The sequence below is a fragment of the Anser anser genome, assembly GCF_964211835.1.
Source record: "Anser anser genome assembly, chromosome: 2".
In the NCBI taxonomy this organism is placed as follows: domain Eukaryota; kingdom Metazoa; phylum Chordata; class Aves; order Anseriformes; family Anatidae; genus Anser; species Anser anser.
This window is the reverse complement of record NC_139721.1, coordinates 8639832-8874472: the sequence shown is the minus strand read 5'-3', so window position 1 is coordinate 8874472 and position 234641 is coordinate 8639832. Positions and strand designations below refer to the sequence as shown.

Below are 234641 nucleotides of genomic sequence, written 5' to 3'. Positions count from 1 at the left end.
TTGATGTTTCACTTTGCTGTTTCACCAGGATGCATAAGGGTTTACTGTCTAGATACATCTCCAACTATTTCAAGCCTTTGCTCTTCATTTAGCTAACGGGTCAGGTCAATAATTTTTCCCACCAAAATGATGTTTGCTAAATGATACAAACAGAAAAGACAGACCTTCTCGTATAAAAGCAGAAGCTTCTCAGATTGATTTTGCTGAGACCTTATTGCCTGCAGTTTCTTCATAGGGCTATTTCTTTCTTAAGTCAATAGTCTTTTTTTTTTTTCTTTCACATTTGAAGATGCTATAGTATATTTTCCGCACTTTTAATTTTTTCTATAATGTCCTGAATTAGGATGAAATATAGTACTCGTTCTTGCCTGTCCCACATATTTTCCTTGTTCTTATTTTCTGTACACTTTTAGGAGAGAATTTGTTACTTTAAATAAATTTAAACTTAACATTATTATTATTATTATATTAACAGATGAAAACTCAAGGGTATTTATTGGCTCAAATATCTAAAGACTGAATAATAAAAGATTTTAAAATAATGACATAGCTTATCTCTCAGAATAACTGGCATTATTAACTCTGTCCATTTTTTCTGTGAAAGGTTCTGGGAAAGAGCTGTTATTACTTTGTTATTGTGTTGTATTTTCCTGCAATAAATATAGGTGTAAGAGAAGGAAGAGGAAGACAAGTAATGGATTTTTTTAGATAATCCTTAACTTGAAGTTTAGCAAAGGGCTAGAAATTTTTATTTTTATTATTTTTAAGACTATATAAATGGATCTTCTCAGGAATCTCGAGTTCAGTTCAACTTGTGGAGTGATCAAGATGTCCCCAGACATTGTCAGTATACCTCCAGCACTACATTTGTCAAGTTTAGTGGCAGAATAGGAAGATGTTTTTCCTTTTATGTTATTGTTTTCCTGAAAACCTTAGCCCCAATGAAAAGCTTTTAGATGAACAGCGAACAACCAGAAACATCCCTCATTGCAACAGGATGGAGAGGAAGAGACTGCTTTCCACAGACCAGAAAAAAACCTCCTGATAAAGGCTGGTATTACAGTACCGAAACAAGTCTATTGAATGCTTGACAGTCACAAGGAATTCAGACTCAAGCAAAATAATGATGTGCCTAGCAAAAGAAATAGCATTTACTGCTATATATATGTGCACACATTAAGCCATGCTTGCTAAAGAAAAGCTGCCACTTATTTTGGGGTTTAAAAGCTGTATTTCCTCTACAATCACAAACATCCTTGCCCCAAGTCGTGGCCTGTCAAGTTTATCTAAAGCCAGGTTTTGAAACACTGCCTATCTCCACAGCTCAAACTCAGTGTCTGTTAATGTGTAGCCATTGATCATCTAGGCCTTTCAGCAAAGTTTTGGAAAGCATGAAGATTCCATGGACTTGAAAAGAGACAGAGAAGAGGATTGATAAAGGCACATTACAGAGCCGCTGGATGATGTCATTCTTCCAGCATCCTCCATTTGCATGTAATTCTTCTCAGCAAACTTAATTTGCACACACCAAATTAACTCATAAGTCTCTGACACTCCCCTTGAGAAAAATTCCTACCACAGGGTCAGCTGCTTAGTAAACTTTTAGTTTTTCTAATCCTTTTGTTACTAAGAATGGTATTTCTGATTGTCAGTGAGTCAAGATCAATGAATCAATGTTTGCTAACAAGGTTGCTTAATTTTGTTTAAATTTTGGGGTAGGGACAATGAGAAAATGCCTTCTGCATTAATCATGCTCTTTTCTTCTTTTTCTACCATGTCTTTTGGGGCTCATGTTCCCACCTTGTTCCTTGTATAGTCAGTGAAAGATTGCAGTACAGAAATAAATCTTTTAAATCACAGAGCACCCTGGGGAGGTCAGCTTCTCTCACCTTTCTCTACAACCTGCTAAATGACTTGGCACATGTCCTGAAAAGCCTTGTGTGATACATCAGCCCTTGGGCTTTCCAGTTGTATGCGTTAACCACAGAGTTTCTTTCATCATTCAGATGCATGTAAAAATAGCTTCTGGACTGTGTCTGTGATGTTGATACTCTGACAATGCTTTTCAGAAGTGTTATACAAACAAAGCCTATCCAAAAAAAAATATATATATATATATATCAGTGCACCTCCAGTTGTTCTTGCAGTCATGCTTAATTAAAATGTCAAAATATAGGGCATGGATGCATTCATTATAATACTTGGGGAGCAGAAACATTGATTGTACTAGGAAAAATAAGGGTGCAGCAAACCCAACCTATTTGATTTATTCAAGGTAAATCACAGTAGCTCCTCACAAAAATACTAATTCATGCACAGGTATTTGTTTCAGTCTGAACATAGAGATATGCAGAATGGATCCCACATAAGTATAAATCAACAATCATTTCCAAACCCCCATATGTTTAGGACAACATTTCAAAGCTTTGTGCTTAGACTGTGCATAGATGGAGGAAAAAAATCTAACAACTGTGGCATAGCTTTTTGAGGCTTTAAGCAAGAATGTCTTTCAAATACTATGACAGAAAAATTTCTGGGTGCCTAGATATTTTTGAGTGCACTAGATATTATCAACATATGCAGTCACATTTACATCTGAAGACTAAATATCCCTTCTTTAATTATGTTAGAAGACTAAATATCCCTTTTCCTTCCCCACCCCCCCACCGCCCCCCCACCCCGTAAAAAATGGTGCTTGTAATTTTCCCTATCTTTGCTGTGGAAAAACCCTGAAATTGTTACTGATTTCTATACATACATTAGGAGTCTTAAGACTTGATTTCAATAATATAATTTCTCCATGCATTTCGTGTTAGACCAGTTTCTTTACTGTCTTGTAATGCATGTGACCCCTTAAAAGAGAGGCAATGAGTGAAAGTGAGGTAGGTCATTGTAGAATTTTGTGTGTGCAAAGGTGCTGGGCTTTCTTTTCACTTCAGGAATAACCCTACAGAACAACCAGAAATGGTGTTAGACCTTCTAAGAACCCTTTTCTTCACCTGTATGCTGCTACTTACAATGACATTCCCGCACAAATGCAGGGATTGCAGAAATTTGAAATGTTTTCCCATCCCTGTCACTGGATCACTTAGAAGCTCATTCACTACATGACAGCAAAATCTGAAGAGTTATATGAAGGAAAAAAAAAATGTTCAAAGTAAAATTTCAAGGAGGAGTTTTAGCTGAGCATGAGTAATATTTCAGAACCCACTTAATGACGTGGAGAATTTAGATAACACGCATGTATTTAATGAGTAGAATCTATATATATGTAATTTTTCACTTTTCCTTTTTTTTTTTTTTTTTCCATTCTGAAGTACTTAGATCATGACCAAATGCTAGCAGAAGGAAAGTTGCAATTTTTTTTTTTTAAATATTTTAACCCTACTAATGTTTCTTTCTTTATGACAAGTCCTGAGAAAAAACCATTTTACAACTACTCCATAATTACACTTATTTCAGTGCATTTGGATGTTGAACAACAAAGTTTGAAGGGGTAGAAGGTGTGCTTCTAGAGTTCTGTTTCCATGTGCACATACTTAAAACAGTACTTAGGAATAAATGCTAAATAATCATAAAAAATGAACGGTGACTTACCACTGTGCAACACCATTGACATAGACACCAGAAGAATTGCAATCATTTTTGGTTTAATCCAAAGATAAGAAAAAAATCACACAGAAGACTGATGCGCCTGATGAGTTAAGTAAAATATTAGGCAGAATGTTATTTCTTGAATCTGAGAGTAAGAAGACATTAACTTAGAAAATTATTCTTTTGTAACCTGGCCATATTTCTGCTTGATACAATAGTTTTTACCCTTATCATAGTAAGTGCACATATTGCAGCAAAGACTAGTCTTACATATGCTCCACATTTTACCAACACTCTTTATAAACCTGAATAACAGTATCTATTTGGATATTGATTTAAGTTAGTCAGCAGGCTCCTCAAAAGTTCCATGGACAGAGCAAGTCCAAAGAGCAAAAAAATGGTGTGCTTGAAGCATCTTTTGTTTTGCAAACAGTTTTCATACCTTACTTGATCTAGCAGAATGTTCAAACAGTTCTTACAAATGAACAAAACTTCTGGAATTGATTCTGTTGAACCCAGTTAATCTGAACTCCTGCGTATTAGTTTGCTTCACATCATGGAAATCTCTCCCACTTTGTAGTCACACATTTGCTCTGATCTGTGTTGAGACTGATCGAATGCATCATATATTTTCCTAATCACAAATTCTATATTGCTTGGAGATCTTCAAAATCTGGGAATGCTTATCCTTTTAGAAATGTGAATAAGGAATTCTTCTGAAGCTTTGCACCAGTACTCATTAAACGACAGAAAATTGAACTACACTTACAGTTCACCCCAAAATTAGAATAATTTTCTAAGTCAGGCATGGAGGTTTTTTATAACCAAATAAATGAACATTTATTTATCAGTTTTCAAATATGTACCTACTGTTGATTTCTGCTCCGTCAAGTATAAAGTCAAATATTGCATTCATTTTTATTTAAAAATCTTGTAATATTTAATCAGGATATGAGGTTATAAATCTAACAGCTCTAAATATTTTACTGTCTGAAATCTCTTACCTTCACTTCAGTCTTACCTGTACTCCAGAGCCCTGAATAATTTTTTTTTTCTCTACATTTTCTTCCTAATTCCTGTATTACAGAGTACATCTAGAAAAGCTTACCTTGAGGGATATTATTCGAAAGCAGTTGGATGAAAGACAAATGGATTTCAGCAAAGTCAGTACTAAGTGATTTATACCCGCTTGGATATATACCTCACCCATGTGATCACTTCCTTTATCAAACCCACTTCAACATTTATTAATTAATCCTTCCATGAAGTTCCTAAGAGTCATTATGCCCACAGAGTATTTTAGTAATATAGCTCCAGCCATGTAAAGGATCTATACTGAGAGGTCTTTTCTGCAGGTGCATTCACCGTATAGTAACTTGCTCTAATACTCTGTGGCTGTAATTAAATAACAATCATTTCACTGTTATTAATCACAAAATCTCTGGGGCATGTGAATGTGGCTTAGCAAGAGGTAGTGTTCAGTGACGAAAGATGAGTGAAAATTTATACAGCTTTAAACACTGGCATTCCTCGGGGTTGAGAAGTCTGCTCTTGTCTATCCACTGTGGCCCTGATCCAAAGCTGAGTGAAATCCAGGGGAAGGCCAAGTCAATGAGCTTTGGCTCATTGGCTTATTTGGCTTTTCCTCCTTGGGAAGGTGTGCTTTCTGCCAGGGTCAGACACAGCTACCTTTCAAAAATACCATAGCAAAGCTGAGGTTTTTTATTTGTTTGTTTGTTTGGTTGATTGGTTTGTTTGTTTTTCCCAGAGATGTGCTTTTGGTGAAAGCTTGTTCATCTGTCCTGAACTTCAGCAGGTGGCTGAAGTTGAAGCTGGTGAGAAAACTTAGGTCCCAGTCGACATGGATAGTGCTAGTTTGTCACTGCAGATGTCCCATCACACACCCTCTGTGAGATGCACACCTACAGTATTCACCCAAAGCCCTCCCCAAGGCTTGCTCAAAGCCCTGAAAAAGACGCAGTCTAGACAAAATTCTCCCAAGCTGCTGTAGAGGAAAGCAATGTCAACAAGGTCTCCCAGAAATGTCGATGTGCCATCCTGATCCTTCCAGGACATAACTTGGCCAAGAGGACACATGCTCAGCAAATTAGGATACCACAGCACTCTTAACTTCAGTTAAAGTACTCTAGGCCAACCGTCCACTGAGCATGGAGAAGTAAAAAGACTAACAAAAGGAGAACTATAAAAATATCTACATGAAGAAAAGGTTTGGCTCCTTCAAGATCCAGTGAACTACACTTGTCCATATTGGTTCAGTACTGACATCTTGCCAGGAAAAGGACAAGTATTTCTTGGTCCAGTCATACCAGCTCTGTGACCAGCTCTATCAAGGAACTTTAGAGAAGAAGCAAAATGGCAGAGATTATACCAGAATGATATGAAAATAGATCTCCTACAACCTCCATGAGTTTTGATGCTTCCAGCTGGAGTCCCCAGATAGCTCAGGGATTGTCCATAGTTCATTTTTACTGTCTCGATGAAAAATTTCAATCTGACAAATCAGAGTGGGTTCAAGTGGGCATAATAGTAAACACAAGTCCTTTGAAATTCTGATTTACCCATATGCCACCATCATTTATGGACTTCTGCCAAGGCATTGAGGCTTTGCAGGAATGAAAACCCTAGAATATGGAAACATGTTGTGTTTTTTTTTTTTTGTCGGTGGTTGTTTATTTATTTATTTATTTATTGTGAGGCTTACTTTTTTTTTTAATGGAGTCTTGTTTTTTATTCCTTTTCATATTTAGTAGTGGTTTTTTTTTCTTTTTTTTTTTTTTTTTTTCCCCCATTAATTTTCATTATTCTCCTGCGCAAGCCAAGCAGTGAGTCTTAAGCGAGTGTGACAAGAATTCTGTCATTCAGGACAAGTGCCTTTAGATCTTTTCACAAGACACCCATAACTACGTGGCACCCGGTAATTCTCTCCCCGTGAAACCACTCAGGTGGTAGTTCCCAGCCCTTTCCAGGACCTTAAATTGGAGACAGCTGTGACCTATATGCAGTGCCAGACATGGCTCAGGCATGCCCTGTGGTACCTAATACTTCACACAGGTTAGTTAGCACCCTGCCCTAGGACTCATATTATTCCTGCAGGAAAAATGCAGAAGGCAGTGATTTCTTACAAATACAAAAGCTTCCTGTAGCATGGAGACCAGTGCTACAATTCAAATACATTAAAATAATAATAATTTTTAAAAAAATCTTCTCAAAGGGAAGCTTTTGACACAAATATTTTTCTTTCAATTACTGAAAAACAGAAAGTCAAACAAAATCATTGCTTTCTTCCTCCCCCACCTTATGTTCATCCTTACATGTCCTTCTTCCTCAATTCTCAGGAAACTTAATGATGAGAATGACTGTAAGAAGCAATATAGATTTACTTTCTTAATCATGTCTTCAGACTTTACAATGTTTTTGTGGGATCTAAAAGCAGCTGTTGCACAAAGGTGTTTTTCACCCAGCCTTTCACAGCAGAACTGATCCTGCCTTGGGTGAGGAGAGGTGTTGCGGTGTGAGATCCCACCACAGCTTTGCAATATCATGGCCATATTTAATACTCCCTCCAATTTATACATCCACTATAACCTCATTCTTATTGCTTTCACTGGCCTACATTGCAATATCAACTGCAGCTGATGATACTCCAGTCTGTCATGCTCTTTGATACGACAGAAAGCTTAATGCTTCCTTTGTGACATTGGGCACAATAAATTAAACTTTTTTTGGGAAAGGACTATCTTTCTCTGGGGTCAGCATTCCCTGTGGTGCCACCTTTCTCTTTGGCATTATATTACTTTGAACACAAATTTCTTCAGTGAAACATCAATGCATATCAGCCGTACCGCAAATATTCTTCTTTTGTTAGATATTTTAATGGCTTGATTATGAACTTTGGGTTGACTGAGGAATCATATTGCTGCAGTGCAGCAAAATACAGGATTGTGCATTGTTTGGCTTTTTTTTTTTAATTGTTTTTTAGTTCACCAGAGGTGCAATTAAGGAAGGAAGGACATGAGTCTTGGTGAGCTCACACAAATGTGTCACAGAGTGAGAGCACCAGAGGTGTGAACATTTCCTTGGCTGAGCTCTTCATGAGATGAGTTGCTGAAGTAGTGGGAGACTCTTGATTTAGAATCATGGACAGTCTGCAAGGGCTTAACCCCCAGGAAAAAAATAAAATATAAAAATCTTGTCTTTAATATTACAGCTTGTTTTAAAATTATTTTTATATGTGTTCATTTTGATTATTTTATGTTAATTGTAAATTGTACTAGAGGAAAATAATTACATGCACTAACCAACCATATATGAATCCTTTATAAAATACAATTTTAAAAAGCCTTCCAATGTTCTTATTGCAGTTACAACACTTGTATAAAATGCATCTTTTTTTATACATCATTTTTACATTGTTTTGAGGAAGACAGATTCCTAAGTTAACATCCAATTAATAACTTGTCTTGTTACAAACATTTGTAAATAACATATCACAATCTGATTTTTCTTATGCTGAGTAATGAAAGAGACTACTAAAACTGCCACCGATCTTCTGAATTGCAGTAAAATTCTTCAGTGCTCTAAACTGATTTACAGATGTTTTTAAGGCATTTCTGTTTTAATGCTGGAAGAACAAAAGAAAATTGAAGTCAGAACAGATTTTACAAGGAGAATATTAAAACCATACATGGTTCAATAAATCTCTATTTTAATACCTTAAAAAATCTTCATCAGGAGAAATAGCGCTCTGAAGAAAGTCAGCAAATACTCTGTGGGTATCTAAAACTTCTTGTTATATATTCTTAATAAGGTGTGTAGAGGTTTAAATAGAAAACATACTTACTGTGGGAGTAAGCAACTCTTTTGACTTGTTCACAGACATAACTTGCATTTTTCAAGAACCAGGAATAGTATTCAACACAGTACCTAAAGAAGTAAAATTAGGAGAGTACTGTCCTGCTATCTTACATAAGCATAGCTGAATGCATGTTATGCTGCTAATATTGCACTTTGAACATAGAAACAAAGAGATTCTGACCTCACCTATGACATTAAATACTGGGAAAAATCCAGCTGAGCAACGTTCACCCAGACTGACAAATGGAGGCCAGATCAGTGCCCTGGGGGCCCATCTGGGACTCAGCCAGTAGCCACAGACTCAAAAATAAGCACTGGTGATTGAAAATTGTCATTTTTTTGAAATAGCATGATGGATTATTTTAAGAAGACAGAAGCAAGTGAAACTGCTGTCAGATTTTACCTCATGGCTTCCTTTCTGGAATATTTTCTTCGACCAACGCAGAGGCAGAGCTGGAAAAACCTGCACAGCTCCATCACACAAGGATTGATCTTCTGCACTATGACTGTGACAGGAGGTGAGGTCACACGGGACTCTTTGAGGATTGCTTGTGGACACCCTAGGAAAAATATAACTGTGTAATAATTCATAGACTTATCCCATAAAATTCCCTGTAATTACTTATCTTGGCTAAGGGAAATATGCAGATTAAAGAGCTCACGGAGGTATCTTAAAATCAAGTCTGAATGAGGGAGATAATTGAAAAGAAAGCCACACGTAGTCTGGCAGTTGTTAGACAGATAGCACAAATATTCTTTTCAATTTATTATTTATAATTTCTAGTTAGTTATTAAAATCCATGTTACTTTTATTTATCACAATTATAAGGAACAACTCTAAAGATGTAATTTATTTATTGTTACCTCTTTAGGTGGAGGTTCAGTTACCATTGAAGCATCAGTTTTCCACAGCACAAAACAGTGAGATGAACAGCAGCATACACTTATTATATTTGATATTTTCTATATAGATATGATACTTTAATGCAATAGCCATTTCTATTTTCACACTCTTTCCTACACACACCCTCTAAGTCTGAATCCTAGGCTAAATACGACAGAGCTAATAAGCAGTCAGCCTCTCACTGTTCTCTTCATCTCCTTTTTAGCCTCATTAACAAAAGAAACATGATTTATGCAGAGGTTATGGCTTTCTCTCTGCCTATTTCTGCATTTGCCTGCCATTTTCCCCTCTTGTTTCCAGCAAATTGAATCATCAGCTAATTTCAGATAACTTTTTAGAGACAGGTAAAAATCCTCTGGATAAATACTTTCCTACAGGTGTCTTGAAAACTACCAAGAAACTGAAGGAGAAAAGGTCAATTTTTGCCTGCATTGAGAGGAAGGTAGGAATCATTTCTCCATTTTACTCTTGGTCGGCTGCCAGTTGGTTAATCCGTGGGTTTTTGTTTGTTTGTTTGTTTTTCCTTCAGGTGACCACTATTATGTTAACTTAAGAAAAATGCAGGAAAATGGTGTAGTGAGGGCTGGACTCCCTCTCCCCTCTCTGAAATCAACTAAAAGGAAAATATCTAGTTTATTCTGTTCATTGAATCTTCTCCAGTCAGCAGTGAGAGAGAAACATTTGTACACCAAACGGTTCACCCCAGCAGAAAATGCACCTGTGCCAGGCTGCAGATAATGTAATATAACAGAATAGGTGATGGCAGGTTATAAGAATTGCTATGTGGGTGTTTTCTTTTTTTTCCCCCTTTTTTTTTTTTTTTCAGTGTGAAATACAATCTCCTTTCAGCGTCCCTTTCTGTTATAGAAAAGAGAAAACAAAGCAAGGTGAAAATGAGGGAAACTTAGAAAGGGTAATGCAAAACTGCAGCTGCTTTCATATTTTTTTTTCAGTGTTTTTCTTTACTATATTAAGAGAAAACCTAACATTAGCCATAATCTTGTCTTCTTGAAGCCTTACTCTGGCACGCGTCATCTTGAGTCTTTGCCTTTGCTGTTAGTTAAGTTAACTTAGTTAACGGTTGTGTTATGGTAGGTAAATATCAAACAGCTTGCTAGAAAAAACAAATGCAACATTTAAACTGTGCTGAAAGGCTAGGACGTGGCTGAAATAGGCATGTAACTGCCTCACCTTTGTGCATTAAATAATGTCACTCTGCAGAGGAGATGCTGTGGGGAGGCACAATTTGGGTCTTGCAGTGTGCAGCTCGTGCTGCCCCCTACGAGCAGCAAGCTTTCCAAAGGTGCTGACCCTGTGCCAGCACTCCAAAAAATGAGGGACATCCCTGCAAACACCACTCTGGAACTGGAAGAAGATAACCAGGGACCATGCCGGGAGAAGCCACATGACCTGAGTGTCCTTCTCCCTTCCACCCACTGAGTTGGAAGACCCCAAAACTGGGGAGCAAAGGCAGCAGCCGTGGGATTGCTGGCTGGCTTTTCCACCTGTGAAACCAGCAGCAGGCTTTGACCACATGCCTAGATAAACTGTCTTACCTGCAGAGCATAATCCCCTTAGACAGTGTAATTGTATTTCCAGGTTCACATGTCTCACATGCTTTATAGCTTTGGGCCATCTTATGTTATGTGATAGGAGAGGTTACGGAGGTTAAATTTGGACTAATGAAGTTCTGTTGAAATAAGACTGAGTTGTCTAGTGCTGACAAGAAGTTTAATATAAAATGGCATTCGTGGGCAGGAGGAAAATAGAGGCACTGCCAAGCTGAAAGAGATTGCCATGAAACAATTTGTCTTCTGCCAGAGCTTGCCCAAGGTAGCAAAAATCATGGAGGAGTCATGGGCAGCCCTTGCAGCTCCCATACTCATGGTCCCCTCTGAAAAAGGACCACTGGCTATGTGTCACAGACACTGCACTGTAATTAGTCAGTGATGAGCGAGAGGGAGCCCCATTTCCCTTAATCTCAGCAGTTTTGCATGATCGCTAGCACTTGACACGTCTTGATTTTTTCCACTTGCTGGCAATTAAAAATGACTGATGTCTTGTTTTAACAAACACTCTTCATGTTAATAACTGAACATCAGAGCAAGCAGTGATGAGTTTTTAGTATAAGTTATCCATTAAAAAGGGATGTTATATTTGCTGGGAATAATTAAAACTTCCTAAAACCCACCCTCCAATGAATCTCAACGTCTCCACCAAAGTAGGTACTCACTATTCCATCTAACAGGTGTTAGTGCTTTGCTCAAGCTGTGCATTTTGCCAGCAGAAATTCAGCTCTATCTAAATGTAAATTGAATGACTGCAATTTCAATGTGGATTCATTTATGTAGGAAAGAGAAGTCAAATAAAAAAGTTGAAAGTTAAACAAATTGCTCTGGTTTTCATTTCTAACAATAATTTCATTTTAAATTGATGTTGTATTTACATAATACTGTATTTGATGTTGAATTTTTTTTCAATTAATGTTAGATTTAATTTTATTTGGATTGGATAGTATACTTACATGACAGCATTGAAATCAATATTTTCAGTGCTTCATAGTCATTTTTTATCTCATTGTAATAAATTTCTACTGTTAGAGGTTTGGTTTTTTTTTTTTTTTGGGTTCCTACAAATTCAGATTGAAGCAAAAAGATTTATATGTAGGAATTTATTTTAAAACTTTCTAACATTTTTCTTTTCTAAGAAAATGAGTTAGTTAATACAGGGAAGAGAGCACAGGAAACTCACTTTCCCATGCAGAGCTTTGCTCTTGCCCTTTTGAAATTACTCTGCTACTGTTGCAGGCAGATAAGTGACCAGTTTGTGCTGCACTAAAGAGCCCTTTCCACTAGGAACTGAATATCACCTCTCTTTGACACTTAGATTAAATTTTGCCATCAGTGAAAAGCAATGTTTTGGCTACTGTGAATAATTCAGGCTTACAATATCCCTCTCTGTGTGCTATAATATGCACTCAAATATTTTATCAGTTGGCATGCAATAAATAAACAAATAAATAAATAGATCCACTTTTGTGATTTAAGAAATGACTTCATGGAATAATGTCTTGGTCTTAAGAGTACTGTGGCTGCTCTTCACTGCTGTGTGATCCCACTGTTCGATTTTATTTTATTTAATTTCTTCTCAAAATGCCATGATTGATATACGTAGCTATGCCACGGTTTCTGACAGAGAGGCATTTTGTGACTCTCCATTCACTGATTGCAACCCATGTTTCCCAGCCTTTTCAAAAAGGTCTTGTTCCCAGTTTTAGGTTTTGTACGGTTTATAGGGTTGTCCACCAGACAGCACATGGCAGATGAACAAGCCCTGGACAGCGCACACCACAAATCCACTCACAGACTCCAGCAATGTCCAGTTGGGTGGCCCTCATTTAATCCTCAAGTCAAACTCATCCAGAGCAACTAGGAAACACAGAGAACATTGTTGCTGTTGTTTTGTGTGTGTGTGTGCAGAATTATGTCTTGGTAGACAAGGATTGCCATAGCATATTCATCTGATCCCTATCAAGATAATAAGACATAGTTTGTCTTACATTCTTCCCTTCGCACCATCAAGAGTGTCAAGAAATCAAATTATATTCATGATATTATATTGGTTCATTTTCTTCATGCAATGTATGTCATGGGGGTTAAGATGAGGACTTTTTTTTTTTAAGTGAAATGAAAAAAATATCAAAAATTTAAAAAAAAATGTTGAAAGGATAACTAGCTCCTTAATATAATGGTTTGAAAGACCTCTTAACATCAAGAACTGTTTCTTGTCTCACCACCAGTGAGTCTTCTCCTTAGAAGCAGGTCTCAGTAGATAGTGTTTTACTGCAGTTTTCCCAAGCCTCCCAGGCAATAGATTACTCTCCAGCCTCTTTGCCACTGCCTTTCTTGCAGGTCTCCCCCCACTGTGTTTGTGTGATCACTTGATGCTGTTGTCAAAATCCTTTGTATTCATAATCAGTGTTTTTAATTAACTACAATAACATCAATAACATTATTTTCTCCAAGAACGGATGCCCCACTGAGTCCTATGCTCTCAAATGCTTTCTTTTCCTAATAGCATGATTGAAAAGAAAAGAAAAGAAAAAAAAAAAAGAGAAAAAGAAAGAGAAAAAAATACAAACAAACCAACTTCTGCTGGTAAATTCAGCCAACCAGAATTATGAAAAACCTGATCAGAATCAGTAAAAGCTACAAAAATTAACAGCAGAGGATGCTATTCTTGGATTGCTGCAATAGGCAATGACAATAAAACCAAGGTAAAAAGCAGACAACACTAAAGATATAAGATGTTACTTCTCTCCTATTATGTGATTATTCTCAGCAACAGCAAACTGAAGATCTACAAAAGGACTTTTCTTGTCTGACACAACTATGCTCATCCCCTCACAATAATCCTTTGCAAACAAACAAAGGTGTGTTAGAATACAGCAATGAGCAGACAGAAGTCAGTATTTAAAATATCATTACAAACTGTGAGATTAGCAGAGAATCCAAAGCAAATCTTTGGCTTTAAGCCTCAAAGCAATCCCAGACAAAGACCTGAGGGTTGCCTGCATGGAGCTGGGGAACTGGCTGCATCTCCGATGTTCTGGGTTGGTTCCAGTAGCACAGAAGGAGACCACAAGGATGCAGAGTTTCCCTTCACCTGCTGATGCTCAGTTTTTCACTTTGCCCGTTCTGTTTTGACAGGACAGCAGCAGCTTTCTTGGTCAGACTTATTAGGAATCCATATCAAAGACCCACATTTAACAATATCAGACGGTGCAACTTATTTTTCCGTCATCCCCATCAAATTATCACAAGCCATATAATCAGCATTTCTTTTTTCCCATCTTTGCCAACTGCCCTTCTGAATTTGCTGGCCCTACTTTGCTCAGATCATCTTTTTTTTTTTTTTTTTTTTTTCCTTCTATTTCCTATGTGTTCAAACACACCATCTGAAAAGTATTATTTGATCGTCATTTTTGTCCTTTGGATAAATACAAAATTCTTCTGTTTTTATCTATAACATCAAGACTAAATGATACTGAAGAGCCCCTCAAATTTAGTCTGATATATTACCATTGCACAGCCCAGCATCTATGCTTTTGGCATTGGACAGTCACTGCACAGAAACATGAGCAGGCAAGGAACAGATTTCCAAAATCCCCTCTGGCAGTCCTCACGACCAAGCAAGACTCGTGTTCCTGCTCATCCTCTCCAAGGAACAATCACATCTCTGGTAGCAGCACAGTCAACTTCACCGTGGGGACCAAAGACAGCCTCTTCCCAGAGCATCCCATCTGTTTGTAGCGCTGTCACAGCTCTGAGCAGCCAAATAGGTGGATTTGGGGTGAAAGAGGCTGAGAACGTAATCCTAATGCCAGAGAACCTTGGAAATGAGCCATATGTTTATTCTGGAAAAGATGGGGACCATTTCTTCCCTTTCTAGTCTTGTTTTCAGCCAGAGACACTGATCCTGAATTAATGTGCTACAGACTGAGCTCAGTGGTAGCTACCAAGTTTCTCTAAAAAGATTATGCTATGCTGAATAGCAGATAATCACAATCCCAGTCTGGAATAGAGTTATGTAGATTTTGTCTGGATCCAAGTGCAGGCAGGCTGGATTTTCCCTCCAAATAATATATATTAAATCGTATTTGTAGGGAAATATGAAATGTGAATATGAAATATGCAATATGAAATCATAAAATGTCGAAGTGCTCTTCCATGTGAATACCAAAACTGGACCATGTACCCCAGCATATCCCTCAAATTTACTTTAATTCTATTAATTTACTTCCTTAACTCCATTAATTTAATTCCTTAATTCCATTAGCATTCTATGATTCTATGACTAATTACCAGGTTAGCAGGGAGTGCAAAGCTTAATCAAGAGCTGAGATACATGCAACTTCAGTTCTACCTTGCCTGCTGCTCAGCTGGCCACGTGGTTTGGTTTACAGTGTGATCACCGGGAGGAAGGATTCCAGGCTGGGAGTGGAAAGGCTTGGTAGAGGTATTAAAGGTGTATGCAGACCTGGAGGTATTAGAGGTATCTGCAGGATGAGATGTATTTTACCTAGTTTTAGGTGTTCGTGATAGGTCTCATCTCAAATCAGCCACCCAGATCTGGGTAAAAAAATCCTGCCTTAAGCTCTGTTGGCATTAGTACACTGGAAGAGATATTATTTCTTCCCTGTGATAAGCCCATGAAACCAAATTCAGAATTTATATTCTACCATTCTACCACTCTTAGCATTGCTGGAGCAAGTAGAAATTTTTCTTCAGCTCTGTGACTTCTGATTTTGACTTTGATTGGGATTTGAAGCTGAGATTTATTCCCATTGTATTTATGAACTATGTTTCTACTTTGCAAATTTGGGAGTGGGCAGCCTGGACTCATTCATATGCCCAGAATCCAAAGCTGGGGCTGGATTCTCCCAGAGTGCAGATTCTCTTTCTGGCATTTTATTAGGTCCAGTTTTTGAAAGCATATATCCTCTTATTAAATACTTTCACAGAAATGTAATTTTTTTGCCTATGTGACTAGATGACATTTATAAGTGGAGTGGCACATCATCATGTATTTACTACACTGAACTCTTAAATTCCAATTATTTTGGAATATAAAAGGCAAATCTGTGTTCTCCTGGGAATCTAGCTGATAACTGTCCTTCTTTAGCCAAAGAGGAACTTTGTAGTATTGGAAATTCAGGGTAATTCTGAAGATTTCATGTGTCAGGGATAGACTTAATTTTATTTGTACCGATAGGAGGATTTAAAGCATGACAATTTCTTTTGGAACAAAAGAATTTTAAGATTTCCCAACAGCCAATCCATATTAAAATTGACATGTGGAGTACATGATTTCATTATATCATAATTTGTATTTTCAGTGTGAGGTTGTGTATGATTGAGAAATATGGAAACAATCCCTTTGACATTTTGTGTGTTTTACATTCATAAAATATACTATCAAGTACATGATACATGCACATTATTTCCGCATAGGAAAATTTGTATATGGGTATACTTTCAAACAGGCTACTATTTTTGCTGTATGCTCAGCTACTACTTACGGGTAATTGAGTGAAGTTTCAGTGTCACACCGGGCCGGTAGGGTGGAGTAGGCAGTACAGAAGAAAGGAAATCTGAAGGAGGAAGAAAAATATAAAATGCTTTGACATAACAGGAAAAAAAAAAAAAAAAAGGAAGTTTGAACAAGAGTAACAAAAACATACTGAAGTCTCAGGCCACTAATAGACACTTCTGTAGATATTGATGCATAAATACCTTCACAGTCTCCTATTTCTATACATATTATTTTTATTTTCATAAATGTGCTGACTGACGCACTTTGCTATTTTCCCAGATCAATCTCACCTGGCTCTGTTTGCATCAGTTTGCTGGCTTCTTGAGGAGGGATGGTCTGCATCCAAAATGCATATGTATCACCTGTGGGAACAGAAAGGCATATAACATCATTCAGAAAATTTGTTATTTGTATATTGAGAAGAACATCCTGCTATGTATGAGACTGCTCAACAGACAGGGATCCTTACCCAATACTTCCAGTGGCTTATAAAAATGGCGTGATGAAAAAGGAAGGGCAGAAGCTGTATTTATTAGAACTTGGAAAGTGCATGGGCTAAGGAAAGAGGATTTAAAGAAGATATTTTTAGTAGAGACCTAGAGAATCAGCTCTATTTTATTGTTGGTTTTAGTTTCGGTGTTCCCTACCCCACCCCCGCCCAGGTCTATTCACTGGGTTTGGAGCAAGATGTGAGCAAAGAATTGTGTGGCAGATCTGTCCACGAGAAGCAGGACCTGTGTTTTGCCCCAAACAGTAAGAACTACAGGATGGCTCCTCTACCCTATGTTAGCACCTCTACAGTAAAGAAATCTACTCACTAGAGACCAAGAGCAGGTCTTCCTGAAGGGCCTCCTAACATTCACCTCTGAAACATGGCTTGGGTTGGGTTTTTGGCCAAGCTCCAGAGCTAATGGGGTAAAGCAAGTTTTGGTCCTCTGCACAGAACTCACCAGGGCTGGTCTGCAAGGCTGATGACGGGGCCAAGCTCTCCCCAGCAGCCGGAGGGGCTCCAACCGTGCCTCTTGGTCTTGAAGCATCCACGTGCAGTGATGGAAACCCTGATCCCTTCACACCAACCGTCTTTGGCCATGGTGGGGACCTTGTGGTGGGGATGTCCTCCCCTTTCAGGGCAAGAGGGGTGCTGGTAGCTGGAGAAGCTGAAGACAGGGGGAAGGCACCATAAATGTCCTGTGAGTGCTGGTGCCCCATGGCAGCAGCAAGCGTAATATGCTGGGGGACAATACTACCTAAAATACACCCAGAAAATCCCATTTGCTCCTCAAGTGCTTCTGCTGGCAGCTGACATGCAATTTTTCACTTAATTTTATTAATTATGGTTTTTATTTTTTCTTTCCCGGAAAACATGGGAAGTACCACTAAAGCTAGAAACTTTAACTGAGGACATAGAATAATAGAATGGTTTGGATTGGAAGGGACCTTAAAAATCATCTAATTCCAGCCCCACATTTCAATGTCCAAGTGTTCATAAACAAAAAAAAAGAGAATGTGGTGTTCCTTCAGAGTGGTTTTTTTACATAAATTATTTTTTATTTCCTAGACTTTTTTTTACTACAGATGGAAAGATGAAAGCTCTTGTCTATGTGATGGGAAGCAGGCAGGTACTGGAGGGCAGATAGTGGAATTGGAGAACCGATGACATTTTTGTGGCAGGAATGACAACCAGTCACTCACTACTGAAGGTTATATAAAATCAAAGATGTTACTAATTTAAAATCAAAATCAATGTTTTTTATTTTTTTATTTTTATTTTTTTAATTTCAATTATTTTAATTAAATAAAATACAGAAAAAATGCCAATAAGGAGAAACAAAAAAACAACAAAACTTTTTCTTGGTTTAAAACAGTTATTTTTTTTCTTTACTTCTCTCTCTCCTAGAGAAATTTTGTAAATAAAACATAAAAAAAAAATCTGGTAAAAATGCTATTGAGTGCATTACTGGCCTGATCTGAGGACAAACTTTTACCTTACTCTGTAATTGTAGTTTAGCATCACTGATATGTGCAGCAAAGATAAGCGATCACTTGTTGAGATATTAATCAAGGAGAATATAAAGATCTGGAAATATTAACTCACTTTTAAATGTCCACTTGTGTTCTACTGATGGATGCATGGTTTTGTTTGAGTCTTCCTGTAATTTCATGAAGCTTGAAAAAATTGAATCTAGATCTTTGAGGTATGAGAAGATAATGTTAGTACACTTAGCATCCGTAGAATATCATATAATAGAAAGGAAATAAATCAGGTTCTGGTGCAAAAGGAACTGATGTCTTTTTAAAAGAAAGTTACTAGCAAAGTGTCTTTATTTTTTTTTTTATTATTATTACTTCTTTTTAAACAGGTGAGAAACTTCCTACAGCTTTCAGTGAAAGTGAACTTGTCAATGATTTCCATGTCTTCCTGTTTTAATCCACCATCCAAAATAAGAAGTAGCCACTGGCAGCAATAAGAGGTCAGCATCCGCAGCCAGCTCAACCTGGCAAAGAAGTTGTGCGTGGAGGAGCCATGCAGCACGCTGTCTGAGTATATTTGACTCCTTTCTGAAGGTTACTCACATAAATGCAGATTACTTGTGCTGAGAGCTAAGGGAGATAACCCTTTAGATCAAGAATATTACAGAGCCTTCCCAGCCCAGTGCTGAATCCCGTGAAAGCTCTGATCCCGGGAGCTTTTGTTTGTTCCTCCAATAGAAGACGTCATATTCAATAATTTAAATGTTTGTAAATTTTACTTATTTTTACAAGATGGAAAAGGAGCATTCATTACAAGTGCTACCTGGGCATGGTTTTTGTTGTTGTTGCTGTTTCTTTTTATTCCCCAGGATGTACTTACCCAGGTCAGATGATGCGTTACTGGAAAATGTGTAATTAATAACAGGGGACTTCTCCAATATTTCCCAAAAGTCAGATGGATTTCTCCCTGCAAATATAAATGATTAAAAATATGAAGACAGACTTGTTTCTAGTATAAGTCACCACTGAAAGTAAATAGGACAATATTTTGGACTAGAATGATTTTTTCATTTACCTGTTTGCCCTGTCATCACACAGATGTAGATACAATCTGAATCATTGCTCTGACGCACTAAAAGGCAAAAAAAAGTAAAACAGATCATTGTTACTAGTTTTCATTATATGATATTATCTTAAACAGCGAAACACAAACCCATAATAGTATGTGGCTACTACAATTAGTCAAATATTTTCATTCAGATTTGACTTTGACAAAATCTCAATCCAGCACCAAATCCAAATGCTAATATTTCTAGGAGAAATGTTTCTCCTAGTTTAAAATTTTTAATTTAATTAAAATTCTTAATACAAGCATTTTTACAAGGAAAATAAAAACTTCAAAAAATATAGCACATATCATTCCATAGGGTCATAATTTCCTAAAATACCAGCATTCAATAACAATTCAACAAACTTTCAAGTAAAACATATATGTTCATAGAAACAGACACATTTCTATATTATATATTTATAATATTAATATATTATTAATATAATAATAATATATTGTTAATATATTATCTATATATTATGTGTATATATATATATATGTACATACACATATTGTTCCTCTAAGGAGACTTTGTTTTACAACTGCAGTCATGCTTTACAGCATAAATGCTGCCAAATAAGAGCAATAAGCTTTTATATGCATTTTTATGCTTGTTTCCATGCCAGGACTAAATCACACAAATAAGACAATGATAAATGTTTAAGAGGAAATGCAAACCTGAGAGAATAGAAGTAGATTTGAAAATTTCTGTGAGATAACTGGTGGAGTTTCCAATTATATCAACAAGTAAAGCTGTAAAATCTAGACAACAAAATACATAAAATTTATATTTGAAAACATATTCAACTATCTACATTATCAGAAATCATTTTTCTAACTTATCATATTTTGAATATGTGCTTGTACATTAAAATTATTGAAATATCTAAAAGTTCAGAACTTTTCTGCTGTATAGCAGTAGACTTAGGAAGCAATTGGAATACTCTGTGGAAATACGTGTCAAAGATTGTATGCAAAATAGCACCGATGTGCGTAAATGAAAACTTAAATAGAATCTATCTGTTCAAGAGAGCTATTTAAAGTAACACTCTATAAAGGCTACTTAAATATGGAAGAAGAGCCCAAGCCTGTAGGCTCTGTGGCACTGATTACCTATCTGCCACATGGGACCATGTGGGGACATGTGATTGTCCATCTACTCTGAGGTCTGCTTCAGAAAAACAGATGCTGTTAGCTCAAAAAATGGTTAGTGGTGGAGTTATAATTTATTTTATTTTATATTATTTTTTATTTTTTAACTAACAGGTTCTAGCAGTAACAGGTCAATGTTCTCATTTAGGGAGTGACAGACACTAGCTCTTGCAGCCTGTGTTGGGCCCACAATTTCCACTGCCTGGGTGGGTGCTCTAACAATTACATTTTGGATTTGGGGCAGGAAGATTTAAGTTTCTGCACCATCCTCCAGTGCAGCCTGGGTCATTACACAACAAGGCTTGTGAGCTTGTGTGTGCCCAGAAGAAAAAAAAAACCACACACAAAAAAACCCACAAAAACACTGTGTCTCTCTTCAGGGGTCATCACATGCAGTGTACAGGGCATGGGTTCTGGTTCCCAGTTGCTGAGCCACTCCTGATACCTCACATTAAGCAGCCACAGGATTCAATCACTCCAATCCATCCTGGATTGTTAGATACTGTGAGATCAGGAGTGTGAATGAGGACCATAGGTGAATGATTTGCCCAAATAGCATTTGGCACTATTAAACAGCTCTATGCAGGCATTAATCCTTACTTTTCACTCCTGTTTTGCTTATTGAGGTTATTGGATTCTGTTGGTGTAGAGAAACCCTTGTTTTTCTTCTATGAGTCAACTCAGGAGAGCAAAAGTGGCTAAGATAATGTATTAAAAAATGCCATATTGTCTGTCCTGCACTGCTTTTTGTACTCAGAGAAGGAAAGCAAGGTCCTTCCACCAGGCAAGCCACGCTGCTCACTTGACCGATGGCTCCATCCCAGAGTGGCCGGTTGGGTGCAACCACCTGAGATTTTCATCAAGTTTCCCCAGAGGTTCATAGCAGCACTCATTGTGAGTAATGGCTGCTGACTTCAGTACGGTGATGCTATTTGTACAAAAATAAAAAGCCTGCAGAGCTCAGGCTGCAGCCTTCAGCTCCAAAGGAAATAATTTACCTTAAGCACATTCAATCGCCAACCTCTTTTGTGTTCCTACCTGTCAAGTCATTTGTCACGTTGTTTAAACAGTAGCAGTAATGCATAGGAAACTTGCCAGGGTCAACATTTTTCAGGCTAGAAACTGCGGAGAGAGGAGGAGAAAATGGGTATCTTGATGCACGTGCCACGTGAGAGGAACCGCTCCTGTGCGGAGCAGAGCGCTGAGGCACTCACTGTTATAAACGGTGACTGACACTTTGTGGAAGGCAAACGAGCTGTAAGACGTGACGCTCAGCAAAGAGAAGAGTTTTTTGGTACCTGCAGAAATACATGCCCATGCTATTAGCGGTTGGAACAAATTATGCGAACAGAATGTTTCGGCTCTGCTCATTTGGTTTCTAAAAGACTCCTGAGGTGCTGATGCTATACAGCTGCCTGAGACTCAATTCCTTTTCATTTCCACCGAGGGAAGGATCATTGGTATTACTTTTTTTTTTTTTTTTTTTAAATTCAAGCAAGCAAATCTGCACTGTGTTATACAGTGCTTTCTAAAGGCATTCCGTAAGTAATTATGCTACGCCTATATATAAACACTCTAATTTCTAAATTCTTTTGGGGTAGACAGCTATCTGCATTATAAATGTGCAAGCGTAACTTGCTCTGAGAGTTAATTCTGGAGGCAGAGAGCATGCATTTATGGCTTCTCCTGCTAACACCATCAGTCCTTTATCTCATTCACCGCGGGGCTGACAGCCTGCGTGACCTGCCCAGCCTCTGCAGCATTACCTCTGAGCGCCGTGCTCAGCATGCCGTTCACCAGCTCGGTCAGGTTAAGAGCAGCCAGATCCACAGACTTTGCAGGCAGCTCTGGAAAAGAAAGGGCCTCTGAGCATCTGGAAATGGCTGCTAATCCCCTGTTTGTGTACAGCAGAAAGCTTCCAGAACGGGAAAATGAAATAAGCGGTTTAGGTATTGAGGCACACTGAAAGAAACTGTGGTTAGAAAATGAATATTCCGGGAGTGCAGAGAGAAGTTGGGAAAATAACAAGATAGAGCAGGCAGTGCAATGGCAGGCCAAACTTCAGGCAGGGCTCTGTGTCCCCTGCTCCCTTGAGCATGCCCTGGAGCAGGCTGCCGGGAGCAGCACCCAGTCCTGGCGTTTTGGTGCCCCCTCGTGATGGGCAATGTGCATTTTCTTCTGAAAGAAAAGCAGGTCATTCTTCACAGATCACGAATGGAGGTAAAAGTACCTGGGAAAACCCCAGTGCAACATAGAACTGTGATGAAAACACAGATTTTTTTTTTTTTTTTTTTTTGGAGCTGCCTTGATGGCTACACTACTACCACAGATTAAATTGACTGCAGCTGAGACACACGTTTTATTTAAAAAGATATTTTCTTCCCTTTGATGTTGCTTGTCTGTTTTTTCCAAGCTGAACTTTCAAATATGTTATTTTGCCTCCCTCCCACGAAGTCATAAAAAAGTAGAGTGGTATGGTGCCTCTGCGTGTGCGAGGAGGAAGGTCTGTGTCTGCATGACAGAGAGAGAAAAAACAGAGCAGGATGGAAAAAGAAGCACAGAAAGCCAGGACGAGAACGAAATCAAATTTGTGGAGAAATATGATTTTCTAATGACATCAGTATCATTTTTAACCTGTTCCAAACTGAGTGTGTTAAGGCAAGTGATACTGGAGATGACAGCCCGTCTTACAGACCATGGGAAGGGCTCTGGGAGGACAGTAAGGAGAAGGAGAAAATGTCACCTCACATTGCTGGAAGGACAGAGGTTAAAACAGATTAAGCAGGGATTTTCACAGTCCCGAGGAGCTGCCTGTGTTGGGGTGAGGAGCCCTTGCAGCAGTGGTGGCTTTGGGCTCACAGACTCTGCAGGAGAAAGGCCCACCTGCCAACACCTCCACACCTGGCACAATTCCTCCCACCCCCTTAACACCCACACACAGGCTCGAGGGGATCCCCATGGGCTGCTTGTTACCTGCGGTAGCCAGCACTGCCGCTTGCTTCTCTCTCTTATTTTCTCTTCTTACGCATGAAGCTGTGAAGTGAAGAAAGAGACTTGAGGAACAGTTTTCCCTGTTGAGCTACCAAGTGGCCCTCATTTGAGCTCTCCACCAGTGTTACTTTGCTGCGATTATTCATTGTAACTCAGACACCCATGGACATAAGCACTGCAAAGCAGGACACCAAGTATCTGCAACAGCAGCTGATCAAGTGCCTAGAAATAAGCATGTCCCAAAAGATCTGTGATGTCCTTCAACTGCCAGCTAAAGGATGAAAACAGATTAAATATCAGAGCTTGCTCCTTTAACTCCAGAATCACAATAAAATATTGGTAACAAACTGCTTTTGCAGTCTGAAACTGGGCTTGCATGCAACACTGATTGCAAGGTATGTAGAATAAGGAGGCTAAACCAAAAGGGACCTACACGGGCTGTATGCGAGTTTGTAATTCAGAGCAAGTGTTCAACTGAGGGCCACTCTAGAAAACTGTGGTCTGGGAAACAGATTGGAGTGGGGCTCAGGAGTTTGGACTCACTTCAATGACCAACAAGCAATGATAAAAAGCAGTGATTTAGCCATCGCAGGACAGGTTGAAGAGCAGGACTTTGGTACTTAAGCTCCCTATCCCATCACTGGAGAGCTGAGAGCCTCCAAAGGGTAATCCATAAGGCTCCTCAAACGTGCCAGCACTTGCTAACACTAAACTCCAATGTCTCTCTGAAGCTTCAGTGTCTGAGTCCATCCAAGCTCCCCAGTGAGAAGTCCTCTCCTGGGAGCTGGTGCTGAGGGTGGCTTGCCTGGTGAAGCTGGTGATGGTCCTCTCTGCATTATAACCTAATGGGCAGAGCTATCACTAGAGTGTAGGAAACTTGGGGTCAGTTTCCTCTTCAGCAAGAGTAAAGCTGGAGGAGTGGAAACAGCAGAACAAAGAGGAGATGAGACTGCATAATCTGGTCGTTTTTATCCCAGGTGGGAAACCTGTATGCTTGTCCTTATTCTTACAAAATCTATGCCTTCTACAGAATGGAGTCTCAGGATACACTTCTTATCCTTCTCTCTTTATCTATGAATACATAAAAAGGAAAAATAACCTGTGAATAATCCATGGTACAAAGCCTGTAAATCATGGCTTCTGTTATGGTGCTAATCAGCATTAATAACAAACTCCCAGACAGTATGAGCTAAATTCAGACTGGCAATCTAGCTGGTAAGAGGTCTTCTAACTCTTCTTTGTCTTTCTGTATAAACCCTTCTGACTCCATATTCAAGGCTTGGAAGCCAAGAATAGACCTTTGCCATCATCTGCCTCGTCCTGCTGTATGGCACCAGTCCTGGAGTCCCAGCCCATCAGTCTTGCCTTTGGAGGAGAAAAGAACAGAGAACCAAATCTGCTATGGATGTGGGAACAGGGAAAGATTTCAGGCTGTGGGAGCAACTGGAAAAGATTTTTTTTTTTTTCTCCCCCAGGGTAGCACCAAACCATCGTCCTTACCTATGTTCCAAACCAGAAAAAGACACAGAAATCCCAGGATTATCTTCGCTGGCACATGCCAGCAGAACCACCGCATTATGAACTCTGACTCCCAGTGGTTTTGGCTGCTCTAGGAGAAAGAAATACTGTTTTGGCATTGTTACTGTTAGTGGTGTTGTGCAGTTTTGCCCAGACCTTGTCCCAGAATGATGTGACCATGAGAGTAATATTAGATTTCTTGGATGCGAAGAAAAGATTGGTGGTATAAATGACAAAGAATCAGAAATCACACAGTCAGTATTTTTTGTGTATGTATGAGTATAACATATAACTCTTGCTCTTTGAGCTTAAATAACTGTCTCTTTACTGGGACTTGGTGAGGCTCTCTACACAGTCTTCTCTGGCAGGACAAACTGTACCCAAAGCACACTGACACACTGGGTTCCCACTCTTTTTGTTGTTGCTGTTATTGTTGAAACAAGATGACATTTATTTAGGTTCAATCAGATATCAGTCGAGCTCCTTTTCTGAAGAACTGTTGCTTACCCAATCATACTTAATCTTGTATTTCTATAGTTAATTATTCTCACCCAGCTGTGTCCTGTGCTGCCTTAGAGATAGCTAGAAAAAAAAAAAAGAAAAGAAAAAAAAAAAAGGAAGGTCCTTGCTTCCCTCCATTATTATTATTATTATTTAGAATATTGAAAAATAAGAAATAAATATGTAGCCATCAGAAAAGTAGGGGTGTATCAAAATTAAAAAAAAAAAACACAACACCATTTTTTTTATATCAGCCATCTCCTCTCTTAGTAGCACACAGTGAACCATTATCTTGAAGACAGCACTGTTTGATTAACAAACTACTACCCTCATGTTTAAAATTTTCCTCATATTTAATTCAATGGAGAATTAACACATTCTGAAAATAGTTTTGTACTTAGCAGTGCTAAAGAAACCCTGCCTTGGGATGATGAAATGATACCAAGCTTTTCTGTGTTTGAAACATCTGTGTTTGTTTGCCTGATGAGTTTAAAATGTTTGAGCATTAGCTCTGCAAATTCAAACAAAGCTCTGAAAAGCTTTTTTGGTAGGCCTTATCTATTAGTCTATCTGGCTAATTCTTTCTCCTTGACCCCAAATGTATGTTCATCCACAGTTTCTGCATACCATGTACTGAAGAGTGGGGCTGAGGATAAGAGAAAGCCTTGGTCAAATCTCATTCCCCAGATTTCATACTCCGTCATCTTTATGTGGGCTTAAAAAATTATGCAAAGGCAGAGTCCAGTGTCCAGTGGACAGATTTAACATCAAGAATCCTAAGCTCGGTTCTCCACGTAACAACGTTCAGGATCTGAGCAACGGGTTGACTACAGACTACAACTGTAGTGCTGGTCTGACACCCAGGGCAGTCTAGCCCTGCTTCCACTATCCAGTACTATGAAGCTTAATGGGAATTTCAACAGATTTTTTTTGTATGGATCTATGGACTCTTTAATTAGGGAAGACTAGCAGGTTTGATCAAGTCTGCTAACATGCTGACATGATGGAAGCAGTGCGAATGTAGTCTGCACTGAATAGGTATAAAACTAATTTAGGCTTCTGGATTCTGCTCAGTTGTGTGTCTCCCATCCCTCCCCTTTTGATTTGACCATATGAAATGGAAAAGAGTTAGCAACAAATACTCAATAGTTGTGCCAAATGTGAAGAACTGGTGCTTTGCAAAGTGGCTGTTGGGGAGAGCAGGCTCCTTTTGGAGCAGGAGGCCTACAGTGGCTGGTGTACGTAGTCAATGGAAATGACCTGAGAGGTCTTGTCAAGGGGAAGCTGTTGGGCTGTGTGTGTGGCTGAGGTCAGCAGCAGTATGTTTTACCGGGTTTTTGTTTGTTTTTAAGATAAAGTCACAAATTTTTATTCCTGTGCTATGAGAAGTGACTGACACCTTAACTCTGCGAGATCTCCTTTAGGGTAAGTCAAGCTTCACAAAGACAGTTCAGTGTTTATGGGCCATACACCTCCCCCTGATCATGCTTCTAATGACCCATTCCCTGTACACAGGGTATGACCAGGCTGCGTTGCACGTGCTGGCTCTGTGCGTGGTGGCCCAAGGGACACGAAATACAACCAACAGCAGTGCTGCCACTGTACAGCCCCTGTGACATAAGGCTGGTCTTGGCTGGAGGGTCTTTGTTTCTCAGACTGGGAGAAAAACCCAAACTTCTGCCCTTCATGAGGATTTAGGCTGTGTGGCAAGAGAGAAACCCAAAGCTAGGAGGTGGGAGATAAGGACACCCGATGCTCCACTTCATCTCCCCCAGTAGTTACTGATCAATGTTTTCACTGAAGTGGGAAGACTTCATTTCTAGGACCTGCTTTGAGGAACGCGGGTTCTCCTGGGTCACCATGGAGCTAACCCCAAAGTCCTTGGTGTCCATAAGAGCATTTTGCAGAATGATGTGCAAGCACAGATGTTTTCTGTGAAGATTCACAAGTAAAAGGGGTGATAAACTATAGATAACTTCATATCAGGGATTTGCCTTCATTACTATTTTATTTAAGCTGTCCCAGAACTGTTCATGGTGGTAGGAGAGGAAAAATCATCTGACAGCGGACTCAGTGCAGCATGAGAGAGCAGGGGCTATATGAAGAACATGTTTCCAAGAGACAGGGCAGGGGCTAACAGACACATTGGAAGAGACTGAAGGAAGGAGAAAAAAAAATGCTGTATAAAAGAGAAACAAAATAGAGAATGAAGTACAAAGTTGTGCTTAGAAGTATCTTGTGGACATCGAGAGACAATTTGTTGCTCACCTGAACCTGCAGCTCGCTGTTGTCCTCCTGGCTGAGCTGCTCCTCAAGGCTCACCACCACAGCTGAGCTTCTCCACATACAACGCTGCTTTGCAGCAGGAATTCAGAGCAGGCATTAGTGTGGCCATTGCACCCACACTTAGCTGAGATTACATTCTACAAGCTACAGATTCAATCAAGTAAAATATCTGATGATTGGGACAAAATGCAAACATAACGTTGAAGGACGGATCATAAACCAAATCCTGTCTACTTCTAACATGAAAATATTAAAAAACTTTGCTATGGAATTAATGGAAATTTCTCCATTCATGTGAAGGCTTGGTTTGACTGGATGCCGGCTTTAGTGCTGTGGAATCTTCTGCCCATTACAAGCTTCTTAAAAAGAAATTGCAGAGAAACTTTAATACTAAGAACAGTGTTTTGGAAAGACTGCCACTAGTGCTCAACAGTTAGACAGTGGCTTAAATTTGAAGCATTAGGTTTTAGCTGCTTTCCCAGAGCTTTTCTGAGCATTACCTCTCTGAACATTTGTGCTGTCCAATTAAATTTTAAAGCTGTTTGTGATAAATATTCCTAGAATTTCTACCTGAAATATCTTATCTCTCGACAGTGTGCATATAAGTAATATTAACTCTTATGATACACGTCATGTTTGCGTTATTCTGGTTATCTGATTTCTAATTTTTAATCTACCAGGGACAAGTCTTTATTACTCTGTAACTGTATCTCTTTTGTTTGCCAACATAAGCGACGCTACTGTGATGACTAAAATACATGTCCAGATTGCAAATATGAAACCCTCCCTGGACTCCAACTCACAATCACTAACAATTTCTTTTTCAAAAGATAGCGAGATTTGCAGGCATTAAAGGAACAGGGGCCACACAACCATGAGCAGACAGATAAATTCCATAAACTGGCTTTCAGTGAATATTTTTGTTCCAAACATTTATCTGATACAGGATGTAGGTCAGGCCTTTAGTTACAAATTTCCCTTTGCCGCTACTGGATACATTAATACACCTTTTGTGTTGATTTTAAGCTGAACAATATTACTAGAATCCATTTTACTCAGAACCGTTGATCCAGAGTTCCCTGAACTGCTGAACTGGAGGGTTTAATCCAGTTCAGACTACCTTCATGGACTCATGAAGACCTCTTATTAAATGCCTCTGTGCTATTCTAGATTATGGGATTAATTAACATGGTTATTAGCTATGCTTCATTTTAAATCATTTTAATGCAGCAGATAACCATGAAGTTTGAATTGTTTTCCTTTTTTTTTTTCCCCCTGTATAAACAGCTGTCAAGTAATTTTCCCATATCTTCACTCTAAACAGAGTGGGACAGAATTTAATAGACCAATAATAATAATAATAATAATAATAAAAGTCCTCGAGTATTAATTTCCTTACCTTTTGTTCAGTCTCACCATCTAAAGGTCACCTCTCATTTTAAGCACACCATGATACACCCGGTCTAAAGAAATATTCCATGTTAATATGAAAATAAGCCTCTGTTACAATTACACACTTCATTAGATTGCTGTAACCACTTTTTAAGTTCACGTTTATTTGTACCAGGATTTAAGCAAACCTCTAACAAAATTACATTTTATTTTCTATATTCTCATTCAGCAATAATAGCACAGACAATATGATTCCCTCCAAGTACATTTGAAATGACCGAGATCTGGAATAATTAATATCAACTTACCCAAATTCTCTTGACAAAGATGATTATCTTCAAAGCCTATATAAAACTGGAGGCTATTGCCAGGTCTTAATAACCACTTAGTGAAAGACTTTGAGTAGATAGGCTTGATAATCTTGCTTTAAAATCCTGTGAAAATTGTCATCCTAATCCCAGAAATACTAACTAAAGGTAACAAAATCGTAAGCAAACAAAATACCCGCTGAATCCCTCATGGAATGACTCTGTGGCACAGCAGGTTAGGATTGGAAGCTCCTTTTGGCAGTAATGACTTGAACTGCAAAGTAGAAAGGATGTTTTTTTTCCCCCTTTTAAAGGGACAGCTCATTTTACTGCAATTAGGCCAATGCCACCTTTGACAGGGAGAGGTAGGCCAGGTGAAACCCCTTTGATAAAGTTTTATCCATGCTTCGGGTAGCAATTTAAACAAGGGGTGTTGAGAGACTATGGAAGAAACTGGTGTGTGTCTTAACTGCAGAAAATCAAAAGGAACAAAATGACAGATTAAATCAGAAAATTGTCTGGCACTGTGTTGAAGTGGCAGGGAAGGAAGAGCGAGCTGGTCACAACAATGATGTAGAGCAGTTTTGGTGGTGTTGAGTGATATTTAGCATAAGCCAAGAGATGATCGTCATTGGAAGCTGTGAGTAAAATTCTGCTTCCATTTGCTCCAATGGCAAGTGATCCCTCTGAAATCAGTGGATTTAAGCACAGCTTGGTTAAAAGCAGATACTTTACCATAAGCCACTGCAACATGTGAGGAATGCTGTCATTCAAAATCTTATGATAATTAAAGTAAAGAGAGGAAATTAAAAGGAATTTGCAACCAGTCAATGGACTAAAAGGTGCTTTAAGAACCAGTTTAAAACCTCAGCTGAGGAGTATTCTGACCCCTGCTAGAGGACAAAGAAGACCTGGCAGATGTCGTGTATACAAGCTGGCTGTAGGGAATGGTCCCTGGCTTCTCCTCACCTCCCATATTCATCCTGGGAAATGTTGAGGCTGCTGGCTGGCCTGGATCAGGAGTACTCCAAGACTTCCTATCAGTGTCATGGTCCTATTAATGACACAGGCATTTGGGTTGCAGGGCTGTTCCCCAGCACTACTTAATTCATTATTGCTGACATTGCCTGGTGACTGGTGTGTCATCAGACTTGTTTTGTTTGCACTTTATTTAACTCTCTTCCTTTAATTGCATTGTCTCACTTTTTCACTTCCACTAGTTATATCAAAAAGAGCTGTGCGGTTACCCAAAGACACTTACTGCAATGGCTAAAACACTGCAGCCTGCCAGTGTGTCAGATAAGAGAAAGTGATTTTGCTGGTTGCAGATTTCAGTCATATCCTTTCGGGGTCTTTATTTATGGGTCATGCTATGTGTGTGTTAGGGTGGTGTCTCCTTCTGTACTGCAAGCCCACCTTCACCAAGAATTTCCAAAGCTGGAAGACAAAGTATAACTCTTATAGTTGGTAGACATGAACCTTACACATGCGCGCACACACACATGCACACTCTTACCTTTATCTTCTTTCACCTTGCCTTTCATGAAAAAAAAATGTATTCAGTGTGATGTTATTGCATCTAGACTTATCTAATTCTATCTGGAAGTTACTGATATGATAAAAGGCAAATTTTTGTGAATCGTGACTAAACGCTGCAGCTTGAGGAACTTGGAAACATCTTTTCTTTGACAAGACTTACTTTGTTTTTACTGACTTAATTACCAGTTGCTCAATATCTCATCAACAAGACTGGGATGAAAGTTCTCTCTGTAGCAGCTCACAAAACCAGGTATAGCCAAGAAAATGTGTGTGCTGGGATCCGTTCCAATCGTTTGATGTTTGGCTATGAGGATAATTTGACTTTCAGCAGGTTTTCCCTCATGCTGTGTTTTGCCCTGGGACCCTGTAATTTTAACTTTGCTCAGCTGCAGAGTGATGCTCAGGTGACCGGGGAAGGGGCTATTGTTCAGCCCCAACTTTGACTCTTCAGGACAATGCGGCGTTCTCACTCAGAGCATCACTCTGAGCAAGCAGCTTTCTCAGGAGTATAGTCTTTACGTGTCTTCTTTTTCCAGCACCTCTTTGTGTGGCAGAGCTGTGACCATGACTGGCATCTGAAAATCCAGAACAAGTAAAGAAGTCATTTTTAGTGTGTTCTCAGCAACACAATATAGATGCATAATTCATATAAATTACCATGTAAAAGCATTCATTTGCTGAAAGCTACACAGGAGAAGTCCTCCGCTAATACAAGTTAAATAAACACACTTTCAAGCCACAAGCCTCTGATTTACCTGTAAGAAAAAAGACTGGGAAGGAGGGAGAAAGCGAAGTCCGAACATTGGTGCTTTATCTCTCTGGGCTGAGAACACAGTGTGGAGGTGATGCACTACTTTTTTCTTGTGACTTTTTGTAAAACGATTTAAAAACACCGTGCTACGTAATGTGTGTGAGTGATGGCAAGGGCTCCAGCAGCATGTTCTTGTGACCTGAGCTGGAGTCAGCACCAAGCATCCCCTCCCACTCCTACTTTTCAGAAAATCTTAGCACTATTTTTCTAATTATATTTTATTTCTTTTTGCACAAATTTCGTTAAGTACAATTCTCAAATGTAATCATGTTTCTTTGTTATTCTTCTTTTGGAAGAGTAAAATAAATTTAATCTCTTAAAAGGAAATTATGTATATATATCAATATCTATTTATTCCTGTCCTTAAAATGCCTTTCCCATTTGGGGAAATTTATTTAGAATTGCAAATGAATCCTATTCTTTATAATAGTATCTCTTTAATCTTTTTCATTAAGATTTTGCTAAGATTGGTACTAGCACCACAAAAGTCCCTGAAAAGAACAAGTACTAAACTCTACAGCCATTCAGTTTGAATGCTTCCAGTAAGAAAGTTTTATATATTTGTATGTCTCAAGTAGCTAACACATTTCTTTAAAATGTTGGATATTGTAAAACTTTTGTGAATTTAAGCATATTCTTAAGGAAGAGAGGAAAGGGAGAGAAACAGGAAGAAAAAGAAGGTGTGGAAACTGTGAAAATATATAGTGACAATAGCAAGAAGTTATTACAACTAATATGGAAAAGGTATAGGAGTTGTTTTTGCCATATTACAAGGCAGAAAAAAAACTCAGCTGGAAAATTAGAAAGATGTTGTGTCTTGAACACATTTTTTTCCATCTGTACTCTGATTCACTTGGTTAAACAGGCCAAGATTTAGCCACCCAGTATTTTGTCAGCTGAAGACTGCTATTGGTTGTCCCACAGAAGAAGAATTAAATGCATAAGAACTGAGTAGCTGGCAGTATCTGAGTAGCTGAGTAGTAGCTCCATTTCTCAGTGAAGTTATTGGCATATTGTGACAAGAAAAAAATATAGCAGAGTCAGCTGCCTCAGTGGGTAGAGCAAAACATATTTATTGAGTTATACTCATTGGACACTCATTAAAAGAACGAAGCTATTGCAAGCATCTTTCTGCAGAGCTCTGCCACCAAATGTTCATTCATAGCATAAATGTTTCTCCAGAAAAAGCAGAGAGCACAACGGCTGTTGCATTGACTGCATAGTTCTGTTTCCCAGTCTATAACGCAACATGGAAACTACAGGGAATGTACTGAATCTCAAAACAATGTTCATCTCTGGTGGATTTCTGATGGTTTTGTTTTTGTCTCTGCATGGTATAGAGATTCCACGAGATTTTTACAGACCCATGCAATGCCTTGCATTGCTCCTTTGGGTCTTCTAAAAACAACATTCAGAGATCGAACACCACATTTGTAGGTCTTCAAACTCATAGGGCTTTGATTATATAAATAGAAGTTTCAGCAGTTCAGAACTTAGAAAATATTTAATGATTTATCCAGTGTTGTTATTTCTGATATAATATGTGTCAGACACACAGCTGTTCCCTGCAAACTTACCAAAACATTCACAGCATGTCTTACATCATATTCTCTTTTCACAAGCCCTGGTCTGTGTTCTGCTGACCATCTGTGTCTGACACAAAGAAGAGGACAGGAACTGCAGTGCCATCCTGAGCCCACTGGGCTAACAGCCATCAGGGCCATATGCCTGAAAAACCTTCTTGGAGTACAACTTCTTTAATGGCAGTCTAGCTCTCCTGCTGGTCTGTGCCATGGGACTTGGCTGTCTTGACTCCTTCTCTTCTTTGTGGTCCAACAGGATGCTCAACGTTAAAGAGCCATTTTTCATTTTATTATTATTATGTTTTTTTTTCTGAGCTAGTTTTCAAGACTGTGGAAAGAGTGCTGAAAAGTCCCTGATAAGTACCCTGAGAAGAAAGGGAAGGATGCACTTGGAGAAGTGAATAAGCCACCAGCCCTGACAGCATTGCTTGGGCTATACTGAGGGCATCAATACTCACCCATTATAAAACATTCAGAAGTCTTGGCCTCACTCTGCTCAGGCAGAGGACAATTATATATGGTCTCAGCACTCCCATATAAACATAAGAAGAGTCTGAAGAGGTGGAAATCTCCCTGGCTACAACCTGGGCTCTTATCTGAATATAGTCATCATATTTTGTTCCCATTTTAGAATTCATTTCTTAGAAGATTTCTTTGAGCAACCTGGTCTAGTGGGAGGTGTCCCTGCCCATGGCAGAGGGTTGGAATTAGATGACTTTTAAGGTCCCTTCCAACCCAAACCACTCTATGACTATGACTCTTAGTGCCTTAAAAAAAACCAGCGCCTTAAAAAAAAAAAAACAGCGCCTTAGTGAAATGCAGTGATTTGGCATGCCTGCGTATTTGGGTGACTGCCAAAGGGAAAATTTAATGCAATATATTTCAGTTCAGGTGAACAAAAGCTGAGTGGTTCACCTATTGTGTCTGTGAAGTACTCATTTAAATGTCATTGCTGTGGCTGTGTGTTTTGCTTTGCAAAAGAATTCTGCTGCATAGGTAGCTGTTCAGTTAGCTGTTCATTGCTAAGTAATGTTAATGCATGGTAATACTGCGTATAAAATGGTGTGAATACATTTGAAATAGCTTTGTATTTGCCTGGAGAGAAATGCAGAGAATAAAGAAAATGCTTGAGTCATAGTTATTCTTTGAGGAAAACTGAAGCCAAGATATTCACAATTCCATGCTCTGGTTGATTATTATTATTATTATTATTTTAAATATTGTCAATCTTTGGAAAATCTGATAAAATTTGTCTGTAAGAATCTGGCGCTGATCCTATTTAAATTTAACCCTTTTAAAGACAGAGAAACAAAATAAAACATAAATCAGAAACAATTGGATGTTGTGTTACTTTAAGATTTTTTGAATTACTCCAAATTTACAGAGGTGTAGAACTTAGATCACAAACTGGACTAATTGCTGAATACATTTTTACCTACCACAAAAATTAAAGAAAAATTTTTAGTTAAATTTCAATTTTTAGGCAGAGGTTGGTGAAAATCATGATGCTGATGACACAGGGAATGCCTTAAAATTATCCCATTGGGTTCAGCCATATTTTGGGAAAAAGTTTATGTGCCATGTGCTCTCCTTCTGTCTTGTTCAGGACAGTTACCTTTCAGCCTTCTCTCTGAACTGACCCTTTGCACATCTCAGTCTTTCCACTTTAGGTTGTATATTAGGAGAAATTTCTTTACTGAAAGGGTTGTGCAGCATTGGAACAGGCTGCCAGGGGAAGTGGTTAAGTCACCATCCCTGAAGGTCTTCAAGAAATGTGCAGATGTAGACCTAAATAGCATGGTATAGCAGTGGACTTGTCAGTAGTAGGTTGAAGGTTGGACTAGGTGATCTTAGAGGTCTTTTCCAACCTGAATGATTCTGTGATTATATGATTCTATGAAAAGATATGATTCATCTCACCTAACTTAGCTATCTGAAATATATTTGTGTCTAAGTGGGCCATATTGAATTCTGTGGTTAAGAAAGATGCCAGTTAAAGACAGGCACTGCCTGAGAGAGGCACCACCTGAATCTGGTCCATTTGCAATATGACAGACTGAACCGTCCTCTGAAAAGCACTGTTTTCCATCTATTCATTGCAAAAGGGGTCTAACAAGAATAAAAACTTGTATCTTATTTGTGCATTGAACATGACTGTTGTCACCGAGAAAAGTCAGACCTGCTGCACCTGATATTTCTGATACTGATGTGTATGAGATTGCAGTTCCTTTTCCTTCCAATCGTAGTGTTTTCAGGAAATATTTCCAGCTCAATGTATTTTCCACTAGTTTTCATTTTCCCACACATTTATGACCAAATACTTATAATTTGCATGGCTACTAAATGAAAAGAAATCATAAATAATTCAATCTACTATGCATTGTATTATAACGGGACTAAGTGTGGAAGAAGGGTAAAGCTTACTCCTAGTAAGATTTACTTATAGATTTATATAAACTTTATATAGACTTTATACTTTACTCATCGATAGCTTACTCAGTCCTGCATGGATGATCTTTGCCAGTGTCTGCTGGAAGGACATTTGACATCATGTTCCCTGAACGTATGTGAATATATCATGCTTTAAATGAAAAGAAATTCCTCCACATCATAATTGAAATTTCTATTTATTAATAAGTGGTGCAGTTTTTAAAGACAGAACATAAAAAATCAGTTAAGAAGTATTGTTTGCATAATATATTGAAATAAACATATTAAAGTTGTTCAAATATTGGACAGTGCCAGAATATAAATTACACATACAGTTTAAAAATTACAATAAATAATATTATAAAGAGCACTAAAGGCCACTTGTAAAAAAGTTGTGTTCCCTTGTCAGCCAGAATCTGAAAAGCATCTTTGTAGCATGGAGAAAATTTCAGTGAGCAAGGCACAAATACTAGTAATAATAAGATGCCATAACTAGAAAACAAGATGCAGTTGGGCATGTAACCTTCAGTTTCAGCATATTCTGGAGGATGGAGATAGGATCCTGCTTTTTGCTTCAGTTTACTTCAGAGGGAAGCTGCCAAAAGCTGAACAGGGAAGGATCAAACCTTACAGCCTAAATAATCAGAAGTAATAGTGAGATCCAGTGTCTTCATTATCATGGTGCCCAGCTAAAGACACTTGAAAATGGCCCCTTCTTCCTCTGCACTTCTGGAAATGGTCTTTGAAAGGCAACACCTGTGTTCAGCTGGCCTTCTGAAAAAGTGATACCACTTCAAATTCATGAGGTTGTAGAAAATTTTGGTTTGCTCTTGGCACCTAAAGCTTAGTGGAGGGGTACAAGGATGTAAGATCTGTTTCTTTCTCACATGCTTTGCACTAAGTGGGACAAATCCAGTTCCTGCAAAAACTGGGCTCCCAGCAGGGATGAATTTGCTTCCTAATCTACATTTTCTGATTGCTTTAGGCTCTGATCCTGCAAATTGATCGGACCACGGTGCTCACCTGAAGGCCACGAGTCAGCCGTCCTGCTACACAAGGGTTCAGACAGGAATTAGTTTGCGGCATTTCTGGGCCACAATTTGAAACAGAAAAAATATATGACTATTTCCACTCTGAACCGTAACAATGCAGCAAAGTTAGAGATAAGAATCAAATAAATATACCCAAAGTCAGCTCAGGGACAGATACTATCAATGTCTCCATGTGCGTAGTTCCCATTTATTTTAACAGGAGCCAAACCAATTAATTTAGCACAGGGAAAAGCCAAGGTAAGGACAACAGCCATTACCTGACTAGATTTTTTCTTAAAGGAGCAATTTGCTAAATGGAGCATAAACCACATTTTCTACAACTGTGTACTTAGCCTAGACATTCGCTTCTGCATTAATGAAATATTCTTGGTTTGATTTTAAATTGAGGAAGCCTGACTGATGATAATGTTGCAAAGAGAGGTACACAATGTAAACACATATTCACTTTTCCAAAAACTTACAGATAAGCTTCATTTATAGTGACAGAAAAATCAGTGTATAAGTATCTGCAAAGCATTGAAATTCATAAATAAAGGCAGATTAGGACCTAATTCTGACCTAGCGCATTTATTTGAGGTTTCTTACTGACTTAAAGGAGAGCAGAGAAAACCCCACACTTGCTAATTATAAAAAACATTTCAAGGCCTGAAATGGATTCTTGGTCACTCATAGGAGTTAAGAGTCAGCAAAGAGCAGATTCCAACAATTAATTGTTTTCTTATGCTAACTATACATAAACAAAGATGCTGGAAAGATTTAACTTCAAGAAGACTAATAGCTGTTAAACTGAAATGCCACACGCTGATGGAAGATGGGTATGAAGAGTAATAATGGACCTAGATGACTCTCCCACCTGAAATTGTTAATCATTTTTTCTTTATTTGTGGAAAAGCTACTCTGAGAAATGGTCTTAACCTTTTAAATATTTCCAGGGTTAACAGCCACAGATACTTTATTTTGTTTGTTTTGCCCAGTATCTCTGGCAGACACACAAACTGCAGCTCCTCGGTTGACGCACTTCTTGGACTCAACCTCAAGTGGAGTTTTATTAAGTTTTGGTGCACATCTCAGATCTGGGAAGATTTCCAGGTCTCACCTTACTGGTGATATCTAGACACATTTACATTGCTAACACAAAGAACAGAATGAATGCACTCTGTGTTTTTCTTTTTTTTTTTTTTTTAATCCAGATTATCTAGGATGACAGTGCTGCTGAGCACATCACCCTTCTGAAGTGACCAGTGACTGGTTTCAATGGAAATAAGTGTGTTGGGTAAAATAAATAATAAAATAAGCTAGTAAGACCATACTTGACCCTCCCCTAGTGCATTTTCCAGAGGACCCAAAGATGCCCACTGTACACAGCCTTAGTGAACTTGCCACGAGCACATTTAGGATGAAGCAGGCCCTAACTGGTCACTTAGCATGTCTTTAAATATTTCATGATGTAACTACAGACACCTGGCCCTGTGTTTTTAACCTACTTATGGTAAATTGGTGCTTACAGCCCATTGCAAATGCAAACTTGGAGGCAGTTCAGCTGCTACAGTGCACAGATTTTAGGGTAGCCCAAATCCTGATTTCCCTAGGGCTGCATTTTTGTGTGCAGATAAGACTGATCCAAATCCCTGACTCTACTTGGATTTTCTCTTAAAATGAACGTACCTTTGTAATGAGTTGATTTGCAGGTTTTCAGCCAGGATTAATACTGAGAAAATATTCCTTTTATATGACCTGGCATAGGAGAGATTAGAAACCTGAACTGGAGGGGGAATTGAGCAGAGAACTGCATGGCATAGCTACTGTCAAAGGCCTTCACAAACAAATTTCTCAAATTGCACTTGGCTTTGGGCTGTTTTGATTTTTGAATTCTCATCTCTAGAAAGAATCTTAAGAAGGGCCAAACTCCACCGAAATCAGTAGGAATGTCAGGCACTTGGCATACTAGAAATATGAAAAAAGCTTGTCTTCCATATACTTAAACACAACTTCAGAAGAAGTCTAGCAATGTTAATATAAGTTTTCATTATTTTTCATTCATCACATGAGGGTTAAGTCTTATGAGTCACCATTGATATACATTATTACATTAAAAAGATTACAGCAAGTAAAGTATAGGTATTTCCAAGAATCATTGGTGGCCAAAAGTTTTTTCTCAGCATGTTAAATTACAGTGAATTACACTTTCATCAGCTAGTTTTATTCTCTTTGAGTTTAGCCATGAAACTGCAGCAAACATAGACTATTTGTCAATTAACTAATTACTAAAATTGTATCTTGTATTATCATAGTTACTGACCTCAGAATAGCCCCATGGCCCCCATGGACTCAGCTCAGTCTTCAAAGGCTCTAATTGGTGTGCTTTGTTTACTCAAGTAACTACAGCAATTTCTTCTCCCTAAAGATCTGGCCCAGAAGGGTGTATCATGATTTTAGCTAAAAAGCAGATCCAGTCTTAAGAGTACAAAGATCCTAATCCTTTAGATGTCTCTTAAATAGAGAATAAATAATGAAGATGAAGGCAATGCCTACATCTGGAAAAGAATAGAAGATGCCTGGATGGAATACCTGTCATGAGATGTCAAAAGTATGAAAGAATCAACAAACACAAAGTTTACTATAGTGGGAAAAACCCAGCAAAGTGTCTTTCACTGAAGCACACTCTATCCAGGCCTGTGCGTTACCCAGTTACAGATACACATGAGAATCCCAGTCGGGTGTGTCTCTTTCTTGTGCTCTAACTGCATGTACCAATGATGCTCAGTTGTATAGCTGCAGTATAACAAACAGTCACTACAGAAAAATCACTTTCTAATGTCTTTTTTGGTCAAATCCTTATGTCTTTGTTGATCGGTGCTCTAGCCATGGTAGTACTCATTAGACATTTGGAGTGGCAGGGATGATTCTTAACAGGAAGTGGACAGGAGCCATGGTCGAGAGGCTGCACCGTGGATCAAAGGGGTGGAGGTGAGAGCCTCATCCACTGACCATGGGTGTCTGTGACATGCCTACTTATAAGGAAATCACCTCAGCTCCCTTTGAAGTCAGTTGGCAATTGTAGATAATGGAGTTAACGGTCTGATTAATCCTATCCTACAGATGATGCATGCTTCGGTTCTTGTACCCTGCGCTCACTGACTGTATTGATTATTTTTCCACAGCTGTAAAGTGCATAGAAATAAAATTTGACATCAGATGGACACTATTTCATGGACTCCTGAACTGAGATCAGATGAATCCTGCATAGGATATTTGGACAGATTGTTTACACTAGCTGTGCAGATACTACATTCCCATTGTGGTGGTGAGATCTCAGATTCATTTTTGCCCAGTGCCCAGTGGGCTGGATGGTTTCCTTGCTCTCCCTCAACACATTTTCCAGTTCTCATGCAAAACGTTTGGCTGAGGCCTAATGAGTATACTTATACCTCTGTTGCTCAGGGACAGGACACAAGAATGGTATTTATTTATTTGTACACTGATGTTAAATATGATACACATACATGGATTTGGAGCAGTCCATTTTGAAGAGAAACTGTAAGCCAAACCCTGGCATCTTCCTGCACTGTGGAACCCCCAGGGAACAAAACAGCGAGACTCTGCACATCCGAGGAGCTCGAAACACTTGACAAATATTAGCGAATTGAGTCTCACAACTTGTATATATGTAAGTATAACTCTGAATTAACAGACGGGAAACCGAAGTACAGTTGCATTATGCAGCTTACTTAATATCATGTAAGTCAATAAAAGAGTGGAGAGTAGAAACCTGGAATTTGAAACCTACATTGAATACTTTTTTTTTTTTTTTTTTTTTGAACAGAAGGTAACCTTGTCCCCATAAGAAACCGATGGGCTTGGCAAAAGTTTTTTCTACAAAACAGTATTGTAGTCGCACTTCCAGCAATTTTATAACCACTAGTGGAGATTTTCAAAGTAGCTTGAGGAATTTATACAGTAAATAAATATCAATGACTAATCTACCCCTAGTTTCATTTGGCATTGTATTTCATGGGTAGTTGTATAATAGATCACATGAGAAACACTTAGTTTACAAAACTGTTTCAGTAATGTTATTTCCTTTGACTCAGCTTTTTCCCTTTGAAGATTAGATCCTTTTGCCTAGGTTGGATAGAATTGATTTACTTATATTGGAAAATGGATTCAGACTTCTAATTTCCACAAAAGGATATTGCTCCTGGAACTGTTTTGACTTTGCTGCTCAGTTTACAAAGCGTAGCAAGGACCGTCATATCTTGGCTGTTATCAATCCACCTTGTATTGAAGAGTATCAAATAGATATGTATCATAGAAGAAATCAGCTGTACCATTTATATAGGGTAAAGTCATGCAAACCGTGCTCAAAACTAAGCTCCTTAGTTTTGGTAGCATGAAAAAAACTGCATTAGTAAATTGTATGAAATGGTGCAGAATGACTACCACTAATTACACATGCATCTTATGCAGCCATTGGTGTTTTGAACTAGTAAGCTTTGGGTGTAGAGTAAGTGAGATATACAAAGTATGCTTACATTACACGGAGAAGTCAACCAGTGACTAACCCCCCCCACACTTTTAAACTGGCTTATTTGAAGGGGTCCATATTGAATCTGAAATCCCATCCCCTGTTGAAGACAAAGGCATGGAGCCACTTGGTGTAAAAGGATCGGTGTCTGTGTCTGTTTCTCCCTCTGCTAGGTAACGTTTCTCTCTCATCCATGCAGATCCCCCATTGGGGCCAAAAGGAAAGTCGTCTCTGTCTTGGGAGATACTGAAGCCACTTGGGGAGCGCTCAAGTTCCTCATGGTTGACAGAGAGAAGGGACAATGGCGTATCGCTGTCTCTTGTTAAGCTCCTTCTCTGCCTTGGAGACACTTTGTCTGAGTAAGGGCTTTGCAGGTCTCCTTGGGAGTGGTAGCTAACCTGCGAGTCCACCAACGTAAATATAGGCAAAACTGTTGGCCTTTCTGCATATGAAGTTGAGGAAGGTGTGGCTTGCAGTTTGCCAGAGTTTTGCCCACCCGTTGATAAAGGTTGTGAATGAGTCATATGACCATGTGCTGAGAAACCATAAGGACTGACTTTGTTGACTGGAACCTGCTGAAAGCTGTATGGAGTTTCATGAGCACACGGCTCAGTGTATTTGTATATTATTGTTTTTAATTCAGAATACTTGTTTTCTTCTCTCTTCTCCTTTGCAGGAGAAGCAGTTTCTTTCAATGGACTTATCTCAGCGACTTGTATTTGCAGCTGTTCCATATGATGCATATGCATATCAACAAGAAAATCCAGTTTCTTCCCCATGTCATTAACCTGAAAAATACCAGTTTTATCATATTGTCTCAAGTTGGTTATTTAATAAAATAATCAATGCTTCCACAGGTGTACTGCCCCCACAATGATGTGTTGCCATCTTTATTGGTCATGGACACAATTACAAGATAATCATGAGACAATTGCAAGATAATCATGACTTTTTCTTGGAAACTGGACTGCAGTGGATGACAGTTTATATGCTAATTGCCTCAGATTAATTGCCTATGAATAGTACCCGCATTTTTTCAGTGTTGCTGGATATTTGTCAATCCACTATCCAATGGCAGTCTACAACATGATGATCAAAGTCGTGATAGCATACTGTAAATAGCTATTACCAAAATGCAACAGATGGAATTACATTTGCACACAGACCTCCTCTCTAACTGTTAATAGTTCTACAACATAAGGGTTAAATATCAGCACTAATTTTCCTTTCTCTTTTGATAGTATATTGCACCTGAACATTTACATTCCATGACAAGATCTGTTGTGAATTATTGCAACTTGCCTCCATCTTAGTTACATATTTAAAAATGAGAGTGTTGTGTTTTTCTAAGCATAGGGTTAAAATGCATAAAGAAGACACAAAATATCCTGTGGAGGCAATACTTTTGAGTGCCAGACCCTGCAAGAGAACATTGTACTCACAGCAAAACACCAGCCATGATAAGTATGGCGTTTAAGCATGGAGTGAAAAAGTCCCACTTAAACATGTTGGTATGGGTCTTGCTGCCATACATAATTATATCCATTCAACAGGTCTCAAAATTTACTCTTCCCAGGTAATTACATTATTTCATGGAAAAGTAATCTGATAGTTTTGTGATCATTAGTACAAGATCTGTGTGATGCTTGATCACCAGCAGTACAAATCTGCTGGGGTCAGACAAAGAATGACATATAATTGATATCAGTTTATTGTTTCTGTACAAGCACCTCAGTTTCCTTTGTTGTCATGAAATTACATACCTGTCGTTCAACTTTAACAAATTTGCCCATCATACTTTGGTCTTCAGTATCTGCTGTAGATGCTTTGGCTACATATGGATCATTTCTATAAAGAATTAATATATCTATTAGTGTTCCATTTTTCTTTGCATCACAGTGAGTAGTTTATATCAGAAAACAGAAATGCCATCTTTGTGGTATATTAACATTAGCTCTTTGGAATTCCATTTAAGAAAGGATTGGATCTGGTTATTTACAATACAAATGGAATAAAAAGATTACTCTGTGCAATTTCACTGCATTTCTAAAGAATAGATTACTGATTTTGTGTTTAAAATTATTTTGTGTTCAAAATCAAGACTGAGATTAAGGCAACATAAAAGCAAACAAAAAAGCTCAAAATGGCAGTCAGTGAAATTGATCTCAGAGTTGGTGGAAAAATTTCAGATTTGTGAAAAATGTTGCAGTCTATTCTGATAGTAGGTCTACAGATGGACGTATGTTTTGAAATCTAATTCTTTCTAATTAGTTTGTGTGAAGACTTTGAATATGAGTTTCATGGTCGAGTGTTTTTTTTCTCCATTTCATTAAACCAAATAGAAAGTGGCAGAGACTGGAAAAGCTGAAAAGAGAGTCTCGCCTGGATATTTAAAGTAGATTACTGATTACATTTTCTTCTACGTAATTTCCTACTGCTCATCTGTCAGATGGAGTAAGCTCAAGAGGTAGGAAGATAATCTCTGCTTAACTAAAGAACCTTGATTTATAACATCATGGGATCTGAGATTGTCATTGTCAAGCTAAATCTTTATCTAAACAGTTCCAAATCAACTTCAAAGGAATTTATGTCTTTCTACAAACTATGTCAAAGTCTAGAAAACTAATTTCTAGGCACCTGTTCTTAAGATGACTTAGAAAAAAATATGTCCTAAAACTTTTGTTTTAACAGGTCCAGTTCTTGTCCTCTCTTTCTGACAAAATTCAAAAATCACAGCTGTGGATATATCTTAAAGCAGAAATTATAACTAAAACATGTCAGATTTTGCAGGTTGGGTTATCACTGATATGGCTCATGCAAATTTTGCAATCTGCTTTGTTTCCAAAATCATCATTGCCTCTTTCCATATATGTAGGGCTCTGTCTTCATATTTTCATGTTTTCAGATTTTTCACTGGGTGGGATAAACCAGATAGAGCCAAGTTAATTTATTTTGTGTAAGATTACTTTTGTCCTGAGAAACTGTAACAGCTTTGGGGACAGATTGTTGATGGCTTTGTGTGGTTCTTCATGGGTATTTATTGACAGATTGATAGTTGTAAATAACAGAAAAAAAAAAAAAGTAATTTATTATTGAATTTTTGCTACCAGGATTGCAACAATACAATAACATGTAACATTCATACCCAGAAACCTGTTCTTGCAGTTTATTTTCATCAGTTCCCTATAATCATTGATTTTAAAGCTGCATCATTGAAACTCTGTGTTTGTTATTGGTGGGGGCTATAATGAAACTTTTTTCACTTCAGGAAAGTTTAAGTTTACCTTAAAACTATTGGCAATTTTTATTGAGTTTTTAACTGTTTTCACTAGTTGAATGCTAGAAATTCAGCACTTCAGCAAGCATAAATACATATTCCATATAAAATCACATCTGCAAACCACAGAGAAACTGAGCTAGACAATTAAGAAGCCATTAAGTTTAGATTTCCATTATACATCATTCTTAGGGAAGCTAGTCTCATTCTGATTCAACATTTACACATGTGTATCTTATAGCATCATATCCGCTTAGTATTGTTACTATAACAGTGTTCTGTCTGGATGAATTAAGTGCATGCTTTTTGGTATGAGCAAACATTTTATTTCTGTTTTCGTCTGTGCAAAATACTAAGCAGAATAATTTCACCTGGGAGATTGTTGTGAAGGGTAAGAAAAAGCTCCTCCCTTTTGGGATTTCTTATGCTTGGGAGTAGATGGAGGTCCAGGTGTAAAAATCATATCTACTCTGAAAAAAAAGAAAAATGCAACTGCATAAGTCCACCTCTAAATGCTAGCACATGATAGAAATGACTATGGATCTCTGCAGCAAACAGTAACAAAGACTCAAAAGGGAGTTTTGGAAATAGAGCTTAAAAAAGAATAAGGCAAAACTTGCAAAGCTAACTAGATATTTCCTAGGCACCCAAGCATTGCTGGGACACATTGTAGACACAGATTTCTAACATCATGAGCTCTCTTCAAATTTCTGAGCTCAAAAAATATTTTTGTATATGTCAATTTACATCTGAGCAAAGGGGATGTGAAACCTTCCAGGCTAATTTGGTTTTTCACTCATATGAGATCTTTCACCAGGCACAGGTCAGCAGAGAATCAATCACAAAGGAAAGCTCTATGTAGTGTAATTACTGCTTTTATTGATTATCTGTGCAAAAGAGAAGGGGGAAAATTTCCCCATAATTAAATGAAGCAATGGTCAAGAAAATTCTCATGATTTTTCATTTCCTTGTTCTAACTATGAGGTAGTGCTCTCTTCTTCTGCAGCTACGCCAGCTAGCTGCTCACTCACCTTTACTCTTTGGGGAAGTGGCTTTCTTATGGAAAGTGCAAAGACGTAGCTTCTGGATGGCCTTGTACACAAATAGACCAACTATGCTTTTGCCAGCACTCTACATTTTCCCCACATCCCAAAGGATTCTTACCTTGCTTGAAGATACTTTATTCTGGAAAGCATATCAAGATGCCCTGCTGAGTATTGCTCTATCACATCCTTTACATCATAAGGCCTCAATGTCTCCTTGAATTTTTTTTTATAGAGACGAAACTGTAGTATTCTGTGTAATAAACAGAAAAAAATTACTAAGTTCTTATATAAATTCCATAATGATCATTTGCAGCTTTATTGAATAATTGGTAAATACTCTGGATGTTTGAAAAGTGAACTTGTTCACTAGACAAATACTAGACAATAAAATATAAGCAGAGAATCTCCAATATCATACTATGTTTTTAAACATATAATAGTTGGCTTTTCAAAGCTAATAGGCTAGATTTTCCTAAAAATAATTATATGCCCATGATGTATCTTTTTCAGTACTATCTTCATAACTAGAAATGGTTCAAAGCAACATATTCAGATATGGAACTTGATTTTGAACAGCACAGATCAGAGGAGATGTTGAAGCTGAAGGCATGGTTCAGCATATTATAAAGCTAATTTAGAGTGTATATGTAATATTGAATCATTTTCAACTTGTATTTCATTTAGCACCTAGGAAAGTTTTTGATGGGAAATGTTAATTTATTAGAAAGTTAGAAATGTGGAAGTTAAGTAGTCAGCAGTTCAAGTTGCGAAGAAAAAGAAAAAAATGTTAGAACTACCTGAAGTGCCCCTGAAAAAGTAGCAGTATAACACTATTACAGTAGTGGTAGTAGTGGTGGTGGTAGTAGTAGTAGTAGTAGCAGTAGTAACAATGATGATGATATAAACTATTATTAAATGTCCTCGTAAGTAATAACAGAATCATAGATATAATAAGGAAGCATGCTGGCAAGATCACTTGAAAACTGTTTTGCAACCTTTTTTTTTTTTTTTTTAAATTTTAATTCCTTTCTGTTTATACATTTGTTCACGTGTATCTTGGAAAATTAAACAAATAGACAAAATACATTTGTAAAGAAGGAAAGTATTTTATTTTTTGAATATGTCGTTGACTTGGAATACACGGATTTGCTTCCTCAGTGTAATCTTCATGTTCTTCTTGGTCTAAATTGTGCAATTGCTTTCATCTGTTAAGGTTCTGACCTGTTTTTTATTCAAGTTATATTATAAAAATGTATATATGAACTTTCATTTAGCAAAGATAATTCTAGGATGACTTTTAAAAGCTTTTTTGACTATTTAACTCTACTGCTAATAAGTCTTTCAATGTTCAAGATTTCAAAATTTTACCTACGCCTATTCCAGCCAAAATATGTATGATTACACCAAAACTATACTTAAAATAGGAATCACACTCTTAGTGATTTAAATTTAAAATCTTCTTGATCATGACACTGGAAACTCATTAAGAGGTTTTGTCTGAAATAATTACTTCCTATTAACATTCTGGGTCTGGAAAAACTGTACAGGGAAAAAAGAAAAGAAGAAAGAAATGAAAAAAAAAAAAGCTTGGCAGCTTGGATCATGATTGAGTTTAAGAGGAAATTACATGAATCAATTAGGTTTACACAGATTGTGGGAGAGGAAGTTTTGCAAAAGTAATAACGGAGTCTTATGGAGTCTTAGTCTTATGGAGGAGGGGTCTGTAAATAAAAGGCAGCTGTGTATTCTGTGAAAACAAGCAGATATCAGGGAAGGAAAAAGGGGAAAACTGTGGAGGAATCAAGGATGAAGTAACTTTCAGCAGGAGGGAAGCAGTTGGGTAACACAAGAAAAGCCTGTGGGACATGGCTTTTGGCATGCTTGAGAAAACTTGAAATTTTAATATCTAGTTATTCTGCACTCAGCTGGAAAACAACAAGGAGAAAACAGTGCTAATTTTAATTTTATTTGTAAATAAAGCTCAGATAATGCAGTCTTGGATTATTGGTAAAATAATAAAATGTAAACAAACAGACATCATACTTATACGGAATAAAATAAGTACTGGATTCAGACCACTCATTGGTTATGGAAGCTCAGATGAGGGCAAAATGGAGTTACAGATAATCACGTTGTGAAAGAAATACCATGTATACAGTGTTTTTCTTTCTCAGCCATTGCCCAGTTATTACAGAGGGAATATATACTGTGGAGGAAAAAAGGAAGACTCTGACATTGGTTTTCAGTTATAATCCAGTTATAATCCACTAACACAACTTGTTAGTATGAAATAGCATCCATAAATGGGGAAAAAAATAAAGCTTTTCAGAAGCCATTAATTCAGCTCCTGCAAACGTATATTCTCTGGTAATACAGGACTTACTCTGTGTTACCATCAAATGAAAATATGAAATAAGACCTTTCATCACTTAGTAATTGATTGGAACTTATTATAGACAGAAATAATCCACACTGAAAAGGGGAGGAAGGCAGGTTGGCCAAGAGCCCTTGCATGGATTGGGAAAACATACAGTCATAACCAGTGACAATGGGACATTCATCTCATACACCTGCAGCTGATTTATAAACATTTCTAAATGTAGAATACACAATCATGTTCCCTGAACCTTTTTGAAGAAGATAGAGTTTGGGACACTCTAGACTTGAAATTTTTCTACTGGAAGGTGGTAACTCACTGGTCTAAAACAACTGACAGAATAAAAAAAGTGACCGCAATGAAAACAGAACATTTTTCCTCTGGGGGCTTTTTTTTATGTGGAGAGTGAAAAATTCTGAGTGGAGAAGTAACAGAGCATCAGTGAACAAATTTCATGTTTTTGATGTTCTAAGCACATTACCAAGCCTTACTAGGAGTTTTTAACCCCAGGGATTATATCTTGTGATGCAAAACTAGAGGTGATGTTTGTGACAGGCTGAAGACTGATGAAATGGAGACTTCAGCATCTATTAAAGCATGACAGACAAAAAATATATTGCAGACTCATACAATTGTAAATAAAGAAGAATTGAGTCAGCTGAGGATTTTCTGCTAAGCTAGAATTCCAGCTGTACATAAATGCTACAGTCAGTAACTTCGGCAAAATACTATATTTACAGTATGTTTTATAGATAAGCTGTATATTATATTGTTTTATGACAAATACAACTGTAGTGTCTTGCAAAAAATGGCATGATCAGTATTACTAAAAATATTTTCCTTTCTGTATCTTTTGAAAGAGGACTTGTATAGGATTTGCCTGATGCTTTTCAATTATCTAAAATTATCCAGTCTATTGCATTTATAAAAGCAAGAATAACGACAATGAATCAACATGCAGCAACACGGTGGTGTGTTTTCCTGAAGCACAAACATTCAAAATCAAAGCCAGGCACTGAGGAGAAGTCAAAGACATTTACCTGACAGCTCGGATGGCTGTCTTGAATGTGGGGATCATCTCTTCCATGAGGAAGTCACTACTGTCGCCTCTCTCTTCTCCCATGGGTTCCCCTGTACCTGCATCTGCAAGGCAGGTCAAAAAAAAAAAGATGTGTGAACATCTGACTGCATGATATACAGAGAGATAAGTGTTTAGTAAAGGAACATTTCTTGCAGGTTCCTCTTTCTCTAGTCAACTCTTGAAAAAATTTTCATAATTCTGCTGGAATTGCTGTAAGACATTATTTGAGGCATCTCCTCTCAGATTCCAGCATTTTGAAAACATTGAGAACTTTTCTTCCTTTCAAATGGATTTAGAAGTTCCCACTTTTATGAACTTATACGGTGAAAAGCCTTTACCAATCTTATTTTATATAAGGCTAGAACATCTGTAGAAGCTACAGGCCAAGTTCTCCCACTTGCACTGCTCTGAGCTCATGTAACTTCATGGACGAGGATACTCAAGTCCCCAGTGTGGACACCCAAGCTACATCCATGGTAGTATGGATGGATGCACAGAAGCCAGCTGGCACAATAAAGGAGAAACTGTTATTTAGACACCATTTAGACACAGCAGACAATAACAGAAAAATGTGTTGAGGGAGAATGAGAGGAAAAAATATCCTATCTTGTTGTATGGACACCAATAAAAGTAAATCTGCCGAGGGGCAGCAGACTTAAGGAAAGTGGGAAGGGAACAGCAGTTCACTCTATAAAACATGGTTTTAAGGGATTTCAGTGAGGAGATATTTGAGATGCCTGGACACAGGCTAATGCAGGCTTGGATACAGTCTAGCAGGGAGCTGCCTTAGCATAGCATCCCTGATAATAAACAGAGCCATGATGGTATGTGCTTTTGGAGGGATATCAGTTCACTGCCCAATGTGCCCTGGTGTTCAAGTTCAAATGGACTGATTCCATCTCTGGCCAAATCCAGTACTGACTGCTGGTTTTTGGAGGGCCACTGCCTTATTTCAAGTACTGTGTTGTCTGTACACCAGCATTCATTTCCTGGAGCTTCCCCAAATGTGCCACGTGAAACCAGGAGGTGGTAATGCTTGGCCCAGAAAGTCACAAACCTTCAACAGAAGATGCAGAGGAAGAAAGTAAAATGAAGAGAAAAAGGGAGGGATAGAAAGAAATCAACACAGATGGACTACCTTCCGAGCTTTGCCAAAAAGCGTACGCTTTCATTCGGAATGCAGTGCGAAAACGCTCCTTATTATTCAAGACAACATTCTTAGGCTCTTTTGAAGGACTTTCTTCAATGGCATCTACATTCAGAGGGGTAAATAGCTTTCCTTTAGTATTGGTACCACGAACCCGATCCAAGAGACCCAGCTTTTGGCTACAAAATAAGCAAAAGTAATCATTTTCCTCCTTTGTACACTTTTAACTTGTTTTCATGATGCTTAAAATATATAAGAGGCTAAATAAATGTTTTGTACACAAGGACACTGCTGGGGCTACCGTAATACATCAATGTAAGCAACAGCTAAGCTCTGCATATAATTAACTGCTTTTTATGAGCATTTTTTTTTATCTATGTTGAAAATGTTACCAGAGGGTTTTGCTATCCTCTCTATGTAATGTATCACAGTGCTTCAGCTCCAGTACTATGTCTGAAGCATGAGATTTATTATTAAGAAGAGAAACATTACTACTCAGGCAGTTCTATTATCTAATGACAAGGATGCTTGGCTTTTCCATTTCCTACTGGGTCTGTGGCAGGCTATTAAACGTGCCTAACAGGAGCAGAAGGAAAGTCAGATGTGCTGTGAACCAAATAAATTATCAGCAAAACACTGGAAAGGCATTGCCAAGCAATTACTAGGTACATGGTAGGGCCAGCCACACAGTTCTCTCCATTATTCAATTTCAGTCTATTCTATTCTAGGAATTGAGGTGTTGTAGACAAATAGTGGTAAAGTGACATATTTTGTTCCTCTGATGATTCCTTACACTGTCCTCTTACGGATTAACGGACCAAAGACCTTTGCCCTTCAGTGACAACTGCACTGAATTGCAATTGCATCTGCCTGTCATTTTACCAGCATCATTAACCCTTCTCACAGCCCAATGACCGTAACAGTCTTAAAGGCAATCACTAATGCCACTGGAAACAGCAGTACGAAAGAATTTGCTAGTTAGTGCATCAGCTTAAATACACTCTGAAAATTTTTTAGGTGAGAGATGATATAAATGGTTTATTTGCTTGCTCATTTTACTACTAAAAATATCTGTTTATTGACCATTTGTTAAAAATATAAATGTGGGGCTAAGCTTTGGGAAGAAAGCCTACTTTTTAACCCAGTCCTGGGCACTGCAATGTGTGACAGCTCTGGGGAGAGATGACTTGTGCACACATGTTAAAGTGGCACTTCTGTGTGGGAGAGCAGGTCAGGAGGGTTGAGCAGGGGGGAGAGAAGAAGCCACAGCACCTGGCAGGTTTCTGAGAGCTACTGCTGGGAGCAGAGTTGAAGGAAGAGTTGCAATGGTGGCCAGAAGAAAGAGATTTCATAGGTATTCAGAGAGGTTTTTGTGTGGTTTGTTCAGCTGAAGCCACTAAACTTGGCTGGCATGAAAGAGCAAGGATGGGGAGGGTGCACCCTGCAAGGACCTAGTGGTCAAAGACAGAGACTTGTGTGCAGACAGTGCAAGTGAAGGGTCTCACTTACAGAACTTCTTATTCTTTTTTTTAAGGAGTTACCTTGATCAAATGGCTTACTTTTGTTTTCTACTGATGTCTTTGGAATCTGGGGGTCTCTGGTGCTACTGGTGCACCTCTTTGCCAGAAGGCGTTGTTTCTGCCTCAGAGAGGCAGTATCCTGAGGCGGTATCCCACCACAATGGAAGTTCTTGGAATATTCCTCTTAAAACGGCAAAGGTGGGATGCATTTAAAGACATATGATGTCTTTGCAACTTTCATAACAGTACTGACTCTAGTAGAAGTACTGCAATTTACAGCATAAAAAGTTCCTCCTTCATTTGAGCATTGCAGATCACAAATGTTGCAGGGTTTTGTGATTGTTGTTGTTTCTTGTTTGTTTCTCTGTTTTAATATGAATTAGTGGTACCATCATCTTTACTATCAGATTCCTATTAATAATCTTTGACCTGGAAGGTAAGAAAATATGAGCATCTCTGCCTCAAAAGACTGAAGCACTAAACATTTGTGCAGAATGTTTTTTTGAGCTTTCCTAATCTTGTTGCTGACAACATCACAACAGTTGCGAATGCAATTTCTGCAGCCTAGTGAATTCAGACACTTGCACTGTCATTGTGTGTATGAAGTGTGCAGGTGTGTGCAAGTATGGAAGTGGCAGTTAAGAAGGACTTGTGTGAGTATGGAGACACACAGTTAGTCCTGACATATCAGCAGTGCCAGGACTGAAGTCAATGACGTGAGAAAAGAATGGATTTGAGTGAAGAAATAGAGCAGTCTAAGTGAATGGTATTAATATTACCAAGACTTTGTCACAGTGTAGTTTCCTGAGAAATTAATGGCTATGGGGAAGATGCACAAAGTGCAGACAAATGCACACAGCAACAATCAGGGATTGCTTCCTTCTTTGTAGAAAAAAAATAAAGGTGCTACTTCTTGATATCTGTGGCAAATTAGTCACCACAGAATATGTAGAGTAGTTTAATGTTAAGCCCTAAGCACTTATTTAAAAAGTAGTTTCCATAGTGTTTCCTTTTGGCCTGGACTTTTGATCTGGCTGATCTGCTACAGTGCTCTAAAAGGCTTAACTAATGGTGAGTGCAAGATCCCAACAAGTGATTTGCTTTCCATTCAGACAGAGAATCCTGTGATGTCTTTTCTGCATTACTGTCATTTATCTATTCTCTCAGAGGCAGTGTTTGAGAACAGCACTGCTTTGCAAGACAGATGTCTTAACTCCATGGCACTGCTGTGAAATTTGGATTCTTCAAGTGCTCATATATCATACTTAGGAATGTATACTTAGGAATGTACAGGAAAATAATGCAGCTAACTTGAGCAAGTTTTGAAAGGGCATGAAAATAAAGTTGGGGACAATAAAGGCCAACTGAATGACTTGAGTGGGTTTTGGAGGGTAAGGTAGGAAAAACGCTAAAATAGATTTTACTGCAAAGGAAGGCACCAAAAATCTAGTTGAGTGATAACAAAGAGTCAGATGGGAAATATAAACTGATGGGCATGAGAATTACAAGGAGTGAGGTTGTGAGGTCATCAATGTGAAGAAAGATAGAGCCATTAAGTATGCTTGGCAAGGCGGTGATCTTTGTAGGCTGAAGGAGACTGTAATGTACACTACAAAAAGGAAGAAACTCAAGAATTTTTTAGGATGAGAAGGTCTATTCGGTGATAAGAAAATGAAGAATTTTCCTCTAGGTAGGAAACAATTATGTGTACAATAGGCTTGTTGTGGATATCAGCTTTTCCTGGTGGGAAGATTAACAGATTACCAATGAATGACACGTGAACCTCAAATGAAGGTGGGGACTATATTCCACTTACACTTAGGATTTCAAGGTTGAACACATTAATTCAAGAGCTTCTGCAAAGACATTCAAGAATGTGAAGGAAGTGTTCCTAGAAGGATGAAAGCTAAGATTGAAACTCAGATGATTTCAGATGATGAGATAATTTTGTCAAAAGTAAAAGTGGCCACGCACAACATATTGCCTTGGAGCAACCTACCAAACGTCACAAGATTTGATTTAGTAACACTACAGAAAAGTTCTAAATGGAAGAATATGTTTACAGTAGAGAACTTCAAAGCCAAAGAAGCAGAAAAATAGGTGAGACAGAGGGCTTCTATTTATAAAAAGCAGTTAAATGTTGTATGGAAAGAAGATAATTTTCATTACATATGGTCTTTGACTCTCTCCCCAGAAACTTGCTCAGTCCTTCAAAATACATGTCCAGATCTCTCAAAGTTTGTCCCTTAAAATTCCTTTATCAACTGTCTTCTTTACCAAAAGACAAGGAGGCACATAATGTTTTACAAGGTTTCACACAGATCAGATCAGCAGGAAAAGGGTCAGTGGACAACGCAAAGAATCCAACAGATTTATCTTGCAATTTTTCTTTTTTTTCCAATGTAGGGCTCAAAATCTCTGCCATGAACTGACCTCAGAATAGGAGTGGTTAAGATTTAATATCCTCCTCACAGATCAAAACATATCAAAATATTCCATTGCATTCAGCACAAAAGGCTACTTATTTGCCTTGGTGTTCTCTATTGCATATCTACTAATCTAGTAACAATTTATTTATTTATTTACTTATTTATTCATGGAGGTAGATAATTTGAACAGAAGGCGTTCCTAAATTATCTTTCTAAGGTAACTTTCCCCATTAATAAGTGTCAGTTCAAGAAGAAACCATTGTCCCAAGACTGTTTGTTGCTCAGGCATCTTACGTTTAGGAGTTAGAACTCCTAAAGTTTAAAAAGTTAAATTTCTTGTCTAAGATTGACCTTTAGACACCTTTTTATGCTCAGTGGGAAGTTATTAACCTACTGGGATCTGTTTCACTTTGGGGTGACTTTTCAACTGGGGGAACTTGTCTGTTAATACTGATTACAGATAGATCTAGAAGAGAATTCATTTTAAAATCAGATTTCTAGTCTCAGCTAAAGTTATGTGAGCTGAAGCCTTTATCAATAACTTAATGCTGATAATTAACCCTTAAAGTAACATTCAGACAGTATGTTTACACAATAATACAGACAATTGTGTTCATATCCAGGCAGCCAGAGCAGTAGAATACTCAGAAAATCATTAATCAGCTTCACATGAAAAAAATACAACAATATGTTGTATACAAAACAAAACCCAAGCTTCTTTCCAGATAAATGGATAGCTGTCATCAGGGAAACAATGGACTTTATTCTCATTTCCAGGGGATGAAATCTGGGTCTGCTGGGGTTTTTGTTTACATTGTGCTTTTTAAAAACACATAAGAAACATTTGTTCTCATGACACAATCTCCTTCAATAAATCAGCATGCGCATGGCTCAGTCTCAGAGTATGAAGCATGCGCAGATCACATCATCCTTCAATGAGAGTGGCTAGGACAGTGGTTCCCACCTACAGGTTCACGTACTGCTGCTTATCTTTCAGACTCCTCCTACTGATATGAGCTGCTCTTCCTCTCCTTGGGACAGTGGTCTCACTTCATTTGGCTTCCTCACATTCAGGAAAATATGATTGTGACTTCCAGTGCAATTCCAGAAGTTGTGGGGAATAACACATCCCAAAATATGCTGATATAAGTGCAGAGTAATTTTTCTGACTAGCTTGCGATCACTTGCCTTGCATGCCATTGCATCTGCTCCCTTGTGTTGGAATAAAAGTTTTCCCCAAAACTTTGCCTTTAAGGTAGAGTTCAAGGATGAGAACTCCTTAACTATGGAAGATACAGACCATCATAAAGGGGGGAAGACAGATGCATTGCAGACAGTTTGGCTTGAAATCTTCACAGCTGAAGAACAATTCAGCTCTCAGATTCTTGCTCTTCAAGAGCAGTGGGAATTATTTTGGAACATCTGAGAGAAGAATTTGGTTGCTGAATATACAAGAGATGGATGGCTTCTGTAGAAGATGTTTTACCCCTGCTCAGAATAAAGAGTGGGAACCACTGAACTAGAAATACTGTTTCAGAAAAAGTCATGCAAGGAAATAATGCAGTTACATCCCATCATGCAAGCCAGATACTCTCCTCTCTGTTCTTTGCCTAGTATTGGAGTTTCATGAGCAAATGATACATGTATGAGAAGAAAAATAATGAATTAATAACAAAAATGAATCAAACACAGCCCTCTTCCATGTATTAACCACTTTCACCTCACATGGAGTAATAATATTCTTTCCGTATTTTTGCAGTTTAGCTAATCTGTAGGTTTATTTATTCCTGGTCTCAAGCAACTGGAAGGAAAAGAAAGTCATGTTTACTCCAATATTTTTCTACATTATCCACTGTCCTTATTTGGGTGAACTTAGCTTTGGGAAATCAAACATTCTAAATGAGATTTTCAGAAATATTCTCCTTTGAACTTTTCCCAATGGAAAGTAGCACAAAACTAATATTATGAGGACAGCAATGAGTCCCACTGAAAATCTAACCCTCAGTGAATACATTAAACTGATCTCTGAGAGTCCATGTGTTTTCCCAATAAAGAACATTTTGCACTTCCAAAGTACTTGAAAACTTTAGCCAATCCGTTTTCCCTTTTAAGGAAATCAAATAACATTAATTTCTATAGAGAAGAACTCACAAAAATGTTCAACCTTAAAATAGTTGACTCTAACTTCCTGAAAACTAATGCCTTCTTTGAAAAAGCCACTTTGCACCCTGAATCCCAAGGTCTAAATTTACAAGTGTCTGATTTGTAATAGGAAAACATCCAATTTTAGGCAACGTTTCCTCATTCTCTTGTGTTTTATGTTCTTATTGGTATTTAAGTGTAGGCATAACTCTAAATCCAAACTCACCTACCATTCAAATTATTTGGTCAGAAACATGAGCACAAGTCCTTACTTAGGCTCATCTTTGATGCCCTTCAGGAAGAGAAAGAGCTGTTGTCCATACTAGAGGCTTTTGCTGAGTCCTTTTTCTCATATGCATTCACTAAAGTGAATGGAAATGGGCAAAAATAAGCAGTATCATGCCAATCCATGGAGAAAATAATCCAAATTCAATTTTTTGTGAAAACAGGATGGATATTTTTCACCAAAGGATGCAGCCAGAAATGTAAATAGAAACCATGTGGATGTTGACTCACTCTTTACTTTGCAGTGAACATTTCTTCATGTATCAACCACTAGAAGCAAACCAAACTGAAAAAATCAATGTCTCTCAAATGTTTTGCATGGGCCAATCATTCAATGAAAAATAGAGTGCTTCACTAGCAGCTCTCCAAAAGCTGAAGGGCTTAGGCTAGGAAAGCTGTGTTGTGTGCTGATGATTTCATGTTTGTGGAATGAAGCAGGAATGAGAAGAACAAGCTAAAGTTGAATGATAGGAAGATGTTTGTGCAGGATAAAATAGAATGTTTGACAATTTAGTTGAAATCTTAGTATTTCCAATGGTGTGTCCTTCAGATTTCTGAATTGCTACTAATTATTTCTATGTCCCATTGCAGGAAGATAAAGTTCTTGCCCCACATTTCAGGTCATGGTTCAGCAAGATGTTTAAGCATGTCATCATGTCATTAACTTTATTCATATGATAAAAATCCTCCACTTGTTTTCCATTTGCTGAACCAGAACCTGTAAATACACATGCAGGGATGTTGATCCATTAAAATCAAATGCAATGTTACTTCCATGTGTTTGTATTGACAGGGTTGGGACTGCAAATGTAATGGTTTTCATCTCTTACAGAATGTTTTTCACCCATAGATTTCTGAATGCTTCGCAGAGTAGGTTAGTATCATTTCCATACTATGAAAACAGTGAAAAGCAGTTGTTTCTAAGCAGATCATTGGCAGAGCTAGGACTAGACCCAATGTTTGCTGAACATCAGAACAATGAACTACCTGCAAGGTCATGCAAGTTTCTTTTTATGTTTAAATAATGTTTCAGTCTTATCTCCCGTTACTTCTCATGGTAGTTAGATGAGCTACTGTAGTCAAAACAAAGTGCAGGCAGAGAATGGCATGCAAAAAATATGAAGAGTGAGGCTTGATTGTTACTTGAATGTATATACCTAAGTTTTCTTGTGAGGCTTGATCCAAAGAATGACTCCCTACTAAACATGACATTACTGTAAAGTGAAGAAAAGTTATTAAGATGAGACGTTAATGATTACCCATGAAAAGCTCTATGAAAAAGAATGGGAACATCCTTTTGTTTGTAGTTAGTGTAGTGTACAGATCAGAGTGGCTTTTTTCCCCTTTCTGTTTCGGGAAGTTTTGTTAAGAAGAAATGCTGACAGTGAAATTTTCCAGCCTTGAAAAGTATGATTTTATTTGCATTATGTTGTTATTCCTGGCAATATAAAAATGCACCACATTATATGCATTATTTTATACTCACAGAGTATGTAGGACTAGTACAGGTTCTGCCACTTAAAGATCTCAAAACATCTTTCCAAAGACAGGGATATTATTTATCTTGTAGATATAAGGAAACAAGGATCAATGACTTTTCTGCAATCACGTAATAATGCATCTAGGAATGAACGTGTTCTCCTGATGTCTACTTCTATGGATGGGAAATGCTCTGTGTATAAATTAAAAACCTGATTAGGTGCAAGGCCCTAGGAGAAAGTTCAAAATCCTTCACTAAAGTGCCTGTACGTAAAAGCAATTCAAAATTCACACACTAATCAAAATCATTGCTAACAGCTGCTAACAGTGCTGAAAAATCAAGGCCACAATTCCAAACAGACATAAAAAGTTGGTTCACTATAAACAACGTGTGCATCCTGTAAAGGCCTGTCCTAAATGTTGGGAAATATGGGTCAGGCACCCAAATATTTGCTGAATGAGAGCACTCAAGCAGATATGAACATTCATGGATCTTTTTATAAATCTTCCTTCCTGGGAGGTAAACAAATACATACAGAAGTGCAACAGCACAGGAGTCTTCAGATAAGTGGGAACAGGAGGTCCTCCTTTCTCTCCAGGTACAATTACTATCTGAGATTCCATGTGCTCATAGTTTAAGACATTGATCAAGGAAGAAAAAGCTAGTGGCACCTGCAGCATGAAGTCAGCAGACTCCCCACCAGTAAGCAGTGAAGAGCACAGCCCCAGTTCCTCCTGGCTTGGGAGCCTGTATAGGGGCACTTAGTGAAAGCGCTGTTCTTAACAGAGCAGCATGATATGTACCACGACCCTTCACTGCTTACGTGATCCAGCCTACTGTCTGGGTCAATGTGCTCTTCATCATGTCTCACTTCTTCACAGTTTTAGTTTAAAGTAAGCTTCAGTAAAGCCATGGGCTGTTGCCAAACTTTAATTGGCTTTCTGCTACCACAAGTCCTTTCTTGAGGCCTTGCCTTGGGTTGCAACTTCTGAAATGGACTCTTCCACACTGTTGTCTCCCCTCTGTTTCTCCCACACGGCCTAAGAACATGGAGTTGTATCTCTGTGACAGTTTGTCATCCTGCTTAGAGGAGAAGTCCTCAAAGGATCTGTCACAGAGTTTGGCTCTATTGAGTTCCTAAAGAGCTTTTGAACTACAGAATAGAAAACTTGACACTCAAAGCATTATCCATCCTGAAATTTTCACACAGCCAGACCTCATTTTTAATAACTAGTTATGTTTTAACTCTTCTGGGAAAGATTTGGACCAATTCTTCTTTCTCCTTTATAAACCACTGTTCAGACAATGAACTTTATTACTACAGCTTGCCCATTGAGTACTCCACTGATGCAAGACCTTGGAGACAGAGTGCACTGATGGGCTGCTCTCTCCGGTAGGACCACATTTCCTTATTGACCTTTTATTTCAGTATAGCCTCCAACACAAACTGCAGTGGAATACAAGTAATACTTTTCACACTAAATCACTGCAGGAAGAAGACATTTTTTTTTTTTAATTACATGGTCTGTAAATAAGAAGTTTATGAGAGATGGGAGGTGGGACTGTCAAAACAACCAGATTTTAGGGCTCAGTCTTATGTCTACTGAAGTCAGTGGATGCTCCCACAAGCACCATCATTTGCCAGTTTACCTGGGGGGCTTTCAATCCCTTTTAGTGAATGCTTATTTCCATAAAAAAGTCTTGCTAGGGCTCCAGTGCAGGATTAACGACGATTTTGCTGAAGGTCATTACTTATATAACAACATAAAAGCAATGTATAAAGTGCTAGAATGAGGGGCTCTGGGATTACAGTTTTAAAGATTCTATGTTGAGAGTCATAATTTTCATGTTTTAATCCACTGCATCAATGTTAAATGTCTTCCACTAACCTGAAAGTTAGAGCAACTCAGAGGCTACTTCATGAACTGTTCTGTCACTGCAGGTGCAGTAACTTCTCTAGGAGGGCTGTGATAGACAGCAAATTTCAATAATCATTTAGTTACACAATTTTAATCTGCTCTTGCACCTTAGTCAGAACATGGGTTGGCTCAAAGTATGGAGTTACATACTTGAAAGGATTTCACCTCCTATGACCTCTCCTAGATATTAAAGGCCAACACTGGATATGCCTAAAATCTCCAGATTTATACATTAATGAAGCTGAGTTTGCTCAAGTCTGCTTAGCCTGGGCTCTCTCGTGGATATGTAATACTTTATTTTACTAATATAATTACTACAGCACTTCTTGAATTGTAAGGAAACATGGGTTTCTCTGCTCTGTTAAAGGAGATTTGAACACCCATCATTCATAGGAGAACACCAAATGTGAATCTGTTATTTTCAGCTTCCTTTGTTGAAGCTATACTGTGTTACATAAAATGTTTAAATATTTTTTAATATATATATCAGTCCCAGACCTGATAAAAACTTGTATATAAATATACATATACATATATATATATATAATATATACATACAACTTTTTATCAGGTCTGGAACTGAAACCCGAGCCTCTTCTCTGGCAGTTTACAAATTCTACTACAATTCTTGTTGTTTTTCTCTGTGTTTTAAATGGGGATGGAAATAGAAATAGTGTCATCATGACTCTTTGTGGAACTATATATCCCTTAATATCCATTGACTTTCATTGTGGGTGATCCATTGTTAGTAGTTTAGCATTTAAGTGCTTCAGGATCTCAGGATCTTGACCTAAAAGGTTAAAAATATTTTATGTTCTTTTGAATCTGTAACTTAGCTGGAGGGTTATGAGCAAATCATTTCCAAATATGTTTGAGACCTTGCAGATTCACTGATGGTGATTGCTCTGTTGTAGTGTTCAGTGACCGACCAGTATTAGGACTGGTGATTCATTCATTCTCTTTGCTCATAAATTCCCCAGAGTTACTGGGAACTTCCCCATCTATTTCAGCAGAGGTGGGACCAAGCCCTCAATCTCAATGTATCCTTTTTAGTACTGCCAGAGAGCTTGACTATCCTGCTGATCCATCTTAGCCTTCCATCTTATCATTTATCATCAAGAAATCTGTGAACGTGGAGAAACAACACAGAGCTGATCCCTTACACCACAACATTGCTCTGTACAGAAGCACACATGAAGCAGAACTTTAAATTCACACCAGAACAACCTGGATGCTAAACCCTGGCTCTATAGCATGGACCAGGAGAAATCTATATAGACCATGATTAATCATAATGAACAATAAAGCTGTTTACAGACAATCAGCAAGCAACATTTTGCATTTGTACAATCAGCATTTTAGCTGTGCTGTTAAATTGGAAAAAAAAAGCAAGCAATTAGGAAATGGATTGGTTAATCATTTTTAATGACTATCTGTGGTGTTAGTAGCATGTTTTAGTTAACAGCTCATAAATCCATGAAGAACCATTTAACATTCCCCAATAACTGTATTAAAACAAGGCTATAATAACAACAGCTACATACCTGGCAGTACCATCCAATTGCTCTTTCCTTTTATACAAGAGCAGAAGCATGATAAGAAAGCAAGGAGAGAAGTATTACATAATAAATTCAGCAGATTTTTTTAATGGAAATTGTTAATCTATTGCTAATTGTTTATACTTTTTCTGTTCTGTGACCACTACTGACAGCAGAAATAAAAGCCTTGACACTACATTTTCAACTACCCATAAAGCAAAGAAAGTGAAATAGCTTCTTGAAACTAATCTGTGCTACTTAGAATGGCAATTCAGTCTTTCATGAGAAGTCAGCTCCCTTGCCCTCTCTCCCAGGACCTTATGTGCAAAACACCTATTAAATTTCAGGTTGCATTTGAATCACAGAAGAACCTACATACAATGAACAAGCCTGAAATCACAGTAATGAGTCTAGACTCGAGGTGAACCTGAAAATTACTCTCTGAGCAAAACCTGAGGTCAAGAAACCCTCTAGAAATCAGTCTATAGTAAATAATGTGGGAATAGATACAGAGTGAGGAGGGATAACAAAAAGAAATGTACTGAGCCTTAATTAAACACTTGTTTTTTCTTAGAGATTTCCTTTGTGACCAATGTGAGATTAGTCTTAAAGAAACATGTTGTAGTTAAAACAAAGACAGGGGTAATATTTGTGATTTTTCCTTTGTGAAGGCAGAAGCCTGAAAAGTTTCTTCAAGTCAGTTTTGAGCAACAGCTGGTGCTGCAGTATTAGCCTAGTGAGTACAGCTCACCTGTGCTCAGACCTCTCACCTGAGCCATGGTTTAAGGGCACATTTTATTTAAGAATGAGACATAACAGCAAGCCCAGAATGAAAGTTTAAAACATATCCTTAGTTAATTAATGCCCATCATTAGCAGCTGATAAGTCTATAGCTAAAAGTTTTGGCTTTCATAGGGCCATTTTTAACTGTTAATACATCAAAGTGAGGAAGGGGCCTGTTTGACTGGCAAGAAAAGTGAGGATCAGACAGATACATCTATTAATATATGAGCATAGATTAAGTATGAATGTTTTATGCATGCAATGCTTTCACTGAACTCTGGAGTGGTGATTAAAATTAGGATTAAAAAAAAAAAAAAAAACAAAAAAAAACAACCTCTCAACTCTCCAGAGAAGTTTTTTTGTGTACTTTCAATGAACGGCTTCATTGGGTTTTAGAAATTCTTTGGCTGTCCTCCACCCATAATTATACCCATATTTACACCCATAATTATACCCATAAGTAATTGGTATTGCCAAAAGGCAATGATTTAATAAGCATTGATTGTTTTCTTGTGCCATGGCCACCTCCGTGGCAACACAATTCTCAGTCTGGTTGACTTGGAGAAGGGAAATAAAGAATTTTCACTATAGCCCATATCTCAAAATACAGAACTGCATCCTAGAGGGTGTGAGTACAGGTGCCTGTGAAACTCAGGAGTCAAACTTTCTCGGGATCAAAATTATGGAGGAAGAAATTGAGATTTCCAGGTCAATAAACTCCAAAGTCTTAGTAAAGAAAGCTGACTGTGAGGCAAACATCTCCTTTGTTTAGCCTCAACATGAGAGACACCAAGGGAGATATCCATGTGGTCCTGCTACATCCCACTAAGGTAATGGAGAAGAAATGGATACAGAAACCAAAAGCGTGTTTTTCGCTCTCAAATGGGAATACATTAACTGGCAACTCTCTGATATGTACAAAAGCCTCATTATATACAAAAATTCCATGTTTCCTGTCCTGACTAATACTTCACAGAAAATGGTGATGGAGAGGTGGACAATGCACTTACCTAAAAAATGGAAATGATACAATTGATTCATAAAACCTCCAGGTAGCAACTAGATCAATCCTGTTGGGGTTAGTAGCATAGTATCTCCAGGCAGCCTGGAGACAGCAAGGGAGAGACAATAATTAGTATTAGGTAAAGCAATTCCTTAGACTGAAAACAGCCATATTGTTTCAAAGAATGTAATGATTCACCTGAGTTACTATCTGGAAATTAATTACTAATCAGCCATACCAAATGAGTGTCACTATATGGCAAAATTATTAACACTGGTTTATGATCTGGGAAGGCTACTAAAGAAGAAAGGACATTAGGGAGAACCACCAACACAAACAACACAGCATACCTGACTAAATTGACTTCTCTCTTCTCTCGTAACCCTAAGCACTGTTATGTGTGTCCAGTACTTCCAGAAGTGCTTAAGCTAATCTACTATCTAATGCACTATTAAAGGAAATTTTGTTGAGCAACTTTCTAGTTCAGCATTTAGCTTCATCCAAAATTCTCTAAGCACAAAACTACAAATATTGTGACTAAATTAGCTACCTGCTAAGTGGATATACTTTAATTTAAAAGGTGAATTCCATTCACTACTCATTCTTGCAGTCCCTTCTGTTTTCTAAGCAACATTTTTAATGAAAACTGTAATATGCCATTTGACCTTTTTCTCCTGAGGACTGGTTTGACCCTAAGCAGTCCTGAGTGCCATCACTTCGCTCTGATATCACAAGAAGTTTCTCTGTCCTTCTATGAAAATGCTACCATTTGCTTCACTGCCCTCGGGGTGTGCTCCACACCTACACTGAGCAACTCTTGTCAAATTCATCAGCCCCCAGATGAATCATTTTATGCTTGAATTTCTGAACTCATAGCAAAGGCCAGAACAAAAGTCCAAGTGAGCTAAGAAGACTCTTCCTATTGATTCCTCTGTTCTTCCAATAATGTAATGGAAGATCCAACAGAATGTTTCAGCTTGTACAAATCACACATGCTATTTATGTAATTTGCCTTGATTGAACCAGTCACTATCTATTGTGTTACTTCCATTGATGTTTTCACATCAATAACAGCATAACTTTGTTTGCACATAAAACACTCTCTCAAAGGAACTGGCAAAACCTGGATTTTGCAAAGAATTTGTTTTTAACATCTTGTTTTCTGTGATTTTGTGGCACTGACACAGAAGTTGGTTGGTTTCCAGAAGCTAGCAGATGAGTGCCTTTCTTCTAAAGACACCTTTCTTCTAAAAGATATTCTGGCAGCTGAAAGATTCCTCAAAAACTGCAAGGACCACTGGATTGTCTAACTCAATGCAAAAAAAAAAAAAAAAAAAGACTCCTTTACAAATACTTCTTGACTTCAGCAATGGGAAATGAGAATTTGGGTGGGGGGAAGGGGTAGTCCTTGTTACATGATGCAGCAGTCTTCATAAGCAACATCTTTTCAATGAGAGAAGTGGCTGCAAACCTGAATGAGTTCAGCTGCTGGCTTTCTTCTTTTCTCAAAATGTTTTTGACGATGTTGCTCCTGGACCTTCAGTGCCAGCCCTGACCCCAGAATGCCCTGAAAGCATAGAGTGATGCAAGATTTTAGGCATTTCTTACTTAGGAAAAGTGTAGGGAGGAAGGAAGGGGAACATGTGAGATGAATTGTTCTGCAGAGATGCATGGGTTAAAGGATGATCACTGCTCTGGAATCTAGAGATCTACTCAGATGTAGATCTGTAGCTTGTAAATATTTAGAGCTACGTAATACGGTCCCAACACTAATTATTAAATCAATGGGCCTCAAATCCTTTAAAAATTTGTCTTGTGTGGCTATGTCAATACCAGTAAACTAACCTGGGCCAGGATACAGGCTCGTGAACTATCCTGTGGTCGCCCAGACTGTTCACTTGCTGGATTAATTTTGTCCTGTGCCAGCTGGCGCTGTCTCAGAGAATGCCCACACATTCAGGGAGTATCAGGGTGACATATTATTCCCAGTAGTCTGTATGCAAAGCTGGGAAGAAGGTAGTTTGATAGCAGTGTACTACTTGCCTCCAGGAAGCAGAGCATGAATCAAAGTTATTTACTAACATAGACCAGCTCAAGTGTCTGAATCCTCCTTTAAAAGGAATTTTTATTTCACTCGCCGTTTTGATCACTTCACCTTCTTTTTGCAAGCACACAGCTCTGGGCTGTGGCTAAGAGGGTAGGAGGAAGGTACTTACTGCAGGAAGAGCAAAGAAAGACACTCCAATGAGAGAGAACGTAGCTGCAATCAACCGGCCCTCCCATGTCTTGGGGGTCTTGTCACCATACCCAATCGTAGCAAGGGTGATCTGTGGGCAAAATGACCAGGCCTTCCCATAAGAAAAACAAAGCCAACAACTTGTCTTTAAACATCACCGTCAAACCTGTGTAACTCACTTAGCTCTATGGGTGCTCACGCACAACTTCTTAAAACGGGATCTTTATGATGGACCAGCCAATTTTTTTCATGGTATCCTAGTCCAGAGGCACTGCACCTGGGAGAATGGATTTAGTTTTAAATCAGCTGCCTCTCTAGGATACATTTGCTGAAAGGGAATTGATGTGGCACAAAGAGTGAGCCCACTGTCAATGCACAGTTAGGAATAGGACTTTTCTATTAACATTTTGCAGAGCTTTAACAACCAGTCAGAGCTACCTCTTCTTGAAGCCCCAGTCCCTACAAAGCAAAGATGATTTTGTGAGAACTTATTTCTTTCCTGCACATCAAATGAGCAGTGGTGCAAACCAATACTCCACTCTTCATGAGTAGCAACAAGAACAGATATATTAAGGGTCCCTCTTGCTCAGTATCCTACCACCCATGGAAATCCCTGACATATTCTTGAGAAATGCATATAAGACATAAACAGAGTGTTGATTATCCTTTAAAGAGACATCTTTCTACCTTTTCACACCTGAATCCAGAGAAACCCTCTGTGGAAGAGTCTTGCTGTCTCTTTATAGACCTAACTTTCATGAATATCTATCTACAGTGGCCAAACCTATGCCGTGGTTTGCTAGACCTACAAAATAATCCTTTGGCCAGCTCTGCTTTAGCCATTTGCTGAAGGATGTAGCTCTCACAAGAAGGATACTGCTGTTGTGAGAACTAGGTCTCCCATAGGGATAGGCTCCGCCTGTGCAGTTATACTTATAGAAACCCTCCTCCTCTGAGAGACTTCCCAGAAGCCAGGAACACAGGTTGATTTCTGAAGAGGCTTTAAGCATCTAAGAGCCTTTGTCTGACTGAATATCAACAGGGATATCAATTCTGACAATTGGCTTTAGGGGTATCCTTACTATTGGTAATGTTATACCAATAACATTCACCCAAATTCAGCAGCACTTATACTGTTGACCCTAACATCATCTCTTATTATATACAAAGTTTTTAAGAACATAGGGTATTTTTGGAGTCACTTACCAGCCCCCACCACAATGCATCTGCATAGGTTTCAAACTCTTCCTTCATCTCCACGCCATTAGCATCCTTTTCAGGCACATCTTTTTCAACCAGATAAACAAGAAACGAGGATAGGATGAGCGTCAGGAACCCGATGTACCAAGCAGTGATGAGTTCCTGCAAATGAAACAGATGGACAATGGAGGGGTTGAAAACAGACTCAGTACCCACACTGGCAGAGTAAACGTCAGAAGAGGAGAGAAGCACTGGAGATAGCAGCAGAGCTGTCACTGCTGGCTTGGTCACAGTCCATGATCAGCCTGGCTCAGCACTTGCTGGCAAAGTTGCAGTTCTGTGTAAAGCTGGGTTAAAAGTTCAGCTGCACTATGGCACAGGGTCCCGCAGGGTTCCGTCCCTGACCTTGAGTCTTCTTTGCTTTTAACAGTCATCCCCATTCCTACTGCCCCCAGGCTGGATTTGTCTTGTCTGGCCAATCAACAGTTCTGCCCAATTTCCACCTCCAGAGTGTCAAGGCTGCAGAATACAGTTCCCTCTCTTTAGGCATATTAAAGCAGATTTCAAGGTATGTTTTCAGCCTGGAATGATGCAATAAGAACACACCTTTAAAAATGCTGGTGTTAAAACAAAACCTGACCTTGTTTTGGAGGAACTGACTACAGTGGAGTGTGTGGCTAATCTCATCGAGGTGGGAGACTCGGTGAACCAAATTACAATCCCAGAAATGTCTGAAACAGAGCAGAAGGTTTTCACAAGCAGCTAAAAATCAATATTCCACTTTCTTTCATCTTCTGAGAATGGCTCTTACCAAAGAAACTGTTGTAGCTGAGAATTTCATAATTGAGTCTTGAGATAAGTCAACTTCTTTGCTGATTTCCGGTGTGCAACCACAGAATGTAATTTGTTAGCTATCCTTGTTATCAAAATTGTTTCTTTACTGTCTTCCAGTGAAGCAAATTTATCTCAACCTTTTCTTATCTCTCTCATTCAGCTGAGATCCAAAGGGTGGTGATGGCGAATAAATGAGGAACAATTGGAAAAAAATCCCACACTGTGAAGCCTTAAACATTTCTAGACAATGTCTTTGGCACGTATATTTCTTCTATGATCTCAGTTTCCTGAGAAACATTTTTGACATAAGTGTTTATGTGCCACCTGCCTTGTAGCAAGTTTGTACAGGGAAGAAACAGAAGTTGGTTTGAAACGGAGCAGGGTATCCCTATCAGCCACTACAAAGACGCAAAGCCTAATTATGCTGTGCCAGCTGGCATTTTAATTAAAAAAAAAAAAAAAACAAAAACTAAAATGTCAGGAATGTCATTCATGGATAAGAAAAAACATTATGTAGCACAGACTATATGCAGTTTTTCTACACCCAGTGCAGATGAGAAATCTCATCTACAGGCTTTTTATGCAGATAGTTTTTAACTTGTAATAGTGTTTGGTGAAAATGCAAGAGCACAATGTATCTGTCGGGTGTGAGACAGAATGTCTGACTATAGCATCAAGTTAGACTGAGGAAAGATGATTTTAGAAATCCTGTCTGTCTGGATTCACACTATGTGCATCTTTGTATTGTCTGACCCATGTTTCCAAAGAGAAATTATACCAGTAGCTCCTTCTGAAACCACATTTCTGCTAGCCAGCCTCTTTCCAACCTTCTGGAGTCCTGCTCCATCTGTTGATCAGGCAAGCCTGTGAAGCCACTGAAAATACGTTGCAACTACGGAGGCGTTTCTGCCAAAGATTTCAACATACTTTGCCATTAAAAGGATGTCCTTCCTCTTATTCTGTGTCATGACAAAATTCCTGTTGTAATGAGCATGGGAATGAACACTCAGTCTTGTCACTTCCCAACACCACTATTGAGTAGAGGACAACAGAAATGGTTCATAGAATGGAAGAGGGAATAAAGCTGAAAAGGTGAAACAAAAGCTTGTGCTAGAAATAATCCCAAGGCATTGCTGCACCTGTGCTTCCCCTCTCTTCCACTTCAACATCTCTCCCCCAAGATGCAGGTGAGTCCTTCAAACTCCTCACTTACTTTGCTATGTGCACAAATGGCCGATCCCAAGAGCTTCCATGTGCCACCCCGCCTGTCCATTCGGAGCATCCTTAGGATCTGAAGGAAGCGGAGGCTTCTGAGAGATGTGGCCAGAACATTGCCCTGGTTCCCAACAGCAACCACTGGCACTGAAGCAATCAGCACAAAGATATCTGCAAGGTGAAAAGAACAACAAAGCCTGCCAATAAAAGTGGCCCCATCACCCACTTCTTAATCCCATGTGGCTGTGCTGCAAATTTCGCTAGGCGAATCTTAAAGCTGCCTCAAAATGCCTCCTCATGCCAATTAAACAGATATCTGCACCTGCAGCACAGTCGGAGTCATGAACAGAACCCACCAGAGAGCCTTGTAATCTATTTACAGATCAATGAACTGGACTTGAGACACTGGCTGAGCTAGCTTAGGGATGCACAAAAACCGTATTATAATGTTGGCCAAAAAAAAAAAAAAAAAATCTTATGTCCTCCCTGGAAGGCCATAGTGAACACAGACTTATAGGTCAGCAGATAAGAAATTCAGTTTTTGATGGCGCGTCTAGTATTCTCTTGGCTGAGTTTTCCCATTAAAAATTTTGTAAGTACTCAGTGCCAATTCACTGATCAACTGAAGAGGTCTGAAATGCAAATCACGTTGTTTCTTTTTGGTGGTTGTTGTTGCTGTTGTTTTTTTTTTGTTGCTGTTGGTTTTTTTTTCCCCTCTTGTTTCCTCCCACTTTTTGATCTTATACATGTACAAGTAAAAAGTGGTATCAAAAGACTTCAAACGTTCTCTGGGCACTCATTCTTTAAATTGTCTTCATATTTTATTTCCAGCCAAAAAAGTGGCACCAGATGGATTTCAGATTTATTCACTTTCAATTACTCTCAAAACAAACTTGTGCCAATAACAAATGAAGAGATGACATTAATAAATCCAGTGGGGTCTTTTCTGTTCTTTACTCAGATCCCAACGCAGATTCATTCTCAGAGTGAGATGGCACTTTTGTTGAGAAGGCACGAGGTAATGTCAATCCCACTTGCTCACACCAGCCCTACTGCTCTCACAACGCTCTTAGAAATACAAGTATTTATACAAAGGTGCCATTTTTATGCACCATCCATTTCAAGCTATCACAGATGCACGAAGAAAATTTGTTCCAATTTTCTCTATCATCTAGACCTACAAGATGAACAAAAGGGAAAGGGTAAGAGGATGGTATGTATTTGTATAACTGCAGCACCACAGGTCATGAGAGTGCTATGTGATGCACAAATAATGACCAATAAGTTAGTTGGCCTGAATAGCATTAAAAAGATATATAAAAATAAGGGAGTCCTGGAAAAAATGAATGAATGTGGGTGTGCATGACAGGTGCTCAGGACAGGGTGAAATCCTGTATGTTGGCTAGTTGGTTTGTGGACACAATGGGGAGTTTTAGAAGATTAAGAGGTGAGTAATGAGTAGTTTTATGGATAGCTGTATGTGGTGCCCTCCAAGCTTGAAGGATAACATGGGAGAAATCACAAAGAAACCTTTTCGCAAATGTAGACCAATATTACGAAGGTAAAACACAAAAAGTGAGTATGAAAAGGGGCTGGGGAAGATGGCACAGGGTTGGGATCTGACAGGCTTTGAAACTGAAGGCAGATATTGTATATTTTGGGACTAAAGAAAAAAGCCGTTGGGCTCTGGACAAGGAACATAGAATCATAGAATCATAGAGTATCCCGAGTTGGAAGGGACCCATAAGGATCATCAAGTCCGACTCCTGGCACCGCACAGGTCTACCCAAAAGTTTAGACCATGTGACTAAGTGCACAGTCCAATATACATTTGAAGGGTAGACGTATCCATTTGCTCACATTGGCCTGCCACCCAAGAGCCTCTTGAATGAATTGTTATTGCCAGATACTTCAAACAAGCACTCCATGCCGGACACAGCTCTTAGCACAAAGGGCTGGGGTGATTTCAGTGTGTTTTTTTTTTTAATTGCCATTCACCAGTTCTTGTACACCCTCCCAACCTGGCTCAGAAGTAAAAGGACATAATGAGGAAAACAGTAGTAGAGGGTGTATGCCTACCCAGCATGCACAGAGGCTTTCTGGCAAATTTGAGTCTCCCCCTCCATCCTTTGTAGCGACAGCAACACCCAGCAGCCCAGATTCTTAAGGCAAACTCTGCTCCGAAGATGAAAATGGCAAAAGTTTCCTGTATTAAAGATACAAATGAGATCGTTATACTCGCAACAAATTTGCAGTGACCCTGCACACATGGAGATAGCTGAAGCAAGAAGAGGAGGTGCAAGTGTTGAGAGAGAGAGAGAGAGGAAGGAAGGAAGTAGGAAAGAGAATATAGATTGATGAGGGTCAAGACAAAGTGGAACATAGCTTTACAACCTGATAAATGATCTGTGTAAAGGATGTGCCTCTGCTGTTGGGTAAATACTGAAGTGCATACCCCACCCTGACAGAAGGGTCATTACTTCAAAACAAAAACCAACCAACCAAACAAACAGACAAACAAACAAACAAAAAACACAAACAAACAAAAAAACTTCCCATTCCGTATGAAATAAGAACACATGTGACTGGAAAGCTCCCTGTGCACTGCACACCTACACCCAGTTACCCACCAGCATGCAGCTATGGGTAGAGAGATAGGGACAGGAGCAAGTATATTCACATGGTCATATTTAAGGCAATAATAAAGGTATATATAAGACAAATTTAAGGCATATATTACCCCCTTAAGTTTATCATGCACAGAAAAATAGGATTTTCTTATGGGATGCTTAAGGGATGGGGATATTTTCAACTCTTTTAAGTGTCAAGAGAAACTGGGAATGAGAGAACTTCTCTGAGGTGCTCAGTGGAGATGGCCCAAGGGCATTGTGGGGCCTCTGAATAGCTTACAAGGAAGAAAGGGGGATTTGCCATAATACTTATACCCACAGTTGCTGGGTGCTTCGGAAAAATCACTGAAAGCCATGTGAAAGCAGGCAGAGGAGAAGAAAAATTGTTTCAGGCTTTCTCAAATGTGAATAGTTAGGTCAGAGCAGGGTAACAGGGACCAAGAGCGAGATTCACATACCCTAGGGGATGAAGGTGTTTTCATACGGGTACTTTTTGAGAAGGAACATGCAAGTGGAAATCACCTTTGAAGCCTCTTGGTGTTTAATTCTTATCCACACCTACATGTCTCTGGGGTACAAGGGGAGATGGAAACTGAGATCCCAGAACTACTGTTGCTGGGCAGTTCCCCTAGGGATGCTTTTCTACAAGACCAGACTAAGTGAGGCAGACTGCTCTCTATTTCATGATAGCCATGGGAGCAGGGGAAATTTGTTAGGGTAACTTTTATAAAACAATTAATATGTCATTTTTATACTTAGTGGGCTTTTCCTATTTTTTTCTCCTTTTGCCAAGTGGGAGGAATATAAAAATGATATTGACTGTGAATTCTAGCATTTATAAAATAAGCACACTGGAAACTCAAGAGACAGGAATAAATTTTCTTCAAATCCATTTTCTCTCTTTCATGGATAGTAAACAGAGACACTGCTGGCAACAATTTCAGTTATGCTACTATCAGGCATGAGTTTAAGTCCAATTCTGACAAACTCCTCTGAAAGAGATGCTGTGATTTACAGAATATTATAGAATAAATAAAAATTATTGAGAGATCCCCAAAAAATGTTTTTTCAAAAATACTCAGTTCTGGCCTGGTCAATGGGAAATTTATTGGTCCTTCAGTGAGAGAACTGTTGGGTACCTGCTGAAAATTCATTATTTAAAAGTTTCAGGCTTGTGTTTTTCCTCCTGCCTTTCTTCATTTTTACTCGTTCAGTGTAAACTGTACACATATATTCTCTGTACCCTTATATATTCTCCAGTATATAAGGGTACAGTCTCTGTGTCAGGACCGACGGAAGACATTTTACTGCATGCAGAGCGAATTTTCATCACTGCTGAAGGAACAGATTTGCACTGAAGGACATTAGCAGGGTGATGCACTGGCCACAGACTACTTACCAACAAGAGGAGCCAGTCTCCTGAAACAGTTTCATATTCCTTGAAAGTTGTCAGGACAGCTAAGATCAAACACCCCAAGACAATCAGAAACCTGGAGTGAAAAAAAGAAGAAAACAGGGCATTGCTATTGCTCTGTATTTGCATGGGAGATATTGCCTACAAAGTCCTAGATAAAGGCCTTCAGGAGGTGTCTCCTTCTCCTCGGGTGAGCAGTGGGATGAGCTCTCACGAAGATCAAGGGGAACTTGGAAGTCATGGCAAAATCATGAGAAGTTCCTAAATCAGAATAGCCCCCCAAAACACACACATTAATTAACTCTGTTGCATTCTTCACAAAGAAAATAGATAATATTGCATTTTCGGACAGGATTATATGATATGTAATACTCAGGAGGTCTATTCCAAGCTGATGTGCTGTGTGCTTCATAAAAAGGCACTGCAGTTACAGAGAAATAAATCTACTTGGCACATGCTGAGACCTGAGAAACAGTAAATGCTTCAATAAAATGCAGCACTGGGACAAACCTTCCCTTGAAAATAACACTGCTTTTCTTTTTCCTTCTCTTTTTGCACTCATTTTTATGTAGATGAAAAGATGAAAAGGCTTGAAAAAGAAACAATAGAGAGGGCAAAGTTCTGCTCTCCAGTAAACCCAGTACGTGATAAATCACTGCCCCTGCACTGTTGTCTGTGAGGCCCTAGAACACAGAGATCTGTCAGAAAATTTAACTCCCACAGCTGGTAAATCCAATCTAGTCCAATCTAAAGTCACGTTGATCTGCTTTATAAAACTATTCCCAGGTTCAAGCTATTTAAAATGTTTTATACATAAAGAAGTAAGAAAAATCAAGGGAGTCTCGTAAGTGATTGCTGTGAAGCAGAGTGGGGGAAGCTCATACTCTAGTACTTTATGTACCCAGATCATGGGCATTTGAACATGTTCCAAAACCTGATCCACAGGAACAGAGGGGCAGGTGGCCATGGAAATATTTCAGAGCTTAGTGAATAAATTGGAAGGATGTCTCTGTAAAAGCTCTGGATCCTTGACTAGGAATCATCAAAGAAATGGTAGGCATTAAGCATTGAAATCATCCAGGGGGTGGAAAAACCAAACCAAACCAACAACAACAACAACAACAACAAAACTTGTTAAGACTTGAACTAAATGTGTGTAATCCCTGTTCTGAATTTCAATCTGATACCTAAAGTGTCATTTCATTTCTTGCTGAATAAATCCCTGCTTTCTTTCGCTGGGTGAAATGTCCAGAGTCCATAGTCTGGGGCTTGGAGGCTGGGGGAATGATGGCCATATGGAAAGGAGGCTCAGCTCAGAGATGTATGTCCTCTAAACTGTCTTGGGGATTTGTTTCCTTTGTGTATGGGGAAACCTAGGGCTAAGAGAGCATACTCTGACAATTTACAGAGTTTCTGCAGATGGAACAGAAGGAGAGAGGCAAGCTCCAGGTATCTCTCCCTGCCTTTTGGGGAGGCATTTCCTCTAAACACCATTAATTAGTGCCTTCATGCAAGGAACGGGCAGCAGTGAAACACCTCACAGCAAACCCTGAAAGATTACATTGCTGCCACTTTCCTAGCCTTGAGCCTTGTTCAGACTGAAGTTTCCTATGCCAGGATAATCACCTGGAAAATTTCAGATCAGCCATTTTGAGCAAGGTTAGAACTGACCTAAATGGATTTGCTCAAGGTAACTGATTCTGGATTTCTTTGACAAGTTTTGCCTTCTCCCACTCACGAGCCATGCTCTAGAGCAAGGATTATGGTTTTGGTAGGAAACAGTCCAAAATACGTATTTTGCCATTAATCTGCAGTGACACACATGCCATAATCAAGGCTTTAAGCAGTTAACTTAGGACCTCTGCGATGTTCTTGTCACACTCGCTTTGTCACACCATAACTTGCTGTCCTCATCTTGAAATTGATCAAGACCCACAAGCCAAATACCCTACACCCCCCTGAGCAAAATGGTGAGAACTCAACCTAGAAAATGTGATTCCTTCAATCAGCTATAAATCAGCTATGATTTGCCAAATTACAGCCATTACAGTGGCACCATCACTGATTCTTCATTTGAAAGCTTGAGCTTGAGCTACATGATGGTTTCCATTACAGCCATTTCTTTACACCATGTGGAAATTCAGTCACCCATCAGCTCACAAGTATCACTTAAATGATTTAATGAAAGGCAAATAACACTGAAAACAGTCCAAGGAAATTACATCATCAGCTACTTAAGACATGAATTTACGGTATCATGAAATAGAACAGTACTGTCACATAAAGATGATGTGCAGATTTTTGTCCAAAAGCAATACAGAAGATAATTCAGTAGAGAACCTGATCTAGTGGGTGGCATCCCTGCCCATGGCAGGGCGGTTGGAACTAGATGATCTTTAAGGTCCCTTCCAACCCAAACCATTCTGTGATTCTATCATTCAATTAAATAATCTTCTGCCTAAAAATGCCCGCGGTTTTACCACTAGAGGGTATCGGTGCTCCATAGACCAGACAGATCCTGCTCGTTCCTGTTTTACGTCCCCATGACACAAACACATTGCAGGTGGCGTTCAGGTGATTGTACCCCTGTATTTGATGTGCAAGAAAATGAATCTCGCAGTGGTTAAAAAGCTTGTTCTTGCTCACTAAAAAACAACAACAACAAACCACAAATATTGGCGTGAATGGGCCAGGGGCACTTCTTGCTTAATCACTCTGTGCAGCACAGCCCACGCTGCAGGTTCTGCTGCTCCAAGTGAGAGCCCACCTTCAAAAACAACAGATCGTGGAGGATAAAAAAGGAAAACGAGGGTGGGAGGGTGAGACTGGAGATCACAAGTCACCATGAGTGATTTCAAGGGTGAATCCCAGCAGGGGACATGGTTTAACCCCCCGTCTGTAAAAATTTTCTGAATGCAGCCCAGCAGTGTGCCTGCTGAGATGCAACTTCTGGGCAGGAACCACAGCCTCCCCAAAACTCACAGCCCACAAAGCCAGGCTGCTGCTCCTTCCTGCAGTAATCTGGGGTGCAGTGATGAAAAGGCTGTGCTGGGACACGTAATTGTAATCCGTCTTGGAAGCATCAGATATCCTCCTACCTCACTGCTTCTGAAGGATAAACACCCACTGCAAGTTAATCGAATCACATCTCAGCAGTCCTCATTTAGCATCTGAAATGATGACCATGTTCAGAGCACATTGTGAATTTTAATCTCCATTGATGCTATGCAACCCATCGCTTCCCTGCAGCCTGTCCTGTTTCTTTCAGATCTTGGTGTTTACAAAGTCCAGAACTATTCCTAAGTCCTTTTTATAGAAGATGTTACATGTGTATTTATTTATTTATTTATTTATTTTCCATTCTCTGTTGCTCAGCAAAGATGGCAACAAGGTTCACCTTCACCAACTGCCACCTATACCTTTTTTTTTTTTTTTTTTTTTTTTTTTGCTCATATGGTGATGGCCTAGTGATCAGAAAAACTCAGACTTGCTTGACCATCACTGAGCCTATACAGTCCCATGGAAACAGGACAATAACTGAGTCTGTACTGTCTAATGTCATAGTTTAGAGGCAACACCGTGGTTGAGTCTGACTGTAAAATCATAAGGGGCAAATCACAGTAAAAGAAACAGTGCTGAAATCACAGAGGATGTGCAGAGAAGAGGCTAACAGTGACCTGGGAAATCAATGGGCAGAAAGGGAATCTGAAACTTACTCACAGTTATAATGATACCATCCAAGAGACATATAGCATTAAGGGTTAGAAGAAAGAAATGCAGTAAAAGTCAAGGTATAGCAATGAAAATTGAGTCCTATTAAGCCTAAACTTTCTAATAACAGCATTTCAACAGGTGGCAGTCTGTACCTCTAGATTGTAATTTAGATATGCTAAATGAGGGTCTTAATTCACTTCTTCAGTTTTCAAAATTAACCTTGCTATCATTTTACATATTTTTTCACAGACCATTAAATTATACCTATTTGCAGTATTACTCCTAAAATCTTGATTATTTTGTTGTATGAGTTATAGACCACCAAATGGCGGTGCTCTTTTGTCACTGTCACAACTAATATGCTATTCTTGGTAATAAATGTTCTTCTATTGGGAATCACATTTAACACTCATATTTTCAAATCACACTATTTTGAGTTATTAAAGAGTACTCCAAAAACAATACATATTTCTTCCAGGAAAGAACAAGTAATTTATGACCATGCTAGATCATTAAACTAATGCTTCTTGGATGAACATCACAGATTGTTTTGTTGATAAATTTTGATTTCTTTTAATGTTTCATATTCTTTGAATGTTTCTTCCATAACTGCTTTCATATGAAGTCCACATAATGCAGACCTAGTTGAGAACTTTTATATTCTCACCATATATAGGTTCTTGTCATGTATCCTGTTCAGCATATCTTCCTTCAAATTTTAGGAGCAGATCACATAGTAATTTGCTTATAATTTATTCCAAAACTTAGCAGTTCTTTTGAAGCTGTCATGAGGACTAGATACATCATAGGCAGGTCAAACAGTATTTGCATCTGCCATCATTTTAGCAATTTTTTGTCCTATGTGAAGACCCTTGCCATTACATCACAATCTGTCTGCAAGAATTTTCTTGAGTATATACTTACATGCAATATTAATTTGATTTTTTTATAGCTTTTTGCTATTATATATGTTCCTCAAGCTAACTGTTACATTGATGGAGTCTTGATCTTTGATAGTATCATCACCTATAGTGACATATATAATAGGACTCACTGTGGACATCAGCAATCAAATTCCTCAAGTAGACTTACAGTTAATAGAGAGAAACATATGCTTCTAATGTACAACTCATCTTGCTTTTAAGTAGACAGCTCAAGCTGGTCAGATGTACCTACAGAGACAATTTCTTCTGTAGATCTGTAAGGAAAACTTCTAGTGACTCATTCCGATGTGAGGGTGGTCAAACACTGGAAGAGGTGTCCTAGAGAGGTGGTTGATGCCCCATGCCTGTCCTCACTAATGTGCTTTAACTTCTGGTTAGTCCTGAAGAGGTCAGGCAATTGGACTAGATGGTCTCTGAAGGTCCTCTCCAACTGAACTATTCTATTCTATTCTATTCTATTCTATTCTATTCTATTCTATTCTATTCTATTCTATTCTATTCTATTCTACTCTGCGCTACGCTACGCTATGCTACGCTACGCTACGCTACTCTACGCTACTCTACTCTGTTCTATTCTACTCTACTCTACTCCATTCTATTCTACTCTACTCTACTCTACTCCATTCTATTTTAATTCTTCCAATACCTAACGGGGGCTTACAGAAAAGCTGGGGAGGGACTCTTTATCAGGGAGTGTAGTGATAGGACAAGGCGTAATGGCTTTAAACTAAAAGAGAGGAGATTTAGATTAAATATAAAGAAGAAATTATTTACACTGAGGGTGGTGAGGCCCTGGAACACGTTGCCCAGAGAAGCTGTGGATGCCCCATCCCTGGAGGTGTTCAACGCCAGGTAGAACAGGATTCTGGGCAACCTGATCTAGTGGGTAGCAGCCCTGCCCATGGCAGGTGATCTTTAAGGTCCCTACCAACCCAAACTATTCTATGATTCTATTCTATGGAAATGTTTACTGTGTAAATTAGCTGAATGCTACCCTTGATGTTCAGCACTGTTTTGGATTTAATTACAAATCCTATATTTTAATAATGTGTATATGCTTTTAGTACTGAAGGAATTAGCCTACTAGCTTTACCAATCCACTTCTTACATGATCATATCTCTGAAATCCCTTGCTGCAACTTTTGGTATTATATTTACATGTGGTCCAGAATCCCACTTTCAAGATAATAATCCAGGCTCTGTGCAGGACAGCTTCTTAAACAAATACTACTAAGATATCCCCTTCAGTGGAACAGTGCATAGACTTGTATTTGCTTTCACATCTTCAGTACCATTTCTTGCAAATCCATTGGAATTTCCTGTCTCCAAATGTTCAGTTGAATCTGAGTCGGTTCTGCTTTACTACATTTGGTCCTTTCTTGTTTTCCCTTAAAACTTGTGAACTAGTTTCATTATGTTCTGCCACCTGGTAAATGCTAATGGATTTCTCTGAGATTACATCATGAAATCCGGCAGAGTTTTGCATGATTTTTTTTGTTTGTTTGTTTATGGTTCCCAATACAATATGGTCCTAAAACCAGGGTTCCTACAAGCTTTCCTAAATTTCATATTGGAAGAATCTTTTTTCCTTCAATTATTGGCTTTGGCCCATAAGGATTAAAATTGGATCTTCTCTCACACTTCTTTCATTTTCTCCTTATTTCCACCCACTGCCTTTTTCTCTGCATCCAAATTTCAGCTTTCACAGAACATCTGCAGTATCCTGCACTGATTGTTTTATGGTTGTTAATGAGAGGCTTGAGTTGGGATGTTTAATGCTAAAGAAAAAAAAAAGTAATTATCAAATATTTGAGAAAAATTCTTTAGAGAGAAGGGAATGCACATCAGACTTTCACAGAGCTGCGAAAAGTCACTATTTAATTTTTCAGTTCTTGCATCTCTTCCATTTCTCTTTTACTGCATCTATCAATTCTGCTGAATACACATGCATGCCCACAGCTCTGTGTAGGAACCCCTGGTCCAATGCCATCAGAGAGCAAGAACAGGGTAAAAATGCCACATTCAACAGGCTAAATTGCACTCTTGCTATACTGTGATGGCAGAGACAAGGGAAGATTCTCTACATATATCACAAGGAAACCCTGGGAAGCAAGGAGAAATCCCCAAAGGGTTCCTAGTCTCAATGGCACACTAACAGATTCAGGAGGCAATAAGTGGTAGCCCAGAATGACATCAGTCTACTGGTAACAGAAGGGAAGACCATTATCAGTAGAAAACTGAGTCAGGAAACCTTTATTCACACCTAAGCAGCCTTTTGTGTCCTTGGGTTCTGCATTGGCAGGAATTCCTGTGGATGGGTTTCATTGCCGTTTTCCTAACTTTGGAAAGCTTTTACAAAGCAAGATCTGGGAAAGGAAAGCTGTGCTTCACATAAAGGCATTTAAGGTGCTAAAGAACAGCTTTTAAGTCAGATGGTTCCTTCTTTCCTCCAAGCCAAGAGCCTGGTTAAGGCCTCCTCTTTTTGTTGCCTTTTCTTCTTGTCCACTGCTAAAAAGATTTTTCTTTGATACCCTTTTAATTCACCATTGACAGTTTTCTTAAGGAGTCTGGCATGCTCATACAAAATATCTTGGGTCAGCAACATCAGATATCATGAACACCACCATCATGAATTTTCTGCTCTGGGAGATATTTCAGAACAATGGAGTGTCATATTTAGCATATAAAAGTACAAAATATAAAGCTGGAGAAACGTTTGCCTGATTGTTCTCAGCTTGGAAGACAAGTGTCATCCACCAAAACACCATTTCCATCTTGTCTTTGAGACAAGTCTTAAAGATTCTCTGAAGGTCCTAGCATACATAGGTTCCAAGGAGAGGCACAAATGTCTTATCACATGGGTGATTAGGGACAGATTGCAGAAGCAAAGGGTAGGCAATAGCAGTATTAGTTGTCAAGGAGTTAGATGTGTTGTGTCCTCCTGTAGCTTGAATAAGGTTGGAAAAGACTGATTGTTGCAACTAAATATTCTGAATTGCTCTGTTAGTGGCTTTAAATTCTATTTTTATATTAAGTGAATGACATTGGACTGAACTATTGTTTGTGGCTTTTATCTGCCATGACTAGTATGCCTGTCCATGGCCTTATCTCTCTCTAGCAGCATGCTGCTAATTGAGTTGAGACACACAGCCTACGAAACACGGTGGGCCACGCAACATGAAACAGCAGGAACAACATAGAGCCAAACTGCTTTACCCACCAGCCCCAGATGCAGTAACTGCAAATCAAATGGGATTCAGAAATGGTTCTAACAGGACATTCTCCAAAGGTCTTTAGCAAATTTGTGTGAAACCACTTGAAGGTAAACTTTAAGATTCATACATTGATTTCAGCTAAATTTTGTGGAATAAGAGTGTAGGACATTTGAAAGTCAGGCTATAATTCAGCAGTCAAATGCCTGCAAACCCTGTAAAGAAGTAAAGTGAATTTAGAGTATATAAAGAGTCTAGGGTGAGAGCATTAATCATCCATGTCTACAGTTCATCCATGTCTACATCCTGAGTAGGAACTTCCAGGGAGCTGTCTTTCTAAACATCACCAACACTGTTGTGTCCAGGTAGACGAAAAATCCAGAAGTCCACTTCCAAATGCATCAAAATCTACCCTTTCTTCCACCTGACCAAATTCCCTTTTTTGACAGACATGCACATAAAATATATTATGTTCTCCACCAGCAATATTGCTGGAAGTGAACTTCTATCATCAGGAATACAGCTCCATCCTGAATAGCCTCTGTGGTCCCTAATATAAGGTTTCTAGATAGGGGACTGATAACGTTAATTCGGCAGCTGGCCAGATTCTTAGAGTGGGATGAAAAGAGAATCTTTACTATTTACCATTTACTTCAAACCATTTTGGAGCTCTGATGACATATGATTTTTTTCTATTTTGGAAAATACATTGCAAAAGAACATGCTTTTTAAACAAAGCTAGTACTTCAAACCTAATCTCTTTCGGATAGGTGGGATCACCACGTGAAAAAGCAATTTCCAGTTTGGACTGTGCCATCTCAACATCCACCACACACTCAGCTCTATGTGTACACACCAGTACTTAATGCAACGATCTCAGTTTTTACACGGAGTAGACCATTCAGAAGAAATGTTGCGTGGTGGCATTCCCAATGGACTTTTTTGCATGGTCAAGGATTTGTAATTAGATATGAAAAAGGTGTATGGCCACATATGAACTGCATCCCATGAGAAATTTGTGAGTACACTCTAGGACCAGCTAACACTTCAGTGGGTTTTCTGTTGTAAGCAATGCTGTTGTTGTATTGTGGCGTTTTGTTTGTTTGTTCTTTTTTGCTTGTGTGTTTTAATTGAAGAGGATTTTTTGAACTTTTTTTTTTTTATGTGAAGAATGCAGTCATTACCACACCTTTCTCTGTGTGATAACACTGCACATCAGTTCTCCTTGACAAATTGGTCTGTAGCCTATGATCCATTCACAAATCAGTGGAACTGCAAAATAAGCCCATATCAACCAGTTGGGAAAACATTTATCAAAATACAAAGCAGATGAGCTATTCTTGTTTTAATCACAGGGAAGAAGAAAAAAAAAAAAGAGAGAGAGAGAAAGAGAAGACAGGATCTGTGCTAAATGACACAAGGGCTAAACTCAAGTTACATCAGCTGTGGATCCAATCAACAGTGGTTTTGTGGAGGAATGTTTGCTTGGGATGCACAAATTAATACAACAAAAATAGGAATCACAAACAAACTTCACTACAAATCAAGACCAATTTTGATTCCAATTTGACTTGACACTGTCCATATATGCTTTTTCTTACATCAGACTCCTCATTTTTTGTTCATGCTCTGTAGATAAGCAGGCTGTGCTTTGGCATTGATGATCAGGCAAGCTACAAGGCTTTACAGCTCTGGCCCATTGCCAGTACCCCATAAATGGCATTAGCTGGAGGCCAAGGGAAGGCCACAGAGTACTGAAAACAGAATATTCTTGAATATATTTTTTCTACGAAAGAATTGGGGATGTCTCAGAGGCTTTGTATTTTTCAGAAACCACACAAAAATGGCCATTTAAAAATATTTCTACGTCTTACTTCATTCAGAGTCCCACACAAGGGACATACTTTTATCAGCTAACCATGGGCATAACTGTGCTGCTCCACAGGCTGTCCAATAGGTTCTGTTCCATATTTGCCAATCCTGTATGCAAAGTGAAATCCTCTGTAATGTCTCATAGTTCACTAGGTACACATGATTCATAGATTCATAAAATCATAGAATGGCTTGGGTTGGAAGGGACCTTAAAGATCACCTAATTCCAACCCCCCTGCCATAGGCAGGGATGCTACCCACTAGATCAGATTGCCCAGAGTCTCATCCAACCTGACCCTGAACACCTCCAGGGATGGGGCATCCACAGCTTCTCTGGGCAACATGATCAGACATTTGTCCTTTCAGTATCTGACCATGTAAGAAGTCATTCTTTGTCTTTTTTATATGCCCCCTTTAAGTAAAGGTCCCTTCCAACCCAAACTATTTCATGATTTTATGACAACCACCTCCTTCCACCTGCTGGCCACCCCTCTGTTGATTCAGCCCAGGACGCAGTTGGCCTTCTGGGCTGGAAGAGCGCATGGCTGGCTCATGTTGAGCTCTTTGTCTACAAGAACTCCCAAGTCCTTCTCCACACGGCTGCTCTCTGCCAGTTCTTCTCCCAGTCCGTACTCATGTTTGAGATTGCTCTGGCCCAGGAGACTGAAGCCCTAGTGCTTTTCCTTTTTGGAGGAGCCAGTACTCCACTGAGAGTATCAGGTCAGTACTGAAGAACAGTATCCTGGCACTGAACAATGCTGTGTGGACAAAAAATGCATTTTGGATATCAACATGAGCAGTACGTACTCCTAACCACACCATCCCTGGCTGGCCAAATGCTCTCTGCCATGCCCTTTCTCACAGTGCAGAAATGAAACCACTCCCTGTAACTCAGATGCACACCAGTCAAACTCTGCCACAGGTTGTATACCTTTTAATACCTACCTGCATTTCAAAATACATTCTCTCCTTATTCTATATAAACATTGCAAGGATTTTTTTAACAGTTTATTCGGAGGACAGAGGAGGTACAAGAAGTGAATTTCAACCCTAAAGTGTCAGCTGTTGTTCTGATGGTTTAACACATGAGAAGATATGTGGTCTTGATGGAAACGTGAGGGGAAGGTTCAATTGCTTAGAGGCAAATCCCTTTATAATAGTGTTTTTTCAATGTTTCATCTTTAAACTAACAAAGGTATGTCAGTAAAGTATGTCAATAACTTTAAAGTGATTCAGTAAAGGGATCCACAGAGGCCTTGTCATGGGGAATTTCTATAGGATCTGCACCTCCATGGGAGAGAGCAAGAGTGTCTGCGGCTCCCAGTGGGTTAAAAACCTATGGTGTTAACACAGCCACTGAGGTCAACAGAAGAACAGCTGAAGCATATAGAATTGATAAGTTGTATGTGCTCCACTTTCACCTCTAGTTCCTGTTCATTAGTGAATTATGAGTTGCGTTAGCATGGCAAATGAATCACATCCTCCCTGAAGGTGAACTGCAGATAAGCACTTTAGAAGTCATTGTGCCACCAGAACTCTGTTTGCACAACCAAACAATAGCGCATGGTATTTGTACCTATGTAAATTTGATGCTGTTTTAAAGTATTTCTGCTGCTTTGCATTACCATAAGCAATTAATCAGCATTCAAAATTCAGAACGATCATCTGTAAGCATGTGGTATTTCATTTGAAGTCTGAAGTTGAAGTCTTTGGAGGAGGTTATCAGCCTTTTCCAGACCTGCCCAATTTTATTTCTGTAGTGTTTCACCAGCATCTTTAACAATGTTGTTAAATATAATGTATGATGGCCCTTTTGCTCAACTGACTTGTTAATATCTCAGATTATATTATCCCTGTTTAGCCTGACAGTTTCAAATAAAGACAATCCTATCAAACCTTCAGAAAAAAAAATGTGGCAATATGGAAGGGAATATTTTTATTTGTTTTTCTTTGAAGAAAGCGCTCTGTCTAGTCAAGTCATTTGAAACAGAACAAAATTCAGCATACGTATGTGCATTCAGAAAAATAAAACCCAATTTGCAGTAATGAGAAGTTCTGCATGCAGAATACAATCTAGCAAAGCAGTTAAGTCTGCACTAAGCAGCTCTATTGAGACTTGCATGTTTATATCCGCAAAGAAGATGAATCTTTAGTTCTCTCCTAAATGGAACAGCTAGTTTGACTGAAGGAGAGTTCTCTATAACAAAGAAATAATGGGCACAGTGGGACATAGCCTTGACATGACTTGCCTATTCTTAATCAACATCAACGGGAATAGGAATTCCTGTTCCTAATTTGAGCTTTTCCACCTCCTTCTGTTTTGGCATCAGCGCAGAGAGGGTTTGGAATCTCAATGTTATAATGAATGTGGAAGACTGGAGAGTTAAATCCATTTTCAGGTACAGCATAACAGATCTGACCACCAGCTAACCAATAAAGCTCATTCAGTGAGCTGAAGTGCCCTCTGAGCTTCATCGACTGTACCAACTATTTATCTTTACTGGGATTGCAGGTACTTAACTCACAGACAGGCACACAAAAATATTTGGATGCATGAGTTTAACTTCTTAATCACAAGTTGAATCTCCTCTAATTTAGGTGAACAAAAGCAGACAGCCTGAAGCAGAAAGCAACAACTCTGATTTTATGCTCACAGCTTGCAATGCCTCTGCCAGTCCCAAATACCGGGATGACAGAGAGGGTTTAGATCAGACATACAGAGCGTTTCCCTTTTGCTAAGCCTATACAAGTGTGGCAGGGGATGAATGTCAGGTTTGGACTTTTTTATTGGCATTCCAAATAACAGTGGTGGTTGACATAGACTTCTAAAGAGTGTAGAAAGACAGATTTTTTTCCCTCCACATCCCACCAGGACATCTCCAGGGATGGGGTGGCACACTTGCCATGTGACTAGATAAAACATTAGGCAGTAACTTTTCCTTGGGTGAACTGAACAAAACAGACAATATCTCCAGTATCTCAAAGCACTGATTATATATGGATATACTGCTTGCCAGCAGTAGTAGTCATACAAAGGCTCAGAAGTCTGGTCTATACTCCAAGCAGTCTATTTTTATTTTTTTTTAAAGCAGGAAATAAAGGTTTAGGGATACTTTTTTGTTTGTTTTTCTTTTTTTTCTTTATTTTTTCATTTTTTCAGTGTTAATTATTTCCTAGGGACTAGTTCAAATTGCCTTTAAATCAATATGAGCATTTTCATCGGCTTTAATGAGTATTGGAATGCAGTTTTACCTGTTCGCCCTTTAAGATTTCTGCCTGCATTTTGATTCGATAAAAATCAGGCCAGATGCACATGAAGCACAGTCCAGGATTTACCTCAACTTATTGCAGACATTACCAGTGCAATCTCAGTGTGCTTGGCTCCCTTTAAAGTAGTAGGGAAAACTGGGGACCTTAAAAGCATGATTCACCTTCTCTATTTTAGGTATTTACTTTCAGATGAGATTAACTATGTATTAGATGTGCCTACTTGCCCATCTAGAAAAAGCCCCAGGTGACTAGGTCAGATGAATCTCATTCACAATGTCAGATAACAAGCCATGGATCAAACCCCACATTCTATCACATGTAGGGAATGATAAAAAAGAGGTAAAAGGGAAGAAATCTTTCCATTGGGTCTCAAGGCACAAATGTCTAAATACAACCTTTAACAGAAGGAAGAAAAAAGGGTTGTATTTTCTTACTCTATCTTCCCAATGTAACCACATATAGCATGTTTGATACTTAAATATTCGCCAGACTGAAAATTGAAAACTCATGAGATGAAATCAAAATTAATTATGAGATATTCTTAAATATACTTTTCTCCCTCCTTTATTTTTGCCCCCTTGGGTGCATGCATTCTAGTGTTTTTCCATAGCTAAGACAACTATTAAAGCAATTCTTTCTAAAGAATAAAAGTTTGTTTTCTCCTATGAAGGTAATGTTAGAGAAAAGTTGAAGAACCAGGTATTGCAATCCCCACCTCACCCAGTAAAATTATGAGACCTGGTAACAATTAGATTGCAAATTATTTGAATTCAGAGAGTACTGTGGTAAGTCTGATGATAAAGTTAATTGCTCACAAGGACAACATTTGAAAGGTTTTGGTGGTATATACTTCACATTAAATTCTCGCATCATTTCAGTCATTGTGACATTTTAAAAATAAGCACAGTTACAGACAGCTTTCCTGTAAAGTTATTAGATGCATCTCAAGGTGCCCACTTTAAGTGTATTCTAAACAGATGTAATGCGTCTGTGGATATTGTTTATCTAACACAAATGATTCAACATGCCTGTAATAGAAAGCATATAAGTTCTGCATGCACCATTGTTGGAGTTATGGGGCAGCCTGAGAAATATTTCATGCTTTAGCCTCTTGAGGGAACTTGTGCTCCCTCCTTCCTCCTGCATGGATCACTGTGTTCCTTCCTTCACAGAAGGTCAAAAGGATACAAAAGCCTGTGAAATCTTTCAAACCTAAATATTTTTTGCCAGGAATTTCAAATCATTCTCCTTATACGAGGCACAGTTCCTGCTCTGTTTATGCCACACTGTGCATGAACTGCCTTCCTCTAGGATCTGGACAACTAAAGTCAATAATGCAGTAATCACCTTGTACATTCAGGTACATCTTTCTACTTTGCTCCAGTGCTTAAATTCACAATATCAGCTTTATGTTTTCTGTCACTTTTTAGTATGTGGAAATTTTTATGCTGGAGGATACTGTCCCATACACATTTTTTCTCTGTTCCTGAAAGTATCTGTTTGGCATTCTGGCATGGCTTTTATTCATTCATTAGTTTACAAAGCACATGTATGTTCATTTGTTCTTTATTACTGCATTAACCTTTCCATTATCCAAAAACATACCTCAAAAGCAGGGTCTATACTACAGGCATAAGGTCCTGCAATGACTTCATAAGCTGATTTGGTAGCAATTTCTATCAGTCAGTTATGTCTCATAGACCAAAACTTCATGAGATAGATAAAAGAAGAAACAAGAAGCAACAGCTAAAAACAGATTTGATTCAGGGGTTATTGGCTGCTCTGCATTTGCTTTCACCGTACAGCAGGCTAAATAGACTGGGCTCACACAAACAATTGCTTCAGCTAATTTTCCTAATTGATATCAGTGCATTGTGTCAGACATTTCTTGCATACGTGAGTTTCCTTTATTTTCTGCTTCCAGCTAGGAACAAATTAAGGATAGATATATTTCCTGGGATTTGCCCATTTAAAATCCATACTACATTTTATTTCACAAGTATATAGCTTAAGTATTTTTGGGAGTGACCAGTTCTTATATCTTAATGACCCTCTAGAGTCAGCATGCATCAATATGGTGTGTATGTTTTTGGTGTTTCTAATTTGATTTTAGTTCTCACTGTTCTAGTCTGTTATCAACAGACAATCTCCCTATGCTGAGTCTGTTTTGCCTGTGGTGGTAACTGGTGAGTGATGTCCCCTGTCCTTAGCTCAACCTATGAGTTTTTGTTTTCGTTATATCTTCTCCCCCATCCTTTTGAAGAGGTGGAGTGTGAGAGCTGTGTGGTTGTGCTGAGCTACCTACTGGTGTGAAATCACCACATCCAGCTACCAGCACTGAGGAGAACTAGCATTAAATGAAAGAGTATGACAAAGTTTTCCTGGGTTATCTGTCTGTCTGCTGTTTCTCCAGGTTAACAGTGCCGCTCCCAAGGAAATTCCAGCTGGAGAACAGTCAATGAAGCCTTTGGAAGAGTTTCTCCTTCCTTGGTGCCTAGTGGCGACTGAGAAAACTTGAAATATCATTCTGAACATCCAGGTTGGTGAATTAATCAGACAACAATCTGCTTCCAGTACCATCATATCTTGGCTGAAGCTAGTTCAGATATTTCTACATCCCACTGAAACCTGTCCCATAGTCACATTTTTTGTTTCTTAAATGCAGTACAAAGGCCACCAATTAATGACAGCTTGAACAGAAGTGTCACAAAATCCAGAAAGTCTTTGATGTGCAGGATGACATACTTCAAGTATTTTATCTTCCTATTCTAAGTTAAGCCAAGCAACAGATTTGCCATCAGGAAGGATTATCTCTTTCATATCACACTGGCAGTGAGAGTTGGCTTAGGCCTGGATGTTTTCTTTTCTTTCCCCTGGAACATAAGGCACTGCCCATTTCTTAGGCTTATCTGAGAATTATTTTGCTATAGCAGAAAATGATAAAGGTCTCATTCTTCCTCATGTACATTATAGTTGAGAGTGCTGGTCTTTAATATAGACTGAAGAAAACAGCTTCAGGCTCATCACAGAGGTGCTGTTGTCATTGTGCAATGCATAAGTCGATAGTTTCAGGTATCGCCTAGAGAAAACACCTAATTTTCTGTGATTGCTTATGTCTGAAGTTGTTTGTCCTTGTAGCCTTTTCCAATGAAATGGAGGACCCTATCTTCACAGCCAGGAACCTGACCCCAGTGGTTTTAACTCCAGCATATGCAGTGGCCATGCCATTGCAATGAACACAGAAAGAAGCACATCTGTCTCCTTGCTCCATCTTCTTGCACTTTCTCCACTTTCACTGCCCCAGCATCTTTCCTTGGTTCTCAGGACATTGGTAAGAAGCAGATGTGGGAGCACAAAGTGTCAAATGTAAAGTGCTAAATAAAGGAAGCAGACATTGGTAGCTTTATTCTCCTCTTCCTTCACCCCCTTCATAAGGATTAAAATATCTTTTGATGAATAGAGAGTATCTTTTTTACGAGAACTAAAAATATTACAGGAAATTAAATAGGGCTGTGAAGATGTTAAATCGAGAAAGTATATTCAATCATTGTAACATCTTTTATGTCAGATTTAGTTCTGATTTAAGCTGAAACCTCACAGCAAATGTAACTTCGGAGCCAGAGTGTATGTCGGTTGCTATATTTATAGATGGTGTTACAGAAGTGTTCTTCCCTCTTTACATGCAACTAGTCAGTAGACAGTATGCCAGTGGGTAGTACTCCGGAATACATCTGCTTGGTATACCAGCTCTAAAGCGTCAGGAAGGTTTAATTTAGCAGCTTTAACTGCATGAGTTGTTGACATGGTTAGATGTGAGCAACCAGAAGTGATTTAATTATTTTTAATATGAATACCCAATTACTACAGGCAGGTTTGTGCATATGTGTGCACATCTGAATTTATTTTGTGGTAACTAAACATCCTTTGGGAGAGCTGAAAAATCTGAACTAACTTGATCATCACCTCTACCCTAAATAGGATTTCCCAAAATGTTTGAAGAAATCAGACAAATCAAATTATTCACTGCTTTTCTGAACTCTTTCTACTCTTTAGCCAAAAAATAAAAATAAAAAGAGAGACAGAAGTGACATCTGTGCATTGGGGAATGAAGCCTAGACAGAAACATTTGGGAAACTTACGAAAGAGTATGAAAAAAAGTAAGAGCTTGATTTTATGCTTATGGAAATTGCTGGCAAAGTTCTCAGTGCCTGTAACTGAAAGATCAGAACTCAAAGCATGAGCCCAAGGGAGGAAGAAAAGAAACAGGGTCTATGATGAAAAACAGCGGGCACAGAGAAATGGTGATAGTCACACAGAAAAGCCCGTAGCCACTTTCATGTAAAAAGCTTCATGCTTCAACGACCTACACACATCTGATGTCCAGTGCATTCCCTCTTTGGGGTAGATGGCCACAAATATACTGTTGCTATGCATTGAACTCCAGGCATTCAAAGCTGCTGATCATTTTTCTTTGACATTTTTTTTTTTCCTCTCTCTTTTTTTTCCCCCCAGTCTATCTGGTGTCAGCTCTAGATTTTTTACCCTACCAATTCTGAATAGCCATTTCTCTGGTGAATGAGGGAAGTCTTAAAGAGCGATTTAAAAACAGATCTTACAATTGTAAGAAAACCTTCATATTGTAGCTTGGAATACAGATGGCAAATTGAGATGCCCTTTAGCTAACACTGTAGTTTCGTGTGCTTTCCAACAGGCAGATATGTACAGAATAGGAGAAACCTGCTGGAGCAATGAAAGGCTTGGAAGCAGACCGGATTTAGCTAAGGTTGTTTTAGGAAAAAGAATTAGTTTTGAGTTTTACTGTAGCAGCTGTGAAGGCCTGGGGCTTTAATCCTACAAATACTTCAAGCATTCGATCTGTACTGGATATTGCAACACTATACAATCATTCCTGTTCACGAGAGAATTCTTTTCTGATTGAGATTTATGAAAAGAAAAAAAAAAAAAAGCAAAAAAAAAAGCACATGATTCACCTCTCATTGATCAGCTGAACTACACTACGCTGCAGAGCTTGTTAGGGTGTAATCCTTTTGGGGGAGTTAAAAGACTGCTGGGGTTATTTCTGGTTTGTCACGTGTAAACTGACTGTAATCTCATTGGTACCCACTGAAAAGGCAGGAAGGATGATGGCTGTGCTACAGCTGGTGGTGAAAGGTTATTCTTAATTTTGATCTGGCAAATGAGTTATCAACCATCATGAATGACAAGATTCCTTCTCCCACTCAACCAGTGATGAGCAGACTTTCAAACATACTGTCTTAAGAAGGAAAAAATACCACACCATTTCAAAGACCAGCTTAAAAATCTCAGGTATTCATTGCCATTAGGAGGAGACTAAATTGCATCCACCTCTTTCAGCTCTGCCATCATAAACTATTTCTTAAAAAACAAAGAAACAACACAAAGAACAACAAAACCAACAAAACAACGAAACAGTGTAGTTGTTGTTTAGGAAGCAGCTGACAGTTAAAGAATAGGGAGAATGTTTAACCTTAAACTGGAGGAAGAAAAGTGATAGAAAAATGGGGAGCTTGTGAGTGTTTTTGGCTAAATCAAACTCTGGATCAAATTAATTGACTATGGAATGGAGGTCTTTGCCAAGGTGCAAGAATAAATGAGGCCACTGGCCACTGGAAAAAGCTTCTTGGGACTGAAAAAGGCTTCATTTTCATTTAGAATGCAGTGATTCAATAAATAAGAAAAGTGGAGATCATCTCATGGGTTTGTGGAATGGCACACCAGAGCAAACTAATGGAGTAAAGTTTTCCATCAATATCAGCACTGACTTGAAACAGTGCTGTTTGCAAAGTCGAATCATTCTGAGGGAAAAATAAATAGCAAATGATTTCTGCAGTAAATCCTTCCATTCACCCTCAAGGAAATGTCGAAGAGAAACATGTAAGAGGATTGCTTGATCTAATTATATAATGCGAACAAAACTCTGAATAACAGCTGCAGCATGAAGAGGGCATTAGTGTTAACTCTTCATGCCAGGCATCAATGCCTGATGATTATCACTCGCTAAAAACATTTTATTGTACATGCAAAACCCAGTTGCTAAGGGGACCTAAGAACTAGTTAGAGCTAGAACATGGCATGCATTTGTGTTATGACGTCTCTCTGCAAACCTACTAAATTTAATGCAAACATTTGTGGTGAGATGTATAATCTAAGTCAGGTAAGATTTCTACGGTCTTGCATGTAATGACAGAAGAAAGGAAGAACAATAAAAAAGAACAATATATGATCAGCAGACATGTCTACGTTCAGAACAAGACACCGTTTTCTACATCATGTTGCCAAACTGAAACAACTACATTTACTCTGCACATCCATGTTCAAAGCATTTTAAATCATACTGCTGATGAAGTCCTACAAAACCTCTCTATGGTGCATGCTCTTTTGCTTTCCACAGACTGCCAAATGTGAGACAAAAGGTTAACTTGCCCACCACTAAAAAGTTTGACCACTGATGACAAGGGAAAAATCTAAAGGAGGAACTGAAATTGTGGGGAAGTGTCATTCCACACAAATACATGCTAAAAGCCTTCCAGTTACACTTTTCTGCCTTATAAGACTGGCCACACAATTCAAGGTACAATAATTCAAGTAATCTGCTTGACTCTAATCATACTGCTTAAAAATGATGTTTTTATCTTTCTGGTATCAGTTTGATGTCTGTTTGTAAGTATTCTTAAAGCACTAGGTCTCAGTATAAATTTGCATATGTAGAGCTGAGATATATCCACATGAACAGCTTCTCAATGGTCTCACAGTGTGCCTGTGATTCCCATAACTCAGATGCTCCACAGAGGCAGGACCCAAAACTGCAGAGGGGAGTAATGTTTGTGCTTCCCTTACAGTGAACATTTCTATCAGGAGGTTTCTATTGGAAATGGATTAATAATAACGCAAGAAATTCAATCTGATATCTTCATAATTCTCTTAGGTGACGTCAGATGGTACCTAATGCTGCCTTCCCTGAGTTATACAAGTAACCCAGCATGCATGACAAATCTGGAGTTCAGCTAAAAGAGACAGACTCCAGGAAGAGCATATTTACACAGGGCCAGTATCTTCTGTAAAATTCAAGGAATGGGTAGGCTAACAAAACTTTAATTAAAGGAGGTGTAATAGCTTGTCAAGACAGTCCTGAAGCATGAGACATGAGGCTGGTACACAAAACTAATACCAAAATAAATACATAAATAGATAGATAAATACGTTTTCAGTGTTATTAACACACACTAGCTCAGTAATTTCCTTTGTATGACATTATTTAATCTGAAGCCAGGATGCAGTCTTGGAATATGAATTACCTTGTGGTAATCCTATCAATACCAAACACACACAAGTGCTTTTCAATAGTAACTGGTGTCTTTACACAGCCTAAACTGAAACCTTCCATTGCTTTTCAGTGCTTATCACCTCAATGTCTAATTTCAGGAAAAATCTCATAGCCAAGAGGAGGTATTGAGTAGGCGATGAAGGTTATCTGCCAATTAACAACTAGGCTGAATTTTCTAATGGTGCTGGTAATAAATCACTAATCACAAAGGAAACCTTGCAATAAAAGAGCCAGTGGAGCACAGTGTAAGGACGAGGTGCTCCGACGGTGAGAGCAATGCCTCCTGTCCCTGTTCCCTTCCCAAGCCCCATGGGACCCAAGCAGTGTCTGTCAGCATAGACTATTTTGATGGCCAGAGCTGCTGGTGGCACACCCGTCCCAGTTGGAGGAGTGGAATCTTCCTGTGGAATGGGGCAAAAACCACCTCTGGTATATGCAACATGGCACCTAAGACTACAACAACTCCATCTGGTGTACAGTGGCTGCTTTGACCTTGGTGAAGGAATATGAATACTTTCTATCTGCCTCAGAAGTGTCATTTGGTATCCCTCTTCTTCTCCCTGAGAGCCTAGCACCTGGTTGCTTTGGTCCCCAAGTCTTCACCAGTCTGTACTGATTTTGAAACAACAAGGCAGGATAGATTTTGCAAGATCTTAACCCACAATTTTAATCTCATCTCTCTGCACTGTTTCTCTCTTCCTTGGCAATTCCTCATTACTTGCTGTGTGTTTTCTCCAGCAGACTCGTAGCCTACATCTGTTGGTCAGTTCCTCTAAATCCCTTTAGCCATGGCTTTGTCCAGAAGCTGCAAAGCATAAAACATTACATCCCATCACAACCACAACACAGAACTGATGACAGCTCCAGAGAGCATCTCAGGCTGTAAACCTATATCTGGTATTTAGGATTCATTTTATGTTATCTTTACACTGCAGGCCCAGCAGTAATTTTAATACATGAGCAAACACAAAGATTCAACATACCAAAGGAGAACACATTCTCCTGGGATATACACAAAAGGCAATTTACTGTTTTTTGCCTCTAGGGCTTGCCAATGCCAAAAGATTTTGAAATTTATCCTGTAACTGCCCACTGGTTGGTTGTTTTGTTGATTTTTTTTTTCCATCTTGCCGCTTCCTCCTTTCCAGCCTGAGGACACATGGTACTTTACACTACAAAGAGATACAAAGTTTGTCCCAGAAAAACAAACAAACAAACAAAAAACAAACACATTTTTACTGAATTAAAAAAAAAAAAGAGTTGTTTTGTCTCTCAAAGCAACTCTTTTCTCACCTTAACCAAACAGTGCTACTACCTTCAAAGCAGCAAAATGAATTCTTCCTGAAATAATTTAAATATTTAACTTTCATTTTAAAATACATCCTTCTGGCTCTTAGATATTAACACTTAAAGGGGTGAAGTCTGCCCTCACCTTCCAGCTCTCTTGGTTAATCCCTGCTCTGATGCTACTAGGAAAGATATGCTATCTGCAGTCTTGGGTGGACTAAAATTCAGACCCTATGAAGTGCACCTTCTTTCTGTCTTCAGGTTACAGTATTTTATCGACTTTCAGCTACTAGATGTACGAGCTGTATGTCTGTATATCTCATTTCAAGTTAAACTCAAGAATATATAGTCAGTGAAGGTCTAACTGATTAATAAATAATGGCTGTGCAGGGGAAGGTAGGAATTCAACACCTTTTGCAAGTGCTTCCAAGGTTATCAGAAGTGCAATCAGGCAGCCCATGATGAGCAGCTCAGTCTGTCAGACAGGAGGACCAAGGGCACAGTATAGGCTTGAAGAAATGAGTAGTGTTCCCTTATGACAAAAAGTCATCCTTTGTTAATGAAATTTTAGGACTCAGGTGATTTAAATGCATTTTCAATGCCCCGTGTTTCTCTCTGGGAGGCACCAGCACTGTTTTAATGGCAAGACAGTAGGAGCCAAGTAAATGTCACAGTGAAATCCTCTGAAGTTGTCACTTGCCGTGATGGATAGGCTCCAAGAGGTGATACAGCTGAATCTGACTTGGCTCCTTCAGACAGAGCATGCTGATACATGATACTTGGCAAAGCCAGGAGCCCCCAAACCAGCCAACCCAAAATATATCTGTGAACGCGCTCAAAATCCGTTCCAAGCTATCCCCTAAAACTGCAGAGGCCGAGGGCTCTTAAATGCAGAAATGTGTTTCCCAGTCTCGCCTCTATTTTCTGTTTCAGCCATCTGTTGCTATCCTGCTTTCACCAGGGAGAGTTCAGCTCTCCCGGACTGCAGCAGCACACTTCTGGCTCTTGTGTAATGTGGTATGACAGAGACAACATGCTGCATCTTGCTGAGGGCCCCAGTAGACCTTCCTACAAGCTTGGCCCACTGCCATAATAATAAACAGACTTTCATAGTAGATGGTGGTCCCAGTCCTCACTTAGGAGCTATCTCTTATGGAAGCCAAACACAGATATTCATATAGAGCAGGCTAGAAGAAAGTCTAGAAGTACTGCAGGTAATTTCTGGGCACTTTCAATGCAGAAGGTGCCTCAGGGTAAACAGATTTCCAAAAGGGCAAAGCGGGCACAGGCCGAGGAGGAGGCCCAGGGCGAGGGAGAAGCAGCAGGGGGCCCAGGCCCCAGGAGGAGGAGGGCAGGAGGGGCTCCAGGCCCACAGGCAGCAGGGATTCCCCGGCAGCCCTGCAGAGCCCCCGCTGGAGCAGATCTCCACCCTGCAGCCCGGGGAGGGCCCACGCCGCAGCAGGGGGACATTTCCTGAGGGAGCTGCGGCCGTGGGGAGCCCCTGCGGGAGCAGGGTGTTCCTGAAGGGCTGCAGCCCAGGGCAGGGCCCCTGCTGGAGCAGGGCCACAGGTGAGGAGGAAGAGCGCAGCACCCATCCCGTCCCATCCCATCCCGTCCCGTCCCGTCCCATCCCATCCCGTCCCATCCCATCCCATCCCATCCCATCCCATCCCATCCCATCCCATCCCATCCCATCCCATCCCATCCCATGCCCTGCACCACTGGGGGAAGAGGGGTCAGGATGAAGGGGGGACATTGAGCATGGGAAAGGGAGGGTGAAGGAAGGTGTTGTTTTAGTGTTTGTCTTTGTTTTTCACTATCTGAATGTATTTTAAGTGGAACTTAATTAAAATAACTTTCCCCAAGTAGACTCTGTTTTGCCCACAGTGGTAACCAGTAAGTGATCTCTTCATCTCGACCCACGGTCTTGTCCACACTCTTTTCTTCCCGTCCTGTTGGGGAAGGGTAGTGAGAGAGCCAATGGGCGGGAGTTCAGCCCTTAATCAAGCTTATCCCACCCCACTGTTCAGTATTTTTCTGTTCATTCTTGCCTGGATTGTACAATCTCATGAAGAGAGGGGAACATGCAAGGCCCAGGTCTGCATGGATGCTTGGAATTAATGCTTTCAGTCCATCCGTTTCCCTCTCAAAACTTGAGGCAGCCATCACTGGTGAGTCCCATTACCCTGAGTGGGCCAAGTATAAGTTTATTTATTCTGAATATTTTAATGTTTTCATTATTACTTAATCCAAAGTAAAAAGGAAAAAGATATTACTGGGACACTCATTCTAGTTGATCTTCACCTATCTAAGTGTCCAGAAGCTACTTGATGAACAATTAGTGTTGTTCACGCTCTACTAGACATTGTTATAAATGTCTTTGTGTTCTTTGCCTTGAAAAAGGGAGGAAAAAAAAAAAGATTATTTCAAAGTTGTAGCTGTAACCCAATTATACCCCATGTCAGAGCAGAACAAAAGCAAATGTGATTTTGGCTTCAAGCCTGCCAGCATCATTCAGTGCTTCAGTGATTTTATTTCCCCTATGTCAGCAATATTTAAATTTCTCTGTAAATTATTCCTGGTAGTTTATTCATATCTAAGCAGCTGGGTTGTGGCACTGTGCCCTATACTGTATCAATGTAGGGTGAGCACCATGGAGCCACAGGGCCACAGAAATCATCTACCAATTTATGTCTGACTCGGGCAGAATTTATTTTGGGATGACACAGAAAGAGGAAGACCACATTTGGCAGCAGGAGGAGAGCTGCCGCTGCCTGGTGTATATATGGGGCATGCAGAAACTCCATTTATGACAAGAATAAAAGGGGTAGATGAAGGATATTTTAGTATAGCCAAAATTTAGGCCAGAAGTCTGAATGAGTTCTTAAGCAAAAGTAATCAATGCATCATTATCTTAATAGGTTGCTATCATCTGGTTATGGTAACTGGCCATGCATACATCTGTAGCCCTCTACAGCTGTGAAATAAAACATGATAGCTTAGAGCAGGGACTTCTGAATGATGGAGTCATCGATGATTTCAGTCATGGCTTCAGCTTTGGTAATAGCTTTGGCTAGGTTGGCAGTTATGGTAATAATCTTTATTGTGCTGCTTTTTAGGCAGTGATTTTAGTGTCAGTCTCCAGGGTAATGTCTGAGCAGATTAATTTATAATTGTTAGTAACGTAGCGAAGTGGCACAGTGACAACCTTTTTCTGGGTGGATGTGAAGAGTATTTCAATGTTTCATCAGATAAAACTTCCCTGTAGCCACCAAAGGAAGGCTTTGGTGTCCACTGACAGTGAAGGATTTCATGTTCTTAGTTCTGCTACAAATGGACTTCCTTACCCTTAGTTTACTCATTTATGAAATGGAAACCCTATGATTTATTCACATTTCAAACCAATGACATGTTTGCAATTTCAGCAACGTAAGATGAAATCAAGAAATGTTAGAATGTTATACTTCTTGTTACAGTTTTTTTTTGTTTTTAAACTCATGCAGGGTATCTTTGAATAAACACTATCACCGCATCCTATCTGGAAGGTCCATGGCAACAGAAAAACTCTCTGAAGAAGTTGCTGGAAATGCAGAAAAAGGAGTCCAACATTGCCCATCCTCCTTTCATATTGAACCTCTACACTGTTTAAAATCATTCTGTGCATTCATCAGCCCAGAACAATGCTCTCAACAGCATCTGCAGAACTTCCCTGGGATGTGCCCCACACCTGAACATATGGGCTGTGAGTATGCTTGTGCTTCAGCTCTTGAGGGCACTGCGCAGAGATAAGGGGCCATGAGATTCAGCACCAGCTGTAGCAAACATTGTTCAGACAAATCTCTGGCTGACTCTTCTTGTGTATATTCAGCAGAAGAACAAGAAGAATAACTTTCCAGCTTCCATTCTCATGCACTGCCTGACACTGGACCAGTCATTTAACCTCCTTTTGCCATTTTATGCCTGAGTTAAATGTATGAAGTACTTACCCTCCCTTTCTGTGTGTTGTAAAGTTTTGGTAATTTATACGTGTTAAATGTTTTGGAATCCTTAGATGAAAGGTGTTAAAGGATCGTTATTAATATCAGTGTAAGAAAGCAAAACCTATAACATAACGCAAACAACTTGAAAGCAGCTGTGTGTCCTTTGTTAAGTATGGTTCTTAACAGCATTGGTTTAACAAGTTTATTTCTCTTCTGTTTTGAGACAAGCATGATCGCAACTTCATCCTTTGCTCATCATTTAACAAGGACTATAGTTAACACTAACTGCATGTTTCACAAAATGAAATTATGATCTGATACACATGGTACTCCAAATTTTGCCCAAATTGATGCACGCAGCCTCTTGCAGAGGCACATGGAGGCCTTGAATTTCAAGCTCTCCAGTGTCAGATAATTTATACCCATACATATCAAAAGGGTGATATCTCCTGTCAAGTGATAACGTCCTGGTGAGGTACCCTCAGTTTGGTTGCATAGGTGTATACATTCATTCATTTGATAGGGCTGATCTGGTCCATGACCCCAGTGTGAGCTTTCTCTGACATATGCTGAGCACTTGGTTCAGTTACAGAATATGACTTCCAAGCACCTACCGTGTCTCACAGTACACAAAGGTGCTCCTATCACTTGACAACACACTTGATTGCACTTAAGTGACAGAGGACATTGGACCTAAAGTTAGCTGATTTCTTAGCTACCAGTCGTGTGGTCTACCTAGCTCTTGGGAATGACAACATCAGGGATTACATTGCTAGGACAATTTCTGTGGTCTGTAGTTCACTCCTAGGACACAGACCTTAAAAAACATGACAGCAGGTGATGGTAATATGGTCTGGATCTGTTTCACAGACACGCCTACACTATATAATCCCTCAGCTTCTCTCTCATCCTTCGCAGTCAGTCTTTTCTTCTTTGATCTGAAACACCATTAGTCTAATTTTTATAATACTAACCACATGCTCCGGTTCCATAAGACTTTGTGCAGAATTCAGTTCTGCTTAATGACTGACTGCATAGTCTGCAGTGAGTTACCTGGAGGGCTAATTGTTGTACATTATGATTTGAGATTTATAGAGCAAATTTCTTTATTACTACAAGAAAACCACATCTCATTGAGAGCCTGATTTTGTAACTGAAGCCAGCTGAAAGAACATAGGGATTTCTTTCAGTAAGTTAGCCAATAGAGATGTGTAAGTTAGAGCAGCTTGCCCAGATCAGGGCAGAGAGGATTTAGGATTGTCCTGTTGGATTTAGTGAGCACGAGATGCCTTGGAGAATTGTCTCTCAGCCCTCCAACATGGGTTGCAGTGCTACAGCTGCTAGGTACATGGCCTGTCTAACAAAGACCAGACTGTTTGCTTCTGTAGCTCTTCTTTATGCCTCACCAACCTTCCTTAAATAGGGTAGGAGCAAAGAAGGCAGGAAAAAATCAAAAAACAGGCTTTTGCAACTAGGAGAAAAAAAAAAAGCCTATGCATCCGTTGGGTTGAGAGATGACTCCCTGTGTTTTTCATAGTCTGGTCACGTTCTCTAATTTCTCTGGTGATTTGTACTTAATCAAGGCCATTCTCCTTTGCTGCCCATTTCCCTCCCCTGTCTGGCCCAGGGATGAAGTCACAGGCTAAATTTGTGATGATGACTGTCAATGACATAGTTATAGGCTGTGTTTTGGTGAGGAATAGATCTGTGTTTTTACTGCAGGGTCAAACAGGAGAAACTGAGTGGAGGAGGTTAAAACCTTTAATATTTTTAAGGAAACTAGCTCCTTCTCATCATGCTAGATGATAAAGCATGTAGAAATTACCCCAGATTAGAGGGGATCATTGAGAAGAGACACATTTCTGAGTGTAGGGTGTAATGCACTTGAGGGATTTATAGGAAACTATTTTCCGTTCCCCCACTCCTCCTGGCACTCTACTTCAAGCTAATTAAGCATAAAGAAAATTACATGCAACTTCAGGATGATGTAATGCATCTGCGTAATTGAGCAGTGCATTGTCAAAGAGCATTCAGTGTAATGTTATGTATATTTGTTGGAACAATTTCTACTATTAATATTCACTGAGGATTCCTAAAATTAACTGTAATTATTGAGGGAGAGGGCCTAGATATGACTGAGCACAGCTCAAAGAAAACATCTGTTCAGTGCTCTGTGCTGGGCAAAACCACAAGGATAATGTTAGTCTGCATTAGGAAAGTGCAAGGTAACAAAATATAAAAGGGGGCAATTGAAAAAGAGAAATGAAATAATGAATGGCTTCAGATTAAAACCTAGTTATAAATTCTACTGCTGACCCTGAGAAATGAGAAAGCTGCAAGCTATTCACCCACAGTTACCTGCCTCTGTAAGTGTTGAAATAGCAAAGCACATCAATTTTTCTTTTTTTTTCTTTTTTTTTTTTCTCCCCAAGAAAAACTCCTGTAACAGTATAATTTAGGGTAATAAGTAGGAAGTGCATCTTATGAACAAAGTGACATGTTACCATATGTCTGTACTGCAAATCAGTACCCTAAAAACAAACACCTCATGTGAAGGAAGGTTGTGAGGGACTGCAGTATGTTCTTTCATTTATTACACGTAGCCACACAGAAGTACTTTTTGATTCATTAACAGACCCGGTCAAAACCTGGCACAGAAAAGCTTGTCGTTTGTCTCCTGCTAGCTTGTAAAGTTCCTGCTGATTTTCACTAATGTTTCAAAATTTGACAGCTCTAATGAATTCATTTTTCAAGTGAATGGAAAAGGCTCCAAGAAGCATGTACTCAATGAAGTTGTATTTTCTGTAACTGATGCTGCTACCTTTCTAGCATTAAGTTGTTGCCCTATCTCAATAATAAAATATAGGTCTGGAGATTAGTTTTCTATTACGATTGTGCCATATCCATGACAGCCTTGATATTGTCATCAATACAAAGAAATGCAGTGAGGAAGGTTGAACTGGCCACCATCTACTCTGTTTTTTGTTCTCCTTACACCAAGCATATGTTCTTTTCTGGGTTGGGAGCCAGGTCTGGTGGATCTGGCTGAATAACTACATATTTTCAAGTTTCCTGGAGGTATGAATATACAGCAGATCTAGTGGGCGTGGGAGTTGTCAGCATGTGACATCTGTGAATCTTCAAGGCATGGATTTGTTCTTTCTTGCTCTTTCTGACCTGGTCGTGTAACAACTCCCTAGCACAATTTTGGGTTGCACATATTGCATTTTGCTAAGGATCACGAGTCCTCATCAGCTGTGATCAGTCAGCAGCCAGGAAGAGCATGCTTTGCTCATTCTGCTGTCTTATCATGAACCTTATCATAGGTCACCCACTTTAAACTTCTGTCCTCCCAAACCATGGAGTAGTAATGGCACATTTCATTCCCCATGTGCTTGTATTTTGATCGTGATAGGTTGGATTCACATCTACAGATGCTGCTCATACTCCCTTTTGTTCAGAACTGAATTCTGACACATCTATTTCACAGCTGATCTCATTTGGCTGAAGAACACCACGAAAGGCTACAGTCAGCCATTATTGTAACTATCAGCACCCGCCCAACTGCAATGGTTGAGCTTTACTCTCTCTTGGGCCCCACAGAGATGCAATGATGTGTGGAGATGCAAAAGTAGCTTTTGAAGCTTTGAGGGAAACATAAAATCTATCACACAGGCAACATTTTTTGTCCTGTAGTAGCAAAACATCTGCCTTAACATTGGTAGTGGGATTTTTAAACCTGACAGGCTATGGGATTAAAGGACCAGTGGGCAGCCAGGCAAATTACAGGAATATAAATCATCTGAGGGTAACTGACCCCTTGAGTCTTTACATCCCCGATGTCATAGCACACCACATAATCCTGGGCAAAAACAAGTCACACTATCTTGGTTGTTGTATTTGCTTCCCCTCAGGTACTTCTAATAGGAGAGTATCACAGAGTCTCACTCCCTAACTAGCTATAACCCTTCTTGTTATCATCCTAAAATATTTATGAGCAATATATTCACATTTGGTTCTGTCAGCGTTGTCCTGTTAGCTTAATAATTGCTTTTGCCTCCCCAGTGATCACACGTTGACGTACTGACAGACAGCATATATTTTTGCAGCCCCCACTTTGCTGCTGTTAAACAAGCTGATTCAGTTTCTCTCTCCTCATAATAAAATAATCTTTCTGTTTGCTTCATTGTTGTATAGCCCACCCCTGTGGCTGACCTAGTTTGAACTTCTGCACTCTGAATAAGGACAGTCAGAATGGTATATAGGCATGGGTTGTGGCTTTCTTTGTGTTTGGACCTCTGGAAATTTTTGAATGGAGTTTGGGATCCTTTCTAAGTCACCGAAGGCCTATAGAAAACAAAGCTGATTTTCTGAGTTGGCTTTTTGTTCACTCCTTACAAGTAGTCCCTGGATCACAAATGAAAAAATACAGACCTGCAGTATTTTAGATGAGATATCAGCGATAACTTGCTTCAATATTTCTCCCTTTCCACTGGCAAAATCATGTCTGATGCATCCTGTAAGTACATTTGGCCTTTCACAGTCACCTTACATTTTCTGCTTATCTCTTTCTTTTAGAAGAAAGAAACTCTTACAGACCTGTATGCTGCTGAGGCCAGACTGCCAGGTGGTATCTCCACAGATCACCTTCTCAGCATTTGACTACAAGTAGCCTGCTGACTATTCCTCATGCACGTGCTGTCCCTCATTTTGACAGATCTACTAAAAGCACTCTTATGACAATCAATATGCCAGTTTTTCAGGATTCTGGACAAAGAGCGTGATGTCCTCCTACTGTGAAAGCCTTATTTCCCTTGAGTTTTGTTTCCATACTGGATGTGATAAGTTCCTTTCGTATATACTTACTTTGTATTTTTTGGCTTCTACCCAGATAAGCTTTACTCTTGGCCTCACTTTGCCTGCATTTCTGTTCTTACTCTCTTTATTTATATTGATAGAAAACCTTCTGTGATTACTTTCAATTTCTTTCACAAGGTTTAAGTCAGTTTGTTTTGCAATTGTCACATCATGTCTTCATTTCCTGTAAATACACTTCTTTTCATACTCAATTCCTTTTTTAACTCTTAATCTCAATACCCCTTGATTTAACTAACCCCATGCTTAGTTCAAATAATATTGTTTTTTTTTCTTATTCTGATTTTTTTTTCATCCCTGTGGTTCTATATCTTGATAGTCATTTGTACCCTTGGCAAAAGAAATGTGGTTTACTCCACTTTCAGTTCACTGAGGTTTCCAGTCCCAACGGCTTCTGAAACTATTCCCTCTCTTCTCAAGGAAAGATCTGTTGAAATCAGAGCTCTGTAGGGACAGGTCTATTTTCATTTATTCTAAATTTACTCATTGCCAGTCACTTGACTTGGTCGTGTTTGAAAAAAACAAAAAACAACTTTCAACAATGACCTCACTGTTTACAAAATAAAATCTAAAGTGGCATTTTCTTCTACTAGTTTAGTGACTATGTGATGAAAAAATGTCAACTACACAATCAAGAGTAGCCTGAACTTTCTGTTTTTAACTGCAGCTCTTCTCCAAACTGTACTGAAGATATTAAAATCTTCTTTATTGATTGTCCTTAGGAGCTTTTGCCCCTTTAATAACTTTACAGAGCTCTGTGTATATAATCAAGAAGGACCTACCCAAGGGAGCTTGTGACACATTCTCAGCACCACCATAGAGGAGTCATATAGAGTCATCCCCAACATGATGTTATACAAAGGTAATTTGGGCAAGTACTTCTTTGTGTTCAAAACAGGAGGAGATACAAAAAGGAATACATGGAACAGAATAACTCTGTCAAGTGATTTTGTTGGAAAGATATATAGTGGCACTAGCTGAAGGATTACACTGAAGATCGTAGATACACCAGGAGTGGACGTGTAGCCAAATGGTATGCAAGGAACAGAGATGCAAGATATTAATCAGAAGCATAAGTCCTTGGTTTAATGAGTCATCACTTTATAGACATACTACCGTTATTTTTATGCCCATCATCCTTGAACAGGTGATTGACTTCAATGCCTGTATGTCAGTCATTACAGCAACTCCAGTATATTTTTATTCCCATAATTGCTGATTTTCTGGTCCACATCAGTGGCTCTCATGCCTTCCTTCTACTGCCTGATTTAATGAACAAACATCTCAGCAGCTTCTCACCCTATTTGGATCAAGCTATCAATAACACTGTTTTGCCTAAAGCATTTATGACCAATTTGATATACCCATTTGTCTTCTGGTAAATAATCAAGGCTTAGCTGTTGCATCCTTTCTCAACAGGGCCCATATATGTGTGTGTGTGTGTGTGTGTGTGTTAATAGGATTAGCTTTGTCCCCTGTGCTGTTCATTGTGCTTCACCTCTGTTGATAATTCACTTCATGAGTAAGCACTTGATAAGTTACACCAATTTCTTTGTACAAGTTTGGTTGATACAATCTATATTTTCATGTGTTTCAAAAACTGACTTAAAATTTCAAATGTCATTCTGCCTCAGGTCTCTTTCCTTACTTTGATATTACTATTATTATTATTGTTGGTTTTTTGTTGTTGTTGTTTTGTTATTGTTTTATTATTATTATTATTATTATTATTATTATTATTATTATTATTATTATTATTATTTCTGTAGCTATGTCTTTAGAGTTTTTTTTTCAGTAAGCTGAAAGGACTAAAATATTTTCTTTGCTTGGCAAATTCTGCTTGCTTTTTCAAGGACTGACTTCAGTTCTGCTGACCATTACGCACTAGATCCTTGTATCAGTCCAATATGGTCTCTCTGAAAAGATTAGCATTGCCTACCCTTTTTTCCCCACCATGCAAACTTGGATCTTCAAGATTAGAGGAACTATACTCCTTTATGGGTTCATCTTTTTCTGTGATCTGTTTGGAATCTACTTGCTCATGTGTTTCATTTCAACTGAGAGTGTAGGTTTCTATGGCAGCATTTCATATGCTGCTTATTCCAACAGAGCAATAAATGGAAACTGTTTGAGTACTGAGTTTCAGAACTACATTCAATTCCTATTTACTAGTTCCTATACCTTTCAGAAGTTGCTGTTTAAAATCTTTCCATCTGTTAATCTGTATTTCCATGGAGTTTCAATTTGTTTTTTAACTTTTCCACTCTTTCTTCCATAGTGTTCTCTTATTTCATTGCACTACTAGTGCCACTTCTTGTTCAGGATTAACTCAGACCAAACAGGTTTGCAGAGCTCTGAGCTATTCAGTGGTGACTTTTTAAAGGACCTGATGAATTTTCTTTAACTCTTCCAGATCTAAGTATGAACTTTAACCACGGGCTTCTGAGTGAAAGGAGCAGTGGCCATGGGAAGCCTCTTGTATTGTGGAAAAAGCAGGACTGATTTTATGTAACTCTCCCTAGCCCAGGCTTCATAGCCTAGTTCAAAACAAAGGGAGTATCTCTAGCCCAGTATTAACACACAAACAAGCAAACAAACAAAAAACCACATTCCCAAAGCAAGTCAGAAGGTGGCCTCTTCTCATCTTCTCATGACTTTGTCTTGACTAATTCACATGTTCATCTTCTTGTAATAGCAGACTTTGCCTTTGGGCACCTAACTCTCTTCACATATCAGACAGTGGCTATGGGGCATCACCTAAGCTGTGAATACAGCTGGTTTGAAAGGTGTCGAAAAGTATATTCTAAAGCTATGCTTAACTTTCTGTGTTGGTCTCTCTGTACTCACAAATTAGTTAAAAATCACATTCACAGGGTCAAAGAATCACAGAATGATTAAGGTTGGAAGGGATTTCTGGAGGTCATCTGGTCCACCCAGAATATGGCCCAGAGGGATATCTGTAGAGGAATGATACCAGAACCTGGGGGTCCCAGCCAATAACAATATCTGGAAAGAAAATTTTGTTGTAGCACCTCAAAGCTGGCAGGTTGTTTCAGGACTTGTTAGGAAGCATAATTGTCATTTTGTCTCTGTTCCAAATTGGAACAGATCATCAGTAAGACCCCAGTAATGAAGAAAGCCACAGGACTGTGGCCTTCAGAGTGCATTAGAAATTAATCTTAATTTAAGTCTTCCTTAGGGACAGTTCCGGTTCCCTTGGATTTAATACGGGGTTGAGAGTCAGGGCTTGTGGATTTTGTTCCAATTTCTGACAGTGAATCAAACGTTGTTCTCTGACAAGTTACTGAGGCCAAAGTATCAACACAGAAGCAAAATAAATTATCTAAAGTTTTCAGATGATGAACTGCATTTGGGTTATAAAGGATAGACAGCATTATTTCCAACTTGCTTCTTTTTACACAGAGGGAACTGTGCTTAACTTTGTTTCCCAGGACTTTATAAAAAATAAAATTGGATTCCTTAAAAATAAAATAAAGGAAAAAAAAAAAAAAAAAAAAGGTGTTCGTCTGAAGATCAAAGCAAATGCCAGAATTCATAGAGTTATTTCATGGATATAGAATGACATTGTGAGCTTCCTTCGTCAGAAAGTTCCTTTCTTGACTTAAAAATGAAGGACTTAAATTGTGAGAAAGTGTGAGTTTCCATTTGGATGGTGAATAACAAAAGGAATATGTTACTCCATTTTGGCATCTTCTTTGAATCCTCCTTAATGTCCAAAAAGAGCAGAATATGCTAAATCTGAAAGCTGATTTTTATACATCTTCCCTAGTAAATAAAGGACATCTGCTCTGTTTTACTTTAAGAATGAGATGGCTTTCTGCTTAACCTAAGTGCTTTATACTTGATCACTTTTCCTTGAAATGCAGTTGCAAACCTTCCACAGGTAGGAGAATTTCATCAGGGGATTCTTGAGCTGTTTTGTGTCTGCCTTTTACATATCACAGTCATCTTCTCATCTCCTTCTTTAATGGCAACACATCTTTGTGCAGATCTGAGGCTCAAACCACAGCTCTGAACCTGCCCAGCTATCTTGATAAGTCTTGATAAGTCTTGATAAGTCTTGGTAAGTGAGGGCACTTACCTCCCTTTTCGGAAGGAAAGCTGAAAGGTGATAGATTGCTCAGGAAGACCTAATTGTATTTGTGGGTCATTTTGATAAAAAGCAGGATAGGGAGGGTTCATACCACATCTTTTATAGCAGACCTGACAGGGTGGTGATTTCCAGGTCAAGGTGGGAGGTGAGAATTCAATCGAGGTGGGTGAAAAGGCAGTAACCTCCTTCTCCAATATATATGCTTACAAGGCATGGTGTCTACAGTTTGAGAAGACAAAAAAATCCTCCTTTGCCATTTTTCAGGCTTTCCTGAATATGCAATATCAGAGAAATGCCCTCTTAGCTCAGACCAGTGGTCCATCTAGTTGTTTTGTTTCCAGAAACAGCAGTACAAAACGCTATGTAGGAACAGTATTAAGGGTGGAAAATATTTTGCAGTCTACTCCCTGCACTCTTCCAATATATGCATCTGTTGTATTAGCAATGTTGCTAAAATCCAACTGTAATAAGGAACTTTCCCTAAAAGTTTATCTTGCTTCTATCTGGCTCAGTCAAGATGATTTTATTATGCATTTGTAAAATGCAATTTGGACGTAAAAACTTGAATGATGGTGACTGACCTACAGTAAAAGCTGATGTTTTGGGCCATGTACCTGGTGAAGTCTGGTTGAAAAGGGGCAGGAATGTGGGACCCCAGTGGCTACAGGCACAGCAGAACTCATGAGTCTGGACTGAATAAGCTATATCATAGTGTTTGTATGGCAGGCAGCATAAATTTGTGGCCTCCAAGTTTCTCCTGAAATAAGAAGAGGATGCAGCTGGGGTATGGTGATGGAGGTGGCTCTTTACTTTCTATCTAGAGACAGGGCAACCTGTCTCTCCAAGTATCGGGGCAGGGTTACTTCTAAGACTAAACACAGATGTCTACCCATATGCTCAATCCATGGGTCCGGCAGATGTCTAAAGTTCCCATTTGCATTTGTGGAGTTCCAGGACTTTGCTTATTTTCACAGCTGTGGCTACCATTTGAGCTGCCATGGGGGATTTTCTTTGTATCCTATCTACCATCCCATACTGATACTTTGGGTCATCTTAAATGGCACTAGATGTCTGCATGTATACAACAGAATCCGAAATGACAGCTCTTTTTTCTCCTCCCCCCCCCCCCCAAAAACAAAACAAAACAAAACAAAACAAAAACAGCAAACATAAAAGCAAACAAAAAAAAACAAACATAACTCCTCACTAACATGTTCCCTTATTCATAGTGTGAAGGTTGAGTTTAGTGGGTAGTATTGGTGGTTGGGGGACAGTTGTATCAGATGATCTTGGAGATCTTCCCCAGTCTTAATGATTCTCTGATTCTGTGACTGCATCTTGACATCTTATACCTATTTTTAATGTCAAGTTCAGGTAAACTCAATCTTCTGAAAGCCCAGAAATGGTGAGATTACCATTTTCTCACACAACCTTAAGTGAGGGATGCCTTGAATGTACTGATGCTTTCATCTTGCCTGAGATCTGCATGAACAGGAGGTGTCATCATGTATGTGTATATGTGTGCATTTGTGTGCACGTGTGTGTGTTGTTAATGAAGTTCTGGAGTTGAATATCCTCTATTCTTACTTTCTCATCCAGTGTTTGACCTCTAATTTCTGATTGTAAAGGATGTTCCATACACTAATTTATTCTCAAGAAAGCTTAAAAATACCATCTACCCAGAAGTGCCAGTCTTCTTTCAGTAAACAATAACTTAATTACATTATTTCTTGAGCTTGTCATAGCATGCCATTCCACAAACCCCCTCGTGTTATTGTCCTGATATAAATACATACTCAGCTCATTTGCTCAAATCTGACTGTTGGCAATCACAGCGGGAGCTGGGAAATAATGAATTTGATCACACGGTAAGGTAAGGAGGCTAGCCTAGCTTACAGAGAGGCTTTCTGAATACAGTGCTTCCATTAACCCCTTAATGACATCCTCAAGTGAAAATTTTTTAACCTAGAGCATAAATATAAGAGCAGCATGCCTGTGCTTGCTGGAAATTCGATATGTTCACAGTATTTAGTTCACTTCCCTTGTGACGTAAGTTAGGGTGCTGTTTTCTGCCCTTGGGCTTCCAAGACCTGCTAACAGAGGAGTTAACACTTGTATAGTGTTCATCAGACTTAGTGCCTAATTCAGTGAAATGTCTAAGCTAGTTAGCTGAGGTCCTCCTTGGAGAGAAACAGGTGCCTCCACAGGAAGAGCCAGCGGATCTTAGATATTCCTCACAGGGTGAAATGAATTGCTGTATTGCAGCAATTTTAATTTGGAAGTCTCAAATTAATTCAAACTCTCAACATCCCGCTGGTGTGCTGCAGAGCTGTGGTTTCTTTGAAAACAGAAACAGAGGAAAAAGAAAGTTAAGCTGCTTGTCTTGGGCATCTAGTGAATCAGCAGCAGCTGGCAACTGAAGTGACAAGCCCTGGCTCCACACTGCAGTCTCTAATCAGCTGATATGAGATCTCTTTGGATCCTAAAGCCTGTCCCTTTGGAAACACAGAGGACTATGGCAGGGAATTAAATGAGTGTCTGCAGATTAATGAGGTCCCACTTTGGCAGCAGGGACCCACTGGTTCCTCCCTGGGTGGTCACTGGGGATCTGCGTGGGGAGGGTGGGCAGAGTCTGCAGCTGTGCACCTGGGAACAGTGCTGGAAGTGCGTGACGAGAGGCTGATTCTCCATTTCATGAAGGGCTCTTATTCTGCTCTGGCAGAATAAAAGTTTGTCAACATGGTGTGGAAATGGTCCTGCATAATGTCCCCTGGCACAGGCTGCTGCAGTGTTGGAAGTGTGGCTGCAATACACCCCCCTGCAACTGCTCCCCAGTTCCAAATTTAGCCTTTGCCTAACACAGATATTGAGGGTATAGAAAACAGCCCAAGGTGTTGATCACTCTGCACACCTACTGAGAATCTGCTCCAGAATGTGCAATACTTGTTTTATTGCTCACATTTCAATTGCTGCAGAAAGCTGAGCATATGCAGCCCATGGGAGCTGTGAAACTGAGTTCATGGCTGGGGGGAATCCCTGTAAAGAAGTGAACTGAATGCCAGAGAGAGCTGAGTGCTTTCTGCATAGGGGAGCAAGGGTGAAGAAAGGAAATTCCTCCTTTAAGGTTGTCCCAAAATAATGATCATGAAGCTATTCTATTGTATTCCCAGTGTAAGGATGAGAATTTATTCTGAATAATCAAACTGGAACCCCCTGTAGACCTCAATTGCACAGAGAAGCAGTTCTTCTGACAAATTGTAACAATATAACGTGGTATTCAGCATTTTTCTTAAGCCCCAGCTCCTTGAGTTATATGATTACAAAAGAATTTCTGTTTTTGCAAAATAAAGGGAAAAAAATCTGTCGATGTGACAGCTATACAGAAAACCAGGTATATCAGATGTGGAAGCTCCAAATTCAGAAAGCTGGTAACATTCATTAGTTTAAAAGTTTATGACTTTTTAATTTTTAGTATTTGAGGTCCATACTCATCACCTCATTAACACCACTGGGGTAGTGGACAAATAATGGCAGGAAGCTAGCAGATAATTGTTCACATTGCAGCATCTGTGCTGAACCGTCTCCTCTTTATGTATCAGTATTGTTCAGGAGAAACACAAAATATCAGGAGCAAAGCAGATCTCCATTCAGTATCCCAGAAACTGAAGACCAGCCTCTAAGCCATAAAATATTCTTGCCTAAACAAAAGAACAAACTGAAAAACACATTAACCTCTGTGATAGAGAGCACTAAGGCATGCCTTCCAGACTGAAGCAGCTCCGTGTTTGGCATTCTGCTCATGAGAACAAAGAACTGCAAAAGCTGTGGCTTGTGCCATGGCTATGTAATTCATGACTACTGCACAAGGCCTAAAATTGGCCCTGGGAGCACCAAGAACTCTAACAGGCTTCAAGTTTGGAAGACATTGGAATAGCTCCCCGCCATACCCCAGTGAATAGAAGAATGTAATTGTGCTCCTTGTCTGCGCTATCACCATTCCCGCATGCTCCCGCCGCCTCCTCCCTGGCGGATCAGCCCACTCCCGTGGCTCCCAGGCACCAGCAAAGCACTGCTCAGCTCCTCCTCATCTTCCCACCACCCCCTCCCAGTATTTAATTCCACTTGCTAAGATTCCAAGAGATATAAGCACGCTAAACTCATCTCTAAGACTGAAAACTTGTCAGAGACTTGTGGTTAAAATTGTTCATGAGTTTGGTCACTGCGCCCTTCATTTTAAGAACACGGGTTCGATCATAACCAGAAGTAGCAGCACTCTTCACTGGGGTGGGAACAAGGCTAATTGACATGCAGCGTGTGGTGGCTCTATACAAAAGTGACTCCATAAACAGGACTGTATCGATACAAACCGATTCAGTCAATGCAATGACACCAAACAGTTATGGCAGATAAAATTTCCTTCTTCAGTCCGCAAAGAGTGCACTCTTGTTATGCTCAATTTGGAATCTGTATTCCTAAAGCCTATCCAGTACTTAACCCACTGCTAAGGGAAGGACCCAGAAGGCAGTAAACAATGATTTTGTCATCACTTGACTTAGCCAAAATTTGCATTGAAACAATCTGTTTGGGTTTTGTTTCTTTGTTTTGTTTTTATGACTTGGAGTAGAAAAGTGGTTCTTCCAACCAGTCTATGCAAAGAGCCTGAGACCTTTTCTCTAGAGCAGATGCTATTAAATACCAGTGCCTTGTACAAATAATTCACTCATTTATGGGCTGATCCAAGAAGTAATGGGCAGTTTTGTTAGCATAAACAGTTCCCCTGACTTAAAACTGTGTGTTTTAATTGTGAAACAAGTATGTGTTTGAACTACAGATTTTAATCTAATTTTAATCTTTGTGCCTTTATCTGATGGAAAATTTTTCACTCCCAGACATGGCATAGTCACACAGTGTTGCTGTGTTTGTAAACAAATCTCTCAGTTGTTTGTAAAGCTCTTAAAAAATTCAACATAAATGTTTTTGCTAAGTTATTTATTGCTGTGCCAGATACAGCTGTATGAAATGCAGCTTCTGGTGTCACCAGTGCCCTATGAAATGAATGTCTATAAATCATTCTGAGACCCACTAGAATGAAAGATCCTATGTAAGCAAAGACATAGTGGTTCAGATTGTCAATGTTCAAGTTCAAGTTTATAAATGGACTTTGGTCAGCTTACTCCAGAAGGGAGTTTGGACTTTTTAAAATAGTTATAGAAAGTAAAAGAAAAATCTTAGAGGGGTTCAAAGTAACTGTCTACAGTTCAGGTGCTACATTGTTCCTTTGATCTAAAGTCATATTAATGCTGAACAGCTTTCCTTAGAAGTTTGCCTCCCATATTTGCACATAATGACCTTAAAAATCTCCCGATGTTTTGTTTTGTTATACTCCTTCTTTCTCAATAACTTCCAACCTTTTTGTTTTGTGAATAGCCATTTTTTTCAGAGGCGTAGATATCGTACAGGGATTTATTACCTTGATTTGCTTTTCCTAGTTAATTTTAATGGACCATCCCTGAGGTCCTGCAGACCCCAAGTTGGAAACTACAGTTGTGTTCAAAATGAAGCAAATCTGTTTTGTGCCCAGGATGCTGAGAGAGAGCAAGAGGGGAGGGGAGAAAGGGAGGGAGAAAGGGAAGGAGAAAAGGAGGGAAGGGAGGAAGGGAGACAGGAAGGCAGGCAGGCATTGAGGCTGAAGAAGTCCCAGCCTAATGTATTTTACAGGGTACTGGAAGAGTATCCTGCCAAATAATGTCATTTTAATTAGACCTTTAATGATTAAACCTGAAGGAATTTTATAATAATTTCATTTCACAGTATTTCTAAGGTCCCTTTACTTAATTTGATGTAGACACTGAAGTCTGCTGCTTTTCACTGTGGATAAACCCCTATGAGGTTGGTTCTGCTTTGAATCAATTATGAATTAACTTTACTCAAAAAACAAACAAACAAACAAAAAAAACAACCTCACAACCAAACAAAACAAAAACAAGAAAGAAAGAAGGAAAAAAAAAAAGAAAGAAAAGGCAAAGTAAAAGAGGAAAACTAAGAGGGGAGGAGAACAGGGCTGCAGCACAGGTTTCTGTGAGGTGGACATCTTTCATCTCAGAAAAATCACCTTCAGAATCAAGAGGAAGGGCAAGAAAAGAGGTGATGGAAGTATATTGAGAAGATAGCTGTGCTTATCTCAATATTTCAAAGCTCACTATAGTTCAAAGGAAAGAAGCCCAACAGTTTATCACTGGTGTGTTACACTGCATTAGATGAGCACGCAGGTGCAAACACTTGCAGCCCCACTGTGTCACCCATGAAAAGCCACATCCCAATGGACAGCTTCTGACCACAAGGACTGAACAACACGCAGATGAAAAGGAGTAACCCAGGAGAGAAATGCTGGTAGCATGACACCAAGCCCAAACCCTCAAGTCAACACCTCCCAAGCAGGGAGCTACTGGCTTGAGCACTGGGGCTTGGACCAGTGCCTTTCCCTTGTCCAACCACTGCCACGCTCTGGAAAATAGGGCTTTTCACATCTTGCACTAAATCAGGAATGCTTCAAAGAAAAAGCCCACCCCGCCTGCGGCCCCTCCTCCTGCACAGTCCGCATGACTCGGGAAGGATCTGTCTATACAGGGCAAGAAGAGGGAGCAGCCTGTGAAGTCACTAGGAAGGCTCTAGCATGCTTACTACCCCCCAAAAGCAGAAGGTTTATAACAGAAATGTTATAAACATTTTCCTGTCATGCCAGCTGATTAGGATCTATTTCAAATGCGAGCTCACTCATGCTACACAGATCTCCGGAGCAGTGGTGCAGGGCTGTTTGTTTTCCTAGCAGATTGTCTCATTTCATTAAACATTATAATAACATGATTTGGGAAACATCTCTGGCCTTAAAACCTTGTTATTAAAAGAACTTGTCTTGGATGGCTCGGCTGGGTAACTAATGCTTTCAGTGACAACGAGCACCATGCAGTGACTTAGTGCAAAGTACTTCAAGGGTTAGCCTGTACAGTGTTCAGATGAGAGCTGCTCAGTTTTCTGTCCATGTCAAAGGGCTTTACTGTTCGAAAATCTGTAAAGAATTCCCTTATACAACACAGAGGACAATGACAGCAATGCTACAGAGTTATATAAAACAGGACACGGGAATGATGTTTCCACTCAGAAACGCAGGTTGTGGCTAGATTGGCAGAGTCTAAGCATATATGTTCAGAGGAACTTCTGAAAATAACTATATGCTTGTTCGCTCGTAGGGGTGTATATATAAGTATACCAGGAACACAGGACTGGGTGAGACCAGCTGAGCCTCTCCTCAGTCTTTGCAAATGCAGGTAACTATGGTGACATTTCATCTACAAGCACCCACAAAACCTCTGCTCCACAAGGCATCTTTGCACACTGTAACGATGTAGAAGTACAAAGGATCAAAAGTCACCAGGACTACACAATACAGCAGAAAAGGACAGGAGAGGTTGAGGACTTTGTTTCTTAATTGCAAAAGCTTTTAGGTGAACATGCCTTGTTCTTTGTGGGTAGGGGATTATATATAAAATGACAGAAGAAGAAAATAAATAAATAAATAGAATAAAACAAACAAACACCTTTTGATCATCCAAAATGGAAAGCATTTCCTCCAAACCATGTATCTGATAATCAGTTTAGCACAGGTTGTATAAATAAAACTCTGCAACAGGTCATCTACCACCTGTAGGAACACCGGCATGTTTTGGCCATCATCCAATCTTGTGCCATAGCCGATCCCTCCTGTTTCACTAAAAGCTTTCAATCACTGTTTTCTAGGCAACCAAGTGACGTGCCAAGGGTGGAGAATATCCTCCCAAAATAAATGTTATAAATAAAATAAAAGCTGATCAAGGCTCAGCCGAGGAGAAACACAGCACTGAGCTGGATCCAACTATGGTTTTGTATCTGGGTAACTGTGATGGAAGGGCTTTATTCATAGCCAGATCCAGACTGTGGCCTCTGTGCTGGGTAATGTGAATGGAAAAGGAAGGACAATCAGTAAATATCCCTTGGGAGTTTCATGCAAGATTCCTCCATGCTCTTCGTAAAGAGCAAAACTAGCAATAGTGTAGGATGACCCTGAGTCTTATTCCATATAAAAATAAATAAATAAATAAATAAATAAAGTCCTCTTTTCACTAACAAATCTGCTTAGTGACAATTATTCTCATATGACCTTGGGATGAAGGCTGTTCATTACCACAAAACTTATGTATTCAAGTATACAAAATAGCTTTTTATAAACCTATTCAGCTGAAGTGTTTTGCTGTACTGAAAGACACAGAGCAAGGATACTGCCATCCATCAGAACACCAGAGGGTACTGAGCAATTTTCACTATTAACAATTTGTGTTCTGTCCTGCAGAAACTCAGGCACTCAGAGGTGGAAAAAAGCCAATGACACTGGGTGCCTCACACTTGAAAAGTGAACTCCAAAAGCCTGGGAAAAAGAGAGTTAGCCATTCTCAGAGTGAAACACCAGGCAGACAAGTTCAATAAAGTTCAGTGAAAAGAAACAGATTCCCAAAGATATTTCAAGCTTCTACATTTCAAAACATCCTTTATCACAAAACACGCAGTAATAGGCAGAGAACAATGCTCCAGTATCAGGGAGATGGAGAAAAGTCACATCCATACAACAGAAGAGCAAAGGGGGTGAAGCATGCTTTGTCAGGAAAGGTTGTTTCGTGATTATTGCATAAAGAAGAAATTCTGCTGCTGTAGATTCTGCTGTTGGTTTTACCAGACATATTGAGTGTCTTGTGGCAAGTCAGATGGCCTGCTATTGAAGCACTTGCTTAATTTATCTGCTTTCCACCATGCATACTCATTATTTTAAGTATGCACCTGAGTTAACTTCAAGGATTTGCTTAGTATTATACAAGAATTTAAGATCTCTGCTAATTAAGGATAGGCTGAGACACGTAATTAAGTGTTTTGCTGAATCATGCGTAACATGCACAAATCGCTTTGCTGGAAAAGAGCTTTAACAAAACTTTCCTCTCCCATGGGGAAAAGGTACATTTCTTGTGTGAGGATTTGAGGTACAACAGCAGCAGGTCATACTAGTAAGCTGGCCTTATTATCTTAGGTTGCCTCCAAAATGGCTAGTTTTCCTAGGGTCTTCTAGCAGTAGATGAAGAGAAAGACGCTTCTTGTGGGGATAATTTTGCCCATTTTTAGAGAAACTTGACCACTTCTAGCCCCTTCCCACAAGCAACTCTGGAGGTGCCTATATCTCTCCCAATGAACATAAGGATCCTAACACAAGAGACTTCTCACCATACTCACCTGGCATGCTGAAAACTAGACAGAATAAATTTTGGTTGAATTGGCAAGGAGAGGAACAATGTTATTTATTAGCTCACTTTTTGTTAGTCCTGATCTGCTTGTGATTAGCAGGCTTTGTCTTCCTCTACGGTTGAACTATTCTGGTGTAATCAATAGTCAGTTTAAATTCCTTATTTTTCAGTGGCACTTGATTACCCACTAATCTACATACAAATGTATATTTTTATAACTTTCTCTGCGTTTATACATAATTTCACAACTGAGTGAAACTAAGATAGGAACACTTTCTCAGAGCAATTTCTGTAATAAGCCTTTACTTTCCAAAGCAATCCCAATGCAACTAATTTACTCCAAAGACCCAGCCTCCACTAAATAACCATTAACAAAGAATACATCTGTAAGCCTGAGCATGGAATCTGGTACAGACACACGTTGTATACCTTCAATAAGAGATGTGACAGATGGGGAGACAAAACTGGGAACAAAAAACTTCTATTTGAAAAAAAAATGCTTTGTAAGATCTATGTGGAATTTTTGAGAGGAAAGAGAGTTGGCAGATGGAACAAATCTCACTGTCAAAAGAACTTTTTCTTCTGTCACATCTGGTGATCCATGGTCCAACAGAAGCAGCAGTTCTAGTTCTACCTTAGGTTTATGTGGTATGTTTCCAGCAATACAATACATCCCAAAAATATGGCTCCTAAAGATTTCCTTTTTGAGTACTTGATTATAACTTTATCCTACAAAGCAATTGCTAAAAAGCTGTTACTGCCTAATGGCCCTGTAAAAAAGGCTGGTGTCATCCTCACTGGATCTAACCAACGTTTTTCCTAATGGTCATGACACATAGGACGCTGATCTAATACCTAAATCTTTCTCATTTATTGCCTGCATAACAGTAAAGGAGAAATGATTTTGGTGGAGGCCTGTGGGTGGTATTATGACAGACAGGATGACAGCAAACAACACCTGCACATGAACAGGGTTGTCCAATAACAGGGATATACTTGTAGTGCTCCGTTTCACAGGCAGTGACCATCTCCACCACTAGAAGACTGTAAGGACAGTGATCATAATACTTTATGCTAAACTTTTCTTCAGGCAAAAGACTGCCAAGGCAACCTCTCCAGGTCCTTTCTATCCTGGCATTATACCTGCTTTGGGTATAGGAAGCTGCAAACTGGAGGTCTGTCAGACTGTGCTTTTCAAAAGACTGAAGATGCTCAGCAAAGTAACTGAAACGAGTTCAGTAAAGGAAACACTTTGAAACTAAAATAGTCAATGCCCAGATACAAAGAGCCTACATGAGTCTGCCAGAAGTCCCCATACTAATTTCGTAACACCTCATTTCACTTTCATTCACATAGGTACTTGATCTTACCCTCTATGCACTTTAAGTGAATCAACTTCTGTGGCAATCACAAAGAAAGGAAAAACTAAAAATTTGCAGCTGGAGGTACAGAGGAAGCATCTCTGCTTTGTTGCATCTTCTCAGCTATTGCCAGAGATAAAGATAATTCACCAGGGAAATGAAAGTCATTCCGAGAACTTGGAGTGGGGAGAAGTGATGAAACACCCAGCAGGACATCAACCGCATTAGGAGATGGAACGGAGAAAACTATGTAAAATAAGATTTCCTAGAAAGGGGCTATAAAGAACTGATGTGATAAAGAATGATTTGGCTATATGAAATATTTCTTCCAGAATAAAAGTTGATAACTGAACACTCCCTTAGAAAATATCACCGCACTCGATAAGGAAAAAAAAAACAAACTATGGTACAGTCCTCTGTGTACCACAGCTCGCCTAACATCTGAATAGTTCATATTCAGTAATCGTTCTGACTCCTCCGCTAAGGTAGGTAATAAGGTATTAGCCTTATTTTGCTGAGGAGGAACGAAACCGTAAAGTGGATTAAGTGAGCTACCCGAGAGTTTGCTGAACTACTGGCTCACGATAGGCTCATTTGGGACGTATCCAGCAAAAGAACCGGCAACAGCTGAACTGAGAATTAATCCCAGATCTCTTGAATCCAATTTACCAGATTAAATTTTATCAAAACTGTTACTGGGACTTCAGGACTTAGAGATGTGTCTGCACATTTCATTTGTTTCCATATGAAGGCAGATGCAAGTTCAGAGTGATGGCTTGGCAATAGAAAAAGGGAGTACTGTCCTCAGTGGTTGAACACAGGAGATCTGTCCACCTCAGCTCTGCTTTAAATTCTGTGCAGAAAACACTGTTAATATCATAAAAATATTAGCTGCTATTTGTGACATTAAAAAAAAAAAACACCTCTGCTTAATGGAAAGCTTCTTTGGGTATGAATAGGAAAAATAGATAAATCATAAGAGCAACAAAATCAGCCATAACCCCCAGGAAAACTCAGGCTGAGCATTCCTTCCTGCTTGCATGCTACCAGTGGACTGTTCCAGCTAATCGCCAATGAAAGCCCCAAAACTTCGTGCTGAAGAGTGAAAAGAAAACAGCTAGCTCATCTAGCATGGAGCAAAAGCAGCCTTAGCAACTGCCTAGCAACTCCAAGCGGAGGAAGGCTGGAGCTCCCGGTCAGCAGGATGCTCGCTCGCGGGGGCGAGCCCGGAAGCCCGCGCCAGCCAGAGCCCAGCAGTCCCTGATGAACGAACCGAACCTCAGCCTTATCCCTCTCCCAGCCCTAGAAAGGCAGGGCGTTTCTGTCAATACAACAATGAACGTTCATAATGTGTTACATTTTTCCCTAAAAATCTGTTTTTCTAAATCCTCTGCCCTGCCAGGTAAAAAGACTTTTAATTAGCAGTAATTCAGTGGTTAACAGCCACTTCCAAGACTGACTTTTTATTTTATCTTCAGTATATATCATCATGATTATTTTACTATTATTTTTACCTTTTATCCTGATTGTAGAAAAGACTCTAATGGTCATCTCAAATTCCTCCATGGAACGTTGAGCGGGTGTAACTTCCACCTTTGCAGTTTATACCTTCCATAGTTCCTTTATTACCACTGTTACTGAACAGAAATATTACCTGGGCAATATATTGGTGCCCATTAGTATCACAGACTGAACATTATACATCATATTGTAATGTCTCTGATATCACAGCCAAAATGGTTACAGGATGAATAAGGCTATTAACTCTAAGGACTGTGAGCAATTTGTATTCAAATGCTGCTCCACCTTGAAAAATATCCTTGCTGCGATCTTTGAGTTTGCAAACCAAATGTTAGCACTTTCCAGGTGGAAAGACGTTTCTATGAAAAATGCTGAAAGCAGAAGCAAACTGAGAAGTGTAGGAAAAGTGTTCATTTGGGGTGTCCAGGTGGGAAGTCTTTTGGGGTAAGAGCAATTATTTGCAATGGTTTTCAAAAACTGTACACAATTACAAATAAACCAGTGAGACAATGGCAATGACCAAGAATTCATCTTCTTTTACCTAATGACTGTTTTGATATTTTAGTTTCAGAACTAAACTGGCAGGTGTCATTTCTGACAGTGAGGTCATTTAAATTACAGACACAAGACTGTAAGATTTACCTTGAGCTTGCTACCTACTGCAATATGTTTATGCAATTACATGGGATTTCTACAGTCCCTTCTTTCTATATATGTATATATATATTTTTTTCTTTTCATATTAAGTATGTTTTAAAACGAAATGCCTTTACTTTTTAGTTAGGTGAACCTAATAGTGTTTTTTAAAGCTCAAATCAGTTTCCTTCAACTGGTAAACTCCAGAAACACTTATTAAGAAACTAGAACTGTAACGTGTCTTAGAAACCTCTTCATGAGAGCAGCTGGGATTTCACATCATACCTCCATAAAAGACTCTAGTGCTCACTCTAAGTGCCTTGATTTCCATTGATGCAGAGGTCAATTTTTGCCACTATTGTTGTGTATTTTGTTTTTGTATTCATTTGCTGCCTAAATTTCCCCAAAAGCCCATAAAATGTCCTGTTTAAATTGGCACCTTGCTTTGATTGCTCAGTGCTCTATACTTAAGCAGTGAAAAATACTCAGATAGTCAGACCAGATCCTTCATCCCTGATGCAATCCACTGTAATACACTGGTATTTCAGTTTGCTAATCTGATTCTCAGCGGAGATGTAGGATTTGAATCTGGTTTGAATGTAAGGCATGAGATCAATCTAGGATATTCCTCCAGTTTCCACAGTGATATGTATCCATGTAACAGAAGTGAAGTCCAAGAAAGTTGCCCTCTCTGTTATTGGCTTTTGGATAAAAGTGTTCAAACCTTATTTCATTTACCAGTTTAATACAGATATTTCTAGTTTCATTTGCTTCCTGTACATTTAGTATCTTCCAAACCCCACCACATGCTAACAAATGAGTATGGCACAAGTGACCTTTCACTGTACAGCCAAATACTGGAATGAACCTATCAAATACTTTCTTTTAAATCTAAACTATATTACATTTGAACTTAATCTGTCAAGAGCTGAAGGTGTTGCAGCTTATTTAATGCATTTGAATGCAAAACATTTCTAAATGTTTTCCCCTTTTACAGAAGACAAAGAATATAGCACTGACATTTACAATTTTAGATCAGCCCCCTCCACCCTCACCGCTTTCATGTTTGGACCTGAATTACTTTTCACCTCCCTAAAACTGCACAGGTGCTAATGCTCATCATTGCTGATCCCCAGCAGGAGCTCTGTGTATTTCTTTGTCTAGGTATCCCCACTCTGATAGAAAGGATGAGGCAGTATCCAGCTACTTAGTGTAATTCCCTGACCAAGTGTACCTCAAATAGAGCAAAACAATGATTTAATGACTTCTGGGTATCGAATGGGATTTCTATGATCTCCAGGTTTGTCCCTACAAAATCCCTCATTTTAAATACCAAAAATACTGATGTTTGATAAAGAATTAGTTCTTGGATTGATTTTCCTAATGCTAAAATAGCACAAAGCTTCTAATGCAATCTTCTTTGGAGGCAATGATGGGGAATAATAAAGCTTACACAGTATTATGGGAGTGAAAAGGGCTGGAGATCAAGTGAGGAGGAAGATAGGGTGTTTATCTGAAAATCACAAGTGTAAATGCTGCAGTCTCAGTCTTCCTTTAACTGTTAAACCAAGTTGTTATTTCAAAATCACAGTTAGTTTCCCTATTTCCCTTTAACATCTAGATCAGAAATTATAATAATTCCTTGAGCTATTTAGGGACTTTGCTATCTGCACAGGCTGCCTGCTGTCTTTTTTCACCCTTTCTTAAGGAAAGAAGGAGGTAAGTTATAGCAGAGCCTAAGACCCACAGATCTTCTTCGTGCTTCTTCAGCATGAAGTAGGTCTTAAGGAAGTAACTAAAATAGCTGCAAAAAAAAGGAATTACTAACCCAGCCACCTGCAGAATTCATTGCAGAGAAGCAGGAAGAGGACTAGGATAGACTCATGTGTCTGTGGGAACAAAGGGGGCTGTTCCCCATCATTTTACTCAGGAAATCAGAGACTGTGGTTGTTGGATAAGCACAAACTGAAAAGAGAGGAGGATGATCAGGGCTCACTGTTAAAGCGCTTGTTGGCTGTCTTACTCCAGTGAGGCAGAGACTCAGTGGGACAAAGCATTAAATCTCTGTCTAGGTCAGGCTCCCAGTCCTGCTCTGTCTTCTTGTGGCAAAAAAAAAAAAAAAAAAAAAAAAAAAAAAAAAAAGAGTGTGTAAATCCAGACAGGATTTAAATATAAAGCTGCATCTTACAAAAATGTATCTATCTTCTTGTTACCAGTGAAAACAAACAGCATGAGTGAAATGCCACAGGGGAAAAAAATAAAAAAGAGAGAGAGAAAAAAATTCTGAATAAAAGTCAGGAAAACATCATGAAACAAGATCTGCTGGGTTGTGAAGTAGACTCACGTTTAACCAGTGCATTCAGAACTGGTTGATTTAGTCTAGGCCAGATAAAATATGGTAAGGAATAAATTTCCAAAGTGTTTAGAAAGGGCTAAATAATACACCATTTTGACTTCAGCATGCTTTTAATTTATGTCACTATGAGCCAGCAAATCTACCAGACATACTGATTTCAGATCTTTCTACTTCCAGGACTGCAGAAGCAATAAACATCATCAGAGGTTTCATTATGCATCATAGAAAGGAGGTGCATTAAAAAAAAAAAATCTTTCTTTTTTATTTTTTTAAGCCATCTGAGATGATTGTTGTTACTTTTGTCCAAGAAACTTTCCATTTTGTTAAATTATTTTTGGATATAAGTGATTTTTTTTTGCAAGGCACCGTAATTTATATGCTGGCATATGAGTTTTACAGGTGAAACCAGAATCTTTCTGTCCATTCTAACTCCAGAATATACAGAAATAAATGATATACAATTATCACACTAATGCTCCATTTGAAGACATCTGTATGTCTCTCAATACAATATTTAATTCTAATAAACACCAATCTTTTCATACATCACCCTATTTAAAAATTTGTGTTGCAACTTGCAGAGAAATGGTTAGATTCATAATGACAACAACTACAGAAAAATAAATCCTTAATAGTAAGACCACCAGTTTCCCCCAGTAAATAAATACCTGCATGTAGACTCAAGAGATCTGTCTGGAAGCGCTGCCAGCTGCCATGTAGCAGCGTAAGCATGTACCAGCTGCCTCACAATCTATAAAGACCTATATTCAATCAGCAGACCACACAAACCTTAGTAAATTACCACATCTTTGGATCTGTGGTGGTGAGCCTACAACGATGGGAACCATTTCAATCCCACAGTTTTCATACTTATGTTTCCATGCACCTAGCTGACTTCTGCTAACTATAGATGTTTCCATAACTACCTAATTCCCATCTGCTTCACTTTGAAAGCAGAAGTACCATGGTTCCTTCCCCCTCCCCAACCCCACCCCCAAACTGTTTATGTAGATCTCTCTGTTGGTAACAGTTTGAACAGTTATGGGCATTTGGAAAAGTGCACAGTATTCATATTGGACATAAAAAGCTATTTTTAATAAATTCCAAAAATTCCAATGCCAGAATAACAACAAGGGTCAGTAACAGCTGAAGACTCAACTCTTCTAGTCAGTGACAAAGAAGTATCACTTAAGAAGCGACGTTTCGGTTCTCCAGGTAGTTTTTATCAATGAATGTCCATAAACCTCTAAATGGAAATTTACAAAAGCACCGAGATAAGTTAGTTCCCAATGCCTTGATCCAAAACCCCCTCGGATATATAAAAAGAGTCCCATTTTTTCCAGGCAGGTATGAATCTGACCCTATGTCCGTTTAAATATTGACTTTTCTGCACAACATTTCCAACACGCTGACATTTTGAGCCAACCTCAGGCCTAGGTGGTAGCAATACATGCTGCCAACAAAGTGCTTGTCCTGATGTTCTGATAGGGGAGTGATAAAGTACAAGAAAATATTGTTCCTGCTGTGGATGCTAAAAAGGATTTCCCTGTGCTCTTCTTGCTGGGCTGTGAAGTAAAGGAGCCACGGCTTTTTTTCTTTTTCTTTTTTCTTTTTTCTTTTTTTCTTTTTCTCTTTCAGCTTCATTTGTGTCACTCTCTTATGGTTTGTCCCCCCTGTGAGCCTGAGTCAGAAACGAAGCCATGTCATGCTTTCTTTCAGGTTCAGGCCATGTATTGTCATGGGTAATGGTCACCCATCTGGAAATCTGAAGCTGTCCATAGAGATTGGCATTAAACCAAGGATTGTATTTTATTCCCAGACCCTTTGCACTTGGTAACTAATAGTCAGTCAAAACTAGGCATGTTAAAGCAATAAAACACAATGCTGCTAAGGGAAATAACATCCTATCCAGCAGCACGAAATGGTAAGAAGTCTTTTAACTTCACTTATGCATGATTGTTACAACAATCTCACAAATCATTTGTCTGGCTCATGCTGTCACTTCTGCCTTGACTCTTCAGAACTAGACTTGCTCCTTTGTCAATGGCTAGCCTGCTGCTTGGCTCTGTCATTGGCAAATATAGCACATATTTGCTTCTGAAACCCAATCCATCTTCCAACTGCACTGGGCAATGTTCAGAACAGCCCAGCTCTGGCGTCAGCCTGTGCAGCCCTGCGGCTTCTCAGCTACCTCCTCGGTAAAAGACCTCCATGCCTCTGCTAACCCCGTGTCTCCACCTGCCAAGCAAGTCTTTCCCACAGCCACAGATTTCAACTGTGATGTTCTGACCTCACGCTGTTTTTCTCCTCCTGTGTATAGCACTCATTTTTTCGACACTCTCACTCTTCCCTGTCCGCTATGGAGATTCCCTAACAGAATCAAGTAAATTCGGCTTTTCTGCATGTTTGTTTTGCCTGGCCTCCTTTTGGTATTTTTATTGGCTGCCTTTAACCACTTCATCTTACTCAATTTAGCAACTACGTGAAAAGCCAATAGTAGTTACTATTTCTGGTGCTCCTGTTTCCTGGCATTTAAAGTAAAAACCTTAGCCTTTCTAGGTTGCAAAGGAACGCCTGCAGCAACAACTGAGCACAGACATGTCTACAAATAATGATGCCTAGGAAAACAAGACTCAAAGGCAAAGCTTACACAGCTTATGCCCAAGTGCTTCTGTTCCATGTGGGATAACTGACATTATTCTGAAGCAGAAAGGGTCAGAGTTTTGGGGAAGTCTCAAAAGGATGTTCTTTCCTACGTGGGCTTGAAATCAGCAGGCAGAATGGGGCATGAATAGCTCAGGAGGGAAAGTCATACAGGGTAGGTATGTAATGTTCCCCAGCAGAGGAAAGAAAATAGAGAACAATAGTGACGCTGTAAAGATTATTTCAGCCATCAAAGTGAACAGCTTTTGTGGATCACCTATGTAACACTGAAGATACAAAGGTTTCCTCTTCTGTTGCTTGCCTATCTGCCTGGCCTTGCAATAGCATTCCTTGTGCTACAGACATAAAGGATGGCATAGGCCTATAAAAGAAATAATGTTTAGTTCTGTGTAGAAGGATAATTCTGGCCATTTCAATGTCAAGATTTATTTATTTTTTTCTCCCTTCAGTGATTTAATCTGGAACATCCAGATAATGTTTACATACTGCAAATGGATTTCACCGAAAGAATATGAAAACTTTAAACAGGCATGTAAGTGAGAGGTCAGACAAATTAAGTAGGTATTTTGCTCTGTGTATTTAAATATTCCCTGTCTTTTTCTTGTCTGTTGTCTCTATCCAGTGTGGGTACAGAAAGCTTGCTGGCTGAAGGGGGAATATATTTGTGGAAAAAGAGATTGGTGGAGTTTGGAAAATCTTTTGGCAGTGAAAGTGAGGAGACCTCAAAGAGGTCAAGTTTGGATGTATTTATAAAGATGTAACTGGCTGAAATCAGTTCCATTGGCTCCACTTCAAGCTCTTCAGGCAAATTTCTCGTAGCATGGAGGCCCTTAGAGAGTCCTGGAATCTGGCTCAGTAGTTTTTGTGACATCTCTATTTTCAGAACCTAAATGTTGCGCCTCATCTGCTTGGGTAGGGCTGGTCCATGTGGCAGTAACTGTAGTGCACTGTAGTGATTTCTTCTGTGTTTCAAAGTTGCTACTTCAGCTACCCGTACTTGTTGGAAATCAGCATGTCTTCCCTCAGCCTGCTAAGAAGTAAGGTGCTGATACCTCAGGTTTAGGCATCTTAGGCATCTTAAAGGCATCTTAGGTCCCCCCAGTGTGATGCTGTAGCCTTTTCTATCACTTAGTGTAGAATTTCTGTCAGTGTTCCTGTGTTTAATATAGCCCACACTGGGGACCATAAAATAGTAAGCAACCTCATGTCTCTAGAGATACTGGCACTATGAAAACTCATTTCTGATGCTAGAATTCCTAGAGAGCCTTCATAAGCTTGAAGAATGCTTCATTTTTAGGGACTCAGCTTCTAAATCATGTCTGTTGCTATAAAAGTGATACACATTTAAGCTCCATACTGTTCATGCATTTTTTAATATTTCTATTTAATTATTTGCTTGCTTGCCTGGGCCAATTTCTTTTCTCTTAATAAGAGCAAAATGAAGTTAAAGTGTATGCATTATTAAATTTAATACGAAATTACAATTGAATTACAAAGTAGCAGTCATTTCTCTTATTTATTATGATGTACTGGTCTCTCTCATTCACTCACAATGTCTCTCCTTTTCTGCTTGCAAGATACGGGAGAACTGGCGTAATAAGCTGTCTTTTACAGTTGAGATTTTCAGAGCAACTTCAGATGTCTGGATGTCCTCATCCCATTTAATTTAATGAGGACTGAGAATCAAATCCCTTAAGAAACTACAAAAACTTCAGAAGGGAGGGAGAGTCCAGCAGCCAGGGCATCTGTATGCCGCAGCTGCCTGGTCCATCAGGGGCTCCCTCTACGATTTTATGGGTAACCTCAGTTTCCTATCTGCAGTGTGGACAACACATTTTGTCACCCGATATGGGGACCTGTGGGTTGCATGGGGAAGAAGACACTAAAGATGCTGAATTTTTAGCCTACACAGAGACAGGGGTGGGTGTCTAATACAGAAGTCCATAGTATTTTATTTCCTTGCACTGACACTACAGTCCTGGCATTTTCTACATATTTGTCTTATTGCAGAAAGCTGTATAAATCAATATGACAGAACCTGCGCTATTTAATAGAAGAAGGCATTAATCCCCTAAACAAGAGAGAGGAAAATAATGATTCTGGTAGAAACCCTGAGAAGAAAAAGAAGCTGTTTAGGTTAAGAAACCATCTTGCCCCAAGGACTTAAATAAAAAATAAAAATAATAATAATAAAGTAAATATTGGCTAAGAACATTTTAGACAACAAAATTGGTATTGTTTAAATTGCAGAGGCTGTGAGAAGGAATTTCTGAAGGAGCAATGGAATCAAAAATACATAGCATGATTATGATGTGGCGTCTATAAGGTGCAGCAGCAAAGAGTTGGATATAAAAAGCAAGATCTCTTTCAATCCTATTGTACTGAAAACCATGTAAAATTCCTTTCAGAGTGAAAGACTCTTTATAACCATAGTTACTTCTCTTATGTAATTCCTACATAATTTTGACTGAGAAGTGGAGAGATGTGAAGGGGAGCAAACACACATTGGTTTCTGAGACATACTGGAAATAACTGAGGACCATAAGAAAGAAAAGAAAAAGAGGTAGGAAATGTTCATCTATTAGTAAAATGCAAAACAAAATCAAAGGCTGATCAGAAATATCTGACTGGAAATAACATTCAAGTGTCTTAAGATGAACGAGTAGGACAAATGTCTAAAATGGATGGACTGGATTTCCCACTGCAGAAAGATTTCATTCTGTCTCTCTCTCTCTCTCTGTAATAGCCTTTAGAAGATCCTTTCAGACCCTGAATTCCATGCCTATGAATATGAAGAAAAATATATTAATGATAGAATGACTTAAATAAATATTTTTCTTGTCTTGTCCAAGGAATACAGATAGTATGAGTGATACCAGATTAATGAAGGTAGCATTAATTTAATCTTGCCTCATAAATTAGGGGGGGGGGGAAGAGAGAGAGAGAGAGAGATTAGGAGCAAAACTGCTGTGAATCTGGAATGAAATTATTTTCCCACTGAACTTGAGAAAAAAGGGAGAGGAGAGGAGAGGAGAGGAGAGGAGAGGAGAGGAGAGGAGAGGAGAGGAGAGGAGAGGAGAGGAGAGGAGAGGAGAGGAGAGGAGAGGAGAGGAGAGGAGAGGAGAGGAGAGGAGAGGAGAGGAGAGGAGAGGAGAGGAAGTTGTGGCTCAGTTACTGGATACATAGCAGCAAAAGGAGTAAGTAGAAGATGCGACTAGAGACCAAAATTAACTTGTGAACTAGGCCAGACAGGACAGGTTTCAGTTTTTGCTAAGATAAAAACAGCAAAGATCAAACTTCGATACTGCAGTACACAGTCCTGAATTTTTGCCCCTGAAAACCCTGAGATCTGGATCATACAAAGTTCTGCAGTATTCTGAATTTACCTGACATGTATAAACTATTCTGCCTGAAAGTCCTGAGTGTGGTGTCAGCCCCTTATAGAAAACTCACAGACTTCAGTGAGTACCAGCCTAGTCATAAAACTCTGCTCCTCTGGATTTATTTGCAGGATTAAGGACTGTAAATCCATCTCACTGGGGAATGTCTGGCTCAGATGCTCAGCAACTGATATAGATGCTTTCCCATGTAGGTCATTGGTCTGGATCTTCTCCAAGTCAGTAGCAGCCAAAGGTAAATGTTATCTCATTACAAAAGCCTACAGCAGATCCCATTAAAAACTTTAGATGGGTGATGGCTATTTTACCTGATTCCTTATGTTAGGTCTAAAAATGTCTTGCAAATGCCATGACACAGAGGTTATTACTTTAAAGACCGATTCTCAGTTATCCAGGATAATGGTGGGTTCAAATAACTGGGTTAACAGAAAGAATTGGTGATACGCACACAACTAGCAAAGCTCTGGCTCCTAAATGGAGTCAGCCTGAATCTGAATCTGGCTCTGAATGGAGTCAGCCTGGGTCCATCAGTGCTCATTAGCTTCCAGCTCCAGTCCTCTAGGATTTGGATTAGCTCCTGTCGAGCCACTGCCCACTCCAGTGCCCTGCAGTCCTGAAGGTGAATGTGCACCCCCGTGTGAATGCACAGTCTGCTCCTTTGCAGTGTCTGCTGCTAAGGAGAAACCACTTCCAGTACAGTGCAGAGAGCTAACATTTAGTAGGACCACTGTTGCTCAGCAATTGCCAGGGTTTCCATCACAGCAGCTCCATGCGGAAACACTTGAGCTGGCTCTATACAGACTTAGCTCAGGTGATCACTTTGTGCTTCATTCCACACACATGTGCCTCCAGTAAATCCTGCAAGGAGCATAACTCCACTTGCACAGGCTGAATAATAGACTTAGCAAGCAGGGTCTGGCACTGACAAGTCCTTTAGTCAACAGCCCAGTGCTCAAAGGAAGGATGAGTTGCCTGTATTATGTTAGTGGAACGATTTAATGATCGCAGCCCAACACATTTGCAATGGAAAGCCACCACCATACTTTAGCAATAGTCTTCCACCTGGCTGGACCACAGAAGAAGCTGCTATGATGCTGAGACCTCCAAATGTTACCAACAGTTGCTGAACATCCTATTTCCAGAAGTTGACAACCCTTCCAGCTTGAAAAAGGCGAAAGGCAGCGTATGTGGTTCAGCACTCTCCTACTTTAATCCACAGAGCCTGACTGCTGACAAGATAGACTGTTACAGCTCCTTTAGGGCTCTTCTGCGTGCTTGTGCCAGTTTTTAATCTACGGATCATTGACGTGATGGAACATAATGGCAGCTTCAGAGCCCATTATATTTCCAGTTGTCAGACGGAACACGGGGAGACTTTCATCAGCAGACGCTCGGTATAACGCTACATACGGACATGTTCGTGAAGCCTTTAATCTTTCATACCACAAAGGTACAAAACATATCACTCTGCTTTTTTATTATTATTACAAAGGCCAAATTACCAAGTATGATAAAACAAAATGATTTCATTAGAGTCAATTTTTTCTCTTTTCTAAGCTAAAACATTACAATTACGAGACCGTCATAGATTCTGACTGCTATTTTCGCTCCTTTGCCTTGTATCTGATTAGAAAATAGTTTTTTAAAGGCTGCTTAAAATTGCTGTGCACCATTACAACTTTACTGACAGATCTCCCTTCCATGCACATTAGTTTTTACAGGTCAAGGGTTAAGAGCTGCAAAGCAGGATCCAGAAAGGTAACTCAATAGCATCCTGGTTAACATGCAGCTTAGAAGTGCAGTAGCTTAAGCAATCCATGCCTACTTGTACCTTAAAGATTTCAGCACTGAATTTCAGATCTTCTCTCCATTGCCCTTCATATGAATTACAGTGGAATGGGTAAAAACTGGCAGCTCTCTGATTAAATGATTGACAAGAACAGAGGTGTTTCATGACCTAGCAGGTGACAGCAACAATGAATACTAAATGTGGTTTTATCATCAAAGCATTGATTGTCTTGGCTTTTTTCTGGCTAACAAACAAATAAACAAAAAACAGAACCTTTCCAACTTTCCATCCACTTAAACAAGTCCAAAAGGGGAAGGCTATAGCTTTTTCTTCATGAGACAGGAGTTGAAATGGAGAATTTGTATGGAGGTCAGGATGAGTATAAAGGCTCAGTTAAATAAACTTCCTCTGTAGCTCGATTCACTTTAGCTTCTTTCCCTTGTGTCTCAACTCATCCCTTAAGATGACAACCTTGATGGCAATATCTTGAGAGCCACTCCAAAGTAATTTCAAGCAATCACCAGGAGGCTGAAAGCTCCCAGCTTACAAAGAAATAGCAGCTGTGTGAGATTTGGCCCATCTAGCAGGATGGTAGCCAGCTTCTCCAGCCTCCTTTGCAAGCAAATAGCTTACCCACTTGAAAACAATTCATTGAAGCTCCACAGGCTCTGAAGCCCAGCTGTGTCTCTGCCTTCTTTTCCCCTGAGGAATCAACATTTCTCCAAGGACAAGTAGGCAGCAGTTGATGCTACTGAGGCAAATGCCAGTGGAAGGTGCTGACTGAGAGCTAGCAGGTAAGGAGCAAGGGCACCCACAATAGAGCTTCCTCACACTCGGCATAATCATGGTAGAACAATACTAATGGATATCTTGCTAAGTTCGTTACTAAGGGGACTAAGTTGTGGACAACTTTCCTGGACATTTGCGATGATCCAAGCGAACATCCAGATCCAGACATTCCCCCCTGCTTGTGCCTAGAGTTAAGACTTGTCAACTGCCAGCTGTGCCATGTGCTTAACCTTAGCATTTTGGATCCAGCTCATCATGTTTCCCATAGGCCGTTAGAAAACAATAAACTTTAGCCATCACTGTCATCAGCCAGGCTTCAGCTCCCAAAGCTGGGAATTCCTCTTTGGAATCTTACTTTTTTGTTAATGAGAGAGGCGCCAGATAGATACTGGAGATGAGTCTTGAAATGATGCAATGACTCTTGTGGCACCCAGCAAATTCATCTTTAAAATACTTTTTTACTATTTGAATTTATTCTCTCCTTCCAAATCTCATCCAATATGCGCTTGTACACTGATAAACCTCCCCCCACCCACCCCCCCATGCATGTACATTGCTCAGATAAGTGTTTTAACAAGTGTTCAGGATTGATAGGTTAAGGGGTGAATATATATATTCATAAGTAAACAGATGGCTTTTCTCCAGAAGAAGTCACATCCAGAGTGCATAACTTAGGAAGAGAAGCAGCTTTAATGATCAAATAAAGTATTAGACCTGGAAAATAAATCACTGCAAAAGACCATTCATTTGTTTAACATTTCAGAAAGCTCACAACATAAACCCTTGTTCCCATATCCTATTTCTGCACTCCAATTAAGCTGATTTTCATTCTTTGTTAATGTTCATCTGTGATATCCTTGAGCTATGAAACCGAACACCTCCCTGCTCAGGAAGCCCTACACACTGCTCTTGCTGAATCTGATTCCCTGCCCAGTCACTGATCCAAACAGTATGGGTCCAAATGCTGAGTTCAGCAGAAATGAAGCCATGCTGTCTGGATTTCTCTTCCATGAAAAGCAAACCCAAACCATGCAGTAAGCCTGAAAACATAGCCGGTTCCAGCCTGTAGGAAGAGTTACAAATCTCAGATCTTGAAAAGAACAAAATAATAAAAGTAAGAGCTATTTTTTACACCTATTTTACTATTTCGACACACTGTGATGCTGGCCAGGGCAGGAGTTCAGCCCCCATGTTACCACCCAACTCCTGAGCATGCTTCCAGCATGGCACTGCCATTACTCTGCATGCTTGGTCTGGGCTGTGCCTACATGGAGTGATGTGATCATGCAAAAAATGCTGATGCCCATGGCATGGATTCCCAGTACTGACATGACAACCCAGTTCATCCTCATGCCTGTGGTTCAAGGATACCCCTCTATTACACTGGTGAGACTGCACACTGATTGAGAAAACGTCCAGATGAAATAATGGCAAAGTTCCCTGGTTCTCTTGAATGAACTATAATTACTGTGCTGTCTAGAAAAGTAGCTCAATTAACAGAGATACATGCATGGGGGATTACTGTGGTAAAGAACACTCTCCTTCTAATGACTTTCTACAGGAATTTTTACACAGAGGGGATTTTAAACATATTAAATGCTGGGCTATGGGAGCACTGCAGGTAAAGCTCAGCTGCATTATTGAATTTTGAAAGAAAGAGCAATTTATATTACTGGAACATTTAGAAACAATTGAGGCAGAGATAATAAATGATTAATGACTATCAGTAAATGGTTGGTCAGTGGTTATGATAGTTATGAGTCTAAGAGGTCAACAAATTTGTTAAAGTGATGGAATTGTACTGCATACAAAGTACATGCTATTCCTCTTTGCAGTACGCTTTTAAAACCTCTTTATTTTTACTTAACATTTTTTTAATTATATATAAAGATGAACCAAATATTAATACAAAAAAAAAAAAAAGAATGAAAAAAAAAAAGGATTGAATTTTGTTGGATCTACTGTAAAGATACAAGGATTTTGAACTCTTGCCATTCATTTTAAGCCATAATTTCAAGCCAGGATCCAGCCCAGCATCTGGCGTGTCAGTGAGAAGGGCAGCTGCAGAACACACACATTATTTATTTTCTGAGGACTTTTTCAGCTTGCCTCTCTGTATTTACATTTGTTGTCCCTTCAGTTTAGTCCAAGAGAGGTTTCTATCTGTCTCTGCAGCATCACAGACCCCTGTCTCGTCTACTTTCTCCCCCCTGCATATTCAAACTTTCTTGCTTGTAATGCAAAGTTGCAGCTACCCTCCACTATTGCAAAGATGGATTCAGGATCAATCCCTACCAAAGCAACACATCTAGGGCTACTACCCACCTTCACGGATGGGAAGCATCATTCCATGGACACTGTCAGTCTTTATTTGGCTATAAAAGTGATTCACTCTTCCTGCTACATTGCTGACCTTTTCAGAATTACACCCTGATGCCAATAAACTCTTAGAGCGAAGGGAAATAAACCCGCCTAAGCCCATTTTAGGATTCTCTAATTATGTCTGAAATGCCTTTGCACTTCCAGCAGATCTTGCGAGGTCATGGTACAATGGAGATGACACATGCAAGAGCTCCTCCCCAAGCCCAGGAATGCTACAAACCATGCAAGAAGAGCAGGATGACAATGCCAAGTTTATTTCTGAGGACAGATAAATGCAAATGCCATCTCTCTACATAATATACACCAAGTACCTACTACCATGTGTGGGAAATAAATACAGAGTTGACATAGCTAAGGTGTCCTGGCTTTGTTAGACCTGAGCTATTGCCCAGGCTTTCACTACTGAATCAAAAAGAAAGTCAACGGGGACCAAATGTAGAAAGATTAGGATAAGGCAAATTGCATCCTAAACTCCAGTGATCTTACTGGCCAGCTCTTTCCTCAAATAGAACAGGAAGGCAGGGACATTTGCTCAGTTATGAGTGTTTATTTTGTAGATCACTGTGTTACTTAAGTGAATTTCACTCTGTTTAATAACAGTCAATGGAAGGGAAAAGAGATTTCCCACTGCAGTTTCAGTCTGCATATAAAGGCTGTGTCAAACTCTGGGGTTTCATCTCCCTTTACCATAAAAAATGCTGTCATTTTGTGAGCCCCACAGTGGGGAATGGGTTCATGTGGAAAGGTGCCTTACATCTGCACAGTCTTGTATTAAATAGTGAAGCAAAAACTTCTCACAGTATTTCACAGTAGGCTTTGTTTGTTGATTGATTGTTTTCTCTGCAACAGAGCTGCTTTTTATAAGAAAAAATGAGAAAAGCCAAGCTATTGTCAGTAAGATTCAATTTTTTGCACAGGAGGAAACAAGCGTATTGACAAAAGTCAATCACTAAATCACTAAAAAGGGTTGCTAACCCTTTTACTTAGATGCCTAGAATGTAGGGTGTGCTGTTCGATAGATATTCAATGACTCCATCTCCTTTCTGTGGAGGAAAACTCTGTGCCAGGGGGTTTATATGACGTTCTTGGTTCCCCCTCAAGGACTAGATTTCCCCAAGGACCCCACTTGGGATGACTTGGAATTCCACTTGGTCTGTCTTGGGAGGCACAAACCTTGAGTGGCATTCCCAACAGCGTTAGACATCCTAAACATAAGTGGCTGCTGCAGGACACACTCTAGAGAAAGAAAGTCTCATATGAATATATTGGAAAGCAAAAAGCGCTGGACCAAGATTCACCCCAAGTGGCTTAAAGTACTTATTTACAGAGCCTAAACTAAGCATAGTGTCACTGTAGGCTCTTTTATATGACAGTACCATCAATTTGGTTTGGTTTTAATACCAAGAGCATCCTTCATGCTCTGTTGAGGACTACGAAGATAACATAGATGGGCTCATAGATACCTCCATAGTGCTTCAGTTGGTGTGGTTTATGCCCAGACACATTGGCAGAAGTTCAGAGAAACCTGTCCAAGTTCAGTTCCCAACCTGGGATTATCTTGGTCACCAACTGCTTTTCAAACAAGGAGCACTGAATGTGGCAAGGACCACTGAAACCGAGGTAATGCAAACAGCTAGAAAAAAATAAACAAAGCTTTATTATTAAAAAAGCTCTATCTCTAGCCTGAGATCAAGATTAGATGCATATTATCCTTCCCAGTCAGGTGTTGTCTGCCCAACACAGTTATAATTGAGGATAGAGGTGATCAAGGGAAATTATTCATATGTTATTTCAGATTCAGGTACAAATCAGGAACAAATTATTTGGTTTTGCAGCCTTTCTGTCTTATCTCATTAGAAAGTGAATCAAAGGCAGAACCACAGCTTCTTAGGAAACTACTGGAGCTACAAGAGATAGAAAATAATTAAATGCCACCCCACACTTGAGCTAAAACAGAAACTTTTTATGCTTCTGAGCTTGTTAAACTGGCCAATACCAGAATATAGGAGCTTGTTAGTTTTAGGTAAATTATAAAGGCCTCTCAACAAAGGCACAAGGTATTTCTCAATGGTCCTTACCCTATCTTTAATTTCAAAGAGCATGTATTCTTTAAGGATTAGCTACACTGCATGCAGTCACTTTATAAAATCCTACTGATCTAGTGAGTTCTGTACACTGATTTGCTAGGTCTTGTTTTCTATTTAGTCTTTTGTTTTGTTCCTCCATCATGATGCTCTCTCTTATACTTCATCTGACAAATTATATTTATTTACACTAATTCTGTATTGAAAAATAACTACATCTCATAAAATTACACCATTAAGATGTGAAGACCGGAAAATGTCTATGAAAGAAGAGCTGTGGAGTTCGTTATAAAGCATAATCAATTTTTAGACGGAAGTGCTTTGCTGTCCATAGCATCCACTTCTTCATTTGTCATTGTTGTTGGTGGTGGTGTTCTTTCCTGTAATTCAGCAATGTCTTTTTGTAGTTATTTAACCTTAAGTCTGTCTTTAAATGTTCGAGCCTACTCTTGACTGTCCTGGAGTTACAATAGTTAAAAATATTTCTGAGTTAAAAATGGCATATATTGGATAGAATGAGGTACAAAGTGACAGCTAGAGAAAACCATTACCCTGTCATTGAAAAAAAAATTAAACATGTACTTCTCAAAATGCGGACTTCTGTTTGTACTGGCTTTCTTTTCCTCATGTTTGGCATAACAGTAGCACTATCACTCATTGCCACATTGGAATGGCTAATATTGTTCCTTAGGAAAGCATACTTCCATCATTTGTCATTAAAGTTCATACACACAGAGGCACAGAGATGTAAGCCAACCAAATAAAAAGACACAAAAGAACTTAAAACATGTTATTTTTAACATTTCAAGATTTTAAGCCAAGACACCTAAACCTGCGTATTTCAGGCTATCTTTAACACAAATAAAATATATATATATTACGCTTTTACATGCTGAATGGTTATTAAAATGCCTTTGCAATTTACTGCCTAAAATAGCACAGCCATTATGAGATACATACACGCTTAGAACACCTATCAATTTGCTAAATACAAATGTAGATTCTGAATTTTAGGTAAGTGCCACTGCTATTTGGCTTTGTTTTATGCAGTATTGAACACTCACAGTTATTTTTGCTGAGACAGAGAAAATAGAGGATACAAAAGGTGCTGGAATGACATTTGGGAATGAAGCTATGCCTATCCATAAAAATGATACAGCTCAGGCACTGCCCTGTATTTACCTACATTATGTCCCAGCTGTACTCTTGCATGACCTTCAAGGGCAAACTTTCTGAATGAAAGAGAATGTCTTCAGCATGTCCAAGCCATCCTTGGTCTCTGTTGGGACTCGCTGTAAGGTTGCTAACTGGCATTAAACAAAGGCAAGTTTAACTTTGGATTTTAACCTAAGTTTGGAGTTTATCTTCAGAGAACTTCCTATTAGGAAGTGGTCCAAAGAAAGCAATCTTTGTTACTGTTTTCCGTTTCGAAGTAAAAGAGGCAAGCACATGTGAAAGATGGCACCCAGCAAATGACGTACTGACAGAAGACAAGAGATAAAAGGTGGTAAGTAGACATGAGTTGAGTGTGGGTTCACCTGTTTCCTCTGGACATCACAGTGGTGGCAGGACAGAATGGCTACGGTCTTGCATGCCTTCAGGAAACAGACCTTCACTGCATGAAAGGGAGGAAAGCAAGCCCAGCCCAGAGCCAATTTGTTCATCAGCTCTAATTTTCCTCTCCAGAGGGCAAGCTGAGACCATCTAGCTTGTTAGAGTTATCAGCCTTGTGAGGGAAATAGGTAACAATCCTAACTCTCACTGTCATTACACAACCACAAACAAGGCTGTAATATCCTAAGGAGAAAATATGATACACACACCTCTGTGCCCTGTCCTCATATCATGGGTCACCATATGGTGGAGGCCCTCAGAGAAACTCACTGCTCTCTCTTTTATGCAAACTAGCAAAACGTGGCTGGGGAGCGAGTGCCTGACTACCACTGTCTGCCATCTTACTACGATGGTCAGCAGAGCTAACCTTGTATGAGACAAAGAAAAGGCTAGTACAGATTGCTGCCCAATACACCCTCATTCAGCCCCTGTTTCCCTCCTGCAGATAACAAGATCCTCCTTAGTTGCGGCAAATGGCAAACAATGCTTGTAGTCATCTACCTTCCGCCCCCGTAGAAAGGATTGAAGTGAATATCTTAACCAATCAACAGGCAATTCACTGGTGGGATTGCAGCCTTTGGGCCACAACAGAATTGGTCCAAGTGGAGCATTGTGCTTACAAATATACCATCCAAAATAAAATAAAATAAAATAAAAATAATAAAAAAAATAAAGGAAAACAAATACAAGTTTCTTAAAACTTCATGGACTGTGAGGAAAACTTCAAATTGGGGCCTTTCTAATACTGAAACACATGGGATGATTGCTGTCTTCCCGTGACTGCCTTTGCTGTAAGAGCATAAGTTTGTTTAATGTTGGTCAGCTTCTGTGAACTTTTAAAAAGTTCACAGGTAACTTCTGAAAATGACTCCCATCCACCACTGTGTTTGGTCAGTTCCCACTTGGTGGCACCTGCCATTTTCCTAAGCTGTTTCTCTATTCCATCTTCAAGGTAATTAGTAAAAATGTCAATAACTAGACATGGTCCCAGGCCAGATACCCATTTAATCTTATTTAGTACACACCATCATTCATAATGAAACTCTTTGAATGGTTTTCCAGCCTATTATGCAATCGTGTTCAAGAAGTTTTGCTCAAGCCCAGTATCTCTAGAGGGTTTATCATAATATTGCAACAGCAGTTTTAGTGGGGTGCCTTGTCTTATCTTGAAGACCAAAACTTTAACATTTTTTTCCATACAGGTTCATCTAAAGCCCTCTTCTTTCTTTCTTCATTGCCTAGATTCTTCTGTAATGATGCCTCTAGCTTCCTGTTTTGCCATCCTCTCTTCCCAGCATCAACTTTCCATTCCTTCTGTCATTTGTCTGTGATGTGGTCTGTAAAGTCTTTTGAATGCTTATTTTTGCGTGTGTAACTGTCTCACTGAGTCCACCAGAAAGTCCTTATTCCTTGAATTTCCACTGCCAAAAGAGAAACTGTGCACCCAAATAAACTGTTTGCATTAAAGTCAAATAAGTCAAATGAGAATCCAGCTAAAAAATTGTTGATTGAGGGAGCTTTTGTTCTTTGTTATTATTATTATTATTTATATTACAGATAGAATACTACACTATAAACACTTGTTCTTCAGAAACAGATAAGTTCTTGGCATGGATATATTTTGACTTGGACACATAGCTGAAAATCTGCCTGTGGTTTGAACCCAACCTGCTACCCCATGAGAAAGCCAATATTGCCTTGGGTGGAAATCAATTTAAGAATAAGACACATATATATCCACATAGGTGCATGCCTGCATGCCAGGTATTTTAAGCTCTTATTACAGCCAAGACGTTTAGTCAATATAACCAATGGGGCCTGAACAGTGATTCAGTCAACCAAACACAAGCTAGAGTACGCTGAATTACTCCCTAGGCTGCATCAACATTACTGACCACATATCCATGGAAAACAATGAGATGCTTAGACACAATGCTCTTTTTAATTGTCCATTTGCACCTTTACCCAGTGCCATTTGGGATGATTCAGGATATCCTTCATTTACTTCTGCTTGGGGTGCCTCATACAGCACTAAATGACTGCATCACACCTCTGCGTGAAGTCCTATAAAAATAAATGTTTTCTTTTCCTTTGGACTAAAGGACCTAAGCTGGGCTAGCTGAACCAGGAAAATAAAATAGTGTTTTTTGTAGCCCTGCTCTAGGGTATATGTGACATTTCTGTATGTGACTCAGGGATACAAAGCCAGGAAGAGTTGACAGTCATGAACGTGGCAAACAGGGGTTTCACTTGTTTGTTCCTCTCTCTGTAAAGGTGGTTGTAACAAGTCTTGGATAATGCCTGGAGGTACTGAACTACTACACCAGCAGTTTACCTACAAGCCCACTCTTTTTCTTTTATGAATTCCTTTGGTTATCACCCTGCTGTGCGTTGGTCTTTCTTCACTACACTGTATAAAGAAACCTTCCATATATGTCATAGATCAGCAGAGATTATCGAATTCAATAGGAATGTGTGCCTGAGAAGCATATCTGACATACAGAACCTTCTCGCCCACTATGTGGCAAACTGCCCTGTTTGAAAGCCATGGGTCTCATTAGCACAAGGGCAATTGACAACGTTGTGTAGGTATTACATTTGAAGAGCCCTGGATTTCAGACTCACACTGTTGTTCAGTTCTTCTAAATGACTTACTGCAAGCATGGGGGGAGGTGGGAAGGGTAGATAATCTTTAAAAACCAGCTTCCAGAAGTGCATCTGTTGTTGGGGTTTCTGACTAGATCTTTCCCAGGAATGGCTCTTTTGTTACCTGCCCTTTTTTCTCTGCCCTTCTGTTTCTGAGGTTTGAGTCATATTTTATGCCAAAAGCCAAGTTCTGTGCTCTTAATAGAACAGTCAGCAATGATAGCTATGAACCCTTTCCACTGACATCAGCAGGAAGTTATATGCCCATTAATGCTATTAATTTGTGTATTACCAGTGTGAAAGAATGATTAGCTTTGACAAACAGATGAACCATAGTCTCCAAGGATTTCTTGTGCTAAGTAAACTTCCTCAAATTTTCAAGATTTTTGGAAAGAACGCCCAGGTCCATAGAGGTGTTTCCCTGCTTGGGTCACGGTGAAGTTAAAGGGAGCCCAAAGAAAGAGTGCTTTTGTGGATCTTGGCCAATGTGCCTGAACTCCAGCCCAGCTTTAAGGACTGTAGGCAATGGCAAGTTTGCCATCTCATAAGGATCAGTGGAACAAGCTTCAAAAACTACTTTGTTGTTAAAACCTAGTATTAAGGTGGATCCTCAGCCGAAGTAGAGTGTCCCAGCCTTGTAGAAGACAGTGGTCCTTGAACAATCAATGTTCACCTGGAATTTTCCCACTTAGAATCACAGAATCATAATACGGCTTGGGTTGGAAGGGATTACTAAAGATCATGTAGTTCTAACCCCCCTGCCATGGGCAGGGACACCTCCCACCAGACCAGGTTTCTCAAAGCCCCATCCAGCCTGGCCTTGAACACCTCCAGGGATGGGGCATCCACAGCTTCTCTGGGCAACTTGTGCCAGTGCTCAGATGTCGTCTAACAGGACCTGTTGGCAGAGGCTGCACTAGAGGCCTGCTAGACTGTGGGAAGAGTGAGACAGGAAGAGCCTGATGGAGCAGACTTTGCACACCTTCTCCATCAGAGGACATTTCTATGGAAGAAGGAGGATGGAGAAACAGAGGGGTCTGGGATACACTCACGTTTGCTGAAGTCTACAAGGTATTATTGAAATATTCCCACAGACACTCTATATAGATGGATCAGTAAAAGAGAAGCTAAGAATCCAGCTAAAACACGGTGCTGGGTTATAGCATGCCTCCCCATCAGTTTCCCTGCAGAACATTAGGTAATCAGTGTTTAAATATTTTATTTGCTGTGAATTTCAAACATTTCCCCAGTGTGCTGAAATGTGCCAAGGATTGTGGCTTTTGATATTTAAGCCAAAACCCAATAATCTGTTGACCTGTCAAATAAGATATTCCCAGTGTTTAATAATAATTTTTAAAATCCTGTAAAAGTCAATTCAGAAATTATTCCTGCTAAACAGACACTAGTAGCTGCTTTAAATCCTTCACTTAAGGCCTGTGTGGAGGAGAGTAAGAGATAAGACCAAAGCCAACATATCCTTTGAGCACAGTGATCAAAGTGCATAAGAGACACTTCAACAGAATTGCTGTTGCTGTCAAAATTCTGATGCTACCCTAATGTATTCATAGTGCACCGCTGGAGAGACTACTGAAGCATTTTCTCTTCTTAAAACACCAACTTCTCATCATAAAACACACCAGTGAGACCCAAACCCCATAAATATCAGTGGATGTCTGACCAGCTGATTTTAAGAGGCTTTGGATCAGATTGCTAATGGCCTGACTGGACCATTAATGTTATGTTTTCAGTAGGACGGAATGTGTAACCAGTCCCATTGATAAGAACAGTTTAATCTTGGCTATTAAGTGTGGTGATGTGTATACAGACGTCCACAGCAGTCAGAACTTGTTGACAACAGTGACAAGCTGTAGCAGCACTCCCAGAGACTAATGGCATTTTTTCAGACATGACTTGCAGGATAGATGAGCTGCAAACGACTCTTAAACTGTTGATCCCATTACTGAGCATACGTATCAGTACATATATACACAATGTGATGGTGACAGTCCTCCTTGTCTCCCCAGGTAAACACTTTAGATTTTTTTTTATAAGAGTTAAGCGCATTCGAGCTGAACTGGGAACTGAAGTCTTTTGAAAGCCAGCACTAATAGGTGGCAGAATAATAATTTGAGCTTTCTGAGTCCACTAGAAAAAAAAGTATGGGCCTTAGACAACAGTCCCCATCATTACTGAAATCAGAAATAATCACACGATCATACTGAAAGGGTAATCAGGAAGGGAAACTGATAATACACAATGTGAGCTTGATTAATAGAAAGAGAATGACCATGTTTTACCTTTCAAACTCAGTTAGCAAACAAATTAAAATGACCTTTCTAGTCAGAAGCAAACAGCATCTTGAATTATTTCTGCTTTAATTAATCAAGGTGGCATTATTAGTAAAACCGGTGTCTTGTGAGATTAGCAGAGATTTAGACTGAGTAACACTTGTACTGGGGAAGTGCTAGTGGTTTCTGTTTTCTGAATAAATAGGAAAAGAAGAGGTTCCCGAGGGATACAGTGGTGGCTAAGAATTAATGCCTGTGTACGAGAAATGCAAACCAAGTCCTAAGCCAAGAGTCTGGATAAGTGTGCTGCTGTCCACTGCCAATGCAACAAAGCCTGGACAGAAAAAAAATAAAAATAAAAATAAAAAAAATCCTGAAATTGCTCACACATGTGCCTGAAAATATCTTGGTTTGAGGAAGAAAGACAAGGTAAGCCAGAGGAAAGATATTTGAAGTTTGTTCTTTGCCTTATTTGATTTCCTTGTCTTTCTTGTGCACTATTCAATACTGTCTGGTTGTTGTTTCTCTCTAGGCTGATTCAGCCTCTCTGCCCAGATGGTATGCCATCTCACCTCCACAGCAGTGGGGACACCAGAGCCTTGCCCTCAGCTCAGAAAGACAGCCACACTGCCATCCACATCTCAACACAAAAACAGGGTTAAAGTACACAGATGACATGTGGATAACACCTTTCCCAAAAATAAGGTGCTGAAAGTCTATCCACTTGGTTTCTCTGAGCATATCAGAGCTGTTAACATCAAGATGGGTAAAAAAAAGACAACATATGGAAACAATATGGAGACTAATGCCACTATCCTCATTATCATTCTAGCTGAGGGAAAAATAAAGCTGGTTATCTTTGGAAAAAGCATTTCAAAATCAGAAAATCACAGAATGGTTGAAGTTGGCATGAGGTCATCTGGTCCACACCCCTGCTCAAGCAGGGCCACCTAAAGCCATCTGCCCAGGAGCAAAATAAAAACAATTCTGCTGGTAGCTGCAGAGCAGCGGTCTCCAAATAGCAACCCCAGCCAGCCTTCATGGAGGAACTTCATTATACTGCAAACGGGAACCCCCAAGGTTTTAAACTTCCTTAGCAATTGCCTTCCTTCATGCTGTTTCAGTTCCCTGAAAGGGAAGAACAGGGCACAGTGAATTAGGAAATGCTAAGCCCTGCTCTCATTGATTAGGGGTTTTTCTTCACACTCTGTCTTGTTTTCCTGGTGCTTCCCAGCCTCTCTTGGGGCACTGGCAGAGACGGAAGGACAGAGGGGGCAGGCAGACTAATTCCAGGGAATGCAGGACACTGGGAGGTGGTAGGAAAGCAACACTGGTTTAGACATGATCAATGTGGTGAGGGGGAGGGGTTGGGTGTATATCTACATGCAGCCAGAAAAACTTGAACAGACTAGGAACAAGTGGATGGAACTGATGTATTTTATCTTCTTCTAACCAATTATCACTTAAATAAATAAAAATATATATATATATATAGTTTCTCTTACAACTGCAGATGTAGGCAAAAATAAACTGGAAAACTGGGAAATGCACCAGAGCAGTAACATAGGAAACAGGCATCTGACCCAGTTAAAGACATCTGACCTGGCTAAATCACAGGCTAAAATGGTGACCTCAGCAGAACCATGGTGTTATGGAACTATTCCATCTGGAAGGGACATCAGGAGGTCTCTAAATCAAGTTCCCGCTCAAAGCACTGAAATCAGAGCAGGTACATTGTCTGGTTGAGTCTCGGAAACCTCCAAGCAAGCACCAGAGATCACACAAGCTCTCTGTACAACCTGTTCCAGTGTTTAATTATTTTCATAGAAAAAAAAAAAAAAGTCTGAACTTCAGTTGTTCCAATTTATGACCATTGTCTCTCTCCCACTGGAACTCAGTAAAGAGCCTTTCTTCATTTACTTGCTAACCTTATATGCAGTGAAAGACTGCCAATAGTTCTCAAAGCCATCCCTTCTCCAGGCTGAACATGCCCTGTTCCCTCAGCCTCTCCTCACTGGGCAAGTGCTTGAAACCCCTGTCATTGTGGTGATTCTTCACAGGGCTTATTCCAGTGTCTTTCTTGTACTGGATCCCAAACTTGGACACTGGACACAGTACAATAGACAGTATCTAATGAGTGCAAAGTAAAAGGGAATAATCATTTACCTCAGTCTTCCTGCTATGCTCATGTTAACACAGCCCTCCCTATATGCTGCAAACTTTCCTTCCCATCAGGGCACATCTCTGACTCTTGCTTGACTAGGACTTTCAGGTGCATATTTTTTTGTGTGAATTTATTTTTTATCTGTTGTATACATCCACTCTTACAGAAGCTATAAGCTATATTTGACCAGAAATATACCCAGCATCTGATTTCACCACTCCAGGGATCATGAGATTAGCTCAACAATTGCAGCTGGAAACATAATCTGTACTTCCAAAAATCTGGCAAGTGAAGGACACCACAAGACAGACTACAAGATCCACACCACAAATATCTCCCATCACAGTTACCTTCCTGGTCCAGCAGAAGTAATTTCATCTGCAGATATTGACAGAAATCTGCTCACAGAGAAACCCTCCCTTGATTCTTGATACTTGATTCTTAATTCTTGATTCTTAATTCTTGATTCTGAGCAATGGTAACCTCAGTGCTCCCAGCTTTCCAGCACCTTAGACTTTTCTGCTACTCAACACCTTATAAGAGGTATCAGTCTAAGCATAGTCCAGCCTGCCAACCAGCAGTCACTGCAGTATTTGAAACCTCCCTCCACACTGCCCACTGGTAGCAGCAAGACTTCTGAAACCGTCTGCCAAATTGCCATCACAGGGTACCATGACTTCCAGTCCTCCCACCAGCCAGCCCCTGCTGTGGTGTTGGTGTAAGGTTGAGACGCTTGGCTCCTGAGTCTTGGGAACTGAGCTCAAAGTCATCTCACTGCCTCTTAACTCCAGCAGGGAGTTGTAAAGCTGCTCTGAAACAAGACATGGCCTGTATGATTACCTGACAAAACAAACATAACTCACTGGTCAAGGGAATGAAGCAGCGAGCTTTTGGGGTTTGGAAGTCCTATTCTATCTGCCAGTCACAGAGATGAGCCCCTTTAAGACCCAGGAGGCATTAATTAGCAACTCCGGCTCTGCAGGAGTTATTTATACAGGTCATCTCTGTGCTCTGTGTTTTGGCTGTCCTCTTCTGCTTTGTACTTTGGATGCTCTTTCAGGGTTTTCATTAGTAGAAGTTCAAAGATGCTGCAGAGAGGCCTCATGCTGGCCTACACGTGGGGAGAAATGTGGCAGGCGCTGACCTCTTCTCTCTGGTGACAGTGCCAGGACCAGAGGGAATGGCATGGAGCTGAGGGGAGGTTCAGGCTGGGTGTTATGGACTATCGACTGTTAAACTATTAAAGCTAATAAAAGATCTTAATGTCTAGAATGTGGTTTAAACACATTCCTACTTAAAAAAAAAAAAAAGTTACTTAAAAAAAAATAGCCTTAAATATATCTAGATATTCTTATATTTCACAGAATCACAGAATCACAGAATTGAAGGGGTTGGAAGGGACCTTGAAAGATCATCGGGTCCAACACCCCTGCCTAAGCAGGTTCCTTAGAGCAGGCTGCCCAGGTAGGCGTCCAGACGGGCCTTGAATATCTCCAGAGAAGGAGACTTCACAACCTCCCTGGGCAGCCTGTCCCAGTGCTCCGTCACCCTCACCGTGAAGAAGTTCTTTCGTATGTTGGTGTGGAGCTTCCTGTGCTCCATCTTGTGGCCCTTACCCCTTGTCCTATCCCCACAAACCACTGAAAAGAGGTTGGCCAAATCCCTCTGTCTCCCACACCTCAGGTATTTATACACATTGATGAGATCCCCTCTCATTCTTCTTTTCTCCAGGCTGAACAGACCCAGGTCTCTCAGCCTTTCCTCATAGGGAAGATGCTCCAGGCCCCGTATCATCTTTGTGGCCCTCCTTTCCGGGAGATCCCTGTCTTTTTTGTACCGGGGAGCCCAGAACTGGACACAGTACCCCAGGTGAGGCCTGACCAGGGCAGAGTAGAGGGGGAGGATCACCTCCCTTGACCTGCTGGCCACGCTCCTTTTAATGCACGCCAGGATCCCATTGGCCCTCTTGGCCACGAGGGCACACTGCTGGCTCATGGTCAGCCTGTCGTCCACCAGGACCCCCAGGTCCTTCTCCTCAGAGCTCCTCTCCAGCAGGTCGTCCCCCAGCCTGTACTGATATGTGTGGTTGTTCCTTCCCAGGTGCAGGACTCTACACTTGCTCTTATTAAACCTCATTTGGTTTCTTCCTGCCCATCTCTCCAGCCTGTCCAGGTTTCACTGAGTGGCAGCACAGCCTTCTGGCGTGCCGGCCACTCCTCCCAGCTTTGTGTCATCGGCATACTTGCATAAGATTTCCTGCATAAGATATAATTCTGCATGTAGATTTGCAATTATGTTCAGAAAATATAACTTACATGACTTGCAAATGAATGCAGCACATAAATGTGAAATGCACCCTTGCATTTCTGTTTTAAAAGAAATGTCTTGCAATGGATTTTTTAGGGGGCTAAACCAACACATCAGTATTTGAAAATTTCATCCTGTGTGTCAGTAACATCAATAAATTTATTTCTTCCTTGCTCCAGAATAAAATCCACAGGAAGCATACAGTACTTTCTATATATTCCAGATTCACTGCCCTTTTCTGTTCTTTCCATACTGTTGGTAACAATATGCATATTACTAATAAGTACTTTGTCAATAGAAGAAAATTTTGTGGAAGAGAAAGATTTCCCATCCCTGACGGAACATTTCTCAGATCTACAATGGTTTGTCCAGCCACAGCTTTTTCCTGAAAATTCCCCTTGCTGTAAATGCTACTGATGCACTGAGTCCATCCAAAATAACAGCAATTTTCATGAGGGTCGACTGTCAAGCACACAAATGCAGACAGCTTCTGTCAGGCCAATATTGCCAAACAAGTTCTTCATTTAATATGTAATAAGAGACTATATGTGCTGGCTCAGAGCATGTGGGCAAATAGAAAAGAGTTTCATATTGTACTTGTATTTGGTAAGGGCAGAGGGAACATCATATGGCCATATGCAACTAATGAGATGAGGGACTACATTCATGACTTGAAAACAATACAGAGTGAGAAGGACTGAGTCAATATGTTGGGCTAAAGTCAATTTACTAAGGGCTTATTCATGTCATAAGATAAGATTCCCAGCACGCAGTTCTGAAAAATGCTCAAGACAACCAAAATACACAACATCATAAAACGATGAGTGATAGCAATAGAAAAAAGGTTCCTTCTAGCTCATCCAGGGAAAATGCTCCAGCCTCAGCTCCAGTGTCAGATCAGCTTTTTATTTCCACTTTGAGTCAGAAGAGAGCAAGAAGACAGGTGCATCTGGCCCACGCTGCTCCCGGAGAACCACTGTGATTCACCGCTTGGGAACAACCAGCACCTTGAGCCTCTCAGATTTACGCAATAGGTAAACCCAAGTGTTAAAAACAACCCTGTAAAAGGCTCTTATTTTTCAACATCTTTGTACCCCTTTCTGGGTTTGTGCTTTATGGCTATTCCTTCTGATCTTCCCCAGAAGATACCAGCCAGATGGAAACTGTGGATGTATGTAATGTCAGAAACTATTTACATCTGACCTACAGAAGCCCTGATGCACAGTGCAGTGAAGTCCATGACAGGCTTTTCTTTCCTTCCTGTAGTGTTGGATTAGTTTTGAGAAACTCAGACTTAAAATGGGAAAGAACAAGTTGCATGAGTAACCTTGGGACACAAAATACGTTTCTTTTACCTTTCTGTTTTTAGGGGTAGTTGAACCTATTCTTTCAATCTGAAATCATGTTTTCACCCCAGAAACTGGGAGACACAGTCACCCTTGTATACAGTCCAAGTAGGACATGAAAGCCTTGGGCAGTGACGCATAGTCACAAACATTACATTTCCATCAGAACAAAAAGTAGGGGATAGAACGGAAGCAACAGTAAATCTTGCTTCTAAGAAAGCAGCAGTCTTTCTCATTATGAATCTCTCTTCTTAATGCATGTTTTAGCTTCTGTTTACATCTTGTTTTCTTGTGAAATATGATTCTATAATTCTATGGTTCTATGAAGATGGAAAATCTCAAGTTTGGGAAGGTCTATGTCAATAGATCTGAGGGACAAGAACATCAACACACAACACTGAAGAACTAAATAAGAGGTGAGGTGGTGGAAAGTCAACCCATTTAGTCCTAAAACTAAACTTTTTAGAGACATTCTTGACTCCTATGTAACCACTGTTCAAGCTGGAGAGAGAAGAAGAGAGGCAACAAGTAACCTTCCAGACTCCCAGAGTACCTGTGCCACATGCAGTTGGCAAGCCACAGCTGTGACCGAATGATTTCCTGATGCTGGCCTAGAGGGATGAAAATAAGAAGAAAGTTTCATACTGACTAGAGCCATTGGTGCCTTGTGGGCTGCAATGAGGAAGGGAATTTGGAAGAAATGTCCACTCCTCCCCACTGTCGCTGACTCAACCTCTCGCTTGTCACCAGACAAGGTATGTGCCTACCACCTGACTTCATTTGCAGACATGCCCTGTCCTAGGACTGACAGTTTGGGTCAGAGATACGATGGTTTCCAGGAGAAAGAGGAAAAAACAGAGAAAACAAACAAAGATCCATCATTGCAAACATCTGATAGTAAAATATTGCCATGTTTTGAAATTTCTTTTGTAAACAACATCTCTCATTTCTTTCTCCTGGAGATGATTCCTACAGAGTCTTTTACACTGGATACAACTGCTTCTGGGGAAGAAGAAAGAGATAGGAATGAGCTCTGTTGCTCCTACTAGGATCCTAACCAGTTTTTGTGGACAGAGTAACAACAGAATATGCATAGGAGAGAGAAAAGAACAGTAAAGATAAAAACTGTAATTTTTGATTTTGGTGCTAGCTCTTGTAAACATGCTCACTGTAGGAGAAAGACAGACACAACATACTTTCAGGCCACCTGGAGACCTGGCAAACTTATGTCATTATGTTGCTCTTTAGAGCAATGCTATTCAGCTGCCTTTTCAGTGATGAGTTTACAGCCAAATGTTCACTGACAATGATCCGTTTATAAGCACATAGCAAGAAGAAGTGGGAAAAAGAGTAGAAAGGGAAAAGAAATGTAAGATAAAGAGAGAATGCCTCTATTCCTAGGTGTGTTCAAGTTTTAGCAGAAGCCAATCCAAGACCAGTCTTGGATGACTCCCTTAGGTTCATCCAGTCCCGTATCCTTAAGCATGGTCCTTGTTCTGAGAATGTCTGAATGAGATGGACAAGAAGATGTGTGAGAGAGGCAGACATAAGGAGACACGTCAATAAACACGTTCAATTTGCAAGTGAAATTATCCCCACATACCCGCACCAAGTGCCAGCCTTGCAGATGTAATTGGAGATCTGAAAGTCAAATTGTGACCTTTATGTCTTCTTCCCCTTCACCAGGAATAACGATATTTGTGATATTTGTGATCAGAATTTAGCTGATTTTATTTTTTGGTAGTAATACTTGAAGCAGAATATCATCGCCTCCCTCACCTAGAGATATGTTCACTCTATGAATCAGATTTTGTGTGGCAGACAAGAAACGTGCCTGAATCACACAGAAAAGTTAGATTTAATGACTCACTACATGCTATTTTTACACAGATCCATGGGTTCTTTTATTTTTTACAGCCACTTTTTGTATGATTTGTGTTCAGCTCCGTTACAAGATAGCTCAGAAAAGCAATATAGGTCAAATTAGAGACTCAGATGAATTTTCACCCTGTGACTGATTCAAATCACCTAGCAAAGTGGAGAAGATGGACAGATGTCTGACTAACCTTGCTCTGTTATACGAATTCACTGCTGAATGCACCGACATATCTTTGCTATAGAAACACCTACGGTGATATCTCCATCTATTACCTACACAGAAGCTTAAATAATGATAAAAACTGTCCTAGATGACCTAATGCATAGTTTTCAAATGCAGGCTTTATGAATCTAAGATGAAACTACTAGTCAGAGAGAAAGGAGGAAAAAAATGAAATAAAAGGAGGGCAAAATGGGCCAAAAGAAATATAATATCTCAGCACTGCCTATAATGTGTTCTAATAATAAATTAATCATCTGCATGATAAAAATCCATAGGGAAAGCTGTTAACATAAACGAGGCAAAATCTGACTTTGAACGTCTTTCACAGAGCAGTTTCCTAGGTTAGTATATAGGTCAACTGATACACTGAAGCTCAGCATTCAGAAGAAGAGCAAAATGAATCATATGGCAACTCTAGGCTCTTTAGTCAATAATCCATTAATGTAGAGAAGCCATACTTGATTTATGGTTACAGACATTCAGGGACATTATTTTTCTGTCATTGGAAGCATGGCACATAACTCACAAGAAGTTAAAGGAAAATACAGTCATTGACCCCTCTGTAAGACAATGTCTGCAGTGAAGGTGGAAGGCTCTAGATCCTCCTGCAATGGTTAATTGCACCACCAAAAAAGATGTTTCTAGCACTTACTCATAGGCCATAGCAACCTAAAGACTGAATTCTGAGAGTCATCAAACGTCTGGCCTGTCAGTTTGGTTTGATGATAATGCAACTCCCAGGAAAATCCATGGAATATTTTTCAAAAGTAATAAACCATAAGGTTTGGATGTAAAGCATGTAAGGATAAAAAGGTTGATGGTCATAGCTAGTAGGATAAAATAAAATGTGGAAAGTGATATTAACTAACTCATATATATATATATATAAAATAAAAAAGAGAAAAACAAACAAACAAACAAAAAGAAAACTAAATAAACAACCACAAGTTGAATATGAGTAAATAATGTTACCGATTACTGTTTTCCACTCAGCAGTCAACTGTAGGAAATTTGTTGTTCAAATTTGAGAGAGGTATCATAGGACACACATTTGATGATTTTCTGAGTTGTTGAAAACAGACAATGGAATTTACATAGCTAAACTAGTGTGTACCTGTTCCAGCTCATTGCCAGCTTCAGGGGAAACTGATTCTAGACTCAATCCAAATTTATTTCTCTTTGGTATAGTTAGGAGAATGAACTTCAGAAAGCTGTGTTTTTTATAAGTCTTCAGTTAAAACGATTACATACTTCCCAATTCATTCTACAGGGAGAAACATTAAAAAAAAAAAAGAGGACGTGAAAAGTCTTTGAGAGGTCATCTAGTATACACCCATGCACCAAAATCTACTCTTATCTAAACTTCTTCCAATTACAGCATTCACCGCTGAAATATATTATTTGGACGTGTCAGCTTCTTGGCAAAATGTAAGCAAGTGAAAAAAAGAGTAATCTTTCCTCTGAGTTAGGGTTTGCAATTGAATCCTTTAACATTCTGCTCATGTTAGGCTATTTTATTTTTCTAATGTAATCTTCCTAGCGTCCTCATTTTCAGTTGAACTTTAAAATATGAAATCAACACTTTTACCGAATTTAAAACTTCTTACTGAAATGTCTTTCCATGTTCATTTCTCTTCATTTCAGAACAGAGGGCATTAACCTTATGCACTTCTAGACAGCCTGCAAAGTCTCTAAACAATAGCAAACTTGGTGAAGACTTAACACAATCTAAAGCATGCATCATTATAGGCACTACTGACCATGAGAGATGGGGCAGAATAGAAAACAATGCACGAAGGCTTTGCACATTTACCCTTTCATTGCTATCTTCACTTTCCCACTGAAAGTAGAGACAGAGATTTCTAAAATAATTCTCAGTATGACCTTGCAGACAAAGCAAAAAGTCTTCAAGCACCAAAGCAAGGAGTATTCACTCACTGGGTTTGCAACTAAATGGTATCTGAATGGTATCTGAAACAGTTACCTCTGTGGACAAAACAAAAAGCTTGAGGATATCTTCTTCAAAAAACAACTGAAGAAAAAATTAAAAAAAAAAAAGAAAGAAAAAAAAACTTTCTAAAATAAATATCCTTATTTTCAGTCTAGATTATCATAGTCTAACTTTGTATTGCTGTTTGGATCGACATCAATGACCATGTTTACTTTCAAACAAAATGGCTGTTGGTAGGACATATGACTCCCTGCAGTATGAATGCCCTATTTTCCAACTAGAAAATCTGCCGCTTTCCACTTGTCCTAGGGCAGCCAAAAATCTACTTACTAAATAGTCTTAGCTCCTACCGTGTGTGCCCTACTTTGTGATACCAGGGTATGCTATTATCAGTCTAATCTACCATGATTTCAAAGGAACAATGTTATTAGCCATCCTGTATGTCTAAACACTATACCGGTATGTTCTCTCAAGACTGACTGAGATTCCTTTAACAGGACTAAATTAATCTATAGATTATAGCCAATCCTTGGAACTGTATTTTTAATTGTTTTTGTATTGAAGGTCTTCCTTTTGACACATCTCGTTATCCTATGTGTTTAAAAAGGGTATATTTTTCTGAATTTCTAGACTCCTGACTAAAGTAAGCTTCATAGGAAGATTTAGATAACCTGTAGCTTTAAAATCAAGAGGTAATAAATGTTAAATTCATGATCTAAAAGTGAAAAGGAATATTTTTTCATCCTCAAGTCGTTTTTTTTTAAATGCACTCTGCCAAGCATTCTTCCTGTCAATGGGAATATGGTAATACAACCTCCTTCTCTATGAGATGGTTGATCACTGGCTTGCTTGCTAAGGAACTTCTCGTTGATTGGTGACACAGGATTCATCTTATTTCATGGGCAGATCTATAACTGCAGATATCTGTTTCTGCACAAATCACCAAAGGCTCCCATGTAGTCAACAGAGATCTAACTAGGGTGTTCAATGGAATTTGGGGTGAAATTCATCTTAAATGATTCTTACTATTAATATAATCTGTGATTTATATGAACACTCTTCATACATGGCAAGATGACCTCAAGAACAGATAAAATGAATGGTACACCTTATCTACACTGACTACAATAACAGCCTTGATTAAATCTTAGCAGTAGATAACCCACTTCACAGATACGTAAAGATTTTATTAGGGGAATTTCACCCCAGGTGTTTAAAAATTTAAGGTATTCTCCCTATACACCAATAATTGCAGCTCATGGAGAGAGACGCTTCCATAAGACAATATGTCCTGTTGTGTGAGATACTCTCCCTGAGATCACTGCCTTTCAGAAGTGCTTATCTCTCTGTATGGTTATAACTGGAGCCTGGATGACTAGTGCAGTTTGGGAACCTACCTATCAAAAAGCTAGAGCCAGGTGAGGTGAGATCTGCACTTATGTTCTGTGACCTTAATGGGCAGGGACATTAAATTGGATAAAAATAATGCTTTTAAGAATGATTGTGCACAGTGGATCAGCCACAGTTCTGCACCAGGAAGTGCTATGAGATGGCTCCTCAGTAAGTAAGCTGTGCCATGTTTTTCTTTCACAGAATTCCTCTTTCCTTCCTTGGAAGTTTGCTGGTCACCCTGTTTTTAAAAAATAATTGAACTGAACAGTTTCCAGTGTCAACACTGTGATATAATGTCTATCTGTTTAACAGAATGAGGGGGGCATGACCAGCTAGGAAATCTGCAAATAGACTCACTTGGCTCATCTCTTTGCAGAAAAAAAGACTTCACACTCTTCTTGCCTTGCCCAGCATGTATGTAACTCTCTCTTCAGGCTTCCTAATATTGCTGCCTGCTCTGCAAATCTTGTCTGTCTGCCACTCTGCTCTGAATTTAAAACATGAGGTAACCATGACAAATCATAACAACCTCAGTCCTACCAAAGGCAAGAGAAGAATTAGCACACACCTGAGACTGCATTTCTAAGAGATGTGGTTTCACAGGCTGAGCACTAAAATGACCACGCAATGGCATCCCACTGTTTTATGCAAAGGAGTATGAGGCTTTGTTTCAGCCTTTCTGAGGTTTAGTTTTCAAATCCACACTCCAATATTCCTGCTTTTCTTATTTGCATGATAATAAGTGCATGTATTTTCTCACATGGTAGTGGTACATGGTATATGGCATTTTTACCTAATTATTCTTTAAAGTTTGCATAAGAAACTGCAGAGATTGTGTTTATGGTAACAACATGGATGAAATAAGCCCTGCTTAGCATGGTGTTGAGAGGTGCTGGATATGGTTCCTTGATTCTCTAGCCCGAGCTCCAATTAAAGCAGCCAACAGACTGCACACCCGCTGAGAACCGTCAGAGAACACAACAGCGCACTGTGGCTCCTTCTCCCTACCACGGCCTGACAACAGAGTGACAAGAGCTCTAGCTAGCCTGGCACAACAGCTATAGGGGAGTTTGGCATGCTACTCTGATGAGCAGACTGTGTGGGAGCATCTGCCCCTGGAAGCAAAAGAGAAGAAACAAGAGTGAGGATAATGCAGAAGCACTCTTGGACAGGCCAGAGAATCCTACAGATGCACAGGCATGAACAAAGGGTCATTCTGCTCCATCCCCTGTAATCCAATCAGCTAATATCCCTTTTTAATTAGCTACAATAAAGTTAGCATAATAAGTGCCTTCTCTGTTTACCAGTTTCATCTGTCCTCTTCCATTCTTGCATTTAAATCTGCAGTGCACCTATGGCTGTTTTTTAATGATACATGCTAAGTAGCTTGATTGAGGGTTGTCCCAACCTTCCCATTAACCTTAGGGGAAATGCACCTACATAGCAACTTAGGCACTGCAAGGGACTATCCCGCTACTCTCACTCCTAGTTAATGCACTGCCCTCTAGATGACAACCCCTACCTCTCTGAATAGTCACGTATCGTCAACAACCTCATCTAACATGAGTCGTGCACAGACCTTGTACCTGTGCACAAATAGAAATATGGAGGACACTGAAGGAGAGTTTAGGCAAGACTAGCTGTCCTTGAAATGTAATGTGTCGCCTATGTTTATTTGTACAAGAAAGGCGTTAAAATACACAAGATATTTCAAAGACTTAAAGGGCATTTGTAGCAATAGTCAAAGACAAAGTCTGCTTTTTAAGAATTTGCTATGGATCTTCCCATTAATGCAACAAAATAATTCTTTCATTTCACAGCTCATGATTCTTTGTCAGATTATTGCACAGATTGCTTTTTTATTGTTCAGTGGTTTCTAATTGGTGTATATTGTGGGAAAGGAAATATCAATTCAAGAATGACTTAGAAATGCAAAATAACTAGGTTATTATCCTATTTTACAGTAAGACTTCTTTTAATAGCCAATCATTTCTGCTGTTCAAGCAGCCCCTGTGAAAAGGGATTTTGTCCTTCAGCCAGAATAAAAGACATCTTCATGCTAAAAATAAAAGAAACGGGAATCACTTGCCGGAGCTGGAATCCTCTCTTGCAAGAAGGCTGTGACAGCGCTGAGGCTGGCAGAGGAGCGTTGTGATGGAACAAAGACAACAACAGTCCTGAGACAACTCCCCTGCACAGCAGGAGGAAAATATTCATAAGGGTCTCTATTTCTTAGAAACCACATAGTGATGCTATGTCTAATGTCAGGCTCACTTAAAATAAAACAAACCTTCTCATCAGCTTCACAAAGCTTAGCCAGATTTTCTAATAATTAATCCCCATAAACCAGCATAGTCCAGCTATGCCAATGTAAACAGGGCCAAAATCAAGTTTTGCAGAGTAAAACAGAACTTAATTAAAGCAACAAACTGCCAGTCTTTTGCCTTTATTTTACACTTTCCTTGTTCTCCCTATTTTCTCTCTCTCTCTCTTTTTTTTTCTTTTCTTTTTTTTTTTTTTTTCCCTGAGCTAGTACCTATCTGCTGTGATCAATCAGAACAAATCATGGCTTCAGCTGAGCAGTATTAGTATGCCGTCTCTCAAGATCTGGCACATACAAAATTGAACATTCCCAGTGTAAGAAATGTTTACCTAAAGACAGTCTGCACCTGCACTCAGATAATGATGACGACTAAAATGGGAGATTCCCCTTTGTAATGTATCAGCTTTTCAAAATATACCTAAGCAAGCTGCTTTGTGTCACATACCAGCTCAGCCACCAAGTGTGCAGCAGCTAATTAAAATGCACAGCTCCAGCTAGGAAGCTTGTTCTGACTTCTTGCTATAACTGGCAGGCTTCAGCCTGCTTAGATAAAGGATGATGGGGAAAATATAATGTAATGTCAGACAGTTCTCTCTCTTTGGCTTTGTTCCTTTGCTTGCACTCACCAGAAGCCAACCTGCAAAGGGACAGAAGTCTGTAGCTACCCAGTCTTTCTCTTCTCATCTTGCACACAGCCCTCCAGTTCCTCAGCTTTCATCCTAACAAGCAAGCCTAGTTCAGATAAGTGCAAATCAGTTTTTATTGTCATATTTGAGAGAGTCTATACACACAATGTAATGACACCGAATGCATTGGCATTCTCAGGGGACAGGTGGAAAGGCCACGGGTCACCTGCCTCAGGGGCAGGTTCTTTTATGTGTTGGCTGGCATTGCAGCATAAATTGCAGACGTTCAGAAGACTGTCTAGGGTGTGTTGATGACATGAGACTTTAAAAGACCGACACACCTCCAACCAGGCCTCTCCAAAAGCCAAAAGAACTGCACATGCAATGCACCCAGCTGCCAGGTCTAACTGCAGCAGCTGGAGCAAAGGCAGTGCCTAGCAAGCTCTTGCTCCCAGGATGAGATTGGTGGTGGGCAAGGAGCATCGCCAGTCTCAGAGATATCTTGCTTAAAGACACATAGAATCATAGAATCATTAAGGTTGAAAAAGACCTCTAAGATCATCTGGTCAACCTTTAACCTAGCACTACCAAGTCACTTCTTGTAATTCCTTTGGCCTTCTTTACTTCCTCCATAACCTTCTTCTCTTGGGTAAACCAGAAAATAATAGAATGAGAAATGGTATGAGGCACAGAGGTGTCTCTATAAGAGATGTTCCTCTCTCTGAGAGGTTCTTCACTTCTCTTGCTGTGTTGGACATGCAGGAAAGCATGTTAGTTCTGGTCCCCTCTCCTTTAGTTGAAAATCAGGTTCACATCTGTTTTTATATAGTGTTTACTGAATGACAAAAAGAGGGCTCAGCTGCCATTGTACAGAGTACATGAAAGAACCTCAAAACCATAATTACACAGTAATGACAATACATCCCTTCCTGTCCTTCAGGATTAATTGTAAAACACAGGCAAGCTGTAACTCAACACTGTTCCAGTGACACCTACAAATATCTCAGTGTTAATTCATGAACTGTGCAATGCCATGATGTTCCTTAGTATGTCTAGAACATTTATTTCTTTTCTCACAGTAACAGCAGCATACAGACTGTGGGCCTGATTCTTGTCTGCTAACTCCACTTGATTCTAAAATCTGGTTTGACATTACCACCACTTTCTCTTCGTGGTGTTCTTTTCTCAGCTACTACAGAGACAGCAGCTCAGATAAAATGATGCCAAAGTATCTCTAAAAGCATGGAGAAGCCTGAATGGAAATACATTAGGACTGAGAAGAGTCATACTGAAGGTAGAAAGCTAGACATGATCTCAGAGAAAGGAACGATCTGGATCCACAAGGAAAAAGTCTCCATTTTAGTGAGGTCTGCCTTTCTGGGTTCTGCTGTAAAGAACTCTGAAGTTCCCTAACTCCTTTCTTGGCAATTCGTCCATACACTGGTATGCTGCTAGCACGCTGCAGGGACACAAATTTCCATGATGCAAGTTGCTTATTTTTCCTTAGTCCTTCTCTGTTTGTTTAACTTTGTCTATATGCTTCCCATGGCAATCTCCACTTTGATGACAGAATTATTAACAGTGGTGAGGGCTGATGGGGAATCTCAAGCAGAGTAAACACAAACACATACTGTGTAGCACAGTGTTTGTTATTGCACGTGTCATGGTAAAGCTTTATGAAAAGAAAATGAAATGTTCCACTTCTTATAAAGCTGGTCTCATGGGAAGTAAGCCATTCCATCAAGAAGCTTTAAGAGAATATTGTAAATTAGTTTTCTAGCCCTAATGAATTAACTTTTATTACCACTCATATCCAGAAATGTATGTGACACAATAGCAAGTTTTAATGACACAATAGCAAGTTTTAAGGTCAAAGCATTCAAAAGTCAAGAAATTACCAGAAATGGAATAGCCATTTTACCCTCTGTTCTTTCTTATTCTACACCCCTTCTTGGGTACTATGATAGTCTTTAAATACATAACCACATACTACTTTTCCCACTGGGCCCCAACCTCATTCGTTGCATATATAACATGATGTGCACCGACCAGGTACCTATTCAATACTCCAATTTATTGTCATTGTACAATTTTTGTCATGACTCATTCAATCTCTGCATAGTTTCAATTCATTATTCACTTTTTTTTCTGAGTGCATCATGATTGTCCTTATCTGCTTGAAGAGGAACTTATCTTCATAAGACTTCAAGAATATTATTATCCCCGTTTTAAATATGGCATGCTGGGTCTGAGAGAGATGCTGTTAGACACACTGTTAACTTTGAGAGTCCAGTTTGTTGTGCCTATGGCTTGATATTTGTGAATATCTGACATTTTTGTAGCACTTCTATCCACAATTTGTTTCACAGACACTTGTGGACAAAATATTTAGCAAAAAGAAAACCTAATTTACTGAGATCTTGGCACAGGAAGTGCTCATGTGAGGAATCAGATCTCCCAAACAAGGATAGTTACTTCTTGTCCACTGATGATGAGGGGGGAATCTCTTTTGCAAATAACCTTGCAGCAACATCTTTGTCTTGGATTGGTAAAGCTCTTCTGCTCAGTTCCTTTATTCCAGCTGACTTGTAGTCTTACATGACCACCCCAGCATGCACATAATTCACCGATATAATTATGTCATAACTGCATATAAAACATTTCTCATATATCATAACTACACTAAAAAGACTGCCCCATATAACCAAGTCTGCAGCTGCAGGAATAATTTCTATTGACTGTTTACAAATGTCTTATCTAAGCACAATTTTATCACTGCGGGAATAATTTTTTTTTTTGATCTCCTGTCTGGTCATTCCACCCAGGATGTTAAACAACATATCTAAACATACAAACTCTGTCTAGTCAGAGCAGGAGTCACCAGGGGAGATCTGTATAACTGTCTGAAATTTCCAGCTGGATGGCTCCTATAGCCCTCAGTCAGTACTTAATGCTGAAGGTTCAGTTAACACCTACTTTCAAGTCAGTCCACTGTCCAAAATCAGCTCCTAATCTCATCTTCACAGATGACTGGCCAAGTTCCTGGACTGCCCAGAAAACAAATGACTTATGTAAAGTGGGTGTGAACACACAGGCTACACCACAACTGCAGTTAAAGAACAACTTGATTTTCACACATTTAACTCACCAGTAACCTCAGCTCCATAAATCTTGCCACCAGTTCCCACTGACTTCATCTAAAGCTACCACTGCTTGACCTTTCTTCAGAGAAACACCAAGCCTCATATGTTGCACACCCCACAAAAAAAAAAAAAAAAAAAAAAAAATCACTTTGGGCTAGGTATAACTTATCAGTCTTAAATCAAGGTATGTTTTAAGGCTGAATCAGAATCTGGTGTGTGCATGGGCAGTCGTCTGGTTAACGATGTCATCTTGTCCCCTGCCTTATTCATCGTACAACTAGAAACCTTCAGAAAATCTTCACTTTACAGTCTTAATATCCATCCCCTTCAAGAGTGAGACAGAGATCCTTTTCTCATCTTCCACACAACCTAAGTACCAAAATAAGAGGCTCTGAGAACATTATCCATTGTCTTTCTGTTCCTGAGTGCTTACAAACTAATCCTAGTGTCAAGGATCAGAAACCAAAGGGACAAATCTTTCCAGACCTCTGACTTGATGCTTGCCCGGTAGCATGGGGACAGGCCGAATGCAGAGCCTTACAACACAGTAGAAGAAGAGGATGGAGTAAGTCTAGCATAGTCAGAAATACAGGAGAATTCATGCCCCCAGTCTCCAGGAAGACCACAGAAAATATGGTAATCTTTGACAGATTCAGGCAAATTTTCACAATGCTGAAACGCCCAAACAAGAGGTTAAAGCTTCAGCTGTATTTCAAGGTAGGCTGGGGAAATTTAAACCTAAACAAAGCAAATGCAACATGTCAAACAAACAACAATGAATTTTCTGGGAAATAAATGGCTGGTATGGTTTATGGAAAGCTACTTGCTGCTGTCTACACAGTCTGCTTTTCCCACACTTACGGCAAGGGTGGTAGGGACCGCTTCACCACACCTGCCCTGTGGTTAAAAGGCTTTAGTGTTGGTGGATGCTGTGCAGGCAGATGGAGCCCAGCGCACATGCAGAACGAGATGTAAGAATGTTTTGTGATGTACTGTCTCCTCAGTAGGGACAAGGGTTACTTTGCTGACTGGGATTTATGAGAATACAGTAGGACTTTTATGGTTTGCATTAGCCAAATATGCACACAGGCCTGTGCTCCTTTCCCCATTATTCAGTTCGCCATGCACCTTTGGGTGAAAAGATAATGTTTTGCTTTGAAGAAACTGCCAAAGGAAGAAAAGGACATTTAGACACCAAGTAACACTAGACCGTGACTGAGAAATGCACCCCTACAGAGACTTAGTCTCTGGGAGAAAGGGACACTGTGATGGAGAGGAAACCTCATGAACTCAAACCCAATGTTTGCAGACTGCATGAGCAGGAATGAAAGGTAAGCTGCTGTTAGCCCTCTTAGCTAAAAGCAACATCCACGCACCATGTAAAATTAAATTTAAAATGGACTAATGTGGCATTTGCTACTTGACCTCTTCTTTTTCCATGTTAAATCCTTTCTCCTACAGGTCTGGGTTTTCCTGTTTTTTATGATAGGGACTATTCTGAATTGTGGGAATGTACCAATCCTAAGCATGCGGTCCTGCTGTCTAGCATGGATTTGGGTATTATTTTAATTAACAGCAATGGCAGTTGCGACTACCAAGAGGACTGAAGGCCAGCTTAAAGCACCATTTAACATTAAAATAAATTAGATCTCAGGAAATGGGACCACAAGTACATAATACTTTACGGACAGACACTGCTAAGCAGACAGCTCCACTGACCTGAAGAGATTAATTTAATGTATGCATGGCACTCCCCTTTTAAAGCATCACTCATACTAGAACAGTGTTTTTCTCTATTCTTTTGACTTTGCGCCAGAGTGAGAGAGAAAATAGCCAGCCAAGTTGTCTAGCTTTAAGAAAACTAGACCTTCAAACACACTATCACCAGATTTGTGCAGTAACATATTTTGTAGCAAGACTGGTGAACCCAAAAGCCATAGGACAATTTGTGTTTTAATTCATGCAGCAAATGGCCTTATGAGAAACTCAGTATTAACTCATTTATCATCTTCTCTCTTTTTTTTTTTTTTCTGTTCAGCCCACAAGCTACAGCTTTATTTGCTGCCTAAAATCTGCACTATAGATAGCTTGAGAGGCAGAATTTGAAATGAAAAATGAATACACCTTAAAAACTTAGCACCTTGTGTGGTGATCTTGTCAAGCTTTACAAACTAAGCAGAATTGAGTTAGGTCTGCTGTGAAAAGAGAGCTATCAGGAAGGTGAGGCAAGAGCAATCTTGGGGATTCAGAAGGTGACATTCAGCTTTACTTTTACCAGTGCAGCAGAGAAACATCTCCCTGGTGTGGCACTGGGCAGATTATGAAGACAAGACACAGGATGGAGAATGTTAATGCTGTTAACTTTGGTTCTCAAGGTGTTAAAGGGAATTTTTGCATTGAAAAGTGTTATGAATGCAGTATTTTCATCATTCCGTTCACATTGCATCCTCGTTTTGCAGTATGTGCAAGTCTTACTTGTAGTTTCTGACCACTGAAGCAACAGTACTCATGTCTACAGCAAAGTCCAGTGCTCTCCATCTGAGGCATCTTGTGCATTTGTGTGTCTGTTTTCTGCTAAAATAAAAGAGCAATGCAGCTGTTACAAAGCTTGGCCTGCTTAAAAACAAAATGATATACTTGCAAGGAACAATATAACATATATATATAAGATACATGTCAATTGCAAACATACAAGACTGAAAAGAAAGAATACACACATACGTATATATATTTGACATCCCTACTAGTACTAAGATTTTTATTTTTTTAATTATATTTAAATTTTATGCAAAGATAATACCCCTTTTGAGGTCATTAGCACATTCCCACTTAGCTTGGTTTCATTTGAAACCAAAGATTACATGATCTGTCTTCCAGACAGATCCACCCTTTTCTCCCAGTGCATTTCTACCCTCTTCCAATTTGTGATGGATTTAAAGACGAAAGAGATAAACTTGAAGACAGAAATTCCCACAATCTTCCTCGGAGTCAGTATCCATAAAGAGGGAGGGGACCTGAATGAGTGCTTGCAGTGAAAGAAAAGCTGCTCTGGAAATTCACTTACCAAAGTCATGGTACACAATCACGTACCCACGAGCTGGCCATGCAGAATGAACACAAGCCAACCAGCCAGCAAATGTTGTGTCCCTGTCTAAGGCACACCTGCCACATTAGCTGCCACGCGCCCAGTCAGCAATGAGGAAACATGGGAGATGGGTTGAAATATTCCGTGTCTAGAATGGAAATCTTGGTATTTGCAAGCATTGCTGTGTTCAGAGAGAGAAGGCTCCTGTGGGGGGAAAAAAAAATCCATGTTCTCAAAATTTAGGTTTTTATTTACACTGGAATGATTTTGTTAGATATTTGTTCAATATTTGCCACCAGCACAAAACCCCCATGACAGTTTTAAGATCAAAGTGCCAAAAAGCTCAAGTCCGATGGTTCCCAGCCGTCAGACTTACTGCAGGTGCCAAATACTACTGATGAAAGCTAGGATCAGTAAATCCAAAAATGAAGCTCCTTACAGACAGGGGTGGAACAAGCTGCAGCCCTTGAAAACATTTTATCTGGTAGGCATTGGTAGGCACTGGTAGGCATGACTGCTTGGGTCTGCTCCACTGTTCAATTCAGTCTCAGGTGGTACCTTTAATTTTCTGTTTAACTTTTTTTACTTTAGGAGTAAAATTTCACCCTGGAGGGGTTTCTACCTCATTTCTGGGATGGACCTTCATGCCTATTAGTGTTATGGCATGAAAGTGGGCTTTCCAATCATTTCCTGGTATTCTTTATGCTTAAATGCCTTTGTTACTTAGCAGGAGAATAACAAAATCTTCCTTCAAGCAGAAGAGGGTCCTGAAAAGCTAAAACCTCTGAAATTCCTAGTTGAAGTTATATACCTTCCCAGAAGTCTGTTTTCTATTTCAGTAAAAGTCAAGAGTCAATTTAAATCAGCTAGTGCACCCTCTACCGAGCCAGTGTCCTTGGCATGTACACTTCCATAAAACAGGCTAATAACAAAAAAAAAGCTACTGTTTCATAAAATTAAAGAGGATGGATGGTCTTGGTAATAGACATGAATCCTATTCTTACCAGCTTCCTCAGCAAATCAAGTTATGTCACTGAGGCAACTTTTCAACATTTGCCACTAATAGGAACAGCAAAGTCCTCAGAGAGTTGATCTAGCATAACAGATGACAAGAAACACATCGGGCAGTTGGTTATGATAAAAGCTGAACATCTGTAAACACTGAGTGAACTGCACAAGAAATGAACACAAATGGAAAAAAAAAATATATATATATACTTTCTCGTGGATGCAGTAGGTTAAGTAGTTCAGATAGAGGTCTGAGGGGTGCTCCAGGAAGCAGCAAGAGCAGGTGTCTGGGTGCAAAAGGCAGGCAGGAGGCTGAGGTTGGGGAACCTGACCTCCCTCTTTCATCAGCAATGACCCAAGCCCGGCTGTGTGCTTGAGCTGTTTCCCTTACACCAGCAAATTCATCCTTTGTACTTCACAGCTGCTGCTGAAGCAGTGTGTGATGAGGAGAATCCGAGACAGTGTGTATATATATTGACAGTGTGTCATATATTTTATCTAGACAGAGAAAACACTATACAAGGGATGCTGACAACATCATAGGTGGTATTAAATGGTATCGGATGGCATAGCAAGCCCAGAAGGAGAGAGACAGAAAAGAGTTGTCACTTTGCAAGCTGTTAAAAAACAGCTTTTGCAGAGTCTAAGGATGAGTACATGACATTTTTCAGTCTTTACCTTCCAGACCTTGTGGGGAAAAAAGTTTGACCATTTTGACTTGACAAAACATGGCTTGCAACTAATGTAAATTCTCATGTGTTGTGTCCAGATTTTTTACCTAAGAGATAACTAACATTTTAAAGACTTGACAAAGGCCTCTTGCCTATGGATTTATATCTTTATAGTGAACTTCCAGAACTCTTCACTGTATAGTAATTTGTGTTTACAGAGCCCTTCTTGGTCCTCACCTTAGACCCAAAGTACGAAGACAGTTGCCAAAGGATAAAGGTTATAGTTGGAGGCAAAGGTCACAAAGTGGGTGACTGTCCCCACTGTCATACTGGCTACAAAAGCATCATGCTTCTGCTCTGGTCCCTTCTTTTATAATGATTTATATCTATTTTCTCCTATCCATTCATACTCATTAAATACTTCAACAGTATGCTGTACCTGAGACATGGTTCTCCCTGATTCAGCCTACTGCATAAAAAGGTAAGAGGTATAGCAAGCATTTTGAGAATGAAATTTCCAAAGCCATCTCAAAGATTCAGATACACACCCACTGAATATCTGACTTTGATTTTCATCAGGAGTGACACTTCACTATTACATGTCTACAGTTTTGTTTCTGTGTCTTTTCTGGACAAAAATCAGATTTTCTTATAACTGTGATTACTTGCATAGTACACAAAACATACAGAGATATTTATCTTTTCAAAAGAACAACAGTTAGTTTTGGAGGGGGAACAATTGATTTTGGCTTTACCTATGAAAATTTATTCAAAAGAACTATACAAAGTGGTAAACTTGGCTAGTGAGATATGGTTTGAAGTACAGACAAAAGAGGGGAAATCTGAGAAATGTTCAGTCCAGGTAATATCCCAATTCACATTCAAATAAGTTTCTTGAAAGCTACACTGAAAGCCTCTGTCTAGGGATATCCCTTTAGGCTATTATTTGCATGTACTGGATCATCTTTGCACAGGTACCTTCCCAATGACTCCTGGCTGTACGTTGAGATGCAGCAGCAAGCAAAGGAAAAGTTGAGATGTTTCCCGTGAACACCTTCATTCAAAACCCCTGTCAGTCGCTGATAATGAAATAAAGCAGAACAAAACAAAAAGCCCAGCAGGTTAAGAAGGGCATGGGGAGTACCGTTCAAAACAACTGCTGGACCTGGACAGAAAAAAAAAAAATCACTGTGAAAGTATGATCTGAGACACACGTGCATTTGAATCAGACCATTTCTGATGTTGGTGAATAGAGGCCATGATTGAAAGCAGTTGCAAGAAAAAGGACAAGTCTTTCCTAAGCAACAGTTTGTCCTGCAAACACCAGGCATTTAATACATCTCAGTGAAGTATTGCAAAGCATTTTGCAAAACATGGACAAAGCCTCATCATGCTTAGAAAGGCAATCAGTGTAATTCAGAGAGGAAAAAGCTGTTGAGAGATGAAGTTTCTTGAGAGTAGTCATACATTGCTATCTCCTCTAACTACTCAGTCAGTAGTTTTCTACTGTATAGCGACTAATTTCCTGAACCCTCTGACAGCAGAAACTGTGTGCAGATTCATGCTCTTTCCCTATTACATTTTCCCTCTTACGAAGCTTCTCAGTACACACTTTGCCTTTCAGGCATACATGGTGGGCTCTTTTATTCCCTGCATAATCCATCACAGGCCTGAGTCTGGTTGTGTGGACCAATGGAGTGCCCGCAGCATCTCCAAAAGAGGTCATGAAGCCTACACTGCTCGACTGGTCCCAGAAGAAAATGCTAATCTAACAGAAGTTATTTAATTTAGTCTCTTAATCAATATATCAGGAATATAAAATACCATTTAACTAACCAACACAAGAAGGATTTATAGCAGCCCTAGGTACTAAAGAGGAATATTAAATAACTATGCCCTTCCTTGATTTAGAATTTAGACCCCAGTCCCTCAAAGGATGAAATATTTGGTTGTCTGCCTCCTCACCTACTGGAACTGAAGTATGGTATGAAGTAACTAATGAATCAAGATAAATTTAAATATAATTCTGACAGTTTCACTTTAAAAGCAATGGATAACAATTTTGACAATATATTATAATCTGTGCTGTCATATTACTCACAGACATAGTTTACCAGAGCATCATAAGTGGTGCTCGTGCACAAAATGTGCTCCTTGGTTCTACCAACCACCTCCCGAGGGCTGAAGATGACAGCTTATACTTCACATAAAGGGCGGACAGCAAGAAGTGCAAACATGACCAGCCACCACCAGGCAATTGCAGCACTCATTAAGCTGCACTAATTCACTCCCCGGTTCTCCTGTGACCATGGCCCAAGCCACACTGTGTGAGTAGCCCAAGGTCACGTAGAAATATTGTGGCAGAAAAATGAATGGGCTGCAGGAGTTCCCTGGCTAGTGAAAGCGCTCTTGTTGCTGGATCGTCCTTCATCTGTAATCGCTTCCAAGGAAACCTGGACAAATGCAACACTGAGAATGCCAGTAAGCATAAAGCATTACAGAGAGGTCAACAAGAGCTCAATTTTTCACACCTGTCCCCTAGTGCTGCTACCTCTTCCCAGTAAATCTTCGGTTCAGTACCCAAATGCTGAATTGCAACTGGGAGCAATGCAGGTAAGCTGGAATATAAGTCTCTAAGTATATTTGTCCAAACTAATTCAACCCTTTTCTTTTGTGCCCTTGACACTGAGACAGGATGGAAGAAAATGTGTCATTTGATGACACATTACTTTTCTCCATCTTAATCCATCTTCCCCAATGCTTATTCAATAGTTACATGACTTGAATTCATCACGTCAAGTGTACACTAAAATTGAATTAAAACAATCTGAGTCAGAAAGCATACAGATGCTCATATGTTTCCTATAGCTAAGAACATCCTGCTACAGTAGCACAGCTGCAAATTTTGAAACATTTAAAAAGAAAATTGCTTTGCATGGGGGAAGGGAAGGAACAAAAAGATGCCTGAATTTAAGCAATTCATGCTCTGCATTATGCTGGCTGGTATATTTCTGAAGTTTTAGAAATGGGAATGCTGGGTAGAAAGGAGGAAAATTCCATTAGTGCCTCCATAAAGTGTTTTAAAGATGTTCTGTAAAATGTTTCAGCACTGAAGAGCATTTTCTAGCCATGTTCTGCATGGGTAAATTAGACACATTCTTCTTCCACTGAGAATTTAAAATATAATTGAAGAATGCGTGTTCAGAGTGGCTTTAAGAAAGGGATTTCTAATCAAATCTAGGTGACAAAACAATGCTGGGGACAGATTCTCAGCTGGTGGAAAGGACAGTGTGATGTTGCTGAGAATCTGACCAAGATTACCTGAATTTTTTATAAATATCATTTGTCATTTTTACATGTATTTGCATGACAGCAGGGGGGAGGTTACTTGCATTTACTGTTTATTTAATAGCATTAAGAACTGACCCAAGGCAGAACACAAAAGAATGTGTTGAACAGAATTTTATCAGGGAAAAGGATTAGACAAGAAATAGTATTTGCAATCAAGACCTCCTCCACATAACTACACTGCTGTACAACAGAGACATAATTCAAGATTTGCCTCCATGAATTTTGCCCTGAACCTAAAATAGTTATGAGAGAATGACGACCCCACCTTTTGCATGTTCAAGCTCTTGCCTGTGCATTTTGTAAGGGTATCTTTTACTTCTATCAGTTCTTAAGAGCTGACGTTATAATCATCTAGATATAGCTTCTTATTCATTTGGCCTTACATATATATATATATACATATACATATATATATATAGCATAGCATCAGGGTTTTGTTCCTGCAGAGTTTCTTGTTTGTCTGCATCTTGTTTGACACAGAATTTCTGTCAGAATAATATAGGTGAAAATCTTGGCTTCACCAAAAACAATAGGTCTTTTTTATTTGTTTTCAGATGTAGCATAAGAGAAAAGGGTAAATTTTTCATTTCAGCTCTTTGGAGGAAAACTACTGTGAAGTTAGTCTGTCTTTTGTCCTATTTAACAGTGTGTTTCTTTGTTTCCTTTTCATAGGCTGCAAATAAAGGACAAGATTGAGAAACACAAATTTCTGGGAACCTGTGGGAGTCCCCATCCCTTTGCCCCTCTTTACTCTTGCAGAAATAAATAGATATTCAATCAGCCAAGTCTTTTGTCCACACTTTGTTCTTTCTGAATAAATAGTAGCAGCTTCATAAGGTTCACTCCTCTATGGCAATGCAAAAATAAAAGTCTCAAAATCACTGCTGTGAGCATCTTATGATACCTACAGTCACAAAGATGGGGAACAGCACCTTCTGTAAGAGAAAATCATTATATGTTTGCTTTTTAAAAGCATGATTCTTAAAGAATAAAATTCGTTTGTGGTAGGGTGTTGAACAGGATCCCCATGAAGCTACCTGTAGCACCCAACTAGACTGAACGGTTGGTTCTGTGGCCACTTTGGCTGCAAAAGTTCCCTTTTAGCCCAGGGGATTTGGACTTCTAAGTGAAGAATGTGAGCATGCCCCATGGATGCAGGTATGATTTTAACTCTGTAGGTTACAAGGCCTTTGGAAATGGACTGGTCCATTTGGATTGAAACCTCCTCTTTTGGGAAATGCATCACAGGTTGTTTAGTGATTGTATATCTCCAGGACAACAATGTCCTGCATTGCCTTAGAAGAACAAATGCAACACTCAGCTGTCTTGTACAGCTGATACATATTAAATCATCAACCTGACCTGCCAATACTCCCAGGATTAATTTCTAAAGGCATTTTATCCAAGTTCTAACTTGGCTTTATATCAATTAATTTGGGAGATATAACAAGATCACAACAGGAGATGAAATGGCTGTGTCTTCACATGCCCCAGTTCTTAACCACTGAATTTTCTAATTAAAAATGCATAAATAAAGAAGACATCCAAGAGCTTGTAGGTTCTTTTAATGAAAACATACAAATAAACTCACATAAGAATATCCAGAGAAATAACAGTAATGCTAACCAAATGTGGATTCATTAAACAGTCGCCTACAGCACAGCTGGAGCTCCCTTTTAATCATATAGATTAGGATTAAAAAGATCATTTTGTGTAAGTGAAAAACATGGTTACAACTTTCTTAGAATCATAGAATAGGTTGGGTTTGAAGGAACCTTAAAGATCATCTAGTTCCACCCCCCCTGGCATGGGCAGGGACACCTTCCACTAGACATGGTTGCTCAAATTCAGACCAGGTTGCTCAAAGTGCTTCAGTTCTTAAACTGAAATACCTGAAAGCCAGAACCTAATTCCTTATTTGGGTACCTTCACAAAAAAATGCTAACTTCCAGTGCTGTAAGGTGTTTGGGGTATCAATGACTTCAAAAGATTTGGAACAAGTTCTAGATAGTCATAAATATTAAGGTTTTTATGTTACATTTAGGTTTTTACATCATAGGTTTTGACCTTTAGGTTATATACAAATACGAAACCCTAGTAATGATAGTTTCATTATTACTTTAAAACATGATGTGTCTCGGACAGAATTGAAGAAAAATATTATATCACTGCCTTCACTGATTTGATGAGCAATGCTTCTTTAATGTTTCAAGATAATGATTTGCAAGCAGGACAAGGTTGTTTCTTATTATATCATGGTACTGCTCCGGCCATTGTTGGCTTCCTAGTAGCTTTCTGGAAATCAGTCTATACTCCTAATTTTGAAGTGGGCAATACTGGTAAGATTGGACGAATGTGTTGTTAAATTCAGTTTCATGTTCCTTAAGAAGCATAAAGAGGTGAAGTCTACCTCAAAGTTAATCCATGTCATTCCCTGGAAGTGCTGGACTCTGTATGTCAGTAGCTACTTGCTTGCATTCACTTTACTTTGTAAGTTACATGAGAAGAATCTCTTTTCTAAAATAAGGCAGTAAATATCACGTGGCATGTCCTCTAGTGTCCTATCTGTCCTTGAGGAACTGTTGAAGAAGGCCTTGGTCCCCTTCATATCTCATCTCTTTCTACTACCCTACGTAGTTATTTCAGATAACCTAGGACTTCTCATTGTAGACTTATGTTTAGGCAACTGACTCATTTCATCAAACATTTCCATCAGGCAGTGCTGGTAATTCAAGACTTTTGGAAAGCCAATATTGGTTCCTGACTGAAGAAACTGATTACTTCAGACAAACTTTACAAAGCAAATTAAAATTTTTATATACTCCAACTACTCCCAGGAGAAAGCTGTAACATCACCAATGTGGTCCATTCCACCATAGGGCTATATCTCTCAAAGTACAGTTATAGCCTGAGAAGCAGCTTCTATTTGAGGAATTATTTCATTTTTCTGCCTGGAGATGAAACAATTTATACGATAAAGGTTTCTGATTTCATAAGTAGCACAGAGACAGTGAAAAGCCAGATAACTGCAACCTGTCTTTTCCAACAAAATACAAGGAATAGCATTAAACCATCAACTGCCAGTTGAAAAACAAAGAAAAAAATAGTTTTTTTACATACAATCTTTACAAGAGACTGAAATACTAGAAAACATTTAATTTCAAAACTCATCTAGACATTAATGGAAGTGAAACCAGATAGGCACTGCAAAAACTAGAACCCAGAAGTATCCTTTGCCTCCAGAAATTTCTGATCCAGAAGCCTCAGGAAACCGGGAAAGTATCCTCAGAAAACATCAGGATATTGTTGCTAGATCTCTTTCCCTGCATCCAGTTCAGGTGAGTATTGGGAAGATGAGCTGGTCAATTTTCCTGATAATGAACACTCTTAAATTAGCAAAGTGCATGTGTAATAAATGCTGCAAGTGTACACAGGGAAGAAAGAAACAATATTGACAAAAATAACTGAAATGGGTCTTGATTTCCCTTCATCTTTATTGCTGTAGTTTATCCACATCACAGGGTGCTAATCAGTAGGTGCTAACAGGTGCTAATCCCAGGCAGTAGACAGAGGTACGGTGCCAGAAGCTGGGGAAAGAGATTTTGGAACTGGTTAGACCATGCAGACATTATGCTGGGTCATGGACTCTGGGATGCATAAGAAGGTTTATGAAATTTGAACTTATCAGTTTTCTCTTTTTCTTCTGAAATAAGCGGTTCTTGCAATAATCTTACCTTTTCATCCAGTGATTCTGAAAAGTTCTATTTATATGCCTGTGCTATTATCTTATTTACCCAAAGCAACTTCCAATTCTGCTCTTTCATGTACTCCACAGCAGTGCATGGTCCCACTGCTAGTGCTCAGCCCTGCAAGGCTTTGGCATTCTTAACAGAAGATTAATTCCCACAAACTCAAGTGGGGAAAAAAAAAAAAAAAAAAAACAAACCTGCTTCAGCACCATCAGAACTGGACTTTAATCCTTACAGGAAATGGCTACAAGAGAGTGATGTTTAAACTGTGGGAGTCAATCACCTAATTTGTGCTTATGCAGCACCTAGCACAATAGGGGTTCCCATTTCACTTGATTCGTACATGCAACACTGTAATAGAAATAAATAATAATAAGATTGCAGTACTGATCTTGCTGTTCCCTGCCACTGGTTAATGAACTCTCATTATTGTATTATGGAAATCCAAGTGTGTGTTCTGTAATTAGTCTTCTATCTGCCGCATACCATAACTAGTCCTTTCATTCTCCCTAATGACATGCATCCTAGCATGGGGGCTTACAAATGCATTCCTCTTTAAAGACAGACTCTATATGTTTCACTTCTTTTAATTATCCTCATTTTTAAATATGTGAAACAACAGTACCTTCACATCTGGTCCTCCTATAATTTTATCTAACAGCTCCCCACACCCTCAGAAGGAAAATCTTTCAATTGCAAATTAGACTTTATTTTTGTAGGGGCAGACAGCTATTTATTCATTCAGCTATTTCCTCTAAGAAACAAAGCAGTCCAGCATTCACTGAGTTAAGTGTAGGGTAGCTGCTGCCACTGCCAGTGACATCTTTCAGACCCCTGGGAATATGAATTCTTCAAATTCCCCTAAGTAAGTCTAGAGCCTCTCTACCAGCTTTAGTGGGAAAACGGAGAATGGGATTGCTGGTACCATTTGGTCTCATATTTCCACTCTCCTAGCTCCTGCAGCTAAGCTTATCATTGCTGAGGATGCGATATGTGCCTATTTGTCAGGAAAGAAACAAGAAGAGTCTGACAAAGTTGGAAGATCTGGTGTACTATAAAATACCTGGCAATGCAAAGCACAATTATATACACAAGTGACTCCTGAAAACCATAGATCTTAACTGAGGGTTCATTACCTAGAATAAAAAGGTTTTTCCCAAGACAAGCAATATCTGCATTAAAGCAAAGAAACCAGTTCTGGTTAGTTTTGACTAAAGAGAGGGGAGGGAAGAGGAAAGTGAAGAGCAGGCAGGAACAGAAATGCAGACACTAGATGAAAGGAATAAAGAAGCTCGTGGTGAGAAAATCTCTTCATTAGGTGTCTTAGGTTTATCGGTGACCATATGATGCCTGCATTCAAAACTTCTGCTGATAAGCTTACAGCACTCACAGTTTTGTATATTACTGACTGATTTCCTATACAGATGGCATCAATCAAGTCTGTCTCTCCCCATGAGGAGAGTCTGTCCAGGTGTGCTTCTCACAGCCCCTTCCAAGAAATGGGTGCACTGGGTGTCAGTCAGAAGTTCCTGAACCTAAAGAAGAAATACCAAAAGTCAAAAGAATCACACAGTTAATGTGATGGGACCCAGAAGGGTCATAAATGCTCATAACAGAAGGAAAAGGCATTGTTGTGCACACTGTCACGAGGCTGTGAATCATTGCCCAGGCAAAGTCAGACATTCTTGCAGCCAACACGCATCTTCATCTTTGAATCTTCATCTTCCTCCCCACTGTCTTTCCTAATGGTTTTGTTCTTGCATTCTGGCAGGCTTTGCCCATACAGTGTATTTCCCTTGAGGAATCAAGACCTGCTCTGTTAACAGAAATGAGCAGCCGGTCTTCCACAAGCAGAGATTGCCAGGAAAAAAAAAAAAAAAGGATTTTCTAGCATTTCCCACTAATATGACTTTTGGCAGGAAAATGAGATTCACCATTCACAATAAAGATATTTTTTTAGGGATGCCTGTACCAATTTAAACAGAAACAAAACATTTGATTATAATGAAAAAGGAAAAGAGAGAGAAATGGCACAAAGAAATTGGTTGATAAGCCCCTCCATCAGCCAGGCTCTCGGTGGTGTCTCCAGTTTCCTGTGGGAGTTGCTCCACTTTACATATAAGAGATGTTGTGCAGTTACTACCATGGCCTCTTTTGTTCCTCATCAACATCTCAGGCACTGTTACATACACCTGCCATGCATGACATGGTTCCCATGTTTAATGTAGGGTTATTTTCACCCTGCTTATGTGGTTCTTCAGCTTTAGCCAAGAAATTATAGCTCAGAGATGAGGTACATATTGTACATATGGTCCAGAGGGTCCATGATTTGAATCCCACAGATCAGGAAGCAGAATCTCAGATCCCATCTCCTATCATTACACCATCATCTGAGAAGAATCCCTCTTTGAAAGACTTGTGCTAGGTCTGATGGCAAACAGGGAAGTTTGTGTTCAAACTGTGGTCAAACTGTGTTGCTTCCCACAGACTTCACCAAGCGGGAAATCACTTCTTCAACAGCTTTAGTTTCTTCTACAGATGTATTAATGACTAGATTTCAGTCTGGTCTGATTTCAGATTCAGGATGTCCTTTCCAATATTTATAACTACATACAAACAAAAGAATTTGTTTTACTCTAATAATACTCATTTTGATTTCTCTCTATTTAACTAATTTACATGAAATTCATGTGTTTTTTTGATTTGTTTTCACCTTATGAGAGAAAAATATCCAAGGGAATAAGGGCTGTCTTAAAAAATAATAATAATAAAAAATAAAATAAAATGTTAGCATTGACCAATGATGCTTCACTTTTTTGTCTGGGTTGCTCATAAAGTTGCCTTGGCATGAAAGGACTCTAAGCTTCTTCTCTAACAGGTTATTTACATCTATGGTGTACAGACAGCACAGAAAATCAGTTAAGTAAATCCAAGTTTACCTAGAGGAGATGAATTTACTGGATATTCAATGGTCATCATATGCATTGGACATGAAAACAGTAGTTCTGTATTGACCTCAACAGCAACAGCCAACAGTCAGCCTTAGTCAGCCTTCTTTAGAGCATTTTGGAATGAGGCAGAGAACAGTAGGTGAAATGATCACTGCTCCAGTGGTGGTAACCAACTCCTAACTCCCTATTTGCTGGCTACCAGACACAAACCTATCACACGACAGGAAAGGGACCAAAGAGAGAAGGCTAGAGGTATAGACCCACTCTGTAAACATAATACCCTACCTTGTTGCTTCACAACTTTTTCTTAAAGGACAATTTCTACCATTGCAACAGCACTAGTCCAAGCAATCTAGGGGACTCTTCTACAGCTTCACCATGTCAGTGCTCCCAATCATTCCCCTACAACCTGCCTACCTCTTCATTTCAGTAATTCCAGCCCATTATATACAATTATACCACCTTGTACCATCCTCTGTAATTCCCCTTCCTCCTTGCTGTTTACACTTTTCAGAGATGCGTGGGTTGCCCGCAGCAATAACTTTGGCTCATTAACATTTAAAACCTCCAGCTAAATGTCTACAAGGTTACTTTTCTTATAAGCTAACCTAATGTATGAGTTTTTCTATGCAGTTACACATTAAGGGAATTCAAAAATACAGGAATTGACAGGAAAATGGAAGACATAACAAAAGGAACAGAAACAGTTTCCAACATTTCTAAAATGTAGCCTAGGTTTTCTCTATTTTATCTCTCAATTAGCTCATTTCATTGCTATCTCTAAACTCTTGTTTAGGGCATTGGAGAACATTAGGACAAATAAGAAGACATGCATGTGTTATTTTCGGTTACAGATTTTCTATGGTCAAGTTACCCCAATACAGAGAATCAAGTCTAAATCGTGATATATACTGAACATTTTACAAAATGAAATAAGAAATTCCATCAGCTCTGATCATCCTGCTGGTCTGTGTGTTTCCTGATCTGGTGCAGTCACAAACTCCTGTTGTTTTAGATATGCAAATAGTTCATTAGTAAGGGCTTTATGGAACCAAAGAAAAGCCCCTCTGAGAAATGAAGAACTCTACATGTGACACCCAAATTCTCTGTTTCTCCTTTTTCCATCAAAAATTAAACTACCTTTAGGGAAGAAAGAGCCTGAAACCAGAGGCATTTTTCTATATAATAATAGTCCTGCTTTCCATTCATCCTTGAATGACTTATGCCACACAGGTGTTTAGCTGTTACATGGAACTGTAATGAAGACACCTGCTCAGTAGAGATCTGTGCCAGCAGCTCTGGCTGGCAGATGCATGCAGCTCATCGGATGTTGCTTGCTGGGGCAGTAGTAAAAGGAAGGAGAAAGTTCCTGCAATTCCCAAGGAAACTGTGGGAGGCAAGTAAGCAGAATCAGCCAATGAATGAAACAATCATGTGAAGGTCAGCCATGGTCCACAGGATGCTGAAAATGTGATTCTGTGCAATCAGAATGCCAGAAAACCAAAAACAGCCGAAGTTCTTATCGCTTTAATGACACTGGTTGTTTGGGTTTTGTTTGTTTGTTTTTGTTCATTTGTTTGTTTGTTTGTTTTTTGTTTGTTTGTTTTTGTTGTTGTTGGCTTTTTTGTTTGTTTTTGTTGTTGTTGTTGTTGTTGGAGACCACAGTTCAGAAGATCAGCTTTGACTCTAATTTCCTGTGTTTGCAATAGACTTTTGTAAAAATAGGCTCCTTTCTCTCTTAAAATGTCAAGAAGAGAGATTATTTTCCTATTTTTAATAGAAACCCTGCAAGGTGTGCAGAGCAGTACAAATGAATGGCACCAAGGACTCAATTGGTATTGGTGCCATTGGTGCCACTGGAGCTGGCCAGGGCCCCTGACACATCTGCAGGGCTGGCTTATTTGGCACAGGATCAGAGCCTTCTAGGTGGGGAAACTGGGGGCAGCTAAGATGCCCTAGGGCATCTCACATGGTCCATGTGGCTGAACCTGATGCTAAAGGGTGAGATCACTTCTTCTGTCTATAGACTGCTGTAGCTGAGCAATTGGCCTTGGCTTGTTTTTATATTCAATGAAGAGAAGGAGGTGCAGTTAGATCAGAGTTTTCACAGCTTCTCTGCCCTGTTTTAGGGTAAGAGAAATCTTTCCCCAAAGACCTGCCTCTCCTCACTGATTAGACCAGGAGCTCAGATGTGGGGTGGTCTAACTGAAAGTGGGATATCTAACCTGCAGGCGTGTAACATCTGAGCATCATTTGCTACTGATGGCTACAAAAGCTGAAAGCTCATGCCTACATCCCCCTACTTGTTGAAGAAAGGCTTGTGTATAGGCAGCAAGTTTAGAACCATTCATCCCAAAGTAGGTGCTTGCCTTTGCTGAGATGATTTATGCATTCACCCAGATGAACATCGCCTGAGGGTTGGTCTAAGCTGGAAAAGAGTGCTGAGAAGAGTAAAGATATACAACTAAGGGAAAATAAGATGTGCTACCACTGTCTGAGGTCCAATGTTATAAATTAAAGGGGTAAACATTCACCCCTGTAGCTCTAAGTGGTCCATAAGCCCTTATTTAGGTTATGAACTCCAGAGAAAGATTATGTAAAAGAAAAAGGGACAGAACAAAAGAGAGGGACCTAATCTGTGCCCACTGCCTCTTCTTAGAAAACTCATGCTCTAAGTGAAGTTCTGCTGCTCTTGCATCTCTGTATTCTCACCCTACCAAGTTTAGTTTGAAGTTCAGAGTAAATCAGCTTTTTTAATGAATCATTTAGTACTTACAAAATAGTAAAACATCCCACATCATTAAGTTAGCTGAGATTAATGTTCCATAAAAGATTTCTGCATGTATGGATATCTCCTGCAATATTTATCACAACCCCACAAGTGGCTGGGTCAGCACTTTTATGGTGAACCTCTAAAGCTTCCAATCTCACACTGGTATAAATCAGGAATAGCGTGGAAGTCTCAGAATATTTTTCTCCTCTGCGTGGGAGAGTTACAATGTTACAAAAATATTAATTGTGCAATATTTAACGGTTTCAAATTTAGAAAATTAGTCTTGAGGTTGCATGTTATTATTCCTAATCATGATTTTTGTGGAGAACAAGAACTGATTTCCACCCTATTTCATTCACTGAGTAAAAGAAATATATGCATTTTCATTAGGGTTCCTAATCTGGAGTGTTCCTGCATTCTTACTAAGGAGGGTTACTTGGATAAGGGTTGGATTCCACAAATTCTCGAGGTTTTTCTGCCCTGGATGTCCACATGATCACCTCTTCTCCTGGCAAATCAAGGAATAATTTTTCTTTCTAGGACAAATTCTTCTGAGATACTTAAAGATCAACTTTTATCCACTCTTCGCCTAGAGGGTGAAACTCCGAACTACCAGCTTTGATGCAGCTCAGGGAGTCAGGCAAGTATCTCTATAAGTAGACGATTGCTCAGTGTAATCTTCCTTCAGTGCAATTCAGAGAATGATGCAGATTTACAGACTCACCATTCCAAAAAGCAGGCTGTGAACGGGTGCCAAAAAGTTGCCCTGGCCTCCCGGTTAGATGCAAGGTGAAGTGTTTTGTATAAGATGGATTTCTTGTGACTTCTTCCCTTATAGATCAATTTTATGAACTATTGCTTGCCAAACTCAGAGCAGCAGCGGGGCTAAAAAGCAGAGCTAGTGGGAGTCACCCAGCCACGATTATCAGCAGCCTTCAGGTTCAAGGGAATAGTGATATCCCTTTCTTCCTGCACAGTGAGACCATCATTGCGCTGCCCCGGCTCTCCTCCTTCATCATGTATCAAGAACGGTTGTTAAATGAGAGGACAAGACTGACAACGGTCAGGGTCTGGTTTGCTGTAAGTGCACTATGAGTGTTTTCCCCATCTGGCCCTGGCTGAGCATGTGGGGAATGAGAGCCATTTAAATGCCTTCAGTGGAGGTGTCCATCTGGGAGCAGCCTGTGGAAACCCAACACAGCCAAGGGAGTTCACAGAGCAATCCTGCAACACCACCACGCCGGTATCTGCCAGTCCCACAGAGATGCCTCAAATATCCTTGGGCATTTCAGGTAACAGGAGATAACATTTATTAAGTGTGTAGATAAATTCAGATCTAGGCCTCCATTCGCTATGAGAGTGTAAACACCTAGAGCACGTTGTAGACATTCAAATGTCTGAATCTGAAGGTGAATCATACCCCTGGAGCTCAGCTCGGGAGCATCTGAGGAACTCTGAGAGAGCTAAATCCTTCTGGACAGGCTGCTGGAGGCTGGTCTGGATACTCCAGGACAGCTCAGATGTTTCAGAGGGCTGAAGAGTGAGTGTCTTTAGCATCTTTGGTCAGTGAGTCAGCACTGAGGCCAGTTGCAGAACAATCCCTAAGTTTTTTGTTTGGGAGACTTGTGTCCTTTCCATCTTTTAATCTTAAGCACTATTAGTTTAGTTATGCATATTTGCATATTAAGGAAGGACTTTAGCCTCACTTCATTTATTTTCCATAGGAAAAGTTGAAAGCAGCAGTCTGTGCAGTACAGATTGTTAAAAATGAAATATTTCCTTTGGTTGTCAAAAAAAAAAAAAAATCCCTGCATTAAAAATGAAAAGGTTTCCAACAAAATGTTAAATTAATGACATCTCTTTTTCCCTCTTCATGTCTTTTCTCTTTGTCTCACACTTTCTTTTTCAGTGATGAAATAGAACCAAAAAGAAGAGAAAACAGAAGCTGGGATCACAGGAGAAAACACAGAGCCCCCAACAAAATGAGGGAGAAAACAGCGGAAAGCAAATGCTTTTCTGAGCTCTTCAGATCAATCACAACAACAAAAGTTTCTTTCTGGAGCCCACTGAACAGCAGTGATTTCAGCTGTCTGCTTGTTTTCTGAAAAGAACTTTTAAATGAATTTTCAGCTACTTTCAGACTGAACTAAAACAGCAAATGGCCACCCAAATGTGATTTCCCATGTGAAAGGCAGTTCCTCCATTTGCTTTAGAAGCCCTTCATGTTACTACAAATATTTATGGACATTACAACAAACCAGACAGAGACTGGCCACTACACAGGTAGTTCCCAAACAAGAAGCTTCATATTCATGCAGCTCAGATGCCATTTTCCATTGCTGGTCCACAAAGCACACCTGACTTTGCAGTCCACTGAGCTGTTTCAGGTTGCCCTGTCCATCCTAGTATCATGATTTTTCTCCCTCCTTTTGGTATATGGAGGGCAAAACATGTCCTTGGATACACCACATATCTAGCAGTAAGCTGCACTTTTGTCTAAAATACATACTAGTGACTGAAAAAATATACTTTCAAACCATTGTTCAAGCTTTCTACAAAGTATGAAGTCCCAAAATAGCGACAAGTCTACTGTGCAGATAACCAAATACAGTATATTCCCGTCTTTATTACAAACTCTGTTTTCTTCTAGTCTAGTTCATGTAAACTTCCACATTCCGATGTCTTGATATTGCACATGCATATTGCATTGCATATTGCAAACTGCTCCATGACCTGAATGAACATGGGTGTGACAGAGGTTACGGACCCCAGTGACATGTCCTGCGGTTTCTCAGTGACCTCTGATAACAGAAACTGCAGTCTCGAGCTCTGATCTCTGCTTCAGCCCCTCTACAAATGCGGGAGTTCAGAGGCCATTATGCTCTCCATTATTCACTTAAATGGGAAAAATATCTGAACATATACTGAAAAAAAAAAGGTCCAATATGCACAAGGGCCCTAATACAAAATGAATGTGGGAGGCTATCTACTAGAAAACTGCAAAACAAACTCTAGGGCTATGTCCACGTTAACAGCTAGAGCAAGCCCAGGAAGATCAGATCCGCAGGCCGGTGCCAAGAACCTGATGTTGCTGCATTGTGCATCAAGAGGTTTTACATTAGATTGTCTCCAGTCTAATCCATGGGACTAAATGCTGGTTAGTGTGTGGAGTGTGTTACGTGTGCTCAGGGGATGCATTTTTTTAAAGAAATCCAGTTTATGCATGACTGCTCCCCTATGCGAACAGAAAACAGTAAATGGAGGTGATTGGGATATTTGCCCTAGTAGGGCATTCTTGTTCCAAACTGGAAGGGTAATGTAAAAGTGTCCTGGTAAAACAAAAAGGAAGTTGATGGCCATTTGTTAGTTAAAACAACCAACCAAAACAAACAAACAAAAACAATAAAAACAACAAAAACCTACTTGTACCATTCTTTTGCAGAGATTTTGCCTCAGAAAACTTCTTTCTCCCTTCGTAACACAAGGGGTGATGAGGCAGACTGAAAACCATTGTGTTCAATTAAAAGGCAAGCAGTTGGGATTTCAGTTTAGGTTAGGTGAAATGGAGGAGAAATCAACTTCTTCAGACTGATAGGGCTATCACTAGTCTAAGGGGTGGGAAACAAGGCCCGTGGCTTCTCCATGGGGTCTGGCACAGTCTTGGTCCAGAGAGGAAACCAAAACTGGGGCCACAGTTACTAGAACTGTTCATTCACACTCACAGAAAACCACACACTTGATTTGCAGAAGCAATTTTTACTGAATATATGCTGAAGTTTCCAGAAGCTGAAGCTCACTTCTGTCAGTGAGCCCTATAGCCTTGTTCTCACAGACAATGAGCGTTGTTGCAAGTTTTAATGCATTTTGGAGTGACTCCTGAATCCTTAGTTCTTCTGATATGTTTTTAAAAATCGTTCTTTAACCAGGCCTAAAATGTGTTTGACATTCAGTTCTTTTGGGAATGGGTTAATTAACAGGTTTTTCATATTTACTGTGTAGGTTACAGTGCCACCCATAACATGTCATTTGTCTCAAATATACGAAGATTTTATGACTCAGATCTGTTGTTCCTTCTTTGGACTTCTCACTATCACATTACATACACATTAAATGCCTTTAAAACATTTAGATGGTCCTGAAGTTAAAAAACCAGGATGACGAACACCATTGCAGAGAAGTTATTTGCATATTATTGGGAAAAAAAGAAATGGAAGAAAAAAAAAGAAAAAGAAAAAAAGTCTTTCTCAAACAAAGGCAACATCATGAAAAGGCAACGAATCTGAGAAAAAAAAAACTGTGACTGGAGCTCTGCATTTTGAATAATGGATTTGTTCTTTGTTCAAAAATTTTCTGTCCTGCAATGACTTTAATTCTCAGTGAGAGAGCTAAGTTTATATTACACTAAATTTAAAAGCTATAAACCCAGATGTTCCCTGATGTACTTCTATATTTTATCCCGAATCAGATTATAGTGGCATTGAATATAGTTATGTGACAAAACCTGTACTATATTATGCCATATTAATCTCTCTGTGAGAAAATAAATATTCTGCTCCCATTAAAATGGATCTTATTCATAGAAATAACCAATAAAACATTCTCAGCCATGAACACAACCTGAGAAGTCTGTGAATGTATTAATGAAATACATTAAGGAAGTATAATACCATCATAATACAAATCATGCTTCACTTTCATCAGATATTTTATTTTATTTTATTTTTTCAAAACCAAAGAGAGAGAGAGCTCAAAGGAATTTGCCAAAGTTTGATACCTCTGAAGTCATTCATCTTTCCAGTCTTGGCATGCATACACATGCCGCAGAGTACTCCAGGAGAAGGAGGGGAACAAACAGCTAGCTGGAATTCCTGAAGGCAGCACAGCCCACGAAGTCCACAGATGATTATCTCCTAGCTGCTGTCTTCTGCCTCTGCATCTGTTCACAGGAACTACCTGTCCTTTCCAATAAGGCTGAGGTACAGATGGTAAAAAGTTCTCTCTCAACAACTCCTTTTGATGTCACTCTGAGTTTTCTACCAAGCAAAAGAGATTAAGAAAAATCTGATTTTTCATCTGTAAACTCACATTTTCCAAAGAGCTCTGACCCATAAAATTCCAGCACTTTGGAGCTGAATAATTTTCAGGTTTGGAGGAAAATGCTCCTTTTGGTTGGTAGAAGAAAGCATCCTACCTGTGCCCACACAATGCAGGGTGCTCTGCGCCACTCCACTCAGGAGCTTTTGGGGACAGTGTCATCTTGTCTGGACCACACTTCAGCCATGAGTCCCTGTACACTGACTGGGGCCCAGAGAGATAATGAGTAAGTTCTAATACTCAATAAATCAATGAAAGACTCAACGCCAGAAACCAGACTTCTGATTCCAGTTCAGTGAATTCTTTATTAGAGTGAGAATACGCAGTTACTTACATCCTAATAACCTGCCGGACAATCCCCTAATACACACAGCAGTGCTGTGAATCTGTGGACAGCTGAAGCTCCTGCTGTCTAAATTGTCATTCACAGTTGGAACATGAATACTTTTAACCAGCTTTTAAAAAATTAGTCTTATCAGCAGCAAGCCCATTTGCACGATTTAAGAGCAGATTCTCTCTAATTAGTCCACCATCCACAGTTGTACAGACTGAAAGCTTGCTTTTGATATTGTATTTCCTCAAAGCCCATAACCCTAATAATTCTAATAAATACAATTTGCACCCAGATCAGGAAATTGTTTTCCTGTGAAGTGTTTCTTCTTCTTTTACGCTGTTCTGTTTATATTATTATGAATTGGTCTTATTTGTTGGAGCTACTTGGGATTAAACACCCAACATAGATAAATAACATGCAATGCAGTATTCCTCCCTTATTAGATTTTGGACCCCTGGAACTCAAAAAATAGAATTATGCCACTATTACATTTCATGTCTTTCTAATGGTTTACTAAGACAAGCGAAGCAATACTTCGGAACAAACTTAAGTCAATGTTTTGACGTGCACTGCACCTAAGAGAAGACTCAGCATCCAACATAAAGACTCTTAACACTACTGCCTGCCTCCTTAGGCTAGGATGGCAGTCAAAAAGCTCTGCTTAACTTAACTTCTCACATCCTCTTCACCTTCCAGGCACCAGCTTTGCTTATCAGTTGTGGTTAACTGTTAAGATCCCTGGGGAAGGGACTGTGTTGTATATTTTGCATTGCTTGCAGAGTACCCATTAGGTAAGGTCTTTATACTTGAGAGATGTTATTAGGCACTATGGCAATGAATCTACGCAGACTTGCCAGGCATATAAATCTTATTTTCCTCTTCACCATATCCTGCTCCTTCTTCCTCTCATTTTACAATAGGAACAGAGGGTAATGTAATACAGTTTTGTGTATGAAGGATCCTACGTGTTCGACAACGACTGAGGAAAGATGATCCCAAATGCCCATATTCTTGTGCAGAGAACACGTGGACCTGGTGGCCATACTGGGAATTGCTAACTATCTGCATGGTGCACCAGAACTTGTCCATATGCCTATCCTTTCCTAGTAGGGTTTTCTCAGGTTTCTTTCTAAATGTTTTGGAAAAGAACTTGACAGGTAGATGCCAGAGGCTAAAAGCACTGTAGCAAGTTTGTCCATGTTGGACTTGGGTTGCTACAGCAGAGAAGAGAAACTGTATGTGGCTAGGGCACTCAGACCCAATTCGCCTGAACCAGAGACTTCTTCACAGTGATCTCGTCTCCGAGCCCAGCAAAGATCACTGCAGACGAGCACACAAGGACTATCCATGCTGACATAACCCTGCCTAGGGCTCTTAAATGGGTCAGAATAAATGTAGTTTCATGCTGATATTCAGGGTAAAGACTGACTTCTCCAATGTCTGAGAGAAGGGGAATGCAGTAACAGAATCACAGAATTGCAGAATTTTAGGGGTTGGAAGGGACCTCAAGAGATCATCGGCTCCAACCCCCTGCCAAAGCAGGTTCCCTAGAGCAGGTTGCCCAGGTAGGCGTAACCCATTTTATGGTGTGCTCTGTATGGATGGGGTTTATACAGAGTCAGAGGGAATTAAGTGCCCAGATCCATCCACTGTATTTAGACAAACTTTCTAACTTATGCTTTCTGGTATATTCCCTATAGAAACGGAAGGCAGGTACTGCTTTTGCATAACAGCACCAATTTCAGAAACCAAAGATAAGAATATACAGGTGAGGCTAAAAATATCTGTATGAACATTCACAAGAGAATGAAATGTAGCAGACAAAGGTATCATGTTTACAGCTAAATGCTCTTTCCCACACTTAAGACAAAATCCCAGTTTTGTTTAAAGCTATGAAGAACTTAAATTTACATGGAGCCAAGATTTCACCCCAGTTTCCTTCCTCCCGTACTATGTCTTCATGGAGAAGTAGAAATTAAATCCAAACGGTCCGTATTTGATGTATAGACATATTTTCGTCTTCTGAGACTTTCAAAAGGACTCAGTGTTAAATTGTGTACACACATCCTGAGAAAAGAGATGTTGAAAATTTCCATAGAAAAAAAATAAGGATATTTTTCCTTTAACTATGACCAAGCCTAACGTAATAAACTGTAATACAGGCCTCTTTAAAACAGAGGTGTTCATACATATGCATAAACATACAATTACACTGCAATTTGAAGCTCAGAATATTACCTATTATATTTGATAGGGTAAGGCCAAATGGCCACCAAGAACAGTGCCCTGGTGTCCAGTAACATAAAAATGCAAAGCAGCAACTGGTATCTACCCAGCAGAAAGGACTAAGGATTATTTTCACACTTCTCTTCTTGAATCCAGAACAGATAAAATGAAGTAAATATCCTGAGATTTGGTAAACAAAATAAAATCATGTTGTAGGGAGGAAGAATACCTATGCACAGAACGGTATTATAGACCTTTTCCATCACTCACTAAATTAGCCTGATCCTCTAGCTGCGTTAGCAACATGCTATAATTTAGAAAGTTATTCAATAATTGCACACACATAAACCTTCATTTGACTCCCCTGTGCTCATGCATTGCAATGAAGCCCTTAATTACAAATGAACATATATTATTATTTTCACAGTGTTCACAACTCAATGCACAGAGAGAATGGGGCACAGTAGACAAAACTCTATATAACATTTCCTTACATCTGCACCATGCATAACCTTGCTGCACACTTCAAAACCCTGCTAGGAACGCAAGATTATTAGTTTCCTCACATCCAGTGCTATATACCTCTGCAAGCTTCAGATACACACAAAAATGTCTCTTCATAGCTCTGCTGCCACATGAGTGGTCCTGGATTTATTTTATTGAGGGGGGAGCTGAGACCCAGAGGACTGGATCAAAAGAACAATTTCATTTTTGACATCTCAGAATAAGGACATGGAATTTCATTTTTCTCAGATTTTTCATCAGTCCACAGCACAGCTCTCATTGACTTTGGCTGCAGACAGACGTGATGAGCACTTCTGCAAGTTAGATGTGCTGTCCCGCGTCCTCCCACGCGCACACCCAGCTCTCCTCCTCTCCAGGGCATCAAGGAGGAAAATCATCCTGCTCTCCTCTTCAAGCCTCCTGCCACTCTCTGGAAGAAATTGTCTCCCAGGGAGTCCAGCTGAGACCCTGCAGCTCCGGAAAAAAACAGAGCTGTCAGAATCTGGGAACAAGTTAGCTGCCCAATTTCAATGAGTATTTTTTCTGAGACCAGGATTTCCAAAACTCACAATTTCTCCATTTATGGACTCTCCTCCAGGGGCAGCAAACAGAACATACCAGATAAAGGCAATGTTTCTTACCAATACTGAACCCACATTAATAAAGATGCTATAAATTCCCATGTAGCATCCTCCTTTAACAGCGGGAGGAACAGGGGAAGAAGAGGGGGGGACTCTAACTGAATTTCCTGAAATAGTTTTTTTTGTTGTTGTTTTTTGTTTGTTTGTTTGTTTTCTGAAAATGTAAGAAGTTCTGGTAGCAGACTTCCACCTGGGGAAGTATGACCCAATTATCAACATTTTGGCAATGCTGTCTAACTAGCATTAGTGACAGACATCAGTAGCAGTCCTGCCTATATTTGACACAAAATGAGCTCAAAACACCTGGACCTGTCTACTTAATGCCAATAGAGGATACAGAAATGCAGCAGTTTTGGGGAAAACAAATAAATAAATAAATCAGATTTCTGCTCTAGCCATCAAGTCTCTTGTTTTAGCTTGTACCTAAATTTTAGAAGGCAGGAGAAAGATGGGACTAAGGGGGATTTTGCATCCTGACTGGAACAGCTGGGTGAGCTCCACGCTCCCATTGCCTGCTCCTGCCTCTGCCAGCTTCTACTGCACGTGCTGATGCAATTGCCCCAAAATATAACGTGTGACTTTTTCTTCAGGCAGTCAAGAATCAGCTCATTAATTAACAGTTAAGGCACTGCTTCCAGCTGCCACTTCAGTCAAAGGCAATTCTCTCCTCACTTTTGCAAGAAATCAGGGCCGGGGTCAGGAAGGGCATGCCCAGAACCACATTAAAAACAGTAGGAAAGGGGACTGCAAAGTGCTGACAGTAACAGACACGAAAAATATTATCACGCCAATATATCTGGTTATGGGTTTGAGTTTCTCTGCATGGAAGTTGTCTGTTCTGTGCATGCATTTGGTGTTTTGCAGGATGCTGTGTATTCATAATATGCTATCCAGACATACTATGGTGAGGTCTGCAAACCAAAGCAGGTATGGGATGGTTAATAGTATTCTCCAGACAGGTATAATAATGTTTTGCTCACCCTGAGGCAAGCAGAAGCCAGCTAGGATGGCACCAAGCCTGAGCTAAGGAGCCTGCTGAGATGGGTGCATCAGCAGAGGCTGAGCAAACAACTCCCACCTTCCTGCAGCAGGCCCAGCCTTCCTAAATGGGCTCTCGCACTGCACTTTTCATCAGCACATCTGAAGCATTCAGGAAAGGAAGGCTCAATATCCCACCTACGCTGGGGACATCATGCCATGCTCTGGGCTAGCCAGCAGGGCACTGTCAAAGCTGAGCATCGAAAGCTGCTCGTCCAGGCTGAAATCAAGAGTACTGAAGTGTGCTGTAAAGCCACCGCACTCGGCTCGCAATGCTTTTAACTGTGGCTTTGTTGTGTTTTGTTTTGTTTTGTTTACGTGCCCAAAGACCAGCTCTTGGGAAGGATGGGATAAATATTCAGAGAAATGTCACTACCTAGATTAAATATACAATAAACAATGTGATGGAAAGAGGCTCATTTAAAAGGGGATGGTTTGTTTCTCTGATTACACTGTGCTTCCAATATACTCTGGCTGATAACAAGAAGCTTCTGTTTACTTTTCTCTATTTGTATTGAGTTGGGCTTTTTCACAGGCAGTGAAGGGCGTAGGATACCCACACGGAAAGGGAAATGAGGTGCCTGTGTAACATCCCAGATTTCGTCCTCCATCTTATAAACTCCATCACCTTTGAGCTGTTAGATCTAAGAATCAGTCATTGGGAAGAGGTGGGAAAGGAAGTTTAATCTGTTGATCTGTTAAAATATGTTATCACTTTATACTGTAAACCTTGAACAGGATGTGTGTAGGCAGTTGTTTGCATCTGCACAATGTCCTATTCATGGCTGGAAGGAGAAGGAAGTTCAGCACTGGCAGGGGGACGTGGGGATTGTTTTCACCCAACTGATGTGCAAAAAAACATCTTTTACTTGCAGAAAAAATCTGTGTTCTTGTACATCTGGCCCCTTTTGGCACATTTACATTGTCAGACAGCTTAGAATCACAGCTCATGCCCAGGTGACCATTGCCTGGAACAACAGTGTACATGTAGCCCTAAAGGTTGGCTCAGCTGTGGTCTCTGATGAGCTCTTTGGGCACTGCTTCTCCAGAGCAGGACTTCAACATCCTGTCTGTGGGCTCCTTCAGCACTCAGGAAAAAAAAAAAACAAAAAAAAAAAAACATTCAGTACTGCTTTCTCAGCTGCAGTCAGTTGAGGATGCCAAAATGAGATATTAAATGCTGTATATTATGTTTGTTGACATCAGCAATCGATACGAGTGTATGTGAGTAAAAACCCACGAACATAAGTACAGTGATTCCACCTTACACATTTCCATCAGTCTCTCTTAAGCCACATGGAAATAGTACATCAGGCTACTGGTTCACATTGGGAAGGTTTCCCTCTTGTCAGCAAATCACAGAAAATAGCTGAAATGCTGATGCGTTTCAGCTATTTTCTGTGATTTGCTTTTTCAGCCCAAGATCAGATTTTACAGCTCTTGACTGTAGCTTGAAATCCAATAACCTTGGTGATGTATCAGATGGCATCTTTAGCTTCAGCTGTGGTTTGGTTAACTTTGGAACATCTCAGCTGGGTACTGGTGGGATTCTGAATGACCTGTTTTGAACATCTTAAGTGGAAATTTAAGACACAACCTTTGGGAACACTGACACAAGTGAAATAAGATTGATATGGCAGTAGTTTTTTCTTCCCTCAAATGTTCCTTCCCTCAAGTTATCCAAAGAAATTTTAATTCAGGAATGACAGTTTCGATTAAAAATCATTTTCAAAGCAGTATCTGAAATTCTCAATGATGAGTCAACAATCTCTTTCAGTTTGGTCATAGAACTTGATACTTCTTGTTTTGCTATTTCCAATAGAAAATGTTCCTGAACACTTTCTAAAATGAAAAAATTGTAATTTTAACTTTAACTTCCAGTTACAGACAAGTACATTAAAACATTGAAATTTGTCATAGTGAAGAAGCTTCGTTTTTCTTTCAGCTCAGCTGCTGGTGTAAGACCAGCGAGGACTATGCAGTTTTCTTGCTCAGGTGAATGAGCTTTATTTATTGATTGAGGACCATACAACAAGCCTAGGAAAAAAAATAGAAATTAGCAAAGAAAAGGATGATGGAAAACCTCAGAACATACAAAACCACTTGTACTTTCAATTTTTTTTCTCTTAACATTACTACTGACACTCATTTGTGATTAAGGATAAATTTACCCCCTTTCCCAGCAAGTGTCACCAAGAAAAGATTCATCTCCCAGTCTCTGATGAGAAGCAATGGAAATGGAAATGGAAATGGGACAGATAATACAGTAAGTCTGTTTTATTCCTACATGGAACACTTTTGTGCAACCAACTGCAGAAGCTGCTGTTTTCACCTACAGCTGGGAAAGGTTCAAAATAGATTTGATTCCTAGAATGATGTCAGGCTTGAATATTGAGTTCTGGCCTCTCTGAGATGAAACGCTCTGTGAAACATTCCTTTTGCTGCATGAAATTGCCCATTTCAGAAATATGCCCACTAGGTCTATCAGTGTCAGAAAACTTCAACAGAGAATAGTCAGGGTCAACCTACAAATGCAATACACATCCAAAATTGAAAAACATCTCTGTGACTTAGAATTGTAATTGAAGTGCCTGATCCTGCAGCACAGGCATTTTCTTACTTGTGCCAAAGAGATGACATGGGGACCTTTCATTACATTTCTGATTGCAAGGAAAACATGGGGATAAGCTTTGCCCTCAGATTTGCACTGTGCTGCTTATGTCACAGCTGCTGGAAAACACAAAGCCAATGCAGCCTAACAGCTCAAAGACTGGTAGGTTCCTGACTTTTAGAAGAAGTCTTGTGATGTTTGTTCATTTGAGTCTTGACTTTTCAAAGCCTGAGAGTTTCCTTCTGAGGCCTTACGATGGCCCTGACACATCTCACTGTGCTGGGACTTTGTTTTGAGTGGCAGAAACCTACCTGAAGCCGTTTTTGTTGAAAACAAAAGACAGTAATCAAATGTAATCAATGTCTTTTCCAACTACAGGCTTTTATCTTGATGACCCCTTGCTGAAAGGGATCCCACAAGCTTCCTGGCTCCACCACCCCCTCCTCACTGGACCCATCAACCCCATATGCTCGTCCACCTACATCAATATGAATGATGCAGATCCATGAATCACATAGCATATAGTCACATACAGAAGCACAGCCTCAGGCTGAGCAAACCCACCCTCCGTCCTTTTTCAAGGTCAGTAGGTTTCTGCTGTGGGGTCAGCTGAGTCACTCTCTGGAATTCATTGATTATGTTGTGTTCACAAGTAAATTGTTCACTGCCCTTTGAGCTGTCCCCCTGGCATCCCACCTGGCCTCCAGATGACCAGTTCAGAAGGCTCTGAGTTTTCTGAAGGTCCCATATCAGTCTCAAAGCCTGAATCTGCCCACTCCATGGTGATGTCTCATATGCTCAGATGCCTACATACAGGCATCTGAACCAAGCCCCAGGTCAACACTGACTAAAATGCAAGCTGAGACTACAAAGCATCTCCCTGTAGGTGTTTTAAATTCAAACTGAATGCCTTCATAATTTTGACTCTTAATATTTGTCCATCTGTCTTGAAAATGGGAGAAAAAGCAACTTAAATAGTCAAAAACAAGTGTACCATGCAGGTTGTTCTTTTTCTCATATAGCATTTTTTAACTGGTTGAAGTAGATATACTGTAGTCAAAAATGTGTTATTCGTTCATAAAAACAGAAAGGGGAAAAGAGGGTAGTTTCTGTTTCCACAGATGTTCTCCTGAGGGCATAAATGAAAAGTCCTGGTAGCCTTCCTTAGTCTGTTACACCGTATGTTTTGGAAGAAACAATATCTTATTTTAGATATGTGGAACTTTTAAGCTTTGAGTTCATGTAGGGAATTCACCTCCTCCATCACACAGGCCGCAGTTCCTCTCCACAGACCTTCCCTCAAGCACACAATTCTATTTGATAACTCTTGCTACATTTCTTGGAAACCTTTTGACTTTTTTTTTTTCAACAACCTCTATTAAGCTTGGACTGCTTAATGACAGTTAACTCTATATACCAAATTAATCAGGCTCCTTGATATTCTTCTACTCCCACAGTCAGGGTCCCATTCTCCATGTTACCCACTGACTGACTAAGGTTCTCCAGCAGATTATTTTGAAAATAATTCACTAGAGGATGTTCTATAAGTATTTTATAACATTCTTTATATGTAACTACCATCTTCATATTACCAAGAAGGGAAAGAGTTGTTTCATGACTTCAGCAGCATTTATCATCCATATTTACCAAATTAAAAGTAAATGAGACAATACTACAGCAAATCAGCAGACTTTCAGGGCTGCATTAATTGGGCTACCTGTCTCTTTGCCACGGCAAAACATAGCTCTGTTTACAGCCAGATGCTAAGAACTAATTGCATCCGTGGCTGAATGGAAACCTGCAAGCAGCTTCTAGTGCAAACAGAAAAACAGAGATACAGAGGTTATTCTTTTCATATGTCAAGTGACAATAGACTGGGAAGCCTTCTGCAGTACCCACCAACAAACCAACAAACTAATTAGAATAGAGGACATTTCTCAGAATAAGGTGGTGGAGTTTGTGGTGGTTTTACCCAGCTGGGCAGCTGAGCTCCACCACACCACTTGCTCACTCCCCCTCCTCAAAGGGAAAGGGGGAGAAAATACAATGGAAAGGGCTCAAGGGTTGAGATAAGAACAAGGAGTTCACCCTACAATTATCATCATAGGCAAAACAGACTCAGCATAGGGAGATTAATGTAATTTATTACCTATCACTAACAAGCTAGAGTAGTGACATACTTAAAAAACAAACTAAAAACACCTCCACAGGCTGCAGCTCTGGCCCGGGGCCTGCTCCTGCGGGGGCTCTCCATGGGCCGCAGCCTCCTCCAGGCCACATCCACCTGCTCCACCGGGGGCTCCTCCACGGGCTGCAGCGTGGAGATCTGCTCCGTGTGGGACCCGTGGGCTGCAGGGGGACAGCCTGCTCCACCAGGGGCCTCTCCACAGGCCGCAGGGGAACTGCTGCTGCGTGCCTGGAGCACCTCCTGCCTTCCTGCAGCACTGGCCTCGGGAGCTGCAGGGATGGTTCTCACTCCTTGCTCTCCCAGCTGCTGTTGCACAGCAGTTTTTATCTTCCCTCTTTCTTAAATCTTCCCTCACAGAGGCACAAACAGCATCACTTATTGTCTTGGCTCTGGCCAGCAGTGAGTCCCTTTGGAGCCAGCTGAAACTGGCCCTTAGCTAACATGAGGCAGTTCCTGGACTGTTCTCACAGAGGCCATCCCTGCAGCCACCCACTACAAAAACTGTGCCACATAAGCCCAATACTGAGTTATATAAATAATTAGGGGGCAAAAAGAAAAAAAAAAAAAAAAAAGAAAAAAAAAAAGATGCATATTCATTGTCAGCTCCCTTGGCCCTAGATGCTCCATGCAAATATTGCTGCAGGCCCAGACCACTTCAAACTTTACACCCAGTTTAACCAAGCTTAATATCATTGATAGTAATGGTGTCACTCCAAGTGGAGAGGCAAATTCTCCATTCCTGATTACCACATATTTCCTCAGGTCCCTGATCCACACGTAGGAAATGCTCATTACTAAGTGAGCAGTGTTCCCTGGGGTATTACAGGATGGAGTTGCCCTCTGGGCCTTTACCGTCCCCTCCACCATCCTCTGATTTGGTCATCAGGACTTTTTATTCCTGCTTGTGATACAATGACAAGACAACTCTCACCATCCGAACTGCAGTCTGCAGTAAAACAGCTCTTTCGGTGAACTGTTATAAAATTATTGACCGGGAAAATAGAAAAAAGTCAGCTGGCTAACTGATTGCATAAAAGAATGATTAATGACAATATTTGAGCTATTTTCTTGCAAATGAGGTTATTGTGAAGGACACACTGAAATCAACTTTCTTCATTTACTTACTCCATTTTTAGGAATTAATTATGGGTCTAGAAAGCAAGACATAAAAGCCTGTTAAAACTACAGAAGTTATTAACAAAGTGGCCACAAGCTGAAGCCATGTACTCTGATAGAAACTGTCAAGTTGCATGATAGGGTGAAAAAACAAGGTGAAAGATTAGCTATAGAAATGGCAAAGCCAGAAAGATTGCTGTACCATTGCTCCTGAGCCAATGTCTTGGGGGATATGCTGAGGAGTAGAATCGTCCAGGCTAACAAGGGTATTTGGGAACCGTCACTGGCAGTGGGAGCTTAACCCAGAGCAGCAGATCTAGCAGCAGCAATGGGACTCCAGTAGAAATCTCATCTAAGATTTGCATTTATAAGGCCCAGGTGCTCAAACTGAGCTGGAAATTCTGGTATGTGCACCAGCAGGTCATTGCCATGCTGCAGCAGGTCTCATTGCATCATTTGTTTTATGCCTCTGGGGCCAAGGAGAAAAAGAAAATGGTGGTGACCCACAGCATCTACACGAGGCTACTTTCCAGCCAATGCCTGTGTCTTACACACATGGAAGTGCAGTTATGACCAGTCTTTTGTCCCCAGATACCACAGAATAAACCAAACCGCTTTGCCAATTCGCATGACGTCTGTCCCAACATATAAGGGAAAAGACCTCAAGACAAGTGGTGGTTGTGGCAGGAGAGGAGCATGGCATGCTCAGAAGATCCCTCATAGGTGGATCATTTCCCCCTCTTCAACCTCACCTCCCAGTGACAGCTTAGTACTGCGGCCACTCTCCCATCATCTGGCTAGACATGGGTCCCACACATGGACCACTGCAGTCCCATCCCCTGAAGAAGAAAATCCTTCAGAGGTCAGACCCCTAAATGCAGAGGGAGAGGAAAATTTGGACATATTGTGCATCATCTGAAAGGGAAGAGTTAGAACCAGAAGGAGTGAGATAAAGGGGCTCCAGCTACGATCATCAATGAGCACAGATATTATCAATGCACAGCAGGTCTGAGACTATTCGTGAATGCAGGAATGACTCAGCCAGTCCTGCTGCAGAGACCATGCAGCTGATATATCTTTTACATAGAAGATAAAAGTTTAACGAAAAAGCCTACAGACCCAATAAAAAAGGCAAAATCTGATGTAGGCACTGACTGCAAGAGCAGAAAACATCCAGATAAAATTTTGTAACTTGATGGAAGGGGGAAAAAAGAAAATTAAAAAAATAATAATAAAGATTCACCCATTCTAGTGCCATTTCCAGAGAGATTTAAAGGCTTTGGAAAAGGGGAGTAGCCAAAATGCTTATCCAGGACTGACAAACTGAAAAGATGAGTAAGCTGGACCTACAGTTTTGAAAAGAGACTGACACTGATTACTTTGTTCTGAGAAGGGGACTTTCTGATGCAGACAGTCATGCTTCTTGCACGCCTGAGACAGGCAGCTCAGACCATCTGCATTATAAAGTCATGATGGAAATCTCTGAATTATGAAAGTATGTCCTTCCATGGACAAAGGACTATCAGGAAATGTTAGGACAGGATAAAACATTAATGAGATGGACACTTCTTAGTTTTATTGGCAAATGAGACTGGAAAATAAGAGGTACCAACAGAAGCACTAATAAGAGCTGTACCATACAAAAGGTCGCAATTTGAAACAACATCAGAACTTGAAAACTCCCATGGACCTCCTTCTGATGCCTGTCCAAATGTGTTTGACCCAATCCCAGCTCAAGCAGGTGTTTAAATACAGGCTTAAAATTAGAGCATTAAATATCAGATGTCTAAAATCATCTCTAACTAATAAGAGCATTTCTGACTGTTTGTGCTATTTGGGTATCGTGTCCCTTTTAGGCAATTTTAGGGAAGCCACCCAAGGTCAGCACGACTTAAAGATATCCTCATTTTCTTTGTGTGATGGATCTATGCACATGTTGTAAGCATTTAAGAGTTTTGCTAATATAAAGCTTTAATCTCCTTGTAAATCACACCCCATCTCAAGACTGGAGACAATAATGTTTTCCTTCCTTCCATCATTTGTCTATCTTTTTAATTGCAGTTTCTTTGGCTGCAAAGTCTTTGGTTGCAAGGGTTGAAAATTCCCTAGAGCAAGAATTGTATCTCATTATCTATTTTAATAATGCATAACAAGGGATTGGCAATATCCTAAGACAAAAAGCAAGACCAAACAAACAAAAATATTCTTTAACAAAATTAAAACCTTCTCAGATATACATTCCCTGTTCCTCAAAAGATCAAAACCAGATGTTTTTTAAAATAATATGTAAAATCTTTCCAGAAAGTATTTCATCTTTTGTTCTAAACGGCAAGAGCTCGCATATGTATTATGCTATTGAACAGGGACAGAAAATCTAAGATACTAGCCATAAATGGTTTATCTTCCCAATAAATTAAAATTCTCAAATTTATTCCTCTTCCTTTCCTCTGTGAACAGTCAGGAAATGCATTTCACCACAATGTGCTTCTTGAGGAAGAAGCAACAGCTCTTACAAAACCAGAGACTCACGCCATATGAATTCTGTAACATATATCTGCTGGTAATGCTGACTCATGATGTATTTACAAGCCACATTCACAGCATTTAATATGCAACATTTAAAGTACCAATATGTGGATTGAATAAAAGGGAAAAATAGAAGGTCTGAGAGAGAGCTGAATTCAGATGTTCTTTTCAAAATGTACCCAATTCAAAATTCCCTGAAAAGAAAAAAAATAAATAAATCTGTACCTCAGCTCAAGCATCGGGAATTTAGTCTCGTTTCTTTTCAGCAATACATTTCTCTGAGACTAAACTGCTTTATTTCTACTCGTGCCCAGAAGTTCCCAATTGCTCTCCAGAGAGCCATCAGCTCAGGTATCCCTCCTTTGGGACAAACACCAGGGCATCCTAACAGTTCATGTCAGGCGTGGATCCAAGTCTTGAGCTTGCCCTTATGTCCCACCTCTTCCCATGCCTGCTGCCACTCTTCTCACCCACCAGGATCCTTCTTTTACTGTAACCCACACCTATCCCTGTTGGCCAATAATGAATGAAAAGACATCGCCTCCACCAATAAGATTGACAATTTCTCACTTTTTAAAATTTACGGAAGGGGGAATTTTGGCAGCTCACAGCTGAGCATCCAAGCCCTTGAGAGGGGGCCTGGTGCAGAGAATTTTGCCACCTCACTTCAAGGCTCCCAATGTTTTTTTGCGAAGTCCCTTTTTGGACCTCAAGGAATGGAGTCCTTCCACTGATGGTCTCTGCTTTGATGGTACATTGCTTCTGGGATAATCCTTGTATCCCTTTGATGAGGATTAGGTCTGATCCTGTCTCTGATATTCATTTATTCTGTGACTATTTCTGAAACATGATGGCCTGTTCAGTCCTGGAATACTGGCAGGATGAGCCCTCTTCCTGTTTTTCACTGTTGTTGTACTGGTGGGGCATGGTCTCATGCTTAATCCTACTGAAGACTAACTTTGCCTGAGAATATATCATCTCCTAATGTAAATATATCATTTCCTGACACTCGGCATCAAACTGAGTCAGGCACCAGAGTCATTGCCCTACTTCATGCCTCCCACCCAGGGTGCTAATGAGTCAAGCTATGGAAGTACCCATGCAAGAAGGAAGGGCACTGAGGTACGGAATAGAAGCACAGAATCATTCAGGTTGGAAAAGACCTCTAAGATCACCTAGTCCAATCTTTAACCTACTACTGACAAGTCCACCACCATACCATGCTACTTAGGTCTACATCTACACATTTCTTGACCTCCAGGGATGGTGACTCAACCACTTTCCTGGGCAGCCTGTTCCAGTGCTGCACAACCCTTTCAGTGAAGCAATTTCTCCTAATATTCAACCTAAAATGGAGAGGCTGAGATGTACAAAGAGACCTAACGAAGTCTGTTGCCCTGTTCCCAAAAGTCACATTTGGTGCAGGTGAGACATCTATAACCATTTTCCCCTCTCAAAAGTGTAGCCTACACAAACTGCCAAACCATCTGTACAAGCAGTCCAGACACCTAGTCTCAATTTCTGCAGCTGACCTGCATTAGCTGTTGTCCTGAGAGCTGCTGCCTGCCAGAATTAAAAATAAATAAATAAATTTAATTTAAAAAAAAAAAAAATTTGCTTCTACACCTACCTGCATCGCATGAGTTTAGAGGGAGACAGGGAAAATCATTTTCTCTTTCTCTTACACATCAACCTCCTTTGGAAAGCACTTTGGCAAGCCTTGCAAAGAAGGGTTATATAACAGTTATAAATTATTATTATTACTGTTACTATTATTGTTGTTGTTATTATTATTGTTGTTATTGGTTTTGCTGTTGCTAGAAATTCTCCAGACAGGCTTGATAGCACAGCACAATGCAACACTGAGCAGTCAAAAAAGAGGTTTTACCCCAAGAAATATCTTTTAGACAAGCTTAGTGATGAAACACCGAAGTGTCACATTTTGCTGTACCATTTTATGCAGCACAAAAAAAAATATATATATATGAATTAGTCCTCACACCAGCAGGAGGGGAAGAAATGTCAGTTCAGATCAGCCTTTAGGTCTCCCCAGTTACAACACCTCACCTCCCTCAACAAAGATGTTGAGAGGACAGCGTAAGAAGCCACACAGCCACCCAGAACAGAGGAATCTAACCCCAAGGCAATTCTCTTTGTAACTTCGTGTTATTTGGAAGTTACAGCTGAACGGATAAGGCATTATTCCTCGTGCAAGGCAGGCAGGTAGCACCTTGTCAGTCTGACAGCTAAAGGAGACAGGGATGCTAAATAATTTGCTGAAGGCATTTGGGCCGTGCTTTTATTGAGGAAGCTCCCTACAATGCGACCGCATCAGTGGAAATTCTGTAATGCAGTCGTCTGCACTGGCTCAGGGCTTAGAGTGCTGCAAGCCCCACCAAACTCTGTTTTCAGATTAAAATATGCCACCTGCATGTACAAACTGCCCTTAATGACATCTCCCAGCACCTGCCCCTCTAGCTCAGACCCACACTAAACCTCAGTCCTGCACTCGATCAGCAGAACTTGAGCAAAATCCTGGTCCAATGGCGTGAGATTCTGATCCAGCTGAAGCTTGTGGCATGATACATTCTACCTGCAGCAGAGGGATCCAAAGCAAATCACTTGGGTGGGGAGAGCCTTCCCTTTCTCGCGGCTCCCCTAACTCATGCTGTGCAGCACTGCAGCAGTCAGCAACAGGCTGGGCTGTGTCACAGGGAAACCCCTCTGCTCTCGTCACAGATTTATGGCTGCCCATGACAAGCAGATGTATCTTTAGCTCTGGCTAGAAGACGCTTGTGAGGTTGTCTAAATAATTCATCTTTAAGAGCTGATGTCAGCCTTTCCAAAGCCACGCTCCAGCGGGAGCTGCTTCCTGCAGCTAACAGCCCCAAGTCCCCACCGTGCATAAAGCAGCCTCCGGCTCATATGGAAAACATGCAATGAGACAAAGGCAGCTCATCGTACTGCATTGCAAAAGCCAGGCATAATGAATACATTCACATGCCTGAGACCGACCGCTGCCTTATTTTGCTCCTACTGTCTGCAGTACTGCTGCTGTTTTGCTATTTGCACAACAAACACGGCCCTGATCTGCTCGATACGCTGGAATCAATATTGCTGTTTGGCAGGCTACGCAATTACATGCGGCAATAAAAGCTAAAAAGAGATAATTGGGGCTTCCCAGGTAAACAGGAAGCTATTTTATCACCACTAGGACCCCACTGGTAAAGGATTGTTAACAATATTCTAATAATTTCTTCATCCAGTCCATAAATGGAGATAGGGCACATCTTTCAAGAAGATGCTAGGCTGCATGTAAAGGTTTCAAATGACTGAAAATCTTCTGTGCTCTTACAAAGCCTTGACACTTCCAGCCAGACCAGCTGCATTGCACCCATTTCACAAAGGACTAAGTTCAGAGCCAATGCTGAAGTGACTTCTGAAGGTCACACAGAGCACACAGTGGAAGAAGGAAGATGCCCTCCACCTCAGTCCTGTTTCTAACCAAGACCCAAGATTGAGTCAAATGTGTCCCATGATTGTGCCTGTTACAGTCCAGCCTCAGCCCTCTTAAAAACCATCCAGACCTCTTCAGTGTTTTAGTGATGCAGATGAGGGAATGGTAAGTACCAGCTGGTTAATAAAATCCTGGGCAGTGTCCTCAGCTCAGATGGTGTGTCCCAAACCCATTAACAGCATATCCCAGAAGGAAATACAGTTTATTGAATGGAGATAAACATTCAAAGTGAATGAAATAAACAAGCAAGTTGGATAAAGCAAGGAAGACACTGCCTCCTGGCTAATTGAGATAGAGACTAGACTCTGAACAAGTCCCCACCAGTAAAATCAGGGGGTTGATTTTGAAAAAAACCTAGCTGCGTGTCCTTTTTCCTTTGTGGAGGCTTTGCCTGCCTCATCCCAGACAGTCCATTTTCAGGCACACAGCGCCTGCACGGCTACGAGGCAGGGAAACCCCCATCTGCTCCCCTTGGATTTACACTCAGCCATGACAAATGACTCCGGCTTCAACTTTCTGCGAGGAGACGCATATAGAAAATGAGGTCAAAAAAGGCTCACTTTAAATTATTCATCGTGAAAAATGTGCCCTGGCTTTTTCGAAGACTGCGCAGCCAGAGAGGAACCACCAGCTCCCTGGAGCCAGAAGAGCTGAGCTGTGCATCTGCTCTGCCGCCTCTCGCTCGGCTCTGCGGGAGGGACAGCGAGCGCGGCACCACAGCAGGGCTGTGGGAGTGGGGGATCTGGATGACTCTGTTCCAAGCGCTGCCAACTGTCTCCGTGTGTCAGCCCAGGAGAGTCGGAGGCATCGATTCGGAGAGCAGAAGGGACTGGGTTGATGCTAGAAAAATCTCTCCGCAGTGAAATCTCCCTGATCTGCGCGAGGCGAGAGGTCAGGCTGATTGACCGGGGTGGGGGGAATGCAGGAAAAGCTCTGGGGGCCTACTAGGATCATCTGGTTTTGTAGCGTAATACAGGCCAGGAATTAACACACAATTTTTCTGGAATTCAATTCTGTTATTTTTGGTTAGACGAAATAGAAAGAGAGCTATCCTCAGTGAAAAAACTGCTGGCAGACAGTGTTTGCAGTGAATCACTCACACTTTCAACACACAGACCTTTCTTTCTTCGTACACAGACCTTAATTCTTCACCATTCAAATGTCATTGACTTGACTTTGCCCGTCCTTGTGTACAGGGGCCTCACTCCTCACAGTTATTTGAGTTTGACTGAAGCACAGTATTCATTGGTGGAGACGGCGTGCCAGGTGTTGAAAGGCAGAGAGAAAAAAAAAAAATAAAGCAAATAAAACAGGAAAACAAGATTTGAACACTGATGGAAGCCAAAAAGTTTGAAGTCAGTACCAGTGCAACATGGCAAAAGGCAGAGAGAATCCTCATCACAGGATGTGCTAGGCTGGGAAACTCTGGGGCCATCAAATCAATTGTATGTAATCTGCAGCAGAGATGTTGTTCATGCTGTAATGTATTTGCGTGGTTTGTTGGCTATTTGTGTAGGCTCGCTCTCCTTCCAGCTGACTTCCTCTTTCCAGAGGGATTAATAGATTCTCTCATTTTCCTCAGGCTTCACTTACTCTTTCACAAGCACCTTACGTGACACAACATCCTAATTTCAGTTTATTTTTCTGAGCAACGTGTGGCATGTTTGCAGTCTGGTGCTCGGCGACTCTAAACCAAGCAACTGCTTTGGTATAAGCCAGTGCGTTATTGATCCCCACTGGGAAATTGCAAAGGGTTATTCCAAAGTGTAAGCAACTGCCAGGGGCCCATCAGCTCCGCAAACCCCCACATCTCAGGGTCGGGCTCTTATAATTACTTTATTGTGTGTCGTTACTAATCTTATTTTAATTAATTTTAGTACATCCATATACTTTCATCTCTGCCTATATCATTTTATTTTGAGCATCAAGACAAACAAAATTCTAAATAATAAAAGCTTTCTTTCTAAACTGATACAAGGACAGTGTTTTCTCAGGAACCACCACTTGCACACTTTTTGCCTGGGACCACTTTTCAGAGACCAAAACCTAGAAGACACTGATTGCGGGGATGTGCAAACACTAATATCAGCAAACATGTAGTCTTGTTCTATGGGTTACAGCTGTGTGTAGCTGCCTTTTTTAATGACTTCCAAATAAGCGTTCCTTGCAGAGGGCTATTTTGTAAATGAAGTACAAGGAAAAAAAAAAATCAGAAAATTTATTCCAAGCATAAAGGTTAGAAGAAAAAAATGTGAAATCTTGACTTTGCCCAGCATACCAAAATGCTCCCCTACGTGGTGTGTACATTAATTTGTTAATCAGATAATGAGTCTCATCAATGCAGGCCACAAAAGGGGCTGGAAAGGCAAAGGCAATATCAGTTCTGCACTGAACACCATCAGCTGCAATGGGAATGAATATTAGAAACAGTCCTATACTCTGGGAACTGGAGCCCAGTCTTGGAGGGCAGAGAAAGTCCCCAGTGCCATTCATTTCAGTAGTAGCTGAAGAAATTTAATACCCTCTGGGAGGCACGACTCTGTGCATGAGGTTGGGTCTTTGTATCAAATTGAGAGCAAAGGAAGGAGGGAGAGAAAATAATGCTATAATGACAAACGCCGAACAGGCTTTATTTACTCTCCTGGAACTACATAAATACCAGTCTGCAGCCAGCTAAATGCATTGCCTGCTCGAACGTTTTTATAAGCATGAAATTTACTCAGCTGTACCCATAACTTAATAGGCTAATTATTGATAAGAACACACCATCTACACCAGGATTAAGAGCTAAACACAGGATTTCTTAAAAATGCATTGAGAAATAAAAAAGCTATGTGGTTGTTACAGTTAATAATACCAGCACGAAGGCAATGCCTGGAGACATCAGCTGGGATCAGAAACAAGTGCACCAGGAACTGTATAAGAAAAGGGCAGGACAACATACACCCAGATGGGCTGAGAAGATCAGAAGAGGCAGAAAAAGGCCGGAGAGGGACAGCATGCAGACAGCAGGAGAGCTGAAAGTATAGTGCAAGTGCCACGAGTTGCCTAACCCCAGCTTTCTCTATGGGTAGGTAAAATGCAGAGATCAGGAGAGTAGCGTGGCCATTGCTGGGAAGGTGAAGGGGAGACCAAAGGGTAGAGGGGCAATGCTGGAAAGGCCATGATGAAGGAAGTGGGATTTCTGGTGAAGTGATAAATTAATGGTCAGTCGAACAGTCAGCAGCCAAGATAAGGATGGCCCACCTCACAGGAGCACACAGAGAGCAGAAGAACGTTGGCACCTTCTCACCAGCCCACAGACTGGGTGTCCTGGGAGCCTGCGGGGGGTCCAGCATGGATTCACTTCTGTTAGGATCCCACAGGCTCTCACAGGCTCCCAGCTGCTTTGTTCCCATTGCCTTTTTTAAGATCTGCAAGTCTCTGTGCCTGGTAACACTTCTGCTTACTTAGCAGTCGCTTTTCCTCCCTCAGCTATGGCACTCCTTTCATGCCCTCTCAAGGGTGCTTTCCTCAGCTTTCCTTATGTCCTTGCTGATCTGTTCAGCAAGCCCTAAATCTCACAACGCAGCTTCTCATCACTGAGAGGTGGGAAGTGCACCACAAGTCACACACGTTGCCTTCTGCTCCCAGCAGCAGAATGATGCTTGAACTACACAAGTAGAGCCGTGTATCTGCTCGTGTCTGTGATGCAAATCCCACCCCATCGTCAGCATCTGAAGCCCCAAATGGATAACAGTTCGGAGTGAAAATTAGGAACCCACCTGAACAAGCCTGTGTGTGTAGGTGCCAGCCCCTGAGCAGGCCGCCTAATTTTTCTTGCTTGCAAACACCTCTCTGCAGGAGCAACCTGAATCTGGATTTGCTGCCTGTCCACGCATTGCACGTGCTCCAGGGTGATCACCTGGTGTTCTTGGGGGATGAAATAGAAGTGCACCCTCTTCAAACTATCCATGGGAGCAGAATTCCCTAGCGGGGGCACAAGACTAGTGCTCACCTCTTGCTCCAGCAGAACCATCTGTCCCAGATGTCTTCATTGTAATATCCCCAACTGATGTTTGGCAGAGACAAGGGCTCCCTAAAATTACTCTGAGATTTTCTGCCACAAGGTTGCTAGGATTTGGACACAAACTCATATAAGGGTTAGCTCAGGCTGCCTACAGAAACAAGAGCACAAGGCATGCGTGGTAGGATCTCAGGTACAGCACATCGACTGAGCTACTGCATCTCTGGTCTGCCACCACTAAAAGAAGGCTGTGTTTTTTACCGATCTTCTCCATTTGTGTTAGTTGGGACTGTTGTTTTGTTGTTGTTGTTGTTGTTATTGTTTGTTTGTTATTTTATTTTTTGTTATTTTGTTATTTTCAGCATAAGAGTGTATATAACTATTTGCACCACCAGATTCAGTCCAAGCTTGTTCCTCCACAGAGTTAGGATTCATCTCAGAACCTACTGCATCAGGGACCAGCTCTCCGGAGGCTCATGGCTTCATTCCTCATCTCCCATTTGGGGACAAATAATCTCAAAAGACGTTCAGGGAGCACAGGGAAAGACAATAGACTGTCATTTTAAGGAGTCCTAAGGTATAAGGCACTGGGCACATAATTATGCATGCTGTTCACTATGCATTGTATGATTGCAGCTATTTTAATTATTCATTTGCATATGTATTAATCCACATTATGTATGAACAAGTGGTACTCGCAGAGACAAATTAGGCATGCAATACAATGGCTAAATTGTTTAAATAACATGAATGTTTATCATTCAGTTCCCTGTGTGCAAGACAGGGCTGTTAATAATTAGTTTCCTACCTCCAAAAGAGCACACATGTTAATTAATTAATAGTTGCAAAGCACTTTGAAGTTGCAAAGCACCATAAGAAAGCCATCCATTATTATGTACAGTAAATGTACTTCTAAATGAAATAATTTGGCTATTTAAAATCATTTCCCTTCCCAAAATCCCCTAGAATCTCTTATCCATAATGTTAATTAGCATCTAATAAAACGATATGTGTTTAAATATTCATTTGGAGTTTCAGGAGCAGAACTAGTTTTCCATCCCCAGAGTGTACCAAGGATAAGAAAGAGTAGCATATTCAAGTACATGTACAAATACAGTTGTATGAGCCAGGTACCACAGACAGGGTGAAGAAAAAGATCCAAGAGAGAAGAGGGACTCCAGACTTATGCTAGTCTGGACCAAGAGACTAGGGTTTAAATAGCAGCTCCAAGGTGACTTTCTGTAGCACCTTCAAATTGTCTCATGACCTTTATGTTGGGATGCATCAGTCATCTCACCAAATTGCAGCCCCCTCCTCAGACAGTCTCAGGATGTATCAGAAAACAGTTCTGGAGCTTTTTCACAAGTCATGTACCAGCTTTTATCATGGCTATACTGTCCCTTGTCTCTGGACTTCAAGCCTCAGAAGCTCACGGTGTACAGTACTTTGGTGGTTTCCTGTTACCTCACAAGGAAGAGTGTGTTCTCCTAACTCATATCCTAGGTGAATATTTATCGAACACCTGAAAAATTGCATAAAATGTGAAGAGGAAACCAGGCTAACAAGAATGAAATATCGCAGCAGGCCCTCAAGAGCTTGCAGGTGGCTCTAATTTGCTGCTGCAGGAGCACTCTCTGAAAGGAAAACAATCACCACCACAATGGCTCTGTGCTCCCTGAAAGAGGTATTGGATATTCAGAAGGCTGAAAAGAGGACTTCCAGCATGGAAATTTATGGGGTTCACCTTCTTAGGATTTTCCATGCCTTCAGGTGCCAAGAAAGTTCTAAAGGGCTTTGTGCTGCAATGAGGAATGGGCCCTTAAAATCTTATGAAATCTGTCAGCCTGGTAAGCCCTCCTCAGGGACACGGATGAAGGTTACCTCTCTGAAAAAAAAGAAATCTTGCACTTTCCACATCCTCAGGCTTCACTGCTTTGGTATTTCTTAGCTGTAGCATGGTTAAAGGATAGGAATAAGCTCTCCTTCTGCACCTGCTATCAACTGACTGAATGTCAGCAAACAAGACACTTCATTTCTTTGGTTCGTACTTCCACATGAAGAAGGAAGACTGGATATCTGTTATCAATTCTTAAATCTCACTGGAGAAGTTAGTGACTTTATCCATAGGCATTAGCCTGTAAAGTACAGAAAAACTCATTATAGGTACCTCACTTGAGAGCACGCTTTGATGAGTGCAATCAGTAATAAAACTTCCCCAGAAATTCTAAAAATAATAGTTAATTTATTGAAAAATGGAATCTTCCACCCAGCACAGTGTAACTTAATAGTGGACCTCACTTTGTTGGCAAAGAAAAGTCAACTGATAACCTAAAAATGAGTGGTTGCTTAGATACTGATGGTTATTAGAATGACCTTTTTTTGTGTGCAAATAGAACATGCCAGTGACCAACCATATAAGAATTTCTAAAAGGGCTAATTTTTGCCAATCTACTGAGATTGTCAACATGACTGGCAGGAACTCAAATTTAAAGTGAGAAATTCTAATAGTCTTCTAATAGAAGACTGTGGTGGAATTTGTCCTCAAATTTCCTGCTTAAGGCTCCAAAAGCCAGGATCCTTGTGCTCTGCTGGAAAAATATATATATAGTAAATATTAAAAGGGGATATGGAAGTGACAGCAAGGCATTTTTTTTTTAATAAAATACATTTATAGAATCAGCCAGAAAGCAGAAAGGAAGTAGCAATTAATATAAATTTAAAAACACATGATTGATAATGGAGAAGTGAAGGGAGCAAAGAAATGACCAATACAGCTGGAAATAATTACAGCACATTTTCCAGTGTGGATATTGCTAGATGCATACAGCAAAACTGTTCTTAGGCAAGTAGAAAAAGCAGATTTTTGAAAAGGATAGATATTTCTGTCTGTATTTCAAACTGAGCAGGAATTTTATACCGAGGGTGGAACAGAAAGTTTGCCATCTGTGATGAAAAGAGGATGTGAGGTAGCATTTGCTAAAATTAAACATTTTTTAAAAAACAACAGACATATCTTGCACCAAGAGACTTTAAGGGATAGAAAAGTCTCAGTAAAGCTAATGTTAGTTTCAACAAATCTTGAGAAACAAGGAAAATTTCAAATGGCTGCAGGACTGCCAACATCGTTTGAATATTTTAAAAGTGCAACAGATGTGAACCTAGGTAATTATAAACCAACCAAGCTGATGCTGATCCTGAATAAAGAATATGATGCTGAATTCTAGACAATATCAACAAAAATTATGGAGCAAAATTGTAATTAAACCCTTTAGCATCTTCTCACGGCAAGTGGGTTTTGCCAAACCATCCCTTTTTGGGATTAAACAATAATTGATCAATTAATTACAGTGCTTGGATTTAAAAGCCTGTGACTTAGTAGTACCACATAGCATTCTGACTTTAGAATTGCAGTAACATACAATAAATGGATTACACTTGGCTTACTGATAGATCTCAAAAGACAGATACTAATGGTAGATAGTTTTTAGTATAAGATCTCAAGAACTGGTCTGTGATCTAGCACTGTTTTCATTTTTATCCCAACAGCCACTGACAGAATGCCTTTACCAGTAACGTTTGCAGTCAGTAGGCAGTAAGCAAGAACATGTCACTATTACAAAACATATCAACTGCCCGGTCTAGAAAGCCAACCATGATCCCAAATAAGGTGATTCAGATGGAAATTCTTCATAGGTTATGGTCACACTACGAACGCTTGCTACAATAATAAAAAGGAGCAGGGGAATCTTATTTATGAAAGGAATATCAAACAAAAGTGACTGTATATAGAGACAAACAAAAGAAGAAATGGGTTTAATTCACAGCAAATTCAAATAGACATAGATGGAAACTGTTCCACAGGAGAGGTAAGGAAATGGAGATAGAGGGTCTAAGATAATATTGGCTCACCATCATTTAAGATTTTTTAAGAACAGGTCAGGCAAACGCCTTTCAGAAACGACACAGCTAACATGACCTGCTTTCACTTTTGATATAAAGGTAGACTAGATGACCAGCTCAAGGCCCGTCCAATCTTACCTACACTCAGTATAACCTCAAAATGTAAGACTTTGTATTCTCTAGAATACCACTAGTCTGGGTGTTTGGAAGGACACATAAAGATTGAGGGGAGTTCAAGGAAGTGCTATAGAAAGATAACGTACTCAGGGGTTTCACACGGTCTTACTCTCAAAATCCATTTCCTTCCAAAGTGGAAAAATATCCTCCAAGCTCATTTAATGAAAGTGGACTCCAGAGGCAAGAAAAGGTTACTTTTCATATGTTTTTTTTTCTCAGCCCTACACCACTATAGTGATTCTTTAATGTTCCTAAACTCCACATGACGTCTAGTGAAGCTTGTTAATAACACAGGATAATCATCCACTGGATTCTAATGAAATTTTAGAAGCTATTAAAAAAAAAATAGATTAAAATATCCTGGATGTCTATTAGTTACTTGGAGTTTCTTCCTCCTCCTTCTCCATCAAATCATTGGCCCCAAACTTAACACAAAGGGTCTAGTCAATCACAGTCATTTTTATCTGATCTCTTTGTCATCATTTATCTGCACAGCTTTAAAAACAAAAGCTGTACGTGGCAGCGTCAGATGCTTCCCCTTTGTGCATGCTCTCATCACCTGTCCCACTTTTCTTGTTAAATCTCTTTGATGGGAGTCTTCAGCACTCCTGCAAAATAATTTATGCATTCTTCCCACCTCTGCAACTACCTTGTGACAAGAACAAGAAGAAATCAAGGAGGAGGCTGTAATTAATGCATTTCCACCGTCTGAAATTAATGCCACAAAATCAGTGCCCAGCCTTGTCACAAACATACAGCGACTTTGTCTCTACTGACAGAGCAGTGCAGCTACAAACATGGATTGCTCTGACCGTGACTCATCAGTGAATCCCAGTCACACCTTAGTCCATGTCTGGGATTAATTCTGCAGTTTATCGTAAAGGAAGACTATAAATCTGATATCTGTGCAAAGATAATCTGTTTGACTGATCCCTTCCCAGAGCTGGAGCTTAACGTCACTGAACAACTCCACACATTTAATCCTCAAGATGTGATATTAAATATCAGAGCAAACCCTTCCACCCCCAACAAAACAAAACAACAGAACAACAACAACAACAAAAAGAAGTTAATTTGTTCCATTAAGGTTATTAAGGTTTTCACTTAGAGGAAATACTGATCTGTTCTCAATAATAGAGGGGAGTGGAAATTAGAGTTAGGGGTGTCCAAAGAGGAGATCTAAGAAGAAATGTATTAAGTGAAGAGCAAAACAGCAATAGAATTATGCCCAGAACATCTTCAAGCAGTTTGGAAGAGTTCATAAGGGAAATTATGGGAATTCATAAGGAGATCATACGGGAACTGCTAATCAGAGAGGCAAAATCTCCTTGGCACCATCTCAAGGAGCTGGGCTGTAACAAATGTTGTAGCCTGCTTTTGTAAAGCAGGTGAGCCAAGACTTGTAGGCTTCATTGGAGACACAGGTGAGGTGTCTGTGAAACACAGGCTTCTGGGCACCCCCTTGGTGCCACTGTCTCTGCTTCCCAGCACTCAAACCACAGAACTGGATGGAGACCTCACGAGTTTCCAGTGGTCGGGATCCAACTCATGCCAGAGTCTCCAAGTTCTGACATTTCCAGTATTCTACAGTATAAAGTAAGGAGAAAAAAAAAAAAAAGGCAATTTGTATATTTTTAGGCACTCTTCCTGCCTATATTACTCTTCCTATAATAAATCATGAGGGAATAAAAAGAAGCCAAGTTCAATTTTAACTAGCTATTTTCAAGAAACCTTTAGGAGGATAAAGTACATCCATTAAGAAGGTCTCTCACCCCCCATATTTCTGGAATTCCTCTCATTTGTTATAATCACAAACCGGGCAGGTGGGAGGAGTGTTCTTATCCCATGTGCTTATGCAGTGCCTGGGAAAATTGGAAGCTTGATCTTGACTGGGGACTTAAACACATTAATGCTAATAAATCACAAGACAGCAAGGGTTTGTCTTAGTTAACTTCTCGTTCATATATTGTAGAAGACAGTAAAAATTGTGAAGAGGTCCCCCAAAAAGTCACAAGGTTGGCTTTTGGTCTTTTCCTCTTAGATCCACCAATGTTATCTGTTCAGTAAGCTGTTAAAATAGAATATGACTGCTCCCTTTAATTATGCTGGGAAAGTGAGGAATGGGGGAAGCAGAAGAGCTGTTTGAACTGAAAACCAGTATTGGCAAAAGACAGAAATGAATATACACAGGCTGTGCATAAATATAGATATGGAATTGAAAGGTTCTGAGCCACTAAAATAGCGAAAGCCTTGAAGAGCCTTCAAATAGCAGCTGTGGGAGCAAACCAACAGGATCCACGTACCCGGCAGAGATGTGCGGATGTGCCCAGGCACTCGGCACACTCTTTGCTCTTGGGAACTGCCTGGCTACAGAAGTGTGGACCTCAGTTCAGGTTAATTTGCAGAGTATTGCAGCCTTTTTGCCTCCTTCTCAGCCTCCTTCATGACCCCTGTAGAGCTCCATTCTGTAGCTGCTACAGACACCTGAGCTAATCATTCAAAGCCAGTGCCAGTCCAGTACTGCACTGCAGTCCTGTTCTGAGTCCAGTATGGACAGCCTCTAATTAGCTTTCACAAAGACTTTATTCATTTAAGGAAAAGATCGCATTATGTGCTTGCCTTGGATGGAAGAGGACAGAACTCACTCGCTGCAAAATTTCCTTCCTGTCCTGGATTCTCACTTTGCTGGCTGCTTCTTTTCAGAGGAACAAATTAAAATATCCTCATCTCAATATTTCAGTCTTGAGCTTGCCAAGGGAGTCTGAGAGTTACAAAGTTCTCCCGATGTCCAAAGGAAAGCAGAGCTTTCTGAGCACATCAAGGAAGGATCCAATTTTACCCTGTGGCTGTACATCATGCAGACCAATGCAGTCCTCAGTCACCAGGACACTCGCCAGGTGCTCTTGCAATATCACAGAAGTAAATGGGATATTGTCTCACACAATATCTACTGAACAGACTTGTCATTTTTTCCTCTTAACTACATCAGCTATTTCTCCTTCTGTCCTCAAAATCTCACCCACACCATTTTTTTTAGACGATGAACCTGTTATGTTTCAAAAAACTTCTTCTGCATTTTTGCTTTTCTGGAAAGACACAATAGCAGCAGCCCTTTGCAGGCAAAATCTGAACCAAGTCCCTGGGAGAAATGAGAAGATTATGTTTCCTTTTTTATCAAAGTAATAAAAATAATAATAATAACAATAATAATAAAAATGCATATTTGAGAGAGCTGGAAGTATTCACTTTCCAGTTTTGTATCTTGGAGGGTTTATGCACATATCTCTGTGACTGCTTGGAAACGTAAACCTTCCAAAGGCAAAAAGAATAAATAAAGAAGATTAACATATATGTAAAAAGCTGCTATAATTAGCACAAAAAGAGTCTTGTGGTTAGAACTGCAAGAAACACTGCAAGTATCTTGGGATCTGTACTGAAACTGAGATTCAGGACCACTTTTTGAAAAGATAGACAGGTCATCGCTAATTGAAAATCCAAGAAAGGAATGTGTTCAAATTTCTTTTAAATGGTGTTTCCCTAACAGTGATACAATAAAGACACTGTAGGTTTAAAGGGATTTATTTATTTTTTTCTGTTTATGAGCACATACAAAAGAGGCATTTATTTGGAAATGGCTTTGCAACTTTTAACTCCTAAACAGGTGTTAGCAATAAAACTAGTTTTTGTAGAACAATGAATGTGCTTCCTACAAACACCTAGGTACAGACAATGCCAGCAAATAATAGATATATGCTAAACATTGTGCATTTCTGCTTAAAAAATAAAAAATAAATGCTGCTTTATAACCTAGAGGAAAATAGGAATATTAGACTGATCTTTATAATCTGCTCATTTTCAGTACCTACCTTTTCAGTTTTCCTAGCTATAAATAATCCTCCCTCACATGACCCAGCACACCCACAGATCCCTTGTGCCTCCACTCGCGTAGACACCCCAAGTATGCAAGGGACCCTGATCACTCTTTTAGATCCTTCCTGAGCTGGCCATATATCAAGAAGGACATGGACATGGGAATGGGCATGAACCAGGAGAAGCCACAGAGGAGCCGTGTGCTCCAAAGGGCAGTTATCCTACAAGCACGACCTCCTCTGCTGTAGGATCTGGTCCTGACTGCAGAGCATGCCACACCAGTATCACGTGCTGCAAAACCATAATTAACATTTTAAAGAGCAGCTACAGTTAAGTCCCTGCTTGTAAAAGATGCCCAAACCTGTTTTCAATAAAAGCATTTTAATTGCTTTAAAGGTTTTATTAAAATCCCAGCAGACCCATTATAGTCAATTGTTTCCAGCCTCTACCTACCTAGTAATCACTCAGTTCACAATAGTGAAAGATATGTGCTCCATTACGTGCTCTCCTCTCCCTCTCTCTGGTAACCGCATGTTTTTTTTTATTGACTGCTGTTCCCCAGGTAGTTTAGCAAATTTGGATCATCAACCTCTTTTGCTAACAATAGTCTACTTTACATTGAATTTAGGTGCTCAGATATCAAAGGATTTAGGGGATCTAAAAACAAGGAAAGATCATTTTGAAACAAAACAGCTTAAACACTATACCCAGAAAAAAAGACAATTTATAGAAAATATTATCTTTGAAACACCAATGACAACTTTAAGCAGACAACAGAAATTCTGGGTAAAATATTCTTTGCACTGGAAGCTTTAAATCTCCTACAGTTGAAAAAAGCTAGCAAATCCTCACCATTCACATAATCACCCATTCAGCTCTTCATGCCATGGCAACAATGTCATTAAATTAAGCATCCTGTCAAACAGAAGAGGCTGGTGAGGAAGCACTGCCCCGGGTTGCGTCAGAAGCCCACGGCAGGCAGGTAGGGTGGCATGGCACCGGGAGCTGCAGCGAGGACGTGTCCTGCTCGGGGGGACCGTGCCCCTGCACCCAACAGCCATAAAGGGCCCTGAGAGGTGTAAAAGGACATGGCAACCTGGAAATACCTCTTCAGTCTGAGATGTAAGGGGCTGAGCCTGTGCCGTGCAGGGCTGCGAGCTTACCCCAGTGTTCCTGGCAGTGACAGTGCTTGCACAAGTACCGTACACACCAGGGAATAGGGCTGATAGATAATATCCGTGGTGAGATAGTAGCATTGGGCTAGTCTTGGAAACATTTCTTCATATCACATTTAGTAGTGGAGGCTAGCAGCTGTTTTAGTGGCATTAACACACCCAAAATGGGGGCGCAAGATGACTTGGAGATTTTTCTCGTCTACAATATGTGTAGCCACACTGTTTGACACCAATAGAGTTATTTGTGAAATCAATGGTGGCATTTAAAATAGTTATACTTCAAGCTAAACCACAAACAGATACACTGAGCAGGTTCTCCTGCTGCCTTCTCAATTTGCCAAGGCTGAAGTGTAGCATCAAAACTTTCAGTACCTTGGAAGATGTTGGTTTTTTTTGGAGGAGGTCATTTGTTGATTTATTTTATTTTATTCTATTTTTTAAATGATTTTTAGAAGAACTCATGGAAATCTAAAAGAAGTTTTATTCTGCTTCCTTTTGATGTTTTCAACTGTTGTCACCAGAACAAGCCCTCTTTATTCATTCCTGCACAACCACTATTTTTCTAGCCAGAGATTTAAATAAAGCAGTGAGCAGCGATGTGCCATATCGGCATTTCTAAAATTAGCTGCACACTGATAATTCTGATTTCCAACCTCTGCTCCTTGCTGCGACAGAGCCAAAGGACGTGACACTGAAAGCTGCTGATAGGCAGAATGCTTCATGGCTTTGCCAGAAGTATTTTGGGGGGGGTATTTTTGCATTATAGGCCTCTGTGAAGCAAGTTCATTTCTTAGTCCACTTGATCTTCACCAGAAGATGCAGCCAGCTTCCAGCTCAGCTCGTGATACATGGAGATGCCACTGTTTCTTCTGAGAGCAAGTAATATGCTGCTCGGAGCTGCTAACTCAGTTTTCCTTCCATTCTTGTTGTCAGTGAAATCTCCAATGCGCTAACAGGCTAGAAAAGGATCCTTCTAGAAAAACCATCTGCAGCTGAACCGAGAGAGGTACTGGGGCTCATCTTTTTTTTTTCCACTGAGACACAACAAGCATCTCACAGCAGAAAGTGCTAATTTGCACACTGCTGAAGTGAGCTCTTCAGAGCCCTGCAAGGTACCCCTAGGATCTCCCAATATTTGCCAGCTGAGACTGAGGAGCAGACACCGAGCAGAGGTGCCCTTTTTGGAGCGTTTCATTACCTCTTGCAAAGCACAGCATGATATTGTTGTCAGGAAAGCTTTGCCATTGAGGGCTGGGCTGCAGCACAGCTCTGAAAGCGGAGCACAGCCCAAACATTAGGAGACCATCTTGACTCAGAAACGTACCTCTGAGTCATGGTTCCTCCTGCGCTTTCTCTTGCTTCTTTCTGGAAATATCAGTTTGTCCCAGATCTATGTCAGCCCCTATTGATCATGTGTCAAATCTTTATTGTGCATCATTGGCCCTGGCATAAGCTGGAAGATGCAAAGCTGGATGAAGCTACCTCAGTGACTATTCTAATAGTCTTTCTTCAAATTTTCCTCTCCTGGGGCATGTACAACATTAATAACAGTCTATACTGACGGCAAACTGGGAGCACTGGCAATGATTTTTGTGTTTCACCCCTCCTCCCCTGGATCTGCCTCTTAATTCCTCTCTCACACTGAAATTGTAAGGTTTTTGGGGCAAAGATCAGTTATTCTGAGTTCATACAGATTTTAGCCTGTTGAGATCATAGACTGAAACTGGGTTCTTGCTGCTACTGCCACAAAAAACATCTTTAATTAAAGTCTTACTTCTGAGGAACTGGCCTTCCATTTTCTTTGCTTTCTCCTCCCTCCCCTAATTATTGAAAAAATTAGCAAAGTTCAGAAATTGACCCTTTGTCTTACAGTTATCACTGTCATCCAACTGTAACAAGTTTCGGTCATCGAAATTACAAAATCAACCCCCTGCGTTGCCTTGCCAGCCCTTCTGGCCCATCTCTCCTCACCGTAACTTTCCTCCCCGGTTGAAGCAGACACCTCGCACCCCGAGCCCCTTGCTGAGAAGACAGATTGCTGCTTGCGAGAGCTAGACGGGCAGGTGTAACCCAGCACCTGCACAAACACTGCCCACGTCGCCTGCATGCAGCAGCACCACATATGGGATCCAGACATATGCAAAACTGGCTTTGCTTTCCAGAGCTGCCAGAAACAAAGCCAACCGCAACCTATCTGCGCAAATCAACAACACAAACAACACACATGAGCTGAGCACTTGCCAGCTGGAGGATCACAAACCCACCTTGAGATCTGTGCATAGGATTCAGCCCATACATCTCCCAAAATGCAGCAGCGGCTGCTATTTTTCACCAGCTCGTGGTGGCCCAGAAGAGGGCGAAACTCTCAATATTTCACAGTTCTGTGTTCCCAGCCACCTCCCTAGATCCTCTGCACTTCCATCAAAGATGGAAACTCAGCAGTCCAGGAAGGGCAGAGATGAGACAGATCACAGACAGGGGAACAGACTAAGCACACAGCATTTATCTCCTACCTTTTTCAGTCCCCAAGTGTCTGTAGGCCCACAGAAACATGAGGGAACACCTTTTGCTAGCCGTGAGTCCCACCTAGGCTTGGAGTCCACTCTCTAAAGAGGAGTGACAAAGCAGAGGTGCCCTAAGAAAGTCTCCTAATCTGTGGCCTAACTGAAGACGCTGCCAGCATGGTTGTTATAGGGATGGCTTTTGAGTGCTGTTTCAAGGCCAGTTAGAGGGAACAGACTTCCCATCAGTACCTGACTTTTCATTCTCAGTGTCTTCCCAGATCACCCCCCAAATGGCTGAAACCCCAGTGCTCAAAGAACATTTACTAATGTTGAAACCATTCCTATCCCTAGAGTGACAGCACTCTCTTTTCCACCAGTGATGCCAACTTCCCCTACTTACTGGTACACATTTTTCACACTCTTCTTTTCTATCCAGGGCTGTCTGTCCCCCAAGCAAGGAAGGAGCAGTCTGTGAGAATCAGCACCATGTTCCTTCCAGTCTTCCCTTGCAAGAAGCTTGTCTCTATGCCACACATGCAAACTGCTAATCTTACTGAGACCAATGTTTATTACGCTAATGATAACTATTTTCATTTTAAATTATGCCTGCCTCAGCTGGCAATGTCTCTGAGGAGGTCAGGTATGTCTGAGTCTCACCAGAAGGAAGGTTGGAAGATTTATGGAAGCAACAGAAAGGAACCTAAAATGTTGGCAGGAGCCTGGGGCTCTCTGGGCGGTACGAAGATGTCTCCTGGTTGTTCTGCATCACCCCCAAATCCTTCATCTCTGCCTGTCCCTGAAAGTACTTCTATAGAGCGTATAAATACATTATAAATAATAATTTCTGAATTCATAAAAAGGCACTTCCTTAATCCAAATAGAATATGAGCTGCAGTGACTGTGTGGTCCTCTGCTATTTCAAACACACGTTCACAGGTATGTCAGATGTAACCTTTGCCATCCCATTCATTTCGGCTTATCACATGACTGCACACTGCTAATAATTTCCTTATCTCCACTAAAAATGATTCTGGGACTGAAAAGGGTGCCATGACTTCAAGATTAATCTCCAGCTAAAAGCTTGATTTTACGCTAGATTTGCTGAATCAGAACAAGACCAGTGACTTTCCTCTACCTAATCTTAAATATATATATATATATAAAAAAATGCAAGGAATGTCCTGTACATGGTATACACGCCAGAAAGAGGGAATTATAATTGGTCTTGCACCTCACTACCATGTTTCAGGGTGGTGCATTACATGAGTTGCAGCAGTAAGGAAACTTATTGAAAAATGTGCCATCAGGCCATGTGAACAGAGAGATCTGCTCTTACTAAAATCATCACTCCACTTATGTTCCTTTCGCAGTACTACAAACCCTCAGGCTTACCATCGTTTCCCTTACTCACCCAGCTTGTGGATAACCCATGGCAGTCACAGCTTTCCTTTAAGAAAGGAAAAAGTAGAATTCTTGCTTCACTCTTGCAAAGAAAAGCTGGAAAACCTGACCAGGTGGTACCAGCCTGAAGAACCACAACCCAACCGTTAGAGAAAATCCACACCAAGGTAGTTGTTTCAACAAGCAGTGTTTAAGACAGATATGGTTTATATGGTTTTAGGCCTGATTCGGCATGGGGTCCTTTCCCCTTGCAAAGGTGCACGGACCATGGAAGATGTTTCTCCAGGACCATGCCGCCAAAGCCACTGAAGCTCTAGCATCAGGGAGAAGGAAGAAGAACAAGGAATCACTTGTGAACCTTTTCTGAGCCATCACACTGCTGCGCAGCGAGGGCTAAATGGGATGCCATCATTGGCTTATTGCTGGGTCAAGGGGTCAAAGCTCTAACCCTGTTTTCTCTTTCTAGATAAGCGTGTGTGGTTGTTATTTGAGGTAACAGGCAGACTACTCCTGAGAGCGTTTAAGAACAAGTGCAATCTGACTTCTATCTCATTGATATCCCTTTTTATAGCTCAAGAGCAGATGAAGCTATTCCTCTCGTTTCCCCCTGAAGTTACATTCAATATGCCTTGAATATGGTGTTCCTTTAGTCTTCCTCTTTATTCTTTAGACCTTCTTCACAATCTGTAGCTAAACCATGAGTGTCTAGGGGAGAGAGGAAGGCTCACTGTACAAACAAATTGTCACAAAGCACACTGCCCTCTGATTTCAATTCTGGCCAAGATGTCTCACTGCTGACCAGGTCTTAGGGTTGTTCTCAGTCCACCCAGACTGCGCAAGGTCTACCATGCAGGTCAACAGCAACAACAGGTTTTAGACTAAAGATGCTTCACATTTACAGAAGATGTGCAACTCACCTGAAACAGGCACCAAAAGTGCCTGTAGAGCAATGAAGCAGCACCTTCGTTACATAGCTCCTAACTTGTTCACCTACCCGAGTAACCTTAATTCCCCTCCTCTTTGCATTTCACCTCTTGTAGCCCGGTTACTCCTCATCCTCCTCCGTTTTGCAGCTTTATTTCCAACACTCCCCTCGTCTCCTCCTCCAGCTCGGCTGCTGTTTTATCATCATCACTGGAGCTGCCTTCACAGCTGCCAGCTTCTTCCCTGTAACATTGCTGCTCTTAGCTCACTCTAATAAAGCTCTGACTTTATGGTTTTGTTTAGGTGTGTGGTTTTTTTTTTTAAATGAAGTGGGTTGAAAACCATTCTTTTTTCCCTCCGGACAAAGCAGAAAACAGACAGGTCCATCTGTTCTCCTTGCAGGATCAGTGGCAAAGAACTGCATGGACACCCAAAAATTACATCCCACTCTTCAACAGAGCTGACAGCTCTGAAAGACTGACCATATTGTAATTACTTTTTACATAACTCAGAGATATAGCTAGATATTTGTGCTTTGGAGAGGACAACATTGAGTTGGGACCCTTTCCAGGCAGAAGAAAAAAAAAAAAAAAAAAAAAGAAAAAAGAAAAAAAAACACACAACATTTTGACAATTATTATCTAACTATCAGTAGGGCCTAAAGCAACAATTTCTAACCCCCGTCCTGCAAAGCTATACTACATGATCTTTGATTTCTGCATACACGCAGAGCTTGGGAGACATCAGCAGAGTCCCACAGGAACACAAGCTCAACCTACCTCAGCCTACAAGATTTAGGTACAAGACTGAATCAGGATCCAAAGCTGCAAAAATTTGGTGATGCTGGTTCCTCTATTTACCTTCTCTGGAGGGAGAAAGGTGTCCCAAGACTCAAGACAGTTAGAGATTTTACTATTTGGCAGTCATCTTAAGGGCAAAAAGGATGGATCTCTTTTCACCTATTGTCCAGAGAATTTTGTGAAGTTATTATCCCCACAAGGCCTTCAGCAATGTGATTAGGATGAAGTTCATTCATTTAAATTTACTATTTATAATGCAGTCGTCTATGTCTAAGCCATGCATTAATGCTCCTATTATTATAGACAAAGGAGATCTATTTATTTGGTATCATCTTTAGTTATCAGGGTGTGATTTATCGATGTCATCATTTGCTTCAGAATGAGTTGAGCAATCACCAGTATGCCCATATCCGTGATCTATACCAACAGCTGAGGAGATTGGAATGACTTGGTGTAGACGCCTCCAGGGAAGAAGCCTACATTCACTTCTAGGAATCCCAGCCCTATTCTACTGCTGTTATTTCTATTACAGTTATTACTTATTACTTATGCTATGTTACATTTTAATATTAATATTAAGTTAGGAAACAAGTGAATCTTCTTCCTGAGTTACTTCATCACTCATTTGTTTGTTTATCTGTTGCTAAATTAAAATGCACACACACACATATTCCTAGCTATAACTCAAAGTCCTGCTTAATCACAGCCAAGGATACCCAGAATTACTGACTTAAGCCCGTCTTTTGCAGCTACGCTACAGCCTACAGCTTTTGTTTGAGGAATTCGCCAAGGCTGGTTTAAAAATGATAAGTGGAAAATTAGTAATTTGCAAATTCTTCCAGCAGTAATCTTTCCTGCTGTTAAATCTTATCTCTAGACTGAATCTATCTTGCACCATCTTCCAAACATTACTGTGTCATCGTTTATGCAGTTAAAAAGTCTTCTAATAACAAAAAGTATTAGTCTTCATAGCCTCAAACAAATACTGATGCAGCACTCAGATTAATGCTTATAAGCACATTATCTATTTCAAGTTGCTTGGAAATTAACTCATGGTAGAATATGTGAAAACAAGCTCTGCCAATGAAGATGAGCACTGACACATTTCCATCTGCCCCAAATCTCTTTTCATCATTCATCCTAATAATGTTTCCTTTAGAGTTACTGTTTCCAGAAAACTATAAGACATAACTCTATAACAGAAAAACTGTTTTATGGTCTCCAGCAAAATGTTGCTTACGAGGTGATAATGCCCTGCTTTGGTCCCTGGGAGCAATGATGTGTTCTCATCCCACTTGCTGGGGATTGTGATAATTCAGGCAGCAAGCCATGACCTTCAGTCCTGGGTATATACTCATTCACTAGAGAAAAGTTGTTGTCCAGGTATTGTTGCACCAGGAGCTCCCATCCTTTATTTTTTGGGGATATCAGCTCTGACAGCAAATAGGGGTGCAAACCAGGAACTTGCATTTTTACTGGGACTCTGGGAGCAATAGATGCAGGTGTGGTTCAAGTTGGGTATAAAGTATCCTGCAGATCTTGAGTTAGTCTGCACGTGGTGCTCCTAAAACCCTTCCTCTGTGCCTGGATACACTCAAGGGACGGATATTAGCTCAGACACCAATAAATCGCTCATTCCCTAACACCGCCATCACCCCTAGAGCAAAGAGTGATCGTGAACAGTGACTCAGAAGTGTGTGGGTCTGAATCACAGCTCTAAGAGCTCCTCCTACAGCGATGTTGCTTGTACGGTGACGTTAACTTAGGGCTGTGCCCAGCCACACGCTGGTCCAGCGGGAGCACCTCAACACCGGATGCTGAATTCCGCATCAGGGAGCTGTGCAACCGAAAAAGAAACACTAATGATGATGAAACACAAGGTGACTCAGAGAGAATTCCAGCACCTAGACTGCCTTGCATGATATGGACAAAGTAATTCCTATTTAGTTCCTATTCAGAGGGAATGAGAGGCCCATTTTTAATGCTGACATAGGTCTCTTGGGTGTGTTAGCACTACCAAAGCAAGTTGCAGAACCAAGTGTTTGCTAGCTAAAGTGAACTCAAAGTCAAAGTCCAGTATTAAAAAGACCAAAAAGTAAATACAACTACTTATGCAAGTCCAGGTAGGAAACAAAACTGTCTTGTCAGCCCCATCAACCTGCTATCAGAGAACTTAGGCCACCTCAGTTTGAGTCAGTTATGGCTGGACTCTACTCTTGTAGTGGCATAGAGCATGAGAGGCTGAGGGGTCCCTCAAAAAGCACAGCTGGATGGCTCCCTCGAGTGATAATCCAGCAAACAGTTACTGGAGCTGCACTTCAGCAAGCATTAAATGCCACCAAAGGAAGAAAATGGGAGCAGGTGAGGAAGGGACAGAGACAAAGAGATGAGAAAGTCAGGAGGAGCTGTAGAGTAGGGAGAAATTACTAAAGATTGGACAATTCTGCCTTCTGTAATTGGAGAATTTGATGAAGAACTGGTGGAAATGTCAAATTACAACAGCGTCAGTAAAAAAAATAAAATTGAGAAGTCCTTGAGAAAGGACTATTTTCAATGAACTTAGTTGATTACCCTAAAGATTATCCCTAGCATTTCCCAGTGTCAGCACTCCAAATATAGACGACATTGGTGCTGGTTAGCCTAGCAGCAAGCAGCTTTGTTTGTGGTTAATATGAGGGTCATTGCCTCCATGGTGGGCTGACCTGCCCAGCATCTCTGGCCAGATGTTACAGTTCATTTCTGTCTATGCATATTCAGGATTGAATGGAGTGGGGAGGGAAGAAGACATCCCATAATTCTGGCCCAGAAGTCTTTCCGTTATAAGAAATCTATAAACTGACATACTGTGGGGAAACTAAATAAATAAATAAATAAAATCTATCAGCCCTCACAATATAAAATCTTTCAAACCTTAGAGATGCACAAAACACGACACAACTCTGTGGAACAATTTGGTTTGACTTTGAAGTGAGCCCTGCTGACTAGATTGGACTGGAGACCTCTGAAGATCCTTTCTATACTAAATGGTTTTATGGCTGCTCCTTCCTACAGCCCCAAAATCAGGATCTACACCAAAAAATGAGCAGAGAGATGGTGCGTTGCTTCCCCAGGCTCTCTCTGGGCTCAACTTCCCCAGGCTCTCTCTGGGGAATATCCTCTCTCAACACTGGGGAGTAGGGAGAGAAGGAAGACTCCACGTCTGCATAAGCCAACTCCTGAGGCAAAGGAGAGAAGCCACGAACACCACAGTGTGCGTACAGCTGAGTCCCTGGCAAGTCCCTGGGACAAGTCAGTGCTCCCTCACTATCCTGCATCTCCACCTCTCCTGTTTCCCCCATTCCTCAAGCTCTCTTACCTTACTGGGAGTTCGTTGTGGCAGGGGAGCTCCTCACCAGAGGTGCAGGCCCTTAACCTGGGCCTCTGTCGCTAACAGAAAATCAGTAAAAAAAAAACAAAAAAAAATTTGTAGTGGATCCAGAACATGCTCACATTGCAGCAGCCAAATCCAATTGTTCTTCTAGCTTTAATAGATTTACTCTACATTTGTACTGACATGACTAAAAGGGGTTGCTGGCTCAGTATTTCTGTGAAAACAAGCAAAATACAAACTAGCAGCTGTTAAAGGAATACACCACCACCTAAAAACTGCTCCTTATGTTAGAGGCATTTTCATGCATTCAAATACGGAGTAGCTCTCTGATGATTTCAGCGTTAGGTTCAATTCTTGGTACTGATTCAGCCGGTGTATGAAGGTGAGTATGCCCTCTAAAAATACTGAGTGCTGCTTACATACCTACAGAGTTTCAAGCTTCACAGAGGAAACTATAGCACATAAAAATTGGTGTTGTTAAAAAGACATCTTCTAGAAAGCAGTGCTATCTGTTCATTGATACGGGGGGCTGAGTGGTAGAGCAGGAGGAGCAATGCCAGTGGACAAAAATTCAGGAACAGGAAGAATTAGGACTGCTGCTGGAAAACTCCCACCCCAGTAAATCCTGTGCCCAGGTGAATCCCAAATGGCCACAAGAAGGTGCCAGGAAAACCCAGTTGATCACAGCCCTTGGTTTTGAAGCTTAGTTCAAAAGGTGGTTAAATGTGGGTTTGAGCATGATCTCAAGTTCAACTGCAATTGTGATTATAAAATAAACTCCAAACAGCATCAAGAGCGATGTATGGGAGAGCTTAGGAAGACAGACCCCGTGGCAAAGCAGAGACCAAAGGAAGGTGAAGGGGTAAACTCAAGATTCCCAACTAGGGAAAGATCTTAAAGCTACTGAAATCAGCAGCGTAAATAGAATACCAAAACTGAGAATAGCTACACCATCATTCTTTTCTTTGACACAATGTCAGGGATAACTGTGGGCTTGTCATGGCCTGCAATAATAAGCAGCCACATATACACAGCCCTTCAGGAAAGGGAATCAGAATTTTATAGAGAGCCTAATATTAATAAAAGCCTATCTAAAAGTAGGACTAAAATTTCTTCTGCCTTTATAGGCAAGACTCATCTGTCTGAAAGTGGCTTTTACTGCAGACTTTTGCTGGATATCAAGTCACCTTGGCTCATACTATAGACAACAGAATGGACCTGAAGCTGTGATTTATCCCCATGTAAAGCAGACCCCTACAACTGGTTGGATGAATTGCACCATAAAATGTATTGACTGTATTGACTAGATCTCCACTGACTATAAAGAGAACCGAAATACCTATTTCAGGCACAGAACATCACATGTACATATCTAAATTTAGTTATCTTAATGTGGCTCTGAGTCCCATCTCTCAGGTCAGGTGAAAAGTTTCCCATCCCTCAAGTGTTTTCAGCGTGGACACCTAAATTCAAGTTCATCACCCAACGCATCTTCTGTAGTCAGTGAGAAGTTTCAGGCACTGCAAGAAGTGATTAATCTCACTTATTTTAGAACCATCTTCAGGATTAGATTAACTGCACTCCAGAAACTTCTATTTCCTATTTTTCTTCTGCAAATACAAAAAGAGTCCAGACAGCTACCTCAGATAAGGCACTAGATGGATGGATCCCATTGTGAATGTTGATAAACAGCCTCTCAAGCCCTGAGGGAAAGCAGGGAAAACAAGTTGTTTTAAGTAATTTAGCACTGAATAGAGTAGCGTGTTTGAGAAGGTGCGGTGTGATAATGCTATATTCTAGAAGCAGAAACTGCCATGAACGTCAGCTGGCAGACCTCTGCACAGTGTCATTGCACACAGGACCTGACAAGATAATGGAGCAACATCTCCTACAATGAGTTAGACAAAACTGGGAGAAATGTCCAAATAGCAGCAACAATGCAACTAGCAATATCTTCTGTGTTGTACAGAAATCAAAAGTTTGGTACTGAACGATCAGTGGTCTCTTTCTCATGGATTAATACCACAGAAAATTATTGGGCTTTGTTGGCGTGCCGAGATAAGGAGCTGAAGTATCTGAACCTCTGAGAGTTTGATCACAACAAGGAGTGTTGAAACAGAATAGGCAAAGGCCTTCACAAAGTCCCATGAGCAAGAAAAAGATAAGATATAGAAAATAGAAGGTGTCATAGACATGCACAAAGGGTGAAACCCAAATTATTTCATTGGGGTAGGATTTCCTGAGTCTTATCCCAAAGAAAAGTGGCCATTTGCATAGACCCAGGAGGGTATCCTCAAGGTGGTAAGATCCCACATAAAATGGTTATGCCATTTAGTTGTCTTGGACTGCAACCACGGCACAGGTCATCTAGCCATGCTGTGTTACTGGCCAGTGTGTGCCGCTGCTCAGGAACATCCCCGGCATGGCTTTGCCAATTAGTCTAGACATACTTAATGACTGTTGTAGGCATGGGTGAAGATGCTGCCACACTGAAAATCTGGTCCAGAGCCATGGTCCTACGCATCTGATGCCACTGTGCAGACAATATCTGATCAGGGAGCCTTGCCAGTTGTGTGCATTGAAATTCTCCCAGCAGCATCTCACAAGCAGCAGTATTAGCAAAGGTAGAAGAGCAAATTCCAGTTCTTGTAATTACCTTCCTAAATTAATTCCCCTGTAATTTCAATCAGCTGCTCTTGACATTCCCTCCTCAGGGTGTAATCCCTCCTTGTAAATGCTCTGAGAACTGCATGGAGAGGCATGAGGGGAACAAAGATAAGCAGAGCTGATGCTGCACTGCTGAGCGCCTGGTGGGCAGCTCCCCACCATGCGCTTTGGGGATTTCACTATCAGACCCTCAACAGCTGTACCTACTTCTCTTTCATCCCCATTGAAAACAGAAATTTTTAGATTTTTTTTTTTGCATTTACAGTCAGTGGGAAATGCCCTGTAAAGAGTCTTGTGTTTTAAGATGAACATCTCTGTCCTTCATTTGAAGTAAGGTATAGCCTAAACCAAATAGTTCCTACAAAATATATAAGAATTGGGACTTGGATGGATTGGGGCATTTAAGCTTTCAGCGTTGCTTCAGCTCTGCTTTGGTGGAGGACAGCACTAGGAACACTGAATTGTTATATCAGTTACAAACTTAATTGTTGTGGTTTAACCCGGCCAGGAGCTAAACACCACACAGCCGTTCGCTCACCCTCCCCCCTCCCTCTCTGGGATGGGGGAGAGAAACGGGAAAGTGAAGCCGGTGAGTTGAGATAAAGACGGTTTATTAAGACAGGAATATAATAATAACAATAATAATAATAATAGTGATAATGATAATAGTATTAATAATAATAATGTGTAAGAAAACAAGTGATGCACAATGCAATTGCTCACCACCCGCTGACCGATGCCCAGCCTATCCCCGAGCAGCCAGCGCCCCACCCCGGCCAGCCACCCCTATATATTGTTTAGCATGACGCCAGATGGTATGGAATACCCCTTTGGCCAGTTTGGGTCAGCTGTCCTGGGTCTGTCCCCTCCCAGCTCCTGCTGCACCCCCAGCCTGCTCGCTGGCAGGACAGAGCGAGAAGCCGAAAAGTCCTTGGCCTGGTGTAAACACTGCTCTGCAACAATTAAAACATCAGCATGTTATCAGCGCTCTTCTCATCCTAATCCAAAACATAGCACCCTACCAGCTACTATGAGGAAAAATTAACTCTGTCCTAACTGGAACCAGGACATTAATATATCAAAAGGTTGGAAATCTGAGATGGGAAGGTAAACAAATTCATACCGTTGAACTGAACAGATAAAAGTAACCCAACAATCAGGTCGAAACAAAAGGAAATGAGGAAATAATTGCTGTTTAAACATAGGTGCAGTGTCTCATGAAGTCCTAGTTCTTGTATTAATTCAGTTGACTAGCAGAAACTAGATGCAATTAAAAACTGGCTTCAGAGATATAAATAAAGCCATAACAAATGATATCATATTAACCAGGAGGGGGAGAAGTTGTTATTTAGTGAAATGCTGAATGGATTTTCTTAGTTCTGGTTTTATTAAATGCTTCCTTAATGATCTATAAAAATAATTAAATTGAACGTTAACAAAATTACCAGATACTAATCTGGAAGGTGATCAAAACACCAGTGAGGACAGAAGAAAGTAAATATGAAAAGCATCTGAGATTAGAAAACAACACTGGAGAGTCAACACAACCAAATACAGCTTGGCAAGGAAATGCAAAACACTTCCATACAGCTCTCAGCAACAACTCTGAAAACGAGGAGGACAAATGAAATGCAAATATCCAGAAAATGACATAAAGTCTAGAAAGTCAAAGGAAGCAAAAGAGAACAGGAGAACAGCTAACATGGACAGGATTAGGGTTCCTGCACTGTTGCTCCCATAAAAAGGACCACCATGTACCAGCAACCTAGAAAAGGAAATTAGGAAAGATTTTGGCGAGATTTATATATGCAGAAGGAGGTGAGAGCACACACCACCTCAAGAGACATGGAATGCTTCTGAAATCAGGGTCTCAGCATCTCCCAAACTGAGACTCAGCAGGGTTGGAGAAATGCGTCTCCACTTCAGTATGGTTTTTAAGACCCACCTACGAACCAGAAAAAGTCAGCGACGGGTTGGTTGTGCAGAAGAAGATGATGAAACCTAGCGCTGCCTTCCACCACACCTCAGTTGTACTCCTTCACTGAGGCTGACCTCAGTGTCACCTTGGGTAGGTTTCTCCTGACTTCACTGGCACCTTTCACCGGCTCCAAGTTAAACAGGCTCTTAAGTAGCTTGCTTGCTTGAGGCTGGAGAAGGCAATTTACTTATTTCCAGCCTGAAAGTTCTCCCAAAGTGCCTATTTCTAAGTAGGTTGCCATGAACCTAAATATCCCTGGGCATGTCCCTCTCTCCATAGAAAATGTTAAATTTCCCAGCTATCACCCTAAGACAGGAGGAGGCATATACATAACAGCTCTCATGGCTCATATTCCTTGTAATGCTATTAATATTTAAATTAACCCTTTTAATACAGGATCTGCCCGAAGCAGTAGAGGAAGCAATGGCTCCATGGCTCCACTTCTTCTGTAAAGCTTCACACACAAGAAGGAAATCTTGCATTATTAAATACAAAAATAAACATAATTATTTTTTATACCGTACAAAGCTGATCACAATAATGTCCTACCACCCAGCTGCCTGGCTATATCTAAAGTTACTGCTATATCATGCTTCAAAACAACATATAAATGATCTTAATGCTCACATGACTGATTTTGATTGGGAAGTTTCTTTGAGCTGCTAAAATTACGACCAAATTACTCAAGTCCAGACCTTGTCCTTGAATGTGCATTGTTATCACCTGACCTTGCACACACATCGGTGCTGGAAAGGACTTCTTACTGCCCTAGTACATTCATGCACAGGTTTGTACCCTGGCTAAGCTACAACTAAAGAGGATTTAGTCAAGTAATGTTTGAGGATGGGGAGCCCAAAAAAAGAACAGGAAGATGCCAGGTAAGTAGCCTTTGGTGGGATGTTTGGGAGAGGCAGGCACTGCCAGGGCACCTTCATGTTCACTTACACACTGAAGCACACAGTGGTATATAACAAGGTAGATATGTGAGGTTTTTTTTAATCCAGCTGTTAATATACATCAGCTTCAGTTACTATTTTTCCCATTGGATTTGTCTTGTAGGTTCCCGTGTTCTGTACCAAATGAAGCAAAAAGTGTGTGGGGAGGCTCTCCCTGCTCAGTTTTAAAACATCTCAGATGAAATTAAGAAATAAAACCTGTGTGACCTCTCCACCAGGCAGCTGACCCACAGGTGCCCAGACCTGTGAGGTGCAAGGAGCGAAGCGAGGCACGAGAAGGGACCGAACCGAGCGCCGCCTCTGACCTGAGCCCAGCTGTTGTGCTGGGGACACTGCAACATGCCTGGCACAGGGTTTTTTTCTGGAAATGGTGCCTCCGGGACCGGCAGGGCAGCACTGCGACAGTGCTACTCCTCGCTTCTGAGTTTCTCAGAAGAGGAGAAAAACCCAGGTTGGTGGCTGCTGGAGGGGCTCTGCTGCATCCCCTCCGGACAGGATGATGAAATTTGGCACAGTTCGGTTCTATAGAAATGACAGCAGGGACTCTGGCACCTTTCCGAGGGGCTCGTTGCTGGTGGAGTTGATGGTGTGAGGAGCTGCTGCGGGTTTGCTGTCACTGCTGGTGCTGATGCTCCCCAGCACTGAGCTCTCTGCCCACCTGAACGAGCCCAGCCGCCGCTTCACCTGGCCACGACCCGCAGACGGGTGCCCAGGGACACACACCCCTGGGGATTTAGGGCCTGCAGAGGAGAACATCATCACTACAGACACCTGCGTGCCCGCAGCTCCCACCAGCTCTCCCAGGCAGGCGTTCGCAGCACCAAAATTCGGCAAGTTAGCGGCGTAGCCATGGAAACACTGAGCACTGCAGGCTGACCGAGCCGGCACCGATCCCTGAGTGGATCTCACTGTCGACACCAAAGCCCTGGTGAGGAGTTACGGGGCTGTAGGTGATGGCGAGCTGAAAACACACATTTCCGCCCAGACCCCTGCCCACCAGAGGGCCAGGCCTGTAGTTTCAGAGGGAGTTCAGAGGTTGCTTGAGGAAGCACTGGGCACCCACGAGTTTTGTTGCACCTGCCAAAGTGACTCCAAAGCAGGACCGTAACCCGCTGGTGCTCCACAGCCAGCCAAGATTTCCCCAGGCTCTGCCTCCCCTTCCCCACCACCACGAGCAAACACCAGCTCACAGCATTGCTGATCCTGGTGGAGGAAACAGTCGCATCCCCACACCAGCCCCGGGGAGCCCCTGCAAGTCTCAGCAGAGCTGTGTCAACAGAGGTGTGCAGTAAGGTCTCCAATGAGTAAGGCTTTGTTATTTTTTACAAAATACAGAGCGGAATATATATTCCGTGCATTACGATGGATTAGGATAAATAATTAAAATGGGGCTCGCACTGGCAAACGCATTCACAAAGGGAGCTTGCTAATGGACCAGGCTTGCTCTCCTGCTCCGGGGACTCACTTAGAGACAAGTCCATGCCAGACAGGCCAAGGAAGGGATACAATTTATCCTCCTTCTTGCCCCCAGCCTGTTCCCAGCTCACCTCAGGGTGACGGCTCGGTGCATCTTACAAAGCGTCTCCCGAAGGGCCAAGAGGAAAATAATGGAAAATTCCCACCTGTTCCTCAAGTCCCTCAACACCCTTTCCCACAAACAGCCCACCCAGGATCAGTCATACAAGAGGTTCCCAGAAGCACTGATGATCGTATCCCTCTGCCTCCTCTGTTTGTTCCAGGCGCTAAGTGGTATTGAGAGATGATTAGATGCAAAATAGGCAAGGACGTTCACGTGTTCCCCATGGTTTCCCCTTTCCCATCAGGAGGTATGCTGTGCTGATCCACAGCAGTCGAGAGCAGCCAATATCGCACACTTTTCAAAAACAAAATAAAAAAGGAAAATCCAGTCCCGAGCCTTTTCCTAGTCTTATTTTTCTGTGAAAGTAACGGCTGCAGTTGTCTCGGGGGATGGTATGAAAATAAGAATATCTCCTAGCTACCTCTCCTTCAGCCTCTGTTTTCATTAAGTCAGGCTGAAAATTTTCCACAAATTGCCATTGCAAAGTTGATCTGAATTCTGTTACCTTCCTGGAGTCTGTCCATCATCCACCAAATTCCTTGTGCTTATAATTAAAAATAAACTAAAAAATCAAAATCTTACTTGCTTTTTTTTTTTTTTTCATTCAATTCATTTTTGCTTCTGTGCATAAATAAAGCATTTGGGTGTTTCATGGAGGTGAGCAGGGCTCGAGTCAGTCATCCTGGCCAAACCACTCATCCCACGAGGCTCAGCATCAGGGGATTCTGGATATACAGCGTGATTCTCGACACAAAGGAAAGCTCAGTGCATCACGGGAGCTGTAGTTACACCTCCAGGAAGAGGAGCTCAGAAAAGAGCAGGGATAGGTTGTAGCCTGACCTTACACCCCCAGGAGCCATTTCCAAATCAAAAATCTCAAAGATTTAAACAGCTATGTGTGTGTTTATATATATATATATTATTATTATTATTATTATTATTATTATTATTATTATTATTATTATTTTCCTGCAAATGTGCAGGAGCTCAGGTTTGAGGAGGTGAATTCTTTCATGGGAAATTCAATATTTTATCTTACCAACCACTCCATCAAGATACTGCAGTATTGCCACCAGGTCTGAGACCACTGGTGTTCTGGCAGGGAGAACTTTAAAGGTGTTAGGTAAATCTTCTGCCCAGTAGTACATACAGGAAATAGATGTTTTCAGAAGGTGAAGGAAACGGAGTCAGCTTCTTTGGGACCAAATCACCTTTCTCTTTGCTATAAGCAAAGGTGCAAATTCAGATGTGCAGAACAAGGGAGGAGGAAGAATCACAAGAAATCTCTCTCCTATCGCTCTCTGCAAATCACTGCTGCCGAAGGCTGAACGCCAAAACTGCCACCAGAAATTCCCCTGCATCTTGTCCCTATGGCCTGGTTGTGCCTGATCATGTTTTTGCATTCTCATTCGGTTATTTCAAGGGATTGAATCATTTCAGTAGATCCAACTGCACCTAAAGCAAAGGGAACTGTTTACACCAGGGACTGTGTCAAGCCTTTATTTATGTGCACATTAGAACAGGGAGATGCACGAAGGATCGTGACCCCTTCGTAGCCATATGGGCATCACTGTACAATTTAATGAGTTCCCATCTGCACTGCCCTTTTAAAAGGTAGGTTATTTTTTTCAGGCATCCAAAGCTTTTGCAAAAACCTTTGCAAAGCCCCTTCCTGCCCTCACACAACATCCTCAGTGTGTCTGAAAAATGCAAGCCTCTTCCATCAGCAGCTTCCCACTTCCGAAATCCTGGGATAGGCAGCACCAAAGTCCTTTGAATCAGCTCTTCCTTAAGCACCTTATGAGGAATCCATCACATCCGCCCATGCTGCAACCCCTTTTGTTCCTCAGCTGTTTATTCCCTCGGTCCTACATGCATGAGAGCAACTGTCTTACTCTTAATTTGATTGTATTGCAAAAATATTGATATCTGCTGAAAGGTGACTCCGAATGAGATGAAGTATGATGTTTTATTAGGATAAATGGGACTTTCCTTCCTAAGTAAAATGGCATATTTGTAGACTTTATGGAAAGGTTGGCAATCAATCTCTCGGCAACCCAAGAGAGAGTGTAAAGTGTTCTCGTGTGAAAAGCAGCAGTGGGGAACTGCCGGGACAGCACTGCACGGTGTCACAGCAGCACCTCCAGCCTGAGAGGGACTCCTTTTCAGAAGGAAAAAGGCTAAAAGACAATTCATCTGAAAGCAAGAACAAAGACTTCAGACATCAACTCAGAGTGCTGCTTCCCTGCTGCACTGCTCCTGCTCTCGAGCAGGTCATTGCTCTCCAGACGCACGAACGAGCTCGGAAAGCTGGCAGCAAGATCTCAGCACGCTGCTCCATCACTTTTGGCAGGTTTCTTTTGCAGGGCCTGATCGTGTAGTGAGGTAGGAGCCCACAGCTTCTGCCGAGTTCAAAAAGGAGATGAGACTGAGCAGAAACTTGGACTGCAGAACACCCCTGGGTGGCTTCGGAGGGGGTGGGCTGGCAGAGCCCAGGCAGAGCACTGGGTGGCTGCTCGAGGTGCTCTGTGCTCACACCTCCTGCGGGGGCACAGGACACCTATTCCAGCTGGAAACATTGCCGTGCTCTCTGCTGACCCAGCATTGCTCATCTGGAAGCCCGTTCTCCTCAACCTTAATGCCATAAAAACCGAGCAGCATTCCCTCATCTCCCCATCAAGTCCAAAAAAGTCTGGGGAGGATCTGGCCCAGAAAACACATTTGGGTTCCTGCCTAGAGGATGGTGCCTTCCCCGCTGATGTTCACAGGGGCACAGCAGAACCTTCACCAAAAGAAGTGGAACCATGGGAGGAGTTGTGTGTTTTACTTCCCTTTAGGATAAGGAGTGCTAAAGGTGTTTTTTCATTAACGTTGATTGACTGACCAATACCCTTACTGAACTCTGTGGGAGCATGCCAGGCTCACATCTCAGCATTTTGCAGGACTGTGCAGCCACCAAGGAGCTGTTGGCCACACAGAACATTGGGTCCACTCCTAAGAAGGATCAAACCCTATAAAATTACAATTTTGCCCATTCTGCAATCCATGTTGCATAAGGATTTTAAGGGTAGCCACACACCTAGACAGCCAGTTAATATGAATATTGTAACGTTGAAATTTTTATACCCATTGCGCACAAATGTGACTTAGCCTACCTTAGCCTCTCTAGCCCCATCCACCACCCTATTGCTTGTTCCCAGGCATGAGCCTGGGCATGGATTTGACCCAGCTGCCATGGCTATCCACAAACAGAGAGATGCCACGCACTTGTAAGGCTCTGGCGTGTGCCAAAGCTTCATTTATGCAGCCTGTGTGGGCTGAGCGAGGCAGGAGGAGCGGGAGGTGTGCCTCCGTCCAGACACGGCTCTCCCCAGGCAGGAGCAGCGTTATGCAATACCAAGCACAACCCAACAGCGAGCTCTGTACAAAAAGCCTCCCCCAGCACAGCATCTTCCCCTGGCCCCAAATGCTGTCTCTCCCTGCCTGCTACCACAATTTATTCCAAAGGCAAAAAAAGGCAAAAAAAAAAAAGAGGTGATGGTAGCCGGTGTCCACATTGTCACAGAAATCAAACTGGAAAGCAGGAGCCTTTGTCCCAAGTCACACTTTATGAAAACACTGAGAAGAGGGGGGCAGCAATAGGTGAGTGGCACATAGCAGCACTTCAATAGTGAACGCTGCCTTCTACTTCTCGCCCAGGGCGAAATCCCTGCAAACATCCACGAGAAATTTGCCGGAAGGTAGAATCACAGCCCTACACTCGAGGTGTTTATCTGCAAGTGCAGGAACTACACTGGTGATCAGGGCTTCCCAAAATCCAACTCCAGGCTCGCAGCCCATACAGCCCAGAGCACTTTGTCTTTGGCAAATAAAGCAATTTCAGAAATCACTGCTTAAAGCCTCTATCACACAGGGCTCTGTATACGTTACAGAATTCAAGAGAAATAGTACACCACGATCACTGATAATCCCTTGGGTTTTCAAACACATTCACAACACTAAAAAAAAACACATTTATTTTAACAGGACTCTGCCAACTTCGTTGTATGCTGTAAGCAGCCTTATTTTTTTTCTATATTCTTATGAAAGCTTAAGGGATCTGAATTTTTAGGAATGCCAGTGGTCATTAATATACCTTGGCGCCTTTGGGACAGAAAACGAGTTTGTTTCATCTCTGCCTGTGGCCAGTTCAACTTTCTGGTGGACAGGGCTGCAGTGCCTGGGCTTCGTGCCCTGCGGGGTGACACTCAGAGAACCGAAACCCGATGGCTTTCGTTTGCCACGTTCAGCTTCTGCGGGAGCCGGTTCACCCGGGGTTTATAAAAGCTGGTTTAGCCACATGTAATGCTCTGCGCTGAACTGAAGCTGGCAGCGTCCCCTTAAGCACTTCGAGCCTTAAACCCGCTCAGAGCTGGCTCCTGCTCCCCTATCCCGCTTCCAGGGGTTGAGGCGCGCAGGTTTGGGCACAGCGCCCTGAGGCGACGCAGGGGCACGGCCCGGAGGGAGCCACGGGCTCGAAAGAAACCGTTTGTTTTGGGGAAACCCGAGGGAAAAAGATAGATAATAAAAATATAAAAAAAAATAAGAAGGAGAAGAAGAAAAGAATAATAAGAAGAGAATAATAAGAAGAGAATAATAAGAAGAAAAGAAAAGAATAATAAGAAGAAAAGAATAAAAAGAAGAAAATAGTAAGAAAAAATAGTAAGAAGAAATTAATAGGAAGAAAATAATAAGAATAAGAAAAAGGAATATGAAAAAAAGAATAAGAATAAGAATAAGAATAAGAATAAGAATAAGAATAAGAATAAGAATAAGAATAAGAATAGAATAAGAATAAGAAGAATAAAGAATAATAATAAAAAAAAAAGAATAAGAATAAGGAGTCAGAGTAATAATAAGAAAACCACTCAGCCAGCACATCCCTTAGTGAGGTCCCCGCCGTTCCCCCGGTGCTGGGAGCGAGTCCCCCGGCCGGGGATGATGAAGCAAAAAGGGGCCCCCAGGCGCATCCTGCCGGGGATCCCCGGGGGCCGGGGGTCCCGCTCCCGCTGCCCGTACTCACACGAAGCCGTGGTAGAGCAGCGCCCAGCCTCGGGGTCGTTCCAGGGCGTCGTAGATCAAAGTTTGGACCCGTCGGTACTTGGCGTGGTTCCTCTTCACCGGGCGGCTCAGGGGGGTCTTGGCCAGCAGCCCCAAGCCCGGCGGGCTCCGCTTGCCCCCCTCGTCCTTCCCGCCGCCCTCCAGCAGCAGAGTCCCGTCGCGATCGGCTCCGGACCCCAGGGCCAGCGAGCCCTGCTCGGAGTCTCCGCCGCCGCCACCTCCGCCGCCACCGCCGCCACCTCCCGTCGCCGCCCGGCCGCCCGATGTCGCCGCCGCCCCGCTAGCGCCGCGCCGAGCCTTCAGCCCCATGGCCGGGCCCCGGAGGCGAGCTGCGGCTCGGCGGCAGCCCCGGGAGCCCCAAGGCCATGATCCGAGCTCCCCGCCCTCCCCCCCACCCCCCCCAGCTCCCCCCCCGGATGGTTGGGTGGTGTGTTTGTATATATATATATATATGTGTGTGTATATATATATATATATGTGGATGGGGAGTATATATATATATGTATATATATATAATAAGGGGAAGGGGGGATGGAGGGGGGGGGGAGGCGGTCACATCCCCCTCAGGTCATCCCCGCCGGCGGGCGGAGGGGAGGCTGGAGCAGCGCGGTGGGCACCTGGGAGGGGAAGCATCGCGGAGTTTATTTACCAGCCCGATGCCCGAGCCCCTTCCTCCCCCCTTCTACCCCTCCTCCTCTTCCTCCTCCTCCTCCCAGCTCCTGCCTCCCCCCCCCCCCCCCCCCCCCCCCCCCCAGCCCTCACGTTAGGGAGTGGCCCATTGTATGCACCAGCAAATAGCCGCCCGCCCCCCTCTCCCCCAGC

At 40.3% G+C, this 234641-nt stretch overlaps 2 protein-coding genes across 7 annotated transcripts; both read right to left on the bottom strand.

The window, feature by feature from the left end:
* Nucleotides 1-7962: 7962 nt before the first annotated feature.
* Nucleotides 7963-32136, bottom strand: HHLA1 (HHLA1 neighbor of OC90). Of its 4 annotated transcripts, none has more exons than XM_083826423.1 (18): nt 29699-32136; nt 29398-29461; nt 27981-28067; nt 25194-25302; nt 23676-23735; nt 22469-22549; nt 21917-22000; nt 21741-21824; nt 20229-20312; nt 19515-19571; nt 19320-19406; nt 18564-18656; nt 17419-17625; nt 16759-16830; nt 16455-16526; nt 8873-9029; nt 8456-8538; nt 7963-8236 (listed from the first exon to the last, which is right to left on the bottom strand). In XM_083826423.1, exons 3-18 carry the CDS (start codon nt 28056-28058, stop codon nt 8193-8195), a joined length of 1452 nt encoding a protein of 483 aa, XP_083682549.1. In that variant the 5' UTR covers nt 28059-28067; nt 29398-29461; nt 29699-32136; the 3' UTR covers nt 7963-8192. The 4 variants fall into 4 exon arrangements, with proteins under 4 accessions (XP_083682549.1, XP_083682548.1, XP_083682550.1 ...); XM_083826422.1 differs by having other exon boundaries at nt 27981-28064; XM_083826424.1 differs by having other exon boundaries at nt 25194-25297; nt 27981-28064.
* Nucleotides 32137-36241: 4105 nt separating this feature from the next.
* Nucleotides 36242-234199, bottom strand: KCNQ3 (potassium voltage-gated channel subfamily Q member 3). 3 transcript variants are annotated; one of them, XM_083826419.1, is made up of 16 exons: nt 233782-234199; nt 73180-73270; nt 71230-71356; nt 69149-69321; nt 67108-67263; nt 65882-65992; nt 65137-65232; nt 63673-63767; nt 61886-61912; nt 58100-58156; nt 50558-50745; nt 49379-49481; nt 46080-46211; nt 45287-45385; nt 43402-43486; nt 36242-42426 (listed from the first exon to the last, which is right to left on the bottom strand). In XM_083826419.1, the coding sequence occupies exons 1-16, from the start codon at nt 234126-234128 to the stop codon at nt 41689-41691; spliced, it is 2625 nt and encodes an 874-aa protein (XP_083682545.1). In that variant the 5' UTR covers nt 234129-234199; the 3' UTR covers nt 36242-41688. The 3 variants fall into 3 exon arrangements, with proteins under 3 accessions (XP_083682545.1, XP_083682546.1, XP_083682547.1); XM_083826420.1 differs by lacking the exon at nt 58100-58156; XM_083826421.1 differs by lacking the exons at nt 58100-58156; nt 61886-61912.
* Nucleotides 234200-234641: the final 442 nt, after the last annotated feature.

Coding starts and splice junctions, on each gene's coding strand:
- HHLA1 (XM_083826423.1), bottom strand. CDS start 28,058: ATGTGGAGAAGCTCAGCTGTGGTGGTGAGCCTTGAGGAGCAGCTCAGC. Junction 20,313..21,740: donor CGTGACAAATGACTTGACAG/GTAGGAACACAA, acceptor TTTGTTGTCTAG/ATTTTACAGCTTTACTTGTT. Junction 16,831..17,418: donor AGCCTTGCAGACCAGCCCTG/GTGAGTTCTGTG, acceptor CTGTTCCCACAG/GTGATACATATGCATTTTGG.
- KCNQ3 (XM_083826419.1), bottom strand. CDS start 234,128: ATGGGGCTGAAGGCTCGGCGCGGCGCTAGCGGGGCGGCGGCGACATCG. Junction 65,993..67,107: donor ATGCATTGTGGTGGGGGCTG/GTAAGTGACTCC, acceptor TTTTGCCCACAG/ATCACCCTTGCTACGATTGG. Junction 45,386..46,079: donor ATAAAGTATCTTCAAGCAAG/GTAAGAATCCTT, acceptor CTTTTTTTTCAG/AGTAGATATGATTTTTACAC.